The following is a 288358-nucleotide window of genomic DNA, read 5'->3' on the forward strand; positions in this document are numbered from 1 at the left end:
TTGGACTGGACTAAAAATACAGGGGCTCTGTACAGGAATGGACAGAGCCAACTGTACTTCCTGAGGAGATTCAGGTCATTCAAAGTCTGCAGTACTATGCTGCGGATGTCCTACAACTCAGTGGTGACCAGCATTCTTTTCTACACTGTAGTCTGCTGGGGCAGCAGTGTGAGGGCAGCTGATGCTAAGAAGATCGATAAGCTCGTCAGGAAGGCTGGTTCTGTTCTGGGTGTGGAACTGGACTCCCTGGTGGTTGTGTCTGAGAGGAGGATGGTGCAGAAGCTCCGGAGCATTATGGATAATCCCTCTCACCCCCTCCATGACACACTGGACAAACAGAGGAGCACCTTTAGTAACATCAGATTCCACTGACCTGCACCATTGAACGCCACAGGAGACCCTTTCTCCCCGTGGCTATAAGATGCTATAACTCCTCTTTAAGTATGTAAGTACATAGGTTCATTGTTCATCTGTATCTTGTACTATTGCTTTTCAATGCATGTTTTGTATTGTTTTTCATACCTTAATGTTTACATTTTGTATTTTAAAGTATATAATTCTGACTGAGCAATGCTGCAATAATAACTTTCTTCTGGATAAATAAAGTTTTATCTTGTCTTGTCTTATCTTATCTACTACCACTTTCTGGCTTCTTCTGTGAAGCCAATGTCTAATCCAATTTTCTACTTTACCTTGAATGCCAAGCAACTAAACCTTCTTGACCAACCTTGCATGTGGGACTTTGCTAAAATCCATGTAGACAACATCCACTGCCTTATCTTCATCAACTTTCCTGCTATCTTCCTTGGAAAAGCCCTGAAAGATTGACTGGACATGACCCTGCCACACACAAAGCCATGTTGACTCTCCCTAATCCCAATTTGTCTGGCCAAATACTTGTATACAATATCTTAGAATACCTACCAATATCTGTCCCACTATTGACGTCAGGCTTGCTGGCTTATAATTTACTGGCTTATTTTTAGAGCCTTTCTTAAACAGAACAGCATTAGCTATCCTCCAATCCTCCAGCACCAAAACCGTGGCAAAGGATATTTAAATATATCTGCTGGGGCACCTGCAATTTCTGTACTCACCTCCCACAGGGTCTGTAGGAACACCTTGTTAGGCGCTAAGGATTTGTCCACCCTAATTTGCCTAAAGGCAGCAAAAACCACCTCCTCTGTAATCTGTAGACAGTCCATGACCTCACTGCTACTTTGCCTCTCTTCTATGGACACTATCTGTCTCCCGATTAAATACAGTTGTAAAAAATCCATTCAAGATCTCCCACATCTCTCTCAGCTCCATGTATTGTTGACCACTCTGATCTTCCTGAGGACTAATTCTGTTCTTTGCTAGTCTTTCACTCTTAATATATTTGTTCAACTCCTTGGGATTATCCTTTACCTTGTCTGCTGGAGGAACTGCCTTCCTTTAGCCCTCATGATTTCTTTCTTAAGTGTATCCTTGCATGTCTTGTATTCCTCAAGAAACTCATTTTCTCCTTCCTGCCTTTACCTGCTATGCACCTCCTTTTTTTTTTAAAGCCAGGGCCTCTATAGCTCTCAAAAAACATTGTTCCCTGAACTGTTATACTTGTCTTTTATTCTGACAGGAACATACAAACACTGTACTCTCAAAATTTCACTTTTGAAGGCCTCCCATTTACCAAGTACACCTTTGGCAGAAAACAGCCTGTCCCAATACACAATTGCCAGATCCTTTCTCATGACATCAACATTGGCCTTTCTCCAATTTAGAATCTCATTCTGAGGACCAGACCTATCCTTGTCTATAATTACCTTGAAACTAACGGCATTGTGATTACTAAATGCAAAGTGTTCCCCAACATAAACTTCTGTCACCTGCCCTGTCTCATTCCCTAATAGGAGATCTAGTATCGCACTCTCTGTAGTTGGGACCTCTATGTACTAATTAAGGAAACTTTCCTGAACACATTGGACCAGCTCTATCCATACAGCCATTCTACAGTATGTCAATATGCGGAAAGTTAAAATCACCTACCATCGCCACCTTATGCTTCTTGCAACAGTCTGTGATCTCTCTACAAATTTTGTCCTCTAAATTTTGCAGACTGTTGGGTGGTTTATAATACAATCACATCAACGTGAGTTATTCCTTATTCCTCAGTGGACAAGCTCTCTGGTCTCTCATGTCTGAGTTGTTGGCCAGAAAGAATGATAGTCTACAAATCAGTGAATTCAAATGAATCAAGGACATTGGAAGTAGACAGAATAATTGTCTTTGTTCTTGCCACGTGCTTGGGGATGGAGGCTTCCATTTTGTGAAGACACTCTATTCTCCATTTTGTGAGCTTGACATGCTGGGCTTGATCAATGTTTTAAAGAAGACACAATGATACTTATAGGTGGCGTGTGAATTGGGAACACGAGAGACGCCTGGCCAGCGTGAACTCCTTTGCTATTCTTTGACTATTCAGGAGAGTCAGGGATAGCTAGCGAGTGTGCACACAAGGCATTTGGTGTATGAATTTATTAGTACTTGTTAGTACCTGTGCAATAAAGGTCCTTGTCAGTTAATACTGATCTCTCTGTGCCTCACTAATCATTGTTGTAAGAGGTCTTTTTTTTTTACAACTGAATACTGCCGTGAAAATTTACCCGTCTAATAATGCCATTGATTCCACTTCGGTCCCTTCCACTTTATCACATCTAAAACAAAAGATCTCTGGGATATTGAGCTGCCAGTCCTGCTCCATGTGCAACCAAGTCTCACTAATGGCTACAATGTCATAATTCCATGTGCTGATCCATGCCCTAAGCTCACCAGCCTTTCCTGCAATACTCATTGCATTGAAATAGAACATTATTCCCAACATGCTCATCCTTTTGATTTCTGAGCTTGTATGTAGGCTTAAGAACTTCTTTCCCCACAATCTGACCTGGTTGTGGTTCCCATTCCCCTGAAACCATAGTTTAAACACCCCTGTGCAGCACTAACAAACCTCCCTGCAAGATGTTAGTCCTCCTCCAGTTAAGGTGCAAACCATCCCACCTTCCATGAAAGAAATTCCAATGATCTTGTTCTCGTTCCCTTAACCATTGACTCCTCTGTCACTACCGCTCACCTCTTCACACCCCTTCCCTCTGGAGCCACAGAGCCAGCCTTGGGGCCAGTGACCTGACTGATATGGCTTTTCTCTACTGGGTTATTCCTACCTCTCAACAGTATTCAGAGTGGTAAACGTGTTGTTGAGTAAAATGGCAAGAGTGGTATTTTGCACTGGCTGTCTATCCCCTTACCCTCTCCTGATGGTCACCCAGTTACCAGTGTCCTGCACCTTGCATGCAGCTCCTCACTGTGTGTCTTGTCGATCAACCCCTCTGCTTACTGAATGATCTGGAGTTCATCCAATTCCAGCTCCGATTCCTTAACAGGGTCTCAAAGAAGGTGCCGCTGGATGCACTTTTGTCTGATTGCACTGAGCGTTACAACTTGATACATTTTGCGACAATAAAATAGTCATATGACTTGTTACTCATCTACCCAATAATTATGCTTACACAAGTATGAACTCAGAGGATGCCACCTACCCTTAGGAGCAGCTGATTCCCTCAATTTAGCATTCTGGGCAATCAAGGCTTCTAATCCAACTTTTGATAAAGATGAGGTCAAATGTCATTCTATCCAAGTCTTGCTTACCAAAGAACAAGTTAGTCTAGATATTTTAAAAATAAACAGTTCATGGTCAAATTGGTTCAAATACAGTTTGTACAATGCAAGGACATTTTTTGAAACTGTTTTTTAGTATCATATCTAATGATAAAAAACTGCCTATACTCTAAGCCGAAGTTACACTTATTTAGGGACAGAGGTAAAAATGAATGCTTTGTTCCATTATACAAAGTCTGGGCAAAGAACAAGACTCTGACAAATGTCTGGATGCTTGATAAGGTGCAGGTCTGACTCCCACGTTGCCAGCAATAAGTTTAAAAGTTTAAGATCTGGACAATGGTGTAGTCTCATTGAAAAGATGCTGATGTACACAGAACATAGAACAGCACATCACAAGAACAGATGTTCAGTCAATAATGCTGTAATGAACCAAATAAATGAGTAACCAAATGGCCAACCAGACCAATCCCCTCTGCCCAAACAATGTCCACATCCTTCTATTTGCCTCACATCCATGTGACCATCTAAAAGTCTCTAATGTATCTGCCTCTACCACCACCCAAGGCAATGCATTCCAGACACCCACCACTCTCTTTGTAAAAAAAAACCTTGCCCTACACTTCTTCTTCGTACTTACCCCTTTCACCTTTAAATGTACATCCTCTGGTATTAGACATTTCAATCCTTGGAAAAAGATGGTGTCTGTCTACTCAATGCCTCTCATAAGCTTATAAACCTCTATTAGATCTGCCCTCAGCCTCTGCCACTCTGGAGAAAACAACCCAAGTTTGTCCAACCCCTCGTTATAGCAATATGTCCTCTACTCTAGGCAGCATCCTGGTACACTTATTCTATACCCACTCCAAAGCTTCTGGGGCAACCAGAACTGTATGCAGCTTAACCTCCTGACTTTTGAATCCAATGCCTCCACTAATAAAGTCAAGCATGTTATATGCTACTTAACCACTGTATCAACCAGTGTAGCCACTTTCAGGGAGTTATGAATTTGGGCCCAAGATCCCTCTGCTCATAAAAACTACTATGGGTCTTCACCATAACAGTGTGCTATTGCTTTACATTTGACCAACTAAGGTGCAACCCTGTATGTTTGGTCAATTTAAACTGCATTTGCCATTTTTTCTGACCATATCTACAACTGATCTATATCCCGCTGTATTATTTGCCAGTCATCTGTGCTGTCCACAACACCACCAATCTTCATATCATCTGCAAACTTACTAAATCTTCCAACTACATTTTCAACCAGGTCACTTATATAAATCACAAACAGTAGAGGTCCTAATACAGATCCCTGTTGAACACCACTAATCATAGAGCTTCAGCTAGAATAAGTCCCTTTGACCACAACATTCTGTCCTTTATGGGCTCTGGTGAAACACAGGGACAATTTGCAGGCATCTTACAAAACTTCTAAATATACTTCTTCTGAACCGCCCTCACTGCAACCTGCAGCCTGCATTCTCCCTTTAAGTAACATGTCTTTGAACCGTCTTAATAAACTAACCATTTCACTATCTTCGGAAGGACTTGACAAACTTAACTCCCTGGAATGCAGGTATGGCACCATGGCTGAAAGACAGGGAGGAGGGGAGGACTCCTAGGACTACTACATCACAGGGGTATGAAACTTCCTCTACCCTGCATCTTGTTAGCAAATGTACAATCACTGGAGGACAAGACTGTGGACCCTAGGGCAAGATTACCTTATCAGAGGGAAATGAGGGAGTTCTGCTTTCTGTATTTCACAGATATGTGGCTATCTCAAGATATGCCGCATTTGGCGATTACATCTGAGGGTTTCTTGATACACTGAATGAACCAGACTGCTGATTCAGAGAAGGCATACGTTTCCTGATAACCTCTTTGTGGTGCTCGGATGCAGCGGTCTTGTTGCATACTTGTTCCCCTGTTCAGGAACATCTAATGAATGAGTGCCAGCTGTTCCTCACCGTGATCCAGCCCACAGTTCACTTACTGCCAAAGGACAATTTTAAGCAGGCACTCAAGGTACTGAGTGCCACCAGCAGCAAACCCTGTCACATCTCACATCGTTGCCATGGACCTCAGTCAGGTTTGTTTTATCATCAACATATTTCCTGCTGCATGAGGGATCTGAACACACTCGGCCACCGCTATATAACCATAAGGAATGCCTGTTGTTCGATCCCTAGTCTGCACTTTGAGAAATCTGATGTAGTCCCCCTAACTGCATGAAGGCAGAGGATAAAGAGCAAGGCTCCAGAAGTAAGAACAATGAAGATGTGATTGTGGGAGGGAGTGGAGCAGATAGGGATTGCTTTGAGTCTGTGCACTGGGCTGTCTTTAAGGACTCATCAGAAGATCTGAATGGATTCAGCACAGTTTTCAGGGACTTTATAAAAACAGTTGTAGATATGTGTCTCCTCACTAAATCATTCACAGTCTTCCCCAACTAGAAGTCCTGGATGAACCAAGAAATCCGCAATCTGCTGAGGGCCAGATCAGTAGTGTTCAGGTTTGGCAACCAAGAGGTTCAGGTATGATCCCTGGAAAACTATCTCAAGATAATTCTGGACCAAAGTTGAATCATTGAAGGCTGCTTGACAGCTGTGGCAGGACTTGAATGCAATCACTTCCCATAAAGTGAAACCAAGTGACATAGATGACAACAAGGTTTCACTCTCAGATGAGCTCAATGCCTTTCATGTTCATGTTCTTTTTGATCATCAAACTATGGGGACACCTTCACAAACTGCTACAGTCCCAAATGACCCTGTGAAGAACTTAATAACTTGCCTAAATGACCATCATCTAGTAGCACTTACATCCACTGTCATGATGTACTTTGAGAGAATGGTGATAAAACTCTTCAACTCCTGCCTGAAAATGACTTGGATCACTCCAATTTGATTACAGTCACAGCAGGTCAACAACAGATGCTATTTCATTGGCTCTTTACTTAATCTTGGATCATCTGGACAGTGAAGATATATACATCAAGTTGCTCTTCATTGACTACAGCCCAGCGTTCAATACTATCATCCCCTCAAACCTAACCAATAAGCTTCTAGACCTGTGCTTCAATATGCTTCAATAGTTCTTTGTGCAACTGGAACCATGATTTCCTCATCTGTAAACCCCAGTCAGTTCAGATTGATGCCAACATCTCCTCCATAATCACCATCATCACAGGTACACCACAAGTCAGTGAACTCAGCCCCTTGCTCTACTAGCTTTATACTTATAACTGTGAGGATAAGCACAGTTCCAATGCCATATTTAAGTTTTCTGATGACACCATTATCATTCGCCAAATCAAAGGTGGTGACAAATCATCATTTAAAAGGAAGATTGAAAATCTGGCTGAGTGGTGCCACCACAGCAACCTCTCACTCGATGCCAGTCAAGCCTAGGACCTGATTATTGTCTTCAGAAAGATGAAACTGGAGGTTCCATCAGGAGATCAGAGGTGGAGAGGATCAGCAAGTTTAAATTCCATTGTGTTTTCAATTTAGAGTATCTATCCTGGGTCCAACAAGTAAGTGCCATTACAAAGAAAGCATGGCAGCATCTCTACTTTCTTAAAAGTTTGTGAAGATTTGGCATACCTTCTAAAACTTTGACAGACTTTTATAAATGTGTGGTTGAGAATATATTGACTGGTTGCATCGCAGCTTGGTATGGAAACACCAATGTCATTGAATGGAACATCCTACAAAAAGTCGTGGATACAGCCCAGTCCATCATAGGTAAAGTCCTCTCCATTGAGCACATCTGTATAGAGTACTGTGGCAGGAAAGCAGCATTCATCATCAAGGACCCCACCATCCAGGCTATGCTTTTTTTTGCTGCTGCCATCAGGAAGAAGGTAGAGGAGCCTCCAAGTTCAGGAACAGTTATTACTATCAGGCTCTTGAACCAGAGGGGATAACTTCACTTAACTTCTCTCACCCCATCACTGAACTGGTTCCACACTCTATGGGTTTACTTTTTAAGGACTTTTCATCTCATCTTCTCAATATTTATTTATCTATTTATTTATTTGCTTTCTTATTCACGAGGGGTGGTTGATAGGTTTGTGGCCTAAGGTAGAAGGAGTTAATTTTTAGAAAACTGAGCACATTTATTTTTCAACATAGTACCCTCCTACATTTACACACTTAGTCCAGTGGTCGTGGAGCATACGGATCTTGGGCCTCCAGAAAGTGTCCACAGCAAAGGTGATTGATAAGTTCATGGCCTAAGATAGGAGATGAGTTATACAGTTTTCATTAAGTGCCCATGCAGGTCAACTCTTTGAGTGATCATGCAGTAAGTTTGAAGTTAATAACTCATCTCCTTCTACCTTAGGCCATGAACTTATCAATCACCCCGATGAGTTATTAACCAAACTTTCTGCATAATTAGGCCATGGTTTTCCAAATGCTCATAAATCCTATCCCTAAGAATTCTTTCCAGTAAATTCCTTATTGCTGAAGTGAGACTCACCAGTTTAGAGTTTCCAGGATTATCACTGAGTCCCTTCTTGAATAATGGAACAACAGTAGTTACTCGGCATTCCCCCAGGATCTTGCTTGTGGCTTTAGAGGACACAAAGATATTGGTCAAGGTCCCAGCAATCTCTTCACTTGCCTATCTCAATATCCTGGGGTACAACCCATCAGACCCTAAGAAATTATCAACCTTAATGCTGTTTAAGAGACCCAGCACTACGTCCTCTTTGATGAGAAGCTAAATGCCAGAAAAAGTTGCATAGAAAATATAATGTAGGAACTTGGACTCAATACTAAGCATATGCTTAGCTTCTACAAACTAGTTTCAATAGGTACAATTAATGTCAGAGAAATGTATACAATATACATCCTGAAATTCTTTTGTATATATTGTATAAATAGGTTGCTACCTAATGTTTGAAGTGTAAACTATATACACAATATATTTTACTGACTAACCAAAGAATGATGTATTTGTTATGGAAGTTGAACCTTGTCTTGTCCTGTAGCCAGATTATGCTACTACTGCATGAGATGCTGTAAAGTTGTCAAAGTATTACTGTGGAAATAAGAAAATATTAAGACAAAGCTGGACACATGTAGCAAAGTGAGACCACATCAAATAAAATAATGAAAGTCTGATATTTCACAAATACTGCTAGTTTAATTCATTCAGAATAAATTGAAATAATATTTCCAATGAGTATTAAAATATTTACAAGTTGTCAACTATGTTATGTTTTAGTCATGTTTGTATCAGGTGAATAGGAGAACTAATGAAACATTTTAAGAAAATGCCAGTGTCACAAATTCAATTATGTTCTTGGAATATCACGTCTTATGTGATGAATTAAATCTAGCTGGAAGATTTGTCGCTGTCTTCTACATTAACTACATAGATGAGTTTCATGTCATTACAGAAGTTGAGAACATTTCTGATTCAAAAAAAAGATCATGTAAATCAAGAACCAAAACTGATCCCTGTCGAGCTCAGTTTTGTCCTTTATGCCGATCTGCACTGCTACTCTTAAACTGAACCCAGAGTGTCATATCTGTAGGCAACTGATATGCACTGTACTACCCGAGCCCTGATTCTGGGTGTTTGTCATTAGTCATTTGTCTTTTCTGCAGTAGTCTATTGAAAAATATCTTATAATTAACTAACTTTTCAGGAGTTTTGAACTTTTAAATGTAGAGATGCTTTTTTCATTTAAATCAAACTATGGAACTGCATGGTTAATGCAACATTGGTCTTTTAGAAAAAGAATGGAGTATATTAAAAATTGTCTCTGAAATTGGGAATAATTTGTCATTTACTGTTATAAAATGAGTGATCAAAAGGAAAGAAAACTGATTCCACCACTGTTTATGTAACAGTAAATTTTCCTTTAAATAAATAAGCAACTAGCACTTCGTCACAATGATAAATTCTTTATAAACTGTTTTTGAGAAAAAACTAACATCCACTGCAAACTCCACATGTCAGAATCCAACATAAGAGATGAAAGTTTTGGTTCTTGTTCTCTTCTCAAGGTCTGAATCAATATTGTATCTTTGTACAGTCTGAAGATTTATGGGTTTTGATTCTCTTAACTTTTGATCTGATTTTCTTTCAAAGATAGTGGAAGAGTATATATTAATAGATAATAAATTCACCTGTGCTTGATGCTGTAGTTTAAAACTACATTCCTTGCTATTGCAGACTATTGCATAGCTTGCAGGCTTAACTTGCTGGATTTTATGCTTTGAATTTGAATTACAATGAATATTGGTGAAGCTACAGTGGACTAAAGTTTTGGATGTTGTCGGTGATCATAAAGAAGCCTGTAAATGTGCTAGATGGCAGAATTGAAATTAGTGCTTCAGTTTCTGTTCAGCCAGAATTACTTTTCCTGGTATCAGTTTTGCACCTAATCACATCCTAACTTGCACAAATTGGTGTCTTTATTCTCAGTCTGTGAATTTTATTGAAAGCTCTCTGTGCAGCTAGCACATTGTGCCACTTTATCACGTCTGTGTCTATTTAAAGGGACATGACACTCATAATGGGACATAAACTGATATTGGGAGACCTAAGAGAGAAGCTTCATTACCCACTACAGGCTGTTCAAACCACTTTCAAACCTTGGAGTATAGTTAACATAACAGGAAGTGCTTTTCAGCATTAAGTTGGTAGAAAATCTTTCATTGTCTGAGTGGTGACAATATTCTCATGTTGAACAATTTCTACTTTAATGCATTTGCTTTCTCCAACACAAGAAATAGTTATGAGAACTCATATGAGCCCAGCTCTGCGTATATGTGATATAGGTGAAGCTGTCCTTGCTTGAGCCCCTTCTATACAGGTGCTGCTTCCCTTACCAGTATCCACGTTTTCCCTCATATCACCCTGCTTACTTTCACCATATTCAATGAGATGCCACCAGGCTCAACTTCCTCTCCATGCCTCTCCCAGTGCCCTGAAAGAACCATTCCCACTGCAACTCCCTGGTTCACTCTGTCATCTTCGCTCACAACCACTCTCCTTTCACAGCACTATCCTATGCCACAATAGTCCTTTTACTATTTCTCTTTCAACCATCCAGTAACGTAAACAGCCCTTCCAGTAAAGTATTGATTTACTTCCACTATGTTCAATTACTTTGCTGCATGATGTTTTTAATGCATTGAAAAGGACTGTTAAGTCTGCAAGGGTCACCCTGAGTTTCCAGTTACCCATAACTTTGTTTTTCAGTCTCCTTCCACTCTAACCTTTGTATTTTAACCTCTTAGATTGTTCCAAGAAGTAAAATGTGAGCTTAGAACAGAATGACATCGTGCTTCCAGCTGTCAAAGTTAATTTCAATACTTGCAAATCGCCTTCCTTTTCATTCTGCATCAGAACTGTTGAATATATCAGGCAACACACACAAAATGCTGGTGGAACACAGCAGGCCAGGCAGCATCTATAGGGAGAAGCACTGTCGACGTTTTGGGCCGAGACCCTTCGTCAGGACTCATTATTTTAATTTACTGTATATTTTTCAGTGTTTGCAGTATTACTTTACGAGTTATGCCATATGCCCTCTTCAATAATTTTTTCTCAATAGAATACTGGGATTGCACGTAATGAACTTTTTCACTTATTGCTGCTACAAGTAAGTTTTCCATTGCACCTATGCATGCATGTACCCGACATATGCCAATAAATTCAATTTTGACTTTCACTTTGTCTGAGTGTGGTGAACTACACATACCTGTCTGGACACCCCCCCCCCCCCCCACTGACTGCTCCTGTGGCTCCTCCCACTGACCGTGGCTCCTCCCATGGACCCCGGTATAAAGGCCATTGGAGCCTGAGCCCTGCTCTCAGTCTCCAGGATGTAGTATGGTGGTCAATTACTGCTTGTTCTTTCTTCCAGCTAATAAAAGCAATAAAAGCCTTTATCACGCCTCATGTCTCGGAGAGTTATTGATGGTGCATCACTGAGCTACTTTGAGATATTCATGGGGGGAAGGTATGGATCCACGATAAGGATAAGGTTTTGGAGATGGAATCTTTTGTCAAAGCCTTTAATTAAAGTGGAGAAAATCACAACTTATTCAATTATGGATTTTGGACAAATATTCTGATATTCTGAGAGTGAAGAACTCAAAAGAAGCGGTTCTGAGGAAGAGCTGGGTATCATCTGTTGTACATTGTGGACATGTTGTGTTGGCACCGGAATGTGTGGCAACACATGTGGACTGCCCCAGCATATCCTTGGGTATGTTAGTCATTACCACAAATGGCACTTTTTACTATAGATATATATATCAAAGTACATGTGATAAATACATCTGAATATCAATTTGAATGGTAAGTATCAAGGAAGGGTGACTTCACAAGAAGATTGTACGATTTCACTCCAAAGACTTGCAAATACTTTACACCAACCTCTCTCAACCTTTTTGCCCTTGAAATCAATTTCAGGTCTCGGAACCTCTAAGTGAAAATTATTATGTCTACAGCTCACAGTACATTAGTGTGATCAGTAAGTTGTAGATATAATAATCCAAAATTTATTGCCAATGCTCTTTTGAGTAGAGAATGAATTTTGGGCCAACCTTTATTGAAAAAAAACCCATAAAGCAAACATAATAAATTTTGGTTAAATAACTGGCATTAGCCAAAATGGGTTTTAGGTTTTATAAAGGAGGGCTTGGTGGATTTAATTTAAATAAAAGTTGTAAATAGATTTTAATTAATGCTATTTACAAAATGAAAATTAATTGCCAATGTTGAACAATAGGTACTAAAAACCACAAGCCAAAACAATATGAATAAAAGTATAGCTTAAGACAATTTTATACAAGACTTTGAAAGACTTCTTACTAAGTGACATGATCAGGTTCAAATATAGGCCTAGTATATGAAACAAGTGCTTGTCTTTTGCTGCACATGTACTCAATTCTGGGTTGAACTTGAGATAAGCACACACAGATTTCAACTTCAACTGAAATTAGATGATTTCTGTTATTGCTCTTGAAGCTTGTTGAACAAGAAAAAAGCTTGCCCACACATGTAAGAAGTAGAAAACTGCAGCAAAATATTCATTGCTTTCCTATGGATGACAGGATACTCTTCTTTCACCAAAATCCAGAATTTCTCCAGGGGCAGGTCAGTACATCTCATCTTGAGTGCATGATCAGACTACAGCTCAGAAGTTCTTCCCCTTCTCTCAAAGTAAAGCTCTCAGGCTGAACAGAAGATTCAGAGAAAGGGTCCCTCACCCAGTCATACACTTCTGTTGAAGGGTGGGAAGATATGGTTCAGTTTTGTTCTGCAGTACTTCTAGATGGTTTTCAACAAGTCTCAAGACTTTCTGACATCCTTCCTCACTCTCAAGCCCAAGCAGCAGTGGAAACATTTGAAGATTTCCTTTTGTAGCATGATTTTTACAAAGATTCAGTTTCCTTTTATATTCAAGAGTCTTGTCACTTGAAGTCAGACTATTTTCTCCAGGGCTTTCAAAAACTTGTTCAACTGGTTCATATGATGAAGAATATCTATTAAGTAGGCTAGTTTCTGCAGTCATGCTCCATCTTCAAAGCACTCAACAATATCTGGCCTACTATTTTTCTTGAAAGTACTTCTGCAATTCACCTTTCAGCTGAAACACCCTGTTGAGAACTCTTCGTCTGCGAAGCCACAATCCACTTTTAGCAACGTTTACAGCAACAGCAAAGCAGCAGGCCAGCAGCTGAGTCACAGCGTGTAAAAAAAAATCCTTGTTTAGAAATAACATCTCCCTCCAGTTTTCTACTACACCGGTAGAGATTGTTCACTCCCATAAGACAAACAGTGGCGTGTAAGAGGAGGTTGGGGGAGGTAATTCAGGAGGTTGAGGTTGCCATCACAGCCCAAGTCCATTCAATGCTTGGAAAATGCACTTCATGCTCCTCATCAGCGTACAGTACAGCGCTCACCAACCAGCAACAGCTTTCCCAATCTGACATCAAACACTGAGTATGGACTCAACCAAGTAAGCATGGTCCTACTGTGCACTGCCATACTGGGCTAAGAGACCTCTAATGCGATTACTAATGGCAAACAAAAAAATCAGCAGATGTTGGAAACCTGAGCAACACACACAAAATGCTGGAGGAACTCAGCAGGCCAGGCAGCATCAATGGAGAAGAGTACAGTTGATGTTTCAGACAGAGACCCTTAATTGGTACTCTTCCTTCTCCCCACCTTTTAAATCTACTCCTCAGCCTTTTTCACTACAGTCCTGTTAAAGGGTTTTGTCCCAACGCACGACTGCCCTTTTTTTCCGTGGGCACTGCCTGGCCTGCTGGGTTCCGTCAGCATTTTGTGTGTGTTGCTGAGATTGCTAACAGGGCTGCTCGGTCACTGCCCACCACTGTGAGCATTAGCATCATGCACTGCATGAAATTCAAAACACAATCTTTATTTTCTTTTAAATCATGATCTCGCGCAGAACTCCTGGAGAACTCTCAAAGAACAACAGTTGAGAAACCCTGATCTATGCTGATATTCATGTGGCATAATCAACTAGTGCTGCACTCACAAAAATGTTAAACTGAGGTCCCATCTGATCTTGCAGGAAGACGTATCAGAAGGCAAGGTATCATCTTTAAGAAGTTCATAGGAGTTATATAATAATGCATTGTTATATTGATGAATAGTTATCCCTCAATTGGCAATAATAATGCAAGCTAAATTATTGTTAAATTGCTGTTCATGAGATTGTAATTTGGCATTCTGCTTCCCATAAACATGCATGCTGTCTTAGGATGTTGCCAAGTAAATGACCAAGACAATCATACAGCTAACAGTGTCAAGTGGGGAAGGAAAAGTTATTGTTGGTGATTCTCCAGCTATAATTCAATTGGGGAAAGTGGAAACAGGCTGGTGTAATCTCATGGAACTATATTAAAAATGGAAAATGTTAGAAATATTCAGCTGGTATCTACACTGATAAGGGATGTGAGAGAGACCTGCACATGAAAATTGCAAATCAGAGATGGAGTAAGGTCCCATTAGATTAGGCAATGTTCCCCTCTACTGTACTTACTAAAGCCATCTGCTTTCTCCATCTCTGTTCTTGTCCCCTCTTCTCCCAGGCAGAATAAAGATAGTTTTCCTGCTACTCACTTTCCACCAAATTAGCCTCTTTGTGGCCGAAAAGATGTGGATCACTGGATCTCTATCCTTGCTTTGACTAGCAGGAGAGGAGTTGGAAGGAGAGATATGGAAAATGAGACAATAAAGCATAATTCATAATTTCCACCACATTCAATGATATTCTAGTAACAGACAAATCCTAGCCTTTCAGCATTCTGAAGTTGAACTTCATTAGAACTGTGGAGGTCAAAGTCAATATATCATGACAGAAGGGTTGTGATTTGCAAATGATAGATCATTGAAGTTGCTCATTACTCTACAGGTGCTGCTTGTTCTATTGCTTATTTCCAGAATTCCATCTTTATTTTGGTTTTCCAGGATCTGCTTTTGATCATCATTCCCTTGCTTATTATTCTTCACTCTTTTTCAAACCTTGCTATTTGTTGTGATCCATTTGTAATTCATCTGCTCTACATTTGTATTGTTTGGGTTACAACATTCAAAACCTTAAAAAAATGACCACAGAAAATATGGTTTGAAACTCTGACCACAGGAAATCACGGGTTAAGTTTCCTTTCAGAAATATTGTTGTTACTGAGCATTTAGTTTGCTCCTTGTTTTTTGATCCTTTTTTTCATTTTGAATCTGTACTTTTAATTCACAAAAATATAGTGGTAATTATGTCAGTACTAATTACAAAATCTTACATGGCTTACATGGTATTTAGAGTTCATCTTCAAGTCTTAATGTTCGACCTTCATGCTGAATTTCTGCTCAATGGTCCAAAAAGACAAAATATAGTAATTTACCTCATTCTCCGGGAATCAATATTTCTTATATGTCAGTTATTTATCTGAAATCTGTAAAGCTGTTGTTCCCTCCTCCTCATCATCTTGATTTTGTTCTCCTGTTGAGTTGATGTAAGATGGTCTCTGACTAGTATTAATATTCTCTGCATGCTGTCTGTTTGCTCAGTGGTAGATTGTCTGTGTGGATGTTTCATTCTCTGCAACAGCGCTTACACTGTTCTGTTGCTGCTGTGATGCTTTCATTTTCTGCCTTGAGAATAGTATATCTTTAGTGTTACTTTGTGTAGCATTCTGTTAAGTGTTACATTTGTATTTATACTTCGTCTTGAGACATATTTTTCTACATTTTTATCTGCATTTAACCACCGAGTTTGATAACAATGATCTCATGGGACTCCAAAGTGCTGTTAGTTCAGCCACTGCTTTGAGTTGCAACTCCCTTGCTTTTCCGCAGAAGTGTTCTTTAAATCGATACCATTTGAAATATTAATGATTTTCTTGATGAACAAGATCTATCTAAACAATTATTAGTGCTGAATTCATCAACTGTGCAGCACTAATAATTGTTTATATACCTGTGTATCTTGAATTTGACATTCCAATATCTCATTTTTGGTGATATCTTCTGTGAATTCATATTAAAATCCTAAACAAATATATTTGATTATGGGCTATTAAAACAAAATCTTTGTTGAATTTTGACTTATATGTCCTTTCAATTTGATAACAGACCCTGACTATAGTTCAGAAATAAACTCTCAGTCGAACAAAATAAAATTAGGGAGAGGACACAACCAAATTTACAGATTTCAAATAACCAAGTGACTTCAGAAATATTAATTCTTCAAAATATAGGTAACATCTTATATTTCATCTCTTTGAGCCACTGAGTAGAAAGGACAACATGCATGGCATGCAGATTAATTCAAAATGCTCATTTAGAAATGAAACTGGCATTAATTGCGATAGAAAGTATCCTTTCATTTTCAAAGAAACATAGAAATGTTCCTCACACCATTATATCAATGCTGACTGAAAATGGCCTGTTGGTTCATCACACTTCTCACCATTTGGTCTTTGGTTCTGGTGGTTATAATTCATCGTTCTAAACCAGGTAATTTTTAAACATATTGAAGATTTTTGCCTCCTCCACTTTTTCACACTGTGTTCCAAATGTAAATCGTTCATTGAATGATTGTGACTTCCCTTTAATTCTAGAACTTTAATGTACCATAAATTTGATTCCGTAAGTTTTTCATGTTTAAGGGAAGGGTAGTGGGGATAAGTTCCCCATACCTATTAAATGCTCTTAATGATGTGCATCTCAAATAGCCTCTGACAACCAAGCCTAGCTCCTGGCCTTCACATGTGGTTAGCTACTAAGTCCGGCGGAACTTTTTCTACTGATAGGAGAAGGGGCAAAGGCAGTTTTCTGGTGCCTTAAAACCAGACCCTTTGGGCAGATGGGCAGCTCATCTAGGAGAAGGAAAAATTTCAAACCTCCACTGCCTTGTGGCTATATCCATTCATGGGGAAAGATTTGGGAGTAAACACCGAGGAAAAATCTGGAGCTGGAGTCCATAAGTTGACTCCTGCGATGCCACAGGTTCCAATGTGTATTAGTCACTGTTTACTCATCAAATGCTATGTGGTTGTTTATAATAAATCTGAAAACCTGAATTCAAATGTTCAGAGCTCTGAAATATACACAGCTCAGGAGATCCATCTCACCATGTTCAACTTTTTGCTTCGAGCTTTGAGCAGTTAGTCATGAGCACATTAAGGCCTTACTCCCACTACACTGGACCCTTTCTAGTTCACCTATCGTTTGAATCAATCCATTGACAATGCCTCTGCCCTCCACTCTGTCCTGTCCCACCTGGAAAACAGGGTTTCATATGCCTGACTGCTGTTTATAGACTTCATTTTGGCGTTCAACACCATCTTACCCCAGAAACTGGTGGGGAAACTGTCCTCGCTGGGGAAAGGGCAGGAACAACGGAGTACTGATTGTGTATGATCAGCCATGATCACAGTGAATGGCAGTGCTGGCTAGAAGGGCCGAATGGCCTACTCCTTCACCTACTGTCTATTGTCTATTGTCAACACCTCCCTCTGCAGTTGGATACTGGAATTCTTAATTGTAAGGCCACAGTCAGTCCACGTGGGCAGCAACGTCTCTTGTTCCATTAAGCTGAGCACTGGCTCCCCAAGGCTGCGTGTTCAGCCCACTGCTGACACATGACTGTCACAGGATTCAGTTCAAACTGAGTCACCGAGTTTATGGATGACACAACAGTGAACGGCCTATTCAAGAAGGGTGATGAGATGGAGTATAGAGAAGAAGTGGAGCAGCTGGTGGATTGGTTTGAGAAGAACAGCCCAAGCCTGAATAGACAGAAGACCAAGGATCATTGTGAACTTCAGGATGGTGCAGACAAACAAACCCCCTCTGTGAATACATGGCTCCTCTGTAGAGAGAGTTAAGTGCACCAAGTTCCTGGGAGTTCACTCACGGATAACCTCACCCGGTATCTTATTACCTCCCTGAACAAGAAGGCACAACAGCACCTCCACCTCCTAAGCAGATTGAGGGAGGCAAGGCTCCCTACCCCCCATCTTAACTGTGTTTTGCAGGAGCACCATTAAGAATATCTGACAAGTTGCACCTCCATCTGGTATGAGAGCGTTTGAACATCAGACCAGAAGTTCCTATAAAGAAAAGCTGAGAGCATCATAGGAGGCTTTTAGTATTATTAAGGATCCCACCTATACATCCAGCATCTTCTTTGACTTTCTACCATCAGCTAGGCGACTCCGCGCATAAAAACAAGGATGGTTAGAATGAGAAACGGATTCTTCCCCCAGGCCATTTGGCTTCTGAACTCCCTGCCACAGTATCACTGAAGTGGTACTGGTTAATCTGTTCCGTGTCTTACAATATTTATTATTAATGCACATTAGTTTGTTATTTATGTGTGATTTATCCGTAGACTTTATCCTTACTTTCACAAGTTATTGTGTGTCATGTGTGTTATGGTACTATTGTACTTTACACTCCTGGTTTGAAGAAACAAGACATCATTTCTATATACATTATATGATTATATACCTTATATACATGTATATAGTTAACTTAAAATAAACTTAACGACTTTATTTTAGTCCCCTTCCAGTTCAGGTACAAACCATCTCCTGTACAGGTCTCACCTTCACTGGTAGGGAGTCCAATTGTCCAAAAAGCTTATGCCCTCCCTCCTACACCAACCTCTCAGCCACATGTTAAACCATATAAAAAACACAAAATGCTGGCAGAACTCAGCAGGCCAGACAGCATTTATGGGAGGAGGTAATAACGACGTTTCGGGCCAAAACCATATATTCTTCATGTTTCTGTTCTCACTAGCACGTGGCACGGGTAGCAAACTGGAGGTCACAACCCTGGAGGTCCTACCCTTTGACAGCCCTTAACTCCCTGAACTCCCTTTGCAGAGCCTCGTCACTCTCCTATCGATGTCATTAGTACCTACATGGACCATGACCTCTGGCTGTTCACCCTCCCACTTAAGAACTTTGAGTGCATGATCTGAGATGTCTCGGACCTTGGCACCCGAGAGGCAACATACCATTAGGGAGTGTTGTTCTCATCCACAGAACCTCCTTTCTGTTCCCCTACCTAACAAATGCCTTAACACCACAGTTCACTTCCCTTCTGAGTCGTAGAGTCAGACTCAGTGCTGGAGACCTGACCACTGTGACTTTTCTCAGCTGTCTCATCCCGCCAACAGTATTAAAAGTGATATATCTGTTGTTGAGGGAGATGGCCGCAGGGGTACTCTGCACTGGCTGTTTGAGCACTTTCCCTTTCCTGTGTCCTGCACCTGGGGTGTAACTTCCTCTCTATATGTCCTATCTCTCATCCCCCTCAGCCTAGGGTGAAGATCAGAAGCGAGATTTAATAGGAACACTACTGGCAGCCTCTTTGTGCAAAGGGTGGTGTCTATTTGGAATTAATTGCCAGAAATAGTGATTAAGCTGATATAATAGTAACATTGAAAAGCCATCTAGGTATGTACATGGATAGGAGAGGTTTAGAGGCCTATGGGCTAAATGTGAGCAGATGGGAATAGCTTACTGGGTAACATGGATGAGTCTGATTGAAGGTTCTGTTTCTGTGCTCTATAACTATGATTCTATGGTAAAATAGGCAAAAAACAGGTAGAATCTAATTTTGAAAAGTGAGAAGATAAATTTAGAAGGCTAAGATGTACACAATGAATGGTAGGAACTTAGAAAGTACTGAGAAACAGAGGGCTTAGTGTCTAGGTTCAAGGAACACTGCAGGCTGCAGCAGAGGGATCAGATCATTAAGAAGGTATACTTGCCTTCACCTGCCTATACATGACATATAAAAAGATATACAGGTTTCTCATGCAATCCGAAGGTAGAGTGTTCCTATGAAACTGTTTGTAATCTGAAATGTCGTAAAGCGAAGAAGCAATTTCCATTAATTTATATGGGAAAATTGTTTGAGTGTTCCCAGGCCCAAAAAAATAACCTACCAAATCATACCAAATAACACATAAAACCTAAAAGAACACTAACATATAGTAAAAGCAGGAATGATATAAGTTTACACCCTATATAAAGTAGAAATATTGTAGGTACGGTGTAGTTTCACTTAGCAAACTCGGGAAAGCAGCGAACCAAAATCGATTTGGAGAAAAAAAATTGGCACATACACAAATGCGCAAACAATTGCCTGCACAAGGCTTCACGGTCATTGTAGTCTTTCTCAGGGTAAACACACGTATAAAGCAGGCGTCCTTTTTTCATAAAAGCGAAAATCCTCTTTGGTTAGCGAAAACAGGTACTAATGTAAGTCTTTCGTAACTGCGAGTTGTCGTAAATCGAACGTTCGAAAAGCGGGGGCCACCTGTAACTACATAGAATTATGGAGTATTACAGCACAGGAACATGCCCACCTAATCTATTCTGGTGCAGTTTCTGCCTAATGCCTAGACCATAGCCATTCATATCACTTTCATGCATGTACCTATTCACTTCTCTTTCCAATCCTGAGTAGGCGCCCTTCCATTCCTGATGATGATGCACCAGTTAGAATGCTCTCCATGGTACATCAGTAGAAATTTATGAGAATATACAGTACCAATTCTTTTCAAATTTGAAATGAAATGTGACGACTGTTGTGCCTTCTTTGTAATTGCATCAATATGTTGGACCCAGGGTAGATCTTCAGAGATGTTGACACCCAGGAACTTGAAACTGCTCACCCTTTCCACTTCTCATCTCTTGATGAAGATTGGTGTGTGTTCCCTCAACTTATCCTTCCTGAAGACCACACTTAGTTCCTCAGCCTTACTGACACTGAGTGCAAGATTGTTGAGGCAAGACCTCTCAATCAGCTGATCCATCTCACTCCTGTATGCTTCATTGTCACCATCTGAAATTCTGCTAAGAATGCTTGTGTCATCAGCAGATTTATAGATGGTGTTTGAGCTGTGCCTAGCCACACAGCTATGGGTCCAGACACAGTAAAACAGTGGGCTAAGCACACGTCCTTGAGTGCATCAGTGTTGATTGTCAGTGAGGAGGAGATGTTATTTCTGAATCGCACTGACTATGGTCTTCCAGTGAGGATCCAGGATCCAGCTACAGAGGGAGGTAGAGGCCCAGTAAAGTAGATCTCCCTCAGATTTCACTTAAGTATTTTACCTTTCAATATGAAGATATTTTCTAGGCAAAGCCTGTGGATTTAAAGAAGACTGTGGTATTTCTTTGTGAACGGGAGGACATTTCTGGATTCAGGTTATAGAGTCATAAATTACTACAGCATAGAAACAGGCCTTTCAGCTCACGTAGTCCATGACAACCTGATCTTCTGGCTAATCCCATCTACCTGCACCCAGACTATATCCTTCTAAACCCCTCTCATCCAGGTACCTGTTCAAACTTCCCTTAAACGTTACAGTTGAATACACATCTCCCACTTCCACTGGAAGCTCATTCCATACTTGCACCACCCTCTGAGTGAAGAAGCTCACCCTAAGATTCCCCTTAATTATTTCACCTTTCACCCTAAACCTATGGCCTCTAGTTCTGGTCTCACCCACCTTGAGGGGAAAAAAGCCTGCATGCATTCATCCTCTCTATACCCTCATAAATTTGTATGTCTGTCTTAAATCTCTACTGTGCTCAGTGAAATGAAATCCAAACCTATTCAACCTTTCTCTATAATTTAGGTCTTCAACTCATGGCAACATCTGTGTAAATTTCCTTTATTTTAAACTTATTGGTATCTTTCATGTATGTAGGTGAGTAGAAATGCACACAATACTCGAAATCTGGCCTCACTGAGTCTTATACAAGTTCAACATAACATCCAAACTTCCGTAGTCATTACAGTGAAGGAGATTTATCCACTCTAAGTTGCCTCAAGACAACGAGCATATCCTCTTTCATAACCCAGACCGCACTATTCTTTGTCTTTTGATAAAATACCGATGTTAAAAATTCAGATAAGATCTCCCCTACTTCTTTCAGCACCATGCATAGATGACAAAGCTGATCTTTATGATGACTCATTTTGTCCCTTGTATCCTTTTGCTCTTAACATAGTGATAGAAGCCTTCAGGATTCTTTTTCAACTTGTGTGCCAGACCAAGCTCATATCCTCTTTTAGCCCTCCTGTTCTCTTGCAGTTCTTGTATTTCTCAAGTGACTGATTTAATTCTGTCTATCCTTTAACATAGTACCAAACTCCCTGACCTCACTCTATAGGATCTTGTTACCCTTCCTGCCTATGTCATTGGTACAAGCATAGACTATGACCTCTGGCTGCTCACCCTCCTTGTTAAGAATGCTATGCACTTGATCTGAGATGTCCCTGACCCTGGAACCTGGGAGCAACGTAGCATTCAAGAGTCTTGTTTATTTCCACACAACCTCCTGCATGCTCACCTAACCAAAGAATCCCCTGTCACTACTGCTCTTCCCAAGGGCCAGACTGAGTGCCTGAGACCCAATCACTGTGGCTTTCCACTGGTACATTGACCTGATCAACACTATCAAAACAAAGAATAAGTACACGACGCTGGAAGAAACAAAACAAAAATGCTTATTTTTGAAGGCAACGACCATGAGGATACGCTGAAATTCCTGCCTATTCCTTTTCCCTCTCCTGACTACCACTCAGCAAAGTGCCTTCAGCATCTGATGCATGGCTGCCTCCTCGTAACCTCTGTCTATCAAATCTTCATTCTCTCAAATCATCTAAAGGTCACCTAGCTCCCTAGGGCCTTCTCTATGGACCTGCAGCTGGATGTACTTCTTGCAGATATAGTCGGTGGAGACACTGGAGTTTTCCCTGATTTTCCTCGCCATGCAGGAGAAGCTTTCCACTGCCCTGGGATCTATTCCCACTGCTCTACCTGTGCAAAAAGAAAGAACATAATAGAAAATTCACATTAGCCTCTGCCTCTGCTCACTGAAACCCCTTGAGAAACTAACTCTTGGTTCAGCCACACTGGAGTGTTGTATATAGGTGCATTAGCCACATGATCTGATTACACTGCAGAGGATGCAGAGTGGATTTACTTCAATGTTGCCTGAGGTGGGATATTTCAGAAATGAGGAGAGACAGGATAGCAAACACGAGGAAATCTGCAGATGCTGGAAATTCAAACAACACGCACAAAATGCTGGTGGAACACAGCAGGCCAGGCAGCACCTATAAGGAGAAGCACTGTCGACGTTTCGGGCCGAGACCCTTCGTCAGGACTAACTGAAAGGAAAGATAGCAAGAGATTTTAAAGTACTTTTTTGAAAGTATTTTGAAAGTACTCGGCCCGAAACATCGAAAGTGCTTCTCCTTATAGATGCTGCCTGGCCTGCTGTGTTCCACCAGCATTTTGTGTGAGAGACAGAATAGTCTAGATTTGTTTGCCTTGGAGCAGAGACGTATCCACAAGCTATAAGAGGTGTAAGTAGGAGAGGTAATCAAAAAGTTATATCCTTGGCAGAGATGTCAAAGACCAGAGGGTATTGATTTACAGGAAGGAGTGAAAGATTTACAGGAGTTTTGAAGCCTATCTTTTCCAAAAAGGGATTGTTGAACTCTGGAGCACACTTGTGGAGGCAGAGGCACTCAGCATTCAGGAGACTCATGGTATAGAAAGTAATGAGCCAACGTCAGGGAAATGGAATAGTGTATGGATGGGTGTTTGATAGCCAATGTACAAAAGTGTACATTTTCTTTATTCAAGTCTTTGACAATTGGAGTTTAGGCTATGAGCACACATCTTCATATACCATCCGATTACTCTCAGAGTAACTCAGCCCACCATCCACTGTGTCTCATCCTCCTCAGGCATTGCTTTCCACACTGCCTGGGCATGCCATGCTCAAACCCATTCTCATGCTGGATCCATGCCAATTCTGAAACCCCTGTATCTGTCTGAGTACTGAAAACCTGTGCTGACCAAATGGCTAGAGTGTTCAAGGACAACATCAGCTTCTGCCTGCTTCAGTGCAAATATATTGGTGCCTAAGAAAGGTAGGGTGAGCTGCTTCATTGACTATCACCCAGTAGCACTCACATCTACTGTAATGAAGTACATAGAGTAAGGTTATTGCTCAAATTAACTCCTGTCTGGGCAAAAGCCTGGACCCACAACCATTCTCCAACTACCATAATAGGTCAAAAGAAGATGCAATCTCACTGTTTCTCCATTAACTTTGGAGAACTTGGACAAAGAGATCTATATGTCATGCCACTCTTTATCAATTATGGTTCAGTATTACCCACCAGGTTTCTAAACCTAGGCCTTTGTATCCTCCTCGGTAAATTAATCCTCAACTTGCTCATCAGATGAGCACAATCAGTATTGATTGGTGATAATATCTCCTCTCACTGACACTTAAAACAGGCATACCTCAAGGATGTGCAAGCCACTGCTCAACTCTCTCTACACTCATTGTTGTGTGCCTAAGCACTCTCAAATCCTATCGATAAATTTGCAGATGTATATCACAGTGAGATAGATTAGCTAGTTGAAAAGTGCTACAAAGCTTTTAAATATTCTTCTTCTGACCTATTCTCACTGCAATCTGCAGCCTGCAATTTCCCTTAAAAAACACATTTTTGAACCATTTGAATGAACTAGCAATTTCATGATTTTCTAAAGGTCTTGGCAGACTTAATTGTCAGGAATGCAGACATGTCACACTTAAACTGATAAAGGTATATTGTCATGGTCGGAAGAGAGGAAGGGACTAAAATGGAGGAATGTAAAACTTCCTCCACCCAGTGTGTTGTTGGCAACTCTACAGTCACATGAGAACAAACTGAGGACCTAAGGGTGAGTTGCTGCATATGAGATAAATGAGGGATTGCTATGTTCTATGTTTCATGGGGACATGGTTCATCTCAGATGTGCTGTACACAGCTGTATAAGCTGTGTATCTATTGTCTATCTGTAGGAGCCACGCATCTATTTTCTGTCTGTATTGTATTTTGTGAAGTGTTTATTATGGTAATCTGTCATGTGGGTTGGGGCATGGTAGAAGCAAATGAGCATAGTTCAATATTCATGCTTAGTTGGTTTAGTTTGGAGAGGAGAGGAGTGAGCCACGGGGAATGATATTTTTTGTTGACCACTGAGATCGCTTGATTGTATCACTAACTAGATTGTGAACTTCATTACGTTGCTAACTTAGTTTGACTATTAACTAGTTTGTTACTTTGTTTATTACGCTATTTGCTATTAGTTTTGTATTTTATCACAATAAGATCATTTGTCTTTGCTGGTTTTGTAATAAAGGATCAAACTTAACTTTATCAATTTGGAAATTCGTTATTTAGAAGCATGTCATATTGCGTCGATTACCTTTGTTTGTCAGCAGTTTTAGTTTGTTTTCAAGTAACCACTAAAACGTCCAGGAGACCAGAGTGCTTCTCAATACACAGGATGGGCTGAACTGCTGATTCGAAGAGGACTAAAGCTGGGGTCTGTGCTTCATGACACATCAGTCTTATTGTACTCTTATTCCCCAGATCAGAAACATCTAGAGATGATGAAGGGTCTCGGCCCGAAACGTCGACTGTACTTCTTCCTATAGATGCTGCCTGGCCTGCTGCGTTCCACCAGCATTTTTTGTGTGTTACATCTAAAGATGAAGTGCTTACTGTTCCACTTGCCAAGAGAGTTGTCTGTGATCCTGACTTCAGTTTACATACCACCAGGGGCTGATGTTAAGTAAACACTCGAAGTACTGAGTGCAGTGATTAACAAACAAGAGATACCTTTCAAATCATTGTCGGGACTTCAATCAGGCCTGTTTGAAGAAATCTGTACTCAGTTATCATCAATGTACTTCCTGCAACACCAGGGACACTTGACCACTGTTATACTACCATTAGGAATGCTTCAGTTTGATCCCTAGACTTGCATTTTGGGAAGTCTGATCATCTAGCTATACTCTTTCTACATGCATATAAGAGGAGGCTAAAGAGCAAGACTCCAAAGATAAGGAGGTTGTGTGGGAGTCAAAGGATCAGCTATGGAATTGTTTTGAGTCGTTGGACTGGGCATGTTCAAGAATTAATTAGCGGATCTGAACAAATGCGACACATTTGTCACAGACCATAAAAACAGTCATAGACGAGTCTGTCACCGCAAAATCATTCAGAATAATCCCCAACCAGAAGCCCTGGATGAGCCAAGAGATCCTCAATCTACTGAAGGCTAGGTCAGTGTTGTTCAGGTCTGACAGTTAAGGAAAATACAAGAGGTCCAGGTATGACCTCTAGAAAGCCACCTCACATGCAAAATGGCAATTCCGGAACAAACAAATCACTGAAGAATGCCTGATAGCTGTATCAAAGCTTGAATGTTATCACCTCCTACAAAGTGAAAGAATGTGACAAAGAGGTTTCACTCCCAGGTGAGCTCAATGCCTTTTATGCTTGCTTTGACTGTCAAAACATAAAGGTGTCTTCACAAATTCCCACAGCCCCCAATGACCCTGTGATTTCAGTCTCTGAGCTTGACATGAGTGCGTCCTCAGGAGAGTGAACCCATGGAAAGCATCTGGCCCAGACCGTGTACCTGCTTAAGTACTAAAGACCTGTGCTGATCAACTGGCTGTAGTGTTCACTGAGATCTTTAACCTCTCATTTCAGCATTCTGAGGTACTCACCTGCTTCAAGCAGGCTTCAATTATACTGATGCCGAAGAAGAACAGCGTAACTTTCCTCATTGATTATCAACCAGCAGTACTTACATCCACTGTTATAAAGTGCCTTGAGAGGTTGGTGATGAAACATCTACTCCTGCCTGTGGAGTGACTTGGATCCACTCCAATTTGCCTACTGTCACAACAGGTTAACAGAAGATGCCATTTCATTGGCTCTTTCTTGACCTTGGACCATCTGGACAATGAAGATGCATCCATCAGAATGTTCTTCATTGACTAGGGGTTGGCCATAATACGATCATCCCCTCTAAACTTATCAATTAGCTCTGTCCAAGGGCTCATTACCTATCTTTACAACTGGATCTTCAATTTCCTCACTTGCAGAGCCCAGTTTCTTTGGATTGGCAACAACATCTCCTCCACAATCACCATCAATACAATTGCACTGCAAGGCTGTGTACTTAGCCCTCTGCTCTTTTTGCTTTACACTTATGAGTGTGAGGCTAAGCACAGCTCCAATGCCGTATTTAAACTTGCTGATGAGTCAACTGTCATTGGCTGAATTGAAGTTGGTGACGAATCAGCATGTAGGAATGAGATTGAAACTCTGGGTGGGAAATGCCACCTCAACTATCCCTCACTCAATGTCAGCAAGATCAAGAAGCTGATTATTGACTACCAAAAGAGGAAACAAGAGGTCCACAAGCCAGTTCTCATCAAGGGATGAGAGGTGGAGAGAGTCAGTAACCTTCAATTCCTCGCTGCTTTCATTTTAGAGTGTCTATCCTGGGTCCAGCATGAAAGTGCCATTACAAAGAAAGCACAGCAGCATGGCTTAGAAGTTTGTGAAGATTTTGCATGTTATCTAAAACTTTGACAAACTTCTGTAGTTGTTCGGTGGATTTCATCATGGTGTGTTATGGAACTACAAATTTCCTTGAACAGGTAACCCTACAAAAAGTAATGTCCATCATGGATAAAGCCCTCCCCACAATTCAGCACATCTGCATATTGCAGGAAAGCAACATCCATCCTCATGTTTCTTTGTGTTTACTGTGAATGCCTGCAAGAAAATGAATCTCATGGTTGCATATGGTGACATATATGTACTTTGATAATTAGTTTACTTTGAACATTGAACTTTTGTATGTTATGCAGATGCTGCCTGAAATAATGTGTGTTTCCAGCAGATTGCTTTTATTTCAGCTTTCAATGGCAAAGTTGTGAAAAATGTCTAAGTATGAGTTACATGAACCACTTTTATGCAGGTGATCCATTTTACATAAGACAGCAAATTAAATTGAGATTGAGTGTGAGCAGTAAAGACGCAAGGTTATTGTGACAAGTAACTTCATTCTGTGAATGTCCAGGCATTTGTCCTAATGTTGCAGTAAGGCAGGTCTGCATGTAAATTGCTTGTTATGAACATCATCTCGTTGCAGAAGTGCTTAGTATATTGTGTTCAAGATGATTGTGGCTTTTAGATTTACAATTTGGGGGATACTGCGTAGTGCTGAGAGTTGGAACTGCCCTTTTGTCCCTGGGATTGGTTTTAAATTGAATGTGTGTCCCTTGCACATTTACTTTGAACATTCTAAATGGGATGTTTGAACATGGCCCTACACTGTAAACAGCATCTATTTTTCAATAATTGGTTATGTCACTCAAATGAACCTGGAAGATATTTGGCCTGAGAATTGGACAGAAATCCTCAAATGGACATTAATGTTGAATCACTTTGCAGTGCTAAGGTTTATTCTAAATCCAGCTATGCTAAGTTAACCCTAAGTGGAAAACGTGCAACTAAGTGGTGCTTTCACGCTTATCAAATGTCACAATTGTTAAAGTGAAGGAAACATGGCAGCCAGTTTGTGTACAGAATCTCCCACAAAGGGTGATTTTGTAATGTTAGTTCAAAGCTAAATGTTAGTCAAACAACAGAAGTAATTCCACTGATTTTCTTCAAACTGGTGTTCTGAGGAGCTCTTGATGGATTCTGTATACATGCGAAAATGAAATAAAGTCTCGGTTTTCAGCAGCAACATCCTCACTTGGAACAAAGTTGAATAAAATGTCATGCAATTGACTTGTCCATTAATTTGTATAGATTTGGAAAATAACTGCACAACCAACTCAATAATATATATTATTTTGATATTGTAACTATTTACTCACTTATGTTAGAAAAGCCGACAGCTTGCACCTTTGGAAGAGTTATTAATATTCGATTGAGTAAGCACCTCAACCATTTGCTTATTCCTAAATTTACATGTAATTTGTAATCTTGGCATCAAAGTGTATACTATCACCCAGAGAGTGATTAGTTAGATATTTATGGAAGTTTTTTTATCCTAAAGCAAGTGTCCCTAAACTCAGTCTTTTGCATATCCAAGAAGAAAGAAGACTCAATAAATATAATAAAAGGAAATTTCCTCTAAAACCTTTCATGTTAGCAAAATCATAAATATAGTGGAAGATTGTTTATGCTATATGTATTTGTGTAGTATTCATCTTCCATCATCCTTCCATCCTTCCTCATAGTGATTTTTATGTCTTTCACTGTTCTACTGCCACATAACAGCAAATTTCATTGCATCTGTCAGTGAGAGTGTAAGATAATGTAATGGGTGACAGATGGCACATATCATTCATAGTAGAAATTGTTCTACATAACACTGTCATTGATTTGTTGTGTTCAATTTTACAAGCGGTGTCCGACATATTAATGTCAGTGTAAGCGAACTGTTTTTGGTTTGCTGGTAATGGAAGTAAAAGGTTGCAACCTTTGTTGAGCACATAAAATGACTTTTAGCATTGTGGTGAACTACATATACCTGTCTGGACTGCTCCTGTGGCTCCTCCCACAGACCCCTGCTGACTGCTCCTGTGGCTCCTCCCACAGACCCCCCGCTGACTGCTCCTGTGGCTCCTCCCACAGACTCCTGTATAAAGGCGACTGAGGCCTGTTGCCCAGCCTCTTTCCCCAGGATGTAGTGTTGTTCATTCTTCCAGTCAATAAAAGCCGATACCTCGCTTCCTACGTCTCAGAGTGAGTTATTGATGGTACATCAAGCATGTTTTACTCAAAATCATACCTGGTGACCCTGATGGTCTCAGACAATTCTAGAGTTACTCAACAACATGCCAAGCAACGCAGTCACGTTGAAGCAGCTGGAGTTTTGGGAGGGCATGTTCCGCGTGTTTCGCCCAGTTTGCACTGTGAGAAATCACAATGGACAATACCAAGTTTTACTATGCTGAAACTCACCAATTATAGATTATTGGACTATCTAAGCCTGAGGATGCCAAACAGTTGCTCTCTTTGCTCTGCCCGGGGGAGTGACACTAGGCCTTCAGAACTAATGGACCACATGCTATCTCTCTTGGGCAATCACCATCCTTATTTTATTTTAAAGACCTCTTTATGCAACAAATGCCTGATCAAGTTCACCCACCCCTCACTAATACAGCCGTGAAAGACCATAGGGAGCTTCCTAATATGGCTGACAGCCTACGCTCAGCCAGGCATCATTCCTCCTCCTTTCCCTGTCTCAATAAGTCCTGTCAGCAGAGCCTCCAGCAGACTTACTCCCACAGTTCCGAATCAGATATAGCTAGGTTCAAATTTTTACCATGTACGCTTTGGCACAAACACCAATAAATGCTGACCATCATGCAGCTTCAACAGTGCCAGCCTATCGGGACATCAGAGTCCCAAACCTGATGTCCTGTCGCTGCGAGGGATGGCTATTGTTCATTACAAATACCCTTTCAGGTGACATTCCTGTGTGGCTCGGGCGCTCAAGTGTGTGTGCTGCCAGTATCGCCCGTTGCTTATACGGCAGAAGATGATGAACCCCAGCTGAAGGTTGCCAATGGCAGCAGAATCCGGATTTATAGGGCATGACATGTGAAGCTCTGCTTCAGTGGATGACGCAATTTTGTCTTAGCTGAAATTGCTAGACCTCTGCTCTGCACACACATCCTGTGCACCAAAGTTCAGCTAGCAGATCTTTACAACTGCCAGTTTGAGGATGCAAAGGGCTTTGGGTAATTACCCTGTACCCACAGTAAGTTCTCCACAATGCCTCTGTTTACCTGCTGGGCAAATTCCCAAACCTCACCAAGTCTATATTTTCCACTACAGTCACAAAGCATGGAGGTCGAGCACCACACTTACACAATTGACTCGCTGGTCCATGCCTGCGCGTGCAGACTGCTGCAAAAAAAAAGCTGGTCAATGCGAAGGCTGAGTTTGCTAATGTGGAAATGCTTGGCATTGGACACAGGTTGAGTAGACCTTGGGCTTCATTCCTCCACAGGGTCCATAAGCCCAACAGTGGTTGCCTTCCATATAACGATTACTACCACTTTAACAACCCCACCACCATGATTGTTACCTGGTTCCACATATTCAAGCCTTTTTGGCATGTTTAGCTGGAAAGATAATTTTTTCAAAAGTGGATTTAATTGGGGGCTTTCATCAGGTGCCTGTGTGTTGAGGACATTTCCAGAACTGCTGCTATAAACCTGTTTGGCCTATTTGAATTTCTGCCCATGCAGAACAGACTTTTCAGCCACTAATAGACTCTGTTAAAAGCCTTACGTTATCTATTTGTTTACCTTTGTGACGTACTTGTAGCCAGCTCACTCAAAACTGAACACTTACCACATCTCCACAGGCTTTTCACGTGCTTAAGCCAACAAGGTCTGAATAAAAGCCCTGCAAAATGCCAGTTTGGGTTGTCTACTATTGACTTTCTTAGCCAACAGATCTCCACAGAAGGAAAAATACTATGCTGTCAAATTATGGACTTTCCACTGTCCTGTACTAGCAAAGCACTGCAAGAGTTTTTAGGTATGGTGAATTTCTATCACCATTTCATTCTGGCACTCTGGTTGCATTGTGACTTTAAAGGCATGCTGAGGTGGACAGAGTACATCACCAGAGCATTCGGTGACACCAAATGAGCTCTTTGGAACATGACCATCCTGGCGCACCTGCTCTTCAGTGCATCTATAGCCATCATCACTGATGACCCAGACTATGCTGTGCGCAGATGGTCGCAGGCATGTAGCAGCTGGACTCAACCGGTTGCCCTTGCCCCATGGTGCCTGCTGACTGTACTGTTTTTAACTCCATTCATGGGATGGTTTCAGAGAAACTGGTTTCTTTAAAAAATTGAGTGGAAGGATGTGCAAACTGAAATGTAGCCTATGTTGTGTGTCAGCGGGTGTAAATTAATCGTGTTGTTTTCCAAAGAGGACTTAGTCAGGGGTTTGTTGTGCTGAGGATATTCCCAAAACTGCTGTTATAACACCATTTGAGTTTCTGTGCATGCTGTTTGAGCGAAAAATTGCAGTGCAGACTTTCCGGTGACTAATAGACTCCTTGTAAAAAGACTTAGATTTCCTCTTTGTTTACATGGATGACATACTTGTCACCAGTCCGTCCAAAAGTGAACACTTATCACAGCTCCACATACTTGTCAAGCACTTAAGCCAGCATGGGCTGACTATAAACCCTGCAAAATGCCATTTTGGGTTGTCTACTATTGAGTTGCTCAGCCACCGTATCTCCTCAAACGGTGTGACACCCTTGCCATCAAAAGCTGCCACTTTTACGGATATTCCACAGTCCTGCACCACCAAAGCTGCAAGAGTTTTTAGGTATGATGTATTTCTATCACTGTTTCACTCCACAAACTATTGAACTTTTGTTCTCCGTCTATAGTGTCCTTAAAGGCAGTGCCTCTAATTGCATGCTTAAGCAGGCAGTGGTAATGACCAGAGCATTTGTTGACACCAAACGAGCTCTTCTGAATGTGGCCCTACTGGTACACCCACTCCCCAACCATTACTACTGACACTGCAAATTGTGCTGTGGGTGATCTGCACAAATGGTTATTTGGAGGCGTATGGCAGATGCTCACTTTCTTCAGCCAGCAGCTCTGCTGCCAACCCCACGAGAACGTACAGCATGTTTGACCGCGGGCTTCTTTGTTATGTTTGTTTTTGATAAAAGGGAAACTGGCATGGGTACAAACGCTAGAAATATTTTATTTACACGATGGTTTCAGCTTGACCACATTTTACTTGGAACCTTCTGCTCACCAAGAACATGTGTCTGTGTCCTGTTCACCAATGTCAATCCTGGTTAGGGTGTACCACGAACATTGCACACTGGGAGCTGAAATTCTTCAATGTACCCACATAATTACACATCTTCCGCCTTTAAAGAAAACAAACACAATATTATGTCCTCATAAACCTGCAAAGCTCACTGATGATATCCAGTGAAGATAGTTACATTAGCTTCAATTGTAATGGGAAAATACGGGCTCCTATTCACTCTCAGTCTGTTTCTGTGTAACTTATTGATTCCTTTTGGACTGCTATTTGTTTCCACAGATGTTATGTGTTCAGTTGCTGCGTTTAATACCAGTGTCCTTTTGAGAACTCTGATCTAAGTGTTCATTTCTTTCACATCCTTCTATCAAGATCCCATCTGTTTGTCTCTATTCTTGTCCTCGCTGTGCGACCAGAATTCACTCCATGTGCCTCATAATGGAGCCCTGTAAGCCTTTGCATAAGTTCCAACTGATTCTGTGTCAAATTAGAGTTCTTGCTGTTGGCTGCATATCATAGATATCAAATCCTTCTGTCAGTTTGTGTTGACTGTGGCCATTGTTCTGACCTTTGGCTCTGTGAGGTCTTGCCATCTTCTTTGTTATTTTTTCACTTCAACTTTAGAAAGGATCATGGAGATATTTTTGATTTTCGGTCTATAAGTGGAAGCTGATGAGAGACAAATTTTGACCCAAAACTGCATGATGTGGAAGCAATTCAATCACAAAAAAAAGAAAAGCTGCAGATGCTGGAAATCCAAACAACACACACAAAATGCTGGAAGAACTCAGCAGGCCAGGCAGCATCTATGGAAAAGAGTACAGTTGACATATTGGACTAAGACCCTTCAGCAGTCCTGCTGAAGGCTTTCCGCCTGAAACAATCAAGCAGCAGTCCTGCAAAAGGGTTTCAGCCCAAAATGTTGACTGTATTCTTTTCCATAGATGCTGCCTGGCCTGCTGAGTTTGTGTATTGATGTGGAAACAAGACCAGCAACTTCTTCCATCACGATCACTCTGTTCAACACTGACAGCCTGACTGTCATGCTGATATAGCTGGTAAGGATGCTACGGAAATTGGAGTTCTTAGTGCTTCTCTTGCATAATGTCTCTGGAGCTCTCATGGATGCTGTTACGAGTTTCTTGAGTTACATCAGGTAAGCATCCAAGCCCCTCAAAGACATCTGCATACTCTCTATTCAGTTTTGTCTGGTCACTTTTGGTTTGTGAAGCCACTACAAAAACTCTTTTCACCAGGTTGAGCTTTTCACATGCAGTCAGATCTAATATTGGCTATACTTTCTTGTCAACAATAGTAGTTTTGCCTTTAGGTTCTGCCCCTTGGATTTGAAGATCACTATACAGCCTCCATTTTCCACTATAGCCCATCACATTTAAATTCATTGGATTAATCTTGCTCTTTGAGAGCAAGATTTCATCCATAGACAAGGATGCAATGTGTAACAATATGTAATCATCCATAGACAAGATTCACTGGGCTCCGGTGTCAAGCTTGAGCGGAATTACTGTCTCACTCACTGTCACTGGAGTGATCCATTCTGTCTTACCTGTAGTCTGCCAAGAATCTACAAAAACTCCCTCAATTTCCTCATCAATAGTGTCAGCTTCTTCTTGGTAGGCCCAGCTTTGCAGCACTTTGCAAAATGATTCTTCTCCCCACAATAATTGCAGGATACGTCCTTTGGAAGTGCTTACCTCCACATATGCTGTTAGAGCTGAGCTCTTTGCTTTGTTGTTGTTTTCTGAAATGCCTGGTGCTCTTCACCTCTGTTTTCATAGCATGCACTGTTGTTTCTGCTCTGTGCAGCTCTTTATCTCATGCTCATGTGGTCTCTGCTGTCCTGTACATATACACAGCCTTTCCTTCTGTTGGAATCCTTTTCACAGAGCAATCTTTCTCTGAAAACGTTACCTGGGATTCCGCGAACTACTTTGTCTTCGCCAAGTGAGTCTCTCAAATTTCCAGACTCACAGGACTTACTCAGTGTGTGAAGCTCAGCTAAGTATTGGTCAAAGTTAACACATTGTTTTTGTTCACAGGAGAGGAACTTGCATCTCTCAACATGACGTTTTTACTTGGGACAAAATATTCCTCAAATCTTGTCATCAGTGTGAACAACGTCAAGTCTGTCTCATCAAATCCTTCGCCAATTATGTGTAAAAAGATACGGCACTTTCAATTTTTCCTCTGTACCTCTGGCTCTGTTCACCTCTAAGTATTTATTGAACTGCTGTTTGAAGTGTTTCCAGTTATCAGCTAGATTGCCGGTAAACTGCATAGCTGCAGGAGGACTTGGGTAATCCATTGTGATGAATTTTAGGCTCTCACCTCAGTTTCTTGGTGAACTTTGAGACAACGTGCTCTCTTGCTGGCAGTTTCTCTCCATTGGAACCCAGTGTACCTTTCTTACTCAGCCCGCTAAGAGTGTGTATCTGTGTCCTGCACACCTATCAAACTTTTGGTTCCAGGTGAACCACTTGCATTGCACACTGGGAAATTAAGTTCTTCATTATTTAACTATATAATAACACCTATTCGCACTCTATTTGGCCATCTGCCATTTTCTTTTCCTACTAGAGTGTCAAGCATTTCAAAGCATTTGTTGACCACAAATCCCTAGTGTATGCGGTGGCCAAAGCGCCAGACTCTTGGTCTGCACAACTGGGCCTGCATTTCAGAATTCACAACTGGCGTACAGCACATTGAAAAGAAAAATAATGAGGTGTCTGATTGCCTCTCACCACCAGCCATCAATGCCATACACATCAAGGTTGACTATGTTGGCATAGCAGCTGACCAAGCTACCAACCCAGAGGTCCAGGCTTACAGGACAGCAGTCATGGGCCTGTGACTGGCTGACAGCAAGTTTGATGGTGCAGAGTTTCTCTTCTGAGTGATGCCTCATTCAGTCAGCCTTGCCCCATTGTGCCTGCAAACAGTTCCTAACTCCATTCACAGCCTCTCACATAGGGGCAGGAAGTCTTCACAGAAACTGTTAAAGTTTGTGTGGCATGACCTTGGGAAGGACATGTTAGACTGGAGTGTGTGTCAGCAAGTGAAAATTAACCCTCATTTTTTGGGCACTGTCGGCACCTTCAATGGTCCCTGAGTGTTGGTTTGACCACATCAATGTGAACTGAGTTGGCCTTCTCCCCATCCTGTGGTTTCATGCATCTCCTTACCATGGTGGACCGTACCACCAGATGGCCAGAGCTTGTCCGTCTGGCATTGACGATGGCTGCACACATGGCTTGGATGTTCATTAACATCTGGATCACTTGGTTCGCACCCCATCTGATATTATACTGTATGTAAAAATTACATAATGAAAGTAGGTTGCATTGGAGCCAAACCATTCCCATAACTACTCAATCATGAAATTGTATGAAGTTTACAGGGCTGATGTTTGTGATGTTCGTTTAAACCTTTATAACAAATAAATTAAATAGTTTGACTGTTAGTTTAAAGGAATGTATAATCTCTTTTCTTCCCAAATCATAATAACACTACGGTAAAGTTCTCGGATTTTGGAGTTTTGTCATCTTTATATTTAAATTGCATTTGTACTGGTGCATTCTGAATAAAAAAAGGCACAAGATTAGTCCACAGGAGTAATCAGGATGTTGAGCTTGCAGAGGGCAGGAGCATAATGTACCAAGAACATTAGGGATCCTCAGGGACTGATTATGCTAAATGTTAATCATGATAAAAGGGTATTTAGATATTTTAAATTTCAACTAAGTTGCATCATGAAAATGTTATTCTGAAAAGCTTGCATGAGCTCTGTTAATCCTTCTAAGACAATTAATCCTTCTAGTTGTACATGGGAATGCCTGTGCTACTGGTTAAAACTTACACTGGAGGTTACATAGTGTACATCATGAAAGAAAAAGGCCTCAAGATGAAGTCAAATAGAGTGCCACAACAGAACTCCTGATAATGATTATCAGAGTTGATAATGTCCTGGTCTCCTATAGAAGGGAACTTCTAATCTTTTATTCTCAGTTGCAGATGGTTAATATAGACACCAGTCATTTCCTGATGGCATGGAAAACAGATTACACACTATGTGTCCAGTTAAAAGCTGATCACCCAGTTTTCAATTTTTAACATGTCTTTAATATATCGTGAGATTTATTTGAAGTTCAATATAAATATTCCCTGTGCAAGGAAGGATGTGAGGAAGTGGTAGTGGGTGGTGAGGGGGTTGGGGGTTGACGTGCTGGAGTGGCTTCCTCGAATGAACATCTATCATACATAAGGCCCATGTATGAAGGTCTTCTTCCATGTTTGTCTAGGTTGCAAAAAATATTGATGCTCTTTTGGCCAGTATGTGAGGGTTGCTAATTTTGGAATTTTTGGAATTTTCCTCCCTTGTGGGCTAAAATACATTCAGGACATTGACTGATAATTTTGTTCTCTTTGGAAATTGGATGGAATTAATTCATTTTGTAGTAACATTACTTCAGTTTGACTTAAATTCAGAACTTCACTCTGGAATGTCATACAAGGATTACAACATTTTTGAGAATGAATACTATTTATATAAAATAGAAACATAGAAAATAGGTGCAGGAGTAGGCCATTCGGCTCTTCGAGCCTGCACCACCATTCAGTATGATCATGGCTGATCATCCAACTCAGAACCCTGTACCTGCCTTCTCTCCATACCCCCTGATCCCTTTAGCCACAAAGGCCAGATCTAACTCCCTCTTAAATATAGCCAATGAACTGGCCTCAATTGTTTCCTGTGGCAGAGAATTCCACAGATTCACCACTCTCTGTGTGAAGAAGTTTCTCCTCATCTCGGTCCTAAAAGGCTTCCCCTTTATCCTTAAACTGTGACCCCTCATTCTGGTCTTCCCCAGAACAAAAACAAAATAATTTTGATTTCTAGTTTATTGCATAGTCTGCAAAGTTACTATTTTGGGACAAGACCATTTAGGTTTGAGATGAGATTATTTTATTTGGAGGGTTGTTATTTAGTATATTCAAGACATCGGTTGGGAATTGGATGGAAAAGTATATAAACTGCATACAGTATCTTTCGCAGTGAATAGTAATATAGGGTAGATCCTGCACAAGGAGTACAATGCAGTCCTGAATAAGACCATTAGACCGTAGGATATAGGACCAAAATTAGACTATTTGGCCCATTGAGTCTGCTCCACCATTTCATCATGACTGATCTAATTTTCCACTCAGCCCCACTCCTGCCTTCTCCCCTTATCCCTTCATGCCCTGACCAATCATGAATCTATCAACCTCTGCCTTAAATATACACAAAGACTTGGCCTCCATAGCTGCCTGTAGCAACTAATTCACCACCCTCTGGGTAAGGAAATTCCTCCACATCTCTGTACTAAAAGGACAGCCCTCTATTCTGAGCTGTGTCCTCTGGTCATAGACTCTCCCACTACAGGAAACATCCTCTCCACGTCCACTCCATCAAGGCCTTTCGCCATTTAAAATTTTAGCATTTCACAGAGATGTTGCCTATGGAAAATGAAGACCAGATCACAGATGGAAATGTTAACAGGAATAATCTGCATCTTAGTAAACATGAGTGAGATCTAAGAAGGGACATTGAAGAGGTTTAAATAAAGGAAAGGGAGATGAGGAAGTTTAGGGACCAAACTAAATATCAGTGCATGAAGCACAAAGTGGTTCCCAACGACTGGGCAAGATGTTGAAGAAATGAAAGGATTCAGTGTCTAAGAATGAAGCTGGACAGACAGATGAAAATGAAAACGCTTAAGTTTAAGGTTTTGTGGGACCAGGATCCAATATAGTTCAGTAAGAGTTATACTGATATTAGAATTTGAACAATTGACAGACATCCAACAAAATCTTAGATGACTGGATGTTTAGAATTTTGAAGATGGTACATCAGTGGGGAGAGAATTGGAATAAGCAAATGTGATATGAGAAAGACTTAGGAACAACTTTTCAATAAAAGGTGAATTGAGCAGGAAAAAAAGGTGAAAATATACAACCCCTATGACAGAGATGATAGAAGGCTCAGATGTTCAGTTCAGAGTTGAATACAACTTTCAGATTACAAACATTTTACTTCAGCCTAGAATTATTTGCACATATGTATTAGAAATTACATTATACAAAATGTAGATGTTGTAAAACTTCTGTGCAATTGCTTGTACTTGAGCAGATACATCCCAGGGTTTATATAGAAAGGTAGAGGAAAGGCTGCAGGCTTTTGAGGTTGTGGTAGAGTGAAGCAGGCTATTAGAGTTGGACAACACAGGGTGGGATGCATTTTGCAGTAGGATATAACTGCTGGATAGCAGAAACTGCAAATGATACATTTGGGAGCTGTTGGAGTGGAAGATGAGGAACTAAAAGATTCAAGTATGCATACAATTTGGAGTGGAAGTTGTTCGATCAAAATAATAAGAACAGATCATGTTCATTTGAGGAAATTTCTAAAGCTCTGATGAATAGGAATGAATGCTGATGTGAGTGCCTTCATCCACACAATGAACTTTGAAGGATTTGCTGGAGGCAGACATTAAAAAAAAAGTAAAATTTCAACAATGGAAATTGCTTTAGTAGATGCTGATTGGCGAAAGATTGTGCTATTTCAAATTCAAAGCATCTAACATTGGGATTGAAAAACACGACTCACACATAACTGATTATAAAATGCAGTTTATATTCAAACACAGAGAAAGGCATTCAATATAACACTGACATTACAAGGCATTCAGAATATTTACACAGATGTTCATTATCTTTCTTTTTAACTCTTGCACAATTTCTCATGTTGGTTTCCAGTTTAATTGCTTTCAAAATGCTTTCATTTACTGAAAGATAGTTCAACGGTAAGTTGAAAGTAATGATGCAGTTGCATGATTACAAATGTGATAGATGGGTAATAAGTAGTCCAGCAAATTCACGGTCCTCTAAACAAAAGTGTCACAAGGACTTTGTCACTGCCATCATAATCATTAACACAACCAAATCATTAACTATAACTTGTTCTGTTGATGCCATGAAGCTGATCAAGTCAGCACTCACTTTCAATAAATTCCTTGACCTTGTATGTGTTTAAGCAAAGTTAAACTATAGCTTTGAATACATTGTCCATTCTGTGGAAAAGAAAACTCCTTTGGGCACCTGTAACACAACAAAATTGTTATCAACTCATTTATGGTGTTCTGATCTGTTAGTCTTTGTAAGAGGATGTTTCGAGGTTTCTGGGCAATTCATCAAGTTGCTTTTTTATATATTGCTTATCAAACCTTTGTACTTATCAGGGTAATGTAATGAAAAACATCAGGTGTCAAAGTGAATGCTACTATGGGACTGGAAATTCTGTTCAAGAGAAGTTGTATAAAATGTTTGCTAATTATCACTACTCAGGAATCTAATGATTTAGATCTATTTCAGTTTTGACATTGATTAACTTAACTAATACAGCCCCTTTTTGGTCACCATCATTTATTCAGTATCATGAAAGTAGATTTGGAAATGATAAAGACAATTTTTGGGATAAATTTGTCCAAGTAGGACATGCTAAGCTATTGTAAAGTACGTGATCAAATAACAATGGATATTTGTGAACGATCTTGATTTTACCATAGTTGAGTGTAACACAGCAAAGTTTAACTTTAGATCTATTTAAGTTACCTGATCATGTTCTTAGTATTTTCAAGTGTGCATTTGTTCTCCTAACATAAAAAGTATTCTTGATAAAATGTCAGTGGTCAAATTCCTGCAAGCTCACCAGTCCAAGTCACTAACATTAGTATTTTTATCAGGGTAAGCAAGTTCTGTGAGGTACTTGTTGAAAGGGAATTATACAGATTAATCCGTATCCTGTTAAAAAAGATATAACAAGCAGATATATTTTCATCTCTGAGGCAGCTCCATGTTATTGCTGGAGCACTTAATAGAAGAGGATAAATGATATTCCTGCTTATGCACTTTATTCTTACACAAAGTACGGCTTTTAAAAATAATATTGATCTTTCTCATTGTTGGGTTTAAACAGTTTTATCTTTATGCTTTGAGTTATTCAGTATTAAATGTCAGAAAGAAATCTCAAGTGAGTACACCTCACAGTATACAATTGTTTTTGAAAGCATAGCCATTCTTTTGTAACCTGCTGAGGAAAGCCATTTATTTTTAACCGCAGAATACCTTCAAGAGCAGTAGGAAAGCTGGTGGACAGTAAGCATGACAACATCAGACCAGCTGCTAGAAATCTAACTGCCTCTTATTCACCTTGAGATCCATTGCTTCAGACCGTACTGCAAATTATTTTTGGATAACTGCCCTGGTGACACACAACTAAATGAAACTAGGGAAATAAAAACATAACAGTGAGCTTTCCTTAGACAGATTCAACAAAATGGAAAGAGCACCATGGGCAATCCGCTTCTCAGAGATAATTATCCATGAGCATAACCAGCCCTGAATCATAATCATGACAGGGAAGCTAGATAGTCAGCAAGATTAGCAAAATAGGGGTTAGCTACTTTTCTCTCTTTATGGCTGGCATCATCCAGTCCAGTACAGACAGGTTATCAGATCTAAATCTTAGTTCAAGTAGATCAGGACATCTGTGGATTGTCTCCTTAGCAACTAAGCTTGCTGAGGACTTAACTTGATTCTTCGGGTAAAGAAAGTAGCTATGATGACTTGCTTCCCATTTGCTATCAGCAATGAAGATGAAATCTGTTTTGATTATTTATTTTCTGGATAATTTCTTTCTTGTTTTCCTGGATAATTCACTTTTCAATGCAGAATTATTAACACTTCAAAAAGTGGAACTCAAAATAAAGGTTATTTCCAATAAATAGATTAAGATGCAGAAATAATCAGTTGATGTGAATGGGATTTGAAACTTTAAGACAGTTAGAGAAAGAGAAAGCTTAAGGAGGTAAAGAAATTTGAAATTCAAGGAAAACATGAGGTTGAGTAATGGTAACAGGATTAAATGGCCCACAGTGTGCAATATAATATCTAATGCTCTTTAGTGGTCCTTTACAATAAGTAATAAATATTAAAAAGTAATAGAAGTGTAATATAGTGTTGGAATACTCAAGTATTTAACTGCTTCACACTGAGCCTCTGTAAAAAGGAATGGGTGCATGACTCAGATCTGTGATTTTGCACAACTTCTCCCATCTGCTGCACTGCTTTATAAACTCCCAAGTATAATATTTACACTGACGTTCTCAAAGACAATGTTGTTATTTATAATCAGCACAGATATCCATGGTGTTAATGAAGTATCTCAATCAACAGAAATAAAGTCAATTTGTGGGCAATCCATAAAAAAAATCTCAATCTTTTCAACTATTAAGTCATGTGCTTTTGCAACAATATATAAAGCAAACCTTACTCTATAATTTAAATAAAAAACCTGCTGATGAAATTTGCATTTTTCTTCTATCTTATTTCTTTCTACTTCTGAATATAAACCAGATCACTGGAGTCTAACTACATTCTTTCAAGTTACTCTTGATCACAATCTTGTTATCTAAATTTATAAGATTAGAATCAAAAGCAAGCACCTTTCTGATATTTTTTCTTCCTCACCAGGAAGGTAACTAAAGCAAAAGGTAACACCCACATTCACTAATAATAGAAATTTTCACTGAGATTTATACAACAGAACTCAAAGTTGACTAGATGATTACAAACTTCATTTTAAAACAAGGATCCTATATTCAGTATTGATTGATTATTATGTCATCAGTCATGAGAATATACTGCATTGCTTTATTGATTCCATTGTAGAAGAGATTTCTGAAGCAAGAGTTTTAAACATTCAAACTCTGGAACTGATAAGCCAGTTAATATTAAGGAGCATTTTTCAATGTATTCAGAGTACAATAACATCACAATCTTACATTAACACAGCATAAATAAAAATGAAATCTGGAAACTCCAGCAGATTTCAAATTGAGCAAGTAACACAAGTGTATTTATGACCCTTTTGCACAAAAGGGAATTTGTAGATTACTTGAATCAATTAGAAATCTCAAGACGATTGGGAGACATCAATTAGCTAATGCTAATTCCATATTGTACAACCACAGTTCATCCCTGTAAATATAGCCACAAATAGTGGTGAATATTCATTTGCAAGGATGTATTAAGCAAATTTTTTTTTCTTGGTACATATGATAAATTTTAAAAATGATATTTTATCCTGAAGATAATGCTTCAGAAACTTATAGGCTAACAAAATGCATTCATATCAGGGAGGCACATTTTCCATTAAATAATTATGAGTTCTCCCTAAGTTCTTGAGAACTGAGATTGAGCTTCATGCTGCCTTCGATTATTGGCTACCAGAAGCTCTGCGTAAGCCATTCCTTGACCAAACTGTGATGCAGCGGCCAATGCACCATTTCTCACATTGGAATTGTGAATTGATGATGTTGTTTCTGTTTTGTAGAGCTGTGCTTTCATTTCACAGCAGCCAAACCTACTTAAAAGAATATAGAAATCTCGACGAAATGTTTTTGTGAAAATTGCATACAGGAAGGGATTGGCGCAAGAGTTGATTGGGTAGAACAGAACCAGGAGAATCTTGGAATTAGACACTGTGATAAAAGGAACTTTCAGAGCTGCTGAAATAGCAAAGAAAGATATTGGCGACATGCAAATGAAATCTGTAAAGATTAATACAGCCATGCGCTTGGCAATTTTTGTGTCACTATTTGTAGAAACAAAGTTGGGGTTTCGAACGGTTAAGTATATTCTAATGTAGCAAAAACAAATAACTAAAAATGCAGTAACATTTAAAATCAGAATGAAAATAATATAAGCTTGAGAGACTTGTGAATTGATGTCCATAGGGAGGCAAATGCTAACCTTCCTATAATTACTGATTCCAATAAGAGGTAACACTGCAACGGTAAATGAAAACATCCAACCGCCAATCATAATCACAATAGCATGCCTCAAGCGGAGCTTCCTGTCCAACCGCATGGCATAAGTTATTGTGTGCCATCTTTCCAGGGTGATTGCAGTCAGTGTGTACACTGAGAGTTCACTGGCAAAGATAGTGAAGAACCCTGCAGATGCACATCCAGCACCAGTCTGCCAGTCTATAGCATAGTTATAGTACTGACCTTTTGTTTTGATATCTACAGAAGCAATAAGCAACAAATAGAGACCCATGCAAAAGTCTGCAAAGGCCAGATTACACATAAGAAATCGTGGGACAGTAAGTTTATATCGACTGGTTAATAATACTATAAGAACAACAACATTCCCTACAATAGCAAGAATATTAATTAGCCATATCATGACCCTTAGAATGTCTTTCCCCACAATGTCTTCACATGGATTGAATTCATCCGCCTTGGGATAACAGATCACATCTACCACATTTGTGCAGAAACCATAGTCAAAAAAGGGTTCATCTTCATTTAGGTCAAACCATGCCTCATTTTCAAGAAAGGCATATTGTTGAGGTAATGATGAATTAATCTGCAAAGATTTCTTTGAATGCAAGGAGCTAATCTCCAATTCCCTTGGGGAGCTGATGTTGCTATAGAGCTTGTTACAAACTGCAGACGACTGTATTCTGGAAAAAAGAAAAGTTAACATTTTTACTACAATTCCAGTAAGCAATGAGTAATCTTGAATCAGTGACATTTAATAGACATAAATAAGAAGGATTATTTTAGTCAGGGTTCCTGCTGCGTTCTATATTTTAACCACCATCAGTGATAAAAGTTTCTTCTGAAATTTCTGTTGGCATCTATTTCAGGGTCTTCTTTCAATCTCCTACACTGTTGAAATGATTTTCTTTGCATCAACTCTATCAACTCTTACATTATTTTTCAATTCTTTGAACAAGTCACTTCCACACTCCTTTCCAGAGAAAATATTCAATACTTTTGACAGGAAAAGCTAAGATGTTAAAGTCTGTTATATTTGTAAATCTTATTTTCAACTTCTCATATGCTTCAGCATCCTTTATATGACATGGGGACCAGAGTAAACACAGCTTCTTGTAGGTGGGGTCTAAACAAGATTCTGTACAGGTTCAAAATGACAGTTGCTCTTCAATTCCATCTCCTAGAAATGAAACATGTTGCTGTATATGCCATGTTTATGGTATTATTAACCTCTATCACCATTTTAATAGGTTGAAATGCTGATATGCCCAGATCCTCCTTTAGCTCTTTCTCAATCACATTCCAAATTTCAGAGTATGTGGCCACTTTGATCCACTTCTCACTGGCACACAATGAAATCCCTTTCACAATTATACATTGTTCAGCAAGTTTAAGCCTTCTTGTAATTTATTGCACTTTTCCTCAGTATTTTCTTCTATTACCCCCAGAAGTTCAAATCAAGGGATTGGACATGCTAGAGGCAGGAAACATGTTCCCGATGTTGGGGGAGTCCAGAACCAGAGGTCACAGTTTAAGAATAAGGGGTAGGCCATTTAGAACAGAGTTGAGGAAAAACTTTTTCACCCAGAGAGTTGTGGATCTATGGAATGCTCTGCCTCAGAAGGCAGTGGAGGCCAATTCTCTGGATGCTTTCAAGAAAGAGTTAGATAGAGCTCTTAAAGATAGCGGAGCCAAGGGATACGGGGAGAAGGCAGGAACGGGGTACTGACTGTGGATGATCAGCCATGATCACGTTGAATGGCGGTGCGGGCTCGAATGGCTGAATGGCCTACTCCTACACCTATTGTCTATTGTCTAAATCAATAATGAAAAGGATAAGCTGCACACTGATGCCTTTACCAGAATCATAAACTTTAACTTCTACGCTATTGCCAATTTTGTGACCAGTTTGCTGGTCCATTGTCTAATTCTCCACAGATCTGCTGTTTACATTGTGACCTTAAGTTGCGTGCCGTATAACAGCACATTGAATTCCTTTTATAAAGCCCAAATAAATCAGATTTCACATGTTGCCCTGTTGTCCGATAATTGAGCTGAATAAATGGGGCGAGAGAGAAGGTAACAATTAAAAAAAAGGTGCAAAACAATTACTCTTTACTAACTGAGAAATAATCCATCATCATTGATTATTCTGTTTATTTAAAGATTTAAGTGCATTCAGTTTCCTTACTGTTTCCATATTTATGTTATATATTTAACCGCATGTATGCAAAGAGTTCCCAAATAATTAAATACCAAATTAAAGTTAAGCATTTAGTCATTCAAGGTAATAAAAAGAGCGTTCAGAAATTAAGGCAATATTTTTGGAATATTATCCTCCAACTGCCGCTGACTAATATACAGTGTGTTCCAACAGCTTCTGTATAAATTTACAGTTTCTCAATAGCCTGCTCACTCTTTCATTAACATTAACTCTACATGTGCAAGAGAATAAGCAATACTCACTCTTTTTGTTTCTTAGCATTTTCATTTTCAAAAGCACAGCAGTGGCTTGGGTACGTCATGCTCGCCTCTCTTAGTTTCACAAAGTTATCCAGAGGTGGCAACTTTTTTAAGTTGGAAGTTGCCTGAGCTATGAGCTTCTTAACAGACTTCAAGCCATGAACTGGAAGCATACTAATGCTCGTTCTTGAAATATCCCTGTTAAAACAAGAATGATACTGATTTGTGCATCATCCTTATTTCTATTAAACCATGATGTATATCATGTTGCTGATGACATAAAATATTGCCATTGTGAACCTGGCTATTATAGCCATTATTTAGATCCTGTAAGTATTAGTTCGGCCAGGAGTTTATAAGCCCTCACAAATCTTCAATCCATCTCCAAATGGATACCATCCCAGATTTCAGAGATACAAATTATGTGGTTAATTTGCATAGCAATCCAAAAATTTATCTGCAGGGAAGTAAAGAAACCTCTTAAAGATACTTCAAAAGATCCTACAAAGAAGGAACCAGGTGTATTATTTATATAAGTTTATTAAAAACAGATTTGGTTAATACCACATCCCCTTTAATTGGTGCCTTGTTGAATTTCTTTGTATGGTTTCAAAAAAGAACGCATTGGATATCCAAAACTTGCACTCTCCACCTCCAACACCTTGATTGCTGGTAGCTTGCCACTGAATAATAATGGGATATGACCAGAAGAAAAATGTAGGCTTCTTCTTCAGCTTTTATGTTTTGCCATTCAGACATTCAATTGATTGAAAACTACAGCCCCAAACTGCAAGATGGCTTGAAAAGTTCTCTCTCCTTATAAAATTTCTATAACTTCTACTGAACCTCTGCTTATATTAATATGGAAAGCTGTAAATAGTAATCCAAATCCTTTCACTTCATGCTTCTTATTTATCATTAGTTTCCCGTGTGTTAAAATTTCTTTTAACATTTTAGCTGAAATGAGTCTAATGGTTGTAATTGTCAAATAATTAACTAATATTTTATAATTCTTGTTCAATTTTAATGGCAATCATTTTTAACACATAGTCTGAAGAATAAGGATCAAACAGGAAATATAACTAAGAAATTTAATTTGAGACACAGAGTGATCAACTGAGACACCAATATTTCAAATTCTGCAGATTAATTTAGGAGTGGAATCATAGGCCCTGAGACACCAGCTGTGTCTCACTTGGCGAAAATGAAGCTCATTTGGTGATTTCTCGGAGTGTGAGACTGCACATGAGTTTTGCTGCAGGTGTCACACAAGGGCATTCTATACAAGAAAGCTACATGAAATGAAACGCTTGGTGTCTTGTTAGCCCTGCTAAAAGCTTGTATGCAATTTAAAACAGGGAAGAGTGAGTTAGACTAACCTTGAAAAGAGATTTCTGGAGAGCCTGTTGTCCTCTCCAGTAATGAAATAGTGGACTATTTCAAGAACATGCTTATGGACCTGCCATAATTGAGTATTCAATGCAGAAGTCTCAGTTACTATAGTAGCAACATGCAGAAAATGCCCAGAATGCCACTGTAAAGCAATTGCTGCCTTCATGCTTTGGATGTGAGGATGTTCAAACAATACTGCATATAGGATTCTGGCCTTAGAGAGATTATTTTGGCCATTTAGACATCAATGTAAGAAATGGCAGTTGGCCTTTTGGGCATAAATATGCCATACCCTGTCAGGATGACAGGATTGATGTACCCTCAAATGCCACTTCATTGGACTCTTGTTGTCATCTGTCAGTCAGCTAGTCCATTTTGCTGCTACTCATTGCATCATGGTGCAGTCTAAAGCTCGATTCGCAACTGCTCAAGGTTAAGTTGCTATTCTACCTGAGCGGAATGGAGCCATATCAAAGTGTCAGGACCTGGGCACAAGTATGAAGAATGAGCTGATGTTTGGTCATTGCTGGCGTGGCCAAGTCAAAGGGACAGGGTCCAGGTCCAAATGAGGAACAAGCCTATGTTTGGCCAATATCAGCGCCAAGCCAGATTAAAAAGGCCGTGGTGGCGGGGCTGGAGGCACGGGACAGGCCGGTGTTCAGTTTGCTGCTCAATGAGGTTTACTCCTTTCAATAGTGAGCTGAGGCTGTGGTCTGCAAATAATTGGCTCCTGGACAGGCTGCAGCAATAAACTGGCTTTGTGGCTGTGAACTTTAGTTCTAAGAGAAATTTGTTTACATTTTGTCTGCATGATATGTTCTAGTTTCATACATTGGGTGTTTCATGCTCTTTTTTAATGGGTTTTGTTGGGTTTCTTTGTTTTGTGGCTGCCTGCAAAAAGACGAATCTCAAGGTTGTATATAGTATACATACTTTGAACTTTGAGGTCTTTCCCAGTGAAATTCAGCAGTGACTTCCATCGACTGTACTGCAACTTCTAAGGCATTAGCACTTGAAGAACAAAATTGGGAATGATTTGATGGTTATAAGCATTATGCAATATTTATATATAAATTTTGATTTGGTATATTTATTTTGTGCTGCTTTATATTTACATTGTGGCCAAGTGCAAGCTTTGATGGTCAGCTACGGAGAAGGGGTAAAATGGAAAATCATGGCTGCACTAACTAATACTGCTTACAGACAACCTGACCTAAAAGGACTGCCTCAGCTACTTAATTGCTTTCCCTTTCTTCTCCTCTTCCCCCTGTTGCTCATGATCCTGATGAGTTAGAGCCCCCTGCAATTTATAATACATCTCAAAGTTGTTTGCACCAGCTGCAAGAAGCAGAGAGACAACTGTGCACCTTAATCAGACAGAAACCCACGATACTCATGAAGTATCTGTCTCTCAATGCATTTCAGGTTGGAGCATCACTGTCATCGAAATGCATTACTTTTTTCAGTTCTCTTCTCTTGTTCAGCAGTTTGTCTCTTATCATATACACTCTACTTTTTCTCCCATTCTAAAGGGATAGATCTCCAAATGAACTATATTTCTGACTCCATTGGTGTGAGGAGAAACCTCTAGTTGGGCCAAAATCTGAAAACATTTACTATGTCTTGTAGGTTCTGGCAAAATGACAAAATATAGGACATATTAATTACTTGTGGAATGGTCTCAACAGTGAGAAAAAAATCAAGAGAGATTTGCAAGTTGGAGGTGTTGCTTTTCCATTGCACTAGCTAGCACCACACTGGCATTGCGTACTGGTTGACATCATGTCTGCACACTTCTGGCACCAAACACCCTCACTAAATGTCAGCCAGGTACTTTTTGATAGCTCAACCATCATGCCAATTAAAAAAAAACAGAACTTGGCAAAACTTAATGTCTTTACGCTCAGGATCAAAAGGTTGCCTCAAACACTTATTAGGAGAACATTGACAGGAATGGATTCATTCAAACTGAATGGTCTTAAGACTAGAATGGAAAGTTATGGAAGAAATGTAACTTTTTTGAGGAATATTCAAAGATTATTGTAAAATATCATTAAAATATTGTTCAGTTTCATTCATATCATTCATATTAACTTAAAATGCTATCAAAACTAATTTTCTATAAATTAATCTCTCTTTTGATACTTGAAATTATTGTTGAGTGAAGTAAGTTTTCTAACCATGTCCAACTTCAATGTTTCAAATGCAAGTTCAAGTTTATTGTTATTCAACTGTATAGATGTATACCGCCAAACTAAACAATGTTTTGTGGTGCATAACACAGCACATATAACTCACATTTAACACATAAAGTAATAGTACCACAAATAAATTAATAAATAATAAAATATATCCCATAAGACTAACATTTAGCAGAGAGTGCATTTATAACACAAATTAAAAAATTAACAGTATAATGCATCTGATGCTTTCTATGTGGTGAGATCTGGGTGGTGGTTGGGAGTTCAGTAGTCTCACAGACAGGGTGAAGAAGCTGTTTCTCATCCTAGCAGTCTTTGTCCTAATGCTATGGTACCTCCTGCCTGATGTTTAGCAGTCAAAGAGATTGCTGGACCGATCCTTGACAATGCTTAATGTTATTGTTGCATAGTATATTGAAATGGTTACAGTGGCAGTTCACTTACAGAACAGTTGGACCTGTTGCCCCCATGAAAACATCATCGTGTAATTTCTGTAGATTTTGATTACCTGCCAGACTGCTGCAAGAGAAAGCAGAAATCATTAAAGCCATCATCAATAGGATGCACAAGTGTTGTATGCTTACACAGTAACACAAAGTCTACAGTTAACAACATGGCAAGTAGAGAATACCAAATTTTCAACTTACAGGTGATCTAAATCTGTTCCATTGAATGCATGACTCTGTACTTCTGTGAGGTCATTGTTAATCAGCTTTCTGTGTTTGACAAGGGGAAAGAGCAAAGAAAAAAAAATAGATCTGTTTATTCTCAGTGCTATATGCTTTGGTATCTATATTATACAATTTAAAATATGACATATGGTTTATTTTGTAGCGCAGGTAAAGAAATAAGTGACATTCTATTTAAGCAGTATTTATATTTACATCATTGAACATAAGTAAACTGCTTTTTTAAGTAAAATCCTGATGCATATTTCTGGCACCATGGTAGTATAGCGGTTAGCTCAAAGCTATTATAGCTCAGGTGTTTCGGAGTTCAATTCCGGCGCCATCTGTCAGGAGTTCACCCTGTGATGGTGTGGGTTTCCTGCAGGTATTCTTGTTTCCTTCCACAGTCCAAAGAACTACTGGTTAGTAGGTTAATTGGTCATTGTAAATTTTTGTATGATTAGGCTAGATTTAAATATGTGGATTGCTGTGCAGTGCAGTTCATTGGACTGATAGGAGGGGCTGTTCTGCGTTGTATCTCCAAATAAAATAAAAAAACAGAAAGAAGATATCATACTGCTATAGTCGAAGCTCCTAAGAGTATAAGGGAGTATCACTGAGAGAAAAGGGGCAAGTGCTCAAAATCTGAAATGCCTTAAACTTCCCAAAATGCTCAATTACCTACTGTAAAAACAAAGAGACCATTAAAAAACAAGTGCAAAGATTACATTTCGCATTTCCCTCTCCCCCTGCTACTTTCTAATCTCTTAGTATCTTTCCTTTCAGTTAGTCTCGGCCCGAAACACCAACAGCGCTTCTCCCTATAGATGCTGTCTGGCCTGCTGCGGTCCACCAGCATTTTGTGTGTGTTGTTGTTTGAATTTCCAGCATCTGTAGATTTCCTCATGTTTGCAAAGACAACATACCACTTTTTTTCCCAAATTATGTTATTTTAAAATTTCTTCCTCAAAAAAGTACCTATTTTGCATGACTTTATTTCTATTCGGTAATTTTCTTGAATGATGGGAATCTCCATGTGCAAAAAGTGATAAAGTATCACTCTGACAATTCTCCAGCAGCAACAGTGGATTATTTAGTAATCTAACATGCATTACCAGAGCTCATGAAATAAATGGAAAATACACGAATCTCCATTAAATCAATAGTTATCTCTTTGAGATCCCAGGGGTTAAATCACTAGGTTCAATGGAAAGGAGCATTGGTTGAGTTTCACGTCAAAAATAGCAATGGTTTTATGAATGGGTCTAATAACAAAGATTAATTTTGATATCTAAATGACAGCGATTCAAAATCCAGAAAACTGCAGATGCTAGAAATCTGAGATAAAGCAGAAAATGCTGGAAGCATTCAGCAGGTCAAGTAGTACACGGTAAAAGAGAATCTCAGTTTCAGTTTCAGATTAATGACTTTCAGTGGAAGAAGACTTCAAATTTGGCATTCCTGGAAGAGAAGTGGCATTGACTTCAATAATAACTGATACTTAACAGATGCTGCCTAATATGCTGCATGTTTCTAACATTTCCTGTTTTTTTATTTGTTGATAATATTTGGATTGACTATGATTCAATAGTCATACCAGTAACAACTATTAACGTTGTGAAATAGTGAATCATTGAGAATTTCCATTTGATCTTCAGAACTCTACCAGATGTCATTTTCTTTGGGAGTGTTTTTTTATATATGTTGTGTTCATGATTTCACTATCTGTGCCTTCTGTCACAGTACTTGACTCCAATTTTGCCTTATGCATTGTCATGCAGAGCAGGGTATTTTCATTGTCTGTCTTCTGGTAGAGGTGTGTCTATGTTCTCTGCATAAGATTATCCCTGTAGATTATTTCCTTAATTTCTGAAAATTTAGGGGAGCAAATTTTCATATGTGACTACAGTTATGAAACTGAGTAACAATAGTGTCAGGTGCAATCAGATAAGGAAGTTTGTGCCTGTTGCAACTTCAGTCTCAAACCTGTTTGTAAATTTCCCAGGAAACAGTACTGCTTGTACACCCAGGTATAGTGGTGTTTAATGGGTCATATATACACGCAATGGAAAGATGCAATTATATGAGTGATAAAAGCATATGTGGTAGGTAGTAGCTGTTAGTATTCAGTAAAGAATTGGTTCATGTTGTAAAACACAGGTATCCCCTTCATTACTCACCAGCTATACAATAGTTGCTCACATACTACATTTCAAAACAGTGCACGCAAAACTTGCAGCAAAGGCTTCCAGGAAAGACCAGAGGTGTGCGTATATACACAGTTTATTATTTCATAATTTTAAAAAGGATAGAATTGTTTTGGGAATTCAGATAAAAGAAATACACATTCCTATATCTGAATCTCTTTCAAATACACATTAGCTTCACATAGATTTCTGACACTTCCCATGTGTAGTCCAGATGGAAAGTGACTGATCTTATAAGAAGATGTGTACTTACATATTTAATGCACCAGAGCTTAATCCCTGGAAAGCGTTGGATGGAATGATGTGCATGTTTATATTGTCTCGGAATTCACTGAAAGAAACAGATAGTGCTTGAAATTATTTTTCAGAAAGAAACATGTATGTATATTTATAAAGTCCTGTTTATTTTCTCCAGTCACCCTAGACAGCAGATTCTATCATAGCGAGTGTAACATCTAAACTGTGAACTTACTATATTACTCCCAGAAACAACAATATGATTATGTGATTTGTTAATTCTGATTGAGGGATAAATACTTCCTGGATGATAGACAAGCCCACAGCCATAAAATGTTTAACATTCATGGTAGGGTTTTGGTTTATTGACACTTTTCAACAGTCTGACTTTCCTCAGTATTCCTCTGGAGTGCCAGCTGAAGACTTTGTACAAATGAATGGGTCTTAAACAGGAACCTTCTGAGTTAAAACTAAGTGTTATTGGTGGCTAAGCCCTTATTTATCCTGGTGTAGAACATAGATTTTAATTTGATGCAATCTATATCTCTGTTAAAATTAGGCTTCCAATTTTATCTGTATAAGAATAATTGATTAATGAGCAATTCAAGTGAACTAAAAGCTTATGTAATTGTATTTAATACATCTTTTTTCACAACATCACAGTTATCTCCTCTAGTTCTAACACTAATGCTTGATCGGTACTTCTGAGTGCAAACACTACGCAATGCATGTTAATCAAATTAAATGACATAATTTCTAAGAGGTCTATTTTTGCACATAGCTCATGTGTTACATGGAGAGCTAAGTGTGAGAACCTGTTTTACTTTGAATAAACATAAAATGAAGTTGCCATTGCAAATGTAGAATAAAAGCAGAACTCTATGAAGTAGTCAATGTTTAGAGAGGAAAAATTAACCTCTTGACAACCTTAACAATGAGATCAAATTGTGCACAAAATATTGTTTTTAAAAAAGGCACATTTTTCAAATGATGTCCAGAAGATAAAAGTTCATTTTTTTCCTTATCTCTGAGAACAATGAATGATTATGAATGAACATCTCTCAAAGAGATAGAGTCTATTGCAACAAGAATTGAGTGTACCAGCTATGTTTTCTGATTATCTCCAATAGTCCCTGTAGCAAAGGCAGTAGTTCTGTGAAAATATGTTAACCAACAACAAATCTTTACCTCTGACAATTTATGGCACAGTAGGTGGAGGATAGATCTTCACAACCCTTGATATTATCAATGATACCGAATGAAAAATACTCACCATGTACTGTTCATTTGGGGGTAGCATTTCCAAGCACTATCATGTGCCCATGAGCTATCTAGTTAATATCTCAGTGACTAGAATGACAGAGGCAACACAGGAAGAATCTTAGATGATTCTGGAAAAGTAGTACAGTGTAAGAAGGGCAGATTCTTTTCTGTGCAGCCTCAGAAGTCTACATTACTATTAGATTGGAAGGGCATCCTTCTAGGGCAAACAAACTTGATAGTGTTGAAAGAAGTCCTTCCAAATAGCCAACCTGAGCTACCAATATTCTGCAATATTTCAAATGACTTAGGACTATGAACAGTTTCTGTCAACATTAAGAATAATACTTCTTGAAGTGTTGCTGCACATAATAGAGAAGGACAAGAAAAATGTAAGTCGTATCCTGAGGGATAAAGCTATTTGTACAGTGTGTCATGTTGCTGGTGATGCAGCAAAGCCATTGCTTCAGCCCTATGATGCCCTATAATTTTATGGCAACTTGGTAAAGAAATGGAATTGTCTCAATCATTGATTTTGAATCTAAGTCTGGTTCCAAGATAAAACAACGTTATAATTAACTGACCAAAAAATGAAAAGCTGTTGTCTACAAAGTGAAGAAGTTTTACAAGTACCTGCTTAGTCACAACTTCACAAAGTAAAAAAATCTCCAAAACTCTGTGGTGGACATTTTCTAGTGAATCCACCTTAGATGCTCAGCACTCAACATGTACATAGAATTAGTTAACAATGTTTGTATAGTACTGTATTTGCTCATCTCTGAAAAGAGATGCTAACATATAGTTCATGTGTTCCCTCCTTCCCTCCGGCATCAGGTTTATGAATGGACAAAGAACAGACCTATGAACACTACCTCACTTTTTCTTTGCTCTCTTTTTACTCAACTTTATTAATTTAATTTATTTTTTATATTTACATATATTTCTAACTGTAATTTATATTTTTTATGTATTGAACTGTACTGTTTCCACAAACCAACAAATTTCACAACATATGCCATGGTATTAGACCTGATTCTGGTTTTGATTTTGAAGCACTAGAATCAGAATACTGCCACTCTGAGGTGCCTGTCAGTTGGAGGCATCAATAATGTCAGTGGCGTATATGGATCACAAATTGACCTCCACAATCAGACATAGCTCCACTCTTTTGAACGTGAGATTGACATACTATTACCATATTACAGAATATGGCACAATTAAAGCATCTCAGAAGCAACAGTGCACCAGTTGCTCCTCTCAGCCTATGGCCTGCATAAGCAAATTGTTGTTGAGGCAGACATCCCACCTCTCCCGGAAGTTCCGGGAGTCACCCGCAAATTGATAGCAGCTCCCTGATGCCCGCAAATTATATACAATATCCTGGAAATTGATATTTTTGAGAGTAAGCGAGCGAGCGAGGGGCTGAGGTTGCCAGGAGGAGGAGGAGGAGAGGGGAGGGGAGAGAGAGAGAGAGAGATCAAAAATAATGACAGTATTGCTCACTGCACTGTTTGCAACAGTGATTTTTCTATTGCCCATGGTGGGTTAAAATGCAAAAGACATGTTAAGGTGAATTTAACAGGTGTCATTCATTCATTAGCATAGTTAACATTATTTAAATGTTAGTTTCAGCCTGCTCCTGCCCCACCGAACTTGTGTCTGCCTACCTGGACTCCATTTTATCCCCCATAGTTCAGTCTCTCCTCACCTACATCCAGGATACATCCCATGCCCTTCACCTCTTCAATACCTTCCAATTCCCTGGCCCCGACTGCTTCATTTTTACCATGGATGTTCAATCCTTATACACCACCATTCCCCATCAAGAAGGCCTCAAAGCCCTCCGCTACTTTTTGGATAACAGACCCCACCAGTTCCCCAGCACCACCACACTCCTCCAGTTGGCGGAGCTTGTTCTAACTCTCAATAACTTCTCCTTTGGTTCTTCCCACTTTCTCCAGATCAAGGGCGTAGCCATGGGCACTCGCATGGGCCCCAGCTATGCCTGCCTCTTTGTGGGTTATGTGGAACAGTCTATGCTCCAAATCTATACTGGCACCACTCCCCAACTTTTCCTCCGCTACATCAACGACTACATTGGTGCTGCTTTCTGCACCCATGCTGAGCTCGTCGATTTCATCAACTTTGCCTCTAACTTTCACCCAGCCCTTAAATTCACTTGGTCCATCTCGGACACTTCTCTCCCCTTTCTTGATCTCTCGGTCTCCATCTCTGGAGACAGACTATCCACTGACATCTTCTACAAACCCACTGACTCCCATAACTATCTTGACTATACCTCTTCCCACCCTACCCAATGCAAAAATGCCATTCCCTATTCTCAGTTCCTCCGTCTCCGCCGCATCTGCTCCCAGGATGAGGCTTCCCGTTCCAGGACTTCTCAAATGTCCTCTTTCTTTCAGGATTGTGGTTTCCCTTCTGGTATCATCAAAGATGCCCTCACCCGCATCTCCTCCACCACCCGCACTTTAGCCCTTAACCCATCCTCCAGTCACCAGAACAGGGACAGGGTTCCCCTTGTCCTCACCTATCACCCCACCAGCCTCCGGATCCAACATATTATCCTCCGCAACAGGACCCCACCACCAAGCACATCTTTCCCTCCCTGCCCCTCTCAGCTTTTTGCAGGGATCGTTCCCTCCGTGACTACCTGGTCCACACGTCCCTCCCCACAGAACTCCCACCTGGCACTTACCCCTGCAAGTGCAAATGCTACACCTGTCCCCACACCTCCCCCCTTACCACCATTCCGGGCCCCAGACAGTCCTTCCAGGTGAGGCAACACTTCACCTGTGAGTCTGCTGGAGTTGTCTATTGCATCCGGTGCTCTCGGTGCGGCCTCCTCTACATCGGCGAGACCCGACGCAGATTGGGGGACCGTTTCGTTGAGCACCTCCGCTCTGTCCGTCACAATAGACAGGACCTCCCGGTTGCCACCCACTTCAACTCTACCTCTCATTCCCATTTGGATATGTCCATACATGGCCTCCTCTACTGCCATGATGAGGCCAAACTCAGGTTGGAGGAGCAACACCTCAGCTACCGTCTGGGTAGCCTCCATCCTGGTGGTATGAACATTGAATTCTCCAATTTCCGGTAATTCCCTCCCCCTCCCCCTTCCCCTATCCCAGGTCCCTCTCTTCCTCTCCCCCCTTTCAACTTTCTGCTTCTTTATCTCTACAGTTCTTTCATGCTTATCCCCTCCCCCTCCCCCCTTTATCTTTCCTCTGATTGGTTTTCCACCTGGCGCCTCTAGGCCCTACCCCTTCCCCTATCTCTATTACTGGGCTTCAGTCCTCTCTTCCCTCCCATTCCTGATGAAGGGTCTTGGCCCAAAACGTTGGCTACTCTTTTCTCACGGATGCTGCCTGACCTGCTGAGTTCTTCCAGCGTTGTGTTCGTATTCTTTAATCCACAGCATCTGCAGTTGTATTTTTGTGTTTTAAAGTTATTTAAACTAGCTGCTAAGAAGCTACTCTATTGCAGACATCCCACCTCTCCCGGAAGTTCCGGCAGTCTCCCGCAAATTGATGGTGCTACCTCCCTGAAATAAGTTTTTGCAGGGTGAGATGTCTGTTGAGGACACATGGATTTTTCAGAACCATTTACAATAATCTTGGTCATGGTAAATAGATTTGTTTCCAAAGATAAAATTGACTTTTGCTATACAAAGGTCTGTTCATAATTAATAGGAGAAATAGATTCAATCACATGACCTCAGCTTCATGCCATCAAACATCAAGCACAGTGGTGGAAAGAATAATTCAGTCTTAGAAAGGTGGACTGAGAAAAATGAAAAGAAATGAACAGGAGCCAAAAATGGCTAATTTCTTACTCTTCCATCAGAATACACTACACACAATGACAGCAACTGCTAGGTTACTGACATGTTTGAATCTATTTTGATTTCACCAAGACAAAACAAATTGCCAATGTGTCTTTAAACCAGGTAAAACAGAAGGAGCAATAAGACTGAAATATTTTAAAGGAAGGGAATTATACAGCACTTTTGAAAGGTCACACCTGGAGTACTGTTTGCATGTTTGGTGTCACCATCTAAAGTATATGCAACAGTATACCTGCAGCAGTTTAACAGAATGAGAAGTAATTTATTTGAGACATAGAAGATTTTGAAAGGTGATAAAAGATTAGGTTGTGTTGCTCAACTTTAATTGGACTCAGATTTTGGTTTCTTGAGACAGGGAAATCTAGTCACAGGTAGGTCAGCAGCCATTGAGCTTACAATAATGTAGAGAAATTGTTTTTATTTTTATTAGAGTTTTGTAAATCTATAGAACACTCTAGTCAAGGGAGTTATGGATGCCCAGGAAAAGAGTTGATTCAAGAGTGAGACTGATAGATTCCTCAAAGACATGGGGATCAGGTGGAAAAGTGGATAAGCTAGCACATCAACCATGATCTTATCGAAAAACAGAAGGGCTCAAGAGGTTTTAGAGTTACACACCAACATTTTTTTTAATGTTTTCAACTTCTTGATATCAATGGTGTGAGTTCAGAATAACTAGTATGAATGTAAACTATGTTTCAAATATTTAGTTTCTTATTTTATTAATTATTTTCACAGTTATCTATTTTATTGCTTGCTGTGATTATAGAGTTGGTTACAGATGAAACTTAAGGCTGCCTTTTTTAACATTACTGCTTCAGCCAACATTATAGCTTTCTCCATACATTTGTTCAAATTCACAATGGCAGTTATTTACAAAGAATGTCATTAAAATAGTTTCTTAAAAGGTGGTGATATGATCTAGAATCCACACTTCTGAGGCTGAGGGTTAACTACAGATCACAATTAATGTTTATTCAATCAGTATCAGTAAGGGAGAGAAAAATAGAAAATAAAAGATTAATTGAAAGGACACTAATTTATTATGTTTTCCAGAAGGTTATAGACTGCCAAAAAACTTACAGAAGGATGAAGTCTTCAGATTGTATGTTTTTGATATCAGGGAAATACCTAATTCCAGTGTTGGTGATGGTCCTGTGGAAATAAAAGAATATATAAGAAACATGGTTGATAAGGATGCAACACAAATTGCAAATTAATAGGTTTTAGTGCTTCCAAAACTTTTATTCATGCTTGAGCATCACATATGTTTTCTGAATTATTTGACTAATCAACATGCAAAACCCTTAATTATCTTGGAATCCAGTGGGTTACCCTTGCACTTCATGCTCTGCCTTTCATATCTGGCAACTTCACCTTAGATTTTTAACAACAAGGTATTGATTGTCACTGTTAATGGTCTGTAAGATGGAATCATTTAGGCTTTCCCTTCTTTGAGTAGCTACGTGAAAGATTTATAACCAGCAATGCATAAACACATACCTAATCATACTTACATCCTTGAAACACCTACTTAGGGAAATTTGTGGAAAATGACCCTGGTATGTCCTGCTTCATTGCCCATAAGAAATTCAACCTGCAACAATCTCATACACAGGGGCAATTCCAGTAAAAGCAATGCTCCAATGCTTGATTCAGAACTCCATAAGCGTATCTATGTCATCAATCAATTCATAATGCACTGAAGCTCAAAGTATGTCACTATTTCATTATTTATTAATGGTTTCATTATTTAACTCATGAGAAACTGAGACTGGGTTGAGAAGTCAGCACTATTGTTCCACAGCAAATGGCTATTCCAGATCTATGAAGTTATGGTGTTTACTAAGATTACTATCCAGGCTGTAACATAAAATCCATGGCTTTGAGGAACTTCAAGGGCCTCATTCTATCAAAGTACAGGTGATCAGTGACAGCAAGCAGGACCATGCTGAGACAACAGCTCCAGCGTTTATTTTACAATGTGCCTGGCAGGAGATGGGAAACTGCAGATGACCTCTTCCTTGACACACCTTCAACAGGCCCAGACACTTGATGATAACATATAGCATGCATGCCAGTAATGATATTATTTAGAATTATGCAGGAATTTTGAAACAGTGGTTTAGTATTTCCTAGCCTCAGCAATCACTGAAACAAAGTGTATCCAACTCATTTGTGAGGTTGGTGTGAAGAATCATTATTTGACAACTGTATGCCAGATGATAAGTCTGTAACACAGCCATTCCATTTTCTTGGTCTTAGAGTACAAAGAAATCCCATCATAAGTTATAAATTATGCATTGATTGTAATTGAACTCCTCACTAGAGAATGTAAAGTTCTACTAAAACCACAATTTGGTATATTTCTCATAATCGGGTCACTACCACAACATGTTTGGTTGTTTGACCTGTTACAGTTTCTGGAGTTTCTGAACTTCATCTCCACTGCTCCCAGTGTCTTTATCTTTCCTCCTGGCAATTCCCAGCCACATCCAATTCCCAGACTCATTAGCTTCTGGAGCACACCCCACAACCGTGTTTGTTGCTTTGCAGGACTGAAGAGATGGGTGTCGAAAGTGCTTGACAAACATCATTGAACGATATCTTTTTAAAATGGACAAGAATTGCTTAAGCTCCCCTGCACTTACCCACAGCGCCACAAAAAAAGCTGACTCACGACAAGTTCTCATTAATAAAAATACATGTTACTTTGCTGTAATTAGTCTGAACTCGCTGTAACTTAGGTATAATGTTTTGAAATTTATTCTGCATTTAAATAAAGCAATAGGAATGTGAATGAGATGTGGATACATTTCTGATGGTGGCCAATGCTTTGAACAAGAAGAAAAGGAAGACACAAAGATTGAAAAGCTCAAGCAAGCTTTCCTTAGTAAAATTGGGTAGAAACTAATTGTGCTCAGCACTTAAGATTTCAGGCCAGGGATTTTGTTCTTTTTGATGATTAGGCTATGTAAAATGGGTAGCATAACATTCTTCCAACAAATCTATCAAGCTGATTAGTAACTATAATATTTCAGTGGCAGATAGTGACTAATTCTCATTAACATGCAAATTTTATGAGTAACAACTGTAATAATAAAATATAAATGCAGTGTACAACTTAATCTACTGAATATATTAAGATGCCATTGAAGAAAAATATAACCTGAATAGCTAACACTAATTGTTATAATATGTTTAGGAATATACCTAGTAATTACTGCAATAAAAATGTAATTAATACCTTCATCCATCTAATATCAAATATGTAAATACATCTTATAGAAATCTATTTATCATCTCTTGATCTTCAAAGATATATAACATTTTACGGGTCACTGCTGATTAATTAATGTATTTAGATCACAGTCTGATTTATATTCCCTGCAAATCTGATAGGATTCATGATTCATTTCAACAGCAGATGCAATCTCACTGGCTCTCCACTCAGCCTTGGATCATTGGACAATAGTAATACTTTTGTCAGGCTGCTGTGTAATGACTACAGCTCAGTGTTTAACACAATCATACTCCGAGTTCTAATCAACAAGCTCCAAAACCTGAGCCTCTGTAGCTCCCTCTGCAACTGGATCCTTGGCTTCCTCACAGTCTGTGCAGATCGGAAATACATCTTGACCTGGCTGACAATCAAGGATGCATGCTTAACACACTGCTCTACTCTCTCTACACCCACAACTGTGTGGCTAGGTACAGTTCAAATGCCATTTATAAATTTGCCAATGACACAACTATTTTTGCCAGAGTTTCAGATGGCAACGTGGAGGCATACAGGAGCAAGATAGATCAGCAGTTTGAGTGGTGTCGCAACAAAAATCTTGCACTCAGCATCAGTACGACCAAGGAATTGATTGTGGACTTCAGGAAAGGGAAGTTTGAGGAACACACACCAGTCCTCATCAAGGGATCAGAAGTGGAACGGGTAAGCAGTTTCAAGTTCCTGGGTGTCAATACCTCTGAGGAACTGTCCTCAGCCTAAAATTGATGCAATTACAACAGAAGCACAACAGTGGCTACATTTCATTAGGTGTTTGAGGAGAATTGGTATGTCATTAAAGGCACTGGCAAATTTCCACAGAAGTACCATAGAGAGTGTTCTAACTGGTTGCATTGCCAACTGCTATGGAGGAACCTCTGCACAAGATAGGATAAAGCTGCAGAAAGTTGAAAACTCAGCCAGATCCATCATGGGCACTAGCCTCTCCAGCATTCAGGACACCATCAGAACAGCAACATCCATCATTGACGACATCCAAGGCAAGCCCTCTTCTCATTGCTACCATCAAGGAGGAGGTACAGGAGCCTGAAGACACACATTTCTCAAGGATCTCAAAGTATTTTTTTGTTAAATTTTGACTCAAATCCTAGGTTCAAAGCTGAAAGAGCAGCTATTGAATTTGTTTTGCTGCATTGGTTTGATGTGAAAATCTGCCAGGTTTGATTGTGTTGGTTTTCAAATGTAAATTTCAACATCCCTGAAGAATTATCTACTTGTACAAGCTACAAAGAATAATTATCAGTGATTCCATTTCACTGATATGAAATGGAATTTCATTTTCACATTTCAGGAACAGCTTCTTCACCTCCGCCATCAGATTTCTGAATGGACAATGAACCCATAAGCACTACCTTAGTATTTTCCCCTTTCCTTTAGCATTAATTATTTAATTTTCTTATTTTATATATTCTTATTGTAATTTATTTTTATTATTACATATTGCAATGTACTGCTTTCACAAAACAACAGATTTCATGACATGCCAGTGATGGTAAACCTGATTCTGATTCTGAAATGCCATGTTTGGCCAGTTCCATAAAGCTCACTTTGATACATTTTGTTCAAAATTTATATTGTACTCTTTTGAGACTGAATCTAATGATCTAGTTTGTCTTTACTTATGGCACAAATACTTCAAGGTCTCAGAATAACAAGGAATAACCAAACATTATACCTTACTGTGTTATTACATTCTGTTTGATGGTGTTTTGTCATTTCACCTTTGGTTAAAAGTAGAGTGAGTCTGGATGGAATACCACTTCACAAACTTTGCTTGTCTGCTAAAATACATCCTTAAAGTTTAGGACTGGAAAATAAGAAAAGTTCCCACAAGCCTACTGATTTTATATTGTCATATCTGTAATATTGGAGATATTGATGGCAAGATGTTGGGGGTTGAGGTGAGATTTATATAGTCATTTGTGGGAGGCTGGAATTCATAGGAGAATTGTGGTTGTATTACTTTGTTTGGTTACTAGCAGTGAATAAAAGCTGTTAAGGTTCTGGACCAATGTACAATGGAATCACTGATAATTATTCTTTGTATCTTGTACAAGTAGATAATTCTTCAGGGATGTTGAAATTTACATTTGAAAACCAACAGAATCAAACCTGGCAGATTTTCACATCAAACCAATGCAGCAAAACAAATTCAATAGCTGCTCTTTCAGCTTTGAACCTAGGATTTGAGTCAAAATTTTTTAAAAAATACTTTGAGATCCTTAAGAAGTTTTTTAGAAGTCTCTCAAATAACCATGTCAAAAATCAATAAAATGTTGATTTTTTTTTACCAAGAAATTAAGTAATTATCCAAAGCCGTGCTGAAGATGAAACAAAAGAATGCCTTTTGCCATGTTGATGTTCTTTTTTTCCATTCAAAATGTATGTCAATAATAAAATCAAACTCAGTACTAACAGCACAGATCAGCTTGCTCCATTCTTCTTTACAAAACGACAAAAATATTATAAAATACACTATGAAATGTAAGAACAAAACTACAACAAATACTGACCGTGATTACCACTTAAAAAGCACCTGACCTGTGAAGAGATGTAGAGGAATATTTCTGTTGATACCTGTCAGTTACTTATACAGTGGAAAGGCATAGATGACTACACAAACTCTGGCAGAGACCCCCCCAGCAGAGGCCCTAAGGAAAGGTAAGGGAAATAGAAAATGGACTGACAACTGACCCCAATCACTTTCTGTGCTTCCATTCTGATGTACATAAGCACAGAGCAGAAGCTTGCAGGCAGTACCCTTTAAAACACTACCAAAGAGTTAAATACATTACTCCCCAAAGTCCTGTAAAGCTATATGCATGTTGCATTAGGCAACGATGTATTAATTGCTATCATTTCCTTAGGTCAACTAGAAGCCAATCTATAAAGTAACTTTTGCAGTTAATTAGAAAATCTCTCATGTTGCAGTAGATCTTTCTACCCCTTTTTGAAATGTATAAAGTGAAGTAAATTTTGTTCAAGTGACATATGACTGCCTCAAAAGTGTTCTTCAGTAGCACTGATTAAAGACAGGTGGAATCTGCTGTCTGAAATGTGCTTCCTTAAGTGTGAAAGTAAGTGTGATAGTCACAGGAAATGTATGCTTCTTGCCAGATTTTAATATAATGCAAGTACTTGGGATCATTATTAACTCTTTCTGGATTAATGTCAGAAGGAGTGAAACCCTTAAGAAAGCCAACCCATTTGTTGCTGAGTTTACAGTGGTGGGTGCCATAGTTTGCGACTACATTTGTCTTGAGTAGATAGAACTTTATTTTAACATGCTGAACTCGAACTCCTGCTGTGAATGTTCTTGATTTAAATACAACTGCTTGTATGCAAGATTCTTTTAAATCTCAGGAAACTCAGAGGTGAAATTAAAGTTTCCTCTACTGACTCCGGAATATGGGTGTATTATGCAGGAGTCTTTCTGGGGAAAGGGTGGCTCCTTTAGCTCTTAAAGCTCTTATGACTGGTAAACAACTTTGCTTTACATGGCACACTGAGTGGTCATTCAAGTTGGCCCCAGCAAAGCTATCCCAATTTTGCCAATTCTATTGCAACACATACAAAATGTTGGAGGAACTCAGCAGGCCAGGCAGCATCCAGGAAAAGCATACAGCTGGCGTTTTGGGACATTTCAGGACTCAGCAGGACCATGCCAATTTCACCATTATTTCCTTACCACCCTCAAATTAGAAATAGGCTGTTTGGGCAATAACATCCATGCCAGCCATCACGAGCCATTCATAATAAACCCAGTTACCCATAACCTCCTCTGCCTGGGCGATTCAAGTGCTTGTATAGATGCTTCTTAAATGTTGTGAGAGTGTCCACCTCCCTCGTCCACTTAAGCCATATATTTGAGATTCCAGCTACCCTCCATAATCCTCTCAATCTTTGCCTTAAATCTATACTTTTGGACTCTTCTGTAACAGAGAAAAGTTTTCCACTACCTACTCTATCACCATCAATATCCCTTTTAATTTTGTACACCGTTCATACTCAGACTCTCCCACTCCAAGGAAAACAAACACAGGCTATCCAGTTCCTCCTTATAAGTAAAAATCTTCACCCCAGGTGAACAAGTGAATCTTAATTCAATCACATTCTTCTGTTGTGTGGTGACCAGAACTGTACATTGTTGTGACCTAAACAATGCTTTATGAAGTTGTACCATAAGGTTCCTGCTCTTATATTCTATTTCCCAGTACATGAAGGTGAGTAGCCTGTATGTCTTCTTCACCACAGCTACCCACACTCCCATCTTCATGAGTCTTTGAATGTATGCACTGAGGTATCTGTGTTCTTCAGTCACCCCAAAGCCTTATTAGTTCTCTCCAAATGCATTGTATCACACTTACAAGAATTAAGTTGCATCCTCCATTTCTCTGCCCATTTTAACATATGATTAAGAGTGATGTCATTCCACATTCTATGATTACCCTCCTCTCTTCCAGCATCATTACCAATCTTCGGGTCTTCTATGAAATTAGTAGTCATTTTTTCTACCCCAATCATCAGCGTACTTTAGAAACAGTAGGAGTCCCTGCATCAATCCCTGAAGTACACCACTGATCACAGGCTTTCAATCACAAAAACAGCCCTCCAACACCTCTCTCTTCCTTCTACTACCAAGCCAATTTTAGATCCAGTTTGATAGCTTATTCCAGGGAATCCAGTCTTCAGAACCAGTTTTCCATGTAAAAGGCCTCACAAAAGTCCATGCAGGCAACATCAACCACACTACACTCATCAAGTAGGTTAGACAGGATCTTCCATAACAAGACCATTCCAAAGATTTAATTAACCTCTGCCTTTGCAAGTGTGGGTTAATCCTGTCCCTCAGATATTTTCATTTCAATAACTTCCCCATCACTGATGTTCCAATCACAGGTCCGTACTTACATCATTTAATCCTGCTGTTCTATAATCCACACTGCTCCATGTATTTAGAGCTGTGCCTCTTAGTGAGAAAACATTTTCTGAAATGGGTCAATTTTGATTGCAACTTTTGGGTTTCTGGATTTAACTGGCATTGAGCTGTTACCTAAAATTGCTATTGATTTGTCTGTTGAAACATTTATAATGCTGAAAGCTGCATATTGTAAGTCAGTAAATTGGTAAGAAACAGTCAAATTGAAGTCAGAATGGCTTTAGCCTATCTTTTTTTCTGAAAATTCTAGCAAATGGTTGAGGAAGGGACCCTCCAGCCCCCATGAGCTAGTCTTACTAACCATGTTTCTAAATGATTATTCAGGCTTTTGCTTCATCCAGTTAACCGCATGCTTGTGGCTGGTCAGGCAGTCAAAATTGCTGACTGCTGAAAGGGAAACAGAAGAAAAACTGCAAAGGCCTCATGCCAATATTATTGGCAGGGCATCTGTATCTGTAATTCCTTGGGCCATTTTCAGTCTCCCAGACTGTACAATCTCCAATGTGATAAATATCAGCACCATCAAGTTTTGTCACTATTGAGTGTGCATATCTGCTTTATTTTCCTTCATTGTTAAGGTTCAGCCACAAACTTTAGGAACTACTTTTCCATAAATATAAGTCTGACTACTGTGCTTATTTTCCATTTTGACATTAATATCCATAACATACAGGAGTCAAAATTATTGATTCCTCTTACATGTATCTTAACTGCGGAAGATTTCCGAATGCTCCTCGGTCGATTTGCACAAGCAGTTTTGCTTTATCAATTATTCTGTAAAACAATAATAACAGACTGAATGATGCATTACTTTTCTATCTAATCACAGCAAAAAAGTTATTAACATGTTATAAACTAAAAACAACTATATCGTGAAACATACTAATTGGTATAGCTACTAGAAAATATATTTAGAAAAATTGTTAATGATAAGCTAGTCAAAACAGTGGTGACTGGAAAAAAATTTGAGTTTCTCTATTATTTGGTTTCTGTTTACACTGATAAACATTTTTTAATACGTGGTGTCAACGCAGAAGGCCTATTTTTAATGATTAAGTATATATATCCTTCATTATAAGGATAAGCACCAATTAACTATATAATATTCTGTCAACCATTGAAATGCATTTGTCCAGTTGGTGATATTGGTCCTAGTATTATACATTTTTAGCTATACAAAACAATTGTTCGACATGAATTGGTATGGGTAATTTTTGAAATCTTGCTGAAATTGAGCATGCAAGGATTAAAGATTTTCTTCTATCATAGATAGCTAATGCCAAAGTAGTTTTGTTTGACTGTTAGATCATTAGAATGGGATAAATGGTCTATTCTACTATTGTATTCTGAAGATAGTTAGCACATGTGATATCAAGTAATTCAACACAAAGTATAAATGTAAAATTATAGTTTATTTTGATAAAGTGAATTTAAATATCTCTTGTACCCAGAATGAGATGTTAAGATTGCTGTTAACCTCCAAAATGTGCAACTGCTGTAATGAGGTGTAGAATAAAAACAGAAAGGTAACAATTATGTTAAAATTAATGATCAGAGATAGGAAAGAAAAAGAAATCCTCCATCTCTCTGAAAATTAAAACAAGCTTATTTTCTCTTTTTTCCCAGTTCAACTGAAGGGTCTTTTATCTAAAACATTAAGTTTGTTTCTGGAAATCATGAATATCTGTCCGTTAATTACAACATTTTCCATTTGTTGTAATTTTGCACTCCATCATTGGCAGCATTTTGCTCAATTATTGGAGAGTTGGCAAAAAAATAACATTTATTGATGCGTCATTTTCAAGTTACTTACAATATTAAGATGTCTTAATTTCATTATGTCATGGCCAAGATACACAAGGTGAAAGGAATATCAGGTAGCACATGAGGGATAAACTCTACAGTCCCACAATTCCATAAAAATAAGCAGTAGGTTGCTAGTAATGATCAGTGTGAAGCAGAGTTATCAGTCCCACTAATTACTCTGCCTCTGACATTTCTAGCCAGCAAGTATCAATTGTAGTGTCAGCTAGTATGCTATTGACAAATGGCTTGATGATAAGATTTATCATTGTAGGAATATGGAATAGCTGCCTAATATCATGTTTCCTAAAATATAACAATAATTAAACTTCACATTTTTTTTTAATTGGCTCTAAAGCCCACAAGAAGACCTGAGTAAATGTTCAGATCACCTCTGAGGCAATTTTTGAAATTCCACTCCTTTTGCAAATTCATGGTCTGACACACCAACCTAGTAAAATTATCATGTATAGGAACAGGTAGGACTTGCAATATGTGCATCTAATGAGCAGGGGATAACTTAGCTCTGGAATTTAAGAAGTAGTTTTAAGATGTTGCCAGGGTGTGCTCAATTGGCTAATGTTGTGTGTAATTAGGTGAATTATGTTGTCAGGTTGCATCACCATAATCTTACATGACGTTCATTAAAGTTTGTGTAGTATTCTTTTAAATTCCATTGATTACTTGAAAGTGTGCCCTGCAAGAGTATGGAACTGAATTTATTTTTTCTTAAATTTCTTCCATGTCTTTTATCAAGTCTCGTCCACACTGCTCTCAACTTGACCCAGGCCATTGCTTCACCATCATCTAGGAAAATTTTACTAATGTTTCACAATCGTTTTCTTGAACAATTCACAAAATATCTTCTTCATCAGCATCAAGATGGCGCTAGCAAACAATGATTCCTTGGGCTATGTCTTCCAGATAGTCAATAGTTTCACCTTTTCTATGTCTTTTATTTATTCTTTATATCTTAATTGTGTTTCTAAAACTTAAAGCTTGTGACTTACAGTTTGGAATTCAACTGAGTGACCTAGCACTCTGTTGTCCTTGAGAAAATTCCAGGAGAGGAGCACGAGCACTGGCTGCCTTGAGGAAATGCCCAGAGATGGGATACAAGGCCATTATCAACTCCATTTCTCATTCATTAAAGCATCGAGGAAAATTGAAACGTCAAGATGAATATTGAGGAGAGTGAGCAGATACTCTCTATGTTTGAGCGGTCGCTTTCGATGCTGATGGAATATATTATCGAAATTCTGAGATTTATGTGGTTATTTGTGTAGACTGCAATTCATATTGGTCTCCCTCAGGTTTCTGTGCTTCCTTTCTTGTTAGGGGTTAGGGGTTAGGGGTTGGGGGTTGATGTCCTGGTTGCTGTTTTCTGGGTGGACAATTCATTAGATTTTTTGTGTGAAGGAGGGTTTGGGGATTTGGGATTGATATTTTTGATGGTGATTTTCTGTGCAGGTGATCCGCTAGTTTTGTGTGTGCGAGAGAGGGGATTGGGAGTTTAATGTGATTGTTGATTTTTTTCATGGGGGAAATATGTTAGTTCTTTTTGCAAAGAAGAAGGTTGGGGCTTTGGGGTTTGATGTTCTAGCTGCCGTTTGCCATGTGGGCAATCTGTTAGTATTTGTGTGAGAGATTTTTGTTTCTTTTTCTTTTATGTGCATGGGGGGGGGGGAAGTTTATGTCCTCTCTTTCAAAGACTTCAGTGTTTTTTCTTTGTTTCATGGCTATTTGGATATGATGAAGCTCAGAGCTGTATCTTGTATATTTGTTTAAAGGGATGTGGGCTTTGCAGGTTGTACGAGCATTTAATCACCCATGGCAAGCTGCACAAAAGCTTGAATTGATTTCGGGCTGAGCTAAGTTCTTGAAGCACGATCTTAGACTTTAAGCTGTGGATGCACTCCAATGCTGCTGGGGTTGCTGTCTCACATCTCCAAGCAGCCACGGCTGACCCTGGCTTCAGCAGATATCTACCTATTCCATTACCCCTAGTGTGATTGATGGTGGAGAAAAAGGGGGAGATGATGGGCATGTTGGAGGGAAAATTAATTAGAGGGGAGTGGAGAAATAAAAAGAGGAGAAATGAGATGAAGAGACTGATCTTCTGAGTCAACCCAGTGGCCGGAATTTTTAGCTGTTTCACGAAAAGTATCAAATAAGATATGGGGCCCTATAAAGTAATGGTATGAAAAGTATAATCACTGCAAAAAGTGAAATATTTTAATACATAAAATCGATCCCTTAGCTTTGATTCTCTTTTTCTCGTCTCTGACTTGTGTGCAGCATTTGTTGCAACTGGGACCTCACCAGTTGCTCTTTTTAATGATCGGCAGGTGCATGAGTCCTCGTACTTCAGCCGCTGCCTCCACAACTTTCAGTGGATTCTTGTGAAAATAGGCAACACACATCAATGTTATACAGGACAGACAACTTTAGTTTTAGGTCAAAAAGTCCTGTGTTTGAGAAGTTGTTTACAATTCCAGCCGCTGATATGGCGGATTTCCCTTTGCTTGTCCTTCAGCAAGTTCTTAAAGGCACATCCAAAAGCACAAAGTTATTGAGCTTTCAGTAAATGATCAACCTTGCCAAGACTGAGTGTTCCTATAAATCTCTTCAGAAACAACTGTTATGAATGTACCACAGCTCTGAGGGGCCGAAGGGTGCGGGACCAGCCCCCTCCTTCCGGAGAATCGCAAGATCGCTATTAATTCGGGTCTTGGACCCAGGAAATGAGAGACAATGCAACGGATTTGACCATTGTTCTTAGAGGCACCTGTGTGAATTGCAACTCTATAGTACGTGCCAGCTATCAGGGACATGGACACCCTCCAGCAATGTGGGGTGGGGATTGTATCACCCTACCTTGATTGACATTTACAAATCTGCCAGTCATGATAAAAAGGAGACTGCAGGAGGCAGTACCCCAGCGACGCACCAGACGGAGACACCATCGCTCATTGCTCCCGTAAGAACGGGAAGCTGCTCGGGAGCCACGTGTGATTTGGTTCCCCTAGCTAGGGAATCGAGTGGCTAATAACCCCGAAAAGGATTCCGAACTGACAACGGGGAACTCACCTTCCCGATTCCACGATTTGAATCCAACAGGCTGGCAAGTTCATTTTCTCTCTCCAGCCCGTGAACACCCAGCGGTCCCTCAAACGGCTAAAAGCCTTCATGAACTGGCGAGACTTTTTATATTTCCATCGGACAATAGTTTTACCCCTAGACAAACGATAGAGCTACTTTGAATTGTTGATTATTACTATACCCGTGCTTTAGATTGAGTATTGATGACGTATATTATCTGAATGTTTGTATTAACCTTACTTTTGTGCCCCTTTATAAATAAAAACGTTTAAAAATGGTACCATCAGACTTCAGCGGACCTCTCTATCTTTGCTGGTAAGTGACCCAGTTATGGGGTTCATAACAGTACTTAACCAAACATAGAATTGCATAAATGAGTGAAGTACTTCATTGGATTCATGTTATTTTCAACTTGGGTGGTATTTCAAGGTAATTTGAGAAATATAGGTGATCTAAAACAATTCATTTACAACTAATTAGGTAATTAATTAGTCTGCACAAATAAAGGACCATTTATTGAATAATTCAGATTTATCAAGAAGATAAATATTGTATTTTTTTCTCTACTTAATTCGAGCTTTATGAATAATATCCTGAAAATGTAATGCACTGAGATCTGGGACAATCTGCCCTTTGTGCATCTCATTTTCTTATGTTTGAACATTGCGCACTGTGTCCTCTTTAGCTATCAGCTAATGGGTATTGAATGATGGATTACATTTAGCCACTGTGGCAGGGCAGATAAAATAGCCTGTTAAGTGCCCAGAATATCACATGAAGGACCAACTTCGTATACTAGTAAGTGTAGAGGGTGACAATTCTGTGAAAAGATAGTTGGAAACCCAGAGATATCAGCTTTGAAAATGATACTGCTGATGCACCATCAATAACTCTCGGAGAAGTGAGTCAAGGTAGGCTTTTAATGGCTGGAAGAAAGCACCGTCAGCAGCAAGAGACCACCACACAACATCCTGGAGACTGAGGGAGGAGCAGTGCCTCCAATCGCCTTTATACAGGGGTCTGTGGGAAGAGCCACGGTCTGTGGGAGGAGCCTCAGGAGCAGTCAGCGGGGAGGGGGGCGTGTCCAGACAGGTATATGTAGTTCACCACAACTGCCTAAAAACCACATAAAGATTATAATTTCAGGGACTTCTTGTTCAGGAAAATAGATTGTCATATGCACTGTATAGTCCATACATAGAGGCACTGAAGCAAAGGCAGCACACATTGAAAGAAAAGTTTCAAACTTATACAGAGGAACACAGGCAGCAGTCCAGTACTCCATATATAAGTAAATAGTTTTGTTGGAAATAACAATGGTCATTTAGACAAAGAGCAGAAAGGTGGGATTCAGGAAGCTATACTGAAAATAACTGGTGTAATAGCATTTTAAAAGTTCTGGAAAAATGAGGCTATACCTTAATGACTCCATTAGAACAGCAGCAATGCAACAGTTATGAACAAAGATTTCTAATTTAAGCTGTTATTGGTTATACCTGGGAAATGCTTGCAGGGATGCGCTTTTAGGAGTAGGTAAAGGATTAAATACTTAACTAGATTGCAAACATCATCTCTCCCACTGGCGCAGAGAGATCAAGCTCATATCCAAGTTGACTTCAGCCAAGCTCTGTATTAGATTTAAAAATATCTTGCAATTATACAGCACAATGCATAATCTCAGAAAAATAGAGGGCTATGGGTTACCCTAGGTAATTCCTAAGGTAAGTACATGTTCGGCACAGCATAGTGGGCCAAAAAGCTTGTATTGTGCTGTAGGTTTTCTGTGTTTCTGAGGCTGCCCAAAGCCAATGAATTACATTTGAAATGTGGTCATTCTTGTCTCATAGTTTTTGTGCATCTTCTTAGCACACAGCAGAATTCCAAGGATTTGCAATGATATAATGAACAGTAAGATAATTGTTTTAATTATGCTGAATGTGTAATAAATATTGGACAGATCTCCATGGAAAACTTCCCTGTGATTCTTCAAAATAATAACATAATATCCATATGCTCCAATCACAGTGTAGATAGGTGGGGCTCAGCTTAAAGATGTCAGAGACAGCTGCAGCTCAGCCAGTACAGTTCGCCTTTAGTGCTGCATTCTTGTACTTGAGCATGTGCTATTATTTGTTTGGAAGGAGTAAACAGGGACACAGAGCTTGGCAAAAACCAACATCAGGTACACATTTTCATCATGGCTATCCCTGGAGGTTGAGGATGATGGTTGATCTATTTATGGGTTCTTAAGTGGCTTATGAGTCCAATCTTGGCTTTGAAAGTTCTTCCGCATTCAGCACAGGTAGTTCCAGATGGCAGATTGGGCTTTGGTTGTTGCTGCCACTCTTTCCATTTTCTTCTGTTTTCTTCTAATTCTGCACATCTGTTGGCTTTGAAAGTTGCTGTTCCTTCTTGGATGATGGCTTGCCGGAGTTTCCTGTCCTTGGCATTGGTTTCCCAATTGTTGATGTCGATGTTACGTTTCTTCATGTTGGCTTTTAAGACGTCTTTGAATCTCTTCTGTTGTCCGCCTCTTTTACGTTTGCCTTCTTTAAGCTGTGAGTAAAAGATTTGTTTCAGCAGACATTCATCTTTCATCCGAACAACGTGACCACTCCATCTTAGTTGGCTCTTGATGACGTAGGCTTCAATGATCATTGTTTTTGCTTCACTTGCTTCATTTAGCACGCCGACATTGCTTCTTCTATCTTCCCAGCTGATATTTAAGATGTTTTGAAGACAGCGTTGATGGAACTTTTCAAGTGCCTTCAAATGTCATTGGTATGTTGTCCAGGTTTCTGATGCATACAGGAGTGTTGGGATCACCACTGCTTTTTACACTAACATTTTGGTGTCTGTTCAGATGTCATGATCATGAAATACTCTTGTTCGGAGATGTCCAAGAGCTGTTCCAGCGCATTTAAGACGATGTTGGATCTCATCATTAAGGTCAACATTGGAGGAGAGGTGACTTCCAAGATACGGAAAGTGGTCCATGTTTTCCAGGGTTATTTCGCCAAGCTGAATTGATGGTTCAATCAATTCAATCAACTGATTTGTCTCAGTTAGTGATGGTTGGTAGATGATTTGAGTCTTCTTGGAATTGATGGTAAGTCCAACTTTCATCACGCATCCCTGTTTTACTCCTGATCTGACTTGAAAAGGCTCACAGTTACTATTGCTGACCAGGACTGTGGCAAGCATGCCATCGTGGTGGAGTCTCAGGATTTGAAAGTACTTTTCAGGACATCCATATGTAGATAGGACATCCCAACTTTGTTCACCATCTTCATTGTGACAATCATCCACATGATCAAGGATGACCTACCCCCAGGAATCAAAATTGTCTACAGAACAGATGGCAGACTTTTCAATCTTGCCCATCTCAAGTCCAAAAACAAGACATCCACGAATTCCCTCATCGAGTTCCAATACACAGATGACAACAGTGTTGCAGCTCTTTCAGAAAACCACCTACAACAGATTCTGACTGCCTTCAACACATTTTGCATAGTAATTACAAGCACATCACATGTTTTAAGGCGATTTTGTGAGTACAGAGGGTGAAATCTCTGTCACTGTAACTTTGTGCCACTCTACACACTTAACAAAGCATGATACATTCCTGTAAAGGGTTTATTAACTTGATGGTGCTCACATCTCTTGCAGGAGCAGAGTTTCAAGTTAAATATGTGTAGGGTGAGCACAATGTCTCGCCAGTTTTAAGTCTGAGCTGTTTTCCTGGTTGGATTGTGATAGTATTCTGATGATGATAATCTTACTGATTAGTGTAACTAACCCAGGTAAGATAAGATTGTTAGACAATCATAAAGTCAGAGTGGAGTTAGATGGGATGAACTTAGTCAAGGCCAAAGAAGTACTCATGCCTCAAGGCCGAAGGTGAATTCTGAAAACAATCAGAAGGAGGAACAAGTATGTTAGTCCCTGATTAGCCAAGAACCTTTATTTTATTCTCTCTGGTATGTGGGTATGTCTGGCATTTATTTTCCATGCTCAGTTTTCCTTGAAGAGGCAGTGGTGAATTGTCTTCTTGAATTGCTGATGCTATCCTGTGCCTTTGATTCTCTTCGTGAATAATATCAGGGTTCAAATATCCTCAAATGTACAACTATCATTTGGGATAGTTACCCATTACTTTCACAGTGTAAGTAGAAAAAGGAAATAAAAATGGAATTGGAAATAAAAAAATGATATCACCCAGTGGCATGAAGATTTACACTGAAGAGCAACTCCATATTACTCAATCAGCAGAAAGTTAGATTTAAAATGTGCATCAAGCCACCACTGTGAGAAATGTTGTTCTTCTCTCTCTCATTGTCTCTCACAAAGGATAATCCTGCACCAGGGTCTTCAGGGAGGCTTTACTTTATACTACAATATTTCACTCTTTGGCTCAGCCAGTATCACAAGAGACTGGTATAACATGAGACAAAGAAGACGGTGTAGCATCATGGTGTAACGCACAAGCCTTACAAATAACAAAGAAAAAGGACACAAGTCTCAAAGTTCAAAGTTCAAAGTAAAATTTATTATCAGAGCACATACACGTTACCACATAACACCAGAGATACTTTTCCTTGTTGGTAAATCCATAGAACAGTAACTGTAAACTGGATCGATGAACAACAAACTGTGCAAATGCAAATATAAAATAAATAGCAATAAGTAACAAGAGAATGAAATAATAAGATAAAGTGTCCTTAATGTGAGACCATCAGCTGTGGAAACACCAGAAATAGAATGAGTGTAGTTACCCTTTTTTTCAAGAGCCTGATGGTTGAGGGGTAGTACCCTGTTCTTGAACTTGGTGTTGTGAATCCTGAGGCACTTGTACCTTCTACCTGATGGCAGCAGAGAGAAAAGATCATGGCCTGGGTGGCGAGGATCTTTGATGATGGATGCTGCTTTTCTATGGCAATGTTTCATGTAGATGTGCTCAATGGTTGGGAGGGCTTTATCCACAATGCACTGGATCAAATCCACTATCTGTTTTTGGATTTTCCACTCAAAGGCACTGTTGTTCCCATACCAGGTCATAATTCAGCCAGTTTGCACACTTTCCAACACACACCTATAGAAGTTTGCCAAGGTTTTGATAACATGACGAATCTCCACAGACTTCTGAGGAAGTAGAAGTGCTGTCGTGCTTTCTTTGCAATTTATTTATATGTTGGATCCAGAACAGGTCTGCTAAGTTAGTGTCTCTGAGGATTTTAAAGTTACTGACCCTCTCCACCTCTGATCCTCTGATAAGTGCTGGCTCATGGACCTCTGTCTGCTATCCAGATAGTAGGTTTATGCCCTCCCTCAACTGACAAAAACAAGTAGATCCAAGTGCTTGGAAAGACCCAAAAATACACTTTGATTATTAAAAACTGATGTCTTTTACCTTCATATACACAAGAGCCTTTTTCCCAGTTCTGTGTAATGTTCTAAAAAAGTCGTAAAATTCTACCTATTTTTTGAATGTATATCTTACTACTCTATTGCATGCAGTGAAAACATGTTATTTACTGTTCATATTCCAACCCTAGAATTATTCTTAGCATTCCAAAAGAGTCACCCTGTGTGTTTCTTTTTGTGTTAATAATTTTAAGGATAATCATTACAGGAATGTAAAAAAAAGCTAACTTACTTCTCTCTTTCCTATTTCAGACTGAAGGCTCTTTGACCTGAAATGTTAATGCTCAGAGAGTTAGAACGGCACAAAAAGTTTAAAAGGAGACAAATTTTTCTTCAGCAGCTTGATTGAAGGATAATGGTGCAAGCTTGTGGACGTCAGTAGTTAGACCGGCGGGAAGAATTTGAAAAGAAGACAGATTTATAGAGTGGGCTCAGAGGAGCAGGTGGCAGAATAGATGAAGTCAGAGTAGGAGGGCTTCAATGATAATGGATGGAGGTGAGGTAAGTTACTTGTGAAGGATAGAAACCAGAAGTATGTCTGTGAAGCCAGTGTTCTGTACCGGGTGTCAGATGTGGGAAATCCGGGAGACTCCCAGCCTCCCAGAAGGCCATATCTGCGCCAGGTGCATCGAGCTGCAGCTCCTTAGGGACTGGGTTAGGGAACTGGAGCTGCAACACGATGACTTTCATCTGGTCAAGGAAAATGAGGAGGTGATAGAGAGCAGCTATAGGCAAGTAGTCACTGCGGGGCCTCGGGAGACAAATAAGTGGGTAATAGTCAGGAGAGGGAAGGGCAAGAGTCAGTTACTAGAGAGTACCGTTGTAGGTGTCCCCCTTAAAAATAAGCACCCCTGTTTGAGTACTGCTGGGGTGGGGGGGGGCAGCCTACCTGTGGGAAAGAACAGTGGCCGTGCCTCTGGCACAGAGTCTGGCCCTGTGGCTCAGAAGGGTAGGGAAAGGAAGAAGGATGCAGTAATAGGGAACTCTATAGTTAGGGAGTCAGAAAGGCAATTCTGTGGACGCAGGATGGAAACATGGATGATAGTTTGCTTCCCAGGTGCCAGGGTCCAGGATGTTTCTGATTGTGTCCACGATATCCTGAAGTGGGAAGGTGAACAGCCAGAGGCCGTGGTACAATTGGTATCAACAACATAGGTAGTAAAAGGGAGGAGGTCCTGAAAACAGACTACCGTGAGTTAGGAAGGAAGTTGAGAAGCAGGACCCCAAAGGTAGTAATCTCAGGATTACTGCCTATGCCACACAACAGTGAGTATAGGAATAGAATGAGGTGGAGGCTAAATGCGTGACTGAGGGATTGGAGCAAGGGACACGGATTCAGATTTTTGGATCATCGGGACCTCTTTTGGAGCAGGTGTAACATTTACAAAAAGGACAGGTTGCACTTGAATCCAAGGGGGATCAATATCCTGGCAGAGAGTTTTGCTAAGGCTATTGGGGACAGTTTAGATTAGACTTGCTGGGGGTGGGAACCAAACTGAAGAGGTGGAGGAAGGTGCTGTTGGCTCACAAATAGAGAAAGCTTGGAGACAGTGCAAGAGGGAGGATAGTCAGCTGATAGAGAAGGGATGCACTCAGACTGATGGTTTGAGATGTGTCTATTTTAATGCAAGATGCATCATGAACAAAGTGGATGAGCTTAGAGCGTGGATCCATACTTGGAGCCATGATGTTGTGGCTATTACAGAAACTTGGATGGCTCAGGAGCAGGAATGGTTACTCAGAGTGCCGGACTTTAGATGTCACGGGAAAGAGGCAAAAAGGTGGGGGCTGATCAGAGATAGTGTCACGGCTGCCGAAAAGGAGTAAGTCATGGATGGATTGCCTACTGAGTCTCTGTTGGTGCAAGTTAGAAACAGGAAAGGGTCAATAACTCTACTGGATGTTTTTTTGTAGACCACCCAACAGTAACAGGGACATCGAGGGACAGATAGGGAGATAGTTTCGGGAAAGGTGTAATAATAACAGGGCAGTTGTGGTGGAAGATTTTAATTTCCCAAATACTGATTGGCATCTCCCTAGAGCGAGGGTTTTGTTAGGTGTGTTCAGGAAGGTTTCCTGACACAATATGTAGATAAGCCTACAAGAGGAGGGGCTGTACTTGATCTGCCACTGGGAAATGGAACTGGTCAGGTGTCAGGTCTGTTAGTGGGAGAGCATTTTGGAGATAGTGATCACCATTCCAACTCCTTTACCACAGCATTGGAGAGGGATAAGAACATACAAGTTAAGAAAGCATTTAATTTGGAGTAAAGGGAAATGTGAAGCTATCAGGCAGGAACTTGGAAGCATAAATTGGGAACAGATGTTCTCAGGGAAATATATGGAAGAAATGTGGCAAATGTTCAGGGGATATTTGTGTGGTGCTGTGCATAGATACATTCCAAAGCATCAAGTTGGATAAGTCTCCGGGACCGGATGCGATGTACCCCAGGCTACAGTGGGAGGTGAGTGAGGAGACTGCTGAGCCACTGGCAATGATCTTTGCATCATCAATGGGGACGGGAGAGGTTCCGGAGAATTGGAGGTGTGGTGAACTACATATACCTGTCTGGACATGCCCCCCCCCCCACTGACTGCTCCTGTGGCTCCTCCCACGGACCCCAGTATAAAGGCGATTGGAGACAACGCCCTGGCCTCAGTCTCCAGGATGTAGTGTGGTGGTCAATTGCTGCTTGTTCTTTCTTCCAGCCAATAAAAGCCTATATCTCACCTCTCGTCTCCAAGAGTTATTGATGGTGCATCAGGAGGGTTGCAGATGTTGTTCCCTTATTCAAGAAAAGGTATCTGTGCTATCTCTTTCTGTTCCATACACACTTTTCCACTGTCAAACTTGCTTAGTCCTATTCTCTCATGACTTATCCTCTTGCTCTTCACATACTTGTAGAATGCCTTGGGGTTTTCCTTAACCCTGCTCGCCAAAGCCTTCTCATGGCCCCTTCTGGTTCTCCTAATCTCTTAAGCTCCTTCCTGCTAGCCTTATAATTTTCTAGATCTCTATCATTACCTAGTTTTTTGAACATTTTGTAAGCTTTTATTTTCTTCTTGACTAGATTTTCAACAGCCTTTGTACACCACAGTTCCTGTATTCTATTTTCCCTATTCAAGAAAGGGAATAGAGATAGCCCAGGAAATTATAGACCAGTGAGTCTTACTTCAGTGGTTGGTAAGTTGATGGAGAAGATCCTGAGAGGCAGGATTTATTAACATTTGGAGAGGCATAATATAATTAGGAATAGTCAACATGGATTTGTCAAAGGCAGGTCGTGTCTTAAGAGCCTGATTGAATTTTTTGAGGATGTGACCAATTGATGAAGGTAGAGCAGTAGATGTAGTGTATATGGATTTCAGTAAGACATTTGATAAGTTACCTCATGCAAGGCTTATTGAGAAAGTAAGGAGGCATAGGATCCAAGGGGTCCTTGCTTTGTGGATCCAGAATTGGCTTGCTCAGAGAAGGCAAAGAGAGGTTGTAGATGGGTCATATTCGGCATGAGAAGTGGCAGATGGAGTTCAAACCAGATAAGTGTGAAGTGGTTCATTTTAGTAGGTCAAATATGATGGCAGAGTATAGTATTAATGGTAAGACTCTTGGCAATGTGGAGGATCAGAGGGCTGTTAGGGCTCAAATTGATAGGACACTCAAAGCTGCTGCGCAGGTTGACTGTGTGTTTTAAGAAGGCACACGGTGCCTTGGCCTTCATCAATCATGGGATTGAGTTTAAGAGCTGAGGGGTAATGTTACAGCTATATCGGACCTTGGTCAGAACCCACTTGGAGTACTGTGCTCAGTTCTGGTCACCTCACTACAGGAAGTATGTGGAAACTATAGAAAGGGTGCAGAGGAGATTTACAAGGATGTTGCCTGGATTGGGGAGCATGTCCTATGAGAACAGGTTGAGTGAACTCGGCCTTTTCTCCTTGGAGTGGCAGAGGAAGAGAGGTGACCTGATAGAGGTATACACAATGATAAGAGGCATTCATCATGTGGATAGTCAGAGGCTTTTCCCCAGGGCTGAAATGGCTAACATGAGAGGGCACAGTTTTAAGCTGCTTGGAAGTAGGTACAAAGTAGATGTTATGAGTAAGTTTTTTTACGCAGAGTGTGGCGAGTGCCTGGAATGGGCTGCTAGCAACGGTGGTGGAGGCAGATACGATAGGGTCTTTTAAGATTTTCCTGGATCGGTACATGGAGCTTAGAATAGTAGAGGGCTATTGGAAACCCTAGATAATTTCTAAAGTAAGCACATTTTCAGTACAGCATTGTGGGCTGAAGGACCTGTATTGTACTGTAGGTTTTCTATGTTTTTATGTTTTCTTTCCACAAATGCTGTTCTATGTGATGAGAATTCTCTGGTTTTATTTCAGTGTTTCTGCATCTAAAATTGTTTGAATTTAATCTGTGACAAAATAAACATGTGTGTTTTTATTTTTCTTCATGCTCACTTGCAGATTTTGCTTGGAATAATTGAAATGGACAGGAGGAAGAGTATAGGAAACTGATACAGGACTTTGTGATATGGTGCAACTCAAACTACCTGCGTCTCAATATCACCAAGACCAAGGAGATGGTGGTGGACTTTAGGAGATCTAGGCCTCATATGGAGCCAGTGATCATTAATGGAGAATGTGTGGAGCAGGTTAAGACCTACAAGTATCTGGGAGTACAGTTAGACGAGCAGCTAGACTGGACTGCCAACACAGATGCCTTGTGCAGGAAGGCACAGAGTCGACTGTACTTCCTTAGAAGATTGGCGTCATTCAATGTTTGTAGTGAGATGCTGAAGATGTTCTATAGGTCAGTTGTGGAGAGCGCCCTCTTCTTTGTGGTGGCGTGTTGGGGAGGCAGCATTAAGAAGAGGGATGCCTCACGTCTTAATAAGCTGGTAAGGAAGGCGGGCTCTGTCGTGGGCAAAGTACTGGAGAGTTTAACATCGGTAGCAGAGCGAAGGGCGCTGAGTAGACTACGGTCAATTATGGAAAACCCTGAACATCCTCTACATAGCACCATCCAGAGACAGAGAAGCAGTTTCAGCGACAGTTTGCTATCGATGCAATGCTCCTCAGACAGGATGAAGAGATCAATACTCCCCAATGCCATTCAGCTTTACAATTCAACCGCCAGGAGTAAGATATGTTAAAGTGCAGGGGTTAGGACTCAATGTATTTAAGTAAACTACTTAAGAACTTTTTAAAAGCTATTATTAATGCTTTTTGAGAGGGTGATTTTAGATGCATATCATATTTTTACTGAGTTAACTATTGTATGTAATTAGTTTTGCTACAATAAGTGTATGGGACATTGGAAAAAATGTTGAATTTCCCCATGGGGATGAATAAAGTATCTATCTATCTAAACCGAGTGGAAAACATTGTACCAATGACAAATGTACAGTATATTGGGGTGTCCCTGGCGAAGTATAGTCAGCGGGAGTCATTTCAATGTAATTTACCAACTTCTGGATTGTATAGAATACTGGATTGGACTCAGCAAAATTTCTCCCAGTAGTTCAAGGTTTCTTTATTTGATTTGCAATTTAATTAATGATGTAGAGTAGCTTTAAGGAGTTAGAAACAGCACAATGTATACAGAACAAAATATGCACATAATATGATAATGGATGCATATTTCCTTGGTATATCAATGTATCAGAACCATCTTTTCAATCCTACAGTTCCGTTTCAACAACAAGGGAATAGATAACCACAATTCATTAGCTTTCCATAGATCAGAAAGGCAACAACACGGGCTTACTGACCAGAGCTTTGTTCTTCTGTATTGCTTTCTCTGCACAATTCAGTCAAAAATTTCAAATTGGCAACATTTGGAAAAGTTCACAATCTTTTAAGCACAAATTGCATTTATCACATCTCGAATTTCAATGATCTTCTGCACTTTAAAATAATAATCACACAAGAGGCAAGTCCTAGGAGGAATTAATAGCCTGCAAGAATAGCAATAACTGGATTTAATGCAGTTCCTTTAATATAGCAAAACATCCCAAGGCACCTCACAGATGCATGATCAAACAAATTTTTACATTGAGCCATGCAACGAGATAATAAGGAAGATGATGAAACATTTGTTCAAAGAAGATTCCAAAGAACGTCTTAAAGAAAAAGAAAAAAAGTTGAGATTCAGAGAGGAGGAAAGTGAGATAAATTTAATGAGGGTCATAGGAGTGCTGAATAAGTTAATGTTTCATGTGGAAGATGCTTCATTAGACTCACATTCAGATTTATTTATCTCATGTACCATACATCAAAACAATCCCTTAACTCTCCGGCTTCTTCATCCTTATTTCTGGTGAGTACCAGTGGGAAATATTAATCTAGGATCCTGCGTTTCCCTTGCTCCCCAAATATATTTTGCTTATGGTCCCTCAGGAAGTACTATTGTCAGGCAGCCATTGTTGGGAGTTGGCCAGTGGCGAGAGTAGAAGACCGTCTTAGGGATCTGGAGCAGCAACTGGGTGACCTTAGGCTTATACGGGAGAGTGAGGATATAATTAATCAAAGTTACAGTGAACTACGTAGTCACCCCAAAGTTGCAGGAGGTAAGTAGATGGGTGACTGTCAGGAGAAATGGAAATAGGCAGTTAGTGCAGAGCTCCCCTGTGGCCATTCCCCATAAAAACAAGTATACCGGTTTGGATACTTTTGTGGGGGATGACCTCCCAGGAGAATGCCATACCAACCGGGACACAGGCACTGAGCATGGAACCACGGAGCAGAAGGGAAAGAGAGAGAAGAAGGGAGTGATAATGATAAGGGACTTGATAGTGAGGGGAACTGACAGGAGATTCTGTGGACATGAACAGGACACCCAGCTGGTATGTTGCCTCCCAGGTGCCAGGTTCAGGGATGTCTCAGATCATGTCCACAACATTTTGGAGGGCGAGGGGGTGCAGCCAGATGTCCTGGTACATATTGCTACCAATGATAAAGGAAGGAAAAGCAATAAGGTCCTGAAAAGAGAATTTAGAGAGCTCGGTAGAAAGCTGAGAAGCAGGACCTCCTGGGTAGTAATTTCTGGATTGCTGCCTGTGCTACATGCCAGTGAGGGTAGAAACATGATGATTTGGCAGATAAATGCATGGCTGAGAAGCTGGTGTGGGGGGAAAGGCTTCAGGTTCTTGGATAATTGGGATCTCTTCTGGGGGAGATATGACCTGTTCAAAAGTGATGGGTTGCACCTGAACTCAAGGGGGATCAATATTCTTGTGGGCAGGTTTGCTAGAGCAGTTGGGGAGGGTTTAACCTAACTTGGCGGGGGGTGGGAACTGGAGTAAAGGGATTCAGGAAAGGACAGATGGTAAAAACGTAAAGATAGTGTGCAGTCAGATTGTCAGCAAGGGCAGGCAAGTGATGGGACTTAGTTGAAGCCAACAGGCTGAGTATCAAATCATTAGGGATGCAGAGTTAGAAAGGATAGCAAATATGGTACTCAAAGTGATGTAACTAAATATATATAGTAGTATAAGAAATAAGGTGGATGATCTTGTTGCAATATTACAGATTGCCAGGTATGATGTTGTGGCCATCACTGAATCGTGACTGAAGGACAGTTGTAGTTGGGAGATGAATGTCCAAGGTTACACGTTATATCAGAGGAATAGGAAGGCAGGCAGAGAGGGTGGCATGGCTCTACTGGTAAAGAATGACATCAAATTAGTAGAAAGATATGTTATATGATCGGAATCCTTGTGGGCTGAGTTAAGAAACTGCAAGGGTAATAGGATATTGATGGCAGTTATATACAGGCCTCCCAACAGTGGCTGGGAGCTGGACCACAGGTTACAGCAGGAAATAGAAAAGGCGAGTCAAAAGGGCAAGGTTATGGTAGTCATGGAAGATTTAACATGCAGGTCGATTGGGAAAATCAGGTTGGTAATGGATCTCAAGGAGAGTGAGTTTGTTCAATGCCTAAGAGATAGCTTTTTAGAGCAGTTTGTTGTTGAGCCTACAAGGGGATCAGCTCTCCTGGATTCGGTGTTATGTAATGAACCAGAGGCGGTTAGGGAGCTTAAGGTAAAATAACCCTTAGGAATCAGTGATCACATTATGTTTGTGTTCAACTTGAAATTTGATAGGGAGAAACTAAAATCTGACGTAGCAGTATTTCAGTGGAGTAAGGGAAATTACAGTGGTATGAGAGAGAAGTTGGCCAAAGTAAATTGGAAGGAGCTGCTGGCAGGGATGACAGCAGAGCAACAATGGTGTGCGTTTCTGGGAGAAATGAGGAAGGTGCAGGACATATGTATTCCAAAGATGAAGAAATATTCAAATGGTAAAATAGTACAACCATGACTGACAAGGGAAGCCAAAGCTATTGTAAAAGCAGAAGGAAGGGCATACAATAAAGTAAAAAATAGTGGGAAGATAGAGGATTGGGAAGTTTTTAAAAGCCTACAGAGAGCAATTTTAAAAATCATTAGAAGGGAACAGATGAAATATGAAAGCAAGCTAGCAAATAATACCAAAGTGGAGAGTAAAAGTTTTTTCAAGTATAGAAACATAGAAACCCTACAGCACAATACTGGCCCTTCAGCCCACAAAGTTGTGCTGAACATGTCCCTACCTTAGAAATTACTAGGCTTACCTATAGCCCTCTAGTTTACTAAGCTCCATGTACCTATCTAAAAGCCTCTTAAAAGACCCTATCGTATCCGCCTCCACCACTATTGCCAGCAGCCCATTCCACTCACTCACCACTCTGAGTAAAAAACTTACCCTGACATCTCCTCGGTACCTACTCCCCAGCACCCTAAACCTGTGCCCTCTTGTGGCAACCATTTCAGCCCTGGGGAAAAAGCATCTGACTATCCACACGATCAATGCCTCTCATCATCTTGTATACCTCTGTCAGACCACCTCTCATCCTCCTTTGCTCCAAGGAGAAAAGGCCGAGTTCACTCAACCTATTCAAATAAGATGTGCTCCCCAATCCAGGCAACCTCCTTGTAAATCTCCCCTGCATACTTCCTGTAATGAGCACAGTACTCAAAGTGGGGTCCGACCAGGGTCCTATATAGTTGCAACATTACCTCTCGGCTCCTACTTATCTGGGTTGAACTCCATTTGCCACTTCTATAGAAGTATGTTAAAACATAACAGAAGTATGTTAAAAATAAAAGAGAAAGGAGAGTGGATATAGGACCGCTAGAAAATGAGGAGGAGAAATAATAATGGGAGACAAGGAGATGAACTAAATGAGTATTTTGCATCAGTCTTCACTGTGGAAGACCCAGCAGTATGCCCGATGTTGTAGTGTGTGAAGGAAGAGAAGTGGGTGGAGTTACTGTTACAAGAGAAAAGGTGCTCAAAAATCTGAAAGACCTAAAGGTACAGAAGTCACCCGGACCAGAGCAACTGCACCCTAGGGTTCTGAAAGAGGTAGCGTTAGAGATTGTGGTGGCATTAGAAACGATCTTTCAAAAATCATTGGACTCTAACACGGTGCCAGAGGACTGGAAAATTACCAATTTCACTCCGCTCTTCAAGAAATGAGGAAAGCAGCAGAAATGAAATTATAGACCAGTTAGCCTGATCTCATTGGTTGGGAAGATGTTAGAGTCGATTGTTAAGGATGAGATGATGGAGTACTTGGTGACACAGGACAAGATAGTACAGGGAAAATCCTGCCTGACGAACCTGTTGGAATTGAGGAGATTACAAGTAGGATAGATGAGGTCAAGTCAAGTCACTTTTTATTGTCATTTAGACCATAACTGCTGGTACCGTACACAGTAAAAACGAGACAACGTTCTTCAGGACCATGGTGCTACATGAAACGGTACAAAAACTACACTGAACTACGTAAACCAACACAACAACTACACTAGACTACAGACCTACCCAGGACTGCATAAAGTACACAGAACAGTGCAGGCATTACAATAAATAATAAACAAGACAATAGGCGCAGCAGAGGGCAGTAGGTTGGTAGTTCGATAGCTTGGGGGAAATTCTGTTACATAACTAAAGAGTTGAATGGCGGTGTCCGAGATTCAGTCCGTTTCTTTACTCCCGCCAAGTATTTCGTTGCCACAGATGTAGTCCAATTTAATGTCCATTGGAGAGCAGAATGGACGGGAGAGCTGGCCGGCTAGGGCTTGCTTTTCTCCTGGCACGGACTCCTGCCCAATCGCCTCGCTTCCGCTTCCTTGCACATCGCTTACAATGTCCCCACTTCAGGCCACCGGGCTCAGGCGACTCCGAGGACTGAGGGCCCGATTCCCTCAGCAAGCCAAGGTTGCGCAATCTAACCAGCAGACTTTCCTGAAGGTTTGCTTTTGGGCGATCTCTGTATTGTAGCAGTATCTGGTGATGGTAGATAGCCGCTCTGTTATCAATTGCCCTAAACCCTAATTGTGCCTTAAAATTAAAATAAATTTAAAAAAACTAAATTAAAGCAGCTCCAGATTCAAAAGGCCACTGCTGCCATGTGCTGTGCTGCCTATTGGCTGAAGGTAAAGATTAAGGGGATGCAGTGGATGTTGTATATTTGGGTTTTCAGAAGGCCTTTGACAAGGTGCCACACGAGGCTGCTTACCAAGTTAAGAGCCCATGGTATTGCAGGAAAGTTACTAACATGGTTAGAGCATTGGCTGATTGGTAGGAGGCAGTGAGTGGGATTAAAAGGATCTTTTTCTGGTTGGCTGTCAGTGACTAGTGGTGTTCCGCAGAGTTCGGTGTTGGGACCACTTCTTTTTATGTTGTATATAAATGATTTAGATGATGAAATAGATAGCTTTATTGTCAAGTTTGCAGATGATACAGAGATTGGTGGAGGGGCAGCTAGTGTTGTGGAAATGGGTAGGATATAGAAGGTGCTGAACCTGCATTCCTGAAAGTTAAGTCTGCCAAGTCTTTCAGAAGACAGTGAAATCACTAGTTTGCTACGACATTTCAAAAGTACATTACTTAATGGGAATTTACAGGCTACAGATTGCAGTGAAAGTGGTTCAGAAGAAGAGTAATTAGAAGTTTTGTAGGTAAAATGTCTAGCACCAAGGAAATTGTTGAAGAGTATACTTGGAACTGGATTTACTCTGCAACAGTATAGATGCATTAGGGACAGTTAACATGGCTTTGTGTGACAGAGGTCATGTCTTACAAATTTAATGACATTTTTTGAGGAGGTGATGAAGATGATTTACGAGAGCAGGTCAGTGGATTTTCTTTCATCAATGAGAGTTTCTTAAACGTCGCCAATGTATTTTCTTCTACCACCACCCCTAGCTGTGAATTCAATGCACTCACCACCCTCTGTGTAAATAAAAAACAACCTCTGACATCCCTCCTATACTTTCCTCCTATCACCTTAAAAGTATGTCCTCTCTCATATTAGCTTTTGACACTCTGGAAAAAAAAAGGCGCTGGTTTTCCACTCTGTTAATATCTCTTATCATTTTATACACCTCAATTAAATCTCCTCTCATCCTCCTTTGCTCCAAAGAGAAAAGCTCTATCTCCCCCAAACTTTCCTCATTAGACATGTTCTCTAATCCAGGCAGCATTCTGGTAAATCTCCTCTGCAGTAAAGCTTCCACCTTGTTCCAAAAATGAGGCAACCAGAACAATACAACACACACAAGATGCAGGAGGAACTCAGGCAGCATCTATGAAACTGAATAGATAGTCAATGTTTTAGGCCGAGATCCTTCTTCAGGACTGAGAAGGAAGGGGCAAGATGCCAGAATAAAAAAGTGCGGGGAGGAGAAGCAGGCTAACTGGAAGGTGATAGGTAGAGCCAGCTGGGTGGGAAAGATCAAGGGCTGGAGAAGAAGGAATCTGATAGGGGAGGAGAGTGGACACAGCGGTAAGGGAAGGAGCAGGTGACCCAGGGCAAAGTAATAGGAAGGTGAGAAGAGGTAAAAGGCCAGAGTGGGGAATACAGGAAGTGGGACGGGGTAAATTTGCCGAAAGGAGAAATCGATATTCATGCAATCAGGTTGGAGGCTACCCAGACGGAATATAAGGTATTGCTCCTCCACCCTGAGGATGGCCTCATCTTGAATAGATTTTTGCATGGTAGGGGAATTAAGAGTTATGGGGAACAGCCATGATCTTATTGAATGGCAGAGCAGCCTCGACAGGCTAGATGGCCTACCCCTGCTCTTATTTCTTATGTTCTTATGACACGTCTGAATGGGAATGGGAACAATATTCCATGTGGTCAGCCATAGTTTTATAGAACACAAAATTACCTAGCAGCTCTTGAATTTAATCCCCAAATTACCGAAGGACAACACGCCATACACCTTCTTAATCACCCTACCAACTTGCGCAACAACTCAGAGGGACCCGTGAAAGTGGAGAATAAAACTACACCTCTACGAAGCCCCATGGCATCTGGTGATCTTGTGATCTTTGTCTTGGAGGCCAATGTAGAGCACCTTTCAAGAGGTGAACCCTTGCGTGGTGTGCCTGGTGGGGCTCCGAAAACCCGTGCCAAACAACTGGTAGACATCAAGATATCTTCAATCTTTCACTGCTGCAGTTGTAGGTCCCGCCTGCTTCAAAAGGACAACGTCATACTAGTGCCTAAGAAGAGCTGGATGAGCTGCCTTAATGACTATTGCCCTGTAGCACTCACATCTATTATGATGAAGTGCTTTGAAGGATTTGTCATGGCTAAATGCAACTCCTGTCTAAGCAAGGACTCGGACTTGCCTATGGTCACAATAGATCAATGGTTCAGTGGTTCAATTTAATGTCAGAGAACTGTATACAATATACATCTTGAAATGCTTTTTCTTTGCAAAACATTCACGAAAACAGAGAGGTGCCCCAAAGTATGAACAACAGTTAAACGTGAGATCACCAAAGTCTCCCCCCCCCCACCCCCGGCTCCCCCCTCCTGTGTGTAAGCGGCAGCGAGCAACAAGGTATGCAGTGGATGCAATCTCACTGGCTCCCCACTCGGTCTTCAATCACCTGGACAACAGCAATACCTACGTCAAGCAGCTGTTTACTGATTACAGCTCAGCATTCAACACAATCATACCCTCCATTCTCATCAACAAGCTCCAAAACCTGGGCTTCTGTACCTCCCTCTTCAATTAGATTCTTGACTTTCTCATCCCCTCCTCACTAATAATCAAGACTGTCCCACCACTCTACTCTCTCTATACCCATGATTATTTGGCGAGGCACAGCTCAAACGCCATCTATAAATTTGCCAGCAATACAACTATTGTTAGCAGAATTTCAGATGGTGATGACAAGGTGTACAGGAAGGAAATAGATCAGCTGGTTGAGTGGGGTAGCAGCAATAACATTGTAGAAAACATCAGTGACACTAAGCAATTGACTGTGGACTTCAGGAAGGGGAAGTCAAAGGAACACACATCAGCCCTCATTAAAGGATCAGAAGTGGAAAGGGTGAGCAGTTTCAAGTTCCTTGGTGTCAAGACTTCTGAGGATTTAATCTGCTCCCAACATATTGATGCAATTACAAAGAAGGCTTCCCATGTCTGACACCTATCTCTCCTTTCATGATCTGTCTCCATCTCTGGAGACAGTCTTTTATAAACCCACTGACTCTCACAGCTATCTGGACTATACCTCCTCTCACCATATCGTTTGTGAAAATGACATTCCTTTCTCTCAGTTCCTCTGTCACCGCCTCATCTGGTCTCAGGGCAAGGCTTTTCATTTAGAACTGAGATGTTCTCCTTCTTCAAAGAAAGGGGCTTCCATTCCTCCACCTTCAATGCTGCTCTCAACCACATTTCTTCCATTTCACACACATCTTCCCTGACCCCACCATCCCACCGCCATACCATGGATTGTGGGGGGGGGGGGGGGGTGGGGAAGGGAAAGATGTACTTGATGGTGGGATCCCCTTGGAGATGATGGAAGCTATGGAGAATTAAGTGCTGGATGTGAAGGTTTGTGGATTGGTAGGCGAGGACAAGACGAACCTTATCCTTACACAGTGAACGATAGGGCACTGAGGAGTGCAGCAGCACATAGGGATACAGGTCCATAATTCATTGAAAGCAGTAACATAGGTAGATAGGGTCATAAAGAAAGCTTTTGGCACATTGGTCTTCATAAATCAATGTATTGAGTACTGGAGATGAGATTTTATATTAACCACATAACCATATAAAAATTACAGCATGGAAACAGGCCATCTTGGCCCTTCTAGTCTGTGCCGAACACTTACTCCCACCTAGGCCCAACTACCTGCATTCAGCCCATAATCGTTCATTCCGTTCCTGTCCATATATCTATCCAATTTTTTTTTTAATGACAATACTGAACCTGCCTCTACCACTTCTACTGGAAGCTCATTCCACACAGCTACCACTCTCTGAATAAAGAAGTTCCCCCTCATGTTACCCCTAAACTTTTGCCCCTTAACTCTCAACTCATGCCCTCTTGTTTGAATCTCCCCTACTCTCAATGGAAAAAGCCTATCCACGTCAACTCTATCTATCCCCCTCATAATTTTTAATACCACTATCAAGTCCCCCCTCAACCTTCTACGCTCCGAAGAATAAAGACCTAACTTATTCAACCTTTCTCTGTAACTTAGGTGTTGAAACCCAGGTAACATTCCCAAGTAAATCTCCTCTGTGCTCTCTCTAATGTGTTGACATGTTTCCTATAATTCAGTGACCAAAACTGTACACAATACTCCAAATTTGGCCTCACCAATGCCTTGTACAAATTTAACATTATATCCCAACTCCTATATTCAATGCTCTGATTTATAAAGGCCAGCATACCAAAAGCTTTCTTCACCACCCTATCCACATGAGATTCCACCTTCAGGGAACTATGCACCATTATTCCTAGATCACTCTGTTCTACTGCATTCCTCAATGCCCTACCATTTACCATGTATGTTCTATTTTGATTAGTCCTACCAAAATGTAACACCTCACACTTATCAGCATTAAACTCCATCTGCCATCTTTCAGCCCACTCTTCTAACTGGCCTAAATCTCCCTGCAAGCTTTGAAAACTTATTTCATTATCCACAACGCTACCTATCTTAGTATCATCTGCATACTTACTAATCCAGTTCACCACTCCATCATCCAGATCATTAATGTATATGACAAACAACATTGGACCCAGTACAGATCCCTGAAGCACACCACTAGTCACCAGCCTCCAACCTGGCAAACAGTTATCCACCACTCCTCTCTGGCATCTCTCATCCAGCCACTGTTGAATCCATGTTACTACTTCAATATTAATACCTAATGATTGAACCTTTCTAACTAACCTTCCATGCGGAACCTTGTCAAAGACCTTACTGAAGTCCATATAGACAACATCCACTGCTTTACCCTCGTCAACTTTCCTAGTAGTCTCTTCAAAAAATTCAATAGGATTTGTCAAACATGACCTTCCATGCACAAATCCATGTTGACTGTTCCTAATCAGACCCTGTCTATCCAGATAATTATATCTACCATCTCTAAGAATACTTTCCATTAATTTACCCACCACTGACATCAAACTTACAGGCCGATAATTGCTAGGTTTACTCTTAGAACTCTTTTTAAACAATGGAACCACATAAGCAATACGCCAATCCTCCGTTTCCAATGACATTTGAAATATTTCTGTCAGAGCCCCTGCTATTTCTACACTAACTTCCCTCAAGGTCCTAGGGAATATCCTGTCAGGAACCAGAGACTTATCTACTTTTATATTCTTATATTCTTTAAAAGTGCAGAAGTTGCAGAGGACGTTGGTGAGGCCTAATTTGGAGTAATATGTGGAGTCATGGGCATCTACGTACAGGAAAGATTTGAACAAGGTTGAAAGAGTACAGAAAACATTTATAATGATATTGCTGGCTCTGGAGTTCTAAGGAAAATTGATTAAGTCAGGACTATAATCTTTAGAATATAGAAGATTGAGAGGAGATTTGAAAGAGGTATACAAAATTATGAGGGGTATAGATAGGATATATGCAAGCAGGCTTTTTCCATTGAAATTGAGTGGGACTACAACCAAAAGTTATGGGTTAAGGGTAAAAGGTGAGAACATAGTGCTCGCAGTGTGGCTGTATGGATATCGGTGAGACCCGACGTAGACTGGGAGGACTGCTTCATCAAGCATCTTCACTCTGTCTCCCACAAAAAGTGAGATTTCCCAGTGGCCACCCATTTCAATTCTACTTCCCATTCCCATTCTGGCATGTCAGTCCATGGCTTTTTCTACTGCCTCTATGAGGCCACACTCCGTTTGGAGGAGCAACATCTTATATTCTGTCTGGGTCGCTTCCAACCTGATGGCATGAACAGCGATTTCTCAAATTTCTGGTAATTACCCCAGCCTTCTCCTTCACCCTCCCTCATTCCTGTTTCCCTCTCACACTTCCTCTTCCAACCAGCCCATCACCTCCCTCTGCTCCTCCACCTTCCCAGTCCTCTCCTATCAGATTCCCCCTTCTCTAGCTCTTTATCTCTTTCACCAATCAACTTCCCAGCTCTTTACTTCACCCCTTCCCCTTGCCTATAGGTTTCGCCTATCACCTGCCACCTTGTACTTCTGCCACCCCTCCCCTCACCTTCTTAGCCTGACTCCTTCCCCCTTCCCTTCCAGTCCAGGATCTTGACTTAAAATGTTAACTGGTTACTCTGTTCCAAAGATACTGCCTGACCTGCTGAGCTCCTCCTGCATGTTGTGTGTATTGATTTTGACTTCCAGCAAGATTGTCTTGTGTTCAGAGCAGTGGATGTTGTATGATGGAGTTTTTAGTCAAGCATTTAGCCTCACAATAGGCTGACTGATATAAAAGATAAAAGCAAATAGGATCCAAGCAGAATTCCTGATTTGCTTTGCCATAAATGGCAGATGGAGTTTAATCCAGACAAGTGTGACATGTCGTACGTTAGAAAATCAAATATAAACAGAAAAAAACACAGTAAATGGCAGCAACACACACAAAATGCTGGAGCAACTCAGCAGGTCAGGCAGCATCTCGGAAAAGAGTTCAGTTGACGTTTTGGGCTGAAATCCTCTGGCAGGACTCTTTTCCTAGATTCTGCCTTGCCTGCTGAGTTCCTTCAGCATTTTGTGTGTATTGCTCGGATTTCTAGCATCTGCAGATTCACACGTTTTCACTTTAGGAGTACTGTGTTCTGGTCACTACATTACAGAAATGATGTGGAGGTTTTGTAAGTGGTGCAGAATATATTCAGCAAGACTTTGCTTAGATTATAAGTATTAGGGGAGAGATTGGACAAACTTAGATTGTTTTCTCTGGAGCATCAGAAGCTGAAGAGAGATGTGCTTGAAGTTTATAAAATTATGAATGGCAGAGATAGTGTAGATAGTAATGTCTTTTTCTCAGGATGAAATTTTCAGTTGCTAGTTGGCATTGATTTAAGGTCTTCTTCTTATTGTGTCCATAAACAGCCTATATATGGGCCAACCAGAACTGGACACATTTTTGCACCATGTTGTTGAATTTGGCAAGATCTGCAACAGTACAGGGTTCCTCTAATGATGGGCATTGCAGGAGATGTTGCATAGCTTGTGGCTCAGTTCCACATTCACAAGTTGTCGGGCTATATCGCCATTTGCTTAGTGACACTTTTGAACAACCTAAACCAGTCTTAAGTCTTTTAAAGCTCTTTCAGGTTGCCCAGTTGCAATTAGCTCCTGGGGGAAGACCTTCATCCGGTGGAATTTCCATCGTTAGGGTTGTTTGAGACTGGTGAGCTGGTCTTTCCACAAAGCGATGTGGGCTTCAGATGGGGTTGATTGTAATGGAACAACACTGTTCATGAAGCTCTTCCTTGGCTTTAGGCAGCTGGATGTGGGTATATGACCATGTAGAGGGTGCCTCTCGTCTGATGTTTGACAGAGTAGTTCTTTCTTGCTGGCTACCATTCTTCCTATATCAGAGGGAGCGATACCCGCCAGTATAGATAGGCTGTTGATGTTTGTTGGTTTTAAACAACCTGTGATAAGTTGGCAGCTTGCATTCCAAATGGCAACCATCTTCTTAGCATGCGTAGATCTTTCCCATGCAGGGCAGGAGTATTCGGCAGTGGAATAGCAAAGAGCAAGTGCACTGGCTCACAATGTTTTTGAGTTTGCTCCCCATTTTGTATTAGTGAGCTTATTCAGGATGTTGTTTTGTGTACTCACTTTTGCCTTTGTCTTATTGATGTGGTTCTTGAAAGTGAGGCATCTGTCAAGGGTGGCTCCTAAGTAGACAGAGTGCTCGCAATGTGTCAGTGTTGCTCCACACCAGGTCACTTTAAGCTGGCGTTTGGCTTCACAGTTCCTGACATGGAATGCACAATCTTGCGTCTTTGATGGGTTTGCGCAGAGGTGGTTTTCATCATACTACAAAGTAGGATGTTTGTCCCTCCAAGGCCACAGAAAGTGTTTTCTCCATGGTGTTAAAATCAGTACTTTGGGCAGTGATGCATAAGTCATCAGCATATATAAAACACTGTGTGACATCATCTATAGGTTGGTCGTTCGTGTAGATATTGTACAGTAGTAGTGCAAGCACACTTCCCTGAGGAAGACCATTCTTCTGAATACAATTTAAGGTGAGATCGGGGTGGATTGAAGGGGATTTAAGTGCAAGGTCTTTTTTTATTAAGAATAATAAATGCCTGGAATACCTGATGATGGGGCGGAAGCTAATATAATAGCAATTTTTAAGAGATATGTAGGCATGCACATTAACAGACAGAGAATTAAGGATAAAGCTGGTATGTAGGCAAGTGGATAGAATTCTGTGCAGTATTGTTCTGCTATATATTCGATGTTCAAAACTGCAGGCAAATTTCCAGGTGTATTCTTACCAGAAACCTATACAAATACGATAAAGCATCCTTGCTTCTTCATTGAAGTCCTCTCATAATAATGACTAATGCACATTTTACACTGTTAATTGTGCACTGCATCAGCAGTTCACTCGTCAGTGACCTATGTACAAGCACATCATTGCCAACCCTTAACTCACCATTTAAGAAATCTTCTCCTTTTCTGTTACTAGCACCAAAGAGATATCTAACATTTTTCCACATTATGTGGCATCTCCCATATTATTATCCACTCAGTTAGCTTGTTTATATCTACTTAAAGCCTCATTACATCTTTCCCCTTGCTCACAGTTACACCTCATTGTGTATCATCAGCAAAACTGGAAATATGACATCTCATCCACTCAGCCAACTCATGGATTTTGATGTGAGAAGCTGGTCCCCAAGCCATGAGCCACAGTCTGCTAATAGGAAAATGTTCCATTCATTTGCACTCCTTATTTTTTGTACAATAACCAATTAGCATTGAACGTCAGGCTGTTATCTCCCTTTCCACAGCTGTTTAAACTCCTGTGTGTGACCTAATCAAATGTCTTCCAAACACCTGTATTTTGCCGCATCTACTACTTACATATCCAGATTGCTAGTCATGTCCTCAGGGAGCTTGACACAATTACTCAATCATGATTTTCCTTTTATAAATCCATTTGGAACAGACTTGATGGGCTGAATAGCCTAATTCTGCTCGTGTCTTACCGCCTTGTTTCAGTTCAGCCCTATTATTCTTTTGAAGGTGTTCTGCTGTTGCACACTTCATTATAGATTCCATATATCAGATGGTAAGCTAATTGAGTTCCACTAGGTTTAACTAATATTAGGGGTTATAAGAAGATTGGGAAAATTATAACAAGGAGAAATTGTTAACAGACACACAAATACTGCATTCAAATATAGCAAACATGCAGAAGAGCAATGAAAATTGTTTTGAAATTCAGTCCTGCTAGGTAGTGCAAAATGAAGAAAATGTACTTCAGAAGCAGAGTGCAAACTAACATCCAAGACTATACAACTTTAGAGGCATTTATTTTTTATTACAAATCCATTTTCAGCTATATTCATCAAACTGCATCAATTATATCAAAGAATATTATTAATGCAATTTTTGAAGCAATTACATTGCAAATTGTGTTAATATTTGATAGAATTTATATGCTATGATATGCAAATAAATTTCAGTGGAGTCTCAAGAAAATATCTTTCTTACCATTGGTTTTACCAATTTTGGCTCATCTCTCACAGTAGTTATAATTTTGTTTCTTATATTGCAGGATACTGAGCTGTGCCAGACTGCCAGTCACCACTTGTACCCTGATCGTGGCACTGAGGCCTCAAGGTCCTTGAGAGTGTAGGACCAGAAAAAGTTGTTGGAGGTCACCAGGCAATTGTGAGCGGCAGAATGAATTAAATTTATTCGATTGATTACTGCTTGACTTAAATCTGTCATCTGTCAAGTCTCTCTGTGAGTGATTCTGGATGGTGCTGTACCTGAAGAGTTTGGATCCAAATAGGCATCTCAAATAGAGGGGGTCAGGTAGGGCCAGCAACAAAACTGTTCAGTAATACATCCCCTAAAATTCAGTGAAGTATGAACTGTTTAGAGAGGAGAATAAATGTTTTCCAAAAGGATAATAAACATGGAGATATGAATTGTGAAATAAAAGCTTAACGTTTGACATCCTTTAGTCTTAAAAGGGCTAAATACTTGAGAGGCAATGACCACCACACATGTACACTTACTAACTGGTTCAAGATTGAACATGATCTAGTATGTTTGCTTTTCCTACACTGTCATATAGAGTGCTGAACCTCTGGAATTCTCTGCCCCAGAGGGACATGAAGGCTAGCACATTAAAAGCATTTAAAGTGGAGGTCCACTTTGCATGAAATGCCAACTGTTTATTCTTTTACATAGATGCTGCCTGGCCTGCTGAGTTCCTCCAGCATTTTATGTGTGTTTCTTTGAAAGTGTACGTAAATATACTTTTGAAAGATTAGAAGATTGAAGGTAATGAGAAGGTGGCACTGCAAGAAGTTGAGGCCCGGGGAAGATCATCCATGACTATAATGCATTGCAGGGCAGGCTTGAGGGGCAAGTAGGCCATTCTTGCAGTTGTTTTCTTGTAATCTGTTGTGTGTCTATCCCATTAGAGAAACATGGAAAACCTACAGCACAATACAGGCCCTTCGGCCCACAATGCTGTGCCGAACAAGTCCTTGTCTTAGAACAACCTAGGCTGTACCCATAGCCCACTATTTTTCTAAACTCCATGTAGCCATCCAAGAGTCTCTTAAAAGACACTATCGTTTCCACCTCCACCACCGTCACTGCCAGCCCATTCCACGCACTCACCACTCTCTGCGTAAAAAACTTACCACTCCTCTGTACCTGCTTCCAAGCACTTTAAAACTATGCACTTTTGTGCTAGCCATTTCAGCCCTGGGAAAAAGCCTCTGACTATCCACACGATCAATGCCTCTCAATATCTTGTACACCTCTATAAGGTCACCTCTCATCCTCCGTCACTCCAAGAAGAAAAGGCCGAGTTCACTCAACCTATTCTCATAAGGCATGCTCCCCAATCCAGGCAACATCCTTGTAAATCTCCTCCACACCCTTTCTATGGTTTCCACGTCCTTCCTGTAGTGAGGCGACCAGAATTGAGCACAGTACTCCAAGTGGGGTCTCACCAGAGTCCTATATAGCTGCAACATTACCTCTCGGCTCTTAAACTCAATCCCACGATTGATGAAGGTCAATGCGCCATGTGCCTTCTTAACCACAGAGTCAACCTGCGTAACAGCTTTGTGTATCCTATGGACTCAGACCCCAAGATCCCTCTGATCATCCACACTGCCAAGAGTCTTACCATTAATACTATGTTCTGCCATCATATTTGACCTACCAAAATGAACCATGTAAAAGCTTTGCCTATCATTTAGTCTATAAGATTTCTCTTTATACTTCAGACATTTATAACATTTAGTTCCAATGGCTTGATAATTTTAATGGTTTGTATAATTTAATAATAACTCCATAAATGCTGCTCAGTCATTCAATCATGGCTGATTTTCAGTGCCTATTAAAAGTATTCACCTGCCCCCTCCTCTTCTCATGTTTTATTGTTTTAAAACACTGAATCACAGTGGATTTAATTTGACTTTCTTTGACACTGATCAATAGAAAAGGACTCTTTCCTGTCAGTGAAAACAGATCTCTATAAAGTGATCTAAATTAATTACAAATATAAAAGACAAAATAATTGTTAAGTATTCACTCTCTTTAATATGACATACCAAATTACCAAATTGTCACTGGTGCAGCAAATTGGTTTTAGAAGTCACATAATTAGTTAAATGGAGATCACCTGTGTGCAGTCAAAGTGCTTCAATTGATTGTGGTAAAGATACACCTGTATCTGGAAGGTCCAAATACTGGTGAGTCAGCATCCTAGCAAAAACTATGCTATGAAGACAAACAAATATTCCAGGCAACTCTGTGAAAAGCTTATTGAAAAGCACATGAGGTGATGGAAACCAGATAATTTCCAAATCTCTGAATATCCCTTGAAGTATAGTTAAGTCAATCAAGAAATGGGAAGAATAAGGCACAGCTGTAAATCTCTCTAGAGCAGGACATCTTCAAAGCTAAGCAACTGTGTAAGAAGGGTACTAGTGAGGGAGGCCACTAAGAGACATATGACAACTTTGGAGGAGTTACAAGCTTCAGTGGCTGTGAAAGGAGAAGCTACTAAATGCTGATTTGAAGAGGGTGAGTAATTGTACAATCAATTATTTTATGTTTAATAATTGTTATAAATTTAGACCAATTTGTCAAAATTTGTTTTCACTTTGACACAAAAGAATCTTTTTCTCTTGATCAGTTTCAAAAAAGCCAAATTAAATCCATTGGATCAATATTGTGAAACAGTAAAAGGTGAAAACTCCCATGGGGGCGGGGGGGAGGTGAATATTTTTTATAGGCACTCTATACTCTATATTCCCTCACAACCCTGTTCTCTTGCTCTCTCCCCATTGCCTTTCATGTCTTTACTAATTAAGGTCTTATTGACCTCTGCTTTAAATGTACTCAATGACTTGACCTCCCCAACTGTCTGTGGCAATGAATTCCACGGATTCATGACCCTCTTGCTATAGAAATTCCTCCTCATATCTGCTGTAGATGGACGTTGTTCTATTCTGAGAACATGCTCTCTTGAGTTAGTCACCCACTATTGGAAACATCTTCCTCACAGCCACTCGACTTTCAATGTTGTGCAGGTTTCAATGAGATTCCTCCAGACTCTTCTGAACTCCACAAGTACAGACCCAGAGTTATCAAACATTGTTTACATTAATTACCATAGAATTAAAGGTGGAGTTATAGTGTATGGGGGAAAATTAAGTACATTTCAAAATAAAACATACATATAGACAAATGTGTACTGAGGGATAAAATACAGCAAGTTATTTTCAAAAAAACTCTAATTATAACTGAAGTCGTCAGCGTGAAAATGTAATCTTTGAGAACTTTGTAATAATGTTTTCTCCAAACATTGAGTGCAGCTGAATAGTCTCTTGCTGTTTATGGCTACTGATTTGAAATCAACAAAACAAGTCCAACAATCTGTAGCTCATTGTTTGTAAAAGATGTTCTTTACAAAGCAGGGAAGAACTTAGTTATGAAAAGCATAACAATATTAACAAAGCAGGTAAGAAATACAAATAGAAACATGGAGAAAATGGTTTAGTTTCAGAAATACTTTTCATTTCACAATCAAAAACTACTAAATAATAATATAACATTTTTTGTAATGACTGCATAAATAAATGTATGGCCTATGAGAATTCAGCTATGAATTTAAAGAAAAACTTAAATGCTTATCCTCTGAACACATTGAACTAATTAAACTCAATCAACTGCCAAATCAAGCACCCCACAGGGCACCATCATATAGTGAGCAAAGACATTGCACCAAACAAGCTACTACCTCGTTCATGTTGTTTACAATGTTTACTTGCTACAAATAATAATATAAACAAAGGTTAAGACTGACGTTAAGTAGTTTCTTTTTATAAATAAAAGCTCCAAGCAAACTCACCACTTACCTTTAAATTTCAAACGAACTGTATTTGCATTTACTTACATTTCAATAAGATTTGGTAGATTAACAAAAGTATTTTTTTCAATATTCTCCAAAGCTTCATTCTGTAACATCCAGCTGTTATTGCAAAAATGAGGTGAATTAAAATTACAATAATGCAAATGGAATATAACATTTCCACAAATGTCAATACTTCATTATTTTCACAATAGTCATTAAAGAATATTAAGAGGACCAAACCTCCTTGCCCTGATATTTTTCTTTTAAGATGATCAGAGTTGTGAATATTTTTGAAAGAAAAGATAATTCCAAGGTAACTTTTTAATAAAGATAGAATATCAAAATGTATTCTGCCTTACTATCTAACTCACCAAGGAAAACATTCTTGCATTGTTCCTTGACATAAATCTATCAACTTCTTCTGATTTTATGATCCTGCCAGGTAACATTTTCAGTAGTGTTACCCAGAAAGCTTGATTGAAATCTGTCTTTTCACTAGTTTGAATCTTCATTGTGATTTCCTGTTATTACAGTTTGTCTGATTTAACCATTTATATGGGATTTGTTGATCAATGTACAAGGGTGATTTTTTTTTTTGGGATCAAAGATGGCGGTGCGATGCAGTTTGCAGCGGCCACTCCGGACCTGATTATCTGTTATTTGTGAAGTGGGGTGCCATGCGCAATCATAATCGATTGAAAACGGACGTGGAAGCATGGAGAAACATCAGGAAATTCCAGGAAGACCTTCTTCGTTGCTGCTGTGAGGTCCGGGACTCTGCTGGGAAGAACAGGCCCCCAGTCCTCGGGGTTGTGTTGCCGGTGGCCGTTGGTGGGGCCGTCTTAATACGCTCGGCAGAGGATGGTGCTCAGAGAAGCTGTGCCGGAGGGGATGGTCGTCAGCTCGGAGGTCCGACGGACTCGGGTCGCTTTTGTTGTGTGCTGCATCTGCGAGGCTGAGTCGGGCGGCGCCGTGGAAGTCCATAGCGGGGGTATTCCCTTCTGCCGCCTGTGTGGGATGGCGAGTCTGTCGGGACCTTGGGGACTTGTGGAAACTGGTGATTTCTTTTAAACTTGCAGTCCTTTAACATCTTGGACTATTTTTACTGTGCCCATAGTCTTTTTTTTTTATCAATTATGCTATTGTTTGCACTGTTGTTACTATATGTTGTAATTATGTGGTTTTGTGCAGTTCTTGTAGCTTTAGTTTTTGGACTTGTTTTTGTCTAGTGGATTTGGAGCTCCTTTCCGGGGAACGAGCTAGATGGTAGCGTGATATTAATACGCAGCAGCCTCTCCGGACTCTAGATTGGGGATTGCTAAACGTTATGTGGATTTTCTGGTGTAGTCTGTTTTGTCATATGCTTTTGTGATATCATTCTGGGGGAACGTTGTCTCATTTTTTTAACTGCATTGCATTTGTGGTTTCTAAATGACAATAATCTGAATAAGTTTCTAGCCTAAGGTAGAAGGAGTTCAATTTTAGAAAATCTAGCACATTCATTTTTCAACATAGTCCTCTCCTACATTTGCACATTTAATCTAGCAGTCATGGAGCATACGGATCTTGGACCTCCAGAAACTGTCCACAGATGGGTGATTAATAAGTTTGTGGCATAAGGTAGGAGGAGATGAGTTATACAGCTCTCATTACATGCCATTGCAGGCCAATTCTTTGTGTGATTATGCAGAAAGTTGAAGATATAACTCATCTCCTTCTACCTTAGGCCACGAACTTATCAATCACCCCTGCTGTGGACACTTTCTGGAGGTCCCAGATCTGTATACTCCATGAACCGCTGGACTAAGTGTGTAAATGTAGGAGGGGACAATGTTGAAAAATAAATGTGCTAGGTTTTCTAAAATTGACTCGTTCTACCTTAGGCCACAAACTTATCACTCACCCCTTGTAGATAGCTAGGACGCAACATCCATGGTTGATCTCGACTAATGGAAGGCCACGCACAGAATTCGGTCAAATAATTAGTTATAGAATCAGAATCAGATTTATTATCACCAGCATGTGATGTGACATTTGTTAATTTAGCAGCAGCAGTTCAATGCAATACATCTAGCAGAGACAGGAAAAAATAGTAATAATAAATAAAACATAATAATTAAACAAGTAAATTACACGTATTGAATAGATTATTAAAACTCTGCAAAAACAGAAATACCGTACATCAAAATAGTGAGGTGGTGTCCAAAGCTTTAAAGTCCATTCAGGAATCAAAAGGCAGAGGGGAAGAAGCTGTTCCTGAATCACTGAATGTGTGCCTTCAGGCTTCTGTATCTCCTACCTGATGGTAACAGTGAGAAAACGGCATTCCCTGGGTGCTGGAGGTCTTTAATAATTATGGATGCTGCCTTTCTGAGGCACCACTCCCTAAAAATGTCCTGGGTACTTTGTAGGTTAGTACCCAAGATGGAGCTGACTAGATTTACAACCTTCTGCAGCTTCTTTCAGTCCTGAGCAGTAGCCCCTCCATACCAGACAGTGATGCAGCCTGTCAGAATGCTCTCCACATTACATCGATAGAAGTTTTTGAGTGTATTTGTTGACATGCCAGAGAACTAGTAAATACAATAGACTAAACAAGGCTTGAGAGAGGATTAGTGTGAAAATGATCAAATGTGACAATTTTGTATCCACATCAGTTTAGAAGTGTGACATGGATCACATTTAAGATTTAAACATAAAAATTTTGAGGGGCATTGAAGCAAGGGACATGGAAAGGGTGTTTTCTCTGGTGCACGAACCTGGAGCCAGTGGTCACTGTTTTGGGGTTAAAAAAAGACATCATCCATTTTGGACAGATGAGATAGAATTTTCTTCACACTTGGACATGAATGTTTGAAGCCGTTGTCCTTAAAGACTTTGGTTCCCTTGTCCTTTAAATAGATTTAAGACAAAGATAGGTGGGCATTTGATAAGAGGGTGAATGGTTATCATAGCAAGGTAGAAATTGTGTATGTGACCTGTTTACACAACAATACTATTAATAAAAATGCTGGAGATGGGAGCTAAGGTTCACGATTCTTTACTGGCAGAAACTCAACTCAGCACACACGTATAGATCAATACGTGCCTAATAGCGCATGCTAAATATGCACCTAATAGCGCATTCAATGGCGTGTTACTAAGACATAAAGTAGTCCCTTATTATAATGTAGGCTGTACGGTACACTCTTCCATTTTTAATAGTGTATCAACTTTTTTTTAAACTGGGGCACTATGCTAAACATACGTTTACCCTTAATGTACAACTGCCTACCATTTGTTTACTTAGTAACTTAATAATATCAAATTAGAGCAAAGTAACATAATATCAAATTATAACAAGCTTTTTTAACTTTTGGTCTAAGACCCATTATAACTCAAGTCTCTGGGGAGGGGTGGGGGGGTCTTCTCGGCCTCTCCGGGTAATGTCTGTCAATAAATTTGTTTTAATACAGGTTTCCATATAAAAATCATGAAAAGTTGACCTCTGAGCATAGGGAGTTAAGAAGATGTGTGCCTCCAACTTGCTAAGAGTTCTAGGCAGCAGATCACCTCTGTATAATGAGCACTCCTCTGTGCATCTTTGTGCTATCACTTGTCTTCCTTACCCAGATCTCATTGTTCCAATTTAGCTAATTACACTGCCAATCTTCGTATTCTCCTTGGATTCCAATTAGATAGCCTAACCTTTATGATACCATTTCTTACCATAATATAACTTTCCATCTTGTATTTGCTTCATATCTTTGTGCTGGTGATTCAGCCGGAGTGCTGGGAAGATACTCAGGAGAAGACAGAGATGCTGTGACTTTTTGTGGAACACATCATTTTGGGATTTAAAGAAATATATAATAAATTGGAGAACAAGGTTGTATTCTATGCTGGTCAACTTGCAAAGTGTTTGAACAGTAACTCTAATGTGAGATCCTGAGGGCTCTTTCGGGCTGTGATTTGGGTCCTCGGGGACTGTAAAAACAGTGCAGGATGTCTGTTCTTCAGGTATGATCTGAAAGAATGTACAATTTGCTTAGGAGAGCTTAACGATCCCATCCTGCTTCCATGTAATCATTTTTACTGTTTTAAATGTATAAAGTGGTGGCTTGAATCAGGACAATGACTCTGCCCACTGTGCCGTACTTCTCTAGATGATTATGTACCAGCGGTAACAGGAAAAATAAGTGAAGCTGCAGCAAAATTAGTCATATTTCGCAAGAGGTGTGATGCATTTTTTGTAACTTCGGTTTCCATGATCTGTTTCAAAGATGACTTGTCACTAACAAAAGAAGTGGTTGGTGATCTGCTGTCTCTACTAGTTATTCAAAACTCAGGGCAATCTAATGACTCACAGGAAGATCAGTACTTACCAGTGATCATTTACCATTTGATGAAGCAGTTGATCAAAATCTTGTTGCTCATTCCGTTGTTCTTAAGATGCTGTTAAAGTACAGCTTTGCTGATACTAAGGATTACCTGCAGTGCTATCTGTCTAGCTCAAGGAGGAGAATTCCTTCAGGTGCACATTCAGCACAAGTGTGAAAATAGAGCAATAGAAACCTTCTAGTTTGTTACCACAATTTGCCTCTGTTTTGATGCTGATTCCCAACTTCTTTGTGGGAAAAATAAAACACATTGGTTGAGGATTCAAAATATGTACGTGCAAAAGATCCTTTCCTGCAAAGGATTAAGTGTATGATTCTCAGTGGAAGAAATGATTGGTTTGAGATTTACCATGTGCAAAAGCATTCTGTCTGAATAGAGATGCTGGTCTTTTTGGAGATTTAAGCTTATTGAGAGTTTGCAGATCTTCCATTATCTGTTCCTCTGTTAACAAGTAATTTAACTGCGCATGTGCAGGGTTTTTTTTGTCAGTAATTGGAACAGGGTCATTAAGTCTCCTCAGTTTCCTAGTCATTATTGACTTTACCTTCATAGAATCTCCTGTGAGTTCCATTGTTAGCCTATCAGAATCAGACTTTAATCGCCAAGTACCTATGCACATACAAGGAATTTACTTCCGGCAGATGTTGTCTCTCTGCTCATAACAATAATAATGATAAATATAAATGAAAATATAGATTATACATACAGGTAGTGCAATCCAAGTAATAGTTAGCCGACAGTTAACCGGCAGTTAACTTCATTCTCATGAGTTAACTTTCATTCTCAATCATCTTTTTCTTCTAACTCAATCTTTTTATCTTCAAATTCCTTCACTGCTGCTTTCTTCTCTAATATAATTCCTTTCCATTTGTTCTGTCTCCAGTTGCAGAAAAAGCTCTGCATTTCATATTCTTCCCTTGTATTGTTGCTCCAGTTTCCTCATCCTTTTCTGATCCTCCTGCAAAGTGTCTTCCTGTAACTGCTGTAGCTGTCTTTTGAGAGATGTCAATTTCTCCTGGTACACTTGCTCTTTTACTTCCAGGTAGTCTTTATCATCATGCTTGTTGGCAATATCTGTCTCCCTTGTATCCTCTGTATCTTCATACGAGCTGTGGTCATGGATACTGCCCTCTGACACACCCAGTGCCTTCATGGTGTGCCAATCGAACTGGATTTTCCTGAGCCATTTACATCCCAGCAACAGTGGTCCTCCATTTTTCAGTAGATGGAGGTTCAGCTGCTGTGGTTTGTCTCCATAGGTCACTGTCACTTTAATTTTGCCTTTGGGGTGCACTTTCTGTCCTGTGTAAGTCTTTAGTAGAAGTTTAGTTCATTTCAGAGGTATGTGTGAAAACAGTCACTTGTAGTTGTGTACAGAGATCACTGTTAAAGCTGAGCCTGTGTCTAATTCCATTTTAAGTCTCACACCCGCCACTTGTGGAGTGATCCTTATTGCTCCTCTATCATCTGTCATCTTTCATGCTGTGAAGTTGCAGACAAGGCAATTCATGTTCATCTGAGTCGTTTTCATCAGAACTGCTTTCTTTCACTTTGTGTACATTATGTTTTCCTTGCTGGGGTTTCTTGTTTCTCTGTATTTTGTCCTTTTTCTGCTTTTGACTAGCTTTGCATACTCTGCTAATGTGGCCCTGTTTGCCACAGTTTCTGCATTTTTTGTCTTTAAACCAACAGTCGTCAGGGTCATGTGACCTGTTCCCACAATGGTAGCATTTCTTTGCTTCATTTCTGTTCAGTAACATTTTATTTGTGGCATATTCCAGAGAATTTTGTTTTATCTTGGAAGCACCCTGTGCCGCTATTTCCATTGATATTGCAATGTTTAGTGCTTTCTCGAACGTAAGGCCTCTTTCACACAGAAGCTTCTGTGTGATTTCACAGTGCATGCCACACACTAACCTGTCCCTCAATGCATCCAATAGACTAGCTCCAAATTGACAATGTTCTGATAATTTGCTCAATTCAGCACAATATTCAAAAATGCTTTCATTTTTGCTCTGATTCAGTTTGTGAAATTTAAATATATCAGCAATGACCAGTGGTTTGGGGTTTAAATGCTGTTGGAGAGTGTCTACTATTTGCTTGAACATTTTTTCAGCTGGCTTTTTTGGGGTTAACAAGCTCCGTAGCCGGTTGTATGTTTTTGCTCCCATAACACTGAGTAAGACGCTGGCTTTCTTTTCATCCTTAACACCGTTAGCCTCACAATATAATTCCACTCTTTCAATGTAAGTTGCCCAGTCTTCAATGCCACTATCAAATGCTGTAATGGTTCCAATCATTGTCATCTTTGTTATGTTAATTAGCCCTATTCTCCCCTTTTTTTGACTCCTGTGTCCTTTTTGCTAGCGCCACACACGCACTCCATTTAGGTGTGTGTGTGTGTGTGTGTGTGTCACTCCTTTTTATCTCCTTTCTGGGGCAGGCAGAACCTCTGTCCCTGGGGGGTCAGCACCGGCTGTGATTTTGGCTGAACGTGCTGTGGCTCCAACTGTGTCTCTTGGTCTCCCAACGTTCCCGACCCCAGTTATGCTCATGCTTCCTTTCAGACTCATGGCCTCACTCTACCTCCTTCTCCCGTTCCTTGGCTTATTCTTTGCGCTCTTCCTCAGAGTGTCGTTATCAATTAAATCACGGCATCCCGATAAGATGTAGGTTCATTAACCTCGTCGCCAATTTGTTGTGTATGTGGTCTGGTTACTCAACAACACTATTAATAAAAATGCTGGAGACGGGAGCTAAGGTTCATGGTTCTTTACTGGCATAAACTGAACTCAGCACACGTACAGATAAATACGCGCCTAATAGCACATTCAATGATGTGTTACTAAAACATAAAGTAGTCCCTTATTATACTGTCTGCTATACAGTGCAGAAATGGAGAGCTGAATTTACAGTCAGATCATTCACAATGATGGAGTAGACTTGTGGGGAAGATTGGCCTATTCACAAAACGGTGATAAGATCTTGGGGCCAAGAGGTCTTGGAAAATGTAAGCAGCTTATTGGTGGATATATATTGTTTTCTAGCTATGTATACCATCTATTACTTTGATAGTGGTTTATTTGGGTAGTAATCAGTCATGTGAAGGTATGGCATATCTGGGCAATTTTCCACTTTGTCAGATGGATGCCAATCTTGTAACTTCAGTGAAACAACTTGGCTGGAGATGCAGATTAATCTGAAGTACAGGCCTTCAGTACCATACAGTGGATACTGTCTGGTCCCACAATCTTTGCTGTTAGCTCTTCCTTGCTGTCATATAGTGTGAGCCATATTAATTGAATGTTAGCTTCTAAAATGGAAGGGATGACATGAGGAAACAATGCTGGATCATCTATTCAACATTCCAGGCTGAATATGTTTGCAAATACTTCAGCATTTTTGTGGCAATTGCAGACTGGGCTCTGGCATTGTTGGGAATGTTCTTGAAGTCTGTTCCTCTGTTCGGTAATTTTCTAAACAACACTCTGTTGTGCTAGTAAGCTGTTAATGAAAGCAGCTCAAAAACTTGGCTTTCTTCATTTATAGTTGACCTCGACTGAATCTTGGGAACACCAGGTGCTCTATCTTTAGAGGGCTTTGTATTTCTTGATGAAAGATTATATTTTTCTAGTATTTCTGCTGACTACAGCTTTAAAACTTTACTATAGCTGTTTTCAAAGTGTTGTGCAGTAAACTACATTGTTTGATCATTCTCCAAAAGTTTGCACAATATGATTAGAATCACTGAATCCTAATCCTATTCCTAAACGTAGCTGATGATTTCTGTAGCCAGACTGCATCTTCTATGATTCTTTGACATATTCCACCTAGCTCATGCTTGATGGGGTACAAGTTGACTGGAGGAGCAAGCCGTTAATAAAGTCAGACTGTCTGAGAGGCAAAAAACCCATCTACCATCTATTGGATTGGTGTTGATATAGAAGTAATGAACCCCAGTAGCTAGATCACCAAGCCAGCTCCACCAATTGAACTTGACTATCCACCCATATTCCTATTAATCTCAATAGCAATTCTATCCTCATCATTCCTGACAATCATTCATAAAATAGTGCTTCTAAAGCAATTGCACTGTCTATATTTTTCAATCTTCTCAACGATGTCAATCCCAGCAAACTCTGAACTCAAATCATATCTTCACCAGAATTAAGAAACCTTGGTAATTCCTAATAATAGCTTATGGTATCTGAACCTTGAGTTTGGGGATTGACAAGCCACCATCTCTAAATTTTGAATATAAAACACCATTACCAATTGAAGGGGAAGCAAAGGTATTCTTTCTCAAGAACCCTGGATAGTTCCATCCAATTGGGGGAGAAAAACTTTCTGGGACTTCTCAAACATTAAAAAATAATGAAGTTTAGAAATGGAATAAAATGTTTAAAACTTCCATCTTTTGGGTTGATTTAAGCTTGCTCCTCAATGTTCCTACTGCATCCCTCAAGTTTATTCAGCAATCCTGGCTAGAACACCCAAGCTAATGGATGATCCTGATGTCAGGATATTTTACAATGTTTATTTTATAAATGTGTTCAAATATTAACTTGGAGCAACCAGGAAACTCAGAATAGACATGGATGTAACAAGGAAAGCTGAATACTGAAATAAAGAAAATGTTTCCCAATGTGCTCTAGATTTATTTTACAATGGGGAATTGATGTTCTAAAAATTCTGCTATACAATTTTAATGTTCTGAGTTTGTTTATAAAGCAATTAATGAAATAGAATCCAAACAGTGCCAGTTGGTATGCCAGGTGTTCTTAATGGCCTATTCTAATTTAATTTCTCTTTTTATTTGTGTATATTAACACAACAGAAAGCCTCCCAGTATCACTGGCAAGAATTTATTTTTTTGTGCCCTATCATTGAAAGTTGTACTTTGTATCTGTCATGTAGATTTTACCCAGACACTAAGCTTCACCTCTGATCCCAACTGGCTTCATTTATCCATTGCTTTCTTCTTCCCGGCACCCCCCACCTCCCCGTCGTCAACTTCATCTGGTTTCACCTGTCACCTGGTCCTTGCCTCACCCCTCCAACTCACTTCTATAAGCTGAGCATCTTTCCTTTGCCCTTAGTCCTGAGGCAGGCTCTCAACCTGAAACGCTAGCCATCTGTTTGTCTATCCATATACTTCATTTTAAGCACAGAGCATACTTTTTAAAAATCCAGATTCTGGTATCTTGCATCTCCATTTAAGTTTCATCTTTCTGATATGTGAGAAGTTTGTGTTGAGTTTTCTGTATAAATTGTTCCAAGGAGTGCTCCTAGACAGCGAATTCCATAATATTCCTTTATCACCCTTCCTTTATCAGGATGGAGAGTGACTTGAAGAGATAATTGGATTAATGGTGTTCTTGCTTTGTTCCTTTTTGGTATAATCCACTATTCAGCTGAGTTCATAGTAGGAACAGAAAACAATACTTGAGCATTGTTTTTATGCAATGTAATACATTGAATAAGTCATCTCCTATAATAATGTGCAAATTGGGCTACATCGAAATTGTGTAATTATCATTATTGTAGAGATCACCCGGCAAGCATCATTTCATATCCAAGAGAAGTATGTGAAAAGCTATGGTAAACTTTGTTACTGAACCTAGCATTTCAGGGGTCCCAAGTATCTTCTACTTATTCATACACACTTGATTCCCTTGAGCTCAGCTGAACTAAATCTTGAGGATTTGAGTACTCTTTTTGCACCTGCAACAAAAGATTTCATTCCTCAATGCTATCTTAGCAATGGGTTTGAATCTTCAGGTGCCGTACGGCACACCACTAGTCATACGTCTTCAGCCAGAGAAGCAACCATCTACATCCACTCTCTGGTTTGTCCCACAAGGCCAATGTCTAATCCAATTTACTACCTCATCTTGAATGCTAAGTGACTCAATCTTCATGATCAACCAGTAAAGTTGATGAAAGCAAGGCAGTGGATTTTGTCTACTTGGACTTGAGCAAGGCATTTGTCAAGATCCCACTGCCTTTCCTTCATCAACTTTGCTGGTAACTTCCTCAAACTCTAAGACTGGTTAGACATGACCTACCACACACAAAGCTATGTTGGATATCGCAAATCAGGCACTGTCTATCACAATACTTGTATATCCTGTCCATCAGAATACCTTCCAATAACTTTCCCACTACTGATGTCAGGCTCACTGGTCTATAATTTCCTGGCTTATTTTTACAGCCTTTATTAAACAACAAAACAGCATTCGCTATCCTCCAATCATCACCTCAGCCTTGACTAATGCTATTTTATGTGTCTCTGCTCGGGGGCCCCTGCAATTACTGTACTGGCCTCCCACAAGATCAGAGGGAACACCTTGTCAGGTACTAGGGATTTATTCACCCTAATTTGTCTTAAGAAAGCAAACACCACCTCCTCTGTAGACAGTCCATGACTTCATGGCTGCTTTGCTTGACATCTATAAACTCTGTATTTACACAGGAAATAGATACAGATGTAAAAAAAACACTATAGAAGTTTGCCGCCAAGTGCGTAGATTACCACTTTGATGTTCCAGAGGACCAATTTTGTCCCTTGCTATCCTTTTCCTCTTTAATACCTGTAGAAGCCCTTGGGATTCCCCTTCACCTCGTCTGCTAGAGCAACTTCATGCCATCTTCAAGATTCAAAGTACATTTATTATCAAAGAATGTATAAATTGATTACCTTGATGTGTTTTCTTGTAGGCAGCCACAAAGCAAAAAACCCAGAATAACACAATTTTTAAAAAAAAGACCACAACCACTATACTGAGAAAGAGGCAAAAAAAACAACAGCATTCTGAAGCAGAATGAGTCCCTGGATCGGCCCCCCAGAGAAGGCCCAAGCCTCAAGCTCAGTTCATCACATTAGCAGGACTGCCAGAACAGTTCACAGCCTCGGTACCACAGAGCAAGGAAAGAACATTGAGGGAGAGTGAGCGAAAGCAACTCAACACATGGGCTTTCCTGTCTATCTGGACCAGTGTTTAAATTGTCCAAGCAGCAGATAGTGCCTCACTCTAGAACCCTGACATCAGCGCAGTGACAACCTTGGTATGTGATGCACCATCAATAACTCTCTGAGACGTGAGCCGAGATATCGGCTTTTATTGACTGGAAGAAAGAACAAGCAGTAGTTGACCACCATACTACATCCTGGAGACTGAGGGCTGGGCTCAGGCCTCAATCGCCTTTATACCGGGGTCTGTGGGAGGAGCCACGGTCAGTGGGAGGGGCCACAGGAGCAGTCAGCGGGGGCATGTCCAGACAGGTATATGTAGTTCACCACAGTATGTACAGCCGAAAGCCATTCTCGGTCTCACCAAATTGGTGCTTGGAGAGATCCAGCCTTGCAGCTGGTGGACAGGTTATGTGGACGGGCATCAAAACTGTTCCACATCTACTGTTCTCCAAATCATTCACTCCAACAGTGACAGTGATACCAACACATCCATAACCCATGTCTTGAACATGTGCTTTGGCTTTGTGACACACAAGCATAGCTTATCTTTTTGAATCTGTTTTGCTTCCTTTTGCTTCTTGATTGTTTGTGGTGATAGGTGACCACAATTTACTTCAGAAAATTTCCTTTTAAACCTCCTGATTTCCTTAAGTGTTCTCTTACATTTCTTGCACTTCAGTGTCTCATTTGTTCCTGCCAGTCTATACCTGTGATGCACCTCCTTTTTCTTAAACAACTAACACCTTTGCCAGAAAACAATCTGTCCCAATCCACATTTGACAGATCCTTCTGATGATATCAGAATCAGCCTTTCTGCAATTCAGATTCTCAATACAAAGACCAGACCTATCCTTAATTATCTTGAATCAAATGGCATTATGATCATTAAGTGCAAAGTGTTCTGCTACAGACATTTTTGTCACCTGCCCTGTTCCCTAAAAGGAGATCTAGTATCACACTCTCCCTATGTACTGATTAAGGAAGCTTTCCTGAACACATTTGACAAACTCTTTCCCATCCAACCCTTTTACAGTATGGGGTGATGCAAGTTTTAATCATTTATAAGTTTTGTATCAGTCTGATAGAGAAACATAGAAAATGTACAACACAATACAGGCCCTTTGGCCCACAAAGTTGTACTGAATGTGTCCCTACATTTAAAAATTACTAGGCTTACCTATAGCCCTCCATTTTACTGAGCTCCATGTACCTATCTAAAAGTCTCTTAAAAGACTCTATCATGTCCACCACCACCACCGTTGCTGGCAGCCCATTCCACGCTATCACCACTCTGAGTTTTAAAAAAAACTTATCCCTGACATCTCCTCTGTACCTTCTCACCAGCACCTTAAACCTGTGTCCTCTTGTGGCAACTATTTCAGCCCTGGAGGGAAAAGCCTCTGACTATCCACATGATCGATGCCTCTGATCATCTTATACACTTCTATCAGGTCACTTCTCATCCTCCATCGCTCCAAGGAGAAAAGGCCGAGTTCACTCAATCTATTTTCATGAGGCATGCTCCCCAATCCAGGCAAAATCCTTGTAAATCTCCTCTGCACTTTTTCTATGGCTTCTACATCCTTCCTGTAGTGACGTGACCAGAACTGAGCACGGTACTCCAAGGGTCCTATATAGCTGCAACATTACCTCTCAGCTCCTAAATTCAATCCCATGATTGATGAAGGCCAATATACCGTATGCCTGCTTAACAACAGAGTCAACCTGCGCAGCTGCTTTGAGTGCCCTATAGACTCGGACCCTAAGATCCCTCTGATCCTCCACACTGCCAAGAGTCTTACCATTAATGCCATCATATTTGACGAACCAAAATGAACCACTTCACACTTATCTGGGTTGAACACATCTGCCCCAAAAGAGGTTCCAGTGATCCAGAAATTTGAATCCCTGCCCCTGCTCCAATCCCTCAACCACACATTTATCCTCCACCTCATCCTATTACCATACTCACTGTCATGTGGCACAGGCAGTAATCTTGAGATTACTACCTTTGTGGTCCTGTTTCTCAACTTCCTTCCTAACTCCCTGTACTTTTTTTTTTAAAGGACCTCTTCTTTTCCTAGCTATGTTGGTACCTATATATACCACGACCTCTGGCTGTTCTCCCTCCCACTGCAGGATATCTTGGATGCGATCTGAAATATCCTGGGAGGAACACTACCATCCATGTTTCTTTCCTGTGTCCACAAAATCACCTGTCTGCCCCCCTAACTATAGAGTTCCCTATCACTACTGCCTTCCTCTTCTCTCCCCTATCCTTCTGAGCTACAGGGCCAGACTCTGTGCCAGAGGCACGGCCACTGCTGCTTCCCCCAGGTAGGCTGTCCCCTTCAACAGTACTCAAACAGGAGTACTATTGTCATGGGGAATAGCCACAGGGGTACTCTCTAGTACCTGACTCTTCCCCTTCCCCCTCCTGACTGTGACCCACTTGTTTGTCTCCCGTGGCCCCGGTGTGACCACCTGCCTGTAACTCCTTTCTTTTCCCTACCAGGCGAAGGTCATTGAGCTGCATCTCCAGTTCCCTAACTTGCTTCCTTAAGAGCTGCAGCTCGACACACCAGGTGTAGATATGGCTGTCCGGGAGGCTGGGAGACTCCAGGACCCCCCACTTCCGACACCAAGCACAGAAAACTGGCCTCACACACATACTATCTCCTTTCCACAATTAACACAGTTAAACCTACCTTGCCTCATCCCGTTACCGCCTAAGCCTGTTGAGCCAAAGCCCCTATCACTCTGCTGCCTCTCACTCCGCTGCTCACTGAATACGGCAGTCTTTTTAAACCTTTTACGCACTACTGGCTGATATCACGTACCTGCGCAGTCTTGCCTCTTTTTTTTACCCTGAGTAGTAAAAAAAAACTCCCTTTGCTCTGAAATATTAGCTGTTCACTCGCAGCCTTCTTGCCCTGAATGTTATGAAGTTGTTTGCTTTCTACTAGAAATGAATAATTTTTAATGAGGTACATGAGCAAAAAATAGCAAAAGGTCAAAAAGAATATATATGAGCACAACTTGGCCAAAAGCTACTTTGCTTGGAAAACTGGAAAAAGATATTAATGCAGCTAACCCTCTCTACTTTCTGCAGCTATATTTTAACTTGCGCAACTATATTTGGAAATGGAAAATTTGAGACAAATTGCTTGCATCACAGTATCATAACAGAAATATGTAATTATGTAAATCCTGGCACTTCTCTTTAAATACAGTAGCTTTCCCTTTCAGCAGACAATTACATTACTCTGCATGGATACCTATTCAGGTTTATCTTCACAATCTTTGCACAAGAGGTTGTGAAGGCAGTATGACTGTGATTATTCACTTGAAATGAAATGAAAGTCAATGTACAAAGTGAAGATTAAAGTAGTAGAATGCATGTAACAGTATCATGAAACAAATATAATGATCAGATTTCTCAGCACTTGCCACACTGGCTGAAGCTGCAGCCCATGGTCTCCGGTCACCCACACTTTACCAATTTCACTTGTCCTCACACTATGCTTTTGGGGTGGGTAGGGCTGGTCTTAGTGGCAAATAGACCCTGGTGGAAAAAGTGCTGTGAATCCATTCTTCAATTCTCTAACGGGATGCAGCAAACAATGCAGCACAGCTTTATCCCCTATTAAAACTGTAAAAGATTTTAATAATATTTGTATCTCTCATATTCAGTAACATTTGAAAAATATAACTTGTGTAAATGACATGAGTAAAATAGTTTAAATTATTTCAAAATTAAAATGCCTAAAAACAGCATCATGGCGGTGTAGTGGTTAGCATGACAATATTGCAACTTGAAGCATTGCAGAGTTCAGAGCTCAATTCCGGCGCCATTCTGTAAGGAGTTTAAGTATTCTCCCCATGGGTTTTCCCTGGGTGCTCCAGTTTCCTCCCACAATTCTAAGATGTATTGGTAATTTGTTCATTGTAAATTGTCCTGTGATTTCATTAGGGTTAATTGGGTTTGTCAGTGGGTTGCTGTTGTGGTGTGACTGGAAGGGCCTACTATCTACTACTACTACTATGTCGACTCAGGCCTAGGGGGCCAGCATCAGGCATGATGATGGACTCTCCACTCCTCCCTCTCCCTCATCAGTGCGTTCAGTTCATCTACATTAGCCGCACCCCTATCTTCTAGGAGTGTGTTGACCATAGTCTTGGGAGGGTGCCCAGAGTTCATCCTCCCATGCTTGGGCTCCCATGTGATAACTAGGCTGGCAGGTAGCTCAGGGTGGTGTAGATAGTGCCCCCTAGTTGCAGTCTTCTCACTTCAATTTTAGTAGTGACCATCGGTAGGTCACCATAGAGCTCGACATTCATCATGTGCTGTTGCAAACTCGCGTCAAGAGCCATTGGAGCATTCGTGTATAGCAACCATCTAATGACTTTCACATGGTCTTGGTGAGTGTCCATGTCTCTCATCCATACATGAGAATGGACTCTATGACTGCTAAGTGATGTATCACAAAATTAATAAAATAAATTAGTTGTAACTCAAAAAATAATTATCAAAGCATTAAATACCTTACCCTTTTATTCATTGAAACCAGTGGGTCTCTGAACCTAAGCCTTGTGTGACCTAACACTAGATATGTTGCCAATTTGTGAGGAATCCACTAGCAGAATTTACTAGTGGAGCATAGTGACTAATGTAGACAATCTCATTCATTAGATATGGACATCTACATTCTACAATGTAATTGCAGTAGTCCAAAACCAATTGAAGTGTTAAGAACATAAATAAACAGAAGTTGTGATTGAACTTGTCAAGACTAGCTAATGAAATTCACTCTTGTATTGCCTGAGCCATTTATTAAAATTGTATGGGTTTCTTGTGTTCAGGTAAGTTGTGCATAGAGAACATAATGTCATAAGATATAGGAGCTGAATTAGGCCATTTGCCCCATCGAGTCTGCTCCATCATTTCATCATGACTGATGAAATTTTCCTCTCAGCCCCAATTTCCTGCCTTCCACATGCCACCCCCTCTCAACCAGCCAGTATCCCTTCATGCCCTGACCGATCAAGAGTTTATCAACTGCTGTCTTAAATATGAATAAAGACTTGACTTCCACAACTGCTTGAGGCAAGGAATTCCAGATTCACCACTCCCTGGCTAAAAGAATTCCTCTTCATCTGTTCCAAAGGGCATCCCTCTATTCTGAGGCTGTGTACTCAGGTCTTCGACTCTCCCACCGCAGGAAACATTCCCTCCACATACATCCACTCTGTCGAGGCCTTGCACCATTTGATAGGTTTCAATTAGATCATCCCTCATTCTTCTGAATTTTAGTGAATACCGGCCCAGAACCATCAAATGCTGTTCATATGACAAGCCATTCAATCCTGGCATCACTTTCATGAACCTCCTTTGAACCCTCTCCTGTTTCAGTAAATCCTTTCTGAGATGAGGGGTCCAAAGCTGTTCACAATACTCCAAGTGAGGCCTCCCCAGTGCTTTATAAAGTCTCAACACTACATCCTCCCTTTCATATTCTAGTCCTATCGAAATTAATGCTAACATTGCATTTGCCTTCCTCATCAGTCTCAACCTGCAAATTAGGGAATCTTGCACAAGGACTCCCAAGTCCCTTTGTGTCTCAGATTTTTGTATTTTCTCTCCATTTAGAAAATTGTCAAACCTTTGCCTTATCTTCTAGCAAAGTGCGTGACCATCTACTTCCCGACACTATTCCATCTGCCATTTCTTTGCCCATTTCCCTAATCTGTTTGTCTTTCTGTAGCCTCCACTTCAAACTTCTCTTCATATTGTCTGAAAACTTTGCAGCAAAGCCATTAATTCCATCATCCAAATCATTGACATATAACAAAAAAGAATCAATCCCAATACAGACACCTGGGGAACATCACTTGTCACAACCAGAAAAGGCTCCCTTTATTCCCACTCCTTATGAAGACACTGGAAGTCTATGCATCTGCTACTACAGTGCAATGTGTGTACCTGTTCTAGATGCTGATAGTAGCAACTGAGATGCACAAGTTGATTTTTAAAAAAAAATAAAATAATCAGAACTATTTGAACTATGGGAGGGAAGTGTATTAAAGAACAATGTATACATGAAGTAATCATCAAAAGGAGATAAAAGTATTCAAGAACCTAGGTTTAGCAAGGTCATTTGGCAGATGAGGCATTAAATTATATTTTATGATAGGTTAGCATCCAATATGAACATACTCTTGCTCTACTTTTGCTCTGTACCTGTTAAAGTTGCAATATTAAGAGGGAATTCTGCCCTGCAATCAATTCCAATGAATTTGAGAGTGAAGGCATGAGACTGCTGGAAATATGGACAGTTGGAGGAACTCAGCAAGTCAGATGGCATTGATGGATGAAACATTTCTTTAGGACTGGAAAGAAAGGGGGAGATAGCCAGCATTTATAAACAAAAAAAAAAGGGAAGGGGTGACAGGTGCATCCAGTAAAGGCTGGGATGAGGTTGATAGACAGGTAAAGCATCTCCTTTCAAGGAATAATTTAAGGTTGTTAGCAACTACTAGCTGTTAGTTCGCATACGTTCAACAGTTTCCATTAGATGTATGGAATCTTCCCCAGAAATAAGAGTTTGTACTTGAGAATATTTCAAATTTGGAAGTGTGTTTACAAAATGGCATTTTTCTGTTGAAATATACTAAGAAATTAAGTCTAGGTCCATGTGTGATCTCAGAACACTATTAATAACAATGACTACATGATTCTGTACATTTGTTGTGCAATTCCTATGCCTCTTCTCTTTTCGGATTTAGAAATCAACCAGTCTAATCCCAGGGGAAGGCTGCATTTGATTTCAGAAATGTGAAGATCTCATTTGAATTGCTGTTAATTTTTCATGTTTTCTGCTGATCACGATTTTGTTTGAAGTCCGAATACATCACAATAACAAATATACAAACTGTCTATTTTGTGCAGTTGGCTCAAAATTTGAGTGCATAGAGCCACACTTTCAGAACTTGTGCCTGCAATAACATCAGGCCAAAGATTTTGTGTGCTATTTAAGCAGATAGCAGACTTTGGGGACGGCTTTAAGCTTCACTTTAAGGAGATGTGCCTGAGTTAATTCCAACCCATGTGTCAGACTTGGCCAACCTGCTCAAATTGGGCTCATGATGAATAATATAATCTCCAATCGCCCATCTACCAGCTTTGTTCACAAACCTCTCCTCGCCAGTTCACATTTCTTCCTGCTTGCCATCTGGTAATTAATCCTATCCGGCTAAACATAAGCTCAGCCAACGTCACCCAATGATCTATTTGTCAAATCGCCACCCTTTATTATTCATCCCCTCTTGGCACCTACCTTGTCTATCAATTGTCCTCCTCCAACTTCTGATCTACTGCTTTGCCCCCACATCCTCTATTTACTCCTGATCTTTCAGCCCAATGCACCATTTCTTTAAGAAAAAACTCAATAATCCCATCTTCTGACCACCTATCTCCAGCATCTCCATCAATCCCTAGCAACTAGACAACATGACCCCTGCAAACCCGGCCTTTGATCTGAGCTTCACCAATCCCTGACCCCCACTGAAAGGTACTACTCAGCAATATGATGGAAAGCCCCCTACCCGAATGGATTCAATTCAAACATCACTCATACACCACTGTGACTTGGAAATACATCACCATTCCATTATCCCAATGGAGCCTGAGTGCAATAATATGCTACCAAACAGCATTGTGGGAATAGATTCTGCAGGAGTGCAGCTGTTTGAGAGGTTATCTCATCACCACCTTTTCAGAGACAATTGGTGATTGCAAGTACCTTTTGGCCATCCTGACAATGACCAGATTTTGGAAAATAATTTAACAAAAAGGGAGGAATGTCAAGTTGGCTTCAGTGGTCTGGGTTCTGTGGGGGATTTTGGAGTCAGGAAAAGTTGGAGGTAAACGGTGGCTGGTGATCACGAGGAGAATCTAGGATCAGGAGTAGCAGTGGTATGTTCTAAGGTCAGATTGTGAGGAGAGTTTAGGATCAGTAGTAAAGTATTAACTGGAGAATCAAGGGTCAAGAGTAGCTACAATGCAGTGGTCAGGGTTTGGAAGGTCGATCTGTGGCACTGTTCTATTACCACAAAACAAAAAATTTCATGGAAACATAGAAAACCTACAATGCAATTCAGGCTCTTCGGCCCACAATGCTGTGCCAAACATGTCATGGCGACACACAATGCTGGAGGAACCCAGTAGGTCGGGTAGCATCTATGGAAATGAATCAACAGCTGACATTTCAGACTGGGACCCTTTGTCAGGACTGAAAGAATGGGGGAAGATGATGGGGAGAGGCGAAGGAGCACAAGCTAGAAGGTGATAGGTGAAGCCAGATGGGTGGGGGAGGGAGGATGAAGTGACAAACTGTAACTGGAAAATGAAGAGCACTAGAGAAGGAATCTATGAGAATGTAAGGTGCTGCTACTCCACACTGAGAGAGGACTCATTGTGACAGAAGAAAAGGCAATGGACTGATATGTTGGAAATGGAATGGGATAAGAATTAAAGTGGTTGGCCACCAGGAAATTCTGCTTTTTGTAGATGGAGAGGAGGTGTCTTCTAAAGTGGTTTCTCAGGTCTCAACAATATACAGGAAGTTGCGACAGGAGCACCGGATACTGTAGACAAACCCAACAGATTCAAAGGTGAAGTGTTGCCTCACCTGGAACTGTTTGAGGCCCTGAATGGTGGTGAATGGGCGCTGAAAAGTTAGGTTTAGGAACAGTCAAATTATCTGGATAGACAGGGTCTGATTAGGAACAGTCAACATGGATTTGTGCGTGGAAGGTGATGTTTGACAAATCTTATTGAATTTTTTGAACAGGTTATGAGGAAAGTTGACGAAGGTAAAGCAGTGGATGTTGTCTATATGGACTTCAGTAAGACCTTTGACAAGGTTCCGCATGGAAGGTTAGTTAGGAAGGTTCAATCGTTAGGTATTAATATTGAAGTAGTAAAATGGATTCAACAGTGGATGGATGGGAGATGCCAGAGAGTAGTGGTGGATAACTGTTTGTCATTTTGAAGGCCGGTGACTAGTGGTGTGCCTCAGGGATCTGTATTGGGTCCAATGTTATTTGTCATATACATTAATGATCTGGATGATGGGGTGGTAAACTGGATTAGTAAGTATGCAGATGATACTAAGGTAGGTGGCATTGTTGATAATGAAGTAGTTTTTCAAAGTTTGCAGAGAGATGTAGGCCAGTTAGAAGAGTGGGCTGAGTATTGGCAGATGGAGTTTAATGCTGATAAGTGTGAGGTGCTACATTTTTTGGTAGGAATAATCAAAATAGGATGTACATGGTAAATGGTAGGGCATTGAGGAATGCAGTAGAACAGAGTGATCTAGCAATAATGGTGCATAGTTCCTTGAAGGTGGTACCTCATGTGGATAGGGTGGTGAAAAAATCTTTTGGTATGTTGGCCTTTATAAGTCAGAGCATTGAGTATAGGAGTTGGGATGTAATGTTAAAATTGTACAAGGCATTGGTAAGGCCGAATTTGGAGTATTGTGTACAGTTCTGGTCACCGAATTATAGGAAAGATATCAACAAAATAGAGAGAGAGTACAGAGAAGATTTACTAGAATATTACCTGGGTTTCAGCACCTAGGTTACAGGGAAAGATTGAACAAGTTAGGTCTTTGGAGTGTAGAAGGTTGGGGGGGACTTGATAGAGGTATTTAAAATTATGAGGGGAATAGAGTTGATGTGGATAGGCTTTTTCCATTGAGAGTAGGGGAGATTCAAACAAGAGGGCATGAGTTGAGAGTTAAGGGGCAAAAGTTTAGGGGTAACATGAGGGGGAACTTCTTTACTCAGAGAGTGGTAGCTGTGTGGAACGAGCTTCCAGTAGAAGTGGTAGAGGCAAGTTCGGTATTGTCATTTAAAGTAAAATTGGATAGGTATATGGACAGGAAAGGAATGGAGGGTTATGGGCTGAGTGTGGGCCAGTGGGACTAGGTGAGAGTAAGCATTCAGTACAGACTAGAAGGGCTGAGATGGCCTATTTCCTTGCTGTAATTGTTATATGGTTATTAGTGGGAAAGGAATCACAGAAGGACGGATTCTTGCTGAAAGCGGGAGTGGGGTTTGGGGAGGGGGTCCAGTTGAAAAAGGCGGAAGTTGCTGAGAATGATGTGTTGGACATGGAGGCTTGTGGGGTGGTTGGTGAGGATAAGAGGAACTCTATTTCTTTGAAGGCAATGGGAGGATGTAATGAGCATAGATGGCCAGGAAATGGAGATGTGAGTGAGGGCAGCATCAGTGGTGGTCATGACGCTAGTTTGCGATAATAAACCTGACTCTGAAGATGAGTTGCTCTGGGTGGCGATGGTGCACCTGAGCATTGGGTGTTACAAAACACATTGATGAAGGTAGAGCAATGGATATAGTGTATGGATTTCAGAAAGGCATTTTTTATAAGGTTCCCCATGCAAGGCTTTTTCAGAAAGTAAGGAGGCATGGGATCCCAGGAGACCTTGCTTTGTGGATCTAGAACTGGCTTGCACACAGAAGGTAAAGGATGGTTGTGGATGGGTCATATTCTGCATGGAGGTCAGTGACCAGTGGTGTTTCACAGGGATCTGTTCTGGGACCCCTTCTCTTTCTGATTTTATTTTTAATATATAAATGACCTGGATGAAAAAGTAGCAGGATGGGTGAGTAAGTTTGCTGATGACACAAAGGTTGGGGCTGTTATGGATAGTCTGGAAGGTGGTCAGAGATTACATCGATAGGTTGCAGAACTGGGCTGAGAAGTGGCAGATGGACTTCAGCCCAGATAAGTGTGTAGTGGTTCATTTTTTCGTAGGTTCAGTTTGAAGACTGTATAATAACGGTAAGACTCTTGGCAGTGTGGATGTTCTGAGAGATCTTGGGGTCTGTGTTGATAGGACACTCAAAGCTGCACAGGTTGACGATCTTGTTAAGAAGGTGTATAGTATGTTGGCATTCATCAACCATGTGTTTGAGTGCCACGTGGCTCTTGAAATGTTACGGCTATATAAGACCTTGTTCAGACCCCACTTGGAGTATTGTGTTCACTTCTGGTCACCTCACTACAGGAAGGATGTGGATACTATAGATAAAATGTGGAGGAGACTTACAAGGATGTTGCCTGGATTGGAGGGTGTACCTTATGAGAATAGGTTGAGTGAACTTGGTCTTTTCTCCTTGGAGCGATAGAGGATGAGAGGTGACCTAATAGAGGTGTATAAGATGATGAGGGGCATTGATCATGTGGCTAGCCAGAGGCTTGTTGCCTGGGCTGAAATGGCGAACACAGGGGTGCATAGTTTTAAGATGCTTGGAAATGGGTACCAAGGGGATGTCAGAGGTACATTTTTTTTTCCCCACACAGTGGTGGATGCGTGAAATGCACTGTCGGTGATGGTGGTAGAAGTGGATACAATAGGGTCTTTTAAGAACCTTTTAGATGGGAACATGGAGCTTAGAAAAATAGAGGGTTATGTGCTAGGGAAATGCTAGGCAGTTTCTACAGTAGGTTACATGGTGGGCTGAAGAGCCTGTAATGTGATGCAGATTTCTATGTTCTATAAGCAAGGTCAGACTGATGGGTGAATGGAACTTCAGAAATTGCAGATGAACTGGTTAGCAATCAATGATGCTTTGGAATAATCAGAGCTTTTAGTCAAAAATAGCATGGATTACTACAGGTAGATTTTATAGTCTTTAACATACCTGATGGAAAAAATTTTTACAGCTCACTAAATTTCAACTGCAGCTTGTATGTTATAGCTAGAAGTTCCACTTCAGGTCTAATTTAGTTTTCAGTATAAAACATGAAGAAAACAAAAATTGATTATTCCATTCGAGCCCTGTTTTCCAAGCTAAAATTTTCTGGTATAAGGAGCCAAGTGAAAATTGTAGATCCAGTGGACAGTGTGTTGATGAACATTGTATTGGTACTTTGAGGGCCAAATTCAAGTGAAACCTGAAAGCTTGTATGATTTATTTTTTAAAATCTGGATCAAGATGATTGACCTTGAGGAGAATGAATAACCTATCAGTGGACCTCATCATCTGTCCATGACAGATGCTGCCCGATCTTTATTCTATTTCAATTCAGTCATATTGGCTCCTGTAGGGTAAATGCCCATGCCATTTTAACCATGGTTGCAGTAGAATAAAAAAAATTGGCTGGGTGATGAGTGTAGTTTCTGGCCTTCTTTCATTGCCATGCCCTACTGTACCACTCTCACATTGGCACCAAAGGCCTCCACCACAAAATAACACAGGCAATCTGAGAGTTTAAAGAAAAATTGTAACATGGATGCATTGAATGTGGAGTTCTCATCTTCAGTGCACTGAATTCTGATATGCTGATTACAGAACTGATCTCAAATCATGGAAATTTACGGAATTAATCAGAACTACATTGAAAATCCCTTGTGTAAATCCCAGTGGGAGCTATGAGAGAAACTTACAGCTACTGATGCTTTCTTTCCCTGTGCTGATCGCTGGGAAGAGCATCAAAGGGGTTTTCTCCATGGCAACCAGATTACCTGCATGGAAGTTTGCTATGGGGGTGTGGGAGAGGAACACAGCACCCTTTTGATGATTTGGCCCTATTGAGCTCTACATTGTTCATCTTTGCCATGATACTACAAAGTTAAAGATGACAAAGGGCAGAGGAGTTTTGTGACTTGTATACAGAGGCTGAGAACAGTGATGGGAGAGCAGTTTTTAATATTCTAACCACTGAAAACGCCCTATAAATTCCTGTTTCACTGCTGATCTGTATGTGATGTGCTCTTAGTTTTCCAGCAAAAGCCACCGATCACATACAAAAGCTCCAGCTCCTGAGAGCTTTTGCCAGGAATTGCTAATACATCATGTAAAATAGTGCCCAGGCCAATACAGATGATTGAACCCAAAAATGGCATGAGTGTAATTTAATGTACAAAAATAACCTTTAAACATGATCTGTACATTCAAAATGGTGCTAATGGATTTGGATTATATGCTAGAATTGTTTTTCAAATATGGAAAAATTTTATTAAATTGTACTTTGTAGTCATAGGATGAATAAGCTTTTACATTGCTCTTCACACCTGTGTCAGCTCTAATTACTTTGCCTGCAATTGCCCTGTATTCTTTTGAATTGCTCTAATTCAGCTATTCAATCAGCTTCATCAAAAGCTGTTATGGGTTTTGATTTCCATACTATATAGCAAACCATGTCCTATTGACCTACTCTATAAAATAATATTCCACTTGTTTCCTTGTGTTTTCACTGACAGTTGCAAATCAGTAATATCATACTGCAGGGGAAAGTATTATATAATAATGCCATATATTCCAGCTTTCTTTGACAATGCAAGCAAAGGCACACCTGAATATTCAACACATTGAACAAATTAATTGAATACGTACATGCTTGATAAGTTGTTGAGTCCAGAGAAAGCTCCACTTGGAATTCTGTTCAGATTAGTGTATTTAAAAATCCTGCATACAGAAGAAAAATAAGAAATTAGTATCAGTGTATAAACACTTAAAGCCTCACTTTTTGGTTATCAGTGCTTATGAAAAGTTCATAGATTTCATTCACCCATCAATTTGCTGTGTGCAATACCAGTGAAGTAACGACTTGATCACTGGTGGTTGCAAAACTTGTTTAACATTTGTCCAGGGGAAGGGAATGTTAGTGTGTGTAATTAAGTTTTGATTGAGTTTTGATCTTCCAGCTTTTATGGGACAGTTCATAGCATTAATGTTGGTCTATATGTTAATCATGGTATATCGGCTAAAAGGGATTATCTTTAAAGGGGGGAAAAAACTGTCCAGCCACAACTGCAATATTGTGTCCAGTTCTAAGCACCACTCTAAAAGGGCTGAAGAGAAAGAGCAGAAGAAATTACAGGATAAGGGAAACATGGAGAAGCTGTGGTGGATCTGATAAGATTATGTAAAAAGTTCAAAATAAAATTTATTATCAAAATACATCCTGATCACCACATACAACCTTGAGATTCTTTTACCTGTGGCGTACAAAGCAAATCGATAGAACAGTAACTATAAACTGGATCAATGAACAACAAATTGCACAAATGGAAATATAAATAAATAGCAACAAATAACAAGAGTATGAAACAACATGATAAAGAGTTCTTAAAGTGAACCATCTGTTGTGGGAACACCAGAAATAGAATGAGTGTAGATATAGAAACATAGAAAACCTACAGTAGAATACAGGCCCTTCAGCCCACAATGCTGAGCCGACCACGTCCTTATTTTAGAAATTACCTAAGGTTACCCATAGGCCTCTATTTTTCTAAGCTCCATGTACCTATCCAGAAGCCTGTTAAAAGACCCTATCGTATCTGCCTCCACCACCATCACCAGCAGCCCATTCCACGCACTCTCTACACAAAAAAAATACTGAGCCCTGACATCCCCGCTGTACCTACTTCCAGGCACCTTAAAACTGTGCCCTTTCCTGTTAGCCATTTCAGCCCTGAGGGAAAAAGCTTCTGACTATCCATACAATAAATGCCTTTCATCATCTTGTACACCTCTATCAGGTCACCTCTCATCCTTCACCACTCCAAGGAGAAAAGGCCAAGTTCACTCAACCTGTTCTCATAAGGCATGCTCCTCAATCCAGGCAACATCCTTGTAAATCTCCTCTGCACCCTTTCTACGGTTTCCACATCCTTTAGTGAGGTGAACAGAATTGAGCACAGTACTCCAAGTGGGGTCTGACCAGAGTTCTGTACAGCTGATACGTTACTTCTCAGATCTTGAACTCAATCCTATGATTGATGAAGGCCAATGCCCTGTATGCCTTCTTAACCACACAGTCAACCTGCGCAGCAGCTTTGAGAGTCCTATGGACATGGTCCCAAAGATCCCCTTGATCCTCCATGCTGCCAAGAGTCTTACCATTAATACTATATTCTGCCATCATATTTGACCTACCAAAATGAACAACCTCACACTTATCTGGGTTGAACTTATCTGCCATTTCTCAGCCCAGCTTTGCATCCTACCGATATCCCGCTGTCACCTCTGACAGCCCTCCACACTATCCACAACACTCCAAACGTTTGTGTTATCAGCAAATTTACTAACCCATTCCTCCACTTCCTCATCCAGGTCATTTATAAAAATTACAAATTTAGGGAGTCAGACTAGAGAGTGGGTGGGGGGGGATGGGGAAGAAGGAGGGCATTGGATAAGTCAGATCGATAAGTGAAGAGCATGGCCTCACTCTTCCTGTGATTAACTCAGGCTCTGGATGCTAACTTGAACTGGCCACGTGCTGATCAATCTACAAACTGATAATATATCTAAGTAGAAGACAGTGACATAATCCATATACAGCGAGGGTTTGACTTGTATGCCTCCACTGTCTGGCAATGTCACCCCACTTACTTTGTCGTCCATCCTGATGGATTCGGCAAAGGGTTCCGTGCAACATACAAACAAGAAGATGAGAGTGGGTAACCTTGCTTCTAGACCTGATGGAGAAACTATCTGTCTCCCACCCATTAACTTGAAATGAATTCTGGATATCAGTTGGAGCAGTTAGTTCAAATTTATGATTCACTCTCCAAAATCCAAATTGGAGGGCACATCACTCATATATATGTGTGACATCCTGTCAAAGGCCTTCTACTGACTAGAGAGACTTCCACCCCTCTAACCTGCATGTGGGCAAAAGTATCCATAAGTAACAGAATCCACCTTTTCCCCCGGGTAGTGTGTCCTAGCTATCTACCACTCTCTCAGTGGCAAATCTTGTGGGTGACACAAAAATAGGTGGAGGGGTGGGTAGTGTTCAGGAAGCAGAGAGGCTACAGAAGGACTTGGGTAGGTTAGGAGAATGGGTAAAGAAGTGGTAGATGGAACACAGTATCAGGAAGCGCACTTTGTTAGAAGAAATAAAAGGGTTGATTATTCTCTGAATGGACAGGAAAAAAATCAAAAATCTGAGGTGCAAGAGTCCTTGTGCAGGATTCCCTAAAAGGTTAATTTGCAGATTGAGTCAATGGTGAGGAAGGCAAATGTAACGTTTGCATTCTTTTCAAGTGGACTAAAATATAAAATCAAAGATGTAATAATGAGACTTTATATGGCACTGGTAAGGCCTCACTTGGAGTATTGTATGCAGTTTTGGGCCCCTTTTCTATTAATGGATGTGCTGACATTGAAGAGGGTTCAAAGAAGTTTTACAAAAATTATTCTGAGATTGAAAGGCTTATCACATGAGAAGTGTTTGGCTCTTGGCCTGTACTCACTAGAATTCAGAGAATGAGGGGAGAGGGATCTCATTGAAACCTATTGAATGTTGAAAGGCCACAATAGAGTGGATGAGGAGAGGATGTTTCCTATGGTGGGGGAGTCCAAGATCAGTGGACACAGCCTCAGAATAGAGGGACATCCATTTAGAACAGAGGTGACAAGGAATTTCTTTAACCAGCGAATGCTGAATATGTGGAATTTGTTGCCATGGATTGCTGCGGAGGCCAATTCGTTGATATATTTAAGGCAGAGATTGATATGTTCTTGATTAGTTGGGATGAAGGGTTACAGGGAGACAACAGGAGATCGGGGCTGAGAAGAAAATGGATCAGCCATGATGAAATGACAGAGCAGACACGATAGGCCAAATGACCTAATTCTGTTCCTATATCTTACGGTCTTGTAATCTAAAAACACATGTCTTATAAACCTTTCCTCATCATTTTAAAGTTATGCCCTCTAATGTTTAACATTTGCACCTTGAAAAAAAACATGTCTCTATTTACCCTGCCTATTACTCTGATAATGTTATACTCATCTATTAGGTTATTTCTCAGCCACTAACGTTCCAGAGAAAACAATCCAAGTTTGTTCAGCTTCTTTAGCTCAAATGAAAATAAGAGGGCTGGGCTTGAGGATAAAAGAAAGATGTCACAAGGTCAAAAAGCAATCCAAACTCAGCATGACCAAGTCCACAGCAGAAAGTGTATTGACTGGACTGCAGTTTATTTTGCATTTCCCTGCTGTTAAGAAGGATTATCTGTTCTGGCAAACTATTTCATGCTGCAGTGAGCATTGATAAACCCATTGAGTTCAGAATCCAATATCCTATTATGCACTGACTTTAGATGTTGTGTGTTTATTATATTTAAAAGAACTCTCCTTTCCACAATCCATTTATAAGCTTTAAGACTTTACAAAGAGACTTGCACTTAATTAAGTAGTCTTCAGTGAGATGTAGGTGAAGGAATTCAAGTTTGTCAGTGTTTTGTGGGGTTGAGAAATTGCCCTTTACATCACCTGGTGAATGCACATAAACTGACCGCACCCAGAATTTTTTTTTTTTAAAAGATGATAATCGGGGCTCACCGCTCTCTCACTGCACATAATTCACAGTGCAATCACAGCAAATTTTCTATTTGATAGTCAATTTACATAGAACAACATTTCTCAGAGTGCAATATGATGAATGGGCATTTAATTTAGATTTGAGTTGCTGATTTAAAATTTAGCTTTGCCCAGAATGCCATAAATTTCTCCACTCTTGTTCATATTGTGCCAGAGGATTATTAAGGGGCATACATACTCTCAACTGATACCTCATCCAGTAAGAATTCTTCTCATTTATCTTGCTAATTAGTAAATGTTTTCACCTCATTCTAGAGTTTACTCTCTGAAAATAAGAAATAATTATATAAATGTATCGCAAAATCCTATATCTCTTTAAATATTTGTTTTGCGGATGATATAGGATAACATCTTATGCAAAATGAATTTATCTAGTTTGCATGTTGGCCAAATTTATGCTGTTATATCATAAGGTATGACCAATTTTATTGCATTGGTATCACCTCAGCTAAAAATGCTCCACCAAGTTATTGTACCGTGACAGCTCTCGTCTCATTTATGTGGTAAATGGTCAGCACAGTGTGATGTTGGAATGTACAGCTTCAGACAGGATGATATAAATTGGAATTTGTATGTCTGGCTGGATATCATTGCCTTACACAGTCATTATGTGCTGATTACTGCAGTTCACTTATTGAAGCCTTTGATTGCTTTTAAATAGACAAAAGCAACAAGCATCATATCCCATGATGTACATTGCTTCACAGTGGCTTCATTACAATGGGAACCTTTGGATTTGTTGAGACAAACTATACATTTGCTCAACCTTGATACAACACAACTAGGTTGGTGGAATTGCATGGGTATAACAGAGCCCAATCAGTTTCACCTCCATCAATTTTCATACATGGATAATCAACCAGTCTGCATTACAAACATGACCCTTCTCACCCAATGTTTCTCTATGCATTGCACTTGCTTATCGTTTTATTCTAAAGGAGGAAGAATTTCCCTCTGTGATCATTTGAATTGATCAAGCCATAACTGCAATGGCACAGCCCTTGGAAATAATGTGTGTAAATGGTTGCACGATTATCCATTGCCTTCAAAATAGTGATGCTCTATTCCACTCAGGAATTCCACTGGTAAATAATGATAAAATCAAGGACTCTGACTGAAGTCAACTGTCATGAATAGCCTGAAGACTCATGTTGCCAGAATGGTTAGGTTATCAAAATCTAATGGAAAGAGCCTACACTTCATATTGCCAGTTAGTGGATATTGTTAATCAAGTGGGCCAAGATATAGAATTTCGAGTAAGAGCATTACAGGCAGTGAGCTACAAGTTCACCAACAAAAAAGGTGAGACCAGGTCCCTAAAGAAGCATGTCACTGTTGTGGTACAATAGGACATTGGGCTAGAAGTTGTAGGGTTAGAAAGCATGGTGGTCAATGGAAACAGACTCAGTCAGCAGCTCCACCAGTGTTGGAAAATCCTGACCAGACAGTAACTCTTGAGCAATAAAAGGAATTTTGGGATGCAGTCTCAAGATTTTTTTTAAAAAATGACTAACTCCTTCCCAGCAGCCCTTGCTCACCTGAATAGAGCAAAAGTTAGATGATCTATGTGTTACACTACTAAATGAAAATGAATATATTGGATTCTTAGTTGATCTAATATATACAACCAAATGCACCACGGGCTAATATTTGCAGATGTACTGTTTTTGTTCCGAAGCACAGAAATTACTCAAATCAAAACCAGTCCAGTTCAAGTTCTCCTATGTTCTCATCTACCGGGAAAAAATACAATTTTGGTTGGGAGACCTTTTGCAAACTTTCCTTGAAGTCGATGTTTTGTTGACTCTAAGCTCCACCATCGAGTTTGTGAAGAGTGAGGATGGCTGGAATCAGTTGTAGTTGCTCAAATTTGAACAAACCACCCATTGTAGTTGAGGGTGACACAAGGGTGCAAAACACCCTGAACCTAGTTCTGGTTCTGTCCACTGATTGCCTCTTGTTGGCTGAAGGAGGAATTAGAATGGCTGGATAGACTATTGTCACTGAAATTGAAGCACTGGCATTAGGAAGTATGGCTCCTAATACTTTAGTAAGTAGAACTAAAAGATCTGATTGATGCCTGTATGACTGAAGAAAAATCAAATAACTTCTACATAGACTGGCAGCAAGCTCTTAGTGTTCATGATTTTGAAAATCTAGAGAGACGAGGGAGATTTCTACGGCTGTAGGAACCCCATCCAAATAGCCAGATGGTGCAAATTGCTGACAGAGGTGACTGTGTTGAAATGTAAAGGCCACTCCAAAATGGACACATTTTGAAAGCTGCAGCCATGCATCAGTGGATAAGCCAGCAATAAAAGCAATACAGGAAGGAATGAAAGGAATAAATAAAGTGAATCTGACAAATGAAATCTTGAGAACAAACTTGAACTCTCTATTGTATACAGGATATTTGAGAAATACAAGTTTAATGCTCTAAAGAAGAGAAACAGAGAGCACTCCATCTGGTTGCATCATTATCTGGTATGGAGGGGCCACAGCACATGATCGGAAAAAGTTGCAGAAAGTTGTAAACTCAGCCAGTTCCATCATGCACACTAGCCTCCTTGACATCCAGGACTGCTTGAAAAGGCTTTGTCTCAAAAAGGCAGTATTGTAGCGGTGTGCTACACACAGCGCTGAAATAACGACACGTAGTCGGTGAGCTGCAGTTGCAAAGAGATTTATTCAAACTTAGCGGCCTCGCTTTAAAGCCTTCCTGTTCCCACCTTCCCCAAGCAGGAATGCCATATTCACAGTCCCGTCCCGTGCGTGGGCTTTTCCCCTTGCTGGTGAAGAAGGCTTGGTGCCCTCTTTGGGACCAGCCTCAATGCCGGCGCACGCCGGTTTGAGAGCGCTGGGAAGTGGGTCGCCACAGTATCTATCATTTAAAAGCCCCATCACCTGTGACATGCACTCTTCTTATAGCTACCATCGAGGAGGAGATTCCAGAATCTGAAGACACACATTCAACATCTTAGGAGCAGCATCTTCACCTCTGCCATCAGATTTCTGAATGGGCAATAAATCCATTAACACTTCCTCAGTATTTTTTTTGCTCTATCTTGTATGACTTTATTTTTTCTATATATATTTATAGTAAGTTATAGTTTTTATTACTATGTATTGCAATATACTGCACCACTAAACAAATTTCACAACATAAGCTGTAGATATTAAAACTAATTCTGATTGTATAATTATCTGTCTGTAAACTTTTAGTAACTTGTGCTATACTGTGGATTCTGGTTAATTGGAGCAGCCACTTATTTGAGACAACTCTCAAAGAACAAAAACTAATTGAGGAAAATAGCCAGGATTCCTTTTTGTTTCTTTGGGTCACTATGCCGTTTAAAAGGGTTTGCTGAAAAGTTCCTAACCAGTGCCAGTCACATTTGCATTTGTAGCTATTAGACACTACACTGTGCTTAGAGAGAAGTGGTTTTAAATACCGTCAGTTGCATGTGCTTGTGTTCAAAATGTCACAACCACGGGCTCTGCTGCAGAGTCTGGACATCTTTGTAAGTGGGTAGCTGGAAGCAGGCAGCAATCATATACTGGAGAATGCACATTCCACCCAATTAGGTTTTTGTTTGTAATTGTATTTAACTTCCTTTTATTTCTCTCTTGTGAAGTCGTCACTAAAGCACAATGATGACAATACTCCCTGCATACCTTTGCCTACATTTTGGGGAAAAAGAGACCAGTGTTTTGGACCAACGCTGCTAAAGGAGTGGGATAAATTTAGTTCGATGTTCTGGCTCTTGAGCGCAGTCACGGCGTGAGATTTTAGTTTGAGGCTCTGTTGGCTTATTGTTTAATTTTCCTTTGTACTGTACATTCCTTATTAAAACTGAGAGAACTGTTTATTCCGAGATCATGTCACTCCCTCTGTACTTGGACCATCACCCAACTCCTGTCAGCAAGACTTGACCATTGGCATAGACACAGCAGATCGAGAATAGCTGAACTTGGCCCTGAATTTTGTTGGTAAGGTAGGAAAGACATTCAAGTCAGTTGGGGCCGGGCCGGCAGACATAGTGCACGTGGCGGCATCTGTTCTCAGAGTGGCAAGCCCAGCCCAGACCAAATTTTGCTGCTGAGGTGGTAAAGTTTAAAAGTCAGTGGAGGCTGGGCTGCCAGAGGTGGCTCACGTAGTGTAACAACTATTCTCAGAGCGGCTAATTGAGTCCAGGCAGGAAGAACAGGTGTCAGCATTTGCAGTGACAGTTCAACAATTCACCACAGACAATGAAATTCTAGTGTCAGCCATTACTGCCTCTGTTCAGCAGCTCACACCAAACAGCCAGAATGAAGTGGCAACCATGACGTTTTTGCTGCTGCTGCTCAAAGTTCAAAGTAAATTTATTATTGAGGTACATGTATGACACTATATACAGCCCTGAGAGTCATTTTCTTGCAGGCATACTCAATAAATCTATATTTGAATAATAACCGTAATAGAATCACCACTTGGTGGATAGGTCCCTGGTCTATTCTGTATGACATCTCCTGATGTCTCATTGGGTGCAGGGCAGGGTCCAGTACCTCGTGGATTGGGAGGAGTTGGCCCAAAGGAATGTTCTTTGTTTCCAGCTCGAAACATGCTGGACAAGTCTCTCATCCAGGATTCAGATCCCTTGCCCTTTGGGAGCTGCACGCAGGGATGGGGGCCCTGTCACAGTTATGAACTCTGCCGTGGAGACTGGGTGCACTTGCATGTGGGCAACTGGAAGAAAACAGCCGTCACACATCTGAGAATGCTCATTCCATCAATCAGGATTTCTATGTAATTGTGTTTAACTCCCTCCCTTTCAGCCTTATCAAGTATTGACTGAAGCACAGTGACAACTCTCCCTGTTTAACTTTGCCTACATTTTGCAAAAGAAGACTAGTGCTTTGAAAAGATGCAGTAAAAGGAGTGATATAAACATAATTTGATGTTACTGCTCCTGAGCAGCAGTGACAGTGAGAGTTTTTAGTTGGTAGCCCTGCTGGCCTACATTTATTATTATATTTGAACTGTACTTTTTTTTTAAATAAAACTGAGTGAACTGTTTATTCTGAAGTCCACATCTCACCCTCTGCACTAGGGCCAACGCCGAACACCGGTCACAAAAAACAGTGATTTTTGTCACTGGAATAAGCAGTAAAACAACTTAGAACTGTTTTGTTCACTGCTGTTTCAAGCATTCAGGCTTGGAGATACCAGAAATGTCTGGGAGTGAAAATGAAGTGATTTCACTACTTCAAGTTAGGAACTACAAATATTTTGAAGGTATTTGCAATCTTCTTGAAAGTTACAAGGAAATTGAAGGTTTGGAGGATGCAGTCATGGACAACATTGTTCGAAGGCAGTCTGTTGTCTACTCTAGGTGTCTGCACTGGTTTTACTCATCTACAGTCAATTGAAAGAATATGATAGTGTGCACTAGATGAATTCTGATGACTATTAGAAACTAATATACAGTTCTATAGTACTGTAGTAGCATTGGCAGTGTTCTCATTTGTTCAGTACTTCATTTAAAAACATGATTTGTTACTTAGTTAAATGGTAGTTTGTCTTTTTTTAATATCTTTTTAACTATCTCCATGAAACTTCAGCTAACTGGGGCAGCCGCTAAACTGAACCAAAATGTATCGGTTCTGATGAGTCCCAATTAATTGTGCTTCATTTTATTTGGTTTTGTGCTTTTATCATCTTTGTCTCCTTAAGCTGAAGTGTGCCTCAGTCAGTACCTGTTCACAAGTTTCTTATCTATATTGGTTCAGACCAATTTGCGATACAGAAGGGAAGCATATACTCAAGGTTGTTTGTTAATTCTTGGTTTACTTCCTGGTTCAGTCTGACCCTATCTGACCTGTACTATGATGAACATCTAACGAATGGCTGTAACCATAAGATTTTCACGTTATTTTTGACTTCCACGAACTTCCCAGACATCATCTTCAGATCTAACACAGACAAACAAAGTTCTTCTCACATTCGATATTACATTTTTACCATTAGATTCCACAGAAGAGGAACTCTAGTTATTATGCTGCTAGTCTGGTGACATTTAAAGCCAACTATAACTTCCCTGATGTTTCACCATCTAAGAGCAAATAATATATATGGAATCACTTGGTCAGTATGGATCAGTTTCCTGCCCAGACAATTTTGCAAAGGAACTGTCAAGGAACAACTCTGTATACTTATCTGAATGTGACTTAATCTCAGTACTGTGCACCTTAATCAACAATGTATTTTCTTCAAGATTTTCTTTACAAGGTTTGTACTTTAGATTATTCCAAAACAAGATTACACAAATTTACATATTTAATAGATAGGATAGAACCTTTAGCAGTCAGGTTTAAAAAGCATTGTGACTGCACATAAATTAATTGCATTCCTAAAGAGCAATTTGAAAATGACTTTTGGTTTGTTGCCTTAGTTTAAAAGGCCACTTTGTAATTCGCTGTTAATCTAATTTGTGTTTTCTTCTAACAAGCGTATTTCCAATATTTGCTATTGTATAAATTTAACAGCTGCTGACATAACAACAAACAATAAAATAAAGAATAACCTCATTTATTTGTAATTATTCATTGTTGTACCCTGTAACATATGCCTGGAAAATAAACAAGATGTAATAAACAGGATGTAATAAAGCCAAGAGGTATTTGAATATAAAGAAACCTGTTTTAAAATGTAGGTACACAGAAAATAGAAGCAACCATGCAGCTAATCTAGACTAATTCCATGGTCCATATCTCTATTTACTGCCTGTTCATGTGTCTGCCTCAAATGCCTCTTAAATGCTGCTATCAAATCTGCTTCTAAAATTTCCCTGGCTGCATATTCTGGTACCTACTATTTTTTTTTAGAAAAGCTTGCCCTTGCAAATCAATTTCAATTTTTCCCCCTCCCACCTTACATTTACATCCTCTATCAAGCAACGTTTCTGCCCGAGGGGGTGGGGGGGTTAATTAAAAGTTCTTACTCGCTAACCTATCTCTGCCTCATAATTTTATGTAGTACTTTTGCTGCACCCCATAATCTCCAATACTCAAGGGGGAAAAAATGTTCCAAGTTTGTTCAGCCTCTTCAGGCAACTGCTGAATTGGAGTGCCTTAGGCAATATATAGGGAATTGCTTGTGTGTGAATGAGGGTATTTCAGAGATGAAGTACAATAATAGGATGATGTGAGGTGAAATATGAGTCAGGGTTTTGCATGAGCTTTGTTTCCTACAGAGTAGGATAGTCAAACAGCATTAGAATGGCTAGGTCTCAAGCTAGCATAGTGAGGGTTTCAACAGCAGTTAAACTGAAGCACTTATTCCATTTCTCTCTGCACAGATGCTGCCTGACTCCTGAGACTTTCCATCTTATTCTGTTTTCCCCTGAATTATTACTGATGTTATTAATTTATTAATGTAGTAATGCAGTAAATTGAGTGACAGCTTCTATGTTCTATCTTTTCATTGCAAACAATTAGTTATCAATAAACTAGTATTATTTTTGGATGGAATGCTTCTTATTCAGTATTGATCTACGGGTATCATTATCAGAGAGATGTACAAGGTCATTCATGAAAGATCAACTAGTGAAGCATTGGACAGCAATGCAGCACACAGCACCATTGAGAAGTATCTCATCTGATGGATATCCATCTTTATTTTTATTAATGACACTGATAGTAGCCAGTGATTAGTTGTCAAGAGTAAACTACAGTAAAGTGACGTGCAGAGTACTTTGCTCTCTTCTCTTCCTAATTTTTATTGGTGACACTGTCAGCGATATTAATCCTTTTATACATGTCAATACTGTGTTAGGTAATATAACCTTTCTAGAATCTGGCTCTCTCTATATGTAGTAGCATATCGCTCGGATGAAGATCTATGACTGCATCACATTGGCAAACTACCACTCAATGAAAAGTTGTAACTACTTATCGATTGGTTCTGTGACTTGCCTATTTTATCTTTTGGACAGTATCTTCAAACATGCCCGGAAAATCAAATTTAAGCACAATGGTCTCAACAGAAAGTTGACAACAGAGCAAACGAGACAAAAAACATTTTGTATCCTGAGATCATTATGGAGAGCAAGGCAATTAGAATGTAGAGAATATAAAATAAAAAATCTCCATTACTTTATGATTTTCTTTAGAAGTGTTTTATAGGGTATATAATAATGACATTGCTTTGCAATAAAATTACACACGTTTCTCTTTTTGTTTGCATTACTGTGCAATAAAATTATATGTGCTTTTTGCTTTTGTTTGGTTTAACAGATTGCATTTTCCCTCCCATTATACTTGTGATACTTGATAAATGTATTTCAAAACCATCAAGTTAAATCTTGCAGTTTACTCTCAAACTTAACATTTGACAAATACAGGTGCAGAGCAGTTAATCCAATAGTGTACTATTTTGTCTGTAAAGCTGATTGTCAGCATTGCACCTTGTTTACCACACTAAGCCATGATAACATCGTTTACCTCAATACAGAACTAATTCCACAGCCTATGGATTTATTTCCAGGACTCAACAACTCACATTCTCAGTTTTTATGTATGTGTGTATTTATTTATTTTTGTATTTGCACAGTTCGTCATTTTTGTTGCACATTAATTATTAGTCAGTGTTTGTGTGTAGTTTTTCATTGTTTCTATTGTATTTCTTTGTTTTACTGTGAATGCCTGCAAGAAAATGAATTTCACAGTAGTATATGGTGACATAGTTTGAGAATAAATTTCTTTGGAACTTTGAACTTTCATTAATAATGGCCTCTTTTTCCACCGTGTCCGGGGTCCATATGTTCTCTCAATGCTGAATGTAGCAGCATTAAGAAACTGAGTGTGCTTGTAGTCCATTGGTGACATGGGAAGTTTCCTGTAAATACTGTGTAAATTCAGAAATTTCCTAGTGGAAGTGGATGTTGTATAGGGAACACTTGCCTGGTTTTCTGGAGGGGTTGGTTGAGTGAAGGAATCCTGGTTAACAAGAGATGAGGAACATTTAGGCTTGACAAGATATACCACAGGTTACTACGAGTAGCAAGAGAAGAGATTCACGCACATTTGGCAATGTTCTTTGTATCCTCACTGGCCATGGGAGTGGTACTAGATGATTGAAGGGTTTGGTCTAGAAGCAGGCACAGCACAACTTGACCTCAAAAATGTAAATCTATTATTAGCTTTGTATTGGCAGATATTCCCCAAGTAATTGCTCTTTTAGTGGGATCATGTATAATCCATGTCATAATAATGGATATGAAGTAACATTCTATTTAGCAGTATAAATAAGAGTGCTGCTAATGTCTTAATACTGGCAATCTCTGTCCTATTATAATTGAGTAGAGACACTGCAGAATTAAGTTTTTGCTATGCAGGTGATCGTGATATGAAGTGTCAGGATTTTAATGTTTCACACCTTGTTGATTTTTTTTTTAAATGTTGAACTTATAACAGAAGTATATTGTTCTATTGTTGGGGAAAACATCTGTGATATCCAGTTACCTAACTTAAGGAAAGAGCACATTTAATTTCAAAACTTATTCATGATACATTTTGAAGCCCACACCAAATAAACAGTTCTAGTTGCTGCAGATCCTTTCATGATGTCAATGACGCAGGCATGAACTAACCATTACTTCATTTACTGTCTGCTTCATTACTTGTCCTGTTCCAAAGGAATGCTTCACTGTGGCAATGGCAGGCTGCCGGAAGAATGGCAATTCACTGTGATAAAGAGTTGTAGGAGCTCCTGAAGGACAAACTCAAATAGCTCTCCGGCACCTCAGAAAGAGCAGCAGTCACAAAGACTGGTTGCCTGACAACCGGTAGAGTGGAAGGGCAGGGGCCATAAATCTGTCAGCCTGAGGGAATATAGCAACCTTGGATCTGGCGCAGCAGCTGTCTCTGTTCTTAGCAGTCCTTGTAATCTGTAAAGAGACTGACTGCTGGAGTACTGTGATACCCTCAAAGCCCCTTGGAATACTGTTATGGAGGGCTAAGTTGGCAGAGCCCTGTTCTTCCTTCCCAACTGACGGAGCTTCTACTGCTTCTTGCAGATAGTGAGTGGCGTTTCTTTTTTTGCAGTGAAGAAATGGAATTATCCGTTTATTGTTTTGTAGTCCTATTTGTAAGTATTAGAATGAAGCTTATCACATACATGATGACTAAAAGTGTAGGCTCTGTACGAAGTTTGGTATAAAGCTGAAGTGGAACTTGCCAGGGCTCCTTGATTTCCCATGCAAGATATCTGTTGGATTTGCCAATTCACCAAGTATTTTATTGTACATACCCACCAATGTACTTTGGCAAAATGGACTATCCTAGTCTTCATCTCTATCTGTAGCCAACACTGCTCTCAGGCAATCTGACAGCTCTTTCCCACTGCCCACATTGCAGACATTACAGTCAATGATTCATAACCGCATCTCGAAACTACCCATCTATGGGGCACAGTGACAAGGTGTAAGCCATGGCTTACATAACATGATTGTACCTTCATTGTTACTTTCTAAGCAGGCAGGAAGGCTACTTCTTGCCTGTCTAATCTTCTGAGGATAGTCAGTAATAACAGAATTAAGAGAGAAGGACTGGAGAAATGAATAGTACACTATCTACAAGAGATATTGCACAAAAAGCAGAATGGGATGTGCAAACTGGGATTAGTTGGGAGCTCAGTCTTGGGTATGAATATGTCCGGTGAACATCAGTGGAGTCTTGTAAATTCGGTACAATAATGGCTGGAAGTCTCTTTTCCTGGGTGCACACTCTGCACTTGCACTGCCACTTTGCTGTTGTAGCTGCTGGTGGATGTGTGATGTTCTTTGGTGAATATTTGGGTTAACTGCCTGCCATAATAGCTGAAAACAAACTAGAAGTGTTGGATACGGATGATACTGGGATTGGAGAGGTACATCTTGATATTGAGGAGGAGGAGCTGTTGGGTCTCTTGAAGAATATTTTCTCCTCATCGTTGTTTGCATGTTCATTGAAATACTCCCTGTCCTGAAATGTTAATTCAGTTTAATTTTAACTTTAATTTCGAGATGCAGCACAGTAACAGGCTCTCCCGACCCAGTGAGCCTGTGCCTCCCAATTACACCCAATTGAGAGGGTGAACAGCTGTAAGTTCCTTGGCATAAACATCACCGAGGATCTCACATGGTCTGTACGTATACCAGCTGTGTGGTGAAAAAGAAACAACAGCGCCTCTTTCACCTCAGACAGTTGAAGAAGTTTGGTATGGCACCCCAAATTCTAAGAACTTTCTACAGGGGCACAATTGAGAGAATCCTGACCGGCTGCATCACTGCCTGGTATGGGAACCGTACTTCTCTCAATTGCAGGACTCTGCAGAGAGTGGTGCCGACAACCCAGCGCATCTGTAGATGTGAACTTCCCACTATTCACCATTTACAAAGAAAGGTGTGTAAAAAGGGCCTGAAGAATCATTGGGAATCTGAGTCACCCCAACCACAAACTGTTCCAGCTGCTACGATCTGGGAAATGGTACCGCAGCAGAAAAGCCAGAACCAACAGGCTCCAGGACAACAACTTCCACCAGGCCATTGGACTGATTAATCCATGCAGATACAACTGTATTTCTGTTATATTGACTATACTGTTGTACATTATTTATTATAAATTACTATAATTGCACATTGTACATTTGAAAGGAGACGTAACGTAAAAGATTTTTACTCATGTATATGAAGAATGTAAGTAATAAAGTCAATTCAAATCAATACACCCATGTGACCAATTTACCTACTAACTTGGATGTCTTTGGAATGCATGAGTAAACCCCATAGGATACCCACATGGTCATGAGGAGAATGTAAGAACTCCTTACAGACAGCAATGGGCATTGAACCCTGGTGTCTGGCACTGTAAAGCAATGTGGTAACCACAATGATACTGTGCCATTCTGTCCCATTTCTTTCTACATAGATGATGCCTGATCTGCTGATTATTTCTGTATTTTCTGATTTTGCTTCAGATTTCCAGCTGCTATGGTTTTTCTTTGTTTTGATGTTTGAATAGCTGGGAGCTGTGTGAGGCCTGGCATGCAGTTGGTAAGAGTGTGATGAAAATTGAATATTATGTCTAAGTTCTGAACGATCGGCATTAGTAAAAAGATTATGGCTTGCTACATTGTAGGCCTACTGAAGCAGTTGCTGTGAGATCTGATTTGTGGATCTATTCACTGATCTTGATCTGAAAGGAGAACAGAGACCATTCTTTAATTCATTATATGAGCATCTTTGGGGATTGTTGTTTCCTTTCATTACCTCTTACCTGGAGATCTGCTTGGCTCCCTACAGACTGATGACCTCTGCCTCTCATCCACCAACTGCACATCTAGTTGTCACCTATGATTTACAACACTACATCAACTGCACTCCCCTTTTAAGGGTTACAGGCTGGCTTTACTCAGTGTTTGCAAGTCACTCGGGGCTCTTGGTGATTTGCTAAGGTGATGAACACAATGGTAAACCTGGTCTGGTCACTGAAATCATGATAATGAAGCAGTAACACAATTCAGATTGGACATACACAGGCATGCTAAGGCCTGGTTTCTGACAATTATTCATTGTGACCACAGGCCTGAAGTTATCAGTTCTTAATGGCCATTTACACAGCAAGAACAGAACTCGCACTTGAAAATGATCATTTTTGCTAAGGTTTGATCAGAAAATAGATTTTTTTTTTATTGTCTCTGGAGCTTTTTCTGAAAAACTGCATTAGTCACACAGAAAATGAGGTAAATACTAAAAGCCACAGCTTGTCATAATCTAACTATAACTCGATCCATTAATAATGTATATTTCACCCATTACATTGTGAAATGTACTGCACTGTCAAGGGACAGGACTGTTTAGTAATGTTGTTACTTTCCAGGTTAGATGTCAGCATCAGCTAAAATATTTTACCAAAAATAACTTCTGCTATTCATCTTTATTACATTTGCTAAAATCTCAGAATTATTACCAGTCAAAATATTCAATGCCTTGTGCCTTTTTTTTAACCAAAATATCAGTAGAAAATAAAAGTACTGATTTAGCACAATTTGAAACTTGTAGCAAGAATTTGGAAATATTAGTGTACAGGTTTTGAATGATGGTTGCATCTTTGGAACTCTATAAATTTGAGAGGATGGCAACATCTGTGGTAGACAAATTGTATTGGTGGCCATTATTGTTGGCAAGTCTAGGTTGAATGTCCACTGGAAGATGTCAGCATTCATCATAGATGAAGACCAATTGAATAAGCAACAAGTCTGTTTCCAACACCAGACAATGCCCCCTCTTCATTTCATCTTAGTTTGGACATTCATTCACTTATAGATGGACAACCAGTGTATCCACCAGCACCACTTATACATTCCATCCATTATTCACTGGTTACCTTTTGTATGATTTCCTCCACAAGTAGCAAAGATATTTTAAGTGTTTGTTATCTCCTGTGGTTTCTATTCTAAATTTTTAAAGCCCACACTAAGTGGTGTGACAGGTTTTCTTTTTTATCATATGAGTTAGTAGCTATGGACCTGACTATTTGCATAACCATTTTGTGAAATGACAGTCTACAACACCATTCTACAATGAGTCATTTTAGAAAATTATACATAAAGTGACTTCTCTGCAAGGAGGACTTAGTCATACAGTCAGAGTTGTAATGCACAGAAACAGATCCCTCAGCCCAACTTATTGACACTGACCATAGTGGTTTCCTGAGTAAATTCCATTTCTATCCACCATTCCTACCCACAAAAGTGTTCAAATATATTTTATAGTTGTACCCACTTCTACTACTTCCTCTAGCTGCTTATATAATTTTCCCACCATCTCTGTTGCCTATCAGATCCACTTGAAACCTTTCACCTCTCAACTTAAACTATGTCCTTTAGTTTTAGACTCCCATACTCCAGGAAAATATCAACCATCAACATGTTTTATGATTTTATAAAGGCTATAAAAGGAAACTATCTCAGCCTATCCAGTTTCTACTCATAACTCAAACACTCCTGTCATGACAGAATCCTTAGAAACAGAGAACCTACAGCACAATACAGGCCCTTCGGCACACAAAGTTGTTCCGAACATGTCCCTACCGTAACATGATATCCCATCATTTGTACTCAATGCCCCATATCATGAATTCAAACTTGTGATATACCTTCTTCAGCATGTGGTATAGCTGTGTCACCACTTTCAGAGAATAATAGTACTTTTACCACTAGGTCTCTGTTCTACAATACTGTGTAAATGTTGGCCCTAGTTTACTTTCCCAAATGTTAAATTTCAGCTGCCATTCCTTTGTCCGCTTTTCCATTTGGCCTAGATCCCATTGTAAATTTAACCAGCCCCTTTTGACGTCCACCACTCCATTAATTTTGGTGTCATCCATGAAGTTACTAATCATTGCACCTATATTCTGATTCTAATCATATATCTATGACAAACAGCAGGCGGCTCAACAATGATCTTCCTGGCACACTATTGGCCACATGCCTCCAATTTGAAACAGCCCTCAGCTACCATTTCTTCACTTCTTCCAGCATGCCAATTTTATATCCAGATAGCTAACTCATTCTTTATCCCTTACTATCTCATCTTCTGGACCAATCTGCCATAAGGGACGTTGTCAAATGTAAGCCAATCATGATTTGTTCCTTAACCTCTATCACCTCACAACAGGAAACAATTCATTTTATTGTTGAGTCTTGAATGCCACAACTTCGGTATAATTTTTGTTTTCTCCCGGATAATAACAACACAAAAATAAGTACTGGTATGTATTTTAACAGTGCATTTTTTATTTCTGAAGAAAGTTATTGTAACTTCCTATGTCACCACTTCATTATTAGTGCCAATCATTTAACTTCAGATTTGCGTGTTACTTAGTTTTCCTCATTAGAAAGTTTGAATGATTCATCCTTCTGTTTTGACTTTTATCCACATCCTCCTACTCTAGACACTGTTGCCTCAACCAGACATATTTGCTTTTATTGTCAGAGTAACCAGCACCAGTAACCAGCCCTTTTTGGTGAATGTGATTCTTTCAACTGTTGTTGAGCTACTTTCTGGTTGGATTAGAAAACCTTTTTAAAGAATTAATAGGTAGTTACCTTATTACCTTTCATGCACCATTGAAGGATAATTACTGCACCTATCTTATGTTGAAGTGTTAATTTGCCATTATTTCAATGAAATAGCTTTCTCAGGGATTTCATGCTTCTAAGCCATATGTTGCTCGGATGTCAGTCAAGGTATTACAAACTCCAGTGGAAGACTTTTTGCAATTTTTGACAAAAGGAAAATCACATCCAAGTCGTGCTTTTACTGATTTGGACTCCAGACACAGCACCCTGCATAACATTACTATTAACAAATCCACCTCTGCAGGCTGTCTTGCAAACTAGAAGCAAATAGTTTGTAATTGACACACTGACAATCTAACTAATCTTTCCAATTTAAAACAAATTAAAAAAAGCTATAACCTACTGCTTTTACCTTGTAAGTAAAATGAAAATCAATGAACCTACAATGAAGCATGATTTAAAATGGAAAAACAATAGCAATATTTATCTAAATACATTGTAAATAATAGTTTCAAAGGATGAGTACATTAATTTAGTCATTGATTTTAATGAATTCATAAGGTCTCAAGAAAGGGAAGGAAGTGTAATAGATTGCATTATATTGCATCTTTTATGCAGAAAAGAATATTTATGTAAAGAAGATCAACAATTGTGAGAATTCTCTAGAAAGGCTCAAAAATATTTAAAGGAGCAAACGTATTACATAAAATGACAGCCCATCCTTTGCATTTTAAAAATGATGGAGCAAATTTCTCATTTAAAATCCACCAGATCCTTTCAGATTTGTTATTCTTAGAGCACTTAAGTTTACAGTGGAACAGATTTTGTGAATAAAGAATAAAGAGGAGCCTTCTGCTACAGGTGAGTGCCTGCCCTGGGATATCTATGCCAGATTAATCATGGAGTCCATTGGGGCAGCACAGACTTCCTCAGATTCCCCACGTCTTTGGATGAATAGATAAAATGACATCTTTATTTTCTATAATGCAGTTAGATTCACCCACATGAGGGATAAACCTAATTGAAGACAACAATTTACCAGCAGCAGATGTATCTACTCATGACAGCATAGTTCATAATTGAGCGCAGTACCATGCTTCTGGAAACCAAAATCCCACTTCACTTGTGGTACTACCATTGTGTTATATAGGATAGTCTTAGAGCAAGTGTGGCAGCTCTGAAGTGATGTATCAGTGAGATGCAGCAAACCATCATCATTGCCAGCTGCAGAAATATTCATTATTATAGTCTTTAGGCTCATGGTTCAGCATGTCTTCCACTGTGCTCTAATAGGTAATCTAGGTGATTAATCCTCCTCAATGAGGAGTACAGAAGGGCATTTCAGGAGCAGCACTAGATGTACAACTGAGATGCCAGGACGGTAAAGCTGCAAGACAAAACTGCATACATGCTTAATACTAAATATAACATACAATGAACAGCAAAAAATCCCATTAACAGCTGATAAGATCAAAGATGACTGAATCACAATCAAGTTTAATATCACTGACCTTCAGTATATCATGAAATTTGTTGTTTTGCTGCAGCAGTACATTGCATGCATAATAATAAAAACAATAAACTACAATATATATTTTTTTAAAAAAGAAAATTAAGTAATTAGTGCAAAAAGAGAGAGAAAAGTACTAGGGTAGTGTTCATGGGTTCATTGTTCATTCAGAAATCAGGTAACAGGGAATCAAGCTGTTCCTGAAACAGTGAGTGTGTGTCTTTAGGCTCCCTTACCGCCTTCCTTGTCATGAATGGAACGTGCCTCCAAGAACATCTCCATCATCAGTGCCAACATACATTCCAAAGGCTAGGCTGAAGCATGTTCATTAAGAAATTCTAGGTAAATGATGCATAGTAGTTGCTTCCTGAGATTCCTTCCCTCATGGGAGCCATATAGATTCAAATGTCGTGATATCAGGAGATGGTTGAGAGCATTGGATACAGTATAGGCCAGAAGTCAAGACAACATCTAAGCCATTCAGTTAAAAACTTGTGCTAAGACTCTAGTCAAGTCACACAGTTCTTGTTTAGTCTGGAAAGTGTGTCCAGATTCAGCTTCTGAAGGAGCATGTTGCAGCACTGAAGAAAGAACTGGATGACCTCAGGTTTATCCGCGAAAACGAGGGTTTTCTGGACAGGACCTACAGTGAGGTCATTACACTGAGGATACCAGAAGGGAGAAAGGGGGCGACGATGAGGAAGGAAAGGATGTTTTAAGTATAGGAGACCCCAGGGGATGTACCTCTCGTAAACAGGTTCACCTTCTTGGAAGCTGTCAGGACAGAAGATACTGCCAGTCTGAGAGGCGGACAGGTCTGCGAGCCAAAAATTGGTGCAGAAGCAGAGCCGAGGAGTCAGATATCAGGAAGAGCCGCGGTAGTAGGGGACTCCATAGTAAGAGGTACGGAAAGGGGTTTCTGCGGCAACAGGTGAGATTTAAGGATGGTGTGTTGCCTCCCTGGTGCTAGGATCCAGGACATCACAGGCCGATTGCAGGGAATCCTCAAGGGTGAAGGTGAACAGCCGGAAGTGGTAGTGCATGTTGGCACAAATGACATCGGGAAGAAGAGGAAGGACATTCTGCAGCGGGACTTCAGAGAACTCGGAAGAAGGCTGAAAAGCGGGACTTCCAGGGTGGTTATCTCTGGTTTGCTTCCAGTTCCTCATGCTGGAGAGGGCAGGAACAGGGAGATAATAGATCTGAATGTGTGGCTGAGGAACTGGTGCAGGAAGCAAGGATTTATATTCTTGGACCACTGGGATCTGTTTTGGGGTGGGGATGAATTGTACAAAAGGGACGGGTTTCACCTTAATAGGCGGGGGACCAGCATTCTGGCAGACAGGTTTGCCACTGCAACAAGGATGTGTTTAAACTAAGTAGTGGGGGGGAGGGGATGAACTGGAAATATAAGGATGGAGTTAAAGGGAAAGTGAAAATAAGAAAAGTTAAAAAGGACAACAGAATCAATGGAGTAGAAAGCTCAAGAAGAGATCGTACAGTATGGCCAAGTGAAATAGGAATTGATATGAAAGGAGAGGGAGTACCAAATTAAAAATATTATATATGAATGTACGAAGTATAAGGAATAAAGTAGATGAGCTTGAGGCTCAGTTGGAAATTGGCAAGTACGATGTTGTGGGAATAACTGAGACATGGCTTCAAGCGGACAGGGCCTGGGAAATGAATATTCAAGGATATACATCTTATCGAAAGGATAGACTGGCAGAGGGGGTGGAGTGGCTCTGTTGGTGAGGAATGATATTCAGTCCCTTGCGAGGGGGGACATAGAATCTGGGGATGTAGGGTCAGTATGGATAGAACTGAGAAATTCTAAGGGTAGAAAGACCCTAATGGGAGTTATCTTCAGGCCCCCAAACAGCAGTCTGGATGTAGGGTGTAAGTTGAATGAAGAGTTAAAATTGGCATGTTGCAAAGGTAATGATACAGTTGTCATGGGGGATTTCAACTTGCAGGTAGACTGGGAGAATCAGAATGGTACTGGACCCCAAGAAAGGGAGTTTGTGGAGTGCCTCCGAGATGGATTCTTAGAACAGCTTGTACTGGAGCCTACCAGGGAGAAGGCAATTCTAGATTTAGTGTTGTGCAATGAAGCAGATTTGATCAGGGACCTCGAGGTAAAAGAACCGTTAGGAGGTAGTGACCATAATATGATATGTTTTAACCTACAATTTGAGAAGGAGAAGGGAAAATTGGATGTGTCAGTATTACAGTTGAACAAAGGGAACTATGGAGCTATGAGGGAGGAGCTGGTCAAAGTTCAATGGAACAATACCCTAGCAGGGAAGACAGTGGAACAACAATGGCAGGTATTTCTGGGAATAATGCAGAAGGTGCAGGATCGGTTCATTCCAAAGAGGAAGAAAGATCCTAAGGAGAGTAAGGGGTGGCCGTGGCTGACGAGGGAAGTAAAGGGCAGTATAAAAATAAAAGAGAAGTATAACATAGCAAAGATGAGCGGGAAACTGGAGTACTGGGAAGCTTTTAAAGAGCAACAGAAGATAACAAAAAAAAGGTAATACGCCAAGAAAAAATGAGGTACGAAGGTAAACTAGCCAAGAATATAAAGGAGGATAGTAAAAGCTTCTTTAGGTATGTGAATAGCAAAAAAAAGATAGTTAAAGACCAAAATTGGGCCATTGAAGACAAACGGCTGAATTTATTATGGGGAACAAGGAAATGGCAGATGAGTTGAACAGGTACTTTGGATCTGTCTTCACTAGGGAAGACACAAACAATCTCCCAGATGTAATAGTGGCCAAAGGAACTAGGGTAAAGGATGAACTGAAGGAAATTTATATTGGACAAGAAACGGTGTTGGATAGATTGTTGAGTCTGAAGGCTTATAAGTCCCTGGGACCTGATGGTCTGCATCCCAGGGTACTTAAAGAGGTGGCTCTAGAAATCATGGATGCATTGGTAATCATTTTCCAATGTTCTATAGATTCGGGAACAGTTCCTGCCGATTGGAGGGTGGCTAATGTTGTCCCACTTTTCAAGAAAGGAGGGAGAGAGAAAACAGGAAATTATAGACCGGTTAGCCTGATGTCAGTGGTGGGAAAGATGCTGGAGTCAATTATAAAAGAGGAAATTACGACACATTTGGATATCAGTAGAAGGATCAGTCTGAATCAGCATAGATTTATGAAGGGAAAATCATGCTTGACTAATCTTCTGGAGTTTTTTGAGGATGTAACTATGAAAATGGACAAGGGAGAGCCAGTGGATGTAGTGTACCTGGACTTCCAGAAAGCTTTTGATAAAGTCCCACATAGGAGATTAGTGGGCAAAATTAGGGCACATGGTATTGGGGGCAGAGTACTGACATGGATTGAAAATTGGCTGACTGACAGGAAACAGTTGTGATTAACGGGTCCCTTTCGGAATGGTAGGCTGTGACCAGTGGGGTACCGCCAGGTTCGGTGTTGGGACTGCAGCTGTTTACAATATACATTAATGATTTAGATGAAGGGATTAAAAGTAACATTAGCAAATTTGCTGATGACACAAAGCTGGGTGGAAGTGTGAAATGTCAGGAGGATGTTATGAGAATGCAGGGTGACTTGGACAGGTTGGGTGAGTGGGCAGATGTATGGCAGATGCAGTTTAATGTGGATAAATGTGAGGTTATCCACTTTGGTGGCAAGAACAGGAAGGCAGATTGCTATCTAAATGGAGTCAAGTTAGGAAAAGGGGAAATACAACGAGATCTAGGTGTTCTTGTACATCAGTCAATGAAAGCAAGCATGCAGGTACAGCAGGCAGTGAAGAAAGCTAATGGCATGCTGGCTTTTATAACAAGAGGAATTGAGTATAGGAGTAAAGAGGTCCTTCTGCAGCTGTACAGGGTGCTGGTGAGACCACACCTGGAGTATTGTGTGCAGTTTTGGTCTCCAAATCTGAGGAAGGACATTCTTGCTATTGAGGGAGTGCAGTGTAGGTTCACAAAGTTCATTCCCGGAATGGCGGGACTGTCATATGTTGAAAGATTGGAGCGACTGGGCTTGTATACACTGGAATTTAGAAGGATGAGAGGGGATCTGATTGAAACATATAAGATTATTAAGGGATTGGACACACTGGAGGCAGGAAGCATGTTCCTGCTGATGGGTGAGTCCAGAACTAGAGGCCACAGTTTAAGAATAAGGGGTTGGCCATTTAGAACAGAGATGTGGAAAAACTTTTTCACACAGAGAGTGGTGGATATGTGGAATGCTCTGCCCCAGGAGGCAGTGGAGGCCAAGTCTCTGGATGCATTCAAGAGAGAATTAGATAGAGCTCTTATAGATAGTGGGGTCAAGGGATATGGGGAGAGGGTAGGAACGGGGTACTGATTGTGTATGATCAGCCATGATCACAGTGAATGGTGGTGCTAGCTAGAAGGGCCGAATGGCCTACTCCTGCACCTTCTGTCTATAGTTGCAATGTTAACATCCTCACAACAATGTAAAAGTTTGCCCAAGTATGTCTTTTTCACAAAAGAAAACATAACAAATCCTATCTGGCTAATGACTCTCAATCATTCTACTCTCAAGCACTAGCAAAGTGATGGAAGAGATCATTGACAAGTGCTACAAGCAGCACTTACTAGCTGATAACCTGCTTACTGAAGCCCAGTTTTGGTTTTGCCAGGCTTGAGACCTCAGTATAACCTTGGTCAAAATAAGGACCAACATTTTGAGTTCCTGGACTGAGATGAGAGTGACTGGGCTTGCCATCGAGGGTGCATTTGAACAAGGGGAGTATTGATTTAAAACTGGTCCATCAGAAGAAACACACCAGTAGTTAGTGCCACATCTTTTGTTAAGATAAGTACTTATAGTTCTCAGTTCTTCAGTCATTTTGTATTGAATGCTGCATGGCGACTTCCTTTTCTGAGCGACTGCAAATGGAATTGACCATCATCCAATTATCAGTGACTGAAGTAGGTGAGGCCAATAAAGATGTAGCAAGTGATTTGTGGGGTACAAAACTTGCCCTGAAGCTTAACTTGCCAAACATAAGTGCCAGGTAATACCAGGCTGTAAACAATGCAGTGAATGTACCTGGGACTTAAGTAAAAGGGCAACTAAGAGGATAGTACTTCAACCAAACTGATTTAAAGAATAAAATTTAGAACAAGAAATTTAATGGGGTGAATGCACCATAAACTCAGTTACAAAATAAATAAACTGTATAATTGGGGAAAAAACCTGTAAAATAGTTTATTATTGACCCATGTATCAAGGTACAATGAAAAATGTGTCTTGCATACCATTCATACAGATCAATTCACTACAACAGTGCATTAAGATAGTCCAAGATAAAACAGTACAGAATGCTGAATAAGTATTGCAGTACAGAGAAAGTGCAATGCAGGAAATCACCAAGGTGCAAGGTCGTAATGAGGTAGGTTGTGAAGTCGAGAGTCCATGTCACATAATAAGAAAACATTCAATAATCTTGTAACCATGGGATAGAAACTGTCCTTGATCCTGGTACTACATGCTTCCAAGCTCTGGTATCTTTATCGACAACCAAAAAGTAAGAACTAAAATTGACATTCTTTAATTTTCCCACAGTAATCTACAATCTGAAAGAATAAAACTTCAAATTTTAAATAATTCAATTTCAAAGCCAGAGAAGTTGATTAGCAGTCCTTAATCCTATCATGTTGTTATTGGTGTACTTGCAATTTCTGGCTATGAATATCTGAGGTGGATTTAATTTGTATCTATCATGAAAATACAGCCAAGATTGTGACCTTCAGTCCTTGTCAACGGTGAAGCTGACAGTAATACGTTGTTCATATGCTACTAATTGGAGAGTAACATTTGGATATTCATATTATTTGTGCATCTGCTCCTTGCCTGAAATTCTCCCCTATTAATTGAAGATAAGTGTCACTGTATGACAACAAATTCTGCCTAATGTTTGTTTTGTTTATGAAACTAAGAGAACTGAAATTTTAAAGAGAGATTTCTTGTACCATATAGAAAATAAATTTATTGTGATTTGACCATATTAAATTACAACAATTACACATACAGTACTGAGAAATTATTTAACACAACTGGTTTAAGCTGCCATTCATGGTCTACACAAACTCACTGAATCAGCTCAATCCACAATTACATTTTTCCTTTAAATCCTGGTTCCCTAGAAATTTATCTTCACAACCTGTTCTGTTTATTGTGACAGCATATTCCACTTAGTATACTTCTTATAATCATTTATTCTTAGAGCTTTTCAACTTCAGCTCAAAACTGAGAGTTTTCTGCACGTCTTCCCCATCAATTTATTCATCTTCCTCTCAACTACGTCACACCAGAGCACATTCTGATTTCTATTTGAACAAGCCCAATCTGCGCCAGAATGTGTCCTCAGTGGTAAAGTTTGCTGATCTGATAAGTGCTACAAAATGCGTTGTAGAAGGTTTGGACTGGAGCACTGGTCACCAGTGGTTAAAGGCAGGAGCTCCTCCATGTACAATGCCCCATTTTTTCACATTATGATGGATAAGCAGGAATAGGGTACTAGGATGGCCAGAGAAGGAAGGATAAAGTGTAGATTAGGGTATGTGTGTGGGTATGTGTGTGTGAATGGGTGAAGGGATTTAGAATGTAAGTCTATCATCTGATCCACACTGCAGAGCAGAAGGTGGCGGTACTGCACCATTAAGTTGGGTGCCAACCGCCGTAAAACAAGAAGATGATTTTTTAAATTAATGATAGCGATGTGATGTAGCTAAGAGTTCTTGCTATTATTATTGAGTATACAATATTGTAAAACCCAGAGTCCACATATATCCATCTAAGCACAAAAAACTAAAAGTTGCTGTCCAATTAGTTCTGCTCTTGGACAAACTTTGACCTGCTAGTACCTTCCTAAGAAATTCAACATCAAAATACATTTAAAAATTGAAGAGTTTTTTAATTCAAATTATGAATAAATATTTAAAGATGCGAACAATTATAATTTGAGCTAAACAAACTCATGCTTGCTGAAAATTAAGTTTTTCAAGTGTAGTCTTTTATTGTCTTTAGATTCCAATTAGCCTTGTGGATATTAAAATGTAGCTCTTTATTGTTCCTGCCTCATCTTCCTGAATCTTTTAATTCACCCTTCCTTTCCCAGTCTTTCTACTTGTTCCATGAAAGCATATTTTAGGCTAACTTACTTATCTTCAGAATACAATACAAATCGTCATACACGTGATCGATGATACTAGATTATCACGCCCTGATCTAATTGTAAATTATTCTATATATATATAAAATATGTGTGTGTGTGAAGCAGCGGTTACATGCACATTAAAGATCATAAGCTCTTTCCAGTTTATGAAAGGGAATTAAATATGAAAATTTATTCAAAATAGGTGTAATTTACAGCTGCAACAATTTTCAGAACAACTATTATAATAAAAATCTGTTTTCTCTTCCTCAGAGTTGCCAAAATATATTGTATAGCTAAATTACCACTATAAGCAAAGAAGCTGTCCGAGGCAGGTAAAATTAGATGCAGGCTCATTTCAGTAACACCAAGAGTGTCTGAAGGATGTCAGAAGCATGGAAGCTGAAAGTGGATCCCATATGACACCTCACTGCCTCCTTACAGGAGCAGAGCAACCTTCAGATTATATTATTAAATCAGTCACCAGTTTCACATAGTCTAACGCTATTCCTTTTCCCTAATCAGTTTCCTTAGTTTTTTGTTATATAAAAAATACCCATAATCTGCATTTTAGATTCCAACTGCACACTGTGTAACAGAAGCTTGTTTTTGTCATGTTGCTCTTAGTTCAGTTTGTCTTCATTTCATTCCTAGTCCACATAGCAGACCTAAACTTCAGTTGGAGATCCAGTCTATATTCTCAGCAATTCAATGCCAGTCATCTCAATATACAAATCCACCAATAGGAGGTTCACAGATAATTCAGATTTTACTAAAGGTGAGCCTGATGCTGAACAACTTCTTTAATTAGAGTTCATTTTCAGGCATTCCCAAACTTAATTTATATCTCAGATATTAGAATTCACATCTATAGATCTTCCGAATAGATTTTTGCTTGTGGTATGTGCCTGAATTTTTCAATGATCTCATCAGGATTTTTATCATACTGTTCAGTTACTATACATTACAAGAAAATGCCTAATCTTTTCTTTTATTCACAGAATAATATGGCTAACCTTCTCTACCTCACACATTCCTTTATTAAAACTATTCAATATATATTTACTCTTCTAAGTTTGTAAATGCCTCTCTAACTTTATCAAAAAAGAAACTCCAAGCTGGTGTTGATTTTGTTAAGATTCAGTCTAGCAGATATTTTTGCACAACAGATAGAATGCTTCTCATTTATTTCTTTTACCGTTGCCATCACTTTTCATCCTGTTTGCCTTTATGAATATTATTAGTAATTTAGATTTCTTGGCAATGATTTGAGGCTTGACAGTGTGTTTATTTACCAGTTTCAGTCCACAAGCTGGCTAAATGATAAAATATTTATACAGGGCATATATGTAGTGAATCAACCTGTAACACAGCACACAAGAACAAAATAGTAACGTATCCAGAGAGCTATCTTCAATAAGAAAACCATAAGATAAAGCAAATAGACTTGCTCCTTTGGCAAAGCAAGCCATGTTGACAAATGGTACTATACAGAATATTGCTTCATACTTAGAAACACCAAATCAAGAGATCCCTATTTACACTCCAATGCTCTGCACACGGTTAAAATGGACATTAATAGCTTCATCTAAAATAATCTACTATACAATGATAAGCAACACTTTTCTTGTACCCCAGAACATTTTTGCGTATCCACATGTCAATTTCAGCGTATTTGCATATTTGAATGCTCTTGATGTGGAGAATTTGAATCCCACTAATCATTATTAAAGTATAAATTAAGAGTAGGAGTGGCCTGTTCAGCTGCTTTGGGCCTGCTCATTTATTCATAGTTAATTTCAAATTCATCTCCCTGTTTAAATCCACCCCTGACTGACCTTTCCCCCTATTGTTTATCAAAAATTAAGTTACCTCCGAGTTAAAATATTTCAAAACATGTTTTGACTGTTTGGGGCGCTGAGAGGCTCTCAGTTGAAGCAATACATCACTTCGAAGTTAATGTTATCCGATTGTTCAAGAAAGGCTCTAAGAGTAAGCTGGAAAATGAAGGCCATGACCCGAACACCAGTAGTGAATAAATTAGTGAAGGTATTTTGAAGGATAGAATATTTAAGTTTTTTGATAGACGGGCCTCATTAGGGACAGTCAACGTGGCTTAGTACACGTCTAACCAATCTTATACAGCTTTTCGAGGAGATTACAAGGAAAGATGGTGGACATTGACTTCATGGACTTCAGAAAGGCCTTTGACAAAGCCCTGCATAGGAGGCCGGTTTGGAAGATTAAGTCACTTAGTATTCACGATGAAGTAGTAAATTGGATCCACAATTGCGAAGTGGGTAGTATATGGCTGCCTTTCTGACCAGAGGCCTGTGACTTGTGATGTGCTGCAGGGATCAATGCTGGGACCATTGTTGTTTGTCATCTATATCAATAATTTGGATGATAATATGATAAACTGAATAAGCAAATTTGCAGGTGACACCAAGCTTAGGGGTGTCAAGGACAGAGAGGAAGGCTGACAATGTGTGCAGCTGCAAAAATGGCAGACAAAATTTAATACAGGCAAATGTGAGGAATTGAACTTTGGGGGGACAAACCAATATAGGACTTATATGATGAACAGTAGGATACAATTGAGTGTGGTTGAACAAAGGGATCTGGAATACAGATCCATAATTCCTTGAAGGTGGCATCACAGGGAACTAAGGTCAGAAAGAGAACTTTTGGATGTTGGCCTTCATAAATCAGACCATTGAGTACAGTAGTTGAGAAGCTATGATGGAGTTGTATAAGATGCTAGTGAAAGCAGATTCAGAGTATAATGTGCAACTTTGGTCATTTACCAATAGGAATGATATAAAATTAAAAGACTACAGAGAAAATTTGACATGTCAGTCCATGGCCGCCTCTACTGATGAGGCTACACTCAGGTTGGAGGAGCAGCACCTTATACTCCGTCTGGGTAGCCTTCAACCTGATGGCATGAACATCAAGTTCTCAGACTTCTGGTAATGCCCACCCCCCACCATTCCCCACTCTCCATTCCCATTTCCCTTTCTCACCTTATCTCCTGACCTGCCTATCACCTCCCTCTGGTGCTCCTCCCCCTTCCCTTTCTTCCATGTCCTTCTGTCCTCTCCTATCAGATTCCCCTTTCTCCATCCCTTTAACTCTTTCACCAATCAACCTCCCAGCTCTATACTTCACCCCTTCCCCCTCCCAGCTTCACCTGTCACCTATTACCTTGTATTTATTCCTCCTTTCCCCCACCTTCTTACTCTGACTTCTCGTCTGTTTTTTCCAGTCCTGAAGAAGAGTTTTGGCCCTAAATGTCAACTGTTTACTCTTTTCCATAGACGCTGCCTGACCTGCTGAGTTGTTCCATCATTTTGTGTGTGTTGTTGAGTGTGGTAAACCATGTATATCGGTCTGGACATGCCCCTCTGCTGACTGCTCCTGTGACTCCTCCCACAGACCCCTGGATAAAGGTGATTGTGTCACTGCTCCTCCCACAGTCCAGGGCAGTCATTTGGCATAGACGTGCTCTGTTTTGATGCTAATAAAAGCCTTTCAGTATTTACTCTACTTCCAGTCTTTTGAAGTTATTGATAGTGCATCACTGAGGAAATATATAAGGCTGTGCTGGGTCTTGAGGACCTGAGTTATAGGGGGAGGTTGAATAGGTTAGGTCTTTATTCCCTGGAGCACAGGAGAATGAGGGGAGATTTAATAGAGGTATACAGAATCATGGGAACATAGAAAAGGTAAATGCAAGCAGGTTATTTCCAATGAGTTTGGGTGCCACTAGAACTAGAAGTCATGAGATAAAGGTGAAATATTTAAGGGGAACCTGAGAGAGAACAATTTCACTCAGGGGTTTGTGCAAGTGTGGAACAAGTTCTGGTGTAAGTAGTGGATGCAGATTTGATTGCAACATTTAAGAGAAGTTTGGACGAGTACGTGGATGGGAGGCATATGGAGGACAATGGTACAGGTGTGGGTTGATGAGACTAGGCCGAATAACAGTTTACCATTGACTAGATGGGCTAAAGGGCTTTGTGCTGTCATGCTCTATGACTCATATATCTATCCAAAATATTGTCTAGTTTTTCTTTCAATAGATATTGCTCAATCAGCTGAATTCTTCAGCAATTCATTTTTAGCTTTTGTTATCCTTTCTTTCTGTCTTGTAACCTCTATTTTTGGATTATTTTCCATCAGTTAAAAACCTTTAGATGCCATATGGTGAAATTTTGTGCATAAATAAATGCTTTGATTTTGCTTATCTTTACACTGGCCACTATGCCACCATTTTGGTGGCATAGGACCCCAAATCCTCAAGACTTTCTACAGGGGCACCACTGAAAATATACTGACAGGCTGTGTCACTGCCGGTATGGGAACTGCACCAATTTTGATTGCTGGCTACTGTAGAGAGTGGTAGGACAGCCCAGCGCATCTGTGGATGTGAACTTCCCTCCGTTGAGGACATTTATAGAAGCAGGTGCAGAAAGAAGACCTGGAAGGTCATCTGGGACTCCAGTCACCCCAACCATAATCTGCTTCAGCTGCTTTTGTCTGGCAAATGGTACTGCAGCATGAAAGCCAGGACCAACAGACTACAGGATAGCTTCTTTCTACAAGCTATTAGACTTTTAAATTCACATGTCTGTACATTGCAACTGAGTCAATGCGAAGAATTTTACTCCCCCAAATTGTGGGATAGATGTAAGATTTAAATACATTCTAAATAAATCCTATATCTTTACTGTTTCATTTGGTCACTTGCATCTCCCATTACTTCCAAGTCTCTATTCCCAATCCATTCATTTCATCATTCTTTCATGTCCTGTACTTTGAAAACATTGTTAAACCCATCTACTTGGCTTCCTTTCTTCCTGACTAATCTTTGTGAGAAAGTCTCCAGAGAACTTCACTCATTGAAGGTGCATTGGGTAATCTTCTCCACCCATCTCCTGTCTGGTTTTCAATTTCTGTTATAAGGTTATAAGCTACAATTTGTGACATACAATTGCAGAAGTTTGTGATGTTTTGTATCTGTTAATGTATTTAGAGTAAACATGTTCTAATTATTCTTTTCATAATTTCAGATTTTCAGTCATATCAGAATGACTATGATAATTAATTTCAGTCTCTGCATAAAGTGATCTCAGTAATACTATTTCTGCTGGACATGTGCATTTAATTGCTTTTTTTTTTAATGATTCATGGCATTACTTCAGAGATAAAACCAAGAGAGACACTAAAGTAGGTCATGTTGTATTGGGTCATGTCGATTTTCTTGAATGCCATTGAACTAAAAACAGTAAATTATATTTAGGCATACAGTTCAATAAAGTAAATGCATCACTGTTGAAGCAGCAAATGCCCATGTTTTCAGAGTCTAAAGCTTCACGTACTTCAGCTATAACAAATTATAAATGCTTTTTGATCAGGCTTCTTTGTTTGATGCCTTCAGGAGCCCAGAGACTGGAGTAGGAGTTTATAGCTATGCCATTAATCTGAATCTGTCAGACCATTTTATTTATGAATGTTTTTCGTACAAAACTTCAATTTGCATAATAAAGCCATCGAAGCCGAATTAAAATGCATTTACATCCCAGCTCAAATATGCCGATAATAGGAACTAATTATAAAATCAACACATTGATTTAATTTTAAAATATTATCCACAAATGTTCAATGATACTTTCTAGTCTTCTTTGCAGTTTTGGCTGATTTTAATTGCGTAACCACCATATTGCACACAACAGGAGCAAAGCCCAGGCTTCTCATTTTCTTGCTCTGCTGTAATTATGTTTGCTTTCCTTCACTCTTGCTAGTTGCAAATTATGTAGCTGATTCAATAATCACAGGCGTAAACACCCAACAAAACTAATTACATTTTTCTACTGGATGCACAAGTGGTCCTACCCATGTCTATATTGGCAACTTTATTTCATCCTGACTTGGTAAAAGGAGAGTTGGTGCGGTAGTATTGATAATCTCAGTCTAATATCATTAAGTGACAGTAGGTGTGTTAAGTGGGCCAAATCCGCTAGCTAAAATAGTCATGGATTCATTGTCTAATTCTTCCAAGTAATAGTCGGTAGTTTATAACCATAGGACCATAAGACATAGCAGCTGAATTGGGCCAATCGGCCCACAGAGTCTGCCCTGCCATTTGATCATGGTTGATTTATCATCCCTTTTAACTCTTTTCTCATTCCTTCTCCCCATAACCTTTGATGCCCTTACTAATCAAGAACCTATCAACCTCCACTTTAAATATACCAAATGACTTGGTCTCCACAGCCACTTGTGGCCACGAATTTTATGCATTTGTCTAGATTGGCTAATAAATCTCTTCAATCTTCTCCAGTTCTAGCTGAGACCAATTTTTAGTAGAGCTGCCTGATGGTGGTGCAATAGGACTAATACTTCTCACACTGACTTCTGACAAAACCATCTTCTCAAATGTATCTGTAAATTGAAGAAACTTTTTCATGCAGTGTCTCAAGAAGCTGCTGTTGCTTCAGGCAGTTAACACTGCTGCTGAAAATCTGGTAACACCTTCAACTACCTGTAGCCTCTCCTCACCCTCCTACTGATGACTGAACAATAAGGAGCAGTTTACTAGCACTTGGATAGCCTTGCAAATGTTGGTAATTAGGAGATCAAGCTGCAGTTGTCCAGTGATGAATAGGGAATCTAAAACTAGAGTTTGAAAACTGCCTCTCAATCCCTAGAATTCAACTCCTCTAACTGCAGCAGAACATAAATCCTTGTCTTATCTTTGCAAGGCAAAGGCCGTAGGGACAACGTAATCTGCTCAGCAAAGACCACTTGCCTGTATTGCAGCAGGTGTGCCAGTGCAATTGCCCCAGTCCAAGCTGAACCATCCTAATGAACATCAAGAAAGTTCTTTCAAGGCCTTAACAGCCAAAATCTCAGATGAAGCTGTAATTCCATTCAAAGCTGAATCATTACCGTCCTCTATCAAGAAATGAACCATTAGAAGGCATCATGTGACCTCTTACTTGGAGTCTACTGAGACATTCCCCAAGTATTAAAAGTAGGGATCTTATTATTGTAAGACAGTTATGCATTTGTCAATGCATGATACTCTTACTGAAATTTTAAAAAGTGGATAAAATTGGATAGATTTTCATTTTAGCTGGATTTTGGCCCATGTTCCTAAACTATTCCTGTAAGAAGAACTACATCTATTTTCAGGAATTTCAAAGCCACTGGATTCAAAGAAAATCTCCATGACAAGGGCACACAACACAAAAATAAACATTATGGAAAAATTCACAGAATGGTATTTTTGAAGATTAAAATTGTGCTAGCACTGGTATTGTATGCAAAATGCCTGCTACATTTGAATCACAAAATCAGATGCTGCATTAAAATGTACCACATGTCATGGAAAATTTAAGAAAACAATCTCCTCAGTGCTTAGTTGGCATTTTTCTCTGTCATATCAAGTAATTTAGTTGTTTGCTAATTGGTTCACTAAAGATTTTTGGCTAAGTTATATAGCTACAGAAGGATATGGGTCAAACATGGACATGTGTTAAATTGTTAATAAGAAAGGTAGCAAACAGAAGGGCAGTAACTGAGAAACATGGGGAATAGGCAGGCAATCAGTAAGTGAAGGACAAAGGAAAAACATGTTCATTAGGTGGTGCATCTAAACATTAAACAATTCAGAGGGCACTTTGACACAGACAAGTCTGGCTCGGATCCTATTTCCATTCTGTTTAGCTATGATGCCAACAAAAGGAAAGTCTATTGGAGGTTGCCCTAACGTATAACTCACTCTACTGATTGAGTTAACAAATAAATACTAAATGTTTCATGTCGGAGGATGCACTTCGCATATGTGCCTTCAGATTGTGCAGTTTTTGTGAGAGTATGGTAATTCTTTTGATATTGATTCAGTAGGTGACGTGGTAGCATAGAGATTAGTGTTATGTTGTTACAGCACCAGCAGTCTGGGTTCAATTCTGCTGCTGTCTGTAAGAAGTTTATACTGTTGTGATCCCAGCCCCCTCCTTCCTGAGAATCACAAGATCGCTATTAATTTGGGTCTTGGACCCAGGAAATGAGAGAGAATCCTCAGAGAGACAACGCAACGGATTTTGACCATTGTTTCTTGGAGACACCTGTGTGGATTGCGACTCTATGCTACGTGCCAGCTATCAGGGCTACGTGCACACCCTCGGGCAATGTGGGGTGGGGATTGTATCACCCCACCTTGATTGACATCTACAACTCTGCAAGTCAAGATAAAAAGGGGCTACAAAAGGCAGTCCCCGAGCGACGCACCAGAAGGAGACACCATCGCTCATTGCTCCCGTGATAACGGGAAGCTATTCAGAAGCCACGTGTGGTTCGTTTCCCCTAGCCTGGGGAGCGAGTGGCTGATAACACCGAAAAGGACTTCGAACTGACAACGGGGAACCCACGTTCCCGATTCAACGATTTGAGTCCAAAAGGCTGGCAAGTTTATTTTCTCACCAAAAATCTCTCTCTCTCCAACACATGAAACCCAGCGGTCCCCAAAAGGCAAAAAGCCTGCATGAACTCGAGAGACTTTGATATTTCCATCGGACAATAGTTTTACCCCTAGACAAACGATAGAGCTACTTCTTATTGTTGATTATTACTATACCCGCGCTTTAGATTGAGTATTGACGACGTATATTATCTGAATGTTTGTATTAACCTTACTTTTGTGCCCCTTTATAAATAAAAATATTTTAAAATAGTACCATCAGACTTCAACGGACCTCTCTATCTTTGCTGGTAAGTGACCCAGTTATGGGCTTCATAACAACGTGGGGGCTCGTCCAGGATTTGATACCAAATTGGAGAGCCAGTGAATCGGGCTTAAGTCCAAACATGGGTCTGGTTGTGCGGGTAGCCAGACGGGAAACCAGCAAAGATGGACGTGGAGGAATTTATGAGAAACCCGACTCTGGGGGCGCTAGAGGCGGCTACCAAATTAGACTTGGTAAATTTGGCGAAGGGGTTAAGCCTCACAGAGGTGAGGTCGTCAATGGAAAAAGCGGGAAGTGCGAAGGGCCATAACTCAGTATTACATTGGGAAGAAGGTGTTTACAGCTGAGGATTTGGAAAATATCCCTGAAAAGGTACTAGCGAGTGGGACGGATCAGTTAGAGTTGGAGAAATTAAGGTTGGAACATGAAATTAAAGTAAAGCAGCTGGAAGCAGCTGAGAGAGAGAGAAAGAAAGGGCTGAGAGAGAGAAAGAAAGGGAGCAGGTGTTCCAGCTAAAGGAATTAGAGGTGAAACAGGAGCATGAGCTCCAACTAAAGGGGTTAGAGGTAAAAAAAAAAGAGCAGGACCAAGCCGAGAGGCAAAGAGAGCATGAAATTCAGTTAAAACAGCTGGCGGCAGCTGAAAAAGAGAGGGAGAGAGAGTATGAGGCAGAGAAACAGAGGAAACATGACTTAGAGATGGAGAAGTTAAGGCAAGAGCGAAGAGATCAAGGGCTAGACCGAGCGGAGGGGTTTGATGTTAGTCGGGCGTTGAGGTTGGTCCCCCCATTCGAGGAGACGGATGTTGATAGTTATTTCTTGCTTTTTGAAAAGGTGGCAGTAAATCAGAAGTGGCCCAAAGAGCAGTGGGTGGCATTGTTACAAAGTGTGTTAAAAGGGAAGGCACAGCGAGCATATGCGGCGTTGTCCATGGAGGAGGGAGAAGCGGAGAATTATGCCGAAGTAAAGGAGGCAATTCTCCAGATTAACGAATTGGTACCTGAGGCGTATAGACAAAAGTTCAGAAATTTAAGGAAAGGGTGGAATCAAACATATACCGAGCTAGCCCATGAGAAGGGTGTGCTCTTGGACAGTTGGTGCACCGCGGAACAGGTGGACGAGGATTATGGGCGTCTCAGGGAGTTATTTTTGATTGAGGAATTTAAAGGTTGTGTTCCGGAAGAGACCCGGATGTATTTGAATGAGAGGCCGAATAAGTCCCTCTCAGAATTTGCTAGGTTCGCAGATGAATATGCCCTAACCCACAAGACAAAGTTTTCCTCGCCAAAAAATTACCCAAAAGACTGTGGGAACGGTAGGGAAAGCCCGCCGGCTAAGGGAGAAACTCAGCCGGGTGCTAGCGGAAAAAGTGAGGATAACAGGCCAGAAACTTGGAGATTTCCTGGTTTGACCTGTTTTAATTGTGGAAAGGTGGGACATATTGCATCTAAATGCCCTGCTCCGAGGAAAGAGCCAGAAAAAGGGAAAGCAATGGTCCCTATCGGGTGTGCAGTGGTAATCAGAAAATTGACAAGAGGGTACCGGGTAGGCAGAGTGCGAGAGAGGTCTGAGATTTGTCTGTCACACGGAACCGTATCTTTGAGGGAGGGGGACCCACCAATTCCTGTACGGATTAGGAGAGACATGGGGGCGGAGCTATCATTGATTAGCAGTAAGGTGTTAGAGTTCGGACCTCAGATGGGAGAGGTAACCCTGAGAGGCATAGGAAAATGGACCGAAGTGGTGCCTTTGCATAGGGTCCTTCTAGATTGTGAGTTGGTGTCGGGACCAGTGGAACTGGGGGTCCTGCCGGAGTTGCCGGGGGAAGGCGTGGACGTCCTTCTGGGTAACGACCTAGCGGGTGGGAAGATGGGTGCAGCCGTGAAGCTGACAACCCAGCCTGCGTGGGTTGAGGCCCCTCCCTCAGATCCTAAGATCTATCCCGCATGCACGGTCACTCGCAGCATGTCGAGAAAGGCAGCTGAGCCCGAGAGCAGTTTAAATCTGAGCAGTTTTGATTTGGCCAAGACGTCTTTACCGACCCTGTGCCACGAGGGTTTAGAGGGTGGTAAAATGAGGAGTAGTAAAGTGAAAGGGGGTAAGGGAGAGGAGATAGATCTGCCCTTAGCAAAGAGAAAGGTCCTAGAGGTAGGAAATAAAGATGAGGAACAGATAAAGCTGTTAAAAGGTCCAGAGTTGGATATGGATGATCTGTCTGGTTTGGCAGACCTGTTTGAAGAAGTTGAGAGTTATAAAGGTGTTCCCGATAATGAGATGAGGGCAGTCCTAGATGAAAAGGATGCCACTACCTTGGAGAGGTCTGCTGGGTTGGCAGATGAGGTTGCTTCAGCCCGCAGGGTTGAGTTTACTCCGGAAGGGAGTTGCCCAGAGAGTAGCTGGGAGGAGCAAGGGAATTTGGAATTTGAAAAAGATACGGGTATTGAAAGCCTGGAAGAGGTCAATGTCCCGTTTGAGTGTGTCCAAGATGGGGATGCCCGTGGTCCTGAACCTAGTCCCAGAGCTCAGAAAAGGTCTGAGGTATCTGATTCAGCTGAACGAGACGGCTGTCCTTTTGGGTCAGATAGACTGGGTTCAGTGAAGACAGGGTTAACCCTGGTAATTGTGGGAAGTGAGGGTTCCCAGGTGTTTGTACACGAAGAGGTGGTGAAACTTAAGGCGGAACTTGAACATGGGGGGATAAATATTATTATTGAAGGGAACGGAAAGTTTGTTGTTCCCAAATCGAATGAAGAAAATTTAAACCCTGCAGATCGCTTACAGAGTAAGCCGGGAGCTGCCGGGGCACCACACACTATTGTTATTCAAGGATGTGGGGTGAAACAGCAGAATTTGAAATGCTGTTTGAACAAAGAGGGATCGCTTGCAGATCTTGAATTGAAAACTAATAGCATGACGGTTCCTGAAGAGAAAAATAAAGAATTAGGTGGAAATGACCTAAGTCTGGGACACGGTGTTGATAAAATGACTCCTATGAATGAGGCGGGTGGGAGTTTACCTCGCCAAACTACTCGAGTTCCTCCCGTAGGAACTCACCAGAAAAAAGGTGATGGTTAATGGGGGCGCCATTTTAAATAGGAAAACTGGCTGTACGGGATTTTGACAAAGCATGTGAATAACAAAGACAGCCCCCTTGGAACCTGCCTGTTAAGTTGAAATCTGATGCTACCAGCCCTTAGTCAGGTAGAAGAGGAAAAAAAATTAAAGGAAGTGCCACTGTAATCATTACCTGTTTAGATGCTGAATTAAATGTATAACTGTATAGCTCTGTAGTGAAAAGAAAAGCTTGTGTATTGTGTTAGATTCTAAAATCCTGTAAGACTCTGTACAAATCCGTTTTTAACCGCTGGTAAAAAATGTTTTTAAAAGGGGAGGTGTTATGATCCCAGCCCCCTCCTTCCTGAGAATCGCAAGATCGCTATTAATTTGGGTCTTGGACCCAGGAAATGAGAGAGAATCCTCAGAGAGACAACGCAACGGATTTTGACCATTGTTTCTTGGAAACACCTGTGTGGATTGCGACTCTATGCTACGTGCCAGCAATCAGGGCTACGTGCACACCCTCGGGCAATGTGGGGTGGGGATTGTATCACCCCACCTTGATTGACATCTACAACTCTGCGTCAAGATAAAAAGGGGCTACAAAAGGCCGTCCCCGAGCGACGCACCAGAAGGAGACACCATCGCTCATCGCTCCCATGATAATGGGAAGCTATTCGGAAGCCACGTGTGGTTCGTTTCCCCTAGCCTGGGGAGCGAGTGGCTGATAACCCCGCAAAGGACTTCGAACTGACAACGGGGAACCCCCGTTCCCGATTCTACGATTTGAGTCCAAAAGGCTGGCAAGTTTATTTTCTCACCAAAAATCTCTCTCTCTCCAACACGTGAAACCCTGCAGTCCCCAAAAGGCAAAAAGCCTGCATGAACTCGAGAGACTTTGATATTTCCATCGGACAATATTTTTACCCCTAGACAAAACGATAGAGCTACTTCTTATTGTTGATTATTACTATACCCGTGCTTTAGATTGAGTATTGACGACGTAGATTATCTGAATGTTTGTATTAACCTTACTTTTGTGCCCCTTTATAAATAAAAACGTTTAAAAATAGTACCATCAGACTTCAACGGACCTCTCTATCTTTGCTGGTAAGTGACCCAGTTATGGGGTTCATAACAATACATACTCCTGTGATTGTGCAGGTTTCCTCCATGTACTCCAGTTTCCTCCCACATTCCAAAGATGTATGGATTAGTATGTTAATTGGGTAGTACAGGCTCATTGGGCTGAAGGGCCTGTTACCCTTCTGTATCTCGAAATAAATAATTATACCTAGCTTTCTCTGAACTATGAATGACCAAATTATACTTCACTAGCAATACTCTAGTTATAGGATAATTATTATTTATTTCCATTCTTATCAATTTTAGTAATTATTTCTGATTGAGTGCACTGTATAACTGTACTTATTAGTTTTCATCTCCTGTGTCTGATTTTGTAGAGCTGTTAAACATTATTTTGAAATAATTACCTTTCGTTGGTCTACCACTGGGAGTAGGGATCAATCCTTGTAGCTGAATAGTTAGGGCTGAGATGACTGAAAATTGAATTCTAGCATTCATTTAGATGAATGAAGCAAATTACAAACACTTATTGAGAATTCCAGGTAGCTGATGTAAAGCATTCAAACCCCAGGCTACTGTACAGCCAGCATTTACCTTTGGGTAAATTGTTAATAAGAAAGGTAGCAAACAGGAGGGCAGTAACTGAGAAACATGGGGAATAGGCAGGCAATCAGTAAGTGAAGGACAAAAGAAAAACATGTTCATTAGGTGGTGCACCTAAACATTTAACTTCAGCAGTTTTGTTGAGTTGATGCAAAAAAAAAAGCCAGCACCCATCATTTGAAATAAAATCACCATATGGCCATAGCCTGCTATAGGAAGGAAAACAATCTAAATCTCAAAGAAATGCAAATAATTTGTCACTACTAGTTTACTATTACATTAATGCTTTCTAAAACTGAGCAATGTATGATTTTAATTCTACGGATAATGTGTTCGACTCTGAACTGCTCTTTTAAGTATGGTTGCCAACATTATCAGGACCTTCACATGATCTTTTTGTTGTTGCCATACTGGTCAAATACATGGTTGCTCTCCTCCACAAAAGTGTAAAGTAAAATAAAAGCATGCACTTTTTCCAAACGGGCTTGTGACATATCCGCTGAGCTGCTTGCACTGATATCCAAGGGATTGATCTTTAATTCCTTCAGACATGAAGATAATCCTGGTTGGCTGGTAATGCTACTCTGAAGTAGCTTCCATCATTTGAAGAAGGAGGAGCCCCATCTTCAGAAGATAATGAAGAACAGCCAATAAAGCAAGTTTTGAAAACTTTGGCCAGATTCTGAGAAATTATATAAAAGCAAACTGCAAGGGAAGAGAAGCTCACTAAAAATGACTGGCGTTGATTTTCACTTCTGTTCTCAATGACGTGGAATGGTTTTTAATGCTGCTGATTTGCGCATATTCTTAATAAGACATTACCCTACTTGTATTATTACATCAAATGAATTGTAATCATGGTGCTTAGCTAATAAAACCAGTTTCTCATTTTTGATTAGATCGTAAAACATTCTGGAAGACAGATGCACAATTTTGTATAAATTGACAATGCTACATCATATTCTGTTCTAAATCTAGTTTCCATGAACCTTAGTAGCAAAAATACCAAACATATTTGAACACTTAACCAAGTTTCTTGTAGAGTTGATGCAACTGAGAAATGCATATCGATACAAATGTTTGCCCTTTCTCAAATCTAGCAGTGGCAGCATCTTTGTTAATGGATGTAACAACTGAGAGGAAGAATACTCAATTTATAGTTTAAACACCAGAAAATGAGTAAAAATTAACAGTAAGGTTTATATTTGCTTCAAGATTTAAAAATATCAAAGTGACTGAATTCTCAAACTATCAGACAGTGTTATATAGTCACTAGTGATTCTTATTTAGTAAAGCTACTTCTAGTAACAGATTACTTCCATAGCACAAAAAACAGTAGAGACCAGGGGTTCCCAACTTTAGTAATCCCAACCTTATCAGGTGCTCTTGTAACACATGCTCCACCTTTTTGGAATCATCTCAGCTTTTTTTCTGGCTTCAGTGATGTCTCTTGAATTGATTACAAAACCAATGACGGCGGATTTGTTTATCTTAGCAATTTGTGCCACACTTCCTATATGTGCTATTATCTGTGGCAATTGGATCCAAAGAGAGTATTGTGTTTAGTTCATGTATTCTGAGAATGTTTTAAAAGAAAAAAATGACAGCCATGTGCACTCCATGTTGATGAGCTCTAACAGAATGCTAAGGTGAGGGGGAAGTGTGTGTTTACCAAGAAAGATAATAAACCACCAAGTGCTACTGGCAACTTCAGAGGCATACTTGTGCCCTTCTGCACTGCCACCTTTCTTGCCAGCTGAAAAGTAAGGAATGCATTCACCTTAATCAAACAAAAACAATCTTAACATATCCGAAAACTTTAAAAGCTAGGTTACCCAGAAGGTCAATCCTGATCAGTAGTGTGAAATACACTACACAGTTGTGGCAGCAAGATACAAATAGTTTTTTTGGAATTCAATTCCAGTGAAGACAATGGAAGTGATTTCCAGAGACAGATCACAACAGTTGAAAGTTTAAGATGATGGGCTAGCGATGAAATGATTGGGAATGATGTAATGAATGTACTGCAAAAATATATAAAATTCAGATTTTATTTTCAATAGGAATTTACAAAATGTATCAAGTATACCATTCTTTGTAAAAATTATCATTTGTTCTTGTAGCTGTAATAGAGACTTTACAGTTTATGATACCAAAATACCAATGTTTATTCATACTAAATTCTTCCCCATCTATTGTAAGAGAAATTATCCCATTGCTTTACAGCAATTTCTACCTCAGATTTCTTCCTCATATGATGGAAATGTACCAAACATTATATTATTTTCTGTGTTGTTCTCTCACCTCCTAAAATACTGAGCTTTTACCGTTAATATTTTAGCAGGACAATCACCTTCAAATACCAAATTCAACTGTATTCATCAGTAAGCATTAATTAGGTGGTTAGTCTATAATGCTGCTTTATAGTGAGAAACAAGTTAATTTCCCACGAAACAGTTTCTAAATAATGATTTCTGTAAGTAGCTTTTCATGCGTCAATTGCCCAAGGATGGTGATTTTTGTCAGAATTTTGATCGATTCCCTCAGGTAGACACAAATCTACTGATTTGGAAGTAAAACCCTATTTGTTTTTGACATCATGTTCTGCTTGGTAGCACAATGCCTACTTGGGGGAAAAAAACACATTCGGAGTTTGTATCATTGGTTGGATTTATTGGATAGAATAATTAGCTCTTACCTGATTCAGACAAATGTGTAATTCAACCAGCAGAATGGCTTGGGGGAAGGGGAGTGGATTGCAAAAGGTAATAGATTAAGAATGGAGAATTAAGATGGTGACTTCAATTTTAGCTCCACTATTATTGCACTTTGTTGAGTGGAAGGGGTTATTATATTGCAAAAAGATCTGTTTATGTTTATTTTAATATTGTTTTTCCTGTTAAGATTATCACATATTAATAAGAACATGGCTAACATGGTGTAGAGGTTACTGAGTGAAACTAATTTAACCTGAACTATATTTTTGAATAGTTATTCCAGTCAAACCCACAGGTCAATATTAATGAAGGTCATATGAATCTCAGCAGATCAATTATCCAGATTAGGGTATGTTTAAACTGAATTTAAAATAATTTAATATGACATAGCATCTACAGGGACTGCAACTGACTTGTTGGTTACTTGGATCTGTAAGACATTAACTCCAGCCAACCCAATACTTCGGGAATAATTCTTAAGATGGCACACAGAGTCCACTTTAGTGCTGAAGAGTGAGAAGGACTTGGAGGTATGGGATGGGAAGGGGATGAAGAGAATGAAAAAGAGATGTAAAAGGGGAGAGGGAGAGGTGCATGTTGCAAAGAAAGGGATGCCAACTAGTAGGTCGCAAGAGAGGCACAGGGCTGCATGAACTGCCTCTGAGGAGGGTGACAGGAGGATGAGGATGAAAGCAATGCTAATAGTGAAGATATTTATGGCAGGGAGGATTATGGATGGATGGTGGAATAAGGAGGCTGTAGGCAAGAGTATTTACATCCCTGAGCCAATCTATGTGTGCCTGAATGGGTGCTGGCACCTACACATCTTCGTGTTAATGACCATGCATAGAGTCCAGTTCAGTTGTTTTGATCCTTTTAGTCACTGGAGAATGACCTCACTCTGTAACACCAGTATCATTCTTGGTGCACCATCAATATTTCATGTTTAAAAACAAATCATGCATAAGCAAGTTTCACTCCATAAGATTTTCAGAATCTGGAATGGAACATCAGTACTTTCATTTTCTGCTCTAACCATGAAAGACATGAATACTGTACCACCATCATAGTCTAAAAATTCAGAAGCTTTGACATTGACATTATTATTCTGAGTGTGACATTTCATACAGGAGATGGCCAGTTTAGCAGAGACAAACCAGAAGGTGAATGCTATCTTCATTAGGGTGATGGGGTAGGTTTAACATTAAGATTCAATTAGGGTTGTATCATTGTATCTCAGTGACTTTCCCATAGAAATAGTGACACTTTGTGAACTCTAGCTCACAATAATGCAGAGGTAGCTTGCTATCCTTGTCATTACATCAGCCTTCAAAGATACACAGATAAGGACAAAGAGGACTTGTACTCCAAACCCAGAAAAAATATATTGATTTTTCAGAGGTGACTTCAATGCCAGGGTTAGAAAGGACATGACCCTCTGGAAAGATGTGACTGACAGTGACTTTAGGGAAGACAAACTCCATCAAAGTCCTTCTTATGACAAAATGGTCGAAGAATGGCCCTATCAGATAAACACTATAATCGTGCAACAACCCTAACCCAGTAGCTGGCACCAGCTGGAGTACCTCATTGTCTGATTACCCACTGTATGAAATTTCAATCACTGTCTAATCCATTCTGTAATATCATCAACAACTCACAGGAGCTGCAGAAGATCATTTAAAGATGAGGGTCCATTAGGAACAATAGAACAATCTCTATGTGTAGCCTGAATGTATGGGCAACGTCACAAATGAAACCTTTTCATTGGTATTCACAACAGAAATGGATTTTGTAGATGGAAGATTCAGCAAAGGGGAAGGTGAAACTTTAATGCAAGTGTAGGTTTTCACAAATCAAACAGTGGAGAGACTTCATTTTCTAAAAAGCCATAGCAACTCATTTACTGAACACAAAAAACTGAACACAAAGGGTGTTAAGGGTGCTTTAGATAATTACCTCATCATATCAGACCTGCCTTTAAAGTGAAACCTAGCCAAATGTTGATGGTTGTGAATTCTGTACATTTCTACCAATTATATTACCATACAGAGGTCCCTCCTCAGAATTCACTAAAACTAGCATTGTGAGCCTGTCTGAAGCTCAAAAGAGACATTTGGCTCAAGTCCTATGTTCCATGGGTGGAGAAACAGCAGGTGCCTTTGGCTCATTCAGGGGTGTGTTGACACCCTCGTGGTAATGTCATGATGGCAGGGGCATGGTAGCAGAATACTCCATATCTTTGTGGGCTAGTTTAAAGCAATCTACTAAAATGTATTCAGGATTACCCCTCTTATCTATGATTTTTTCAAAAAATTTCTCTCAATTCCAAAATGCAGAACGTGCCACTGTAAGGGGCCCTAAAGGAATGGCGGTGTCCATCGTGGTGGACAAAACATACGCGGTGGTATGTAGGTCAATAGGTACCCAAGAGTGCTGTACAGCACAGTGGGAGGTAGGAATTGAATTTACTGAGGAGGGTGAAAAACTGTTGAGAGACTGACCAGGCACTCATTATGGCTGCCTGTATACCAATTCAGCCATGGATGACTGCAGATCCTCTTTTAGAGGTATTTGATGCCCAAACAGGGCCCACAGAAGACTATCATACCAACACTCATCAGGGAAACCCTCAGAGCAGCCTTTGAGGAGTGATGAAATGATTTGCATAGGCCACTGACTGATGTGATGTAGGCTTATGCCAAGGTTGTGGGCCACCTCAGCCTAGAGGTCTAAAATGAATTGGGGACTGCACCCAGAGGAAATATCATATGGGTTGTCAAACTGAGCAATCTAGCTGCCTGTGAAAGTTTAAGCCATGTCTTCGGCCATTGTTAATGCTGGAGGGATGACCTCCGGCCACCTGGCAGTATAGATCACCATGGTAAGAGGGAACATGAAACCGAGGGAAGAGGACCAACAAGGTCTATATTGACATGGTCAAACCATCGCTCAGGGACCTCAAAAGGTGGCAATGGCACCTGGACATGCTGACTAATTTTTTCCACTGGCACTCCACACAGGCTGCAGTCCAATCATGCATGTCCTTTCTAAGGCCATGCCACACAAACTTTAGTGCAACCCTTTTCTGAGAGGCATTCCGGCCCGGATGCAAGAGGCCGTGGATGGAGTCAAAATCAATTTGTCTCCAGTTTGCAGGCACAATGAGGTGAAAGTGACCAATTGAGACATTGCAGAGGAGAGAAATCCCAACTTCCCTGTACTTAATATCAGCCAACTGCAGGCTTGTGACTGTTGTTCAGTAAACCTGGACCTCTGGGTCAGTGGCTTGACAGCACAGTCAACCCCTATGTGTATGGTGTCAACTGCTGGCCATGAGAATCACCTGTGGTATAATTTTTTCACCTTGATATGTAGTATAAAGGCCTGGTGGCATTGCTGCCATGCAGACCAAGAGTCTGATATTTTGGCCATTGCATGTACAAGGGGTTTGTGGTTAATGAACGCAGTAAAATGGTGACCTTTTAGGAGAAAATGAAAATGGCGGACAGCCAGAGAGAGACCGAGAAGCTGACAGTCAAACATGTTACATTCCTTTCAGGGGGGACAGAGCTGCTGGCTGAAGATGACTCATGGTTGGCACATGCCTCTGACCAGTGTTCGCGCACAGTACCTACAGAATAGTCTGATGTGTCAGTAGTAATAGCTATAGGTGTGTTGGGGAGTGGGTGTATCAGTAGCATCCCATTAGAAAGAGCTTATTTGATATCATCAAATGCCCTGGCCATTTTCTCTGACCAGTCAAACTTATGATCGGGGTATTGCCTTTAAGTGCACTAGAGAGGTGCATAAGTTCAGTGCTTGCAGAATGAAGCATTGATAGAAATTCACCATGGTTAAAATCTTCTGCAGTCGTTTAGTAGTGCAGAGCAGTGAGAAATCCATAATAGCAGCTACTGTTGATTGGAGGGGTTTCACACCTTCTCTGGAGATGCGATGGCCAAGAAAGTGAATGGTTCACAACACAAACTGGCATTCAACAGACTTAATAATCAACCCGTGTTGGTTTAAGTGTTTGAAAAGTGTGCAGAAATGAGATACGTGAATGGATGTGGATGTACTGGCTACAAGTATATCATCCAGGTAAACAAAAAAGAAAATACTGGGATCGGGTAATGATCGGGGGTTGTGGCCTTGTCAAGGTGCAGTAATTGCTACCTGGGCAACAACCACCATTGGATGGGTGAAGCCCAAGGGCTATTTGGTGGCATATATTACCAGGTCTTTTCAGCCTTTGTGGTTGCCGACTTTTCTGGGTTCAGTCTATGTGCACGGGCATGGACTGGTGGGCCAGTTGTAGAAATGTGGTGATTGATCCCATGTTCTGTGACTATAGTTGAGAATGCGGGCTTGGTGAAGTCTGGCAATTCACCCAGCAGTTGAGTAAACTTACATGCTGTGATACGTGCACTTGACAGAGTCGTTGTGGAGGAATTTACTGGGGGAGCAGGATAACAACCTAAAGTTCATGACATCCACAAAATGGCAGCTCTTAAGATGGTCTAATAGTCTTTCGGCAGACAGGGAATCTGCACCGAGCAGAGGTCTAGCCACTGTAGCCAGGACGAAGTACCACGTTGCTAACTGAAAAGGAGCGTCACCCACTGTATACTGTAAGTCTGGACCCTGCTGCCATTGGTGGCCTCCAGTGAGGTTTTGTCGCTATTTTCCTTCTCAGCAATAGGCAATGTTGGCAGCACGCTCACTTGAGCACCAGTATCATACAGGAAGCATTGCCCTGAAAGGGTGTCCATAATGAACATTAGATGACCCTGACAGCTGTAATCCACAGTTCACAGATCTCTGATATCCCGATGCATTGGCACTGTCGAAGCTGCAGTGCAGTTGGCACTTCCTAGCATTCCTACCAAAGCAAGCGTGGTAAAAACACAGGATCCACATTTTCTGTCTCACAGTCGCTGGCATCCTTATATTGGTTGCCTTATTGAAGTAGAGAGGGAAGGAGGAATGAGGCACTGCTGCCTAGCTGAGTGTAGACAATCAATAATTTTAACAAGCTCCTTATAATCTTTCATGAGTGCATTAGTGAGGGCTATGCAAATTTGATCAGGTATTTACTACATGGAGAGTTCTTCACAAATAAAACAAGGATGGTGATTTCCCAGGAAAGATGGTATGTAGTCCATTAACTTTGACAGCTTAGCATCATCAAGGCTGGGTAAGAAGAGCAACTGTTTGGTGCGTTCAGACTCCTAAAGTCTGTAAGAGGTGAGTTTTCAGTATTTATCATGTTCAGTAGACTCACCACTCTCACAGCTGTGGAGTTGCTGAGTGACAATACCACATAGAAATATTTGGTGTTGTCAGAGATGATTTCTCGCAGCACAAATTAGGCCTCAGCTTGTACGAACCAAGCAATGGCATTTTGCTCCCAAAACTCCAACAGTTTCGAAGTGACTGCATTTCAATAACTCTGGAATCATCCTAGAGCACTGGGGTCACCAATGAGGGTTTTCACAAATATAACGGCAAAGGCATTTTATGTTTCAGAAAATCAATAGTAACTCATTTATTGAACACCAGAAAACTGAACTCCAAGTGCACTAAAACGCCTACACATAATTACCTCATCATGTCAGACCAGCCTCTGAAAGTGAACCCCAACCCAATATTGTTGTGAACTCTGTACATTTTCACCAATTACATTATGTTACACAAGTAACCATAAATAAAAATGAAGTACTTGATACCTTAGAAGACATAAAGGTGGATAAATCTCTATGGGCAGATGAAATGAATCTCAGGTTGCTTTGGGAGTCAAAAGAAGAGACTGCAGAGGCTCTGGCTGAGATTTTTAAATTTTTACTGGTCAGGTAAGGTACAAATAAGAATAATACCCTTTATAAGAAGGACAGCAGAGGAGAACCTGACAATTACAGACCTGAGAGCCTAACTTCAGCTTTAGGGGAGATTTTAGAACAGAAATGACAAATCAGAGATAACCCAAATGGCTTTGTCAAGACCAGATCCTGTCTGACCAATCTTTTTGAAGAGTTAACAGTGGTTTGATGATGGCAGTGTAGTAAATGTGGTTCACATAAACTGCAGTATGGCCTTTGGCAAGGATCTAGAGGGCGGGGCGCTGGGATCTATGATAAATTGCAAAATTGGATCCAAAATTGCCTTGGCAATGTAAGATAGAGAGTGATGGTAGAGTGTTGTTTTTGTGACTAGTGGTCTTCCACAGAGAAAGTGCTGGGATCCTTGATGTTTGTAATATATGTGAATGACATGGATGTGGATGTAGAAGGCATGATCAGTAACTTCAGAGATGATTTTGAAGATTGGTGGAGTTGTTAATAGAGTGGAGGGTAGTGCTATGTTGCCCGGTGGTATTGATATACAGTGAAATGGCTGGAAAATATCACATGGAGTTTAATCCAGATGATTGTGAGCTGCTGTATTTTTGGAAGCATTAATGAGGTTAGGGCTTAGACAATGAATGTTAAGGTTCTAGGAACAAAGCATCCAAAGAAGTTTGAAGGCAGCAATGTGGGTAGAAAATGTAGTTAATAAAGCATATGAGATACTGTCCTTTATTAGTATGGGCACTGAGAAACAAGAACTGGATAGTTAGGGGATACAGGCCTTCATGTGGGATATTAGCCTGCATTAGTATAGGCATTGAAAACAAGAACTAGATGGTTATGGGATTTAGACAGAGACCTGTTTCATCCAGAGGGAGTAAGTACCTTGATATACACTACCTGAATGAGTGCTGGAAGCAGTGTCATTGACGGTATTTCTCTTGAATTGCTTTGGCATTGAAGTTTATGGGCTAAGTGGTAGAAAGTGGGATTAATACAGAGGCAACCCATTGGTCAGCATGTACATGGTGGGCTGAATTGCCTGCTTTCATACTGTATGACTCCTATATGATTAAAGTGGCCACGTTAATACTGTACCTGAAAATCTATGATTGCTTTGGGTACATTGACTTTGAATCAAGACAAAATCCTGAAGTTAAGTGCTATGGGTGTAATCTATGTGTTAAAGTTATTAATTTACTTACTTATTGAGATACAGTGAGGAATGGGCCCTTCCAGCACTTTGAGGTACACTGCACCCAACAACCCCTGATTTAACCCTCGCCTAACCACAAGTCAATTTACAATGACTAATTATCCTACCAACAGGTACGTCTTTGGACTGTGGGAGGAAACTGGAGCACCTGGAGGAAACCCATCGGGTCACGGGGAGAACGTACAAACTCCTTTACAGGCAGCGTAGGGAATTGAAACCGGGTCACTTGCACTGTAAAGTGTTGTGCCAATCGCTATGCTACCATGCCACCCTATCAATTCGTCAATTTATTGCACTATCTTATTCAGTTCCATCAGATTGTGAAGATGTTTAGTCTCAACTTCATCTTCTTTACTCTCTTGAATAGTAATTATAGAAAATCTACTTAACGATGTAGCATAGACCAGCAAATTGCATTTAAAAACATTTTCCAAAAATAGAAGTATTTTCTCCCAAAATTAATGGCTGGTACATTATATTTTCAAGAGTATGATGACAAAAGATGGTAATGAAAAATTAAGCAACGTATCCAGAAATCACTAATAGACATTCCTAATACTCTAACTCAGTGGTTCCCAACCTTTTTTTGGCCATGCCCCACCTAATCACCTCTAAAATCCTGATGCCCCCTGTGGTGATATATAATTCTTACTATTCAAAAAGTTAACTCCTATTCACCTGCAGGAAGCCTAAAAGACCATTAACTTGGTTTAAACAAGCTTCCAAAGAACATGGCATTCATGAAAGAGAAAAATAAAAGAACCAAAGGACTGTTAAAGTTCTGAGGAAGAAATTACTAACAAATTGTAAAAAAAAAGAACATTAAGTGATATTAAAATAATAATAATAATAAATAAATAAAACAATGCCGATTCGTTTCTACAGCATACAAAGACAGATACACCGTTTAAAAGAGATGACGCAATGTACACACCTTCACACCACCAAGAACCGAAAGCTACTGCAAAAAGCAGCATTGGCGCGACCTCGTACGAGTTTCTTGCGCGTTTGGACTTGTTCATTCGTTCCTTCCTACATCAGTCAATTCATTAATTTAATTATGAAAGCCATTTGATGGTTGTAATGATGGTGATACACTATATATACAGTACATACGCAATTACACATGTAAATACACAAGTATTTTTATGTGTGCATACTGTATATACACATATGTATTAACTTGCACACACACTCATACTCACACAGACTTACTAGAAAAAATTCACTGTTAATAACTCATTCTCAAATTGCCCCCCTTAAAAATCAAATTACCCCCCTGTGGGGCGTACGCCCCACGTTGGGAACCACTGCTCTAACTGTTTACTGAACATTGATTTCTCAAAATTTCACCTTCTGTTATTATGCAGTACTTAAGATCTTTGGGATCTCTAGGTCAACTGTGACAAAACGTTGCAATACTGACTTTATTCAAGACCCAAGAGAGCAAAGAAAAGGCTCTTTAATGATTTCAACAGCTGCTTCTGGGGTTCTGGCACCTGGACCTTGGTGTCATTCTGCACAGGATCAGCTTAGGCTAGCAATCTGCTGTGTTTAGTGTTATTCATGGAACAGGTAACATGCTTTCATGCTGGTGTACATCTTCTGCTGGATACTGAATTATTTGACCAGTAATCATCCACCTTCAAAGACAGCTTTTACTGGAGCAGACTGTCTAGCATATCTTAGGTCATTACAAACTCCGTGGAGCGTGTGGGGATCTTCCAATATCCAGGCATTCCTTTTTTTTTTTTTTTTTTTTCTCTTTCTTTTTTTTTAGGGATGTTAGGGGGGAGGGGTTAAGGGGAGGGGGGCTGGGTAACATTTTTTTTTCTCATACACTTTTATTTTGTAACTATTTGAAAACAATAAAAAAAGTTAAAAAAAAAAAAAAGAAAGCGGGTTCAGAACTGATTGGTGACACTTAATTCAACACTTGACTTTACTAGGCATATGTCTTTGATATGTCTTAAGAGCAGATGAAGCTTTGCACAGATGCTTATGACAGTCCAAACCACTGGAGATTGAACTTCTTACAAATTATTCCAAACTGATAATGCTGAAAATTTAAAATATTCCAAAAAAATAAACTAATTAAGCATTTTCCACTCAGTTAGATGCATAAAAATGGCAATCCCAAAGGGAACATAATCAGTTATTGATATGGAGTGTGTACTGCCCAACTGGCAGTACATCAGAACGTTTAGATCCCTTGGACCTCAATGTTACTGCAAAGCCTTCACCTTGGCATGGCAAACCTTGAGAGTCATCATTCCAACTAAACATACACGTACCAATTGCGAAAGTCAAAGGCTTATTTCCTCACATATAACATATTAAAAATAATTGTCCATTTGCTTCAAGGATTTCCAAGAATCTGTTAATAATTCTTTCTCAAATCCGTAGAGTAAATCAAAAAGTGTACTTTTCTGTGTATACCTTCTCCAGTCCTTACACTTTATCATAGCCATGTTTTAATCTAGTTTCAAAGTTGAAGGAGTGGATAGAGGGAAGGAGGAGGTAATGGAAGTGGAGGCAACTTAAATATTCTCATGTAGGAAATGGCAGAGGTACACATCTCATATTTGATGGACAAATCTGATTGCTGATCATTCATGAGGGATAATCAAAAGACCAAATGACTAATGCCAATTTCTTAAAAATATAACAGAATATTCCTTCATATACTGCTGTACAATTATAAACCAAGACCACTTAAGTGCTACAACACACACAAAATGCTGGTGGAACACAGCAGGCCAGGCAGCATTTTGTGGGTGTTGTTGTTTGAATTTCCAGCATCTGCAGATTTCCTCGTGTTACCACTTAAGTGCTCTCAGGGACCCACAAAGTATAACATTTTTAATTTTTACCTTACAATATCAGGATTTGTTCATTATTGTTTTGAACTTCCCAGATTAATTACATCATTGAGATTGTACGTTATAGATGACCTATTGGACAGGATATATATATCTATTGCACATTTGCTGTTTTGAGTAGCTTTGGTTGCAGTGGTCTCATTTCAGGTTGATGATTTCCTCCAGTTCTAGATTACTTTTAAGTTGGTACATGCCCAATCACTGAGGTCTAGGTAGCTTCTTCTCAAGGGAAAGCAGGTATGGACATTAAATGCTGGTTTTGCCAATAATACCCATTGCCCCTATAATAAAAAATCATCCTAAATATTATCTTAATTGCAATTAAGGGAGAAAAAGAGCTAATAACCTTCTTCAGGTAATGAGTATCTACCTCCAGCACAACTTAAACAGTACATTCCAATTGCAATCACCCTCCAACTGAAAATGTTCTTTCTCCTCAGATCCTCTCAGGTCTTCTCTAAACTTCTTACTCTTCACTATAAATTTGTGTCTGCTGTGTTCTCTGATCTTAGCTATTTCTGTGATTGGGATAATTTCTTAACATGGACCCTATTGATGCCTCATCAAATTTTATACACCTTCATCAGTATCTTCCACACCCAACCCAACCCCACTCCCCATCATCCTCTTCTGCTCGAAGGAAAATCTGGTCTCTCACATTTGGGGTGGCATGGTAACATAGCATTTAGTATAGCCCAATTACAGTGCCAGCAATCATCGATCAGGTTTCAATTCCCACTGCTGTCTGTTTGGAGTTCATATGTTGTCCCCTTGACTACATATGTGGGTTTCCTCTGGGTGCACTGGTTGCTTTCCACATTCAAATGATGTATGAGATAGCGTTAGTAAGTTGCGGCCATCCCGTACATACTATATTGGTCATTGTTGCAAATGATGCATTTCACTTTTTTTTTGGATGTACATGTGACAAATAAAGCCAATCTTTCTCTTTAAAATACTTTAAAAATTTTCCCATGGATCTCCTTTGAATTATCTGGTGAAATCACATCCATCCACTAGTGAGGTGACAGAAATACAGACAATATTACAGCTGCAGCATAAATGATGTTTTGTATTAAAATCTACCTGCGGTAAAATTCTCTGTTCTGATTAATGAAGGCATACATTCTGTACCACCCTATCTAGTTGTGCTGCCACCTTTAGGGATTCATTGACAAATACAAATGTACTTTTGTTTCTTAATACTGCTGAGAGCTCTACTTTTCATGGTGTATATTCTACCCTTAAATGTTGCCTCAAAATGCATTACCTCACACATATCAGGATTAAGTTCCATTTTTCACAGCCCTACCCAACTTACCAGCTGACCAATATCACTATTGCAGCCTTAGGCGATCCATCTCATTATCAACACCACCACCAATTTTTCATTTTGAGCACACAAGAAGTCCAAGAGAGTGCAGTTGGCAGCACTACGTCGACTTGTTCAGCTCTGAAAGGCTTGAACAGTATCAATTGAGAGGAAATATGAAGCAGTTTTGTCAAATTTAGTTGCCCTTAGAAATTGGCATCCAATTCACATCTGCAACATGGGCTTTGATTCTAACTAATCTAACCTCAATGCAATCAAGTAACTTTGTAATTGTTCTAACACTTCTCCGATTTTTTTTTTCCTCAGACAGAGAGACATACTTTATTGATTCCGAGGGAAATTGGGTTTCGTTACAGTTGCACCAACCAAGAATAGTGTAGAAATATAGCAATATAAAACCATAAATAATTAAATAATAATAAGTAAATTACTCCAAGTGGAAATAAGTCCAGGACCAGCCTATTGGCTCAGGGTGTCTGACACTCCGAGGCAGGAGTTGTAAAGTTTGATGGCCACAGGCAGGAATGACTTCCTATGACGCCCAGTGTTACATCTCGGTGGAATGAGTCTCTGGCTGAATGTACTCCCGTGTTTAACCAGTTCATTATGGAGTGAATGGGAGTCATTGTCCAAGATGGCATGCAACTTGGACAACATCCTCTTTTCAGACACCACCGTCAGAGAGTCCAGTTCCACCCCACAACATCACTGGCCTTACGAATGAGTTTGTTGATTCTGTTGGTGTCTGCTGCCCTCAACCTGCTGCCCCAGCACACAACAGCAAACATGATAGCACTGGCCACCACAGACTCGTAGAACAGCCTCAGCATCATCCGGCAGATGTTAAAGGACCATTGACTCATTGAACTGTTACACCTTATCTTCAACAAGTTTCGTACTAGAATGGAACTAATCTATAGGATGAATGGAAACTTGTCTGCTTTCATCACCATCAGCTAATGTCAATCCAAATACAAATCTTATTTGGAATGTTAGGTGATGTAGTCAAGTAAGAAAAAAAGAATCTTAGGACATTTGATCATCTTAATAATTTACAGCATATTGCAGCAAACTACTTCATAAAGAGCATGTAATTCTGTTGCTAAAATTAAGGATAAACAGAATTATCTTCCAGACAACACCCAGAATTGTCAAAACAAAGAAAATGTGAAATGCAGACCTTTCACTATTTCAGTTTCGCAGAGAAGGACACTGACTGATAAGACTCACAATGATAAGAATCCTGAGTTTATGTATGATGTTTATGTGTATTTTCAAAGTCTTTTAGTGCTTTCTGAAAAGTACTTTCTTTAAGAAAATAGACAGATATAGTATGGGCAGGTTTTTTGAAATGTTGCCCAACAGCAGCATTAATAATAAATATATGCTAAACTTCTATAGATGGTCCATGGAGCTTACAACTCATCGAGCTAAACAAAAAATGAAGACCCTGACATTGTATTAACCTTCCTGGGAACAGGGAGTCAGTGACCTTGTTGCTCACTGCAAAACGTGATGTCTAGCCAAAAAAAATAGAATGGATAGCCAAGTGGTTGGCATTTCAAAATTTCAAGAATTTTCCATTGTGAGACATCTTTTCCATGTTCATTGTATTATTGAGGGCTTTGTGAAATTAAATGAAGAAAAAATGCTCAGGGCACCATTACAACAATCTATAGCCAGACTATACAATCTAACTGTGATTATGATGAACGATTGACTTTTGGCATGTCCTCAACAGATGGCTATCAGTTGAGTTGATAACCAGAGGAATTGCAGGAATTAGAAAAGAATGACTATGAATTAGAACAGAGAGATTGTGAGAACAGGAGCAAAATTCAGCCATTTGGTCCATCAAGTCCGCTGTGCCATTCATTTATGGTCGATTTATTTTCTTTCTCAACCCCATTCTCCCTGTAACATTTGATGCCATTATTTGAGAACTTATCAGCCTCTGCTTTTAATATATCCAATAACAGTCTCCACAGCTGCCTGGGACAATAAATTCCACAAATTCATCATCCTCGGGCTAAATAAATTCTTGTTCACCTCTCCCTAAAGGAACATCATTCTATTCTAAGGCTATGCTCTCTGGACCTGTACTCTCCTATTACTGGAAACAACCTTTCCATATACATTCTGCATAGATCTTTCAGTATTCAGTAGGTCAATAGGTCATCCAACATGGCGGACAAATGCAGAATATAAAATAAGCACTAATGGGTTTTGTCATGTTAAATGTGCATCGATTCCCTTTCCTTTATCACCCATTTGAGTGAAACAGCACATTAAAAAAGTTTGAACTTCTATTATTAACAGAATAATGTCTGCAGATGCTGGAAATTCAAAGCCATGCACACAAAATGCAGGAGGAACTCAGCAGATCAGGCAGCATCTATGGAAATGAATAAACAGTCAATGTTTTGGGCCGAGACCGTTCATCAGGACTGAAAAGGAAGAGGGAAGACTCTATGACTTTATCATGTCCATTTGTTCTAAACTGCAATTTGGGAATTGTAGGAGGAGGCATTTGAAGGGTGTGGAAGATCCTTGCATTCCTTGTGACAGATAGCAAGAACCTCTACTATTGTTTTATTTCTTGGATGGTCATGATTACAGCATCTCTGAGTCTAATGACATGTCATACTCTATCCATCTGTAGAAAATGGGTCAGCAAATTTGCATCTGAAATTCTTCTAAACTAAATTTTAGAACTGAGAAACCATCTGATACAGATGACTTATTGTTTATCAGGTGCTAATGCTTGCACACATTTGGAGGTCATGATCTAAGTTATAATCAATGCATTCAAAAATAGCAGATTCACTTGCACTGTCAAGTACCTTATGCCTGACCTGTTACAGTGCCATTAGGGTCAGATAAATCTCAAAAGCCACAGAACTGGAATGGAAGCAGCTAAGTATGTGTGTTTTTACCTAGAGATTTACAATAATTAGTGAGCTTAAAAAGGGTTGCTCCTTCCATGTGGGATCTGGAATGTATGCGTCTCTTTATATAAACAGACTATCATCCTTGCTGGCTTACACAAAATCTAAACAAATTTGCTTTAGATTTTAAAGGAAATAGAAGAGTATTTAAATTGATCTAAGACCAATGTTCAGGAAACAGCAAATACAAAAAAGCACAAGTATTATACTAGCTAGTATTTTTAATTTTTAACAGTCTCCCACAATGTTTAAAATGTGCTGGAAAGAGGCTCAACACATACTTAAGTATTGATAGTCAATACAAGGAAATTGGCAACAATTTGGACTTGTGTATTGAAAAATTGTACTTAGAAGTGTGTGTCTTGTTTCATTCTTTCAAACTTGAATGGACGAGCACAAACCATCTCTGGGATGTTAAATTGGTATATAATGAGTAAATCTCACATTTTCTTCATTTTGTGGACACTGATCTTAGCGGAACAACAGCATGATGCAACTGTTGTGGAGAAGAGCAACTCAAATTTCTAATTTCTACAGTTAACTGAATTTTGGCTGTCTTGGAAGTTCCTGACTAATTTGATTTCTTAGTGATTACTAGTGAACTCTGAGTTAAAGTGACTGAAAAATTTGGCCTTGTTTTTAGCTTTCTTCTGTTTATGATCTATGTTGTGACTGTATCACCTTACACTACTATCTTAATTGCCTTGGAGTAGACATTCTTGTGCACTGGAATATTGACATTTATTTTTAGAAATATTCAATTAGCATTGAATAAAATACTTCTCCACTTGTGATATTTTTCTTGCCTCTCAAAGCAGCCTTTGCTCAAGCTAACGTTGAAGCATCTTGTGCTATAATGAGTTGATGAAACTTCACCTCATGTCCTAATAATTTCATGAGAAACTATTGTGAAGTGTATAGAACTAGACATCCAAGTGTGCTTTGACTCATCCTGTTTTAGGACAAGTAAACTATTTGGTCAGGAAGACTCTGGTTAGCACATCCAAGAAAGGTATGAGGTAACTGCACAGTATCTCAAATTACAAATATAGCAAGGCTGAGAAATGCATTTCTCAGCAGATATATTTGTGTTCATTTCTTGCCTAAGCTTCAATAGTTCACTACATTGCTACTGTATGGAATCTGACCTCTGGAACTAATGAGAAGGGAAATGTATGAATAAGATGTTTAAGTTCTTTGGTGTAATAACTTTATTCTTCCTTTTTACAACAATTTTCTTATATTTTTAGTGGTAATTTTCTTTTTAGTTAAAGATTTCCTTTCAGTGTCTAATTTATAGCAGGATTAAGAGTTTGCAACAAATTACATGGAGCAATTTTAATGCTTGATGGCACATTGATTCAGAAGTCAAATCAGTTGGAGCTTCTGATGGTTGAAGCAGTATGAGATGGATGGGGAGCTGCCAGGGAGACCTACAGCACCAGTTCTTATTTGTAGATCTTAGCACATATACCAAGGATAATCCAGGCCATTTGCAGAATTTTTCCACCTCAAATCTTAATACCTGCAGCCAGTTTGCAGTTTAGAGAATGCACTGCCAATTGAGGGCAGCAGTGTGCTGGCAAGTTTACCTTTTAGCTCCGTCTCAGCTAGCGTTACAATTTCAGTTCAGATAACCACTCAAGAAGGGGTAAAAATCATTTGGTCCTATGTGTTCCGATTTTGTTTCATCCATGTTTTCCTTCCTTTCTTGTGGGTGCCAAGGACAAGAACAGAATTCAAAAATGTTGTAAAAGAGATTTTTGTCAGTCACAGCTTCTAAATTTAATGTAAGTGCTCAGCTGCTGGGAAGGTCAGCCTCATACAAGCAGTGGTACTGGTGTTCCTTTGACAGCACAAAAAGGCTGACACAGCAAATGGTTAAGAGGCCTTTTATTGCAAGAGGTTTGAAACTGAAAAATATGTAAGTATTTGTTATAAATTTATAGAATACTGATTAGGCCATACCTGGAATATGATGGAGTTTTGGTTCCCTTTTTTTAAGAAAGGGTACACTGGCATTGGAGGTGCCATAAAGATAATAGATAAAGACCCTGGATCTCAAAATAATTGTAAGAAATCTTATTGAAAAAAATAAGATCCAGAGGGGGCAAATCCTGGTAGATGCCAGGAAGTTTCCACTAGTGGGTAAATCTTGAACCAAAGAGAGATAGTTACATTTAAAACTGAGATGCATAAGACCTTCTGATAGACAGGGGTGAAGCTCTAATTCTTTGCCTTGGAGTGATGTGGAGGTGATATCATTGAGAATATTTAAAGATGAGGCAGATATGTTTTTGAATGATCTGGAAATTGTGGACAGTGGAGAATTAGCATATACGTTGTGTGGCAGGAAACGCTTGGAAGGCCACATGGTCTACTTTCCAGTGAGGTCGTGGAAGTAGAAAGTAGGAATTCTTTGGTTAAATAGAGGTGCATCGACATGATGTAACAGGGTTTTCTGCTTGCTACTTCAGACCTTATTGCCCTATAAGGAAGGCACCATACAGTATGGTATCTGGCAGGAGATGATGTCACATTAACTCTGTTTCTTGCTCCACAGATAATCCTGACATGCTGAATATGTTCAGTTTCTTCCTTTCTTATTTCAGAGTTTCAACATCTCCAGTATTTTGTTTTTGGGTGCCAGAATTATGTTTTGTAACTTCTGAGAATAAGGGCATTTAAGAGAAATAAAATTATTTGCATTTTCTCCGTTTCTGTAAGATATTATTGCATAATGTATTTGATTCTCACAAAGGCTTAGTACTGTTTTACCGGTATGATTAATAACTACAAAAATAAAGTTTAAAGTTCAAAATTCAAATTAAATTTATTATCAAAGTACATATATGTCACCATTTAAAACCCTGAGATTTATTTTCATTCCAGCATATTTAATAAATCCATAGGAGAATAATAGCTATAATAGAATCAATGAAAGACTGCACGTTTGGGAGTTCAACCAGTGTACAAAAGATAACAAAACGATACAAACTCGAAAAGAAAAGAAATGATAATAATAAATTGCTGTTCTTCCTTCCCGTGCCTTATGGCACATCAGACAGCAACCTTGCCATTTCTTCAGCATTTTTGTCTGTTTTTATGAAGCTGAGTTGGAAGCGTGACACTCAACCCAGCATGGATGGAAGGCGTGCAAGGAGCTGGCCGGATTTGTACCCGGTACCACTCACCACAAAGTCTAGTGTGGATGCTACTGCACCATCTATGTGAAGTTGAAGTTGACTCAAGTTATCCCCTTTGGTTCAAGAGCCCGATTGATGAGGGTGATAACTGATCCTGAGCATGGTCCTGAGTTTCCTGTACATTCTTCCTGATGGCAGCAGCTAACCCTTCCTGAAGTGGCGGGGGTCCCTCATGATGGATGCTGCTTTCCTGCAAATATGCACCATGTACATGTGCTCAATGATGGGGAGAGCTTTACCTGTGATAGACTGGGCCGTATCCATTACTTTTTGTAGGTTTTTCCATTCAAGGGCGTTGATGTTTCCATACTAGGCTGTGATGCAATCAATACTCATGCAACCCATATACTCTCACCACACATCCATAGAAGTTTTTCAGCGTTTTAGTTGTCATGCTAAAACTTCTCAAACTCCTAAGGAAGCAGAAGCACTGCCTCGCTTTCCTGATAATTGCACTTACATGCTGGGACCAGGACAGGTCCTCTGAAATGATAACAGCAAGGAATTTAAAGTAGCTAACCCTATCTACCTCTGATCTTCCAATGTTGCATTTGATGTCTCATTGATCTTAATGTCCAAATTGCAAAGGAAAATCCAGGAAAGAATATGATCCAAAGGTATCTTTGGCATTATTTTAAGGGTAGAGATGAAGAGCTTCATAGGACAATCTGCATGGAGTTAATTGGGTACTGCACATACTGTACATATGTCAGACATGGACACCAACAGAAAGGAATCCTGAGATGAATAGAAAATATGAAAAGATATGCTAGTAGAAACATTGATTTTTTGGGACTATCACACTGGGGAACTTAATATTTTTCATCTTTGTAATATTTAACCTTGTGTACTCAACACTGTACTGTGTGCTATTGGTATACATGAAGAATGAAAGTCTTCTGTATCTGGATGTATGCTATAGTTTTCTTTTGACACTTTGTTGGGTTGAAAATCTCTCTGGTTTCTTATTAAAATATCCACAGGTTTTCTTCCATTAATCAATGCTTAACATGTCTGTGGCTTTAATTGTTTAATTGTTTTCAATCTTGAGTTTTTCTGTTTTTTTTTAAAGTGATATTTGATTTGTACTGATAAATGTCAAAGCTTGAAAACTTCAATGAAACAGCTATTGCATTACATAACTACAAGTGACAACAAGTGAATGCCTGATACCTCATGATTAGACTTGCTATGCTTTATCTCTTCTATTGAATAGTTTATTTCAAAAGCAAAATAGTACTATCAATCCTTTTGTAGAAAAAATAGGATGCAGTGCTTTCCCGGCATATATGATGAATAAATTCTTCTTGGGCTTTTCACCTGGGTACAAGTATCAATTTTAACTGATGTTTTGATGACAAACTCTGCCATCCTCATCAGGGATGATACCTGAGCATGTCTAGTCCAGTGGTATTTGTACTCCTGTCATCTGACCCTCCTCTCCTCATCCAATCAGGTTTCTGCTGTCCATATTGTTTGCAATCTGGAACTGGAATTCAACTGTAGAAAAGTTGGGACAGAGGAAACCTGATTGGATAAGTACTAATCAATCAGGGGTGATGGGCGATGGAGGTATAAATATCACCGGATTAGACATGCCAAAGCATCATCCCTGATGAAGATGGCAGAGTTTGTCATTGAAACATCTGGTAAAATTGATACCTATACCCGGCTGGAAGCTTGAGAAGAGTTTCTTAATCCTTTTGCGCGTTTTACTGTCAGGGCATATTGTATGTTTTTTCAGTGCTGCACAATGTTAAATGCCATCTTAAAAACCTGTCCGGTTGTTGGTAACTGCCTCCTGTGAAATCAAGTTGTAATTTCTTTAGTCACTATTTTTCAGAATGTTAAAATTTTAGTTGTCAATGCTGCTCAACTTCTAGAAAAACAAAAATGCACACCATAAAATATATGTAGGTGATGTGTCAGTAATCTTTAGAAAATATTATAATCTTTATTGAGATATGTACTAGTGCAACTTTCAGTGATAACTGTGTTCTAATACATAACATTCTATTGTAAATGGGTCACTGCACAATTTTACAGCAGGCATTTTTAACAGCACAATTTTACAGTATACAAATGATAGGTGAATTTTTACGAGCATCTGCCTTAAGAGAGTACACCTTTAGACTCAATGCTTAATCAAAAATACTATACCTGGATTTATGTATGTCAAACATTCATATCTTGAAGGTATCATCAGGATCATAGAATCATAGAACCATTTCTTTATCATTTATTGAGATACAGTGTGAATAGGCCCTCCAGCCCTTTGAGACATGCTGCCCAGCAATCCCCTGACTTAACACTCATCTAATCATGGGACAATTTTTAATGACCAATTAACTTACCAACTGGTATGTCCTCAGACTGTGGGATGAAACCAGAGCACCTGGAGGAAACTCACAAGGTCACGTGGAGAACCTACGAACTCCTTAAAGGGAGCAGTGTGAATTGAACCTTGGTTGCCCGTACTGTAAATTGTTCAGCTATCAAGTATGTTACTGTGCCACTCTAATAGAAAACTACAGCACAGAATTAGGCCTTTTTGCCCATCTAGTCCATGCCAAACCATTAAGCTGCCTTGTCCCATTGACCTGCCCTCGGACCATAGCCTTTCATGCCATTCCCATCCATTTACCCATCCAAATTTCTCTTAAATGTTGAAATTGACCCTGCATCCACCATTTGTGTAGGCAGCTCATTCCACACTCTCACCACCCTCTGAGTTAAGAAGTTCCCTTAAATATTACAACTTCCACCTATAACCCATGATCTCTTATGGTAGTCTCACCTAATCTCAGGAGAAAAAGCCTACTTGCATTTACCCTATCTATACCTTTCATAATTTTGTATACCTCTATCAAATTTCCTCTCAATCTTCTACATTTTAGGGAATAAAGTCCTACCCTATTCAAACTTCCCCTACAATTCAGGTCCTCAGGTCCCTTACCCTAAGAATTCTATGGAAGTCATAAATAACAAGATGAACGATATTGAGAATAACACCATGAGACCTTAATACACATGAGCATATTTGGACCATAGAGTATGCTCCACTATTACATCGTGGCTGATTTACTATCCCTCTTGACCCAATTATCCTGCCTTCTCCCTGTAATCTTTGGCACCCCTACTAATCAAGAACTTATCAACCTCTACTTTAAATATACCCAATGACTTGGCCTCTACAACTGTCCATTGCAATGAATTCCACAGATTCAACACCCTGTGACAAAAGAAATTTCTCCTCCTCTCTGTTCTAAATGGATGCCCCTCTATTCTGAGACTGTGTCCGCTTTTCATAAACTGCCCCACTATTGGAAACAGCCTCTCCACACACACTAGTTTAAGCCTTTCAATATTTTATAGGTTTCAGTGAGATTCTACCTCATTTTTTAAACTCCTGTGAGTACAGATCCAGAATAATCAAACACTCCTCATAACCCTTCCATTTCCAGAATCATTCTCGTGAATCTCCTGCATACTCTCTCCAATGCTATCACATCATTTTATAGATACTAGAACACTTGAATACTACAGCACAGTACAGGCCCTTCAGCCCTCGATGTTGTGTCGACCTATATATTCCTTTTAAAAAAGTACAAAACCCACACTACCCTGTAACCCTCTATTTTTCTTTCATTCATGTGCCTGTCCAAGAGGCTCTTAAATACCCCCAATGTTTTAGCCTCTGTAACCATCCCTGGCAAGTCATTCCAGGCACCCACAACCCTCTGTGCAAAAAAAACTTACCACTGATGTCTCCCCTAAACTTCCCTCCCTTAACTTTGTACATATGCCCTCTGGTATTTGCTATTCATGCCCTGGGAAACAAATACTGACTATCCACCCTATCTATGCCTCTCATAATCTTGTAGACCTCTATCAAGTCACCTCTCATCCTTCTATGCTCCAAAGAGAAAAGTCCCAGCTCTGCTAACCTTGCCTCATAAGACTTGCTTTCCAATCCAGGCAACATCCTGGTAAATCTCCTCTGCACCCTCTCCGTAGCTTCCACATCCTTCCTATAATGAGGTGACCAGAATTGAACACAATACTCTAAGTGTGGTCTCACCAGAGATTTGTAGAGTTGCAACATGACCTCTCTACTCTTGAACTCAGTCCCCCTATTAATGAAGCCTAGCATCCCATAAGCCTTCTTAACTATCCTATCAACCTATGCAGTGCCCTTGAGGGATGTATGGATTTGAACCCCAAAATCCCTCTGTTCATCCACACTCTTAAGTAACCGACCATTAACCCTGTACTCAGCCTTCTGGTTTGTCCTTCCAAAATGCATCACCTCACACTTATCCGGATTGAACTCCATCTGCCACTTTCTGCCCAAATCTGTATCCTGTCTATATCCTCTTGTAACCTTCAACAACCTACAGTTCCATCCACAACTCCTCCAATCTTCGTGTCATCCACAAACTTACTCGCCTATCCTTCCGCCTCTTCATCCAGGTCATTTATAAAAATCACAAAGAGCAGGGGTCCCAGGACAGATCCTTGTGGCACTCCTCTAGTCCACCAACCTTCAGGCAGAATACTTTCCTTCCACAATTACCCTCTGCTTTCTTCCTGTAAGCCAATTTTTTATCCAAACAGCCAAAGTTCCACTGATCCCATGCCTCATGACTTTCTGGATGAGTCTCTCGTGGGGGACCTTGTCAAATGCCTTGCGAAAATGCATGTAGACCACATCTACTGCCCTACCCTCATCAATTTATTTTGTTACCTCTTCAAAAAACTCAGTTAGGCTTGTGAGGCATGACCTTCCTTTCACAAAGACATGTTGACTATCCTTGAGTAGACTGTACTTCTCTAGTTGTTCATAGATCCTATCCTTAAGAATCCTTTCCAATAGTTTGCAGACCACCGACGTAAGACTCCCTGGTCTATAGTTCCCAGGATTCTCCCTATTACCGTTTTTAAACAAGGGAACTACATTTGCCATTCTCCAATCCTCCGGCACCTCCCCTGCAGTCAACGAGGATTCAAAGATCATAGCTACTGCTTCAGTGATCTTTTCTCTCCGTTCCCACACAACCTGGGGTATATCACATCCGGACATGGGGAATTATCAATCTTGATGTTTTTAAGAAGATCCAATACTTCTTTAATTTCCACATTGTCTAGCACACAGGCCTGTTCTATTTCCATCTCACCATGATGAAGGTCCTTTTCACTTGTGTATAGCGAAGCAAAGTATTCATTTAGGACCTCCCCAACCTCCTCTGCCTCCAGGCACATGTTGCCTTCTTTATCCTTTAACGGCCCCACCTTCATTCTTGTCATCCTTCTGTTCTTCACATACGCATAGAAAGCCTTGTGGTTCTCCTTAAACCACATGCCAAGGCCTTCTCATGCCCCCTCCACGCTCTCCTAAATCCTTTCTGAAGCTCCTTCCTTGGCTTCTAATGACCTTCCCTTGGACAACATCAGTGGCGTGGATAGGGGAGACTTGCAGCTTGGGCAACTGCCGGTCTTCCATTTAAAAAAAAACCTTGCACAGACTTGTGCCCTGGAAACTTTACAAGATGCAAATCCATGGTCTATCAAGACTAACAGAAGCCTACTACTACTACCTGGCTACCCTATATTTCATGAGCCCTTCCTGCTTCTTATATCTAACATATGCTTCCTTCTTCCTCTTGATGAGTTGCCTCACGTGTTTCATCAGACACGGTTCCCTTTTCCTACCATTTTTTCCTTGTCTCAGTGGGATAAACCTATCTTAAACCCAGCACAAGTGGTCCCTAAACTTCCTCCATATTACTTCTGTGCTTACACCCTTGAACATCTGTTTCCAATTTACTCTCGCTAGTTCCTGCCTCATCCCTTTATAGTTAGCCCTTCTCCAGTTAAGCACTTTCCCATTTTATCTGTTTTCATCCTTTTCCATAGCTATGCTGAAGCTAAGGGAGTTGTTGTCTGCCACTTGACCAGGTTCATTACCCAGAAATAGATCCAGTTTGGCCTCTCCTCTCATCGGCCAGTCCACATACTGTGTCAGGAATCCTTGAACACACCTGACAAATTCAGCCCCATCTATCCCCCTTGCAGTCAGTAGCTGCCAGTCAATATGAAGGAAGTTGAAATCACCCAGAACTACAACCTTGTATTTCCTGCATGATTCTAAAATCTGCCTGCTTTTCTGCTCCTCGGTGTCCTGAGGGCTATTTGGGGGCATATAGACTACTCCCAGCACAGTGATTAATCCCTTCCTATTTCTGACTTCCACCCACACCGACTCCGTGGACACTCCCTCTGCAGTGTCCTCCCTTTCTATAACCATGATACTATCCCTGACCAGTAATGCTACCCCCTCCCTTTCTACCTCCCATCCTATTCCTTTTAAAACACCTAAACCCTAGTACCTGCATCAGCTAATCCTGCCCTTCCTCCAGCCAAGTTTCAGTAACGGCCACAATATCGTAGTTCCACGTACTGATCTATGCTCTAAGTTCATCCCCTTTATTCCTAATACTCCTCGCGTTGAAATAGACACATTTCAACCCATCTAACTGGCTACATTTATGTTTTGTCCCCTGCCTGTCCTTCCTCACCAACTCAGAGCACATAGCATCATGCCCTTATTCTTCTACCCTAATCTCTGCACTCATATTCTGATTTCCACCCCCTGCCAAACTAGTTTAAACCCTCCCCAACAGCTCTAGCAAACCTGCCCGCCAGGATATTGGTCCCTTTCCAATTCAGGTGCAGCCCGTCCTTTATGTACAGGTCAGACCTTCCCCAGAAGAAATCCCAATTATCCAGAAATCTGAACCCCTGCCCCCTGCACCAACTCTTCAGCCACGCACTCATCTGCCATAACTTCCTGTTCCTACCTCTCTGTCTCGTGGCACAGGCAGCAATCCCGAGATTACCATCCTTGAGGTCCAGCTTTTTAACTTCTTTTCTAACTCCCTATATTCCTTCTTCAGGACCTCATCCTTACTCCTATCTATGTCATTGGTCCCCACATGGACCACGACATCAGGCTGCTCACCCTCTCTCCTGAGAATAGCAAGAACTCGATCTGAGATATCATGGACCCTGGCACCAGGGAAGCAACAGACCATCCGGGATTCTCAATCTCTCCCACAGTACCTCTTAATCTGTCCCCCTTACTATTGAATCCTCTATCACTTCTGCTCTCCACTTTTCCCTCCTCCCTTTCTGAGCTGAGGGTCCAGTCTCGGTGCTAGAGACGCGACCACTACAACTTGTCCCTGGTAGGTCGTCCCCACCAACAGTATACTTATTGTTGATGGGAACAGCCACAGGGGTGCTCTGCTCTTTCTGTCCATTCCCCTTCCCTCTCCTGACAGTCACCCAATTACCTGTCTCCTGACTTTTAGGGGCGACTGTCTCCCTGAAACTCCGATCTATTACTCCCTCTGCCTCCCAAATGATCCGAACTTCATTCAGCTTCAGCTCCCTAACTCGGTTTGACAGGAACTGCAGCTGGATGCACCTTTTGCAGGTGCACTCATCAGAGACAATTGTGCTGTCCCTGACTTCCCACATCCTACAATCGGAGCACTGGACTGCCCTATCTACAGCCTTGATTACCAACTCTTAAGTTAATTAAATTAATTAAAGAAACTTACCCAGCCTTACCTCACTGGAAGCAAGCTCATCCTCTGCCTCTTCTCTCTGAAGCCTTTTGAACCAAAGCCTCAAAGCTCCACTCTTTCACTGACCCACCCGCTCACTGGCCACCCTCCACATAAGGGACAGAAAACTGCTGACAATTCTCCACGTGCAGCCTGACCAATGCCTCATAAAGCCTTAGCTTTATATCTGTGCTTAGTATTTTAGTCATCTTGAAATGAATGCTAACATTGCATTTGCCTTCCTTATCACCAATTCAACCTGCAAGTTGACCTTCATGATCACTCCCAAGACCCTTTGTACCTCTGAGTTTTGTATTTTCTTCCTGCTTATTCCTTCTACCAAAGTACAAACCATACATTTCCATTCAGTCCATCTGCCACTTCTTTGGGAATTTTGCTAATCAGTCTAAATCCTTTCACAGGCTCGCTACTTCCTCAACACTACATACCCATTCACCTATCTTTGTTACATCCACAAACCTGGCCTGAAAGCCATCAATTTGTCATCCAAATCATTGACATATAGCTTGAAAAGAAGCACTCCCAACACCGATCATGGAATAAACCATACTTATTTAGTTTCTTGGAGAATTCTATAGATTTACCACTGACAAAGATGTCAAAGTTTATTGAGCAGACATTCAGCCACCATTATATTGAGTTCCACATACAGTACCAGCCCCTTTCTTTTAGACATCCTTAAATACTAAATTCTAAACTACAGTAATGACAGTTTCTGGAGAGAAGGATTTATAACAGAGCCTCATCATGTAAGTGTACTCATATACCATGAGGTTAGACATTTCTAATTTTATCAGTGGAATAAATATGAAGATGATGAAGGGCAAGTGTATATAATGAAAATATATTATAGTGAGAGTTCTTCCAGTCACCAGGAAACAAATTCCAAATGACAACACATCCAAAATGGTCAGTTGTAACTATTTCAATTTAGAATTGCATTACTTCGTGATCAAATTAAACCTATACACCAATATTATGGAAGTTGCTGTACAAAGTTTAGTTTGAACATGAAAGCTTTTCAAGCCACAATAGGCTATTTGCAGAATTTTAGTGGTTTTTTTACTGTTGTGTTGCATAATGTGCTCTGTTGGGGCTGACAGTTAAAGATGCATGTTTGTTTAGCTAAAATAATAGATATCTTGCAAGCTGTACTGTGTGTGGGATGATCAAATATTTAGCTATTATCACAGCCACATAGATATAAGCCCATAAAATCATCATACAAATGGGCTTTGAACATCTTTGGCAGGGAAAAGCTTATCTCTAAAGGTCATGCCTGTGACAGTGACCATTCCAGCTGGTTATCCTTTGAAGTAAGACTTAAAATATTTTTTCTTCTGAGATAGCAGAAGGCCTTGATATTCCAGGTGCAAGTATCAGTGACACTGCAACATCTATAATTCCTGCAGCCACAATATAAAGTTGCTCTCTTCTCCAGTTATGTGACAGCTAGCACAAACAAAGCACAGAACAGCCAGCCCTACATGGATCACAAGACAAATGAGATGTAATAATGTAACAAATAAACAGCATACATTTAATACAATTTCCATAAACAGCATCATTAATGCAATGTCAAATCTCCCCAGAATGTTGAATGAAGTTCATTACAATTTAGCATTCTAGCCTATTCAATATAGTTCTGATGCATTATAATTAATACATTCTGTCTTTTCATGGAATTGTAATCTCCAGAGAGATTGGGGAAAGAAGATGCAAAATTGAGGTCCAATTACAAGAAAATAATCTGGAAAATTCCTCCTTCATCCCTGTGGGCGATCCAAATTATCTCTGGACATCACATTCTGTGTTACTTACATCAATTCACTCCTACCTCTTGTACTGTCTGACCTCAGCCACAAGAAATCTACCCAGCTCTCTTAAAGAGAGAGCAAACTGGCATTCATTGCTCATGGTAATAACTTACTTCCCTGCTAAAAGAACTTCCTTGTAAATAACGTAGTTTTCAACATGTGTAGTACAGGTATGATCCTGGTACTCTCTAAAGTTTTTAACTGCAATAATGTGTAGAACCTTCAGTATTATGTAACACTTACCCAACAGGCTGGTATATGTCTAAGGGAAAAGGAGATCCAGCCACTCACCAACCCCACCTCCCATACACGCAGGTGCTGTGAGAATCAAGTTTATGCCGCGCGCACACGCACCATATCAAACTCACACCAGATACCGTTATGGAATACACTTTAAAGATTTTACTAAAACTAAAAAGAGTACTATGGAATACAATATATATGAAGGAAAAGAAAATAAAGTAAAAGGCGCCAACTTATCAAAGTTCAGTCAGTTTATTGCACATCGTTGGAGCTCAACCATCGAACCATGTGACCCCTCGTCACTTTCCTCCGACCTCCACGTCCTTGCACCTGGGACCACCCCCGGTGGTCGACCGAGCAGTGCAGCGCACGTCCACCTTCCTCAGCGTCTTCTTCCCGACTCCCCTGAAAAGACCGTGAAAACCCCCAAGCTCCCAACCTCACAAGACAAAATAACATTCCCCATTGGTCAACAAATGAATACAATCCCAATATCAGCAAGTCCAAAGCTAAACAACTGCGAGAGAAAGCACTTAGCATACAAAGAAGCATTCCTACTCTTAACAGAACAAAGAAGCCATTTTGATTAACATACACAGTACAATTACATGGGGATATAATCAAGTAAGTCAAGAATATACAGCCATCCATCGAAGTCTTTCCTGGTAACTAAGATGCTTTAAACTGAGACGTATTATTGTTGCTATCTTCTGAACCTTTGCCAAATTCCATATTCTCACATTATATGGGCATACTGGGCATAATGGGACTAACCAGGGCATTCTGCCATGGCAAATGATATCACAAACAAGAAGAAATCTGCAGATGCTGGAAATCCAAGCAAAGCACACACAATGCTGAAGAAACTCAGCAGACCAGGCAGTTGTAAGGAAAAGAGAAGAGTTAACATTTCAGACAGAGGACCTGAAGGGTCTCGGCCCGAAACATTGATTGTACTTTTCCTGACAAATTAGATCTCTGCTTTACTTGTTGAAAGCACTGTGTATCCTTGTATCCTATTTAATTGTAATTGTGCTGGTCAGACATACACTAAATTGAGCAATCCAAATTATTCATAGATCTTGAATCACAGCTGTAACAAGAAAGAGGGATTGTCATGTAAGTGGTTGAGGTGGACTGGAACTTTAGTCAAGTGTTGGGAGAAAGGTGAACTGGTACTCCCACATCCAAAAGCTACTAAAGTGTATCTCCCGTGAGTCTCGCTGCTGAGCCTCATGCTCATATAAATGTCTTTTATCTTTCTTTGCCTACGTATGCACAAATGAATTCAGCAGAATTGGTGTTGGAACAGGTTTTGGATATTGTGAGAGTCAACAATGTTTGCAGGGATGCTGACCATGCATATGTATTCTAATACACAGAGAAGGATCCAGAAGCCATGCAGACTTTCATGAAAGATGCACTGGGTACAATGGTGAATTTCTCATTAAATTCAATCACATAGCACAAGTAGGCATTGCACAATGTAATTGTATTTTTACCACAGCTTTCTAATACAGAAGTTGTAAGGAATGAACTTTGTGACTCCGTCTCTATCTGTATGATCATCAATAGCACTTAAGATCCCTTTACAAAAACATATCTGACACTGCAGTTAGATTACAGGCTCTTTCTGCTCTTTTTTAGAATCTGAACTACATGAGGGTGTTATCAGTCAGAGAGATTAGTTCCTGAATCCAACATGCAGCAATAGATAAGTGGCTCCCAAAGTGCATTGTACATCTCCCTAAGGAATCACAAACAAAACATACTTTGGGATGTGAATAGCATGATGCTTCCAGTCTCAGCAGGCAATAAAACTGAAAGTATTGCCTCAGAGATATTCCTGTGATAATTACCATAACTCTCCTAACTTAGAACATTAGAGGGTTTCAGGAATTAAGGTTTTTTTTTAGTCAAGAATTGCCGTCAATACCATGGCCATTCACAAGTAAATCATTGATTTCAAATGCCTATGTAGAAATTATTTTCTGAAAATGGATTATCATACACGGACCACAAGCCTTGTGTTTCTTTTCACATTGTACCTGAGCTCGAAACTAGCACAGTAATAATTAAGGGTCATCTTTAACTTAGACTACAATAGTGAGGCCAGCCATGATTACAGTTCTTTATGGACAGATTAAATAGAAACCTTTGTCAAGTATATACAATTAAATGTGATATTTCAGAAACTATTGTTGGACACACAAAAACCCCTGTTAGCTCCATGGAAATGATTAAATGCCAAATGGTTTCTTTTCTCATATCTACCCATCAGTATTAAGGCTTTTTACAGACACCACCACTATGGAATAAACACACCATAAAATATTAAACCTATATTCCAACTTTAAAACTCGATTGACTTAATAACTGCAAAACAATCTCTCTGGTGCTGAAAATCAATTTTTATAAGTTTGAAGATTCATTCTTTCAATTCTCATTTCTGCTGATTTTTCTTTACTTCATTTCTTTTATCTCTCCCCAATCCATTATTTCTCATCCTCCTTATTTCTTCTTTTTCTCATTCTGCTTGACCCAGAAATAACCTGGGTTTGTTTTCCTTTCAGCAAAGGAGCTGCAAGGTGACATAATAGATTTACATAAAATTATGAGAGGTATGGGAAGGACAGCCAGGCATTCTCTGCTTCCCATGGTATGGATATCTAAAAGAAGCAAATATGTTGAGAGGCAGGTGACTTAAAGAGAATGTGAAGGCTACATTTTCTTCTGCATGAAATAGCAATGGTATCTGGACTTAGCTGCCAAAGGAGGTGTGGCGGCATTGACTAAGATAATATACATGATCAGAAATCGGTTGGAGTTTGTAAAGGTGTATTCATTAGTCAGTTGGTGCACAGCAATAAAACAAACCTTTTGTTTGTGGGCTTCCAGAGGACAACTCATGGTGCAGTAGAATAATGTGAAAGGATCCTGAATCAGGCTCTCACAAGGAAAAGCATTTATTTTGTTTATTTTATGTTTATATGGCATGCAAGGGAGATCACTGAAATAGATACATCGGAGTCTGGGCATGAAAGAGGATGCGGGCTGGTGTGGTAACATGCAGGATCAAGGCACTGGTTGTGCCCTTAATAGATAAATAAATAGTTTTGACAAAGTTGATAGTGGAATGCAAACATGAATCAGCAGTGCATTTGGTATGATTGGTAGAGTGGTAGTCAGAGTTGGAGTGCAATCAAAGACAAATGATCAATGGGGATGATCAGGTGAAGCTGCATTGAAACATCAGTGGACAGGGAGATACCACCACTGGGAAGAAAGGGTCAGGGGAGAAATGAGTATTGGATGGAATTGCCAGAATTGAGCTTCCAGTAGCTGACAGGGAAATGCCTTCATGTAACAAAGAAGGAGACCTCAATGTCATTGTGAAGACTACTTTTGCATGAATGGTGCACTGGCAGTGAGGGTCATGTATGCATTAATGAATACAATGCAAGCACTGCTCCACTTTGATAATGTCAAGCAACTCAGCTCATGAATTGTCAATGTACAGTCTTCTTCCTTTATTCAATTCCCAATGTTATAAAGCTGCTGCTGCAAAAATGAAGCTTTCATTTAACAAGCATTTTATTACAATTCAATAATGTGGCTGATGGAAAATTTAAGCCTTTTAACTATGACTCACAACACTTTGAAAACATAGAGAGACTAACTGGTTAATATCAATTAATTAGGCACATTCTCTAACTGCTGATCCAGTTAATGGCTTCATCCCTCCTTTTGATTTTTACAATTCAATGTGAAAAATGCCTGCTAAGAGTTAGATTATTGCTAGAGTAACCAGAGCAATATAAATTTACTGCTAAAAATACTATACTGGCCGTTTGGCATTCAATAAAATATGTCTGAGGAGCTCTTCCATTTATTGGAAGTGCAGTGATGATTTATAATAATCATTTTCAACCTAAAATGAGAGCAATTGTTCAGGTAATTGGTGACAATCATCATTACACATACCTGCTAACATAAGGGATGCTCTTGACATCTGAAATTTTGTTCCCTGTGCGGAGGAGTGTAGATGCTGTGGGAAGGATGGGCAACCTAACCATGGCACCATGCTGCAGGGAGCCATTCAGGAAGTGGAGACTAGAGAAATTCAACTGTCATTGGGAATAGTATGGTAAAGGGAATGGATGCAATTCTGAGTAACATGAATCAAACATCCCCAAAGGCTGCATTGCCTGTTTAGTGTCCAGGTTCAGAATATCTCCTCTTACCTGAAGAGGAATTTTGAGTGGGGAGAGAAAGATCCAGTTGTTCTGGTCCATGTGAGTCCCAATGATGAAGGTACAGCAAGGAAAGAGCATTTGCTAAGAGAATTTGAGTAACAGAACAAAAAAGATAATAATCTCCGAATTCTTATCTGAAACAAAAGCACTTTGGCGCAGGGTCAATAGGATAACAGAGAGATAAATGCCAAACATAAAGATTGGTGTGGAAGTGGGTTTAAATTCGTGGGGCATTGGCACCAGTAGAGTGAAAGGAAGGAGCTGTTCCAATGAGACAGGCTCCACCTAAACCATGTTGGGACCAGGATCCTGGTGAATCGTGTAACTAGGGTTCTATAAAGCGCTTCAAACATTATGCTGAACCAAACAGCAGGCAAAAGTATTGCAGAAAAGGTACTTGCATGGAAAGCAAATTGGTTGACTGGCAGGTGCAGAGGGTGGGAATAAAAGGGGCCTTTTCTTGTAGGAGTTGGGTCCACTACTTTTATATGCTAATGATCTGGGTAGATGGAGGAGCCTGTATTGTTGGGGAAGCAAGGAATCTGTAGAAGAACTTGGGTACGTTGGGAAATAGGCAAAGAAGTGGCAGCTGGAACACGGTACAAGTTAGTGTATTGTCATGCACTTTAGAAGGAGGAATAAAGACCAAAGAGTATTTTCTCAACAGTGAGATTCAGAATTTGGACATTCAAAGAAGCTTGAGAGTTGCAGTGCAGGATTCCCTAAAACCTAACTTGCAGGTTGAATCAGTAGTAGGGAACATAAATGCAAAATTAGCATTAATTTTAAGACAACTAGAATATGAAAGCAAGGAAGGCTTGGGTCAGACCACACTAGTAGTATTAGAACATAGAAATATAGAAAACCTAAAGGACAATACAGGCCCTTTGGCCCACAAAGCTGTGCCTAACATGTCCTTACCTTAGAAATAACCTAGGGTTATCAATAGCCCTCTATTTTTCCGAGCTCCATGTACCTATCCAGGAGTCTCGTAAAAGACCCAATCGTACCCACCTCCACCACCGCTGCTGGCAGCCCATTCCAAGCACTTAGCACCCTCTGCATAAAAAAACGTTACCCTGATATCTCCTCTTACCTACTTCCAAGCACCTTAAGACTGTGCCCTCTCATGCTAGCCATTTCAACCCTGTGAAAAAGCCTTTGACGGTCCACACGATCAATGCCTCTCATCATCTTATAGACCTCTATCAGGTCACTTCTCAACCTCCGTCGCTCCAAGGGAAAAAGGCCATTCACTCAAACTATTCTCATAAGGCATGCTCCCCAATCCGGGCAGCAACCTTGTAAATTTCCTTTGCACCTTTTGTATTGCTTCCACCTCCTTCCTATGGTAAGACGACCAGAACTGAGCACAGTACTCCAAGTGGGGTCTTACCAGGGTCCTGTATAGCTGCAACATTACCTCTCGGCTACTAAAATCAGTCCCACGATTGATGAAGGCCAATGGACCATATGCCTTCTTAACCACAGATTCAACCTGCGCACCAGCTTTGAGTGTCCTATGGACTCGGACCCCAAGATCCCTCTGATCCCCCACACTGCCAAAAGTCTTACAATTAATACTATATTCTGCCATCATATTTGACCTACCAAAGTGAACCACTTCACACTTTTCTGGTTTGAACTACATCTGCCACTTCTCAGCCCAGTTTTGTACCCTATCAATGTTCCACTGTAACCTCTGACAGCCCTCCACACTATCCACAACACATCCAACATTTTTGTCATCAGCAAATTTACTAACCCATCCCCCCACTTCTTCATCTAGGTGATTTATAAAAATCAGGAAGAGTAGGGGTCCCAGAACAGATCCCTGAGGCACACCACTGATCACCGACCTCAATGCAGAGTGTGACCTGTCTACAACCACTCTTTGCCTTTTGTGGGCAAGCCTGTTCTGGATCCACAGAGCAATGTCCCCTTGGATCCCATGCCTCCTTCCTTTCTCAATAAGCCTTGCATGGGGTACCTTGTCAAATGCCTTGCTGAAATCCATATACACTATATTTACTGCTCTATGTTCATCAATGTCTTTAGTCACATCCTTAAAGAATTCAATCAGGCTCATAAGGCACGACCTGCCCTTGACAAAGCCATGCTGACTTTTCCTCATTTTCATTTCATTTTAAATCTTTTAACTGATTCAAAAATATATAAAGACAAATACAAATCAGAGAAGTTATATCAAATACATATTTCAATAAAAGTACAAGCAAAAAAAGGAGTGTACACTGTCAAAATCATATGTAGTATAATATTGAGCTAATATATTGTTACGAATGAGGAGCAAATCTGATGGACAGAAGGGTCCAGAATCGCCAATGCCCCCCCCCCCTTCCTTTTTGAGAATCGCAAGATCGCTATTATTTTGGGTCTGAGACCCAGGAAATGAGAGAGATACATAGCATGTCAGGAAATGAGAGAGAGAGACGCAGGATCACAGCAAAGGCAGTTGTTATAGACAACGCAGAATACACAACCAGGTGGAATGTCTCTTAACAAAAGCGGAACGGAACCACAGATTACTGCCATTGTCTCTTGGAGAAGGAATTGTGTATTGAGTACTGTACTATTCATTGAAACCCCTCAGGGGACAACCAGAGTGGTCTGGTTGAGAGATTGCATCATCCCAACCTGACTGACATCTGAGACCCCATGAGTGAGGATAAAAATCGGGTCTGGAGAACACCCCACAGACGCACTAGGAGAAACGCTAGAAATCCAGTGACAGCGTTTTATAGCGAACGCCGGTGAGAGCTCGTGTGTGTCCTCCCTTGCCTGGGTGGCGGTCTCATCACGGAAGAATGGTTTAGCTAAAGGAGAGGTCATACTTGAACGGCCACAACAACGAGACACCGACGGATCAAAATCATAAAGGAAGGTTGGCAAAAACAATAGCGGTAACTGTTCCCATTCTTCTATCTCTCTCTCTCTCCAACAATTGCAACACAGCGACAAACAAACGACGGCAGCCTGTATGAACTGAAATGAACTTTAGATTTCCATCGGACAATTCATTATCCCATAGACAACGATAGAGCTTGTTTCTTATTGATTATTATTATACCCGCACTTTTAGGTTTAGTATTGACGACGTATATTATCTGTATATTCATATTGATATTATTTTTGTGTATTTTTACTAATAAATACTGTTAAAAATAGTATCATCAGACTCCAACGGACGTCTCTATCTTTGCTGGTAAGTAACCCAGTTACGGGGTTCATAACAATATAAAAGGAACCACAACTCCTCTTAACAATTCAAAAAAAAGACTAAAAATTTCTATTATTGATCAATAATAGAAATTCTGACTATTCCTGATCATATTATGCTTTTCCAAATGTTCATAAATCCTGCCTCTCAGGATCTTCTCCATCTACATACCAACCACTGAGGTAAGACTCACTGGTCTATAATTTCCTGGGGTATCTCTATTCCCGTTCTTCAATAATGGAACAACATCTGCAACCCGCCAATCCTCCAGAACCTCTCCCATCTCCATTGATGTTACAAAGATCATCGCCAGAGGCTCAGCAATCTCCACCCTTGCCTCCCACAGTAGCCTGGGGTACGTCTCATCCAGTCCAAGTGACTTATCCAACTTGATGCTTTCCAAAAGCTCCAGCACATCCTCTTTCTTAATATCTACATGCTCAAGCTTTTCAGTCTGCTGTAAGTCATCCCTACAATCGCCAAGATCCTTTTCTGCAGTGAATACTGAAGCAAAGTACTCATTAAGTATCTCTGCTATCTCCTCCGGTTCCATTCACACTTTCCCACTGTCACACTTGATTGGTCCTATTCACTCATGTCTTATCCCCTTGTTCTTCACATAACTGTTCACATATTCTGAACAGTTTTGGACCCCAAGTCTAAGGAAGTATATGCTAGTCTTGGAGAAGGCCCAGCTGAAGTTTATGAGAATAATCCTGGGAACAAAGGTGGAGTGTGTGATAGCTCTGGGCATATATTCACAGGAGTTTAAAAGGATGAAAGGGAATCTTAAAAATACCAACCAAATATTAAAAGGCTTGGGTAGAGTAGATGTGGCAAAGATGTTTTCAGTTGCGGGAAAGTCTAGGACCAAAAGGCACATTCTCAGTATAAACAGGCATCACTTTAGTACAGAGAAGATGAGGAATGTCTTTTGCCAGTGGGTGTTAAATCTGTGGAGACTAAGTCTTTAGGTATACCTCAGCTGGAGACTGATCTGTTCTTATTTAGAGTGGGCTTCAAAGCTTATAGAGAGAATGCAGGAGAACATGGTGAGAGGTAAACATAAATTAGCCATGATTGAATAGTGCAATATACTTGATGGGCTGAATGGCCCAATTCTTCTCCTACAGCCTCTTGCTGTTCAAAGGATTTTTTGGGTGCAGCAGACCTGACTGGGAGAGATAAATATATAAGCATATTGAGTGATCTATTGTAGTCTAAAATTAATAGGAAGTGAATTGCTCCACAGAAAAAAAGGGAACAGAAATCAATGCAGTTATATTTACATGGTAACAAGCAGATTTTCTAATGGATCAATTTCACTAGGTTCAGGTGTCTTTGTTTTATTTATATTCTGGGAAATTAAAAAGAGCATTGATTTTTGTACAAGAAAACACAGTATATCCTACAACATATGTAAATATTTACCATGGAGACCAGGAATAACAGAATTAGCATATTGATGATGCACAAACAGAGGGTTTCATAAGATTAGAGCCATGTTGTTGCTACATAAAATGTTTGCCATATTTACATTGAAGAAATAAATGTAATTTCTAGTAACAAAATTTGTAATTGTGAATGAGTCATTCTTTTCTATCAGAATAAAGAATATGTTGGTTATTTGATTTATAAATCAAAGACAATAGCTGTTTTAAAGTTGTATTTTAAACAAAATGCTTTATCATCCACTGAACTGAGAGAGAAATTGATATCATAATTGTAAACTAACACAGAATTCTATCAAAGTATGATTATATTGGGCAACAGTTATGTTTGTCAAATATAATTGCCGTCCAAGTATTGAAAACAGATGATTCATTTGAACAAAATATGCATAATGCAAAACATATGCACCAAGAGCTGCACACATGTTATGTTTCACAAGTTCAATTTCTGCAGTATCAGAGCCACATTTATTCAGTTGGGCAGTTTAATGAGACTTGAGAAAATAACTCATTTTATTTTTTTATTTTCAACCAGTTGTTAGAAAATTTCCATTCTGATCATCATGTGCCTCCATTGTGGTTTCCATCTTTCAATTATTGCTTCCAATCAATCCCACTGACTTGAAAACCATTTAGTTCTTCCTAATTAAGTACAACATCCCAGAATTTGCACTGTGAAATAATGATAAGATTACTAGCATTCGCTTTAATAATAGGAGCAATTTGGGAACAACTTCTGGAGAATGCATCCATACTGTTTAAGATAGAAAACAAAAAAATTATCTTCAAAGCATCGCTGTTCCTCCAAAAAGTCTTCCCATTGAAGTGCTGAGCATTTAAGATATTTTTAAACTACTGCTGTGACAAAGTGGCGGTGAATATTATATTTTTCTTATGAGGTATAAGTGAATTTTCAATGTACTAATTTTCACCTCCATTTTCCTCATCAACATAAGTGCATCCCATCAGGAACTCGTGATTTATCTACCTTATTCTCTCATATAAATAACTGAAAATTATATATACTTTTAAAGTGTTTTATTTTTTAAAAGTTTGTTTATCAAATTTTAGCTTCTAGGTTAATTTCATGAGTATCTTCAATCTTTATTTCAGACACCATTACATATCTTTAAAAAATGAAATGACTTCCCTCTTGCTTTTCAGTATTCTATCTGGAATGTAATTAGTTATTCAGTCTCTTTGATGGGTGACATTAGATTTTCTAGAAGCCAACTCCTGTCAGCAGGCACAATCAGGAAATGTGAAATACATGCCACAGAGCTCATTGGATTTTTGTAGGCACCTTTCTTCAAAGTTAGCAATGAATACCATCATTTTCCTGCTATCTGCAAAATCTAGGTAATTGACCTCCCTTCTTACTCATAATTTTTAAAATTCTAAACTTATGTTCCTGGTACATAAATTTGTCAATTTGGTTAATTCAATTTGTAATCATGAAAAATATATTCCTCAAAATTCTAGTTCTGCTTTTTAATGTCAGTGAAGTTAACTGGAACCAACACTCATGCATTTTTCACTCTCTTCTCCATAGTATAATCTTCATAATTTGTCAAAGTTCTTCAATCAAAGCAATCACTTTTTTGACTCTTTGTTACATCTCCTTTTCAACATTCTGATGCTGTAGATGTGTCTTTTATTCCAGCATGGCTGCTTTACTGGCATGTTTGGTTTCAGATCATTTTGAAACAATTTTTGTCATCAGTATTTTATACTACATATGTAGATTCTTCCCCAGAAACTGGAAAAGCCAAAATTCAGGTGATCAATCACAGTAGCATTTTTTAAATACCGGTAATTAGTGCCCAACCAATTAAAGATGATCTCCATGATAGAAAAACGGTAAGCAAAATGTATTTTGTACATGATAGATCTAACAGAAACATGAGCAAATATGCTAATTTATCTTTTACAGCTGGGGCTTTTACATATTCACATCCTGGCAATCAATTTTCCCCTGAAAATCCTTCATGCGTAATAGATCTTCTGTGGGGTTGTTCACAGAAATGAAATAAGTTTTCTTTCAATTCCTACTTCGGAATATGTGATTGAATGTATCTTTTAGACACATGCTCTCTTACTCCATCTCTTTATCTCTCACAAAATGTACCCAATGAAGCTCAGTTGACCACCTTGCCAAGTATTGGCTCCAAAGCTCACCTTTTTTAATTATCTTGTCCATTTCACATGCCATTCTAGTTCTGCTGCTCTTTCATTTTGCATTGTTTTAATGAAGACTGTACACAATTTTTATACAATTCACATACAAATCTTAAACTTCTTTGGGTTCTACCATAGTTCCTCAGTAAAACATTAGCAAAGAATTTAATGCTTCACTTATATAGTTTCCTTCACAGGAGGAATTATTGGTGGTGTTTATTAAAGTCATAAGAAAGGATGGAAGATACATCTGAATGATTATTTTAAAGGTAGCAGGAAGGTAACTTTTTGTTTGAACCAGTGTCACATTCATTCTGTTGACCTATTGTTTCCTATTTTGATCAACTTGGTCTACTTTATCAACATCATTTACCTTGATCTCCAGACTGAGACCTTTAGATTTTAACACTTTTAATTAATTTGATACTATTTTCATTAAATAAAAAGCTTACTTATTAAATGCTGAAAGTCTGTTTTATCTACAAATGCCAATTGAACAGTTATGTTCACAAACAAGAGAACTTCCTGATGAAGGGTATCGGCCCAAATATCTTTTCCGTAGATCATGCTGAGTTCCTCCAGCATTTTCTGTGTGTTGCTTTGAACAGTTATGTTTCTCACTTAATCTATTTCAATATTTTCATCATTCTAATTTTATTTCATACATTCTCCCATCTAAGTAGCTGTTCTAAGATTTTCTTTTCTACATAGATACTTTTTTTCCTCCTTATTTTGATCTGCTCTTTTTTTTTCCTCGATGACAACGTCAAAAGTAGAGCCTGAAATTCAGCTTGCAGATTTACATAAGCATCATATTCCTTGGGAAACCTCCAAATATTGGGAGCCAGCAAGTAGTTTATGCGCACTTTCATGGCTGAATGTCTTACTATCTGCTGGAAGTTGTCTTCTTGAGAGCCAGCAATTTATGTATGTTCCCTTAATGTCAGGAATCACTCGGCTCCTTTGTAAATAAGTCAGAGGCCTTGGGACAAAATCCAGAACATTAGTGTGAAAGTAGTGATGGGGTTTCTGTTTGTTTATACTAGAAATGTTGGTCAAAATCCAGTAAACCTATGCAAAATCATCGCAACTTCAAAAACAAAAGATTAACAAAAGCATTTCTGTTTGTGGTTTCTACATATTTTCACTCTTTCTTATAGTTCAATTTATCTGGATCAGTGCCTGTTCCAGGATCAACACTGACAGATTCCATTGATGCTGTGGTTTGTGGTGCATTGATTTTCTTAGGTGCACAAGAAACCTGAAGGTAGATTGTAAAAGCTTTCTCATATCAAAAGCAGCATTTTTGAAAATCTAGTTGGTGCTCACCAATCATGCTAATACATGACTCAGAATTTAGTCATTTTCGGACATTTTAAATTAGGCTGCTCTCAAAAATCTAGACACTCAGTGAAAATGTTTTATTACATGTTTTTGTACACAATTCAGCTCTATTAATACATTCTCACCAGGCTAACACTCACAATGAAATTGATAATAGTGAATAATTAAGCACATTTTAAAGCTATTCACTTTTGTAATTTCCAGGTGGACGTTCCACTTGCAGTTCTTCAAATTAATTGGTATTAAAATAATTATAGTTTAAAATCTATTTGTTGAATTTTATTGACAACTTGTTAAAAGAATAAAATATAATGCATAGTAATGTATTCATTACATGCATAAATTCCTTAATCTCTAATTGTCCTATAAGGGAAGGTGTCAGAATATTAGGAAAAGCTAATTCTCCAGCCACAACAATCATGTATGCAATTGTGACAGTAGCAACTTTCCCTTATCTAGTTTGTGAGAAAATAACCAACAGAATTACCAAAATAACACACACAAAATGCCGTAAGACCTCAGCAGGTCAGGCAGCATCAATGGAAATGAATAAACAGTCGACCTTTCAGACTGAGACAATTCTTTGAGGGCTGGAAAGGTAGGGGGAATTAGCTCAAATAAAAAGGTGGGGAGGAGAAAGAGGATAGCTAGGAGTACACAAGTGAAGCCAATTGGGTGGGAAAGGTAAATGGCTGAAGAGGAAGGAATCTGATAGGAGAGGAGAGTGTACCATGGGTAAAAGGGAAGAAGGAGGGGCACCAGGGGGAGGTGATAGGCAGGTGAGAAACGGCCTGAATAGAAGAAGAAGAAAGGGGCGTGGAAAAAAATTTATTGGAATAAAAAAATTGATATTCATGACATCAGGTTGGAGTCTACCCAGATGGGATATAAAGTGTTGCTTCTCCACCCTGATAGTCGCCTCATCGTAGCAAAAGAGGAGGCCATGGACTGAAATGTCAGAATGGGAATGGGAAAAGAAATTAAAATGATTGACCACCAGGAATTTGAGCACTTGATGGATGAAGCACAGGTGTTGGACAAATCGGTCATCCAATTTACAACAGGTCTCACCAATGAAGAGCAGGCTACATAAGGAGTATCAGATACATTAGATGACCCCAACAGATTCACTGAAGTGTTGCGTTACCTGGAAAGACTGTTTGGAGCCCTGAATGGAAGTGAGGGATGGATGTGAATGGGCAGCTGTAGAAGTAAGTACCAGGAGGGAGATTAGTGGAGAGTGATGAATTGACAAGGAAATCATGGAGGAAATGATCCCTGCAGAGATCAGAGAGTGGGCTGGAGGCAAAGATGATTTCCGTGGTTGGATCCCTTTGGCGATGGCGGAAGTTGTAGAAAATGATTTGTTGGATGTACAGGCTCATGGGATGGTAGGTTAGTACAGGAGAAAATCGATCACCATTAAAGCGGCAGGAAGATAGGATGAGTGTGGATGTCAGTGAAATGGGGGTGATGCAGGTGAGGGCAGCATCAATGGTTGAGAAAAGGAAACCCCGAGTTTTGAAGGAGGACATCTTTGATGACATACGCTCGGTCCGCCAGAAAAAGCAGGATCTCCCAGTGGCCACACATTTTAATTCCACATCCCATTCCCATTCTGATATGTCTATCCATGGCCTCCTCTATTGTCAAAATGAATCCAAACTCAGGTTGGAGGAACAACACCTTATATACTGGCTGGGTAGCCTCCAACCTGATGGTATGAACATTGACTTCTCTAACTTCTGTTAATGCCCCTCCTCCCCTTCTTACCCCATCCCTGACATATTTAGTTGTTTGCCTGTTCTCCATCTCCCTCTGGTGCTCTCCCCCCTCCTTTCTTTCTCCTGAGGCATCCTGTCCCATGATCCTTTCCCTTCTCCAGCTCTGTATCACTTTCGCCAATCACCTTTCCAGCTCTTAGCTTCATCCCACCCCCTCCGGTCTTCTCCTATCATTTCGCATTTCCCCCTCCCCCCACTACTTTCAAATCTCTTACTACCTTTCCTTTCGGTTAGTCCTGACGAAGGGTCTCAGCCCGAAACGTCGACAGCGCTTCTCCCTATAGATGCTGCCTGGCCTGCTGTGTTCCACCAGCATTTTGTGTGTCTTGTTGTTTTAACTCCATTTGCCTGCTTATCAATTCCTTCCAGTTTCAGTCAAATTACATTCCTACAATAAACATTATAGTGTTCTACCCGAGTAGTTCCACTGCAAAGTGGCACCATTAACAACTTTGAAGAGGTATTGCTAAGAGTTCAGTCTTTGCTCCTGAGGTTGCACTAAGGCATTCAAATTTCTGGATTCAACAATATGAGAGCATTATCCCACCTGACCTTAGGCGCTGTGTATTAAGTGCTGGGGACTCAAAGATGTCAAATTCTTCACTTTGCATGGTGACACAAAAGAGAAATCCTTCAACTATATGGTGAAACACTGATCTTGACAGTCAGCTTCATTAAAAGAGTTGATTTGATAGTTCACATTTGCTCGTTTTTGCAACTTTTGCGGTAGTTTGCTGTCCCTTCGGTTTAAATTACCGCAGTGACTACATTGCAAAATAATCTAATTTGCTGTCAAGTCATGAAGTTGTAAAGAGCGTTAGTTTAACACGATTTCTTTTTATAGGCAGATTTATGCGATTCACTATTTAAATCAGTGCACTGAAATCATGTAAAGCGTCACCAGCTAGAATGTTCTGACCCGCTATATTGACCATTGTCAATCACCTCTGAGCTTACTATTAGAGTAAGTGTGATACTTCAGTGTAATTACAGATAAAAGCTGTCAACTGTGGTCTATATATTCTGAAGAAACCACAGGAACCGATTGTGCTGTCCTCCCCGTCCACTTTTCACTTGTCAGGGTCGGACTGGGTCAACAAATGGTTCAGCGGCACTGAAGTTCTACTGCAGTTTAATCTCTTGGGTCCTCACAATTTTTGCCTGCACCAGTATAAAACGAAAGCGAAGATTTGTGTACTCACAGCTTGCTGACGCTTCTGGGAAAATCGTTTGGAATATGATCGACTTTGCTCTCCTGGCAAATGATACGATTATCCGTTCTGCAGCTACAGAGCTTGGGACAGTTAGCGCTGAAAACAGGATCTCGAAGCACCCAGAACAGCAACAGTACGAGCCAAGCCATTGTGTTGCGTTTCACATAGTTTTAGGGGCTCCAAGAAACTTCCGTCTCTAAATTCAAGTTAATTTTAGCACCTCGCAAATAGTCGACCCTCTTTAAAGTATTAGCTGGATCAAGGAGCTCAATTGTCACCAGTAGCCCGGAGGCGGAGCTGGACGGTGGGGACACCACTGGGGAACAGCCCGTTTCTTTCGCACTGTGCATCTGACCGCATTATGGGAGGTCTAACTTCATCCCTTTACTCCAAAAGCCTTGGGACCGCTTATCTGTCGCTCGTCGTACACGCTTTAAAAAAATCCAGAGTATTTTCAAGAACATTGCTGACGCTCTCAATATTTCTCCTGCTATTAAACAGACGGCAATCACCTACATAGCGAATCTAAGACCTTGCTGGGAAACATGTTGATAAAGCTCAACGCTGTAACTCAACTAAATGAATAACAAATATGTGAAGTGATTAACTTACTCTGCAGCACCACAACAATATTTTAAAATAATCTAAATAGTTGCATTTTATGCATTCTTTGAAAAAAACAACTTACCAATACAAATTTAAAGTCACTAAGCACTTGGCCAAGTTGCTGGATGCAACATTTTAAACATTTTCTAAGAGGAAAAAAGGTTCATTAGGACTGAAAAAAAATTGTTAAATTGTGTGATTAACAAAAGGTTAATGAGCAAGTGGAAACTGAAGAAACCAGTCTTGTATGAATCAAGAGTGACCAAACCCAATAGAGCTCAAAGGTTCATTTAAAATATCTGTATGTTGAGAGCCGCAAGACATGCACAATTTTATAAAAATAAAAAAAATGCCATGTCTTTCAAAAACAGAAAATGCCACAAATAAACAAGTAAGGCAGCATTTAACATTACATGTGCCTATCCTGAATCCGATCTTGCCTGACCTAGTGAATGTTTTCAGAAAGTTCAATATTTGTTTTATACCTGCATTTTATTTTACCATAGTTGACCAAATGAGTGTTCCATCATAGCTAATGGTACAGGTTTTAGGAGTCTTCATCCTGTTAGCTTCATGTGTGGTTTTAAGATGAACAATTCTTTACAAACACAATAAACATTTGCAACAATTTTCAGCCAGGAATGCCAAATAAATAATCATTCTTAGCTTCCTTCTGGGATCTCCACCTTCACAGAAGCCAGACTCCAGCTAATTCAATTCACCCCATGTGATGTCAAGAAACAGCTAAAGGCACTGGATATAGCAAAGACTACAGGGCCAGACAATATGCCAGATGTCCAGCCCTGTAATGATCTGGATGACAGAATTGATGGCTCTGTGGCCAAGTTTGCAGGTGACACAAAGGGTGGTGGAAGGCAGGTAGTGTTGAGGAGCTAGGGTATCTGTAGTAGGGCTTGGATATCTTGGGAGAATGGGCAAAGAAGTGACAGATGGAATACAGTGTAAGGAAGTGAATGGTCATGCACTTTGGTGGAAGGAATAGAGGCATAGAATATTTTCTAAACAGGGAGAAAATTCAAAAATCAGAGGTGCAACGGGACATGGGACTCCTCGGCAGGATTCATTAAAGGTCAGCTTGCAGTTTGAGTTGGTGGTATGGAAGGCAAAAGTGCTGTTAACATTCATTTCAAGAAGACTAGAATATAAAAGTAAGGATGTAATGTTAAGACTTTATAAGGTTTTAGTCAGACAGTATTTGGAGTATTGTGAGCAGTTCTGGGCCGCTTATCGAATGAAAGATGTGTTGACATTGGAGAAAGTCCAAAGGAAATTCACAAGAATGAATTGTGAGATGAAAGGGTTAACATATGAGGAGCATTTGAAAGCTCTGGACCTATACTCGGTGGAGTTTAGAAGAAGAGTGGGGTGATATCATTGAAACCTATTGAAAGGCCTTGATAAAGTGGAGGTTGTAAGAGGGAGAGTCAAAGACCAGAGGGCACAGTCTCAGAATAGAAGGACATCATTTAAAACAGAGATGAGGAGGAATTTCTCTAGCTAGAGTGTGGAGAATCTATGAAATTCATCGTCATATATAGCTGTGGGGCCATGTCATTGAGTATATATTTAAAATGGAGCTTAATTAATCAGGGCATCAAAGGTTACAGGAAGAAGACAGGAGAATGGGGGTTGAGATGGAACAGTGGAACAGACTCTGTTCCTATGTCTCATGGTCTTCTGATCTTGTGCTGTACTGAAGATCTGTGCTCTAGAACTAATTGCACCACTAGCCAAGATGTTCCGTTATTAGTACTGTAGTTTTTCACTGGCATCTAACCAAAAACTTGGAGTATTGATACATCAGAGTTTTTACCAATTGTCCACAAAGTGATGGAAGGTTTTATTGACCATACTATCAAGCAGTACTTACTCACTGATAACCTACTGAACCTACCCATTTTGGGGTTCATGAGAACTATTCAGCTCCACACTTCTGCTATATCTTGGACTCAATATCAGCCAGAGAGTTGAATATCAAAAGCATGTTTACACTAACTTCCCTTGACACAGAGTCATTTTGCCTCATGGAGTCTTGAGTAAAATGGGTTAATGGATAGCAAAGGGAAAAAAATCCACTTGATGGAGTCATACTTTGGAGAACGATAAATGGATTTGGTTCTTGGTGGTTAGTTATTGAACCCCTGGGATCTCACTGCAGGATGATGTCAGAGCTGCAACTCAAAGCCAATGACTTCAACTCCAGGTCAATATGTTTACTTCCACCAGAAGGTTAGAAGTAGAAATGAGCAATAATGTTTGCACGGTGTTTGATTCCATTCACAACTCCTTAGAAAATAAGATAGCACATACCTGAATGCAGCAAGACATGTGACAGAAGCTGATAAGGGCAAGTAATGTTTGCACAACTCACAGCCAGACAAAGACCAACTCCAACAAGAGCCTAGCTCATCTCAAAAAACATTAAATATTATTAATATTCAATGGCATTGCCTTTGATAGGTCTCCGACTATCAAAGTCTATTTGACTAGAAACTCAAACAGATGAGCCACGTTGCTAATCATGAGTGGTTGGGTAGTAAGTGATTCACCCACTGATAACCCAAAGGTTTTTCCAACATCTCCAGGCCACATCAGGAACATGATGGAATAGTCTCCACTTGCATTTGAAATATACAAAACCAATAACTCACAAGAGGTTTGACACCAGTCAAGTTAAACAAAACCTGCAAAATTCACATTTATCAACTGCTTGAAACATTCATTATCTCTCCCACCAGTGTATAGTAGCTGCTGTGTGCACCAACTACAAAATGTGCAGCAATTACTCACCTAGACTACTCTGACAGAAATTCTTAAACTATCAACCTCTGCCATCAGGGAGGACAAGGGCAGCAGTTGCATGGGAGCACCATCAATTGCAGGTATCCCTCCAAGTCACACATCATCCTGGATTGGCAATCTATGTGGGTTCTTCATCATTGCTGGTCTAATTCATTAACTTCCTACCCTGCAGCAATTTGGGAGTGCCTTATATCACAGGGCTGTGGCACCTCTAAAAGATGCCTCATGAAATAAAGGTAGAGTTGGTAATAATGCTGAATTCGCCAGCCGCATGCAGATCCTGAAAAACCAATATTTCTTAACAACTGTTTTACCATCTTTACTGGTAAATACAAAGCCTTCCTCAACTTCTGATTTTAAATTGGTGTTTTCTTCCTCATAGTTGTATTTCTTACAAATTGCTGATGTTATTGTTGCAGGTGAAAGGAGGGTGGGTCTACCTAAGCTTAGTACTAGTCATTCCAAGCATAGTCTGCAATGCACAGGGCCTGTATTATGCAGAATTATTCCACAACTGAGTTGCACATTTCCACAATCCTGATTGAGAAGTTGCAGAGCCTGGGCCCCTGTACCTCCCTCTGCAATTGGATCCTCAACGTCCTAAACGGAAGACCACAATCTGTGCTGATTGGTGATAACATCTCTTCCTTGATGATGGTCAACACCTCAGGGGTGTGAGCTTAGCCCACTGCACAACTCTATATACCCATGACTCTGTGGCTAGGCATAGCTCAAACACCATCTATAAATTTGCTGATGATACAATCATTGTTGGTAGAATCTCAGATGGTGATGAGAGGACGTACAGGAGCAAAATATGCCAACTAGTAGAGTGGTGTCACAGCAATAATCTGGCACTCAACGTCAGTAAGACAAAAGAGCTGATTTTGGACTTCAGGAAGGGTGAGACGAAGGAACACATACCAATCTGTATAGAGGGATCAGAAGTGGAGAGAGTGAGCAGTTTCAAGTTTCTAGGTGTCAAGATCTCTGAGGATCTAACCTGGTCCCAACATATCGATGCAGTTGTAAAGAAGGCAAGGCAGTGACTTTACTTCATTAGGAGTCTGAAAAGATTTGGTATGTCAACAAATACACTCAAAAACTTCTATAGTTGTGCAGTGGAGAACATTCTGACAGGCTTCTTCACTGTCTGATATGGAAGGGGAACTACTGCACAGGACTGAAAGAAGCTGCAGAGGGGTGTAAATTTAGTTGGCTCCATCTTGGGTACTGGCCTACAAAGTACCCAGGACATCTTCAAGGAGCGGTGTCTCAGGAAGGCAGTGTCCATCATTAAGGACCTCCAGCATGCAGGGCATGCCCATTTCTCACTGTTACCATCAGGTAGGTTCAGGAGGCACAAACTCAGCGATTCAGGAACAACTTCTTCCCCTCTGCCATCCGATTCCGAAATGGTCATTGAACCTGTGAACACTACCTCACTTTTTTAATATATAGTATTTCTGTTTTTTTGCACGATTTTTAATCTGTTCAATATACATATACTCTAATTGATTTACCTATTAATGTATTATTATTATTATTATTTTCTTCTATATTACATATTGCATTGAACTGCTGCTGCTAATTTAACAAATTTCACGACACATGCCGGTGATAATAAACCTGATTCTGATTCTGAATCATTGAATATAGTCTAGCTGTGGGTGTCCACGATAACATAGTATGTTTATAACTAGTATGCCAATGTTACAGGGCATATTCCTCTTGTTATCTTAGCTCTGAGATACAAATGGAATATGGTGTTAGAGTGCAAAAGAATGCATCATATGTCAAAGTGTTAACATATAAATTAGGAAATTCACTTGGCACAGAATATTATAACATGAATGGAGCATTTTAAAGAAGTTAAGTAGCTACCAGATATATCATATATTCTTTGAACATACAGGTATTACAGAAGCATGTGCATGAATGAAAAGCAATTGTTTAATAACCCAGATAGTGATTTGCTAGGCATAGTTAATATGGACTGCATTCACTGATGAAAGTTACCCTGTTCTGCTATAACCTTTCCTAAAGTGCTGCAGCTGCCATTAGCACACCCATTCAATGAAAACATAATGGATATGTACTTCTCATGAGACATCAGAAACTGAAGTACAAGTACCAGTTCTGCCATTTATTGCACTGTGTCTTTCTCTTGAACTCTACTTACTGATTTCTTCGGGATTTGAACTGGTGTCTTTGGGTTACCATTTCATGCCTCTCAAAACAATATCAAGGAGGTACCCACTAATGAAAAAAGTAGGGACTGAGGAGCTGGGTGATTTTCACTTAATGTCATTTTTTATAAAAATGATACATTGAAGGACTTGTCCACTACTGCAGAGGTTTAAGCATAATTCTAAAGACCTGAACACAAAACCTAGGCTTGCATTCGGGGAATACATTACTGCTACATGTGGTATTTTTCAAATCATCAAATTCTCTATGATGAGCATGAATGATATAATGGCATTATTATGAAATATAAAAATCTCTCTAATGTTCTGGCTAATATTTGCCTTACAATCAACAATACAAATTCAGATTATCTGGACACTTTTCAATTAATGCTTGTGGAGTATTCTTGTATAGCTGTTGTGTTTTCTACTTTTTAAAAATTTATTCACAAGATATGAACACTGCTGACAAGGTCAGTTTTTTTATTTGGGTTGTGTCTGAAGTAACAGCTAAGTGTTAACCAATATTGCTTTCATGGGGCTAAATAACTCTCCTGAAGGATATTAATTCATTGTGACGGTATCCAGATGTTTCATTGTTGCTATTACTGATAGACACTTTCCAGTATAAGAATTTATTTAATTAATTGATTTTAAATAGCCCATTGATTTCTTTGGAGATTTGAACTGATGTCTTTAAGTTATCATTCCACATTGTGTCATTAATAATTACTAGTTAGTAAAGTGTTTTGAGAAGACTTGCTATGATAAAACATTAGCTCTTTCTATCCTATCGAATGTGACTAATATTGTTACAAAGGAAATAAAGCACAGCACCATATCACATCTGAACTGGCAGAAAATGTAGAATACCAAAAGGTGTTTTATACAGAAAAAGGATTTTCTCTTGGTGAATTGTTAAGATGTTGTACATGTTCAATTCCTGGGAAGTAATTTTATTGAAGACAATTTTTATAATACGTTTAGATTTTCAAGCATTCCGGAAAACAGATGCAGGATGATTATTCATAGATATATTTAAAACAATTAACTGATACAAGGAATATTGACATGTAGTGATATAAATGGTATTGCTTAAAATTATGTTTTGTGTACCTCAACAAATGCCAGAATTAGATTCAAAATCAGGTTGAATATCTTTGGCGTATATAATGAAATATGTCATTTTCTGCAAAACATATAAAGAACAATAAATTTCAATAAGAAATGTATGTACTATATATAAATACTAAATTAATATATATAAATAAAAGAGAGCAAAATAATAGTGAGCTTGTGTTCACGGGTTGGTTCATTGTTCAGAAATCTGATGGTGGAGGGAAAGAAACTGTTCCTAAATCTTTAGGGTGTGTGTCTTCAGACTCCTGTATCTCCTCCCTGATGGTAGTAATGAGAAGATGGCAAGTCCTGGGTGATGAGGGTTCTTCAATTCAAGGCTCGAAATTCTTTAATATCATTTCCTGTACAGGAGGAGAACAAAAGGAGAACAAAATCATTGTTACTCTGGATCCAATACAGCACATAAAAACGAAAGATAAAGAATACAATAATAAGAATAAAAATCACAATAAATATAACTACATAGGACAGCTAATATAAATAGATTGATTTCATGTCCATAAAGTCATTCAAGTACTCGAGTATCTGTAACATAGTTCAACTGACAGAAAATGATAATGTAGTAAAGGTGAGACACGGAGGGGTGGATTGGTGGATGTAGGTGCTGATTAGTCTTACTGCTTGGAGAAAATAATTGTTTTTGGTTCTGGTGATCTTGGTGTTGATGCTATGCAGCTTCCTCCCTGATATGAGTGGAACAAACAGCCCACGTGTAGGGGGGCTGGGATTCTTCATGATGTACTGGCCCTTTACTAGTACTTTTCTGTATATACATCCTTGATGGCAGGTAGGCTGGGATTGGTGATATATTGCGATGTTGTAACTACCTGTTGTAGTTGTAGTGTATTTAATATTTCAGTATTATTTGAGTAATATTGTAAATATATCTTTTGATTAAGCATTTTTTGTTGTTTACATAATTCATTACAGTTATGTGTAAAAGTACGTGGATGGTGTACGTCATTATGCTACCAGGTCATAACTACAGGCCTCACTAAGAGTAAAGATGAAATAGACATGTTTATCTCCGGGCTCCCTGCCTTTTTTTCTTTTGTTTAGTTTTGGGGTCACAAAACATAAGAGTGATGCCTCCCTGTGTGCCACGATGCATGCGGTGATGCAGCTTGTTAGCATTATTTTTGTGCTTCTATAGAATGGGTGTGCATAGTCCAGCTCCCTTCAGCCTCCTCAGATACAGGCATTGGTGAGCTTTCCTGACTGTACAGAATGTGTCTGGGACTATGAGATGTGCACTTCCATGGAGATCGAAACTGCTCATAGTTTGCACTGCTAATTCGCCGATGTAAATGGTGGTGTGAGTGGTATAAGTTCTCTTGAAGTCGATAACCATCTCCTTTGTCTTGTTGATGTTGAGGAAGAGGTTATTTTCCTAGCATCAGACCCTGAGCTCTTCCATCTACTTTCTGTAACCTGTCTCATCATTGTTGGTGATGAGCTTGTTCACTGTCATTTCATCAGCAAGCTTGATGATATGATTACTCGGGTGTTTGACCATGCAGTCATGTGTGAGTAGGGTGTACAGCAATGAGCTCAGCGCACAGCTCTCTGGGGCACCAAAATTGAGGATGGAGTGGTTGTACATCCTGACTCTGTGAGGTTTGTTTGTTAGGAATTCCAATATCCAGTTACACATTGATGTACAGTATTTAGACCAAGGAGTAGGAGTTTGTTCATCAAGTTCTGTGGGACAATAATTCTGAATGCTGAACTTTAATATAGAAACATCACTCTGATCTAAGTGCGTTTGTTTTCTCGGTGTATTAGGTGCTTGAAAGAAACTTTGACAGAGTGGTTATGATGGATCTTGCAGCTTTTGCAATCTTCTGCAGCTTTTTCTGATCCTTTGCAGTGCCCCTCCTCCCCCATATCTGGGAATGCAACCAGTTCCCTCTGATCTTCTTTGGCACTGTAGAGATTTGTGAGGGTTTTTGGCGACATATTGTACTAAATCTCCTAATGAAATATAGCTGCTGGTTTTCCTTCTTTGTAATTGCAGCAATATGTTGTGCCCAAGATAGATTTTCAGAGGTGTTGACACCAAGATCTTGAAACTGCTCACTCTTTCCACTGCTGATCTCCCAATGAGGACTGATGTGAGTTCCCTTGACTTCCCCTTCCTGAAGTTCACAATCATTTTATTAGTATTACTGATGTTAAGTGCAAGTTTGTTGTTGTGACACCATTCAACCAGCTGAGCTAGTGTACTCATACCATCTGAGCTGTGTACTCATACCATCTGAGATTCTACCAACAATGGTTGTGTCATTGGCAAATTTTTAGATGGCATTTGAGCTGCCACATGGGTGCTGAGAGAGTACAGTCGTGGGCTAAGCACACATCCTTAAGGCACACCAGTGCCAGTGAAAAGGAGATGCTACCTCTAATCTGTTTAACTGTGGTCTCCTGGTGAGGAAGTCAGAGAATCAGGAGCAGATGGTGATACAGAGTCTCAGAGTTTGAAGCTTGTTGATTGGAACTGAAAGTATGATAGTATTGAACGCTGAACAGTAATCAATAAGCAGTAGCCTAACATATCCACGTTGTCCAAGGCCGAGCAGAGAGCCAGTAGAACTATTGTGGCATTAGGCAAATTGCTGCAGGTCTATGTTCTTGCTTAGTCAGGAGTTAATTTTAGCCATGACTACCTCTCAAAGCAGTTCTTCACAGTAGATATGAGTGTAACTGCTGATAGTCGTTGAGGCAGTTCTATCTGCTCTTCTTTGGCACTGATATGATTGTTGTCTTTTTAAAGCAGGTGGGAACGTTTGACTGCAGCAGTAAGAAACTGAACATGTCCTTGAACACTCCTTCCAGTTGGTTGGCACTATTTTTCAGTGCCCTACCAGGTATACCATTGGGACCTGATGCCTTGTGAGGGTTCACACTCTTGAAAGATGCTCTGATGCCAGCCTCGAAACAGACATCACAGAATCCTTATATGCTGTAGGGATTCACTGTGGTGTAGTTTTATCCTCCTTTTCAGAGTGTGCATAAAAAGTGTTGAATTAATCTGAGAGTGAAGCCTCACAGCCATGCATGATGTTAGATTTTGCCTTGTAGGAAGTAATGGACTGCAAACTCTGCCAGAACTGGAATTGTTTTTTCACTGTTGTAATGTGAACAACGTCATTAGAAAGACTGTAAAGTTAGTGAATATGAAAGTGTTTTACTCAACAAAAACAAGCAGCAGACATCATATTGAGACCCTTTTGGAGAGAGAGGCCTGTTCAACCCAATGTTACATGGTGTTTTATATGCTAAAGATCAAAGAACAATTCTATATTGACGATGTATCTACAATGCTTCCTTTGAATTACATATAGTTTTCATACCCTCATTTCAGACACCCAAAATGAATGTTAATCAGCATTGTCTAGTTTTCTCAATTAAGTTCCAGGATACAGGGCTGCTTTTTAAATTTAATCTAAATCCATATTCAGGTTTAAAGGTTGGTTGCTGAGATTAGATGCTGAAGTTAATGCTTGCTATGTACCCTAATTCCAGAATAGACTTTTTTAGGTTGTACCTGGACTTCTTGTATAGTTTTGGATTATGGATCTTGAATGCCACAGATCTAGCCCTAAACAAACTGAAAATATCCTGCTTTATGCACAGCTTTTGGTTTGAGTATGCCTGGTGTGTTCTCGAACGCACACACTCATTCACACAGGCCTTGATGAAGCCACTGACAACTAGACCATACCTTCCTAGAAACAAAGACAGCAACATTGTTTGTTGTCATTCAGATTGCATCACAGTCTGTTGAAAAATAAGCTATTGAAGGAGATTTTTAATTTTTTAAAATAAAAATTACCTTCTGTGTTTTGTGCGAAGCTGTCGTTTAGCTCAAGGAAATTCTATTGTAAACAATGGGGCCACAGCTTGTGACATATTTAGAATTCCATATTATCAGAAAGCCTGGTATTTTCTGAGGATGGAGAGCTTAGCATTAAGTGTTCTTGTGAGAAGGAATAAAAGGAAAGTCATGCATTTCTGACACAATTTATGACCTCAGGTCACCCTAAAGCAATTTCTGCAGCACATGAGGTGCTTTTAAAAGCAAAATCACTGTTATAAAGTGGAAAATACAGCAGTTGAAAGAAAAATACTGTCAGCAATCTTCCACAGTCTCCATAATAATGAACAGTAATCTGTTTGAATTGATATTGTTTAAGGAGTAAGAATCAGCCTATATATCAGCCTATATGTCTTTCTTTAAAATCTTGCCCTCCATCTTCTTTGACAGCTGCAGTCTTTCTGGTGAAAGTACTCCCAGAGTGCTGATGGAAGGGAGTTCCGATATTTAGGTCCAATGTCAGTGAAGAGCCAGCAGTGAAATTCCCAGTCTGGATGGTGTCTGACTTGGAAGGGAAACTAAGTGTGGTGGTGCTCCAGAGTAGCTTAGGCTAGAAAATTCATGGAATTTGTAGATGGCATAAACAATGTGGCAAAAGTACACCATTGATGGATAAAATGAATGTGTGGGGTGGTTTATGGATACCAAGCAGAAATACTGCTTTTAATGGACATGTTGAACTGCCTGAAAATTGTTGTCACCTCTTTTATCGAGGCAAAAAGAAATATTCCATCCTGTCCTTTATTGGAAATCCAGTGCTTTTTCCACTTGTGGATGCTAAACCTCTGACTTGGCCTTATAGCCATAATACTTGTGGATAGTTCGGTGCTGTCCTTCGGGATATGGTAGAGAACTCAAAATAGGGATTGCCATTGAATGTAAAGGGTAGACAAGTGAATGCTCTCCTGTCATTACCCTCACAAATACTCATCACTGAACACTAGTTGGTGAACCAGATAGACTCAGCAGATTCTCCTCTTCTTTACAGTGGCCACCCATTCCCATCCTACTGACAAGCCCTTAAGTTGTAGGTGGCCACTTCCCACACAACACTCAGACTTGTGGCTGGGCATTAAAGAGTACATCACAGTATTCAAGCAGATCTCAGTGGTAATGTTTTTCACATATCTAGTTGTTCAGAGCACAGAAAGTGTCCAGAACTTTCCAGATGGCACAAGATAATCATGACGTCACTTGCCCTTTCATATTTTTACTTAACAGGCTATTTACTACCGTAAATTCCGGACTACAGAGCGCACCTGATTAAAAGCCGCACGCTCTAATTTTAGAAAGAAAATCAATTTTGTACTTGTACAGGCCGCACCGGATTTTAAGCCGCAGGTGTCCCACGTTGTAATATGAGATATTTACACAGAAAGATATTACACGTGAGGATTTTTTAACTTTTAATTAAATCCGTATGGTAACATAAACAAATACATATTGCAAATGCTTTTTTTCGAACCGTGCCTGTAACACGGCTACTTTTAAATATACATACGTATCGGTAACACACAAATTACGTTGCGTATACTTTTTTACTGAACAGTGCACGAACAACATTCCAATATCTCCTAATGACTGGTAAAAAAATATATATATATACTGCAGCCTACCAGGAAAAGTTATTGATCGCCTTTAACTTAAAAGCTGCATCATATGCTTGCAGCATTCTCACTCTGGTGTAATGCGCTCGCCCCCTCCTTTCCATTTATTCCAAACCGGTATTTTCCCACAAGACGCGGCGAAACCGGATGTGACATCATAGCATTCCAGGATGTAGTACAGAAAACAAATATACTTAAAACACTTCTAACTTTAACTAGAAAATACTAACAAATGAATTACTAAGCGAAAATATTATAAACTAAATAACTGCCATAAAGGCAACACAATGCTTTTCTTCGAGTGTTTTCCATGTTGATGAGGGTGAGTACAAATGACTGATTTACAATAATTTAATTGTGAAAGTGCGCTTGATTTATTGTACAATTTCATTGGACCTCTGTGAACTACTCATCAATTTTATTTGTCTATACTGTTACGAGGCAAAATGTTTTTGGCGGCATGAAAAAAAACCATGCATTAGCCGCACCGTAGTAAAGGCCGCAGTGTTCAAAGCGTGGGAAAAAAGTAGACGCTTATAATCCGGAATCTACGGTAATTTACAGAGTGGCATGAACTTATGGCAATTTATGAATTGTATTGGTTCATTGGCTATCTAATTCAGATTTAACAACACACACAAACTGCTAGAGGAACTCAGCAGGCCAGGCAGCATCTATGGTTAAAAGTACAGTTGATGTTTCGTGCCAAAAACCTTCGGCAGGACTGGAGGAAAAAAGCTGAGGAGTCGATGTAAAAGGTGGGGGAGGGGAGAGAAAAATACTGGGTGATAGGTGAAACCTGGAAGGGGGGGGGGTGAAATAAATAGCTGGGAATTTGATTGGTGAAAGAGACAGAAGGCCATGGAAGATTAAAAAAAGGGGGTTGAGCACCAGAGGGAGGTGATAGACGGGCAAGGAGAAAAGGTGAGAGACAGAAAGGGGTTGGGAAATGGTGAAGGAGGGGGCATGGGGGGCATTAACAGAAGTTTGAGAAATTGATGTTCATGCTATCGGGCTGGAGGCTACCCGAACAGAATATAAGGTGTTGTTCCTCCAACCTCAGTGTGCCCTCATCACGACAGTTTCTCTCTCCCCTCCCCCACCTTCTGTTGGAGGGGGTGTGGTAAACTATGTATACCAGTCGGAACACGCCCCTCTGCTGACTGCTCATGTGGCTCCTCCCACAGACCCCTGTATAAAGGCGATTGGAGGCACTGCTCCTCCCTCAGTCTCCAAGATGTCGTGGTCCCTTTTGCCGCTAATAAAATTGATGCACCATCAATAACTGCGAACCCCCAGTATGCATCCGTGGTCTTACCTGATGGGCGGGAGGACATGGTCTCCGTCCGCGACCTGGCGCCCGCAGGAGCACCAGACCCCTACCCCGAACACTCCACGGTGACTATGAACCCTGTACCCACTGATGTATATACCCACGAGACACCGTGCACACCAAACCCTACACAGACTCCTCACGACACTCCCATACTGGGTGCCACGCACACGCATGAGGGATTACTGATGCCTAATGGGCTGGCACCTCAAATCAGGCCGGAGCCAGCACAACCACTGTCACTGGTGCAATCACCACCGGTGCTACGTAGATCGCAGCGACAGACTCGACCGCCTGATAGACTTAACCTGTAAATATACCTGTAAGAAACTTCACCCCATGGGGACTCTCTTTTAAAACAAAGGGGGGGATTGATGGTGCATCAATTTTATTAGCAGCAGATTTAAAACATGGAGAGCATTTTACGACCAGACCGATTGGATCTCGACCCACAATCCCAGGAAGCCGGCGATGCTTTCGAACTCTGGCTAGCATGCTTCGAATCGTACCTGGAGGAGATGCATGTGACCGACCCTGCCATGATGTGCAGGGTTCTCCTCTCCAGAGTCAGTGCAAGGGTCTACTCCATGATCAGAGACCAAACGGACTACCAGGGTGCAATGGATACCCTCAAAAGACAATACCAGCGGCCGGTGAACACCGTCTATACCAGACATCGCTTAGCGACATGGCGGCAGCAGGCTGGAGAGTTGAGTGCTGAGTTTGTCCGGGCCCTACAGACACTTGTGATGGCCTGCGACTGCAGGGGACTGACAGCGGAACAGCATGCGGAGCTACTAGTAAGAGATGCCTTCGTTACACCGATCAGGTCAGTGTACGTGCACCAGCGACTGCTGCAACACGCCGATCTTACTTTACATTCGGCGATCGAGCTGGCCGACATGCTGGAGGCCGCTCTGCATGATGCTGATGCTGTCTAGGTGCGCGATCTCCCACCAACCCCGTGGACGTTGCAGACCCCCCAACCCGCCGGCAAATCAACCTCGGCTGCTGCCAGTCGCGAGTCTGTGATGTCCCCACAACCCACCGGCGAGTCGACCACGGCTGCTGCCAGTCACAAGTCTGTGCAGTGTTACTTCTGCGGACTTGAAAAGCACCCCCGAAAACACTGCCCGGCCCGAGAAACTACCTGCTCCAGCTGTGGCAAGAAGTGCCACTTCGCCAAGGCCTGTAAGTCCAAACCACAAGCGGGGTCGAGCAGCACTGCATGCGAGGCATGGGGGTCGCCATCTTGGTTGCCGCCATCTTGCCTGCCCACCACATGCGAGGCATGGGGGCGGCCATCTTTGTCGGTGCCACCTCGTCCCACCTCCGACCCACGGGTGCTTACTGGGCACCGAGACGGCGATTCAACTCTGGCCTCTGTGACCTTCAACCAAAGCGCTCCACACCAGCTCACAAGGTCAATGATGGACATCCTGGTGGAGGGGCACAGGACTAGCTGCCTGTTTGACACTGGCAGCACTGAGAGTTTTATTCACCCGGACACGGTGCAACGCTGTGGACTCGTGACACGGCTGGTAAGCCAGAGGGTCACCATGGCTTCTGGATTGCATTCCACAGACATCTGGGGCGGTTGTGTAGCGACACTGGTGGTGCAGGGCACAGAATATTGGGACTTTGCGTTACTGGTCATGCCTCAACTGTGTACCCCTGTGCTATTGGGGCTCGACTTCTAGAGCAACCTGAAAAGCGTGACATTGGAGTATGACGAGCTCCTCCCACCAATCACTGTCAGAAATCCCCAGTTTTGTGGGACTTCGTCATATACCCCGCTACTGACCACACACACACACACACACATCGACCCACACATCCCACCCAACACCATGCCGACAGCTGCGCTACTGACACCACTTGCAGCCTCTCCACCCTCAAAATCTCTCCCCCACTGCTGTTCGCCTACCTGACCCCCGACTGTAAACCTGTGGCAACTAAAAGCAGGAGGTACAGCTCCGGGGACAGGGCCTTCATTAAATCGGAGGTGCAGCGGCTGCTCGGGGAGGGGATCATTGAGCCAAGCACAAGCCCATGGCGGTCCCAGGTGGTTGTTGTTCGGACTGGGCAGAAAAATAGGATGGTCGTGGACTATAGCCAGACCATCAATAGGTTCATGCAGCTTGACGCGTACCCCCTACCCCGCATCGTGGATATGGTCAATCAGATAGCTCAGTACAAGGTGTACTCGACAATTGATCTGAAATCCGCTTATCACCAGCTCCCCATCCGCCCGGAGGACTGCCCTTACACCGCCTTCGAGGTGGACGACAGGCTCTATCACTTCCTGCGCGTCTCCTTCGGTGTCATGAATAGTGTCTCTGTCTTCCAGAGGGATATGGACCGGATGGTGGACCAGTGCCAACTGAAGGCCACGTTCCCATATCTGGATAACATCGCCATCTGCGGTCACGACTGGCAGGATCACGACACCAACCTCCAACGATTTTTCCAAGCGGCCAAAGCTCTTAACCTTACCTATAACAGGGACAAGTGTGTGTTCGGAACCACCCAACTTGCTATCCTTGGGTATGTCGCGGAGAATGGGGTCAATGGCCCTGACCCTGACCGTATGCGCCCCCTGTTGGAACTCCCTCTTCCCACCACCCTCAGAGCCTATCGTTCACCTCCCGTCTCCGAGAGTTATTGATGGTGCATCAGGGTGGAAGGCTAGTGCCAATGATGGAGCTGGCTGAGTTAACAACTTCCTGCAGTTTTTTTTCCTGATCCTGTGAAGTGGCCCCACTATAGCAGATGGTGATGCGACCAGTACATTCTCCACAGTACATCTGTAGAAATTTGCGAGAGTCTTTTCCAAGTCTCCTTAAACTCCTAATTAAATATAGCTGCTGTTGTGCCTTCTTTGTAAATGCATCAATATGTTGGGCTCAGGCTAGATCTTCAGAGATGTTGACACCCAAGAGCTTGAAACTACTCACCCGTTCCACAGCTGATCCCTCAATTAGGACTAGTATGTGTTTCTTCGAGTTCCCATTCCTGAATTTCACAATCAATTCCTTGGTCTTACTGACACAGAGTACAAGGTTGCTGTTGCAACACCATTCAACCAACTGACCAATCTCACTCCTGTACACTCCTTATCATCATCTGAAATTCTGCCAACAATAGCGGTGTCATTGGCAAATTTATAGATGGTGTTTGAGTTATGCCTCACCACACAGTCATGGTATAGAGAGAGTAGAGCAGCGGGCTAAGCAGGAATCCTATTCTATGAGGAGGCATAAACATCCCACTATGAAGAATACATTCTGTAATCTTGCTACAAGAGATGTTTTACGACTGATGATACCACTGTATCATCACTTCTGGTGGGGTGGTACTGCTACTGGGACAAGATGTACCCAAGGAATCTGATAGAGGAGTACAGCACATATTTTGTGTGGTATGGTTCTGTTAGTGTGGCTAGTTCAGGGTGTTGTTTATGACCTTCCCCAATTTAGATACCAATCGCCAGGCATTTGTGAGGGGGACTTTGCTAAGGCAATAAACTGAGAGCGACTTTGCTGTGAATAAATGTGGTGCTTGGTTCAATGCTAGGTGATCCATCTTGTTTTATTCTTTTAGAATGTGACCATCATTGTTCTACTTGGTAGCTTACTAGTGTAATTAAGAATTGCCATATGACGTGGGTCTGTAGTTACATATCTGTCAGGCAAGGTAAGACCGGAAGATTTTCTGCAGCTGATGACATTAGTGGATCAGATGGATTGTTATGAAAATCTGATTGTTTATGATCATTGTTAATAAAGACTGGCAGTTTTTTTTCCCTATTTCAAGACTATTAATTGCACTTATATTCCATTATTTGCAAGAATTGCAAATGTCACTCCACAATTTAGGAACAATCTCCAGAAAGCCATCTAATGGAATAATTGGTAATTCTGGACTAAACTTGAATCAATGAAGAATACTTGACAGTTGTGGCAGGACTTGAATACTATCAGCTCTTATGAAGTTAAATCAAGCATCATAAGTCACAGCAAGGCTTTGCTTCTAGAGGAGCTCAGTGACTTCTATGATCACCTTGACCATCAAGTCATGGAGGAACCACCATGAACATTCACATCCCTCGATGTCATTTCAGTCTCTAAGGCCGATATGTGAGCAGCTTTCAGGAGGGTGAACCCACAAAAAGCATCCAACGCAGGCAGGGTACCTGGTCTGGTACTAAAAACCTGTGCTGATCAACTGGATGGAGTATTCACTGAGATTTTTAACATCTCACTTCAGCAGTCTGAGGTACCCACCTGCTTCAAGCAGCCTTTGATTATACCAGTGCCCAAGAAGAGTGTGAACACCTGCATCAATGACTATCACCCAATGACTATGCACAGTGATGATGTGTTTTGAGAGGTTGGTGATGACATATATCAACTCCTGCCTGAGAAACAACATAGATCCACTGCAATTTGCCTACCGGAGCAACAGGTCCGTACCAGATGCCACCTCACTGGCTCTTTACTAAACCTTGGAACATCTGGACAGCAAAGATAAATCCATCAGGATGTTCATTATTGACTGCATCCCAGCTTTCAATATAATTATCCACTGAAAACTACTCAATAGACTCATAGACCTTGGTTTTAATATCGACTTGTGCAATTGAATCTTCAATTTCCTCACTTGCAGATCCAAGTCAGTTCAGATTGGCAGCAACATCGCCTCCATGATTTCAATCAGCATAGGTGTACCACAAGGCTGTGTGCTTAGCTTTAGACTTATGATTGTGTGGCTAAACACAGCTCCAATGCCATATTCAAGTTCGCTGATGACACCACAGTCATAGGCTGAAACAAAAGTGGTGAGGAATCAGCATATAGGGGAGAGATTGAAAATTGGCTGAGTGGTGTCATAACAACAACCTCTTACTCAATGTCAGCAAGACCAAAAAGCTGATTATTGACTTCAGGAAAAGGAAATCAGTGGATCAGAGGTGGAAAGGTCAGCAACTTTAAATTCCTCTGTGTTATTATTTCGAAAGACCTGTCCTGTGCCCAGTAGCTGTGCAATTACTAAGAAAGCATGGCAGTGCTTCTACTTCCTTAGAAGTTTGCAGAAGATTAGGCATTATATCTAAAACATTGAGAAACCTCCATAGATGTGCAGTGAGTAGATTAACTGGCTGCACCACAGTCTGGTATGGAACCATCAATGTTCTTGAATGGAAAATCCTCCAAATAGTAGTAGATACAGCTTAGTCCATCACAGGTAAAGCCCTCCCCACCATTGAGAATATCTACATGAAATGCTGTCACAGCAAAGCATCATCTATCATTAGCAAACCCCACCACCCAGGACATGCTCTGTTCTCACTGCTACCATCAGGAAGAAGGTACAGGAACTTCAGGACTCACACTACAATGTTCAGGAACAGTTACTCCCCTCAGCTATCAGGCTCTTGAACTAAGTGGGATAACTTCACTCGGCTTCATTTGCTCCCTCATTTAAATTTTCCCACAAACCCAAGGACTCTTCATTTCACGTTCTCAATAGTTATTGCTTACTTATTTATTGTTATTATTCTTATTCCTTCTTTCTTCTTGTATTTACATCGCTGTCTTTTGCACTCTGGTTGAACGCCCAAGTTGGATGGTCTTTCATCGATTCTGTTATGGTTATTGTCCTAGAGATGTATTGAATATTCCCACAAGAAAATGAATCTCAGGGGTTGTATATGCTGACATTCATACAGTTAAGAAGCAAAGATGCCTTTAAAGACATTGGTCAGATCGCACTTGGAGCATTGCGAGCAGTTTGGTCCCTTATCTAAAAGGATGTGGCTGGCTTTGGAGAGGATCCAAAGGAGATTCATGGGAATGATACCAGAAATGAAAGTGCTAACATATGAGGAGCGTTTGATGGCTCTGGCTCTGCACTCACAGGACTTTAGAAGATTAAATGAGGAGGGTTTTCATTGAAACCTATCGAATATATAATCACCTAGATAGAATAGGTATGGAGGGGATGTTTCTTATAGGGAGAGAACCTAGGACCAGAGGGCATAACCTCATAATAGAATGTTGTCCCTTTAGAACAGAGATCAGGAGGAATTTCTTTAGCCAGAGAGTGGTGACTCTGTTGAACTCAGATGATGATGGAGGCCAAGTGATTGCATATATTTAAAGCTAAGGCTGATAGGTTCTTGATTATTAGGCACATCAGAAGTTATGGGGAGAAGGCAGAGAATGGGGATGAGAGGGATAATAAATCAGCCGTGATGGAATAGTGGAGCAGACTTGATGGGCCAAATGGTCTAATTCTGTTCCTATGACTTATGGTCTTATACGCTGTAGTGAGATTTGAACTCAGGTCTCTAGATTGCTAGTGCAATAATTTAACCATTGTAACACCAACATACATACATGCACACAATGGAGCAGAAGGAACTTAATTCTAACATCTCATTTTGACATTGCAGTAGTTCCTCAGTGCTATCCTAAAATGTCCTGCAAACATCAGTTTGCAAAAGTCTCAGAAGTGTGATTTGAATGCACAATCTAGAGTGACACTAAATATACTTTGCAGTTATTTTTCGGAATGTCCAGCCTGATGACAAAACAAAATTCAATCAATCTCTTTTCTGATGTCAATTGAATTTTATTCTCAAGTGATTAAAACAATTTCTGCAGATTCATACCTATTCAGTTCAACAAGGAAACTAGTTTCATTGGGTCTCCAGTGCTGTGGGTGACATTGATGCCATACATCCATTGTACATGGAGATAATATGTATCCAATGCAAAAGAGGAAAAAACTCAATTAATTTACCTAAGAGAGAAGACAATGAATGCATTGAGAAAAATGGCTAAATTGCTGTCACCACCTTTGTGACCCTGTATAAAGTTTAAGGAGTAAGGTTCAAAGTTCAAAGTAAAATTTATTATCATCCATGTCACCATGTACAACCCTGAGATTCTTTTTCTGCAGGCATACTTAGCAAATCTATAGAGCAGTAAGTGTAAATAGGATCAATCGACAGCAAGCCTGCAAATGCAAATATAAATAAATAACGAGCATAAAATAACAAGATAAGGAGTGCGGAAAGTGAGACCATCGATTGTGGGAACACCATAAGTAGAATGAGTGTAGTTATCCCTTTTTGTTGAAGAGCCTGATGATTGAGGGGTAGTAACTTTTCTTGAACCAGTTAGTGCCAGTCCTGAGACACTTGTATCTTTTTATCTGATGGCAGTAACAAGAAAAGAACATGGCCTGGGAGGTGAGGATCTTTGATGATGGATGCTGTTTTTCTGCTACAATGTATCATGTAGATGTGCTCAATGTGTGGGAGGTTTTTAACTTGTGATGTACTGGGCCAAATCCATTCCTTTTTGTAGGATTTTCCACTCAAAGGCACTGGTGTTCCCAATCCAGGCCATAATTCAGCTAGCCAGCATACTTTCACCCACACATCTATAGTTCGCAAAGGGTTTTGATGACATCAGATCTCCTGAAGAGACCAAGTGTGAAGTGCGTTTTATAAGTTCCACTATTTTAGAGAAAATGCCTTTATTATTAAAGCTGGACTTTTTTTAAAGTAGGTTTCTGTAGTAGTTACACATACCAGCCCATAATTTTTTTTTTGTTTTGCATTTTCCCCTCAGTTTTGAATCTGCAGCAAATCATTTATTCTGTCCAGCTGGAAGAAAGGGTTAAGCTTAATACACTGTATATTCTAATTTTTTGACAATGGGTTTCAAAGGTTTCAAAGCTTTCAAAGGTACATTTAATGTCAGGGAAATATATACAATATACATCCTGAAATACTTTTTACTACAACCATCCACAAAGACAGAGGAGTGCCCCCAAAAAATGAATGACAGTTTAATGTTGGAACCCCACAGCTCTCCCAGCTCCCCTCTCCCACATGTAAGCAGCAGCAAAGCAATAATCCCCCCTCCCGTACTAGCAAAAAAATAGCATTGGCACCCACAACCGAGCACTCAAGAGTGGAGCAAAGCATCAGCAAAGACATAGACTTGCAGTACCCCAAAGATTACTCATTCACCCAGTATTTGGCATACCACAGGCTCTCTCTCTCTCCCTAATAAGGGAGAAAGAGGTGTCTTTGTTCCACAGTGAGAGGGTGGACATAACAAACAACTTGCTGATTTACGATGTTAAAAGTCTGTTGCGTCATTTTTTCCGAGCTCTGTGCCAAAGGACTTGGATCTCTGGGTACACAGCCAGCAGCCAGCTTGCTGCTTTTAATCCTCCATTTCCCACGACACCACAGATTCCTGCAGAGATACCGACCTTCAAGATCTTGGAACTCTAAAGGTGAGCTAATCTCTTAGTCCGCATCCTTGGCATATCAAATAATGGACAGTCATGAAACCCTGGGAGCGGGTCCCATTCCCACAAAGAACCAAAATCAGCATATAACTCTTTCAAAAGAACCCTGGAAGAGGAATATAGAGAAATTAAAGATGGAAATAAAGCTGTTGCCAAAGATGCAGCAAAGGAGTTACCTTTAGGCACCATTGTCTCCTCCTAAGCTCCTCCTCTGCCTCTGCCATATATCTTACTGATCATTGCAGATACTCCAAATTACATACAAGCTACTATTCGGAAATGTGCTATTTGAATGGACTGCTCCAGATGAATTTCTCCCACCCCCTTTGAGCCAAAATAATCTCCTTCATTTTTACTGATTTTCTTCAGTCAATTTACTATCCCTCCAAAACACTTCCTGAATAATGAAGTTCCTCATGAATTTTCTGTTGGATTTCTTATCTTAAATTTAAAGGTTATGGTTGCAGGTGTTCCTCAAACTTAGATTTTTATTAAATTCTATAGAAATTGTGTATTTTTCAGCTCATAACCTCCATCTTATTTTCTAGATAAAAAAGCTCCAGGTCTTTATTAAGATAAATCTTGGTTCCTGTTATTGAATGTTTTGTTTCCATACAATATCTAAACGTCTGAAAAGTTCTATAAAAATTTGTTTTGGGTTAACTGGATGCTGTACCCTTGCATCCTACCCTTTGTAGTCAGCACTAAATAACTGACTTATTCAACAAAACAGTTTTGCTGTTTTAACTTTCCATAAATAATTTTAGAAGTACTGTTATAATTAATGCATTTCTCTTATGGCATATATATTCCATAAACTTCTTACTAACAAAATATCACAAAAAGGAAAACAAATGGATTTTTGCAGCCAGACATTTTTTATAGCCTAACAGTATTTTATCCACATACTGTATATTAGCAGTAATGAAGGGTGCAGCTGAAGCATTTGGGAAGTTACTTTTTAATGCACTTACCCTGGAAATGATACTTGAATAAAACTGATGAAAATCTTACAGCAAGCAAGTTTGATTATTTAACCTTGTGTCTATATTCATAACACATGGACAACCTTATTGATTACCATGAACTGGTTTTTACTAATATTATTTAGTGAAATGAAGGTTGTCCTCAAACATAAAATAGGCACATTTAATCAAGAACTTGGTTTACATAGGAATGTGAGATAATTGATAAGTTCAGAGATTGCTCAGCAGCACTGGGGTTTTCTGCCATTCCAGCAGCTTCAAATTCAAATAGATACAAATTTCTGCATTTACAGTTCCAGCGTCACACTTCAGTCTTCGTGTAGCTGAATTGCACACAAGATAATTAAGCACAGTTACTCACAACCCATTATTTTCCTCCATTCCAGCCTTTGCTTCATTTTAAATTATGCATAGTCATTCTCTATACTTCCCTTCATAATTTACAAAGAGAAAAGCAAAGCATCACTACTTCCTGCTAACAAGAAGCATATACTATTGTTGACTTTCATTGCGGTCTCACATTTTCCCTCCACTCACTTCGCCCGTGGGCATAATTATATATGCAAGCAGTTCTTACTACTTGCATGTATCCTTGTATTTTTAGCTCTCTTACATCATTATTTCTGTATGTGCCACTGGGAAAAATATCTTTCAAAGGCAGTATAGTGTATTTAATATTTCAGTAATATTTGAGTGATGTATGATTAAGCACTTTTTGTTGTTTACACAATTTATTATCAGTTAGATGTAAAAGTACATGATGATGAGGAAGTTTTAAAATGAAACCAAGATGACTACCTACCTGCCAAAGTGCAGCTGGATGTTTGAACTTTTTAAAAAGGCAGAGAATGGATGATTTCATGGGTTCATAAACAGTGAATGCCAGGTGATAATAAGCATATATTAAAAACATGTAGAAATGGCAGGCTACATCAGAAAGATAGACAGGTTTGATTGCATAAGAGATAACTGGATATTGTATACTGATCAAATTGGACAGTATTTTGAAACAAATGAAATAGCCAGTACAAAGCAAGTGTCAGTTTCGTTGAGTGCATTAGGGTTTAACAGCATACGGTTAGAACTGTAATGCAGGAGCATTTAGAAACAAAACTATTGTTAATTGCAGAACACTTTAGATTTTATTAGTGGAATTAAAAGAAGGTGAGTCCGTTTCAGCATATGTGGCTGAATTGAGGAAGCTGTCTGAACATTGTTAGTTCAGTGATTGGCTTAATGATACTCTGAGAGATTGTTTAGTTTGTGAAACCTAACAAAAACACATTCAAAATGGCTCCTATCTGAAGCAAAGCTCATATTTCAAAGAGCAGTTGAAATCGTTGTATCAATGGAAACAGCAGGCAGAGAAGCATTTGAGTTGCAGTCAGGAATCAAAGCACGAACAAAACTAACATTGAAAAATAGAATGGCCTAGCCAAACAAATTGTACTACCATTGTGGCAGAGTCTCACATGCACCAGACAAATGCAGATTTAAAAGCAAAACTTGCAGAAAATGCAAGAAAGTAGGACATGTACAAGGAGTATGCTGGGCAGACAAAAATAAAATGGACTGCAAAGCAAAAAGTGAAAGATAAGAAGACAAAAGAGCACTAACCTGCATGCTATTGATGAAAAAGATGATAATGATAAGACTGACACAGGAGTGGATAGCCTTGAGATTTGCAATATGAAAACCAACAATAAACAAGCAAAGTGACTTACATCAGAAGTGAATGGCAAATTAATTAAAATAACATTGGACACTGGCTCAGCTGTTTCACTCATTCTGCAAAATTTGCTTGAATGGTATTTCAAAGATACTGAACTGAAGCCTGCAGATATTCAACTAAGAACACATACTTGGGAAAGATAACTCCTATGGGAATGACAGTCATAACACTTACTACTGAAGAGAAAAAAATTTCTCAGCTTGACAGAGATCACCTGAGTCTGGTTTGGGGTGTAAAACATTTCAATCAGTACTTGTATGGAAGACAGTTTATTCTTATTACTGATCATCAAACACTAGTGTCCTTTTTCAATCACAGTTGTGTGTTAACTGTGAAGCAGTTAACAGCAGAAGCATGAAGACAGATATTGGCTCTGTTTCTTGGAGGACACAATTATAAGATCAAATTCAAGAGGACAACTAATTATGGAAATGCTGATGGATTGTCCTGTTTACCCTTGGAAAAGGAAATACCTGAACAATTTACAAAAGAGGACACTTCTTTTCAAATATTCTCCCTAAAGCAAAACAGACGTCTCCCGATTACAGCAGAAATAATCCAAAGGAAACCCAGAATAGACTGCACACTGTCTCACATCTACATAGCAACTCAAAATGGCTGGAATGTGCAGCAGAAATTCCATATTGTCTCATGTGGGGATTGAGAGTTGTTTGTAGCATTCATGCTGAGAGCTAAAGTATTGGAGTAGCTAATGCTAGTCATCTGGGTGTGTTCAAAGTAAAAATGTTGGCTCAGAACTCTGGCGGCCTGGGCTAGATTAGCAGATCAAGCAACTCACCATTGACTGTTTGGGGTGCCATCACATCCAAAAGATACCAAGAACAATGCCTCCCCATTCCTGGGAATGACCTGCATTGCCCTGGCAGAGGATTCATGTGGATTTTGTTGCATCATTTGTGGGCACAGATTTCTTGGCAGTAGCAGTTGCAGCTACGAAGTGGCCGGAAGTGCGTACCAATCACTTTCACTATAGCCTCACACATTGTTGATGTGTTGAGAAGGCTCTTCCCAAAGACTGGCATTCCAGAACACGTAGTCAGTGACAATGGACCACAGTTTATTGTGGCACAGTTTCTGTCATTCCGGAAAATGAATGGAATAAGTTATAGTACATCTGCTCCATAATACCTAGCTACAAATGGCTTGCAGGACAGTTTTGTTCAGGGTCTCAAGAATGCATTGTGATCAATGTCATCAGAACACACTACACTGACACTGAATGAGCCAGAAGCTCACCCATTTCATTGCTGCACATCAGAATGCAGCACACTCCACAACCAACAATTCACCAGCTATGCTTTTCCTGCATCATCTCTTGTGCTCACGCTTGGATCTCCTCAAACCTGCTCTCAGAACGAGTATGTAGGGCAGGGGTGTCAAACTCATTTTAGGTCACGGGCCGGATTGAGCAAAATGCAGCTTCATGCGGGCCGGATCAGTCGGACGCGTGCGAACGCAGCTTTCGTTGCCTCCATTTTTTCAGCCTGCTCTCATGCGTCTCAGTCTCTGCTATAACTACAAAGTGTTTCACTTTACAAATTCCGTTTCTTATGAAGAAGACTGCCGAGCAAGACTGCCGAATAAACACTAAAAACCCTGAAAACCTGGTACCTGAATAAACTCAGCATTAGCCATATCATACGCCATAGGCGCTTTGATTACTGGGGCCAGCTTTAATAGTAATTAGATATTATCTCGCGGGCCGGATTTGGCCCACGGGCCTTGAGTTTGACATATATGATGTAGGGCTAACAACTGAGACAAATTGAGGGCTCCTTAAATGAAGACTCGAAGTTTCACCCCTGGGCTACAGAGGTGATCAAAAGTGAGTACTTGGAAAGATTAAGAACAGAACCGGAGATTGTGCCTGATGTCATCTAGAGATGACACATAGATCATTTGAGGTGAGCACAGTCAATTGTTGGAGAAGAAAGGTGTACAGAGCCATTAGAACCACTTCCTGCAGTCCCAGAGTCAACCATGGAGGAAGGCCCAGAACCTGAGATTGTTTTGCAGCCACAAGTTTCACATGTCAAGTACAGTGACACCCTCTTGTCAGAAAAGATATTATCCCACAAGAGTAAGAAATCTTTAACAGCATTTAAATCTTTAGGCTTAAAAGGGACAATTTAAAATTTACTGTGCCGTGATGTCTTTACAGTAGTTGTACTGTATAGTTTAGCATAAATACGTTACTTAGATATTGTATAGTGGAGTTGACAGCTAAACAGGGAAGAATGTAGTGTATTTAATATTTGAGTAATATTGGCAATATATTGTTTGATTAAGCATTCTTTGTTGTTTACATAATTCATTATGGGTTATATGAATGGCATGCACCATTACACCACCATGTCAACCGTGTGTGTCTTAACACAACCATGTCATCATGTGGTCACCTCGCTAAACTTAAAGAAACAAAGCATACACATTCTCCTTGTCTTCCCATGTTTTTCCTGGAGTGACAAAACATAACAGTTTATCCACAGAATAAATCTAAACCGCAGAATGTTTAACTTTATTTATCCCTTTATAGCTGTATATCCCTCAATTAAATCATTACTTTTCAATGCATTCAAAGAGATATAAGAATAGCCTACGGAGAATCCCCATCAAATTTAACTTTTTTGGTCTACATATATTTCTGGTGAATATGCACCCTTCCTGTCCAACATTAGTATTTTACCTAAGGGTCAGTACATAAAACAGGATGTAGTGGTCTAGATGGGGTCTAACTACAACTCCTTAGGATTGTCATAGAATATCTATATCTTTGTATTCCAATCAAAGTTTAAGGTTCACAGTAAATTTATTAACAGAGTACATACTGTTACGTACCCCGTAACTGGGTCACTTACCAGCAAAGATAGAGAGGTCCGTTGAAGTCTGATGGTACTATTTTTAACAGTATTTATTGATAAAAATACACAAAAATAATATCAATGCAAACATACAGATAATATACGTCATCAATACTAAATCTAAAAACGTGGGTATAATAATAATCAATAAGAAATAGCTCTATCGTTGTCTAGGGGATAATGTATTGTCCGATGGAAATATAAAAGTCACTTTAGTTCATTCAGTTCATACAGGCTTCAGCCTTTGGGTGGAGAGAGACAGATTTTTAGAACTTGCCAGAGTTTGCTTTTTTATGATGTTGATCCTTCGAAATGTCGTTGGTATCCTTTTCCTTTTAGCTAAGCCGTTCTTCTGTGGTCAGTCCCGCCAATCCCAGGCAACGGGAAAGGACGCACGCGGGCCCCACCGGCTGTCACTATTAAATGCTGTCACGCGATTTCTAACGTTTCTCCTGGTGCGTCTGAAGGGGTTGTTCCCCAGACCCTCTTTTATCCTTACTCACGGGGTCTCAGATGTCAATCAGGTTGGGATGATGCCATCCCTCCACTAGCCCACTCTGGTCATTCCCTGAGGGCTTCAATGAATAGTACAGTACTCAATACACAATTCCGTCTCCAAGAGACAATGGCCGTTTTCCGTGGCTTTGTATCGCTGAGGGGCCAGGACATTCCAAACCCCTTGTGGATTCTGCGTGTCTCTCTCTCATTTCCTGGGTCCCAGACCCGCATTAATAGCGATCTTGCGATTCTCAAAAAGGAGGGGGCTACTTTGTACCCTTCGGCCCCTCAGAGTTGTGGCACGTTCGTAACAATACATATCACCATATACAACCCTGAGATTCATTTTCTTGTGAACATACTCAATAAATCCATAATAAAATAATAACCATAATAGAATCAATGAAAGACTACAACCACATGTGCATCAAACAGTGTCCAAAAGAAAAGAAACTGTGCAAATACAAAATGAAATAAGTAATAATAATAATAAATAAATAAACAATAAATATCATGAACATGAGATGAAGAGTCCTTAAAAGTGAAACCATAGGTTGTGAGAATATTTTAATGGTGGGGCAAGTGAAGTGAAGTAATTTTCTTTGGTTCAAAAGTCTAATGTTTGAGGGGTAATAACTGTTTCTGAACTTGGTAGAGTGTCCTGAGGCTCTTGTACTTTCTTCCTGATGGCAACAGTGAAAAAAGAGCATGACCTGGGTAGTGGGTGTACCTGACAACATCATCATTGATTATGGTATTGAATGCCGAGCTTTGCAGTTGAGAAAGAGCATCCTGATGTATGTTTGTATATTCAGATATTCCAGAGTTGAGTGAAGAGCCAATGAAAAGGCATCTGCTGTGGACCTGTTGCTTCAGTAGCCAAAGTGGAGTGAATCCAAGTTACTTCTCAGCAGGAATGGTTATGTTTTAGCACCAACTTCTCAAATCACTTCATCACTGTGAACAGAAGTGCCACGGGATGATAGTCATTGAGGCATGTTACCATGTTCTTCTTTGGAACTGGTATAAGTGAAGTCTGCTTGAAGCAGGTGGGTACCTCAGACTGCCAAAGTGAGAGGTTAAAGAATTCAGTGAACACTCCAGCCAATTGATCGGCATCAGTCTTTAGTACTTGGCCAGCTATTACATCTGTGCTAGATACTTCACCTGGGTTCACCCTCCTGAAGGCTGCTCACTCATCAGCCTCAGAGACTGAAATCACAGTCTCTGTTGATTGGGTAAAGTCTTTACAGAGATATTTCTTATCTTTCCACAAGATTTAGAGTTTTCCATATTTGGGTGCTTTAATTCCCCTGCTTGCCCAATACGTCTTGCTTCTTAGTATTTGAATAAAATTTGAACCATCTTTTTGCAAGGAGAGATGAGAGCATTTCTGGAAAGGTATATGGGTGTCATCAAAATTTCCTGCATTCTGGTTCTTCTTTCTTAGCTTTACTTGTTAAAAAGATTTTTTTGTTCAATACCTCTTTCCAACTTTTTACTTTCATCTACACTATTTATTGTGCTGCCTAACTTAGTTCTGTCAGACAAGTTAGATACTGATCCCTTTCTTCAGGCACAAGATTGTAGCTGATGCATTAATAATTCCTTCACCTCAGCACATCATCCTCTTGTCAGGAATGGTAACTAGTAAGTACCCAATTTCCTGACTTCCAATGCAAACATGACATAAGCCTGTCATTAAGTAGCCCATTACCTTTACTCACCCTCTTTATCTCATTGCCTAAATTTTGCAGTTATAGCATTAATGAAACTGTTGACATTTACAATCTGCAACTTCTTAGTTGTTACATATTTAAAAATGCATGCAAAATCAAAGTGAATTTATGCCATTTATGATTTCATCCTGCAATAAATATATTAATGCTAAGCCATAATTATTATTCAACAAACCTCTATGTTCTCTAATGATTACTTTATGTTTGAGGATTGCATATTTTAAATTTTGATAGAGTTTAAAATATAACAGTAACTTCAGCCTAGTAATATGGTATTTAAGCTCCTATTTTATGTGCACCTGTTCAAATATTTATTTCGTGTTTCTGTAAAAATATTTAGAAAGTTAATTATACACTGTTCTTTTTTTCTTCTTGGCCTGCAAGAAGTATTCACAGTAAATGGCTGGGTATCAAACATCTCTTGACCTGAAAAAGGACCTAGTGCTTTCCTGGTGCATATGAGGAATAAACTCTTCTCGGGCTTCCAACCGGGTACAGGTATCAGGGATGAACATGTTGGAGTTTGTCATTGAAATGTCAGTTATAATCGAAAACTGTACCCGGCTGGAAACCCAAAGAGAGTTTTTTCCTCTCTTGAACTGCTCTTTGACTATAGCCAGCCTTGGCAAAGGATATATTTGTACCACATAGGCCAATGTGTCTGTTAGGCAAATCTCCACAAGGGCAACCATGAATGATTTGCCATCAGCTACAAAATTCAGGCCATAGGATACATAAGAAAAAACTTGTACTGTCCTTGGTGCACATCACAAATTGTTTTGGTCACTCCTTGTAGCACTTACCTTTTACTCCCTTCTTACTTTTATGTTGATTGTTATCTGTGGATTCCCTATTGTTCTTTATTTTAATAAAACGTCTTTCATTTAGTTTTATGCTATCACTCTGGATGGCCAAAGGTGCTTCATAATACAAATGGAACCATGATCATTTAGTAGCGTGAAATGGCCTGCTCAGATTACTCCTGTCATTTTCCACTTATCCCTCCAAAGTCAGTGCCCTACAAATAAAACAACCATTGACTGATTAATGTGTATGCTGTTACTGAACTATTTACCATCCCCTTCTCTAACAATGTACATTCCCGGAATTTCATCTAGTGTCCTCTTCTAATTATTTTTGTGATTGTACCATCCATTCATCATATGTTCTGTTCACCTTTTAAAAATCCCATCTAAAAGATTAAAATGTCATTCTTCTTCATGTGAACATGCCATGTGGTATGGAGGGGCTACTGCACAGGATTGTAAAAGCTGCCCAATATTGTAAGTTCAGACAGCTCTGTCCTCCCCAGCATCAACGACTTCAAAAAGCGATATCTTAAAATGTCTCCATCCATCGTTAAGAACCCCCATTGCACAGAACATTCCCTCTTCTCATTGCTATATTCAAAGAGGAGGTACAGGAGCCTGAAGACACACATTTAAAGTTTCAGGAACAGCATTTCCCCCACGCTATCAGATTTCTGAATGAAAAATGAAACCATGTACATAACCTCACTATAATTCATTCATTCTTTCTTTCTTCCTTTCTTCCTTCCTTAATATTTTTATTAATTTCAAATACATAGGCATAATTACCATAGTAGTACAGAGAGACTGGGATTACATTGTTGGTAAGCAGTATATACGAGTATAAGCTATAGATAAAACAAATGCACTAAGCCTCCTGAACTCTTAATCTAATTAACATGATAAAAAAAAACATATATAAAAAAACCCAAATTAGAAATAAAAAAAAACTGAGCTAAACTAAACAAAACTAGACTAAACAAAGCTGGGCTATTATGTTACATCGGATACAATCAATAATATCAACAACTCCACTCCTCTATCCAAATATTTAAGGATAATAAAAAGGATTTGAAAAAGGTCAAATTACATCATATGAAAGTGTTGAATAAATGGTCTCCAAGTTTCTTCGAATTTAACCGAAGGGTCAAAAATGACTCTTCTGACTTTTTCTAAATTTAAACAAAATATAGTTTGGGAAAACCACTGGAATGTAGTAGGAGGATTAATATCTTTCCAATTCAATAAAATGGATCTTCTGGCCATTAATGTAACAAATGCAATCATCCAATGAGCTGAGGAGGATAAATAATTAACTATGTTCCACCATTGGTAAACCAAAAATTGCAGTAATAGGATAAGGATGTAAATCAATGCTCAAAACTGTTGAAATAATATCAAAAATGTCTTTCCAATATTTCTCCAAAAGAGGACAAAACCAGAACACATGAGTCAAAGAAGCTACCTCAGAATGACATCTACCACACACAGGACTTATATGAGAGTAAAAACGAGCTAGCTTGTCTTTAGACATGTGGGCCCTGTGCACCACCTTAAATTGTATCAACGCATGTTTAGCACATACAGAGGAAGAGTTAACTAATTGGAGAATTTCTCCCATTTCTCTGTAGGTAAGTGATGCACCATCAATAACTCACGCCGAGACTTAGGAAGTGAGATATCGGCTTTTATTGACTGGAAGAATAAACAACACTACATCCTGGGGAAAATAAGGGAGAGCAGCAGGCCACAGTCGCCTTTATACAGGGGTCTGTGGGAGGAGCCACAGGGGCAGTCAGCAGGGTCTTGGGAGGAGCCACAGGAGCAGTCAGACAGGTATATCTAGTTCACCACATTCACCCCCCCTTTGTTTAAAAAAAATTCCCAAGCATATTTACAGGTTGGTCAGGTGGTCGAATCGTTCGCTGCGATCTACGTAGCTCCGGCTGCAATTGCACAGGAGCCGGAGGTGATGACGGCACAGGTGCCGGAGGTGGTGTGTGCTCCGAAGGCGGAGAGTGGGTTAATTCTGTCCCAACAGGAGGTGTCAGAGATCCCTCGCGTGTGAGCGAGGGCCCTGGAACAGACGCATACGGAGTCTGTGTGGGGCACGGTGCGCGCGGAGTCACCTCGGGTACAGGGTGCATAGTTACCGTGGAGTGCTCGGGGTAGTGGTCTGCTGCTCCGGCGGGCGCCAGGTCGCGGACAGAGACCGTGTCCTCCCGCCCATCAGGCAAGACCACGTAGGCATACTGGGGGTTTGCATGCAGGAGGTGAACCTTCTCGACCAGTGGTGAGTACTTATCACTCCTCGCATGTTTACGCAGCAGCACTGGCCCCGGGGACATCAGCCAAACTGGCAGGGTGGTCCCAGTGACAGACTTCCTGGGAAAAGAGAATAAGCGTTCGTGAGGGGTGGCATTAGTGGACGTACACAACAGGGAGCGGATAGAGTGGAGTGCCTCAGGGAGGACCTCCTGCCATCGGGAGACCGGCAACCCTTGTGACTTAAGGGCTAAAAGTATGGCCTTCCACACTGTGGCATTCTCCCTCTCCACCTGGCCATTCCCCCGGGGATTATAACTCGTGGTGCGACTAGTAGCTATGCCCCTAGCAAGCAGGAACCGGCGCAACTCGTCACTCATAAAGGAGGACCCTCTATCACTGTGGACATAGCAGGGATATCCGAACAGTGTGAAGAGCTGGCGCAGGACTTTTATGACCGACGTGGTAGTAGTGTCGGGGCAGGGAACGGCAAAGGGGAATCGCAAGTACTCGTCAATAATACTGAGAAAGTAGACATTGCGGTCGGTGGAGGGAAGGGGGCCCTTAAAGTCAATACTCAGTCGCTCAAAAGGGCGGGTGGCCTTGACAAGCTGCACAGTGTCAGGACGGTAGAAGTGCGGTTTGCACTCAGCGCAGATCTGGCAGTCCCTGGTCATCGTCCTGATGTCCTCCAGGGAGTACGGCAGGTTCCGGGCTTTAATGAAGTGATAAAACCGGGTGACCCCCGGGTGGCAAAGTTGGGCATGAAGGGCATACAGCTGGTCGAGCTGGGCACTAGCACACGGTCCCCGGGATAGGGCATCAGACGGTTCATTGAGCCTGCCAGGCCGGTACAGGATATCGTAAGTATAGGTGGAGAGTTCTATTCTCCATCGCAAAATTTTATCATTTTTGATTTTGCCCCGCTGTTGGCTGCTGAACATGAACGCAACCGAGCGCTGGTCGGTCAGCAAGGTGAACCTTCTGCCGGCGAGATAGTGCCTCCAGTGCCGAATAGCTTCCACTATGGCTTGGGCTTCTTTCTCCACCGTGGAGTGCCGAAGTTCAGAGCCTTGAAGGGTACGAGAAAAAAACGCCACTGGCCTGCCTTCCTGATTGAGGGTAGCAGCCAGCGCGACGTCAGAGGCGTCACTCTCTACTTGGAAGGGAATGGTCTCGTCTACCGCATGCATCGTCGCTTTGGCAATGTCCCCTTTAATGCAGCTGAAGGCCGCGCGGGCCTCGGCAGAGAGGGGAAAGGTGGTAGACTTGACCAGGGGGCGGGCCTTGTCTGCGTAATGGGGAACACATTGGGCGTAATAGGAAAAAAAACCCAGGCACCGCCGGAGGGCCTTGAGAGTAGTGGGAAGAGGGAGTTCTAACAGGGGGCGCATACGGTCGGGGTCAGGGCCAATGACCCCGTTCTCCACGACATACCCAAGGATAGCGAGTCGTGTGGTTCCGAACACACACTTGTCCTTGTTATAAGTGAGGTTCAAAGCATTGGCCACCTGGAAAAAACGTTGGAGGTTGGCGTCATGGTCCGACCAGTCGCGACCACAGATGGTGATGTTATCTAGATAGGGAAATGTGGCCGTCAGTTTGTACTGGTCCACCATCCGGTCCATCTCCCTCTGGAAGACTGAGACCCCATTTGTGACACCAAATGGGACGCGCAGAAAGTGATAGAGCCTGCCACCCGCCTCGAAGGCGGTGTAGGGGCGGTCCTCTGGGCGGATGGGGAGCTGGTGATAAGCGGATTTCAGATCAATTGTCGAGTACACCTTGTACTGAACTATCTGGTTGACCATATCCGCGATGCGGGGTAAGGGGTACGCGTCAAGCTGCGTGAATCTATTGATGGTCTGGCTGTAGTCCACAACCATCCTATTTTTCTGCCCAGTCCGAACAACGACCACCTGGGACCGCCATGGGCTTGTGCTTGGCTCAATGATCCCCTCCCTGAGCAGCCGCTGCACCTCTGAATGAATAAAGGCCCTGTCCCCCGCACTGTACCTCCGACTTTTAGTTGTCACAGGTTTACAGTCGGGGGTCAGGTTGGTGAACAGCGATGGGGGAGGGATCTTGAGGGTGGAGAGGTTGCAAATAGTGTCAGCAGCACAGCTATCGGCATGGTGCTGGGCGGGATGTGGGATTCGGGGTGTATGTGCGTGTGGTAACGGAGTATATGGCGAAGTCCCACCAAACTGAGGATTCCTGACAGTGAGAGGTGGGAGGGGCCCGTCATATGCCATAGTCACACTTTCGAGATGGCTCTGGAAGTCCAGCCCCAATAGCACAGGTGCGCACAGCCGAGGCATGACCAGGAACGCAAAGTTCCGATATTCTGTGCCCTGCACCACCAATGTCGCTACACAACCCACCCGGATGTCTGTGGAATGTGACCCAGAAGCCAAGGTGATCTTCTGACGGACCGGCCGTGTCACAAGTCCGCAGCGTTTCACTGTGGCCGGGTCAATAAAACTCTCAGTGCTGCCCGTGTCAAACAGGCAGCTAGTCCTGTGCCCCTCCACCAGGATGTCCATCATCGACCTTGCGAGCTGGTGCGGAGCGCTTTGATCGAGGGTCACGGAAGCCAGCGTAGAACGGGGCGTGTCGGGGGCGGGGCCTGGTGACGCCAGCAAAGTTGGCCGCTCACATCCGGGCATGCAAGATGGCGAGGCGGGGGCGGGGCCTGGTGACGCCGGCAAAGATGGTTGTCCACATCCGGTCATGCAAAATGGCGGCCCCCAGGTCTCAGACGCAGCGCTGCTCGACCCCGGGCGCGGTTTAGATTTACAGACCTTGGCGAAATGGCCCTTCTTCCCACAGCTGGAACAAGTCGCGTCGCGCGCCGGGCAGCTGTTCCTGGCATGTTTCAGAAGCCCACAAAAGTAACAGAGTTTCATACCTGGCGAATTCGTGGGGTTTGAGATACCGCGACTGGCAGCGGCGTTGGCGAATTCGCTCGGAACCGGGGAATCGCTCGGCTGGACTTCTTCGGCGTACAACTGCGCAGCCTCTATCGAATCGGCCGTCTCTATCGCGGAGCGTAAGGTAAGATCAGCTTTTTCCAGCAGCCGCTGGCGGATACACACTGACCGAACCCCAGTCACAAAAGCGTCTCGGACCAAGAGTTCCTTATGCTGTTCCGCTGTGAGCGCTGGGCAGTCACAAGCCCGCGCGAGTGTCTGGAGCTCGCGGAGAAATTCAGCAGTCGACTCCGTAGGCCGCTGTTTTCGTGTTGCCAAGCGGTGCCGTGCATAAACTGGATTTACTGGCCGCAGGTACTGTCTTTGGAGGGTGGCAAGCGCCTCCTCGTAGGTGGATATGTCCCTGATGAACGAATAAACTTTTGGGGCGACCCTCGAGAAGAGAAGTTTGTGCCGAACAGCCGAGTCGGTGGCACGAACCTCCTCTAAGTACGATTGGAAGCACACCAGCCAGTGTTCAAAGGCAAGAGCTGCTCCAGGGTCTCGGGGGTCCAAGTCTAGGCGTTCTGGGCGTAAAGCGGTTTCCATGTTGTAACTTTCAGTCAATAAAATTGATGCACCATCAATAACTCACGCCGAGACTTAGGAAGTGAGATATCGGCTTTTATTGACTGAAGAACAACACTACATCCTGGGGAAAATGAGGGAGAGCAGCAGGCCACAGTCGCCTTTATACAGGGGTCTGTGGGAGGAGCCACAGGGGCAGTCAGCAGGGTCTTGGGAGGAGCCACAGGAGCAGTCAGACAGGTATATCTAGTTCACCACAGTAAGGAAAGTTGAAGTTCCTTTTCCCATTCATTCTTGATCTTATCTGATATACCTGACTGTATTTTCATAATCATATCATAAATAGTTGCTATTAAACCCTTCTGATAAGGGTTAGATTTAAACCCTTCTGATAAATGTTTAAATCTAAAAAAAATTCTGTGATATCAGTTGGATATGAATTTGGATTCTTTTTTAAAATGTTGCTCTTTTTTTGCACAGTGTACTTAATTTTTTAATATATACTTATTCTAATTTATAGAATTTATTATTATTATTATTATTATTATTATTATTATTATTATTAGGTATTGAATTGTACTGCTGCTGCAGAACAACAAATTTCAAGACGTATGCTAATGATAATGAACCTGATTCTGATTCTGAGAACATGTGGATTAGGAGCAGAAGAAAGAAAAGCAGCCATTCAGCCTACTTTGGCACTTAATAAAATTACAGGTGGTCTGACTGTAATGTTAACTTCACATTCCAAGGTACTTGTGGCAGCAATTACTCCTCACCTCCTCCTTTTATCAAGACCATAAGATATAGGAGCAGTATTAGGCCATTTGTCCCATCAAGTCTGCTCTGCTATTTCATCATGGCTATTCCAATTTTCCTCTCAGCTCCAATCTTCTGAGTTCTCCACAGATCCCTCCATGCCCTGACCAATAAAGCATCAATGAACTACTACCTTAAATCTACCTAAAGACTTGGCCTTCACAGCTGCCTACGGTAAAGAATTCCACAGATTCACCACTCTCTGGCTATAGAAGTTCCTCCTTATCTCTGTTCTAAAAGGACGCCCCTCTGTTCTGAGGCTCTGTCCTCTGGTCTTATATTCTCCCTCCATAGGAAATGTCCTCTCCATATCTATTCTATTAAGACCTTTCACCATTCAATAGATTTCACTGAGGTCACTCCCCATTCTTCTGAATGTTAGTGAATACAGGTCCAAAGCCATCAAGCACTCTTCAAATAACAAGCTTTTCAATACTGGAACCTCCTTTGAAACCTCTTCAGTTTCAGCACATCCTTTCTAAGATAAGGAGCCCAAAACTGCTCATGATACTCCAAGTGAGGCATCACCAGTACTTTATAAAGTCTTAACATCACATCCTTGCTTTTATATTCTAGTCCTCTTGAAATGAATGATAACATTGCATTTGCCTTCCTCACCAAGACTCAACCTGCAAATTAACCATAAGGTCATCCTACACAAGGACTCACTAGTATCTTTTCACCTCAGTTTTTTGTATTTTCTTTCCATTTAGAAAGAGTCATCCCTTTCATTTCATCTACCAAAGTGCAAGACCATGCCCTTTCCAACACTGTATTCCATCTGCCATTTCTTTGCTCATTCTCCTAATCTGTCAAAATCCATCTGTAGCCTCTGTACTTCCTCAGAACTACCTGCACTTCCACCCACCTTCATATCATCTACAAACTTTGTAACAAAGCCATCAATTGCATCATCCAAATCATTGACATATAACATAAAAAGAATTAGCCCAACTCAGATCCTGTGGAACACTAATAGTCACCAGTAGCCAACCAGAAAAGGCTCCCTTTATTTCCATTCAATATCTCTTGCCAATCAGCCACTGCGTTATCCATGCTAGAATCTTTCCTGTAATACCATGGTCTGATAGCTTGTTAAGCACCTCATGTGTGGCGCCTTGTCAAAGGTCTTAAGTATCTTTCTATCTCTGAGTTATGAATATTCAAATTCATTTTCAACAGTCTTTTGACTCAGAACCCTCTGAGAGAGAGAAAAAAAAATAATTACTAAATTTATGCCTTAATTGGTACCCCATATTTTTATATATAAATTGTCTCTCAACCAGAAATCTATAAGGGTCCCTTAGAATCTTACGTTGTTCACTTAAGTCCTTCCTTGCTCTTCCAAACTCCAACAGATGTAAGCCTAGCTTATCTAATCTTTCATAACACATCTTTCATAATAGTCGCACCAGACTATGCAAGTAAATTTATGAATTGATTCTAGTACATTAACAGTCTTCCTTAAATAATGATTGAATGCTATACAAAATACTCAAGATTTTGTCTACATAAATTAAGCATATCTCCCCAGTTTTCTATTCGATTTTCCTATCCAAGTTCAGTAATAGTCTTTTAGATTTTTCATTATTTGTTGCAAATCATACTTTAGGGCATCTGGATGAATAATGTTCAGCCAGATACCCTCAAAAGATGATCCATCTTGGCTTCCTTATGAAATTTCCAATATTACAGCAGCCAGAATTAAAACTAAAATTAGATTTATTACCATTGTCCTATATGACATGAAATTTGTTGTTTTGCATCAGCACTACAGCACCAGAACAATATAGAACTTAAAATTATAATAATTACAAAACAAGTAAATAGTGCAAAAAGAAAGGAATAATGAGGCAGTGCTGTTGAGTTTATCAACCATTCAGAAATCTGATGATGAAACAGTTTCTGAAGCATTGTGTGTGGGTCTTCTGTCACTTTGTACCTCCTCCCTGATCCAAGTCATTTATATGGATTGTAAAATGTGAAGATCCCACCACTACTCCTTATGATTCACCATTTGTAACATCTTGCCAACCAAAAAAGCCCACTTTTATCTATTTTCTGGAAATCTATATTTATCAAAATGTTATGGCCTACACTGCAAGCTTTTATTGCCTACAGAAATCTTTGATAAAACACCTAATGAAATGCTTCCTGGAAATCTAACTACTTTACTTTAGTACTTTATTGTCGCCAAAAAATTGATACTAGCGCGTACAATCATCACAGCGATATTCGATTCTGTGCTTTGCGCTCCCTGGAGTACAAATCTACTACATCTACTAGTTCTCCTTTGTTCACAACACATGCAACTTCATCAAATTATTCTAATAATTTGGTCAAACATTATTACCCTTTCACAAAACCATTTGATATTACCTGATTACCTCGAATTTTCAAAGTGATCTACTATAGCACTTTAATAATAGCTTCTCACATTTTTCCCTATGAAAAATGTTGAACTAATTGGTCTGTACTTTCTTAGTTTCTGAATAAATGAGTTACAATTACAATTTTCTACATTTACATTGGCTGTTTCAAAACTGGGTTTTATTCTGACTTCCTGAGTTATCTGTGTTTAGTTTGCACATTAACTTAGTGGTTTCCCTTGAATTCTCTGTTTCTTCTTACATTCCAAATATGCTTTGTTTGGCAGGTTGATTGGCCACTATAAATTGGTCCTGTTGTGTAGATGAGTGGTACAAATATGGGGAGTACAGAGTAATGGGTGTTTGATGTTTGGGATGGACTCAGTGAACTGTAGGATCTCTTTCAATGCTTTGTCAGATCATAGCTCCAACTATTTGCAGAGAAACACTTCCCTAGTGACTAATGTTATGAACCCCATAACTGGGTCACTTACCAGCAAAGATAGAGAGGTCCGCTGAAGTCTGACGGTACCATTTTTAAACGTTTTTATTTATAAAGGGGCACAAAAGTAAGGTTAATACAAACATTCAGATAATATACGTCGTCAATACTCAATCTAAAGCAAGGGTATAGTAATAATCAACAATTCGAAGTAGCTCTATCGTTTGTCTAGGGGTAAAACGATTGTCCGATGGAAATATAAAAAGTCTCGCCAGTTCATGAAGGCTTTTAGTCGTTTGAGGGACCGCTGGGTGTTCACGGGTTGGAGAGAGAAAATAAACTTGCCAGCCTGTTGGACTCAAATCGTGGAATCGGGAACGTGAGTTCCCCATTGTCAGTTCGGAATCCTTTTCGGGGTTATTAGCCACTCGATTCCCTAGCTAGGGGAACCAAATCACACGTGGCTCCCGAGCAGCTTCCCGTTCTTACGGGAGCGATGAGCGATGGTGTCTCCGTCTGGTGCGTCGCTGGAGTACCGCCTCCTGCAGTCTCCTTTTTATCATGACTGGCAGATTTGTAAATGTCAATCAAGGTAGGGTGATACAATCCCCACCCCACATTGCCCAAGGGTGTCCATGTCCCTGATAGCTGGCACGTACTATAGAGTTGCAATTCACACAGGTGCCTCTAAGAACAATGGTCAAATCTGTTGCATTGTCTCTCATTTCCTGGTCCAAGACCCGAATTAATAGCGATCTTGCGATTCTCTGGAAGGAAGGGGCTGGTCCCGCACCCTTCGGCCCCTCAGAGCTGTGGTACATTCATAACACTAATTTTCCTTCCTTCCTTCCTTTGAAGAATGGAAATAGAGCAATTTAAGGATATGTTCTAAATTGAAAACTGAGAAAAGATATCTGTTTAATTAATCTTCCATCTCCTTATTTTCCAGTATTAATCCCTGAAATGTGTGTTTTTTTATAGAACCTATAAAAAGTCTGTCACTAGTTAACAGCAAAGTTATGAGTACACTCTACAGACAGATAATACCTGTGGAAAGAAAAATAGAGTTAATGCTTCATGTCATTGACCCTTCATCTGAAGATGGAAATAGAGTTTAATGTTGCAGAGAGGATGACAGAAGGATGGTTTGTACCAAGAGAGAGGCTAGGGTGGTGTGGTGAACTACATATACCTGTCTGGACACACCCCCTGCTGACTGCTCCTGTGGCTCCTCCCACAGACCCCGGTATAAAGGCGATTGAGGCCTGAGCCCGGCCCTCAGTCTCCAGGATGTAGTATGGTGGTCAACTACTGCTTGTTCTTTCTTCCAGTCAATAAAAGCCGATATCTCACCTTCACGTCTCAGAGAGAGTTATTGATGGTGCATCAATTTTATTGACTGGAAGTTTTAAAACATGGAAAGCATTTTACGTCCAGAAAGATTGGATTTGGACCCCCAAGCCCCTGAAGCAGCTCTTGCCTTTGAACTCTGGCTTGCATGCTTCCAATCATACTTGGAGGAAGTTAGTGCAACTGAACCCGCTGTTATGCACCGAATTCTCCTCTCGAGGGTCACCCCGAAAGTTTACTCACTTATCAGAGACCTGTCGACCTACCAAGGGGCACTGGACGCCCTCAAAAGACAGTACTAGCTGCCTGTTTGACACGGGCAGCACTGAGAGTTTTATTGACCCAGACACAGTGCAACGCTGTGGACTCGTGACACGGCCTGTAAGCCAGAGGGTCACCTTGGCTTCTGGGTCGTATTCCACAGACATCCGGGTGGGTTGTGTAGCGACATTGGTGGTGCAGGGCACAGAATATCGGAACTTTGCGCTACTGGTCATGCCTCAACTGTGCGCGCCTGTGCTATTGGGGCTGGACTTCCAGAGCCACCTCGACAGTGTGACTATGGCATATGACGGGCCCCTCCCACCACTCACTGTCAGGAATCCTCAGTTTTGTTAGACTTCGCCATATACCCCGCTACTGACCACACACACACACCGACACGCACATCCCACCCAGCACCATGCCGACAGCTGCGCTACTGACACCACTTGCAGCCTCTCCACCCTCAAGATCCCTCCCCCACCGCTGTTCGCCAACCTGACCCCCGACTGTAAACCTGTGGCAACTAAAAGCAGGAGGTACAGCGCGGGGGACAGGGCCTTCATTCAGTCAGAGGTACAGCGGCTGCTCAGGGAGGGGATCATTGAGCCAAGCACAAGCCCTTGGAGGGCCCAGGTGGTTGTTGTTCGGACCGGGCAGAAAAATAGAATGGTCGTGGACTATAGTCAAACCATCAATAGGTTCACGCAGCTTGACGCGTACCCCCTACCCCGCATCGCGGATATGGTCAACCAGATAGCTCAGTACAAGGTACTGAGTACAGTACAGTACAGTACTCGACCATAGACCATAGATCTGTAATCCGCTTACCACCAGCTCCCCATCTGCCCAGAGGACCGCCCCTACACTGCCTTCGAGGCGGGCGGCAGGCTCTATCACTTCCTGCGTGTCCCCTTCGGTGTCACAAATGGTGTCTCGGTCTTCCAGAGGGAAATGGACTGGGTGGCTGACACCTCCAGTTAGGCCGGAACCAGCACAACCACCGTCTCCGGTGCAATCACCACCGGCACCTGTGCAATCACAGCCGGTGCTACGTAGATCGCAGCGACAGATTCGACCACCTGATAGATTTAACCTGTAAATATACTTGTAAGAAACTTCGCCCCATGGGGACTCTCTTTTAAAACAAGGGGGGGGTGAATGTGGTGAACTACATATACCTGTCTGAACACGCCCCCTGCTGACTGCTCCTGTGGCTCCTCCCACAGACCCCAGTGTAAAGGCAATTGAGGCCTGAGCCCGGCCCTCAGTCTCCAGGATGTAGTATGGTGGTCAACTACTGCTTGTTCTTTCTTCCAGTCAATAAAAGCCGATATCTCGCCTTCACGTCTCAGAGAGAGTTATTGATGGTGCATCAGGTGGTCATGGTGATAAATCATCTAGTTGATGGTTTAATTATGGAAGTTTGAGAGACAAAATGAATAAAGGAACATTTAGAAGCTGTGAATTACAGAGCTGCAGGGAATATTCAGTGAACCAGGTACTGTTGGAGGGAGATAAACAGCTGGGATAATAATGTAGAGGAATAACCTAACAGCAGAATTGACCAGTTCTGATAAAGAAAAGGAGAAAATGAATTATTTGAAATTGTTGTATTTGATATTGAGTCCAGAATGCTCAGAGAAGAGCTGGGAGCTGTTCCTCAAACTTACATTGAGCATCATTAGAACAGGTCGGGACATGGACAAGTCAGAGGGAGTGTGAGATGGGGAACAGAAGAGATAAATATCAGAAGGATGAAGGTTATTCAAAGTTCATTTATTTAAAATGTAAATATAGTTCACTACGTGATACCCTAAGATTAATTTTCTTGTGGGCATTCACAGTAAGTACAAAAAAGACCCACAAAAGAATCAATGAAAAACCACACACAAGACAGGCATTCAATCAATATGCAAAAGGCAACAAACAGTGCAAATACAAAGACAAACAGACAAATAAATAAATAAACAATAAATATTCAGAGTATGTGATACAGAATCATTGAAAGAGTCCATAGATTGCAGAAACAGCTTAGCGTTGGCATGTGTGTAATTGAGTGAAGTTATCAAGAGCCTGATAGCCGAGGGGCAATAACTGTTCCTGAACCTGTTGCAATATTTCTTGTTTTTATTTCATATATCCAACAAATCCAGTTTGTTGATTTCAGTCTCTGAACTTCATTTGCCATTTCACTTTACTGTTGCTTTTATTTAGTTACAGAATCATGAAGTTGTACAGTATAGAAACAGCCCCTTCAGCCCACCATGTTTATGCTAATGATCATGCCTATCTTAATTAATCCCAGTTGGCTGCATTTATTTCATAATTTTCTATGCCCTGCTCATTGAAGAACCTGTCCAAGAGCCTTTGAAATGCTGCAGTTCTTCTTTTCTCCACCCCCTCCTCTGGCAGCTTATTCCAAGTACCATGCTTTGTGTGACATATTTATCCCTCACATCCCTTTTAAACCTCCTTCCCCATACCGTAAACCCATGCCCTTTTACCTTCTGATACTCATACCATGAGAATTAGGGACTGCCTAACTACACATCTTATGCCTTTTGTAATTTTATATACCTCTAGTGCGTCACCTCTCAACTTCCTTAATTCCAGGGAAAACAGACCGCAGTCTATCATCCCTTTTATAAGTCAATGGTCCAATCCAGACAGCATGATGACTGCAGCATCTCTAACTTAATCAGATCCTTCCTGATGTGTGGTGATTATACATAATTTTCTAAGTGTGGCCTAACCAATGTCAGTTACATATGTAACATGACATCCCAACTCTTGTACACAAATGCCTTGGTTAATGAAGGCAATCACACCATACGCCTTCTTTGCCCCCTTGACTATAACTGTGTGACCACTTACAGGAACTATATCCCTCTGTTTAGCACACTCTGCAGGGCCCTGTCATTCATCTTGTTTGATTTCCCAAAAAGCATCACTTTGCAAAGCCTGAGTTAAATTCTACCAGTCATTCCCTTACCCATTTTCCCATAGTTTTTAGTAACTTCAGACAAACATCTTTACTATTCAGTGTAACCTCAATTTTGATGTCATTGCAGACTTACTAATTATTCCACTTGCATTCTCATCCAAACCATTACCATATAGAATAAGCAACTGAGGATCCAGCACTAATCAGGTATGATTTACCGAGGGCTAAATCAAGAGCGAAGAGACAATTTCAAACGAGGTTGGAGGCGACATCGAATGTACGACAATTCTGGTAGGGTTTGCAAGACATTACTTCCTATAAAGCGAAACCCAATAGCATGAATGGCAGTGATACTTCGCTGCCAGAGGAACTCAACACCTTCTATGCCTGCTTTGAAAGGGCGAATGTAACTACAGCTGTGAAGATCCCTGCTGCACCCGGTGACCCTGTGATCTTTGTCTCAAAGGCTGATGTTAGGCTGTCTTTAAAGAGGGTGAACGCTGGCAAAGCAGAAGGTCGCTGGAAAGGCTCTGAAAACCTGTGCCAACCAACTGGCAGTATTCAAGGACATTTCAATCTCAAACTGCTACGGGTGGAAGTTCCCACTCGCTTCAAAAAGGCAACAATTATACCAGTGCCTAAGAAGAATAATGGAGCTGCCTTAATGACTATCACCCTGTAGCACTCGCATCTACAGTGATGAAATGCTTTGAGAGGTTGGTCATGACTAGACTGAACTCCTGCCTCAGCAAGGACCTGGTTCTATTGCCATTTGTCTATTGCCACAATAGATCAATGGCACATGCAATCTCAACTGCTCTTCACACAGCTATAGACCACCTGGACAACACAAACTCCTTTGCAAGCATGATGTTCATTGAATATAACTCAGCATTTAATGCCATTATTCACACAATCCTGATTGAGAAGTTGCAGAACCTGAGCCTCTGTACCTCCCTCTGCAATTAGATCCTGGACTTCCTAACTGGAAGACCACAATCTGTATGATTTGGTGATACCATCTCCTCCTCGCTAACAATCAACACTGGTGCACCTCAGGGGTGTGTGCTTAGCCCACTGCTTCACTCTCTATACACATGACTGTGTGGATAGGCATAGCTCAAATACCATCTATAAATTTCCTGATGATACAACCATTGTTGGTAGAATCTCAGATGGTGACGAGAGGGCATGCAGGAGGGAGATATGTCAACTAGTGGAGTGGTGTCGCAGCAACAACCTGGCACTCAACATCAGTAAGATGAAAGAGCTGATTGTGGATTTCAGGAAGGTTAAAGCGAAGGAACATACACCAATCCTCATAGAGAGATCAGAAGCAGAGAGAGTGAGCAGTTTCAAGTTCCTGGGTGTCAAGATCTCTGAGGATCTAAGCTGTTCCCAACATATCAATGCAGTTATAAAGAAGGCAAGACAATAGTTATACTTCAGTAGGAGTCTGAAGAGATTTAGTAGGTCATCAAATACACTCACAAACTTCTATAGATGTACCGTGGAGAGCATTTTGACAGGCTGCATCACTGTCTGCCATGGGGGGGGGGGTGGGGGTGGGTGGGAGGCTACTGCACAGGACTGAAAGAAGCTGCAGAGGGTTGTAAATTTAGTTAGCTCCATCTTGGATACTAACCCGCAAAGTACCCAGGACATCTTTAGGGAGCGGTGTCTCAGGAGGGCAGCATCCATTATTAAGGACCTTCAGCACCCAGGGCATGCACTTTTCTCACTGTTACCATCAGGTAGGAGGTACAGAAGCCTGAAGGCACACACTCAGCGATTCAGGAACAGCTTCTTCCCCTCTGCATTTCGATTCCAAATGGACATTGAATCCTTGGACACTACCTCACTTTTTAATATATATTATTTCTGCTTTTTTGCAAGATTTTTAATCTACTCAATATAAATATACTGTAATTTACTTATTTATTTGTTTATTTATTATTATTATTATTTTATTTTGTATTTTTCTATTTTATGTATTGCATTGAACTGCTGTTGCTAAGTTAGCAAATTTCACGACACATGCCGATGACAATAAAACTGATTCTGATTCTAATTGTTGCACCATATCGTCTGTCCAATTTATAAAACAACCTTTCGCTATCCCCCACTGCTTCCTCCTACCAAGGCAATTTTGAATCAATTTAGCTAGCTCACTTTGTTTAAACCTACCATGCGGGTATTTGCCAAAGATCTTGCCATATAGACAAATGACATCACCCTGCCCTCATCCGTCCTCTTGATCAAAACTTGGCCAAATTTATGACACGTGTTTTCCAACTCACAAAGTCCAAATCAGACCTTACCCTCGAACATAAGGGAGTACAGCATAGGAACAGGTGCACGGTGTCTGTGTCAACCACAACGCCAATTTAAGCTAACCCACACTGCCTGCATATTGTCTATATCCTTCATCATTTATCTGTGTGTCTGGTCTAAATACCACTTAAATGTTACTGTTGTATCTGTTCCTTCTACTTCTCTTGCCAGTGTGATTTAGTCACCTATCATTCTTTGTGTAAAAAATTACCTTGCAAGCTCCTTTAAACTTTCCAGCTCTCACCTTAAACCTACGTCTTCTGCTGTTTGACATTTGCACCCTGGGAAAGAGACTCTTGACTATCTACCATAGGGAGGTCTCTATACTTCATGCACCAAGTTGATTCCAGAGTTGAGGGGGTTAGACTAAGAAGAGAGATTCAGTTGCCTGGGACTGTACTCACTGGAATTCAGTAAAATGAAAGGAAACATTTAAAATTGTGAAAGGGATAGATAAGATAGAGGCAGGGAAGTTGTTTCCACTGGTGGGTGAGACTAGAACTAGGGGACATAGCTTCAGGATTTGGGGGAGTATTTTTAGGACAGCTTTTCCCAGAGAACAGCGTGTTTGTGGAATTCTCTGCTCAATGAAGCAGTAAAGGCTACCTCAGTTAATATGCTTAACACAAGAGTTGGATAGAGTTTTGCATAGTAGGGGAATTAAGGATTCTGGGGTTAAGGCAGGTCGGTGGAGATGAGCCCATGGCCAGATCAGCCATGATCTTATTGAAAGGCAGGGCAGGCTCGATGGGCCAGATGGCCTACTCCTGCTCCTATTTCCTATATTCTTCTGTTTATCAGGTCAACTCTCAGTCTCCAATACTCTAGAGAAAAGAAATAAAATTTGCATAAGCTCGCCAGATAGCTTATATTTTCTAATCCAGGCAACATCCTAGAGAAACCTCTTTTGCCACTTCTCCAAATCCTTCACATTGTTCCTGAAATGCAGCAATCAGAACTGCACATTATAGTCCAAATGTGGCCCTCCATAAATTTATACAGCTGCAACATGACTTCCTGACTTTGATACTCAGTGCCACAACTGAAAACATGTCATACTCCTCCTTTACTACTCAATGCATTTATCTTGCCACCTTCAAGGATCTATATCCAAGAGGTTGGCCATGTGCCCTAATCTTCTGGTTCAACCTATCATGAAGGACCTTGTTGAATGCTCTATTAAAATCCAAGCAGAAAGTGTCTACTGCCCCGATCAGTTGTCTTTATTATCTTCTCAAAAACTTCAATTAAATTTGTACAATGTGACCCTACGCCCACCCGCATATGCTGACGATCTCTAATAAAATCCATGCTTTTCCACTTTTTAGTTAATCCTTCCCTTAAGAAATATCTTAATTGCCACTGATCTAAGGCTCACCATACTAAAATGACTTGGTTATCCCTATTGCCTTTCTTAAACAAAGGAACAACATCATCTATTCACCAGTCCTCTGTGACCTTACAGAAGATTTCTAAAATGATAAATGATTTCTAAAACAGAAAGGATTTCTAAAACGTGTATAATTCCTTTAAGCTGAAAGACTTATCAATGAGTAGCAGATGAACAAATTGTCTGTCCAGAAATTGAAAGCAGAGGAATGGATTTAAGTCACCCTGTCTTTCTGTCATTTTTCTTTATTCCTATTCTTTACCATTCCTAACAAGTCTGACTGCTCTCTAAATTTGTACTGCTTTTTTGCCACTTGGGTGACTTCACACTCATATGATATTATTTTCAGATACATTTTTACACAAATGGATGAGAAGCATCTAGAGACAAAGTTCACAGATTCCCACATTTAATGTTGTGAAGCAGATTCTTTGAGAACACAAACATTCCAACTATTGGAAGATCAGCTGTTTGATGTACTAATTGATAGTATCAACCTGGTCTGCAAGCTTCCTTGAATTAAATAACTTAACCAGTGTTGTCTGGTTTGAAACAGGCCAATTATCATAACCTCATTATCTTTTACTGTATCTCTTGAGCAGCCAGCCCCATGTTGCAGGCCAACATCCTGTGCACTGTAGACAGTGCTGTTTGTTTGCAAAGCTGGCCTTCTAACCTCAGATGGCCATTGCTTACCAGTTACATTAAGAACTGAAGACCGGCTTCTATTTACAAGAAGAAGCTAAACAAAGAGTGCTAGTTGGAAATTTAACTTATTCCAAAACAATTCTCTGATCTCTGAAAGTTTCAGCTGCTGTGTTAGAAAGGCCTACCTGCCCAGGACAGTAAATTTCCATCACTGTTCCTCAGCTTATTCTTTCTGCTCTTCTTAAATAAAGGCACATTATTAGCTCTCCTCCAGTCCTCCAGTACCAGCCTTGTGCCTACAGAAATAAAGAAAATTTCTGCCAGACCCCCAATGTTCTCCTTCCTTGATTCCCAGAATTTTCTGGGGATTTATCCACCTTCATGCACCTCAAGACCAAAAACACTTCCTCCTTTGTCAGGTCGATGTTCTTCTGAATATTACAGTTCTTTTCCCTCAACTTTCGAGCTCCCAGGTCCTTTTCCACATAAAATACAGATATGAAGTATTTGTTTAGGGCCTTGCCCATTACCTATGTCTCCACACAGATTACCACACTGATTGTAAAAAAGGGCTAATATCTCATTGGCTACCATTTCACTCAATGTATTTATAGAATCTTTAAGGATTTTCATTTATATTTTCTACCAGGGTTATCTCATGCTCCCATTTTGCTCTCCTAATTTCATTCCAAAGAGTACATCCTCATCCATCAGACTGTTCAAGCTGCTTGTATTGGACATAAACCTCTTTCTTTTTCCTGACCAGACCTTCAATATCGCTTGTCAAGCAAGGTTCTTTAATCTCACCAGCCTTGACTTCCACTTCAAGAGCAATATGCTGTTCCTGAATTATATATCCATATATAAACATATAATAATTACAGCACGGAAACTGGCCAACTCGGCCCTTCTAGTCCGTGCCAAACGCTTACTCTCACCTAGTCCTACCTACCTGCACTCAGCCCATAGCCCTCCATTCCTTTCCTGTCCATATACCTAGCCAATTTTTTTTTAAATGACAAAATCAAACCTGCCTCTACCACTTCTATTGGAAGCTCGTTCCACACAGCTACCACTCTCTGAGTAAAGAAGTTCCCCCTGTGTTACCCCTAAACTTTTGCCCCTTAATTCTTCCTACCTCTCTTTTAAAGACCTCCTGTTTTTTCACCAAGTAAAGATGTCCCTTTACTTTGTGCAAGTTTTGTTTCTTCTGTTCATTTTCATGATATTGAAATAGGAACTCCATGTGTTAACTGTTGGATTTGCATGGAGATCATAATTAGTTATTAGCAAAATGAAGTCAATTTGCGCGTGTTAGTTCTTACTTTCCTCCTATTGGATGTTCCTCAAGGTCTAGTACATCCTGAATTCATAACTCAATTTAGACTCATGTTTAAAGGAGCATACTTTATCATTATATGTGAATTGAAGTGCATCTGAACATTCAATAATCCTTGCGAGTTTTGAACTTGAATGAGACCCAACAGTGCTTAAAATGTGCATTAATAATGTGAAAGACTTTGAAATGAGCAGGAAAATAGCTGTCATCATTTACATAAGCTGAACACCTGCAAAATAGAGCGGGTGCTATAGATATGCATTTTTATAAACTCAAGTACAATTGGCATTTTTATCTTGGCCGATCATCCAGTACTATTGTGCTGTTAATTTTCAAGTCCTTATTATCCATAATTTACTATTTCTAGTTATTTGTATGTGAGTTTCAATATCAAAAAAGATCGGAGTCTGAACAACAAGTACATAAATGTTCAAGAATACATTTGGCTTTAGACACAGCAATCCTAGCCATACTCCAAATAAAGATTTTAAAGCAATTATGAAATGAAAACAGAGTTGATTTGTGTGCAGTGATGTTAGGTATTACACTAACAGCAAAAGTCTATGTGAGGTTAACAAATTTTAAAAAACATGAGAATCAAAAGTAATCAGAAAAGTGCACTATATTTAAATAGTTTTATGTACATCTCCTGCCAAATCACCATGTAGAATCAATCTAATTCAATCTGACATATTGAGGTTTACTAACTGTACTGTCGGCCCCTGGTATTAAAAGGCAATCGACTTGTGTAATTTTTCTCTAATAGATTTAATCAGTATTTTGAAAGCCTTAGAAGTTATGTCACAACAAAGCCAACAACTCATTCATCAAGACAAGATTTTGCTGCAATATATTATATAATTAACTTGTCTGCTCATTATCAGTAGCAAAATTAATTGCAAATTTATACTTTATCAACAATTTGAATTGTGGACCTAGATTTTCCTATTCTTCAATGGTGACAAAAGTTCTAAAGTATTTTATCAAATAAAACATGTTTTGGAATGTCTTAATGATGCTGTGGGATGAAAGTAGGGGAGTAAGGATGACTGGAAGAATTGGATCAGCCCATGATTGAATGTTGGAGCAGTCTCAATGGGCTGAATGGCCTACTTCTACTCCTATATCTTATGGTCTCATGGTCTGATTATCTATATAGATACATGCTTTATAGGTAGCCTTTCGGTTTTTATAGATGTGGATTAGTTTTGGTGATGAGCAAATGACAATCCCCTTGAATTAACATTAATGTCTGTCAGGCTTAATGGGTATTCTGATGGGAAAATGCTTGATTCTGGATGCACATGTTCTACCACAACAGTAAACTTTGTTGCTTTGAGCGTTAGGTTTGCAGTACAAAAAAGTGTCAAGGCTCCTATACTTGATGGTGCCTGTATTCTGTCTTGGAGCTTTTTTTTCCAAGGTTCAAGACAACAAATTTCATGACTCATGTCAGTGATAATAAACCTTAGTCTGATTCTAATTCTTTTGGCTGCCTTTTGAGAGATGGCCAATGGAAAGCTAGTGGAAAAGAACTTCATGAGAAATGGATCTTGAGCATCCAGTATCAGTGGTGCATCCACCGGAGCTTATTTCTCAAGAGGTCCACAGACATCAATGTTTTCTTTTCTTTAAGAATCAATCAGCAAAGTCATCTTCCCAGCAATTATGTTCATAGTACTACTATTGTTAGAAGGTGTCACTAATTTTTCCTTCAGTACTGCACATCTGAAACTTGACTGTTTCAGAGTGGAATTACATCATGTTGGTAATTCAATTGGACATACTGATGATCCAACTGCATTTGGGTCGCCCCAGTTGTTAGGACTGTTCTCTAGGCAATTAAGTCACTTTGTTCCAGAACAACTATCATTTCAAAGATCTCCACATAATTAAGGAGGGCCCATCAATGGAAATATAACCCAGGCAACTCTTTTTCTTTAACGTATCTGTCCATTTAACATACCTGTCAACCTCTGCTCCTTGCTCCATTCAGGATGTGACTAGCATCTCCCTATAACTGTGAGAAGGCCTTGCTGTCTACCACCACTTCCTTACAGTTCCATTAACTTCTTTTTAGGTGTCTTTGCCTGGATCCTTTGTGACAGATATCACAATATCTATCTTTTGTCATATCAAAGATGGCAGCTGTGTAGGAAATTACATTTTGATGAGAAAAGCTAAGGATCTCACATTTTGCATGGTGAATAAGTATTGAGGAGCAAAATGATCAGGGAGAAAAGATTCCCAAGTCCTGTGCTGCTCAATGAGGCTATGATAATTAAACAAAATATTAAGTTTTATTCCTAGGAAAATAAACTTGAAGAACTATTCTTGCTTTGAAATATGTATTGGATCACATTTGATCATGCCTGTATGGAGTTCCTCCTGCTATGTTTTTAAAGCAATGTGAAAGGATACATATAATAATTAATTAACAGAATTAAACCAGAGTTACACCTGACAGGAAAGAAAGACTAAACTGGGTCACCCATTCTTGTATAAAGAGGGATGATGGTTGAATCGTAATGGCCTTTAAAATTATGGGATGTTCTTATTGAGCTGACAAGAAGAAATTCTTTCAAGCCAAGTGGAAAAGCAAAACTAAAGACAAATAACATAAAATATTCAAAGTAAAAATTCAAAGTTCAAAGTAAAATTTATTATCAGAGTACATCCATGTCATTACATACAACCCTGAGATTCTTTTTCTGCGGATGTACTTAGCAAATTGATAAATCAGTAACTGTTAACAGGATCAATGGAAAACAAACTCTGCAAATGCAAATATAAATAATTAACAATAAATAACAAGCATGAAATAACAAGATAAAGATAAAAAAACGTGAAAGCGCCCCTACTTCCTCAGGAGTCTGTGGAGGTTCGGCATTCATCAAAAACTTTGGCAAAAACTTCATCAAAACTCTTAAAATGAGACCATCAGTTGTGGGAATACCGAAGAGCTTGATGGTTGAGGGATAGTAACTGATCTTGATCTTGGTGGTGCAAGTCCTGAGGCACTTTTACTTTCTACCTGATGGCAGCAGTGAGAAAAGAGCATGGCATTGATGGTTAGTGTCCTTGATAATGGATGCTGCTTTTCTACAGCAATATTTCATGTAGCAGTGCTCAATGTTTTACCTGTGATGTACTGGGCTGAATCTACTAACTTTTGTAGGATTTTCCACTCTAAGGTTTTGGTTTTCCCATACCAGGCCATAATTCAGCTAGCCAATACACATTCCAGCACACATCTATAGAAGTTTGCCAAAGTTTTTGATGAATGCCGAACCTCCACAGACTCCTGAGGAAGTAGGGGCGCTTTCACGTTTTTTTTTGCAATTGTATTTATATGGTGGGTCCAGCACAAGTCCTCTGAGATAATGACAACCAGGAATTTAGAGATACTAACCCTCTCCACCTCTGATCCTCTGATGATTACTGGCTCATGAACCTCTGGTATTGCTCCCCAGAAGTCTACAATCAGTTCCTTGGTCTTATTGCCATTGAATAAGAGGTTGTTGTTATTGCACGACTCAGCCAAGTTTTCAATCTCCCTCCTGTATGCTAATTCATCACCACCTTTGATATAGCCCACAACAGTGGTGTCATCAGCAAACTTGTATCTGGTGTTGGAGCTGTACTTAGCCACACAGTCATAGGTGTAAGGCAAGTAAAGAAGGGGGCTAAGTACACATCCCTGTGGTGATCCTCTGCTGGTGCAGATTATGGAGGAGATATTTTTGCAAAACCAAACTGAGTGGGTCTACAAGTAAGGAAATCCAGGATCCAATTGCACATTGAGGCCCAGGTCTTGGAATTGACTGATTAGTTTTGAGGAAATAATGGTATTAAATGGTGAGCTGTAATTGTTAAAGAGCATCTTTGCTGTCCAGATATTCTAGAGTTGTGTAAAGAGCCAATGAGATGGCATCTGCTTTAGACCTGTTGCTTCAGTGGGTGAAATGGAACAGACCCAAATTGCCTTTCAGACAGGAGCTGAAAAAACTTCACCAGCCTCTCAAAACATATCATAGTGGATGTAAGTGCCACCGGCACTTGAATATTCACCAGAAGAAATCAAAAGGATAATTCAGTAGTAACTTCCTTACCAAAATAGTTCTAAAATGTGGAATTGTTATCTCAGTGATTTGTTGTCAAAAGGTCAGTAAACAAGGATATGAGCGAAAAGGGCAAAGTGGGATGCAGTTGACAGTTTTGATTGAAACCTTGTATAACATAAAAGTGATGGCATGGTGAACATGGGTCAAATGACTTCTGTGTGTTTGTTCTATTCATAGGGGCTGTCAAATTGTTTCTAATAGCAAGTAACTGATGTTGTTCTTCAATAAATGCAAGATAGATAATTTAAATTCCCTTCACAACAGATATGAAAAGTTTCCACATGCTATACTGACATATATCCATTTTAGAAAAGAGAAAGTTTGCTCAAGGATTTAGAGTAAAAATATAGTTTGTGGCAAACTATCAGATACAATATGCCATTTCTTATGAATCAGCGCATCTTATACCTAGCCACCTAGCTATTTACTGTTTGGATCCAAGATTTATAACCATATAATAATTACAGCATGGAAACAGGCTATCTCGGCCCTTCTAGTCCCACCGACCTGCACTCAGCCCATAACCCTCCATTCCTTTCCTGTCCACATACCTATCCAATTTTTTTCTAAATGACAATACAGAAACTGCCTCTACCACTTCTACTGGAAGCTCGTTCCACACAGCTACCACTCTCTGAGTAAAGAAGTTCCCCCTCATGTTACCTTAAACTTTTGCCCCTTAACTCTCAACTCATGTCCTCTTGTTTGAATCTCCCCTACTCTCAATAGAAAAAGCCTATCCATGTCAACTTTATTTATCCCCCTCATAATTTTAAATACCTCTATCAAGTCCCCCCTCAACCTTCTACGCTCCAAAGAATAAAGACCTAACTTGTTCAACCTTTCTCTGTAACTTAGGTGCTGAAACTCAGGTAACATTCTAGTAAATCTCCTCTGTACTCTCTCTATTTTGTTGACATCTTTCCTATAATTCGGTGACTAGAACTGTACACAATACTCTGAATTTGGCCTCACCAATGCCTTGTACAATTTTAACATTACATCCTAACTCCTATACTCAATGCTCTGATTTATAAAGGCCAGCAAACCAAAAGCTTTCTTCATCACCCTATCCACATGAGATTCCACCTTCAGGGAACTATGCACCATTATTCCTAGATCACTCTGTTCTACTGCATTCCTCAATGCTCTACCATTTACCTTGTATGTCCTATTTTGATTAGTCCTACCAAAATGTAGCACCTCACACTTTCTTTATGTTCTGGTCACAGGTGATGGATAGTTGCCATACTTTATAAAAATTATCCAGATTTAGCTAATATTTATTGAGACAGCACCACTCCACTCAAGAAATAAATATGGTTTATTTTTGTGACTGAAATTGTCAAGCAAAAAATGAAAGGAAGTGGAATTCCAAATTCCTGTCAATGCTATCTGTAGCAAAAGTTCAAATGCATTGCAAGACTTTTTCCTGGGTAAATTCATTTAATGAAACAATGATAAAGGCCTTGGGTCATTAAAATCTGAAACCAAAGGTTCAAAACTTCATTTTATTATCAAAATATCTTTGCAGAATACAACTCTGAAACTTGTCTTCTCCAGATAGCTATAGAATACAGAAAAGTAGTCGATCATAAACCCTTGTCTTGTCTCTGAGCTTCTCCTCGTGTTAGGTCATGATCGCATTTCCCTCCTGGAGATTTCTCAGGGACAGCAGAATGCTAACTTGCTCAATCGAACTACGGACTGCAAGCCACAGGCTTCAACAGTTTCAAAATTAAGATAAAAAGTATAAGGAGAAGATGTAAAAAAACTGAAATAATTGACTATCTGGAAGATGGCGCCGAGAATTCATTGTTCACTGGCACCATCTTGACTGGTATGCCATAAAGTACAAAACCAGTGACATTAATTATAAATACCTTAGTTAACACACAATCAAAGTGCTGAAGGAACTGAGCAAGTCTGGCAGCATCTATGCAGAAGAATAAGAAGTCGACGTTTTGGGGACAAGACCCTTCGTTAGGAGTACTGAGATCCTTCAGCACTCTCTGTGTGATGTTCAAGATTTCCAGCATCTGCAGAATCTCTTGTGTTTAAGAAAATACCTTTGATTCTCTCTTGGCCCAGTTCCAGTAAAGTGTTAGATCTGAAATGTTCTGTATCTCTTTCCACCAATGCTGAAACTAGCTGAGTCTTTTCAGCATTTCCTGTTTCTGCAAGTCAAAAATTAGATTACACAGTCTGGTTTTCTGCTCAGTGGTGAGGAATTATCTCTGAACTTGAAGAAATTCACTTTAAAGTTTCATTAGACTATGCAATAAGGGTTTTTTCTCTCTTGATAACAGGAAGCTTCTGTGGCATCCATTAACCATGATGTCATCAAGTTTACTGAGCAGCTAATAGAATGCAAATAAATGTTTGTATAATGATTTGAAAATGTTACCCAGACCAAAATAAAGAAGCTTAAATATAAACACATAGTTATTTTTAAAAATATTTTAATATCCATAGAATGCTGAAATACATGTATTTATTCTCAGCTGAAATTGATTGATTTTTCAGGAGGAGAGAGGTTTCTCTGCTGCTAAATCCTCAATTGCATTTCAATTAACAAAGGTTTAAGCTTCTCAGTGTTACACGGTGTGGATAGCTCTTACATTTACTGATTCAGCATCAACTGCTTTGATGAGCACAGCAGCAGCACACATTGTGGAGAACTGTTGAATTAATGACAGATAAGTCTTCATTTTCACCTTCAGTTACACAAAGGAGCACTGCAGAAATTGCCGTCAGGTTTCAACCTTTGTAATGTTGAGTACTAATAACCTCGCCATTTTCCCTCTCTTACATACTGAGTTTAAAAAAATACCTTTTCCAAAGTTACATCAGGCTTTATCACTGTCAATTTGTGATTGAAATCTTATTTTGAATGCAATTATTAAAACTTAAAACAAAAGCAGGGGATTGTAAATTAGCATAGAAATTAGAGCTCTCAACGCGTTCTGGAATTAAGAAAGGCAGAAGTGGCAGGATTAGGGAACTGAATATGGCAGAGATTATTCAAAATTTGATTGGTAATTGGTTCATTATTGGTATAGGAACTGAGATACAGTGAAAAACTTATATGCCATTCAAACAGATGGGTCCATACAGAAGTAAATTGAGTTAGTATAAAAGAACAAGAACAGAGTGCAGAATATAGTCTTACAGTTATAGAGCATATAAGAGAGAGACTGAAAATCTGGTTGAATCAGATGAAAGCTCTATTCGAAGCCTGAAGGATAATTGGAAGTCTTGATCAAAGACCAATGGTCGATTTGAGGTCTGGATTGAAGTCTCATGGTCAAAGGCTCAATATCTGTGGATCCACCAGTCCATTGGAGGCTGGATACAAAAGAAACCAGCCTATCTTGGGATCTGATCACTGTGTATATGCCTGGGTGGCTGGGAGGGAGAAGCAGGACTTGTTTTGCTCTTACTGCTTTGTTGCTTGTTGTGTTTTGTTCTGTTGTGTTCTCTGATGGTCTGCTGAACATTGTGGACTTGCTGGTGGGTACGGGCTGCCCCCAACATATCCTTAGGAGTGTTGATTGTTAAGGCAAACAACACATTTCACTCTGTGTTTCAATATGCATATGATAATTGAACCTGAACCTGAAGGCTACCACAGCAACAGCCAGTAAAATCAGGGAGCTGATTACCGATTACAGGAGGAAGAAACTGGAGTTCCATGAGCCTGTCCTCATTAGAGGAATGGTGATAGAGAGGGTTGGTAGCTTTAAATTTATTGGTATTAGCATATTAGAAGATCTGTGCTACTACCACTGAATAAATACCATCACAAAGTAGGCTCACCAGTGCTTCTATTTTCCAACAAGTTTATGTAGATTTGGCATGTCACCAAGGACTCTGCCAAACTGCTATAGTTACACAGTGCTAAGTTTCTGCTTGCATCATGGCCTTGTATGGAAATGCCAATGTCCTCGAATGGAGAAGGATACAGAAAGTGATAGACACAACTCGGTCCATCACAGACTAAAGCCTCCCAAATGTTGAATACATTTACTTGGAGTGCTGCCGCACGAAAGCAGCATCTATCATCAAAAAAAAACCACCATTCAGGCCATTCCCTTTTCCATTGGGCAGGAGGTATTCCTGGATCCGCCAGGAATGTCAAAATTGGAAGTGGAAGTGTTAATTGTCTTGGAACACCAAAGGGTGGATAAATCCACAGGAGCAGATGAGAGTTATCTCAGATTGTGATGGATTACAAAGAGGGTGATTGCTGAGTCACTGTTGAGGATTTTTGCATCTTTATTATCCAAAGAAGAGATTAAAGAGAAACTGGAAGTTAGATATTATTGTTCCTTTATAAGAAGGCAGTAGGGAAAACACAAGTAACTATAGGCCAATAAGCATAATAGCAAGAATATTGGAGAAAATTCTAAGGGACAGAATTTTCAGTATGTGTATTTGGAAAGGTGGGGACTGATTAGGGTAGTTAGCCTATGTTTGTGTGTACTGTCTCACTAATTTGATTGTTTTTTTTAAGAGATATGAAAGGAGAGTAAAAATAGCCTAGTGGATGTTGACTTTTTGGTTAAGTTCCAGTAAGACATTTGTTAAGTTTTCACATGATAAATTGGTCCAGAAGGTTGTAAAATGTGGAATCTATGGTGAGGCCGATTAATCCAAACCAAAATTGACTTGGTGATAGGAGGCAGAGGATAGTGGTGGAAAGGAAATTTTCTGATTGGAAATCTATGACCAGTGGAGTACTGCAGAGATCAGTGCTTGGATCTTTGTTGATTCTAATATTTAAAATGACTCGGACATAAACGTAGGAGGTATGGTTAGCAATTTTTCAGATAACTTGATAACTGATGAGGTTATGGAAAGCAAGGAAAGTTACCTATGGATCGAGCAAGATATAGATTGGATGGAAATTTGGCTAAGCATTTGCGGACAGCTTTTAATCCTAAATGTGAGATGATGCTTTCTGGCAAATCAGCTGAGAGAGGACATTCACAGTAAGTGTAGGGCACAAAGGAATGTTGATAAACAGAAAGAACTGGGGACCTGAATCCATAATTCCCTGTAAGTGGAAAAAGCAAATCATAGTCTGCTGAAGAAGGCATTTGGCATGCTTGCCTTCGTTGTTTGGGGCATAGACCATAATAAGTGGAACGTTATGATTCATCACTGGTTAGATATGATAGAGGTATATAAGATTATGAGAGCTGAAATAGACCTTGTTGTAATGAACACCATCTATCAATGACAGAGACATCAAGCAACTAATGCGTGGATCTGAATGCAAATTTTGTTTGAAAATGGAAGAGCAGAACTTTTGTAATTGGAGGGGAACAGAATACAGGGAGGCCAAAGAATATCAAGGAGATATTTATATTAGTTTTCAAAAGGTCACTGTAATTACCTCTACTGAGCATTTTGGATAAGAAATCAAATTATATAGAAGGGTGAAATTTTAAAAAAAGTTTCCAGAAGAACTATCTGTAAATTGTTCATAACTATGTCAGTGTAACTCTCACAAATTTGTTTTATGGAAAAGAAATTGTTCTTGCTTAATTATCTTCCAGGTTTTACAAATACATTGATATTATTCAATTGAGCTTTTTAGGTGTGGACTGTGATTATAAGCTACAGACACAAGAAATTCTGCAGATGCTGAAAATCTAGAGCTACACACACCAAAATGCTGGAAGAACTCAGCAGGTCAGGAATGGATAAAATGTAGTCACCATTGAAATGTAGGAAATGTAGCAGCTGTTATAAGGTAATACATTGTTTTCTCATGTTAATTATGAGATAATATTGAACAAGACTTTAGTAATAACTTTGTTCCTCCAGAACTGTGTCATAGAGTATTTTACATCTATTTGAGAGTGTGGTTAAGTCTCTGTTCAACATCTTATTTGAAAAATTGTGCCATTGTCTGTATTCCCAATGAATTGTACAAAAAATCAGACTTTCATTCTTCAGTCTTTAGCTTCTAGATTTTTAGACTACATCAGTGGCTCGAGTAGAGTGAATGTAAAACTAGATTCCCTTGGAGGTGTACTGACCACTTAGTGCTGAAAAGGATTACTTGTGGATTGCACCATTTTGGCATGGATGACAGATACTGAGACAGGGATAGTGATAGAGTGGCAGTAGATGACTGCGCTCTTCCCAAGTGAACAGTAGATTCTTGTTCACTGAAGTCATTACCAAGCAACCTGAGTAATGCCTCTGCAATCCTAAAAACCTATAGAGCACCCTTTGGCAGCTTACAGATTTGATGCAGTCAGAGAGTTATAATGTTGTACAGCATAAAAACTGGTCCATTAGCCCAACTCATCCATGCCGACCAATGTGTTTTCCTGAGCCAGTTTCATCTGCATTTGCCCCGTTTCCCTCTAAACTTTGTCTATCCATGTACATTTTCAAATGTGTTTTAATGCTTAGGTGTACACACATTGTAAAAAACTTATCCCATATACTTACTACACTCTGTGTGGAAAAGAACCTTGTATTTCAGATCATGTTTAAATCTTTCTCATTTCACTTTAATACTGAGAACTCTAGTTTTAGACTCCCCTACACTGGGGGGGAAAAATTGTGACAATCTATCTATCTATGTCCCTCATGATTTTATAAAACTCTATGAGGTCACATCTTGGCCTCTTTCACTCCTGGGAAAATATTCCTAGACTATTGTGTCTCTCCTTTCAAGATAAGGCCTCCAATCCTGGTAAAAATCCTTGTTAATATTTTTTGTACCCACTCTTGCTTAATCATATCCTTTCTATAGTATGGTGACCAGATATGCTGGTGACCACAGTATTCCAGATGCAATCTTGTACAGCAGTTACTCTTGTACTCAGAGCTCCATCTGATGAAGGCAATCATGCCATATGTCTTCTCTATGACCTTGTTTACATGCCTTTATCATTTTTGGGGAACTCTATACTTGTATTCCTTGCTCTCTCTGTTCCACAATACTGCTCAGGGTCCTGTCGCCAACAGGGTCCAAAGCCATGGTGGCAGCAGGCTGAGTTTGGTTAAGCACTGACTTTATATGATAACTGAACGTAACCTGCAGCTTGTCACCCCTAGTATCTTATACTAATTATGCAGACCAGCTGATAAGGACAACACAAAGTAACAGTTGCGTTCTCGCATCCTAGTTACCAGGTATGCTCAGAAATATTTAGAATCTTTGAAAACAAAATGCACAGAATTTTCTTTTAAAAAGACAAAAAAAATCCATGGTCCCCTCCCACTGAAAGCCAAGAATAAAGATAACCTCATTAAGAACAAGAGGCAGTTAGTACCCACTGGAACGAAAACTTGAAAGACCTCAAATGTGACTCTGACTTTGATGTGCGCTCCCCCCCCCCCCCCCCACATCCATCTCACAGTAATCTACTTGGTCAAGCCTTGCAGATTCATTTTAATATCACAAAGCTGAAAAAGCCATGGCTCAAAAAGGCCATTGAAAGACATAGTGTTTCGGCTAAAATTCTAAGACTCAGCCGTGAAGAGATACAATCACATATCAATGATTTTGTTGTCATATTTTCAGGCAAACTAGCAGAAATTCAGATTGCCATAATAATGACCACCTCAACAAAAGAGACAAATCCAATTACAGTAATAAAACAGGTGTTTCCCCTGCTGTCTGCCACAGGAAAAATCACTGTTAGGGCCTTTCTCAATTATTTCCACCCAGTGAATGGAGAACAGCTCCCTGAATCACACTGAAGGAAAAAAGATTCACATGGAAAAACAAGGGCATAACATGAAGACAACCCAGGAAACTACAGGCTGAATGCAGGAAATTGCGACCAGTTGTGTAGGCACCATGGTCAACATGGAGAAATTTGGACCAAAGGGCCTGTATCTCTGCTGTATTGCTCTGTGACTCTATGGTACAAAGCCTCTCTCCTGCACAGTTTAGTTTGATTTTATATACTGCTATAAGGAGATCCAAGATGTTCATGCAATATAATCATTACTGGGTTATTTTACTGCACCCAGCTGCACTCCCTGATTGTTCATTTTCAGGGTCCATATTAGCTCTGACTTTGTGCTAACCAAGATTTCTTAATTATCGCTTCTTCTTTTCCTACAATAAAACTGCATATGTATTCTTCCCTCAAGCCATTTCTATTTCCATAAGCGCATTGATCAATGGACAGTTTCCACATCTCTTCACCCAATTATTATTGTCATCACTCTCTGTGTGAAACCATTCCACAGCACACACACCCCATGCTCTCATTTCTAATTAGACTTGTTTCTAATCTCTCAATTTTCCTTCTCTGTCTCTTGGGTATGAATTTTAAATTCTAATTTTATGCAAGATGCCCTTTTTAAATCTTAGTTTTCCTTGGAAGCTTCCAGTTAATTTTTATCATTCTCATAAATTCTTTCTTTAAATTTTACTTCCTTGTGTATTCCTTTTATTTTGACAGCCTCCAGGTGTTTCTTTCTAATTTTAGTTTACTGTAGTTGGTTCACTTTATATTTGCCTCTCGCAGATATTCTTACAGATATAGCTTTTCTTCAACTACACCTTAACTGTACTAAATATTTTTGGGTGTTTGCTCATCACATATGGTATTAATTTTTTAATTCATTTTGTTGGATGAAGCTGATTAATTTTCTGTGGCCTTTCATTTTATCTAAACTTATACTGAAGTTTTGTAGAGTTTCAGAATACTTGTTATTCTGGTTGCAGTGCAGCAAGAATGCAGATAGTGCCACATTTTATAAATTTTGTAAATTAATCATGGTATGTTTATTATTAATGGAACAATCATTCTGCAGTGTTCTCCTACGTGTTTCAGTTCTTTGATGGGTTATTCTAAATAGATTTAATTGGGTGCCATGGTAACATGGCGGTTAGCAAGACACGATTACAGATCGGGGATTCGGAGTTCACAATTTAATTCTCTTGTCCTCTATAAGAAAGTTTATATATTCTTCCAATCAGTGCCTGGATTTCCTTTGGGTGTTTTGGTTACCTCCACAGTCCAAAGACAGATGGTTAGTTGGTTAGTTTGTCATTGTAAATTGACCAGTGATTAGGCCAAGGTTAAATGGCTGGTGTGGCTCGTTGGGGTAAAAGTGCCTGTTCCACGCTGTATCTCTAAATAAATAAATTACAATAAAGTACAAAAGTACTAATGGTGAGAAAATCTTGTGCACCAGAAGAAGACAGCCCAATGCTGCTGATTTTAATGTTATTAAGATGGGTGACTGCACAGGGTATGGGGTTGTTATCTATGGGAGGAGAGAAGACTAGTAATCCAGTTAGGTAAACAGCAAAAAGAGGTTTTGAACAGCAGTGCTGTGTGCTGAATGCACAACTTTCCTATTGACGCAGGACATCGAAGAGTTAGACTCAGCTCATGATGAAGTGAGAACCCAAACACTCTTTAAAATATTCTGAGATAACATCACCAAAATGCAATTAAAGTGAAATATGTGAATTGTTATGTCACAAACATCAGAGATAATTTGTTATAAAGGGCATGATGTAACTGCTATTTTAACATGATATTGACCGTTGCCAATGATTTTCAGATTTTTGAATAAACATTTTTAATATCTTTGTGAATGCAGTTTCCATTTGTTGATGTTAGATTATTTAACTAGCTCATCAATTCCTTATCTTAAAATATTGCCCGTTGATTTATTGCAAATTCCATTGTGCCTCTATGTCAGAAGCTTGTGAATCAAGCTTCTTTCTCTGGATTTGAATATATAAACTTGGTTGAGGGGCAGCTAGTAATGGAATTATAGTTGCTAAGTTATTAGACAAGTAATCTGGAATCTAAAAATATGAAGGTTTTAGTTCAAGTCTCACCACAGCCGCTCAGGGTTTTAGATCTACATAATTAAATTAAGCAATTTTTGTGCTTGAAGAGGCATTACTACCTGGGCCAATGAACCAAGGACTGGGAAATGAGCTTAACATAAAGTCCATTTTTGGCAGTTTAATAGTTTAAATAGTCTCCTCAGCACAATACATCTGTATCATTCTATGATATGTTAAATCAAGGCCCTGTCTACAACCTCAAATGGATTTTAAGGATTGCGTGGTACATTTTTTTTTGTAATTTATTTTTTAATTGAAGTTCATCATTAAACAAACATTTCCATAAGATTTATTTCAGATATTATACATACATATCACGTAGTCATGTTAAAGAATGACAGAGATTTTCTGTTCTCTTCCCACTCTACATTGACAATTCACCATAAGTTACAGTAGTACAGCCTTTGGTTACTGAAGAAGTAGCTGAAGTTTTGTGCCATTGAGTGAAAAAGGTGAGGTTGAATCTCATTATGGCATTTAGAGAACGTAAAAAAGTAACTGAATGAATCTATAATTTAGAAAGGAAAACAGAATTCTGTAATAGAACCTGTAAAATCCATGTGGTTTACACATTTTTCTTCAGGGAAGGAAACTTGTCATACCTATCAAGTTGATCCATACCTAATTCCAGCATCACTTTCTTTTCAGCTCAAGGCTAGCGAGAGAGGGCCAATAAATTCCAGCATTAGGAGCAATATCTACATACATTTTGTGAATGACTAAAATTAACAAACAAAACATCTTGTCATTTGTTATATTGATAATTGTGGAATTTTACTCTGTAAAATGAATGCTTTCAAAATTGCAAAACCGTTAACACTTAAAATGACACTGGATTTGAACTGTAAGTTTTAGTAGGGCTTGTTCCATATTTCTGTTGTTGATAATGTGCTACCAGTCCCTGATGCAGGGTTCAGAGGGATGAGGGGGAGGGTGATAGCACCAGGGATGAGAAATGGGAGAAAGGATCAGTGGCCTAAGGCTGAGGATTAGTATCTAGGATCAGGAAGCCGAGCTGAGTAAGTAGTAGGTTGGGAAGGAATGGGTGTTAGATCAGTGCTATGATATTTGCATACTGGTTTGAGTTCTGTGTATATTAGCTGTTTGTCTGAGATAGTACAGTGGTCATCATTAACTAAAGTATATGAATAGCTTTGCAACACTCTGTTCTATGCTTTAGTTCAATTTAAAGTTGATTGGTACAAAAATATGTGTTTGGTTGATGTTTTGAGTTCAAGACTGCACATATACTTCGGAGTACAACTAAAAGAAACATCTAATACTTTCAGCGGGTAAATTGGGTAGAAGGAGCCAAGCAAGATTAGGACAAGTAAAAATGGAAGCAGGAGGAGGGTCTACTAAGTAATTTCGGATTGACTGCTTCTACACTTAAAGTCAGGATAAGAGAAGGGTGGTCAGATAAGTAGCTGGGTACATACTATGAAGGGACACTCTCAGTGATCCAGGAACAAATTCTTCCCCTCTGCCATCCGATGGACATTGAACCCATGAACACAAACACTACCTCACTTCTTTTTTTTTTAATTTCTGTTATTTTGCAGTATTTTTTTAACTTCACTATATATGTATGAATATACTTAATGTAACTCAGATTTTTTTCTCTATACTTATTTATCATGCATTTCAATGTACTGCTGCCATAAAGTTAAAAAAATTATGACATATGCCGGTGATATTAAATCTGATTCTGATAATTTGGAGCCTTTGGAGGAAAGTAAGTTTAAGGGTAAGTAATGAGGTAGGTGATTTGAAGCATGATCAGCAAATCAGAACATAGGATTCATTGATCAGTCAAAGATCTAGAGTGTTGGTTCAAAAATCGTGGGTAAGAACTTAGAGCCATGTTGACAAGGGAAAGTCAAAGGAATAAAGAGAAATTTGAACTTCACCTTCAGGATTCCCTTTCCAGTATTTTATTGTCAGGATCTAATTTTTCTGCAAGGGCCTAATGAAGTCTTGATTCAACTTCCCCCAATTTTTTTTTAAAAGTGTTGCATGAAGAATACATCTCACAAAAATCATATCAGACTTGCAAGGGCAATTCATGCTTAACAGTACCTCTAACATTTTTGGAATTATGTGAAACAACCAATAACTGAAGCATCTCAATGTCAGTTATGCAGCACTGAAAAGTGTACAGGGTGATTGATAAGTTTGTGGACTAAGGTAGAAGGAGTCAATTTTAGAAAACTTAGCACATTTATTTCTCAACATGTCCCCTCCTACATGTACACACTTAGTCCAGCGGTCGTCGACCATACGGATCCCTTCTTTGTAGAAGTGGTCCACAGCAGGGGTGATTGATAAGTTTGTGGCCTAAGGTAGAATGAGATGAGTTATTAACTTCAAACTTTCTGCATTATCACTCAGAGTTGAACTGCACGTGCATGTAACGAGAGCATCTTGGGCCTCCAGGAGGTCCACAGCAGGGGTGATTGGTAAGTTTGTTTGCTAAGGTAGAAGGAGATGAGTTATACAGCTCTTGTTACATGCATGCGCAGTTCAACTCTTAGAGTGAAAATGCAGAAAGTTTGAAGTTAATAACTCATCTCCTTCTACATTAGGTCATGAACTTATCAATCACCCCATGCTGTGGACCACTTCAGGAAGTCCGAGATGCTGCCTTCTATAAAGAAGGGATCTGCATGCTCCACAACTGCTGGACTAAGTGTGTAAATGTAGAAAAAATAAATGTGCTAGGTTTTCTAAAATTGATTCCTTCTACCTTAGGCCATGAACTTATCAATCACCCCTTGTATTATGCATTCAAACTTTGTAAGCTTCAGCCTTTTTATCAAGCATTTCTCTATGTAGAACTTCATATTGAAAGAAATCCACAAAATAGTAGCCTAGATTTTGACCTATTTCCTTGCTCGTTTCCCTGATGAGTACAATTTCTTTTGTCCCAGTTTGAAGTTTATTCCTTGCTGCATCATGCTGATGCATGTATATTTGTCAAAAGTCAATAACCCAAAGTACAAATCCATGCAATGCCATCATGTGTAATTGCATTGAACAGGACTGTGTAAACATTTTGCCCCATGTATTATTCCTGCACATTTTGATTCAACGTCTTGAAATAAAAGTGGTTATCATTTCTTTCAGTTAGATATAAAATTTTGCCACAACCTTACAGGCAAGGGCTTCATTCTTATCTGTAATGACATATAGTAAGTTGAGGGTTGAAATGCTCATCAAGTATCATCATTTAATGGAAGGATATGTAAGCAGATATAAAAGTTTATTTTCTCAAATTTGTATTAAGCCATTATATGATTGAGGATGAGACAAGTTCATCAGGGCGAATGGTCAAAAAATAAGACGGTATCCTGGTTCTACTATCAGACCATAGAGTTCTGGTTGAATTGGTTAAAATTTACTGCTGGTTTAAAGATGGTATTACAGCTCAGGGCAACAGAGTTCAGAGTTTAATTCTGGTATCCTCCGTAAGAAAGTTTGTACATTCTACCTGCATGCATGTGGATTTCCTCCACATGCTCCAGTTTCCTCCCACCGTCCGAAATACTGGCTGGTAGTCATGGAAAATTGTCCTGTGATTAGGCTAGGGTTAAATAGTTGGATTTCAGGGTTGGGCCAGAAAGACCAGTTCCACACTGTATCACTATGTAATAAATAATAATAATCATGCTGAAGCATTTCTCATCTTCCTCACAATTACATTTACGCTTGTTTGTTTTGCATTAACTAAAAGACATTCTGATGCAACTTGCTGGAGAGCAACCAGGCATTTTGAAAAATTAATGATCTTTGGAATTAACAGCAACCAAAATGTACAGGCCCAAGTTCACACCCAAGGTACAGGCTTCAAACAGATCAGTGACCACCAGGAGAAGTAAGGGCAGTAGGCAGTCAGTGCACAATTCTCCTAAGGCTATTCCCCCTTGTATACCTTTGACAGGAATTTCCTTTCAGGGCTAGCAGTTGTCAGGTCTCTGGTACTGTGACCAGCTCTCGGCTCAGACTGAGAGCTGAAAGGTTTAGTCAGATTCTGATAGTGAAAGAGGACTCAGTAGTGAAGAGAACTGACAGGAGATGTCATGGCCACAGAAGAAATGCTGAGATAATATGTTTCCTCCTGGATGCCAGGGTCAAGGATGTCTCTGAGCAGTGGCAGAAAATTCTCGAGGGGTGGGTGAACAGCCAAATGATCTGGGGATTGGTGTTAAAGTGGGAGTGGAGGGAGAACAAGTAATCGATAAAGCAGTAACCAGTGAAAACAAGTCTAATAGTCCAAATAGCCTGGGACACAGTAAAGGCAGGGAAAACAAAACTCAGATAAACAGCATTTATTTCAATGCACGAGGCTTAACAGGTAAGACGGACGAACTCAGAGCCAGGAATAGCTCTGAAGACTGGCATTTTATGACCAATACAGAAAGATGGGTGAGAAAAGGGCAGGACTGTCAGCCTAATATTCCAGGATACAGGAACTACAGGTGTAAAAGAGGTGCATTTAGTTGAGGCAGGTGTGTAGCCTGTTTGATAAGGGTGGACAAACAGGAGAACTTAGAGATGCCACTCTTGCGGTATCATCCAGTGAGGTCACATGGTTAGAATTTGGAAACAAGAACGAGAGGTCACTCAGGTGGGGCTGTATTATAGATCCCCAATAGTCAGTAGGAACTGGAGAAACATGCACAAAATGCTGGAGGAACTCAGCAGGCCAGGCAGGTGGTATGGAAAGGAGTAAACGGTCAATGTTTTGGGCTGAGACCCTTCTTCATCACTGGAAAATAAAAGATGATAATTCAGAGGAAGAAGGCGGGTGGAGGGGAGGAAGAAGTACAGAGGGCAAGTGATAGGTGAAACCATGAGAGGGGGAGTGGGTGAAGTAAAGAGCTGGGAAGTTGATTGGTGTAAGTGCTGGAGAGGGCAGAAGATTATAGAAGAAAGGGAAGGGGAGGAGAACACGAGGGAATGAAGGGCAGGTAAGGAGAAAAGGTGAGGAATGATAAATGGTGAAGGAGTGGAGGGGTGTTGCAATTACCAAAAGTTCAAGAAATCCATGTGCTTGCCATCAGGTTGGATGCCACCCAGATAGGATATAAGATGTTGTTCCTCCAACCTGACTGGCCTTATCCCAGCAGTAGAGGAGGCCATGGACTGTCAGAAGATCATAAGATATAGGAGCAGAATTAGACCATTTGGCTATTTCATCATGGATGATCCAATTTTCCTCTTCAGCCTCAATCTCCTGCTTCCCTCCCATCCCCCACTGTTTCCTTTCGTGCCCTGACAAATCAAGAATCTATCAACTCCTACCTTAAATATACATAAATACTTGCCCTCCACAGCTGAGGGGGGGGGGAGATTTTAGAAGGGTAACCTCTTCACACAGAGGGTGATGAATACATGGAATGAGTTGCCAGAGGAAGTCGTGAAGGCAGGTATAATTTAAGAAGCATTTCAATAGATACATGGAGAAGTGTGACATAGAGGGATCAGGGCCGACTACAGAAACTGAGACTAGTCGCGTGGACGCTATGGACATCATGGACTAGTTTGGCTGATGGGCCTTTTATATTGCTGCATTGCTGTAAAAAAATTGAAGATTAAATTGAGGATTAAGCTGAATTACAATGAGGGTGTTAATGTTGAAACGGGAAATGGAGAAGGTAGAAGACAGGAATAAAAGACAAGCAAGAGATAAGAAGGGATTTCAGCGATAGTCATGCCATATATATATATATGAGACACAATTTCACACGGGAGGTTCTAAAAAATCTGAATGTTGTGTAAGATTGATGCACTTTGTGTGATTTTTAACTAAGCTTCTGTAGTCTATGAGCAGCACTGAATGTTTGCAGCTAATCCAGCATTATTTAACGGACTTGCCTTTAACTAGGTCACAGGCCAGTAGTTGATCACCTCAGCCTTTAGTTCATAAATCAGAATTAGATTTACAGTCATTGACTATGATATGAAATTTGCTGTTTTGAAGCAGCAGTATCAGGTAGACATAAAATTACCATTAATTTCAAAATAAATAAATAGTATATAACAATTTATTTTTCATGACTTCATGGACCATTGAGAAATCTGGTGGCAGAGGAGAAGAAGCTGAGTGTGGATCTTCAGGCTTCTGTATCTCCTCCCCAAAGGTAGCAACAAGAAGAGGGGATGTCCTGAGTGGTGGGTGCTAGCTGAGTCTACAACCCTGAGCATTGGAGCCTCCATACCAGGCCGTGATGCAACAATATGGAATGTTTGTCAATCATGTATCTATCGAAATTTTGCATGATCTTTGTTCTTCACAAACTCCTACCATGGTGGATCCATTGGAATACCTTCCTATTGATTGCAAAGTAGTTCTCTTTAATTCTCACATCTGTATTAATTGTCATCACATGCTGTCCTCCTCCCAACACACACAAAATGCTGGAGGAACTCAGCAGGCCAGGCAGCATCTATGGAAAAGAGTACAGTTGATGTTTTGGGCCAAGACTCTTTGGCAGGTCTGGCCTGCTGAGTTCCTTCAGCATATTATGTATGTTGCTTGGATTTCCAGTATCTGCACATTTTCTCTTGTTTGTGATTGGACTGTCCTCCACCCTGCCACTTTTAGCAGATCGTCTTTATTATTTGGATTTTGTTCGACCACCCTTATGACCTTCTCCCCATCTGAACCACCCCCAATTTTCTTTTCTAGTCACCTTTTTTCTTGATCACCAGAACCTCTTCACTGGCTCTTAATTGTCTTGCAAATGTTCAACTGTTCTGCATTCCTGACCTCTTTCATAGCATGCTGATGGCCTTCCTACCTTCTTGCCTCAATCATCTGCACTCCACATTGCCTCTATCAATGTCCAACACTCTTCACAATTCTCTTGTCACCACTGCCTTTTACCTATCCCTCATCTCCTTCTTCTGCAAAACTCCACAGTGTTTCGGTCTTCCCACTCTCAACCAAATTTCCTCCTCCCTAATCTCAGTTTTTTTCCTCCAGTCCTTTCTCCTGATCTTCCCTTATAAGTATTTTCCTCTGCCCTCAATCATCCCTCTATGATTTTGAGTATGCATAATATTGGGGAAAGGTAGAGGAGTGAGTTATGTGGATGATTGTATCCAGTGTAAATTGCAACATCTCATTTTTGACCAAACTGACCAAACTGAATTCGACTGAGCAACTCACACAAAATGCTGGAGGAACTCAGCAGGCCAGGCAGCGTACATTGAAAAGAGCACGGTTGATATTTCAGGCTGAGACCCTTCAGAAACATCGACTGTACTCTTTTCTATAGATGCTCCTGGCCTGCTGATTTCCTCCAGCATTTTATGTGTGTTGGATGGGTTTCCAGCATCTGCAGACCGACCTCTTCACTGTGATGTGAAAACATGCACTTGGGTATTTCTAGCCCCTCATTTTAAGTCTTATTTTTTCTAGACCAAAGAACTTGATGAGCAATTATTAACAATAATCATCATAAAAAGGATTAGTTACTAGCTAGTTATTAATTATAACATTTAATGATAGATTCATAATGGATAATTAATTTATCAATGAAGCAATATTAAGACATTCACTTGGGCATTAAGTGTGAAAATTTGCTTTCATGAACCTACCTAGGGAATGATTCAATCATTCTGGCAATGTACAGTGGTATGCAAAAGTTTGGGCACCCGGGTCAAAATTTCTGTTACTGTGAATAGTTAAGCGAGTAAAAGATGACTTGATGTCCAAAAGGCATAAAGTTAAAGATAACACATTTCTTTAATATTTTAAGCAAGATTACTGTTTTATTTCCATCTTTTACAGTTTCAAAATAACAATAAGGAAAAGGGCCCGAAGCAAAAGTTTGGGCACCCTGCATGGTCAGTACTTAGTAACACCCCCTTTGGCAAGTATCACAGCTTGTAAACGCTTTCTGTAGCCAGCTAAGAGTCTTTCAGTTCTTGTTTGGGGGATTTTCACCCATTCTTCCTTGCAAAAGGCTTCTAGTTCTGTGAGATTCTTGCGCCATCTTACATGCACTGCTCTTTTGAGGTCTATCCACAGATTTTCGATGATGTTTAAGCCATAGTCCTAACAAGCTAATTAAGGTCTGAGACCTTGGTAAAATTTATCTGAGAGCTCAAGTCTCTTGGGGTGGCCAAACTTTTGCATGGTACTCCTTTTTTTTCACTCTAAAATTGTACAAAACAAAAATAATACACTAATCTTGCTTAAAATGTTGAAAAGAATGTTTCATCTTTAACTTTATGACTTTTGGAGATCAGTTAATCTTCTACTCACTTAACTATTCACAGTAGCAGAAATTTTGACCAGGGTGCCCAAACTTTTGCATGCCACTGTAGTATTTTGAGAATAGCAGACAATCTTACTTGATATCAGTTGTTTTGCCTTGCAATTGCAGATCAATTAAATACAATATTTTTTCCAACAACTTCTGGCAAATGTTGTTTTGATAGACTGAAGGAATCAAGATTCAAGATATTTGGCATGTTAATTTCCATGAAGTATGCCTTGATCCATTCAACTGCAATGCCTTTCTATCATGCCTCATGAATCTTTGCCCTTCAGGATGTCATCTGACCTCATGGGAGGGGCATACAATATCAAAAAGTAAAAGCCATTTGAGGGGGAAATGGATCTGAAAATTTTTCTGTGATCCCTCTAGGACTGAAGCAACTGAAAATAATTTTGGACACAGTACTTGCTCTGGCTTAAATCATCTCTGGGGTGATATGATCTCTGCTCTAGTTGGACTAAAAATACTACATAAATATATTTTCTTTTATTTTTAATTCACCGCAGTGATACTTATCTAATCATTCTTGAAATCAGAATTTAGTGATTTTCGCACTTCCAAATCACAGTTAAGTTATATTTATCTAATTAGGATCAAGAGTCAGTACATTACAAATGCCCTGGATACCTTTGGTTTTCAGGCTATTTTATTCTTACTGGCAGCGGTCCCAGAAGTGTGTGACTCATGTGCAAGCCTGCATGATGAATATTGATAGATGTCATGAATGTGGATCCACTACATATTCTTCAGGTTCAGTGGAGGCAGTCACACACATCAGCAGACTGATTGTTTACTACAAACAAAAGCTGTTGCCAGTGGCCCTCTATCTACCCCAGAGAAAGCAATCACAACTTTCAGCACTAAACATCTGTCTTAGACAAGCAGGCTCCCTTCCATCTTCCTGAGTTAACATGAAATAAAGCAAGATTTGAGTGAGTTCATTATATTTTATTCCAAAAACAGAACAGATAAAATTGACTTATAATTTATGCCATTGTGTTTGACCAAACATACATTTTCATTGTTTAATTCTTTGTATCGAAGCCATCATTACATCTAGCAATGAACAATTTTATCATCGTGTCCATTATGCGTACAACAATTTATTAACTTCCGTACAGAATTAAGCATGAGGTAACTTTCAGCCACATTATTCACACATTTGATGGCATTTTCAATTTCATGAAGATTTCTCTGGTCATGGCATGTGGATAATAATTGGTTCACAAATGAAATCCTTACTGGTAATTTACTTATTCCAAAGTGGAGTCCTTTTCATGAAATAAGGTCTGATATTATTTGCATTTGCCTTCATGGAGACGATTGGGTTTAAAATACAGATTCAATTAAAACATAAAATGCAAGAAATACAGTTACATCTTGTTTGTTTTCCAGCAGATGTTTTGTTAATTAAATTTGCACTCTCGGATCTGTAGCTCAACAATGTGTTTATTCCTCCAGCTTTGTGCCATGATTTTGGCTGATGATACAATCTGTATTAATTAGACAATTTGAAATGTACCAGTGAGCATTACAGTATCATGCTTACAAAATATTGAACACATCTAACAATGTGCTTCCTTCCGAAATCTCACAATAATTTAACATTCATACAGATAAAATATCCCTTCTTCTTTAATAAAGCTTCTTTTCTAAATTTTATTTGTAGGATGTATTTAAAACTTATCTTAAACTCTTTTCCTGATATCACTAGAGCTGTGAAATATTATGTCTCCACTTTGTTGACATGTCTGCAGTCATTTCTCTCTGAGATGATTCAGTCCATTGTTTTGGTGATACATTATTTGTTATCGCTGTTCCTGTGGATGTTACACACACTGCTGCTGATGCTGTTGTTGGTGTTTCTAGTGCTGCTGTTGACCTTTCCTGTTCCAATGACACGATTGTAGGTCAAAGATGAATTCAGTTTCTCCATCCATTGGCTGATTGCAGTCTTGATATGTATAATTTTGATCAACCAATTTCGCTAATGACTTTAGCTTGTTTCCAGGTTTTAATAACTGGATTATGCACATGTGCTACTTATTCTCCCAAAATTTAGCCAATGGCTTCATGTACTTGATACATCAATCAATAATTGACCTATTTCTTTGTCTGGTAAAGGATGCAGTCTTTTTGGCAAAATTGTCTTGAAATTCTGCAATTTAGCAGATTATTCGGCTATTTTAATATCTGCCCAGAGAGATGTAACCTAAGATGAAAACAAGGGAAAATGAGAGTCTTTTTCCTCTCTATTTGATTAGAAATCCCATGATTGCTACCATTTTTTTCAGGTTTTTAGTAAAAATATTTTCAGAAATGCAGAATAGTATAAATTAATTTTGTGTTCTGTATCCAGTAACAGTTTAAGGATTATGGTTGTGGATTTGCATGTCAGTTTAACATTTGTTTAAATAGTCTGTGTACTTGCAATATCTTTTCCCTTTCAGATTACTGTGGGTTTGGAATTGCGTATTTATGCAGCTATCCTTTATGCAGAGAAAGACGGAACATTTAGCACAAGCTTGTATTATTTAGGTTTCAAGCTAATACTTTTATGTAATATATTTTGTTTTTTATTAACTTAATCATTGTCATGATGTTTACTAGAGCACTGGTGATTAAGTATTAGGTGGGGTGAGGTTTAACCTAGTGCTGCAGGGGAATGGGAACCAGAGTGCCAGAACAGATAGCAGAGAGTATGTGGAGGCAGATGCTAGTAAGATCTCCAACAAAGTCAGGAATCAAAAGTTTGAGCTTGGTGCACTGGAGTCCTGAGCTGTGTATCTTTTAATGCAAGAAGTATCGTAGGAAGAGCAGATGAGCCCAGGGCATGGATTAACACCTGTAATTATGACCATGTACCCATTGTTGCGACTTAGTGACGAGAGGGACAGGACTGGCAGCTCAGTATTCTGGGGTTTTGTTGTTTTAAACGTGACACAGTGGGAGTGATAAAAGGAGGGGGAATGGCATTACTAGTAAAGGAAAATGTCACGGCAGTATTCAGTCAGGACAGACCGGAGAACTCAATTAGTGAGGTGTTATGTGTGGAACAGAGAAATAAGAAGTATATGACCACGTTAATTGGGCTATATTACAGACCACCCAACAGTCCCAGGGATATAGAGAAACAAATTTGTAACAAAAAGGAAACATACATTTGTTTTGGTAGGTGATTTTAACTTTCCTCGTATTGTTTGGGATTCCCATATTGTAAAAGGACTAGATGGGATAGAGTTTGGCAAGTGTGTTCAGGAACGCTTTCTTCATTAGTATGTAGAAGTCTCAACGAGACTGCATGCAATACTAGATCTGCTTTTAGGGAATGAGATGGGCAGGTGACAGAAGTTTGTGTAGAGGAACACTTTGCATCCAGTGACCACAGTGCCATTAGTTTCAAAGGAAATATTCAAAAAGGCCTAGTACATGGGTTGAGATTCTAAATTGGAAAAAGGCCAATTTTGATGGTATCAGAAATGATCTGTCAAGTTTGGATTGGGACAGGCTGTCTTCAGGCAAAGGTATACTTGGAAAGTGTGAGGCCTGCAAAAATGAATATTTGAGAGTAGAAAGGTAAAGGTACAAGTGTAGGGAACCTAGGTTTTCAGGAGATATTGAGGCCCTGCTTAAAAGAAAAGTGGAGGTGCATTGCAGGTAGAAACAAATGCGGTGCTTATGTAGTACGAGAAATTCAAGAGAACACTTAAGAAAGAAATCAAGAAGGATAAAATAAGGCATGAATTTGCTAGAGCAGACAAGGTGAAGGGGAATCCTAAGGGATTCTACAGATACGTTAAGAGTAAAAGGAGTGCAAGGGACAAAATTGGTCCTCTGGAAGA

General features: G+C 40.2%; 1 protein-coding gene across 1 annotated transcript; it reads right to left on the minus strand.

Annotated features, from left to right (window-relative positions):
- Positions 1-39630: 39630 nt before the first annotated feature.
- LOC140730473 (follicle-stimulating hormone receptor-like) lies at positions 39631-212295 on the minus strand. The gene is made up of 10 exons (XM_073050921.1): positions 212018-212295; positions 125419-125490; positions 100677-100751; positions 67058-67132; positions 59205-59276; positions 53010-53087; positions 50529-50597; positions 50326-50400; positions 46292-46486; positions 39631-44508 (listed from the first exon to the last, which is right to left on the minus strand). Exons 1-10 carry the CDS (start codon positions 212176-212178, stop codon positions 43212-43214), a joined length of 2169 nt encoding a protein of 722 aa, XP_072907022.1. The 5' UTR covers positions 212179-212295; the 3' UTR covers positions 39631-43211.
- Between the last annotated feature and the right edge of the window lie 76063 nt (positions 212296-288358).

Source organism: Hemitrygon akajei, chromosome 7 (genome assembly GCF_048418815.1).
Source record: "Hemitrygon akajei chromosome 7, sHemAka1.3, whole genome shotgun sequence".
Classification (NCBI taxonomy): Eukaryota; Metazoa; Chordata; class Chondrichthyes; order Myliobatiformes; family Dasyatidae; genus Hemitrygon; species Hemitrygon akajei.

Bases quoted from the DNA above. Each gene is read 5' to 3' on its own strand.
- LOC140730473 (XM_073050921.1), bottom strand. From the start codon at position 212,178: ATGGCTTGGCTCGTACTGTTGCTGTTCTGGGTGCTTCGAGATCCTGTT. The intron at 125,491-212,017 runs GTGAGTACACAA...TTCTGTATGCAG, and splicing joins CCCAGAAGCGTCAGCAAGCT to GATTTTTAAATACACTAATC. The intron at 50,598-53,009 runs GTAAGTACACAT...TGTCAAACACAG, and splicing joins AGCTCTGGTGCATTAAATAT to AAAGCTGATTAACAATGACC.